The sequence below is a fragment of the Colossoma macropomum genome, unplaced genomic scaffold (assembly GCF_904425465.1).
Source record: "Colossoma macropomum unplaced genomic scaffold, Colossoma_macropomum, whole genome shotgun sequence".
Classification (NCBI taxonomy): Eukaryota; Metazoa; Chordata; class Actinopteri; order Characiformes; family Serrasalmidae; genus Colossoma; species Colossoma macropomum.
Genome location: NW_023494808.1, coordinates 13,919,533 through 14,126,650, shown reverse-complemented (window position 1 = coordinate 14,126,650; position 207,118 = coordinate 13,919,533). Strand labels below are relative to the sequence as shown.

The 207,118-nt window shown below is 38.9% G+C and overlaps 5 protein-coding genes across 7 annotated transcripts; 3 read left to right on the top strand and 2 right to left on the bottom strand.

Annotated features, from left to right (window-relative positions):
* Positions 1-20,833: 20,833 nt before the first annotated feature.
* LOC118797992 (cyclin-dependent kinase 5 activator 1-like) lies at positions 20,834-21,595 on the bottom strand. The gene has a single exon (XM_036557288.1). It carries the CDS (start codon positions 21,593-21,595, stop codon positions 20,834-20,836), a length of 762 nt encoding a protein of 253 aa, XP_036413181.1.
* Positions 21,596-42,088: 20,493 nt separating this feature from the next.
* On the top strand, positions 42,089-46,233 carry LOC118797991 (trichohyalin-like). Its single transcript, XM_036557287.1, has 2 exons — positions 42,089-42,274; positions 44,330-46,233. The coding sequence occupies exons 1-2, from the start codon at positions 42,166-42,168 to the stop codon at positions 46,231-46,233; spliced, it is 2,013 nt and encodes a 670-aa protein (XP_036413180.1). The 5' UTR covers positions 42,089-42,165.
* Positions 46,234-49,092: 2,859 nt separating this feature from the next.
* Positions 49,093-56,067, top strand: cunh7orf26 (chromosome unknown C7orf26 homolog). Of its 2 annotated transcripts, none has more exons than XM_036557786.1 (8): positions 49,093-49,205; positions 50,065-50,267; positions 50,798-51,019; positions 52,170-52,335; positions 52,942-53,243; positions 53,334-53,535; positions 53,634-53,673; positions 54,858-56,067. In XM_036557786.1, the coding sequence occupies exons 2-8, from the start codon at positions 50,070-50,072 to the stop codon at positions 55,153-55,155; spliced, it is 1,428 nt and encodes a 475-aa protein (XP_036413679.1). In that variant the 5' UTR covers positions 49,093-49,205; positions 50,065-50,069; the 3' UTR covers positions 55,156-56,067. The 2 variants fall into 2 exon arrangements, with proteins under 2 accessions (XP_036413679.1, XP_036413680.1); XM_036557787.1 differs by having other exon boundaries at positions 49,098-49,205; positions 50,068-50,267.
* Positions 56,068-58,649: 2,582 nt separating this feature from the next.
* On the bottom strand, positions 58,650-67,585 carry pmm2 (phosphomannomutase 2). The gene is made up of 8 exons (XM_036557720.1): positions 67,426-67,585; positions 65,063-65,174; positions 64,889-64,965; positions 63,544-63,635; positions 63,257-63,356; positions 62,702-62,777; positions 62,467-62,582; positions 58,650-60,394 (listed from the first exon to the last, which is right to left on the bottom strand). Exons 1-8 carry the CDS (start codon positions 67,498-67,500, stop codon positions 60,290-60,292), a joined length of 753 nt encoding a protein of 250 aa, XP_036413613.1. The 5' UTR covers positions 67,501-67,585; the 3' UTR covers positions 58,650-60,289.
* A 2,641-nt stretch (positions 67,586-70,226) lies between these two features.
* mad1l1 (mitotic arrest deficient 1 like 1) lies at positions 70,227-185,962 on the top strand. 2 transcript variants are annotated; one of them, XM_036557708.1, is made up of 18 exons: positions 70,227-70,310; positions 73,631-73,803; positions 74,742-74,882; positions 75,517-75,696; positions 75,790-75,914; positions 76,014-76,095; positions 76,357-76,487; positions 76,691-76,805; positions 77,830-77,891; positions 91,955-92,041; positions 110,229-110,373; positions 123,338-123,478; positions 123,656-123,712; positions 128,252-128,343; positions 136,744-136,834; positions 153,843-154,047; positions 161,829-162,019; positions 184,775-185,962. In XM_036557708.1, the coding sequence occupies exons 2-18, from the start codon at positions 73,657-73,659 to the stop codon at positions 184,934-184,936; spliced, it is 2,154 nt and encodes a 717-aa protein (XP_036413601.1). In that variant the 5' UTR covers positions 70,227-70,310; positions 73,631-73,656; the 3' UTR covers positions 184,937-185,962. The 2 variants fall into 2 exon arrangements, with proteins under 2 accessions (XP_036413601.1, XP_036413602.1); XM_036557709.1 differs by having other exon boundaries at positions 70,264-70,310; positions 73,634-73,803.
* Positions 185,963-207,118: the final 21,156 nt, after the last annotated feature.

The following is a 207,118-nucleotide window of genomic DNA, read 5'->3' as shown; positions in this document are numbered from 1 at the left end:
GAAAAAATTTGAAAATGCAAGAAACACGTCTATGAATTAATGTAGATATACATTACCATGGACAGTGGGTCCACACCATGTGGTTTTTGGGCGCACCGCATGAGGTTTTTGGATTTCATCATTTAACAGAAACCAGAATTAAACCACCTAAACACACAGTTTTACAATAATTATATATTAAATATGCACCTAACACTAAATAATAAGACTCCTATAAAAATGCCCCATTGTTTTGGGTTGAGGTCAATATCCACATGGACAATCTGACGTGGCAACTACATGGCAACTCAGGTTAAAGTTCACTAGTCTTACAAACCTTCTAAATGTGTCCACAGGCTGCTTATCCTGCTGCTTGTAGCTGCCTCATTTTATATCATCTAATATGGTGAAGTCCAAAGTTAAAGGCTCCCCTCTCCGTGGTACTCTGGCTGTGGCTGTTGAACAAGACTGTAGTGGTACGCCTTAAGCGTGTGCAGGAGTTCATGAGTGTGTGTGGTGTCCTTCAGTGGAGCTGTAGTGGTTATCATCTTCAGCCATGAGCAGGAGCTGTTGACCACCTGGCATCCGCTAACAGAGTCAATTAACGCAACACTATGAACTGCAAGATGAGCGGCTCTCAGTGCATGCCCGGCGTTCCTTTGGCTGTGGGGAAATCTTGACTCTGTAAACTGATAGTTTTTTTTAAAATGCTTCATATTAAACATTAAATATTACCTGTAATTTACATTAAACCAACTTAGTTTAAACCAGTGACTAACCTGAAGTTTTACTGTGTATCAATATGGTCACTTTACACATTCTAGAAAAATAATTCCTCCTATAATCCGTACTCAGCTAATGTGAAACACAGTAGAACACAGTTGTTTTCATATTGTGTCTCAAATACTTAGATTTTTAAATATCTTAATTAGTAACACTAGACAGGTTTTTCCTCATACAAACTGTATTAAATATAAACTAATCTTTGTCGTAAAATGTCCAATTGAAATTGCATGAAAGTCTGTGCCAAACAAAATTATAATAAACTCCTTAAATTTCAAAATTATGATTATACAGTCATAGAAAGTAGATATATGTCTTGCTTGGCTACGATAGACAGACCCTGCTAGTACGGCATGTAATCAAAAAAAGTCACTTTATAAAAAATAGAATTTTTCTATAACATTGCACCTGGCTACAAAAGAGGCGGCTGCTCCTTATGTGGCGTCTTTGGCTCTGAGGGAGAATCTTTACCGATAAAGTCACATTTACAACACGTGCTGTATTTATACTACGCGTACTATAGTACAAAGGCTAAAGACACAGGTGATTAATATTTGACATGACGGCAACTTAGTTAAACTTATAGCTAATGGTCTGCACACTGTGTACACTAAATAATGAACTGAATCGTGTGCATCGAATGAGTGATTGAATAGTTTGTTGTAAAGAACTAATTAATTACATGTAATTAAACATACGAATTCATGTACTGTGTAACCAGATATAAAGTTTCAAACAGCATCCTATTGCCACCAATCTGTACATTTTGATGACAGTCGCATAATATGGACAAACTGTAGCGGCAAGAAAGTAGCGCATTTTAAACCCACACTCATGCTACTCAATATTAAGATCGCACATGACAATCTCAGGTATTACAGCAGTCAATTAACACGACAGTAATTTACATATATTAGGCTTAAAGGCACAATAACAGAAACAGCCTGTTCAAATGATAAAGAAAGGTTAAAAAAGAAAAAAGAAAGGTTTAGTGCACAATTATGCAATTATTAAAGCACTGTTTAGTAATTTTCTCTTTTTAAACATAGTTTACAACTTTATCTTTCTACCAAGAAACTTGCAGGTAATGCTGTATCCCATTCTGTGAGGTAAATACATACGTTTGTTTTCTCGTGAAATTGTACAAAATACAAATGAAATGTTTGTCTATTGTAATTGCAAAAAATCTGTGCCAGATCAAACAGTAATAAATTAAAGTGCATTTATAAATCATGAATTGATTATAAAAGTAGAAAATTAGCCAATGCAAGACACATTTCTATCATGGACAGTGGTTACACCATATGATTTTGTTAGGTTTCACTTTTAGTCTTTGAGTCTTACAAAGCAAATCTTACAAATCCAAGGGTGCCTGGCCTGACATGCTGCTGTTTGATGCCATCTTCAGTCACTGGAGTGAATTTAATATAAATGACCAGGTAGACAGTCATTCTTGGGGCCTCCAATAACCTCTCCATGGTTTAGACCTTTTCAAAGCCGGACATAGTTTGTTCCAGAGTTCTTACTTTCGGCTAAATGTGTGTTCATTCCAGTTTATTAGCACCTAAAAGTGCCATTGCTCCAGTCGCAGTCCTATGGATAAAGCCCCAGCCCAACCTGCAGACGCTGCTGGGGCCTTCACTTGGCCTTCGGAGCTCCAGCCTGTATCTCAAAACAATCTTTGTGTGTTCCTGAAGCCACCTCCACTCTAGCCTCATAGCAGCATGCTTCAAATGTCCTGCCCAAACCTGAATACACTGCTAGTCTAGAATTCCTGACCACAGCTAAAGTCCCCTCCAGGTCCTGCTTGTGACAGATAGCGCAGCCAGTCTAGTCTGTAGTTTAAGTCACTCCACTGCCCCTGCTCACTGTTAAAAGTCTCCATGCCTGCAGGTGAAGGCACCACTGCTCCAGTGTCCTGTCCAACACCACTGAACATGTGGTCTGTGGCACTGCTATTACCACCACCAAGAGCAAGACAGAGGCCTCCTCTTTGCCTCCACAGCTCCTGCTGTAGCTGAAAAACATCGCCACTACGATTTCTGTGTACCCACGTGAAAGCACTGCCACTCTAGGACTCCCTCGCACAGCTGAAAGTGCCCAAGTTCTTGTCAGAAGATGCTGCTACTCAGGTGCTCCTGCTTGCAGATGCAAGAAACTTAAGTGTTGCACTTAGGTTGTTGCTCCAGACATCCTGTCCACAGTTATACACATTGCCAATACAATCTCCATGCTCATTCCCGAAGATGCCACCACTCCATTTCCACTACGATCTCTGTGCCTGTGCTTGAAGGCATTGCCAATCAAAATTCTTGCCTGCAGCTGAAGCCGTTGATGATGAAGGTGCCGAAGGTCCTGCTTTTGCCTGAATGTGTTGGAGATCCAGGAGGACGCTGCAACTCCACTGCTCATAGACAGAGGCACTGCCAAATTAGTGTACCTCAACACAGTCTACATGCTTGTGCCTGAAGATGTCACTGCAAAGGTCTTGCCCACGCTTAATGTCAGTACTGTTACAGTCTCCATGAAGCCAATTCCACCATTTTGGAGGTTCTCTTAGTAGGTAAAAAGTTCTTAATTACAGTCTCCTTGTTCCTGTAGCATTCTGCTGCAGAAATCCTGTACACAACTGTATTGTCACTGCCACTCCAGTGCCTCTTTTCACAGATGCAGGTTCTGCTGTTCCTGCCAACAACCAACAGCTTCACCACTACAATCACCATGACTGTGCTTGAAAGTGTCATCACTCAATGGCTCCTCCTCTCCTGCCCGTAACTGAAGTATTCCCTGCCTGTCTCCACGCCTGTGCCTGAATGTGTCCAGTGTGACCGCTCACAGTTGAAGGCGCCATCCATAGCTGATGACATTGTTGCTCCACTCTCTAAGCCTGTAGCAGATGTTGCCAGCCCTCCACTTCCTCTGAAAGGCTCCACAGCTCTGCTCCAGTCTCTGTATCCTCAGCTCTAGTCTCAGTCCCTGCAGCCAAAAGCATTATCACCACCCAGCCTGCACCCACTGCTGGGGTTTCCACTTAGCCTCCTCAACCTCTGTCCATACCAGTAAACATCATCCCAACAGTCTCTGTGTGCAAACCTGAAAGTGCTGTTGCTATAGAATACCTTCCTGCAGCTGAGTGTGCCACCGCTCCAGTGCTCTTGCTCATGGTTGTAGGTAACATTGTTCCAGAGCTCCTGTCCACAGCTGCCTTCATCACTACAGTCTCTAGTGTCCATGTAAATGCCTGAAGGCACCATCCTGCATAGTGGAGGGCATCGCCACTACAGTCTCCACCACCAGTCTAGAACTCTAGAACTCCTGTCTAGTGGCACCACCATTAGTCTTGACTACAGACCTCCATTCATCAACCAAAAACATTGCAACTGCAATGCAAAAGTTTTTGTTCTTGCACCTAAAGGCACCACTGCTCCACAGCAGCCGATGGCATCACCACTACACAGGTTCTGCTTGTTCTGCTGAAAATCTTGCCAATATATTCTCTGTAGGTGCTGCCAATGCACAACACCTACCCATAGCTGAAGATTTTTGTCACCATTACAAGTGAAAGCTCCGCTGCCCCAGTGTCCAGCTGTTTCTGATGACACTGTCGCCTCATTGTCTCTGCTCTATTCTCCATTTGAAATCTCCACTATTTAAGTCTTGCTGCCTCTGCCAGAAGACACCTGCTTTATATATCACTATTACAAAATAACTGGGTGTAGCCAAAATCATCACTGCTTCAGTGTCTGTGCTCTTACTTGAAGGGACCACAGGGCTCCTGCTCACCACTGCAGTTTCCCTGTTTAAGGCCTGAGGGTCTGCCACTCCAAAAACATCACTGTTGCCTGGCATGCTGCTCTAGGCACAACTGTGCTGCGCCCTCGTTTAAACTCAAAATTACTATTTGTGTATCACTGTTTTAACAAAATCAACAACCTACTATACATGAAAAATGAGAAGTGAGTATCTGTCTCTATCACCTTAACTTAGCACTCTGAAATGCATGTATAAAAGTGAATGTACACCACTTAGGACACGCATCACAAATCCAATAGCAGCCTCAGCAAAACAGAATTATACTGGTTTTCATAGATATTCAGCTGACTGTAAATTGAAGGCCTGGTAAGCATCTATAACTGACTATCACCATCCAAATAATTGTGATCCAATTACATGGTTATTCACCTGAATTTGCCACCCTCCAGACGTCCTTCTCATAGCTGAAACTATCGCTACAGTAGTCTGCAGTTTCTTGGCACACCAGCAGTCTGCTTCCAATGATGTATGACCTTGTATGATGATGATGATGATGATGATGGCGGCCATGGCTCCCTAGCAGTACCACTGCAGCCCACAGGTTGAAACCCACTGTTCTAGATAAAACTTACAGAGTGAAAAGGTGCAGTAAATAATCCGTCTCTGCAGGTTTAGTGTTTTGTACAGTTGATCAGACTTTACAATCCAATCAGGACTGACTAATATTAAGTAATGCATTTGTTAACATGAACAACAAATCAGCTACTAAATTTATAATGGCTAAATAATATTAATCGAACTAACTGCATTAGTTAATGTTGTTTTCACATTAATTGTGAAAATAACTGTATTAATTAGATTTTTTCACTTCTTTGTTCATAAACTACACAGATAAATAAGATTCAGTAAACAATGTTAAATAATGGCTGACGTGGCTGGTTTTAACACTGAAACAATAGAGGCTGGTAACTATTTACATTTACTCAGTTCCATGAACTCTGAGTATTTATGATGATGATAATACTTTTACTTCTCCTCTGTTTACTCAGTTCAGTTTCAGTCATTATCACTTAGTTCCTGATTCTCTTTTTGGGTTTAATTTCACTCTTTTATGTTGGTTCAGCTCCAAATTCATATATTTTGCAAACATACAAATGCTGCCTAATAGTTTAACTGGCAGTAACAACTGTAACAACAATTAAACACTAAATTGATTAAGTACAAATACATACAATACACTGCAGCATATTAATGTATATATATATATATATATATATATATATATATATATATATAATGTATAATTTACATAACAGCGATATAAACTGTACTCTGAAAGCCAAAACTGAGTTAATAATTATTGTAAAAAGCCTGTAAACAGTAACTCCAGATGTGAGCAAGCATTTGTAGTTTTGTTAAGAAGAGCAGCAAAACAAACAAGCAACACACTGTGATTAGTATAAAAGTTTACTATCAGCTTTATTATATAATAAACTAATATTATTAACAAATATATCATACAGATGGGTGATGCCTCCATTGTGCACTGTAAAAAGTGGGACTGGGGTTAATTAATATTTAGTAAATAACTAATAGTAACCTGTACATAATAAAAAGACTATGTTCAGTTAGAAATCAAACCGAGCTGAATCCAATAAACTTGAATGATTTATTGATTGCATTTTGCACAGTTTTGGTTGAATAAAATTAGCTGTGATACATTGAGTAGAATTTACTTATGTTTTATCAGGAGCAGCAAAGATGCAGAAAACTCATAGATTTTAATCATTGGGAGGTTTTTGGTTTTAATCCCCTCAAAATTCCTCCCAATGCATTTTGTACCTCATGGACACCAGTGACTACACGTTTCAGGGGTTGCTGTCCTCCAACTTCCCAAAGGTAAGACCTTTTTAATTATTGCTAGGAAACAAACCGTTTCCAAGTATGTTGCTGTAGCAGTTGCCCATTCTTTTAAGTTACTGCAGCTTAACAAACGTCAAATTTCCTGTGCTGTAAGTCAAGATTAAGCTGGCAGCTAGAGAATGCATTTTAGTTTTGATTAGCAAATGTAACAAATACAGTTGGTCCAACTTTCACATGATGATTTAATTGACTAATCAGCCTTTGCTGTGTTAAAGCCATCTCATCGCATTGCAGCGGACGCAGCAAAGAGTCGTACCTGTGCTCAGGAGAGCAGATTAGACCCATATTGAGGAGAGCAGATTCCACCTATACTCAAGAGAGCAGATTCCACCCGTATTGAGCTCCGAGCCTCACCACCGTTTCACCGCGGAGGCGGGAACTGCGCCCCTAGAGGCGCTTCTGGAAACTGCGAAAGGATTCAAAACGCGTTTGGTGAGTAAATTATTGGTTTGTTTGCCGTAGCAGTAACGTTAGTTTTCCAGTCGGATATTTATTCAAACCCAATCCTAGAATTTGTGAATGTTGAACTCTTTATATGTCGAAGCGAAAATAAGCCTCACCTGCTAACAGTGAAGTTAGCTCACTTAGCCATCATCTAAAATGTCGGTAGACTAGCGAGTCTCACCTCTTTTAGACGGTTTGCTCTCACAAAATATGAGAAAGGCGCCTTTTACAGTTCAGTTTAAAGCGGGCGGTGTCGAATTCATGGTATAATAAACTTGTGAGTACACTTGTTAGAGCTGCTAGCTCGCTAAGTGACCTAGCTTAGCTACGTCCGCGCGAGCTCAGGCTAATTTAACGGCTCTGCTGGACGGCCGGTTCACTCCGGCTGACCTGTGCTGACCCCTGATGAATACGGACCGAGCTAGGATGAAGACTTTAGGGAGGTCCGTTCTGCAGAAAGGTGACCAACATGTCGTGGTGAATAAACTAACTGACAGATATGAGTGACTGATTTCACCAGCAGTGAGTTTCTCCTTCAGGGTTTATTATTTATTCATTTATTTTCACAGTCATCGCTCCTTTTTACACATCCAGAACTGTTATACACCTTTTCCTTTTATTCGTTCCTTCCCCATCCCTCCATTCTTCTATAAACTGCTATTACCAGTTGCCCTGTTTGAGTTTATTTAATGAACCGTTTAACTGTTTAGTTATGATGTTTCATTCTCTCTCGTCGTCTGCTCTCTCGTCGCTCTCTCTCGTCCTCTCTCTCTCTCTCTCTCCTCTCTCTCTCTCTCTTCGATGACGTCACAATAGGCGAGTCCGGGCGTGTATAAATACCGCTGACCAGCTGATCAGTCGATCATAATGATGATGAGCTGCTGAAGGTAGGCTGTGATTCTATTCCTCTGAGTCTGACTCTCCTCAGACCTCCACTCACTGTTGTCACTGTTATTATTGTTATTATTATTATTATCATTATTATTATTATTACTATTTAATATTCAGAGCGCACGACCAAATATTCTACACCAATCGGGATCATCTTTTTTGAGTTGTTTTTAAAATGTCCAGAAAAAAGAACTGACAGTCTAAAAGAACCACATTAAAAGTGGGAGAGCGTTCTAGATTCTCCCAACTATCGAATCATAATATTACAATATAAATAAATGAATAATAATAATAATAATAATAATAATAATAACATTATTCCATCCTATTCTTCTTCTTCTTCTTCTTCTTTTTCTTCTATTATTATTATTATTATCATTATTATTATTATTATCGAGTATCAATATTCGAGGCATATTTATCCGATTTCCGGCTCTATTGTGGTAAATCAGGCGCGAGATCAGTGAGTGCTGTAATGCTGCTAGTTGTTGTTAACAGTTGCTGATATATTGATTTAGTTTAAACTGGATTATTTTTCACTGTCTTTCCGTTTATTGATCTAATATTATTTTATGGTTCCAGCTGTGAACCTGTAGACATTTATGAAATATGAAAGGGCCAAACAATTTTAATGTTAAATTAATGTTAATCTGTACAATATAAAACATACAAATGTTCAACTACACTATCAATTACAACTTCACATTATTATTATTATTATTATTATTATTATTATTTTTCAGCAGGAATAAAATATTAATTAAATTAATGCAATCAGGAGTTAATAAACACATTAAGCTCATGGAATAATCTTTATGTTCAGCCGTTATGTTGTTTAATAACTACAGCTACTGTTAGTGAATTACAATCAGATTTTACTGTACATAAATATACACACCCTGATATATATATATATATATATATAATATATATATATATATATATATATATATATATATATGTTTATTAATTTTACTGGCTTGTTTTATTCGGTTTAGTGTCATTTAATGACATTTAATGTGTTTTTAATCCAGTTCTGATTAATTTATGGTGTTAAATCTCTTCTGCTGATCCGTCTGTAAAGTACTAATCATTAATTATTTACATTACTGAACTCTGATGTAGTTCATTACAGCGTCCTTTTAACTGTCTAATCTATCTATATCTCCATCTATCTATCTATCTATCTATCTACCTGTAACATTTATTAATGCAGTTCTGCTTTATGTTGATTCCAGACTGTCAGGAAAATCTAACACTATGAGTGGAGAAGAAGCTACTCAACAGAAGCTCAGAGGCTTCCCAAACATCCTGGACATCGTCTTCCGTCTGAGTGATGGGTTTGTATCTGCTTTGGGTTTCAGTTTCAGTCTCTGTTATAATGTTTAATGTTAATGTTTAATGTTATTATTATTTTCATGACTTTAATGTTATAATACAGAGAATATTATTTAACATACTGAACATATTATTAATGTTTTCTAGGAAATGGAGGACTTTGATGAGGGATGTATCAAATGAAGTAAGTATCAAAACCACAATGACTGATTCATTTTTAAGCAGGATCTTTGGTCAGTTTTCAGTAGTTAAGATGCTGTGTGAACTAAAAAGTCCTGAAACATGTTGTTCATTATCTCTGATGTGTTCATTAAACAGGTATCAACACTGCAGTTTGCATCGCTCTGCACACACTTTGTGGTTTCTGCAGCAAAGCAGAGTTACAGGCCAGCTCTTACTGGTGAATCTGAGTCCATGAATCTGTCTGGCCAGTCCAGCAGCACAGACTCCACTGCAGCTTCATCCCGAAGCTCAGCTGAACGGTAAGACTGACAACCCCAAGAATGTCCCTGTTCATTGTCTCTGTTTCTCCTTCCCCGTACACCAGTCAGAGAACTGTGTCTATCACTGATTTAGCAGTGATTCTCTAAACTCCCCAAACAACAAAGACAACAAATCAAGTAACCAGATAATGAACTGTATTAAAGATCTGACTAACAGAGGTGGATAGAGGAGCCTCAACTAAAGGAAAAGTAGAAAATAGTTTGAAAATTATCTTTACAAAAACATCACGAGTACAAAAGTAGAAGGTCAGAAAAACTCCTGAGTAGCGTGTCGAGCTGGAGTGGAACCTGTTAGTCCATCTAACATTGATCAGCACAGCAAAAGAAGATTTTAAGGTGCTATTTTTTTCCTTTTTAATGCACCTTAAAATAAAAACATTATTAAAACTCAAAGGTCAGAGACTGACCAATCCCTAAAATGAGTAAAGCAGAAGAAAAGCATTATCATTTGGAAAAACTCAAATTCATCAATTTTACTCAATCATAATGCAGCAGACATGGAAATATAAGTCTGATTAAACATATTCTTAAAAGCATGTTGGGTAAAATTAAAAATGAAAGAGTCAAGTTTTCTGTTTTATTAATTGAATCCAAATTTGTTGTAACAGTTACTTTTTGCAGGCAAACGTTAAGAACCACACAAATAAATGAAACAGACGATGACAACACATCAATCATAGGTTTATATGAAAATTCAGGCTATAATCGATGCTCGTGGCCCTTTTCCTGTTTCTGAACACAGAGGTTCTATAAAATGAAGCAAACTGCAAAATATGAACTGAAAATGTGAAAGAGCTCACTGTTGTGTCTCGTATTGAAACGAATGTAACATTAATGAGTATTTTAATGACTTTTCTTCTTGTGTTTGTCTCATTATGTCTCCATCCAGATCTTCAGAGACTTTAGTGGCCAAACGTCTCCACAGTGCCAAATCCCAAACCAACCGTCTCTCTCAAATATGTGATTTCACCATTGGTTGCACACATGTGATTGGTGGGATCATTGGTCTGTATCAGTCTGGTATTTCTCCTTCAGACGGCCTCACACCTACAGAACTGTCTGTAGTGACCAACCAGACATTACATGTGATGCAGGAGATGGAAAAAATAATCCATTCTTTCAGAGGTTCTTCCAGAAGATGTTTGAAGCTAAAACATTTGGAAGAAAGTGATGAAACCTCATTTCCACAATCAGCGAATGAAGGAAATGATGTACCTGGATTTCATTCATCTCACCAACCCGAGAGTCTGGTCAGTGATGCAGCTCCAAGAAAGCAGGTTGATATTGATTCCTGCACTGAGGAGATCGTTCACAACATCCTGGATCTGTACAAGAATGAAGTCCAGCTCACCGGATCTGCTCCATCTGAAGATGACGAGGTTATCAGCTCTGACTGTGTGTCGGTCCTCAACCAGCCTGAAGGCGACACCTCAACAGTCCCATCCGAGATACTTCTAAATATGGCCAATGAGCTGGTCAGAGAAGTTCTGCTCAAAAGTGCACAGATTGCATGTTGCACATTGAGCCAAAGAGATTGTTTCACAGGATCAAGCTCTTCATCAGCAACACCTGGATCTTCTTCCAGAGATTTACACTCTGCTGCTGCTGATGTTGCTGGATCAGTTGTTGATGCCTTAGACAGCTATGTTGAGTCTAAGCATCCAGCACTGACACCTGTGAACAGCAGTTCGGATGAGCTGAGCTGTCTTGATGACGTCTCACACGTGGAGGATCTTCAGTCATTGCTCGAGAATTCTGAGCAAACTGAATCTGAGACGACTGATGACGTCTCTGTACGTGACGTCAAGTCTACTGGTGCATCATCCACCCCCTTGAGCAAGGCTGGCACTGCAATAACAAAGGACACACTGGAGAATCTTAGTATCTCTAGCCAGGAGACAGACTCTTCCAGTTCCAGCCCATTAAATGAACCAGAGTCTGTCGTTGTGAAAAAGAGGAGTCATAGATTTCATTTCTTTGTGGGCAAAAAAGCTTCTTTCATCAGCTTTGGACAAAAGGTAAGGATTTTATATACATACATACACTGATCACATCACTTTTACCATCCTGAATAACTATTTAAAATGTAAGACTGTATGTTACTTTTGTTAATATTGATCTTTCTGTTTTCTTTGTTTCTTGTTTCCTAATGAAGAAGTCAGCTAAAGCGTGTCCTGCTGGCGAGATGTCTGACAGTGCTCAGTGTGCCTCGTCCTCTGGAAATCAGCAGTGTAAGTACACTGGACACACTCACACAGTATTTAATAAGCTGTGTCTCATAACGTTTCTCTTTTATTACTCTAAATGTTATGTAGAATAATAGAATAAACCCAATATTAAAGTAAGAAAACATTTTTGTCGGTTGCCGTGGTTCTGATTTATCTTATCTTTTGCAGCTTCACAGAGAGAATCAACAGTGAGACCCTCCAAGACAACACGCAAACGTCTGTCCAGGATCTTGGCGGCTGTACGCAGAGCTCTGCCCAACCCCTTCCAGTGCATGACTCGACCTTCTTAAGCACTACTTTTCAAGCTGCTTTGGTGAGTCTTCCTATGAATCCTGTAATCATAATGTACTGAAAATGCATTTATAAGGTGCCGTATGGTCTACATAAGATCTTATAATACCGACATAAACCTGGTTGAACTTTTAAATAGTTATAATTACACATAACACTTTATAAAGAGTGTATGACTTCAAAAATGTAGGATCCATAATGCATCATGATGTCTCTTCAAAAGAAACTGTACACACTTCTGTTTAATGCACGAGAACATTGTATAGAGCTTTATATCAGGACATTACAGGCTTTAAGTGATGAATTTTTAAATGTATTTTAAATTATATTCTGCCAATCAGGAACTGTTGAAGACTCTAATTAGCAAAGCTCACTTAAAGCCATTGCTAACGTTAACTACATTCCTAAACAGGTCAGCTGTCATTTACTGTTTGTCTCTACTGGCTAACATAAAGTTCGCTGAGCTGCTACTGATTTAGCCTTGGTTGCTAAATGCTAACAGTCTAGCACCAGCTAGCCTGACTTACAGTTTCCAGACAGTTAAAAACAGGGGGAGGACCGTGCCTGAAACCCCCCCTCTCCAGTCTAACACCCTACAAATGTCCATCCCTACCTTCCGTTTCTGATGATGATGCTTCCACAGTCTTTACAGTCTGGTGTCGACCCGAGGAGGATGGGTTCCCCTGTTGAGTCCTGGTTCCTCTCAAGGTTTCTTCCTCTGGGAGTTTTTCCTTGCCGCTGTCGCCTTCGGCTTGATCATCAGGGGTTCAGACCCAGATGTCTGTGTGAACAGCTCTCAGTCACGTCACCGTCAAGATATTAGACCAAATCATAGTTCATGTTGAAGACCTGAACTCACAAAGTGTAAATAAGCACCTGTACAGTCTTACGTCCAGCACAATGAGGTCATGTGTGTCGCAAAATACCTTATAAATGCATTGATAAAGCATTATGTGTTCAGAATTCATAGAATAGCTAAAATAAACGCATCTGAAACAAAATCCTGTGTGTGTTTATTCAGTTTTACACATTCGAATGAATAAAAACAGAAAATAAAACTATCAAAAAAGTTATTATACCAGTCCTGTAGTTGTAAACTGACACAAAGTGAACAAAATGAGACGGATTTATCTGAACCATCCAGAGAGGAATGATAAACAGAGATTTATGGGTGAATTTATCTTTATTAACAGTGTAGATCCACACAAAGAGTGGACTAATGATCTGGATGTGCTGCTCTTTCATACTCGAATAATTTTCTAGCTGGTTTGTGACTCAAGTGCCTATTATTTTGATTAATATAGAGTTTTAAAGTCACTCAAATCCAATGTAGAGTTTAAACCTTAATATTCTGTTTAGACACAGGCAGGTTTAACTTAGTTAACTCAGACATATTTCACTCAGACACTCACATGTTTAACTCAGATACTGGAATATTTATCTCAGTTACCATCATATTTCACTTAGTTACTGCCATTTTCCCCTCTAATTAGCCTTTTAGCAAACACTCTAACTGATCCAGTTAGTGCACTACTGACAGCACTACTGTACTGTACTGTACTGAAAATGTGGTTCCCTGAAATCTACATGAGTCACCTGTAAAAAGGCTCTACACTCTAATGCTGCCAATGTGCTGTATAACCAGGGCTGATTCTGCAAAATGAAACTTCATTTCTGATCTGTTTTCTTTGATTTTGCCTGATTTCATTGCCATGTAGATCCTCTTTCTATCAGCTCCACCACAGTGTTCAGTGATATCACCCTGGCCTTAATCCTAACCCTAATCCAGTGGAGCTCCAGGTTCAGGATGGTGTCAGTGTGTTTATAACAGCATATTCAGGATGTTGAGATGGTCTGTATTAAACCTGTTACATGTTCAGTTCCTCTCAGGTTAAAATCTACAGATCTGAACTTAAACACTCCAAATAAAGAGAAAAAACTGCTGAATTCAGCAGATTCTAAATGAATCTTACTGAAAAGTCTTTTGATGATCTACTGAATGTTTTCACTGCTGCTACATCACTGATATGTTGTTACTGAGAGTCTATTCAGAGTTTATTTCATCTAAAAAGGACGACTCAAAATAGTCGCCTTCATTTCTACAGCTTTTCACTCAGTTTGTTTCATTTCTGTCTCCTCTTGATCAAAGAACAACAAGCTCACCATGTAATTTAACTCAAATACATCATTCAGTCTTCCAGACTTGAGCTGGTGTGACATCATCACCAAAGAGAAAGACTTTTTCTGTATTTTCTGTAGAACAGATTTCAGTGCAGTTGTATGGCATCATTGCATCACGACAACGACAACCAACTAATGTTTATCATGTTTTTATAATGTTTTTATAATAAATAAAACATTTCCGTTTGGATTTTACATCATATTTTAATAGGATTGTACATGTAAACTATGTAAAGCACTCAGATCCTAACAGTCAGGGTTCCTTTAAAACAGTTCTTCATCATTCATGATTAGTCGTTCTCTGTATCTACAAAGCTGAGCCTTAACTTAGTTTCAACAACACATCTCATTTGACCAGGGTGCCTAAACTTTTGCATACAGCTGTAAACCCTATGTGGGTCCAAACACTGGAGGGCTGAAAGTTGGACTGGCTGTTCTTCAAAGGTGCTGTTCCTTCAGATTCTGATGGTTTGACCTCACCCTGGTCAAATTACATGTTTAGTTGATTGAAAATTAGTGAACACGTCGTCTACAGAGAACACAGTTCTGCACAGTTTAATGGACAACGGCTGTTTATTTGTTGACAAACTGAAGAAAACAGAAATGATGGCCTGTTCAAAAGTTTTTATCAATACTTCACTAGTGAGACGCAGCATTGAGGGAAATGTAGGGTGAGTAGTGAATGAAAGGTGTCAACGTGGATTATTTAAAGAGATATAAACTGAGCTCTGAACCCAAAACTGAGTTAATAATTACTGTAAAAAGCCTGTAAACAGTAACTTCCCTCAGTTCTCCAGATGTGTAAGGATTTGTAGTTTTTTTACAAGAGCATCAAAACAAACAAGCAACACACTGTGATTAGTATAAAAGTTTACTATCATCTTTATTATATAATAAACTAATATTATAAACAAATATATCATACAGATTGTTCAAGATTGACCATCATGAGTGAGAATATGATGAGTTACAATTATATCTAAAAACTGTTTCTGTATCTTAAAGTGAATCTACAGTCAGAGGCAGGACAGTTCACTCTAATATCAGCTCCCCAAGACAGGAAGGCTCAGATAAGCAGTAGGTAACTGTGAGCTCCTGGTTGAAGCCTCCATTGTGGTGTTTGTTGCAGCTGCCTCAAACTCAGATGCCTCAGCAATAAGGAGTTCACTGGAAGCCTCAGGAGGAGACTAGTGGTGACGCCTTCAGCTGTGGGCAGGAGTTCTGGAGTGCTGGTGTCTTCAGGTAGAGACTGTAGTGGTGACATCAAGATGAGCGGCTCTCAGTGCATGCCGTCTTTGACTGTGAGGGAAATATATATTATGTAAACATGTGCCAAACAAAATTATATTAACCTACTTACATTTTTAAAATCATGATTATAAAAACACAGAAATAGATATATGTCTTGCATCGGCTACCATAGACAGACTCTTCATCACACTGCATGAGATTTTTGAATCAGTTGCTCCTGGGGCCTCTAATCCTAAAGGCCTCAACAATAAGGAGTTCACTGGAAGAGTCAGGAGCAGCTGCAGACCAAGTGGACAACACAGAAACATCTGCAGCCCTAATGATGTGAAGCCCACAGTTGAAGGCATCACCTCTCCAGTGACCCTGGTTGTGGCTGTTAAACAGAGACTGTAGCGATGACGTCTTCAGCCATGAACAGGAGCTGTTGGTGTCTGCAGCCGTGAGGGGGGGACCAAACGTGGCACCTTGGCTACAAAATGAGCGGCTCTCAGTATGTGGCATCATTGGCTCTGAGGAGAACCGATCAAGTAAATTTAAAACATCTGTATTTATACTACTGTACTATATTAAACTAAAATAACAGGTATTTATATTTGATTAGTTAAACTTAGCTTAAAATACATTGTGTACATAAATACTTACCATAAACTGGATAAATTAGGCTGTCTTTTGTTTTCTAAAGACTGATTAAACACTTAAGAATTTACATATACTAGGCTTAAAGGCACAATAATACAAACAGCCTGTTTACAGCTTTATATCCTTCCAGCAAGAAACGTAGGTATTGCAGGTAATTTAATACTGCATTCTGTGGTATCTAGGAAAGAAGTTAAAATGCTGATGTTTATTTTCTCATCAAGTTTGACAAAAAAATGAAATGTTTGTCTATTGAAATCAAAGAAAAAAAGAAATCAAAGAACGAAGGTACCACCATTCCAGAGATCCTGCTTACGGTTAAAGGTGCGTTCCTTTGAGTCACCATGCTTGCAGCATAAAGCACTAATATTAACTGGCCTGACGCAGCTCCTCAGACCTCTAATGGCCTCCCACTGACTTGGCCCTTTCCATGACCATGCCTATAAGTGCTGTCACTCCACTTTACATGCTCGTGGCTGCAGGTTCTGCTGCTCCAGAAGTCATGAGGACAGCTGAAGGCATCTCCACTTCTCTCTATTCTCCTTCCTAAATGAACCTCCACTTCAAAGCATTTGGCCACAGCTAAAGGCATTGCTACTATCGTTTCCATGCCTGCATCAAATGGCAGTGTCCTGGTTTGTGGCTGCAGGAGCCACTACTTCAGAGCTCCTTTCATAGCTGTCACTCTTACAGTTTCTGTTTCTGCACATAAAGGCACCAGTGCTCCAGAGCCCCGGTTAGCAGCTGACAGTGCCATCCCTCCAGTCGAAGTGCCTGTGGTAAAACCGCAGCCCAACATGCAGATGCCACTGGGGCCTTCACTCGGCCTTCAGAGCTCCAGCCTGGAACTAAAGACATCACCACTTCAATCCTTGTGTGCTCCTGAAAGCACTGCCACTCTAGAACTTCCTCCTTGTCCATGAGTTTGCTCGAATGTCTCTGCTCATAGCAAAATGATGCAAATCTTCTGCCCAAACCTGAAGGCACTGCCAGTATAGAATTCCTAACTGCAGCTAAAGGCATCTCCACTGAAGATGACAAAGGTCCTGCTTGTGACAGCCAGTACAGCCAGTCTAGTCTGTAGCTAAAGTCACTCCACTGCCCCTGCTCACTGTTAAAAGTCTCTATGCCTGCAGGTGAAGGTACCACTGCTCCAGTGCCCTTGATCACCACTGAAGGTGGTGGTCTGTGGCACTGCTATTACCACCTCCAAGACTGTTACCACTCCAGAGGCCTCTACTTGGCCTTCAGAGATCCTGCTGTTAGCTGAAAACATTGCCACTATGATCCCTGTGCACCCACCTGAAAGCAGTCCCACTCTATGACTCTTTCCCACAGCTGAATGTGTCCCTGCTCTTGTCAGAAGATGCTGCTACTCAAGTGTTCCTGCTGGCAGCTGCAAGAAACTTAAATATTGCACATAGGTTGTTGCTCCAGATGTCCTGTCTACAGTTAAGCACATCGCCAATGCAATGTCCATGCTTTTTCCCCAAAGACGCCACAACTCCAGACAATGTTTTAAGATTAAAATTAAGATTAAGTGACCCTTATTAGTCCCATAATGGGGAAATTTCACCTCAGCAATCTAACACATCCGTGCAGTGAAACACCACATACACACTAGTGAAGACACGCACTAGGGGGCAGTGAGCACACTTGCCCGGAACGGTGGGCAGCCCTATCCGCAGCGCCCGGGAAGCAGTTTACACAACTGATAGCATTTCCACTGCCAGTCAAGAATTCCTGCCTGCAGCTGAAGTCATCACCGCTGAAGGTGCTGAAGGTCCTGCCTCGTCTGAGTGAGCTGCTAATCCAGAAGGATGCTGCAACTGGAACCCTGTAGCTGCTACAGTCTGCACATACCTAAAAGCACCGCCACTCTACAAGTCCTTCCTGCAGCTGAAAACGCCACCTCTCCAGGGCTGCTGCACATAGTCAGCACTGCCTGTGGCTTTACAACAAAGGTCTTGCCCAGTTAATGCCATTGCCATTAAAGTCTCCATGAAGCCACCTCCACCATTTCAGAGGTTCTATTAGGAGGTAAAAGGTCTTAACTACAGTCTCCTTTTCACGCCTGCAGCTACAGAAGTCCTGTACACAACTACATCATCACTGTGACTCCAGTGCCTCTTCTCACAGATGCAGGTCCTGCTGTTCCTTCCAACAACCAATGGTTTCCTCTACAGTCACCATGATTGTGCTTTAAGGTGTCACCACTCAATAACTCCTCCTCATGACTGCAGGTGCTACTGCTACTGCCCATAACTGAGGGTTTTGCTGCATGTCTCCACACCTGTGCCTGAATGTGTCCAGTGTGACAGCTCACAGTTGAAGGCACCATCCATAGCTGATGACGTTGTTGCTCCACTGTCTAAGCCTGTAGCAGATGTTGCCAGCATTCCACTTCCTCTGCTTATAGCTGAAAGCTCCACTGCTCTGCTCCAGTCTCTGTACCCTCAGCTCTAGTCTCAGTGCCAAATGCATTACCACCACCCAGCCTGCAGCTGCTCCTGTGGTTTCCACCTCCAGAACCTCTGTCTATACCAGTAAACATCATCACAGCAGTCTGTGAGTGCATAGCATTGCTGCTATAGAATACCTTCCTGCAGCTGAGTGTGCCACCGCTCCAGTGCTCTTGCTCATGGTTGTAGGTAACATTGTTCCAGAGCTCCTGTCCACAGCTGACATCTTCATCTCTACCGTCTCCAGTGTCCATGTAAATGCCTGAAGGTGCCATCGTTGTAGCAGTCCTGCACAAATCTCCACCACCACACTAGAACTTCTGCCTAGTAGCACCACCACTAGTCTTGGCTCCATATCTCCATTTTTCTACCAAAAACATTGCAACTACAGTATTTCTTCTTGCACCTGAAGGTACCACTGCTCCACAGCAGCTGATGGCATCACCACTCCAGACGTCCTGCTTGTTCTGCTGAAAATCTTGCCAATGTATTCTCTGTAGTCACTGCCAATGTACAGTTCCTACCCACAGCTGAAGGTTTTGCCACTACCACAAGTGAAAGCTCCACTTCCCCAGTGTCCTTGCTCACAGTTGTTTCTGACAACACTGCCGCCTCATCCTCTGTGCTCCATTTTCCACATGAAATCTCCACAGGGCTCCTGCTCACCACTGCAGTTTCCCTGTTCAAGGCCAGAATGTCTGCCACGCCAAAAACATCACTGTTGCCTGGCCGGCTGCTCCAGGCAAAACACAGCTGTGCTGAGCCCTCGTCCAAACTCAAAATAATGTATATCACTATTTTAACAAAATCAACAACCTACTATGCATAAAAAAATGAATTAAATGAATATCTCTCTCTATCACTGTCTCTAGCACTCTGTCCCATTACAATAATGCCCCTGAAATGCATGCATGAAAGTGAATGTACACCACTTAGCACTACTATAACAAATCCAACAGCTACCTTAGCAAAACATTATTACTTCATCATACTGGTTTTCATAGATATTTCGTTGACTATGAATTAAAGGCCTGGTAAGCATCTACAGTGGACTACACAAATGAATTGTTATCCCATTAGAATGCCTATTGACCAAATACAAAAGAAATACTAGAAAAACATCACTGTTGCCTGGCCTGCTGTTGCTCATGGTGCCTCTCCTTTGCATGGCAGGTGCCCCTGACCCAAGACCTGAAGGCACTGCTGCTCCAGAGCTATTGGCCACAGCCAAAGACATCGCTATTATGATTTTCTTGCTCTGACCTGAAGGTATTCCTGTTCCAGAAGTTATGCCTGAGGATGAAGACATCACTGCTAAAATGTCTGTTTCTGCACCTGAATGTGCCACCATCCAGACGTCCTGCTCATAGCTGAAACTATCGCTACAATAGTGTTTGCAGTCCCTTAGCACACCAATTATAAACTATCATATTCCTTTAGATATTTTAATACTGTGAATTTCCTGCTTAGCCTGCCTTCCAGTATCCTGTGCATATATCCAGTATCCTGTCTCTGTGTCTGTCCAGTTCCTAGTCCAGCTGCAGTCCCCTGTCAGTCTCACAATATCTGTCCTTGATCCTGTCTTGATTAAGCTCCTCCTGTATCTCAGCTCCTGCTGTGAACTTAGTCTCAGCTTAGGGCTTAGCCTTGTTGGAGTTCGCTTTCGCTCCTCAATAGCTGCATATTTGGTGGTTCACGGTTTCCACTGGGGAGGTTCCACCCATTTCTCTCTCCACCTCGGTCTTATCTTGTGGTCACCCTAGCTCCGTCCTCTAGCCAATGTGTTTACGTCATTCATCTGTAATCCCTCCTGTTAATTATTGTGTCCAGCTGTTCCTTGATTCCTCTCTCTGTATTTACATTCTTTGTCTTGCATTTGTTCCCTGTTGAGGTTGGTTAATGTCATGTGTCCTGCTGTTCCTCTAGTGTTACTTGATTTGTTTTGATTTATTGGCCTTCCCATCTCTTCTCTGTGTTCTCCATTTTGTCATTATGTACACCCGATTTTTAAAATACTCACCTACTTGTCTCCATTTGCACTGAAGAATGGTGTGGGTGTTGGGTAGTTTTGGTTCTTTAATGTAATTTGAAAAAATAAAAAATGCTAAAACTATGTGAGTCTGAATCTTTTCACTGTTCCCTTCCATCACCCTTTTCCCAATTTGATCCTTCAATGATCTGTTCCATTCTTCAGGGCAGTGAAGACGTCGGCAAAAAACGGTGGGTCTTCGTTGATCTGCAGCATCTTGCCACTCATGCGCTTGGTGATGTCCAAAGTCCGCTTCCAGAAGACGGTGCTGTCGTCCTCCACTATAAAGGGCATGACTGGGTAGCCGAGCTCATGGCCGATGTAGGCGAATGCCACGTAGAAGCAGGTGAGCACCACAGCCTGCAGTTCCCTCATGCTGGATACCTCAGCCGAGACTGTGTCACGGCACAGCATGTACAGGAAGACCACGCTGCCTGGGACAATGAAGCACTGACGCTGGCATTTGCTGAGCAGCAGAAAGATGTCCACCATGCGAAGCCACATCAGAGGGTCCTCAGGAGAGAGGTCCTTGAGCAGGCGGCATCGGCGGCACAAGAACTCGCCCAACAATCTGAGCAGCTCATTGGTGGAGGCGTCCTTAAGGACCATCTCATGCATGCTGGTAGCCTGGTCTGAGAGCACATCAGCACATGCGTCCATTGGTGTGGAGCTCACAGTTGGTTCGTGAGCTCCTGAAGAAGGGCCGGCACCAGACTGCTCTTTCCCCAGGTCTCGTGTGGTGGTGGTACGGACAGTAACTCCCTCGAAGTGATGTCCTGAGGGAGGTTTCAAGAGCTTTCTTCTCTGGGCTGAAAGAGCGTCAGGCGAGAGCAGACGGATGAACTGTTTCTTGCTCACTGTCGTCACCTCCCCGTGAACAGGTGTTGAGGAGACGTGGCCCATTTTTCTATCCACTGGTGTGTTAAGAGGAAGATGTGTTGAAGATGTGGAATGTCTTGAGGAAAGATGTCCTGAAGATGAAAGTGGAATAGAATGGAGTGAAGTGAAAGTGGTACCTGAGGAGAAAAAGCAGATATAAATATTATGTCTTTTCTGAAATATTAGTAACCCTCTAATTCAGTATTTCCCAATCCAGTCCAAACTCAACTGTGGCCAGTTAGTCCATATTTTCAGTTCATCACATTTCCCATTTTACTTGTACCAAGCCATCGACAACTGAACCCCTGGTGTACCTGTGCTGGGAGGTGAAACACAGCCCTGGGGGATATTAAAAAAAAATAAGTACAATGTTTTCTAGTGAAAATACTGTGATTATCCATAATATACCCACCCCCCACCCCACCTGCCCAAAATACACGTGGTCTCTGGCAGTTCTGACCTACTTTCTACTCTATTTTCATCTATATGCCTTCTAATGAAAATCTTTAATAAAACTCACATATTATATAATGTGATTTTGAGTAACTCAACCTCTTTTGAAAACTTCTTCATCTGTCATTTTAATAAATGTTGCTGTGACACTTGCGTTGACGAACTACTTCTGCTGCAGATTTGCGATGACTTGCACGCTAACAGCACTCCCTGCTGGAGAAACTTCAGATTGCAAGTGATTTCCAAAGCCGTGCCCATGTGTTTTCCACCATAAAATCAAAGGGTTTTTGACGTTACAGCGGCGTTTCCATAATTCAACTAACCACCGGGACTCTTAATCTGTACAGAAAGTACTGCACACCGGGCTCAGACAAGGACCAGAGGAACTTTCTCTTCAGGTTAGAGTTAACTGAGCTGCTCCACAGTAACTTTCAGTAATTTACGCTTGTTTTTTTACTGCAGCGAGTCACTTTGAGATAAGCTGTAGTTCCAAAGCATGTCAGCATTCATTTAGACTCCATTCACATAAAGTGAACTGAGGGAAATCTGTGTGGTAAAGAGAGCTTTATAGTGTACAGCAGCATTGAAGTCTGGGGTTACATGAGGACTGGGTTAGAAAAAAAGACAACTTTCAGATTTCATTTGTAACACTGAGGATATGTTTACTACTCTAATGACTTGGCCAGCTACAAGCTGTCCTTTCAAGTGTTGGATTTTAATGTAGATGTTGTGAAGAACTTCCATGCAGTTTGTGCAGATGAAGACTTTTGACCTCCATGTCATTTATATGCAGTGTCTGTAGCCAGTGACACTGCAGACATGGAGGTTATGACCTTCCCACTTTCAAAGGAATTTAATTTATATGCTTTTCTGCTGCTCTAGGCAAAACACAACTGTGCTGCCCCCAAACTCAAAATGGTGTACATCACAATTTTAACAAAATCAACAATTTTACAATAGACATTTGTCTATATCAGCTTAATGTAGCTCTCTGACTCATTACAATAATGCCCCTGAGATGCAATGTGCGAAAGTGAATGTATACCACTGTTAGCTTAACACTAGCATCACAAATCCAGTAGCAGCCATAGCAAAAATGAGCTGATCACACTGGTGTATATAGATATTTAGTTGACTGTGAGTTAAAGGCTACAGCGGACTCTCCAAATAAATTATTATCTCATTAGAATGTTTATTCACCAAACGCAAAGAATTCATTTTAAATCAGCTTCTTAATTTAAACTATATGGAGCATCTCTCTGCCGTTATGTTACTGAAGGCTGACTTATTTTGTACAATATAGTCTGATAACAGATTAAAGCAGCCATGCAAACGTAAAGCATGATGTTCCACTAACTTCATTCACCTTTGTGTTTACTCTGATACAGTCATACAATTAACAACATTACATGACAACGTTTAATTTAGAAACATTTTTCACCGTATAGATTTAGTTCATCCAATTACCACCACTGGGATAATGCTAATTCCTCCTGGCGCCCCTAGTGGTGCTGTACACTCACATTTGATAGAAACTCCAGCTACTATCTTGTAACAGACATTCATGTTTTTACTTTAAAATTGATCAGAACTAATTTTATAAAGCACAGTGACCTCCACAGAGCAGGAAGCTATTTACTAAAAAGGTGTTCAAACATAAAATAAAGCAGGAAATACAAGAAACATACAGTGTAGCTGTTCTGTACCAACATAAACTGAATGGGACGTTTATTGAACTACAAAATCTTTACGTCATCTATTATAAATGGGGGGCAGCTACACAGTTTGTAGCAGTATTTCATGCTGAATCATTTACTTTAAAAGTAACTACTGTTTATCCAAATACCATCACACTGACGATGCTAATTTCATGTAGTTTCCTAATTGGACCTGTCATGTTACAGAAACAGCCAGAAGTAACACAATAAAGATCAAAGGCTAAAGTGACCCTTATTAATCCCACAATGGGGAAATTTCACCTCTGTGTTTAACCCATCTGTACAGTGAAACACTGCATACACTCTAGTGAATGCACACACACACACTAGGGGGCAGTGAGCACACGTGTGCAGCTAAAATTACAAACAGACAGTCAGAACAGTGAAAAGTTTAAACAGCCAGATGATAAATTAAATATATTTAGTGGGCTTATGTCACTCTATGGAGTCTGATTATAACAGATTATAAAACAGAAGACTGGAGACAAATTCACATGGAGAAAACAAAAGTATAAAGCACAAAGACACAAGAGACAAAATGATATAAGTATTATTTACACATCAACAAGAATCACAGAGTTAAACTCAAACACCACAGATTTCTCTGAATTCCTGCATAACTAAATGGTTTAGATGTAAACAAACTCATTCAGAGTGTTTTGGTGTGAAATGCTCAGTTTTAGTGTCAGAACTGTTCACAGTGGTGTTGATAGGAACCAGATGTCTGAACAGTTTAATGCCTCTAGAAGCTACATCACATAAAGTTATTATGGGAAATGATTATGAATAAGCTGCCTGATGCCTGAAACAGTGTTTTATGTTGGTTTTATGAGAATGTTTATATTTTTATGCCATGTCTTTACGGAGAGGTGCATGTGTTACATGGCAAAACAGATTTTCAGATTTTCAGACTTCATCATTATCAACATTACATATGAAAAGTCATAGGACACATAGATTCACTGATCATTTTGGATATTAAATAAAGTGTCCATATTTGCATTTAAAGAAATCTGAGTCTGTAATTTCTCTACAGTGAACCATTTCACATCAAACCACTCTGGATGACTTTGTTTATATCTGAACTGCTTACCTATGCAGAAATTTTGAAAAATGGGTGGAATTCCCCTTTAAGTCAATCAACATGCTATACTGTAAAGCATATACTACCATTAAGTCTGCGTCTCCTTGAGAAGATCTCAACTCTAAATTAAAATCAGACAGTTGATATTTACACAGCAAAGTCTAGAATAACAAACTACATGAACAAACTCAGAAACCTGAACTGTCAGTCCTGAAGGCTGAAGCATACTGACACAGCAGGCATGAAACATGTTCATGGACCATTTAAGTAGAAGGAGACATTTGTATTTACATTCTGACTCTGTTCATTTAGCAGTTGAAGAACACTGTAAAAACCAAATTCACAAACCACTGACAACAATATTGTAGATTTTAACACGAGTGAACGTGTTTAAATATTGATTCTGAAAATGTGTAGAAAACAACACATTCTACTCTGTCAGCGTTTGGAGCGATGCTGCACTGCTTACTAACAAGCCTTCCAGTAATATTCAGAGTTAAGCTGTGAGTTGGGGTTTTACTGAATAATTCTCTGAAAATTGCAACATACAAAAACAAACATGTCACTGAAAGAGTTTAATGAGCATTTGATGTCTGTTTTAAAGCTAAAATTGCCATAAGTAGCATTAAACCCAGTGTGGATAAGTGGCAGCCCAATTTTAACCCATGTGGGGCCCACGAGGAAATGTTAACTGGGAAGGAACCCAGTTTGACACCTCTGATCTACACACTGTCTGTTTCATTTGCAGGTAAATAAGTGATGGTATGTTGTACGAATGTTTGAACCCTGGTACTTTGAGGGGTTTCATGAGTACTTTTTCTCTCCAGCACGTCGCAAAACAAAGCAAAGCAAATTTACAATCGTACCTTTAATAATCAGTGAAAGTGGCTGAATTATCAGTTTAATATTCCTGTCTGAAAATCACATGACAGGAACTTTGCACCTGGTTAAAATAAGAGAGAATTTCTAGTGAGAACTGCCTCTCAGTAATGTCTACTGGGACACTATAGGGCCTGAGAGAATCCAAAATGAATGGGTTCCTATGGAGCTTTTGTTCATTGCAATTTGTGAATGTTTAATTCTTTAATACAAACAAATGGACTCAGTTTCTCAAAACAGAACTGCATAATGTATTTCAACACTCCTGTCATACTTGAAAGCTTTTTAATCCAGTTAAAGGACTTCATAACATTCATTCCAGCAGCAGAACTTGTTTAAGGACCTTTTCCTCCATTAAACCTAAAACATGACTACAACACTAGAGGACGCCTTGAGTGAGTGGGGGTGAATGGAGCTAAATGACTATAAACACCATTAAATATGTTTTTCGTCTTTCATACAGAGATTTCCTCTAAATTTGTAAAGTGACAGAAGAAAACATTAAATAATTATCAAAAATTTGCCAGTGTCATTATGTTTTTCTACAGCTGAAGTATTCAGTCGTGGGACGCTAGCACTGCTGAGTGCTGATTGGCTGGTGAGCTGATCAGCGCATTAGCTCAGTGAAGCGGTTTGACTTTGTTAGTGTTGAAGGGACAAGATCCCTTATCATAATTCAGTTTACTTGACCATTTTCAAACCTCTCTTCATCCCTTAGAATTAAACAGGCTGTGCCTTTAAGACTATTACATGTAAATGAGCTCTGTTCTGATTGGCTTCGTTCAAAAAGCAGTCTGGGCTGAAACGCTCCTTATAACTGTGTAAGTGAGTGGGGTTAATCTGTGGTTGGCTGAATAGGCGGATATATGCAAATGTGTTTTTCTGACATCACAAAAACAGTCAATTCCATTCAGGTTGTTTTTCAGCTCCAGTTCCTTATATGGACTTTATGAACTGGTAAAAAAGTATGAATGTTTTGAAAGTTCAACATTGTTTACTCACTATATCTGTTTCAATAAAGTGAGGAAAACGTGGTTTTCCATGACATGGACCCTTTAAAAGGATTAACCGTTTACAAATGACAGTTTTACACAGAAGCTCCATAGAAACCCATTCATTTTGGACTCTCTCAGGAGCGCCATCTAGTGTCTGACCACCCAGACGCTATAAAGACATCACTGAGTGTCGGTTCTCCTCACTAGAAATCCTCTGACTGAACCAGTGAGAGAATCGATGAACATCAAGTTCAGCTCTTTCTACACGAAACTCGGACAGATGTGATTAAATGAGACTCCCAGCATCGTTTAGTGAGTTTATCATGTTTGTTATCAGTTAACTGACTCCACAAATTCACTGTTTTCCAGCTGAAAGGTTCGAGGTGGAGTTACGATGTGACTCCACTGTAAAAAGTAAAGGTGCCTTAAATCTCTAATGAGGTACTCAAAGAGCTGAAACACACGGCTCCATCAAGACGCTCTGTAAGGAGGATAAGGACGAATAATGAAGACGTCTGTTCTGATCTACTGCAGTGACAGAGAGGAGCTGAGCTCAGAGACAGTGAGCAGAGCTGGAGGATCAGTTCAGGGAGGAGGAGGTTTTTCTGCACTGTTTATTTTCGAATAATGTCTCACAAACTCGAATATAAACACTGAAACGCCTCGACAGTGTCGCGGAAATAAGACAGGTAAACAAACGAAACCCGCCGGAAAGAGTGTAGAACTGTGGTAGAGACTCCGTGTAGATGGTGAGTGTAGCTGAGTGGGGGAGTGAGTTGAAATGCGGGTCGTTTCGCTGATAAAGTTTGAGAGCTTTTTCGAGTCGCTGGTTCAGCAGAGCGGATCGCTGGTCTTAGCGCTGGAACGCACGCGACGAGCAACGTAGCCATGGAGACAGAGTTCTAGAGCGCGAGCTCACAGTGCAGCACTTCAACACATCACGATCAACAAAATAAACAGGAAATGTCGATAATAATAATTAAAATGTAGACAGTTTTTTTGTATTTAATATATAAAATAATAATTATACAATAAATACGATAATAATTGTGTACAATTGTTGTTTTATTTGACATAACACAATAGTTGTTATTTTATTTTTTAGTATTTTAATGTAAAAATTAAAGCTACAGGTGCTTTTTTAGTGAAATACATCTTTCTACTCTCCAAAATTAAAGGAAGTTGCTGAACAAGTGATTAGAAACTGTTTTAACTGTTCGTTTTTAGCCGTTTAGCTCCGTTCACCCCATTCATTCAGGACTCGCTCGCGGGCGCCCTCTGGCGGTCTGCAGTCATGGTGACTCCCTTAAACCGGCTCTGGAGCGACTAGTCAATCACAGCGGAGACGGGCGGGGCTTGACAGAATAAGGGCGGGGCATTAACGAAGCTTTTTTACTGATGCTCTCTCTCTCTCTCTCTCTCTCTCTCTCTCTCTCAGTCTGTCTGACTCCAGTCGGTGCGCGCGGAGCAGCCGAGCAGCCACCATGACCATCAACACGCTGAACCAAGGCGGACTACAGAGAGAACAGATGCCCTGCTTGACCAAGGTAGGACGGGCCGAGAACCTGAGGGGCTGTTTTCTGTTCTTCACCTCACAAACCATCAGCTGACCCACCGTTAGCGGACAGTCTGCCAGCTGTGTTCAGCTCCAGAGACCCTCAGAGCCCCTCACTTCAGCCTCTGTCTTTCCTGTGAACCTTTAAAGTGAGTCTGTTTGACGAAGCTCACTTCAAAATAACGACGTTTCTGTGGTAAAATCTCTCTGTTGAAGCTCGTTCTGGCAGGTGGAGGGAAAACCGCCTGTTTTCTTCTGTTTGTGGCAGCAGTTTGTCAAAGTTTTTATCTCAAAATAACGACTTATTGGCTCCAAAGTGAGACTCAGTGTCTCAAAATAACGACTGTGTAGATATAATGACTAATTTTTTACGTGTTATCTCGAAATAAGGACTAAAATAATGACGTACTTGCTTGAAAGTGACTGTTGTTGTTTTTATTCCTGTAAAAAGTGAAGGATCTGTAGTTTAGCTTACAATTAGCATTAAAATGATCACAGAACACATAAAATGTCAGAAACGGGGCTTTGAAAGCCCCCTTTTACCCTGTTCTTTAATGGTCAGGACCCCCACAGATCAGGTATTATTACTAACAGTGCCTATTAGAGTGAACAGTGAGTGAATATTTCTCAGAAAGCTTTTCTCAGCATGTTACTGAGGACTCACTTATGCTGAAATGAAAGGCCTGTTGTTGATTTTAACTGTCTGAGTGTGTTGAACACTGAGTTTTGACGTCACGCTACCATATTGATATTTAGCTTTATCAATATTCATAGAGGACAAAAACACTGTTAACTGTGTTTATGATTATTGGTGCTTCAAGATTGTTTTGGAAGAACAAGTCAAAATACAAACGAAGTGAAGAGTAAAATTCTGTGAATATAAAACTAAACAGTCCATTCATGATGAGCTGAGTCAGGTTTCAGTTCAGAGTAGCAGCACTGAGGAAGCCTGAGTTCAGTACCTTTATCAGTGCTGACTTAAACACCATCAGATATCATGTTGCTGTGATGTATTTGGAGAATGTTGTGATAGTAGTCAGTGTGTTTTGGCTGTGCTGTGTTGATGTAGATGGAGCGGATGATCGTGTCGATGGAAGACCCTGACATGGGAATGAAGATGAGAAACCAGCGGCTGCTCATCACAGTTATACCTCATGAGATGACCAGTGGGACTCACATGGTTGTAACGGATTGTTCCGTTCATCTTCCGAGTTGCCAATATGTCATGACACAATCAGTGATGTGTTTATTAGAGACAGATCTCCTGTTAGTTAGTGGCAGAAATAGTTCATTTTGTTATTATGGAAGATTTTTGTGGCTGATATATATGGCTATATATATATATATATATATATATATATATATATGTAGTGTATTTCGATTAGCAGTCTTCAGATGGTGAACTGTAACTGCACTCCAACTGTAACTCCATTTTCAAATGATGGTTTCAGATAAATATCCTTTAATGGAGTTTTTACAGAGACTTTATTCAAGGACTTTGATCAGACATGGCATGCTGAGGGAGAAGAAGGTAAGTTTCATTTTAAGAGCAATCCTGGGCTTTAATAGTGCCCAGTGTTATCTAGTTAACATTATGAGAAACTTAGAAAATATAACTACATTACATTATTCAAGATATGTAGGTAAAATCACCAAAATTTTTCTATGACATAAATTTAATTATTCTCATAGCTTCAGTGTAAAAGTAAAGCAGCAAACTAGACATATTTTGTCTGATCAGCTGCTTTGGAGGGTATCACTGTGTAAATTAGATGGTCACCAACTTCTAAAACTGAACTTTGGAGGTGTGAAAAAATATCCCTGCAGATTTATTTGGAAAACTGAAAGCTGGTCTCTTGCAAAAAGAATGTAAGCTGTAATAAAGGCAGAGTGTGGGCATTTTTAACAGACACAGAAAATCCAGAGAAATCTCTGCGTAAAGAACAAGGTTGAAAGCCAGTATTGATACTGAATGCATGTGGTCTTCGATCCCTCACAAGGCACTACATTAAAAACTGACATGCTTCTATTATGGATATAACAGCATAGATCTGGGAACACTTCAGAAAACCCTCAGAAAACTTAATTCATCACTGCATCTACAAAAAGAAGTTTAGACTCCTACTATGAAATGCGGGATCCTTACAGGGATCCTTAAGAAGCAGCCTCTGCTGTGACAGTGCTAACTTCCACAACCATTTTGTTTCAGTGTTATGTTAGCGCCTAGCTAATAGCTAGTAGTTTGTAGTTTGCTTATGATAATTCTATCTTTAAAACATACATTTAAAAATGACAAAACACATTCAAGAAATAGTTTTGCTTTGCATGTGGCAATTTTTAATGAATCTTTCAGTAAATACTTCAACTTAATGCTTAACTGGTAATATAATTGGTGGAGCTTGTTAGCCTGTTAGCTTGTTATCTGGCAAATTGCATATTACAAACATATTTCATACACTCACATGCCAAAAGTCATGGGATAGCAGTAAATTGTAAATTGATTATGAAGTGGTGTTACCTCAGGGGACGGCTTGGGATCGCCCACACTTGTATAAGTTGTGAGGTGTTATCTTGTGAATGAGGCTGAACACTGGCCAGCGTGCTCATGACAAGGCGACGTGAGTTCAAACGAGGCATGATAGTAGGTGCCAGATGGATGGGACGTTCCACTTCCGAAGTTGTTGCTGGCATTTAACATACCTCGATCCACAGAGTCACGTGTGGAGCAGGAATACGTCATAGAAGGCATTACCACCCACAGTGGACAGCCCAGTGGCTCCCCACGGGTGCCTAATGATCGTGACTGGCAGCATCTGGCTAGAATTGTCTGTGCAAACACACAAGCGCAGAAATCACATCCACATTCAATGCAGTGTTCTTTAGCTTCCATGGGATGTGGGAGCAGAAGACCCATCAGAGTGCCTCTGTTCACACCATGACACTGGACACAGCACCTCACCTGGGCTTGTGCGGTTGCTAACTGGACCCTAGTGGACTGGCAATATGTGGTGTGGTCTGATGAGTCATGGTAACTGTTTTGTGCTGATGGTAGGGTTTGTGTGTGGTGCAGACCCCACGAAGCCATGAACCACAGTTGTCAACAAGGCACTGTGCAGGCTGTTGGTGGGTCCATACTGGTGTGGGGTGTGTTCTCATGGCATAGATTGGGTCCACTGATCTGCCTGAACACGTCATTGACTGTTTCACTGCTTGGTGGCCAATTGCAGTCTTTCATGGACTTCATGTACCCCCTTAATGATGAAATATTACAACAGGATAATGCACTGTGCCATCAGGCCCATGTTTAGGCAAAAAAAAAAGGTGGCACCAAAATAGCCTCAAAACGTTAAAGAACCACCACCATATTTCACTGTGGGTATGAGGTGCTGTTCTTTGTACGCTACATGTAAATATGGACCATTCAACCGAATTAGTTCAAACTGAGTAAAAACTTAAGAAAAAACCATCAAGCATTTTATGTTAGCCATACAGAGGAATGGCTAATGAACATGTATAAGTGCGTGTGCAAGACCTTCTAAAACACAAGCACAATATTTTGATAGGTAGCAAGGCCCCTCTTAGAAGTACTACATCTGGAAATATATGAAACCATTTTTTATTTCATGTAAAAAGTACACAGAGTTTAATAACTCATAGGGAATGACTGTAAAGAAACAAAAATATGGAAAACCGTGGAGCAAAGGTTTTTTTGTTGGCAAACAACAGATAAAACGTGGCTTAATTGAATTTAATATAAATTCAGTTCTGTTCTCTGGTTAACTGAGGTTAACTGTGTCTGCTAGGCAGCTGTGAAAACAGACAGAAGCAAAAGTGGAAGGATGGCAGGAGGCTCTTGTTCTTTGGCCAGTACAAGGCCTGTCTTTTTCATCTGTTTAAACAGCTGTCATGCTTGTAATGTTATAGCCCATTTGGCACTCTGATAAGAGTTCTTTAAAGTTCATTTTCAAAGGAATATTGGAACGAATATACAAATGCTTACATGTTTTTCTCAATAGATCTTGGATAGGGCTAAATTTTACCCTTATGGTTTTGGCGTGATTTTGCTTGAGTAATCTGATGTGCAGTGCTAACCACAGTGAGGCACAGTCAGTGAGCGAGCAGGTAACACTTTTGCTTTCGATTTTAGCAAAACGTCCGCAACATGGCATCTATCGGTAAGAATTAAGTGTAGGAAAAATGAGAGCCAAGGCAGAACATCATAGTACAAGAACATAGCATGTGTGAGTAGAACGTAACAGTATAGAATAGGGTGTATGGATGAATAAAATAGATTTTTTACATTATGCTCTTGATACATTGCCTATATGTTGTGTAGAGGCTCTGTTCTAGCACAGCAATCAAAAATGTAGACCTACTTTTAGTTAATATTTAAGTTAGCTTACCTAAAACCTTTTGATATGACTAGTCATCTATAACAAAATGTGTTTGCCACATCGCAATGGCCTTTGCCAGATGCGCTTAGTTAAAATGATGTATTTATTTAGCCAAGCCTGTTACTGCGCATTTGGCAGGAAACATTCAACAAAAGACTCTGACAAAGTGGCATAGCTTTGAAAATAAAGCTTTCATTTTTTACTCCTGCTCTTAGTAACAAGGCCATCATGAATGACAAACAGATTATGTCTAGATAAATTTATCATTCTAATCTGTGATGTAATTCTTTCTTTACATTAAATTGCATCTTTCCAGATCCACTCTTACCAAAGCATCTGAGCTCCAGGGAGCCTTCAGAAAGTAAGTGAAATGGTTGTTTATAAATTAAATGTATGTTCTGTCTTACATGCAGTTATTATGAATTGTATGACCAGGCTATAACAGGATTTCTGATATGATTTATGTGCATACAGTGTCTTACAGGGGTTGCATTTTCTCAAAACCTAGTACAGTCACTGTAACTAAAGAGATAAAACAGGCCTTGGTGGTTGGAACGCTTTGCACTGAATTTCCTGTTTCCTGAATCTCGCTAGCACTTAGTTGGTCTTTTGACTGTTTTTGATTTTGAGAGTTTCAAAGCTCATTTACTTGTGTTTCTTAAATCAATGTGTGAATGAAAAGCAAATTCCATGGAGTCTTATTTGGCACATCCTCATTTCCAGAGGGAAAAGGTGCTGACCCAAAAATGTAACATTAGAATTTTTGCCCTTATGATCTACAGTTATCTGTTTTGTAAATGAATCTGAAGGTCACAGTTCTTTTTACTTTTCCACTTTCCTGTGTCTGAACTAAAAACACTTCCCTGATTATATATTGTAGCGTTCCAGTGTTTAAGACCATTTATTTATAAAACTGTGTTGAATGATCAGTAGAGCTTTATTTTACTGCAAAGGAGGATTATTTTATTTTTACCTACAAATCTAATTCTGCTGTGGAGCTGCAACATGTTGCCGACCCCACTCTAGAACATGCTTTTGACTTTGAAATGAATGCTTAGTGTTATCTGGCACAGTGTTCATTTACAGAGGGAGAGTGTTGCCCCAAAAACGAAACCTTTCTAATACACTATATGGACAAAAGTATTAGGACACCCAGATATTACACCTACAGCTTTTATTAATCCCATTCTAAATCCATATGCATTAATATGTGTCTGTGGGAATTTTAGTCCATTCATCCAGAAGAGCATTTGTGAGGTCAGACACTGATGTTGGATGAGAGGGCCTGGCTCACAATCTCCGTTCTAGTTTATCCCAAAGGTGTCTGATGGGGTTGAGGTCAGGGCTCTGTGAGGGCCAGTCAAGTTCTTCCACACCAAACTCATCCAGTCAGGCCTTTATGGGCCTTGCTTTGTGCACTGGGTCTCAGACATGCTGGAACAGAAAAGGTTCTTCCTCAAACTGTTCCCACAAATTTGGAAGCACACAATTGTCCAACATGTCTTGGTCTGCTGAAGCATTAAGATTTCCCTTCACTGGAACTAAGGGTTCTAGGCCAAGCCCTGAAAAACACCCCCAAGGCATTATCCCTCCTCCACCAAACTTTACAGTTGGCACAATGCAGTGAGGCAGGTAACGTTCTCCTGGCATTCACCAAACCCAGACTCGTCCATCAGACTGACAGATAGAGACGTGTGATTCATCACTCCACAGAATACGTTTCCACTGTCTAGTGGCAGCGCTTTACATCACTCCATCCGATGCTTGGCATTGTGCATTTTGATGTTAGGCTTGTATGTAGCTGCTCAGCGATGGAAACCCATTTTGTGAAGCTCCTGATGTACAGTTCTTTTGCTGATGTTGCTTCCAGAGGCAATCTGGAATTCTTTACTGAGTAATTCAACAGAGGATAGGCACTGTGCGCTATAGCATTCATTGGTTCCACTCTGTGAGTTTGTGTGGTCTACTGCTTTATGGCTAAGCTGTTGTTGCTCTTAGATGCATCCATTTCACAATAATAGCACTTACAGTTGGCTGGGGCAGATCTAGCAGGACAGAAATTTCACAAACTGACTCGCGGCAGAGGTGGCATCCTATGATAGTTTCATGTTTAAAGTCACTGAGCTGATCAGTACAACTCATTCTACTGCCAGTGTTTGTCTGTTGAGATTGCAAGGCTATAAGCTTAATTTCATCCACTTGTTAGCAATGGGTGTGGCTGAAACACCTGAACTCAGTAATTTGGAGGGGTGTTCCAATACTTTTGTTCATATAGTGTATCTGTTCCAGAAATGTTATTTGATTCAACATGGGTGGATGTGTTATGGACTGTTTATGTTTTTGGATTTTGTTTTATATTAAAAGCTCAGAATATTTCTGTTTGGTTTTTCTGTGCCTCAGAACAGCCAACATCGTGTTGGCAGAAGTGCACAACAGGACTTTAACTTCACAGCTAACTTTAGAAAATGTTTTTTGCTGAGATCTTTTTTTTTTCTTAATAGTTAAAGTAGTGTAAGAGTTGATTTCTGGTATCCTGGGGATGCCAGAGAACGGAAAAAAAAACTGTGCCAACCAACCACAGCCTCCCTTGCAAAGTAAATAAAAAAAGCATTTTTGGTGCTTTAGACTGGTAAGCCATAAAGCTTTCATTACACTGTTGTCTGACAGTCCTCATTCCATTATTTATTATGTAAACTGTACAATGTTTATCACTATACATGTTGTGTTTTCTGTTTCTGGGACTGCACAATTGTCTTAAATTTTTAAAATGTTTTAATGTTATCTGTTGTTTGTTTACTTCTTGTATTTTCATCTATTACAGGTGGCCAGTGTCGGCGTCACAGTCTACTCGAAGAGCGGCCGATGAGTAAGTGGCAGAAAATAGAGTCCTTGTTGATTATTTCTCTGTGGTATCCCAGTGTTATTTGTAGTCATCATTCAACACCTGAATTAATCCTTCATTAAATTAAATCAGGCGTGCTGCTTGTATTTACAGTGGCATGTTTTGTTCCATTGTTTAACAAAATATTTTGATAATAAAAAATGTGACACGAGGCAAAAGAAATAAATACAACTTAATAAACCTATAATTATAACCAAACAATCATATTAATAACTATTAATAATTATATAGTATTTTTAAAAGAAGCACCATCAATGCTTGTTTATTAACTATTTTAAAATCTGTGAACGGCGTGTGAAGATGTACTCTGAAGAAGAGCTCAAAAATGGCTTTATTGCAGACACTGATGTTACTGCTAAAACCTGAGTAGACTGATAAATCAATGTGATCAAAATGATGTGATTTCAAACCATTCTGCACAACACTGAATGCACATTACATTCATGTAACATTTTCCCCGCTGAGGACATGATGCTGCCACCACCATACTTCACTGTTGGAATGGCTTTTGTTGAGAAATGGATTCAGTGTTCTGAATTTTGGCCAAAAAGCTCATTTTTTTCTCATCCAACAACAAAACCATATCTCACATTTTAGCTGGGTCATTCAGATGCTCTCTGACAAACTCTAGTGCTTTGACGTAGTCCTTGCTTTTGAGTAATGGTTTCTTTCTAGAAACCCTCCCATACTGCCCAGTTGTATGCAGAGCTCTTGATATCATTGACTAGTGCACCTTCACTCCAGTCTTGGCCACTGGACTGCAGCTCCTTAAAGTGATTGCTGTCCTCTCTGTGGCTTCCCTTACAAGTGACCTTCTTTGTCTGATGCCGAGTTTTGAGGGATGGCCTGGTCTAGGCAGTGCCTGGCTGGTATGATGTAGCTTCTGTTTCCTCAGAATTGATCCAACAGTGCTCACTGGAATATCCATAACACTTGTATGTTATATTGTTGCCAAACAAAGCAGACTTATCCTTTTAGTTACAAAGTGTGCAAACAGACATGCCTCTTAGATTCATCCATTTCCATGGATAGTGATGGAGTTAAATGAGAATTTCTAACATAGTCAAACATGATGATTAAAGAGAACATTATTGATTCTCTTGCTTGTAAGAGGCATACATAGGACAGGATTAAACATTCTGTGTGTTGGAAAATACCAGACGTTTTCTAAGCAGTAGAGGCCTAAGTGAACTTGTAAACCGCAAATTTGTAACTGAGTTGAGTAAGAACCTGGTAATACTGGGAGGTGCCAGGTGCCAAAAGAGTCAAATTGCCCTGTTAATTAGTGATTCAGATACAAAAGAGACAACTTGACCTTCTTTAATTAAGGGTTGAATTTAATTAAGTCCAAAAAAGTGATAAATCTTTGGTTTAATGATGGACAAAACAGTTTATGGCACATCAAAAGAGAGAGAAGGGGGATTACCTCATCTCTGAAAAGTGTATAAAAAAATGGAACTGTGTACATTGTATTTACATTTGGGTCCGGAACCAATTGCCCTGGCTGAATGCACTTTGCAGGAGCCTGTAATAAAGTTTGAAGCTTTTTTTCTTTTTCAAAATAATACAGCGTCTGACATCTTTTTGTAGATCTGAAATAGAATAATTATTAAATGCAGATAAATTGTAAGACTGTGAGATTAAATTAATGCTGTGTTATAAGTAATAGGGTTTGCTTAGGGCACGACAATAGACTGAGAGAACAAAAGTCACGGGCAAAACAAAAGAAGTGTGCTAGTGGAACTGCAGCTAACTGACTGACAAAAGTCTCTGACTGACAAGACAACTGGGCCATTGATTGACTAAATAACATTTTCCAGTAAAGCTATTTATAAACTCTGTCGCTGTATGTTTAGAAACTGTGGATTTACTGGATTCAGTCAAAGTCTTCACATTATAATGGAATAGGAGAGTTCACTCCTTGAAAAATGAATGAGAATGCTCATAATTCTCAATTTGCCATCTGTTTACAGGGAAAGTCCCACGTGCTGCAATAATCAGCTTGCTGGTAAAGGCACAAAAAAATGGTGGGGCATCACCTCAGTACTTTAAAAAAGGGGTGGGTCAAATCCTCACTCGCCCCTGTGGTTTCAACGGTCATGCTTTAGGTGTGAAATACTGCTTTGTGCTGACTTGCTTAGGTACCTACAATTGTAGGTGTGTTTACAACCTCCAGCAGAACATGTGGATTCAATGTGGTCATAACTTAATACAATATATTCACGTATGGTTAAGGTTGATTTTTTCTCTTCATTTTTCAGTGTCTGAATTTAGAATAATTCTGATGGGAAAGAATGGGCCAGTCAACAGCCATGTGGGAAACACCATTCTGGGAAGAGATGCATACGAGACTGACTCTCTTCCTTCAGTAAAACAGCACAGTGAGAGAGCCAGAGGAAAGGTGCAAGAAAGATACATCACACTCATCAATACACCTTGTCTGTTTGAAACTAACCTCGGTCAAGAGGAACTGACTTGGCGAGTGGAAGAGTCCTTGTCTCTGTGCGCTCCGGGACCTCATGTGATTGTTCTGATCCTACAGCCAGACAACTTCACTGAGATAGACCGAAACAGAGCACATACAGTTCTCAGATCTCTATCTGAAGAGGCCCGTAAGTACACCATGGTGCTATCAACACAAATCATGGAAATTGGCACCAGCGTAGATCCAGATGAGGAGAGCACTGTACAGAGGGTCATTATAGAATGCAGCAACAGATATTTGGAGCTAAGTAGATTTAGTCCTGCTGTGTTTGTGGAGATGCTGGAGGAGATAGTTCACGAGAATGGAGGAAGCCTGACCTGTGAAGTGTATAAGGAGGCTCCGCTTGCAACAGAACAAAGCGTGTCTTGGCACAGAACAGAAGAGCTGGAGGATGAGGAAGCAGAAGAACTGGAAGCACAGAAACATAAAGAAGCTAAAGAGCATACAGAACCAAAGAAACCCACAGGGAAGAAACATATGTTATTTAACAAAATTAAGAAACATTTATGTGGTAAGTAAAAGTTGCATAATAAAACACCTAAGGTGTTTATTTCAAATATTCATGACCAAGGAAATCAAATTGTTTACTTATTGCACTCTTTCCAGCCACTCAAAACATGTTTTAGATTTTGTATTATCATAGTTATTCCAGCTTTGCTTCAATTTCCAATTAACCCCCCCCCCACACACTTTGGAAAAAAATCTGATGTCAGAAGCCTGTATTATTAAAGAAATGGCCCATATGGTGCTTTCATTCACGTATGTCATGAAGTACAGAGACAAACTACAGTACAGTATATATACTAGCACTGTAGTCAAGACCACCAGAGGCAATCACATCCTGATATTGCAAAATGAGACCAAGTCAAGACCAAGACTTTGTAGTAGTTGAGTCCAAATCAAGACCAAGACTTTGTAGTGGTCAAGTCCAAATCAAGACCAAGACTTCGTAGTAGTCGAGTCCAAGTCAAGACCAAGACTTTTTAATAAACGAGTCAAACCCAAGACCTTGTAGTAGTTGAGTCCGAGTCAAGACCAAAACTTTGTCATAGTTGAGTCTGAGTCAAGACTGAGACCTAAACACATCAAGTCTGACTCAAGACCAAGATTTTGTAGTAGTTGACTCCAAGTCAAAACCGAGACAAGGAGTGGTGAGACCAAGACAAGACCGAGACTTTTTGTAGTCAAGTCCGAGTCAAGACCAAGACTTTTAAGTAGTTGAGTCCAAGTCTGACTCAGTGCTGAGACCTGAAGACATTGAGTCAGAGTCAAGACCAAGACTTTTAAGTAGTTGAGTCCAAGTCAAGACTGAGTCCAAGAATGGCAAGACCAAGACAAAACAAAGACTATTTAGTAGTTGAGTCTGAGTCAAGACTAACATTTTGTTGTAGTCGAGTCCAAGTCAAGACTGAGACCTGAACACTTAATGTCCAAATCAAGACTGAGCCCAGGAGTGGTGAGACCAAGACAAGACTGAGGCCATATAAATATTGTTTCAGAATATAAAAATAAAAAAAAGAATGTAGGAAAAAAAATAACATTTCTTTGTACCTCATTATAATTCATTATACATCATATAAGCTAATAAATAACATTATATTTTATGATTCATTTTGTTAAAGAATATGTAGCCTAAAAATATTATCAAGTATTATGATAGTTTTAGTCCAACTTTGCACTGTAACTTTTGGACGGAAATGATGGTGAGGTTATTCTCTGTCTGTTCTTCTCTAAATCTAATTCAGAATCACCACCTAAAGTCAACTCAATATAAACAGAATAACATGCTTCCGTTTTTATGATTAAATGAAAACAAGATGAAAACAGTTTCTGAATCCACCTTACCCTGAGACCAGAAATAAGACAGATTCCAAAAGATGTTGAGGCAGAGACAAGACAGAGACCTTTAATTTATGGTTAATTAAAACATACTGCTCCCAGGATTATGTGACATTTATTGCATGCAACCTATTGTTCTGTTGACAGAGCAGCATACATGCTACACAATCAAACATAGACACATGACGATAATAATAAGATAATACCAATAAGAATAATTATAATAAGACAACACCTGAATAGAAAACACCCCATCCAGATAGAAACCTTCATTTAAAAAAACAAACAAACATGCATGAAAGTACAATGAGAATCACAAGTGCTATTGGCTACATTAAAAATAGGCTATTTTTTGTCATTCATAGTCAGTTTTTTTATGAAATAATAAGAAACTAACTGTAACCTGGTTTAATATAATGAAGGATTGATTACTGATTAATGAAGGATAGATAAACTACAAACCCAATTGAGGTAGGTACAATGCACATAAAAACACAAAGCAGTGATTAGTAAATACATTTTTGGTCTATATTTGAATGAAAACAGTAGAAAGACAAGATATGTAATGTTTTATCCTATGAACTTCCTTGTTTTTGTAAATATTCGCTCATTCTGAAATAGATGCCTGTAGCTCATCCTAAAAAAGTTGGGACAGGGACAACTGTTAAATGTTCAGAAATCTTTTGAAGAGGTGATGTAATCCTGCTTGAGGTTAAAAGGAGCATCCAAAAAAAAAACTAGTCCTTTTATGAGCAAGGATGTTCATTCAAAAAGAGTGGCTCGTTATACGTTTGTGACTTCTCTCCCCAAACGTTCGTTAAGAGTTGCTAAAAGGAGTGGTGATGTAACACAGAGGTAAAAATGCTTCTGTACCAACGTTTTTGGAATGTGTTGCAGGCACTAAATTTGGAAGGAGCATATTTACAAATAAACAATGAAGTTCATAAGGTAAAATATCAAATGTTGTGTTTTTGTACTGTTTTCAATTTAGTACAGGTCAATTTCACACAGTGTTAAACCTTTCTGGAACTGGGTTTACAGAAACCCACTTTAAATGTCAAGTCAAGTCAAAGTTTATTTATATAGCACTTTTTGCAACAGGCGTTGTCACAAAGCAGCTTTACCGAAAACTCCGGGTCCAAGACCCCATGAGTGTCGCCAATGGCGACAGTGGCAAGGAAAAACTCCTTACGAGTAAAAGGAAGAAACCTTGAGAGGAACTCAAAAAGGGGAACCCATCCTCCTCTGGTTGACACCGGATAGTAAACAGCATTAGTAGAAAATATTAGAATACAAAAACAGGGAAAAACAGGTGGAGCAATGGTTAATTAGATAGTTGAATTCATGCAGCAGCAGCAGCAGCAGGGTCAGTTCATGCAGGTGATGTGCAGATCAGCCAACAGAGATGGAGCTGTGGTGACCCTAGCAGCTCTGGTTTCTCACATGTGGCAACTCAGGCAGACGTTGCTCAGGGGCTCAAATAAAGGGAGAGAGAGAGAGAGAGAGAGAGAGAGAAAGAAACTGATTAACAGGACAGGTCTGTTTATGGAGAGATAGTAGTGAGTTAATAGCGCAACAACTGTTAAATGTAGGTGTTAAATTGATGTCTAATATAAATAATGACTGTAATAAACTTTTGGAGATTTGGAATTTACTTTTGCAGCTGCAAGTTACTTACCATTGTGTAAAACCCTATATCATTTCTGTGTAGATTTCAAAATAATAAATAATTTGACAAAAATTATATTTTGTCATTTTAGCACCAAAACCAAGGTTGAACGTGATGCTGTTTGGAAGGGAAGAAGAAACAAAGGCATTGATATCTAATATTTTACTGGATAAAAATCCCAAATCTCACTTGGGCCAGAGACAAGTATGTATGAAGCAGAAGGCAGAAGTATCTGGACACCTGATTACCTTGATGGAGATTCCAACGCTCTGCAACATTCAGCTCTCAGAAGAGGAAGTAATGCAAAAGACTCGTATCTTTGTCTCTCAATGTGTTCCTGGAGTCCATGCCTTTCTCCTCATCATCCCTGAGGGCCGCCTCACTGATGAAGATAAAGGAGAAATGGAGAAGATCCAGAGAGTCTTTGGATCCAGGGTCAACAACCACATGATTGTTGTCATCGTTCAGCAATCTAATACCAACACGTTAGACGAGGCTGTTGAGGCTTGTATACAATCTTGGGGAAAACGACATATATTCTTCACTGCCAAGACAGACGTGCGGTCGCTGATTACATGTTGTGAGAAGCTACTAGCAGAGAACAAAGGTAGCCAGTACACCATGGACATGTATCTGGATGCCCAGGTCGAAACACAGCTGCAATACAAAAGAGAAATCGAACATCTGCGTCAAATAATCGCTGACCTGAAAAACAAGGACTACAAAGAAGGTAAGGCTTTGAATTTTTACAATAATAATCACAGTATTAAACATTAAGTATTCTTAGATCTTTCAGTATTTCAAGAATTCTGCAAACAAGCAGTTATTAAATGAAGTACTGTATGATGGTTGCCTTCCGCCCAATGACCGCTGGGATAGGCTCCAACTCCCCCCACGACCCAGAAGGATATACGGCTTAGAAAATGTGTGTGTGTGTGTGTGTGTGTGTGTGTGTGTGTGTCTGTATGATGGTTAATACTGTATAATTATTTGCCTTGATATTTGATCTCCACTTCATCATTTTAACTGGATTTTAACTTTATTAAACATTCATTCTCAGCTTGTCTGTCAGTATGGAATCATCTACAGCTCCATTCATCATTCTGGGCACATCTTAAAGTTTTATTACTGCTTCCTAGTGTCCGATTAATGACTTGAAATATAATGAAGTATATTGTTTTCCGATTTATATTTGTTTTCTTTTTTTTCTTGTTTGGAGAGCCACCAAACTGCTTGTACTCACGCAGGGCAGGTTCTTAAGCTCTAATCCACAGCAAAACTGACCCGCACTCCTCCTGTCATTTTTACATCCCTTGTTCCACCCATAGACTCCCGTTTATTTTCAACAACAACAAGCGCAACTTGGCAACCTTCTAACAACCACTGAGTATACACACCTAATGCCATAGCATCAAGCTTCAGCTCTCAGTGCAGTCACTCTGCATTTTCTTCAGGAAATACACTATTTTAGTTTCAAACTGCAGTCCCACAGTAAAAAAAACTATTAAAAAAATTATTCACATGCTTACATAAGATTACATTATTCTTCGTATTAAATTAGTTGTAGATTTGAACAGATCTATGGTTGAGGCCGTCAAGGATGAATGGAACCTTTTTTTTCTCCTTACTGCTTTTTAAAAAACGAGATTCTTTCTACTTTTTACTACACTCACGTTGTTTGAATTTATTCTGACACATTTTTTCTGCAAATGTTAATGCACCGTTACGTTACATTTCATTAACTTAAAAATTGAAAAAAAAATACATGTAGTAATTGAATCAACTAAGTCAGTATTTAGTAATACTCCTATTGGCAGTAATCATAGTTTACAAACACTTTTTACATCCAGCTTGGTGTCTTTGTGTTACTGTTTTAGGATATTTTTTTACCCACTCTTTGCACAACACTTCTAATTCTGCAGTATTATTTGGCTATCGAGAATGTGGACCCACATATTTTCAGTAAAGTCATTCCAAAAGCTTCAGCTCGTGTTCTTGAAGTGATCTCTTTTCTTGACTGTGTCACATTTGCTTCCAGAATTTGTTGATATTTCTTCCATGTTCCATCATTCTTTCCTGAGCCACACAACCCCAAAGCATAATAGATGTACCTGTGTGCTTAACACCTGGCAAGGTGTACTTTTCATCAAATGCTTGCAGCAAAGAGTTAGATTTTTACTTCACTTCATGATTTTTACTACTTTCTAGATGTTGTGTTGCATACTTCACACATTAACATTGTGAGGATGTCACAAGTAAGGTGTTCTTTTGGTGATTCTTCCATGCAGATCACATTTGTGCTACAGTAGAACAGTGTATCATCACTCCTGTGTTAGCTAAACCTGCCTGCAGGTCCTTTGCTGTCATATGGGGGTTTTGCTTTGCCTTTCTGGAAAGCATCAGAGCAGTTCCATCTGAGAGTTTTCTTGTTCTTCCAGATCTTGCCTTGACCTCCACAGTTCTCTTTAACTGTGAGGTCTTAATGACATTTTGGACAGGGGAAATCGCAAGCTGGAAGTGTTTTAATATCTTTATATAGCCTTCTTTTGCTTTGTAGGCATCAGTTAGCTTCATTTATCAATCCTCTGCCAGCTGTTTAGAGGAGCCCAAAGTTGTTGAGTGTGCATACAGAGTTTCATGGTTCACTAGATATCTCTGCAGTTATCAACTGATCAATACATGAAGAAGCACTGTTCTTTGGAACATATTTGTAAAACCTTAATTATACTTACCAAGATACCACTTTTGGGGAAAAATTAACAAGGGCCTCTCTCTGTTTGTGCAGGTTCATCAAAAAGCCCTGGCGATACTCTGCGAATTGTCCTGCTGGGGAAGACTGGAGTTGGGAAGAGCGCAACTGGAAACACCATCTTAGGAAAAGATGTGTTCATGGAAGACCTGTCAGATGCATCAGTTACCGTTTTGTGTCAGAAAGAGACGGTTGAAATCAACAGGAGGCAGATAACTGTGATTGACACTCCAGGGTTGTTTGATACGAGTGTTTCTAATGTTGAAATCACTAAAGAAATCACTAAGTGCATCTCCATGGCTGCGCCAGGTCCACATGTGTTTCTGCTGATGCTGAAAGTGGGACAACGTTTCACACAAGAGGAGAAAGACACGGTGAATATGATCAAGGAAACTTTTGGTGAGAAATGTAAAATGTACACTATGGTGCTTTTCACCAGAGGAGATGAGCTGAAAGGAAAAACAATTGAACAGTATGTAGATAAGGCTATACCAGATTTAAAGAAGATGTTGTATGAATTTGGTAACAGATTTCATGTTTTCAACAACACCAATAAAAGCAGCTATGCTCAGGTCACTGCTCTACTGGATAAAATCGACTCCATGGTGGCGGTAAATGCAGGAAGTTGCTACACTAATGAGATGTTTGAGCGGGTAGAGAAAGACCTACAGGAAGAACAGAAGAGAATACTGAAGGAAAGAGAGGAGGAGATAGAGAAAGTGAAAAAAGAAATGAAGGCCAAATATGACAATGACATTGAGGCAATGAAGAGGACCATTGAGGAAGAGAGACAGAAACAAGAGACGGAAAGGAAAATAAAGGAGGCTGAATTTAAAAACAGAGAAGAGCAACTCAAACAAGAAATGGAGAAAAGAGAGCAGTTAGGGAGAGAGGAATATAGGAAAAGAAGAGAAGAAGATGAAAAAAGGATGAAGGAGTGGATGGCTGAGATAAACAGAGAAAGAGAGGAGAACAAAAAACAGTGGGAGAGACAAAGGGAGGAAGATCAGAGGCGGAGAGATGAAGAGGACAAGGAAAGAAAGAGGAAAGAAGAAGAAAGGGAGGAAGAGCAGAAAGAGGAGAAAGAGAAGTTTGAGAGAGACAAAGAGGATATGAAAAAGCGTGAAAATGAAGCACTGATGAAATTACAGCAGGAGTTTGAACAAAAGGCAGCAGAGGAGGAGAAAAGACGGAAGAACTTAGAGGAGAGGATCAAATATGCTGAGGAAAGTAAAAGGAAGGAGCTGCAACAGCTACAGTTACATCAGCAGCAGAAGTGGGAGTGGAGGATGCAGGAGGAGGCGAAGAGGAAAGAGGAACAACAGAAATCCTGGGAGAAAAAGATTGCGTCTATGGAGGAAGGTTGGCATCTACAGCAGATTAGGAAGGAAAAACAGTATGAGTGGCAAAAGCAAAAAGAAAAGGAGGAGAGAGATTTAAAAGAAAAGGAGAGAAAGGAGAAGGAAGAGCAAGAGAAGAAAAGAATAGAGAATGAGGCCAATGAAAAGATAAGGCTGTTGAAAGAACAACAGCAGGCACAAAGAGAGAGGGAGGAGAAAGAAAGAAAAGAAAAAGACGAACAGCTCAGGAAGGAAATGGAGGAGCAACTGCGGGTGCAACAGGAGGCCTTTAGAAAAGAGAGGGAGGACGTGGAGAAGATACGCACTGAGGTTGAAAAAAGAAACCTTGACTTCATTAAAGAGACGCACGACAGAGAGATGGAGAACTTGAGGAGACAGACTGAACTAGCAGCAAGAGCACAAGCTGAGAAAGAGTTCTGCGCCAAACTCGATGAAAAAGTTAAGGAGGCCAAAAAGAAAGGATTTCATGAGGGCTGTGCAAAAGTGGAGTCGGAACGAACAAAGCCAGGCAGAGACGTAGACAGATTCGTAAACTGGATTTGTGGGTCAGAAAAGCATGAAGCCAAAAAAGACGAGTGAAATTATTTACTTTTCCTTTTTAAATACTCATTGTGTATTAAATAAACCATTTTCATCAGATACACCAGTTTATTTTCTCTTTTACACACACTCTTCTTCTTCCTGGCGGCTTTGAAAACAATCATCACTCCACAAGATCCTCTAATAACCTCCACACAGCTTGCTTTAGGACGTCACTTGGACAGTTTACACTTTCTCATCAAGGGGCCTTCAATCTGGAACTGTCTGCCACCTCATCTAACAACTGTACCTGCCTTATCAGCTTCAAAAGAACAGGTTAAATCTCATCTACTCTCATCTACTTAAATGTAAACACCTATGTTTTTTTGTGATTTTGTGTTTGTTTTTTTATTTAATTTAATGTATTTTTTTTGTTTTGTTCTTTGTTGCTTGTATTTGCTATACCTTTTTGTGCAAATAATAAAATGAAAAATAAAATGAAACAATGCATTTGTGAATTTCATTATGCGTGAATGTTGCTGTTACACTGTTCATCAAAAGTTGACGGACACTTTGCCTCCTTTCATGTTTGATTTTGACTGTTATACCTAGAAATGATAACATAAACCAGCCATTTACTATTTTGGTCTAATTTACATATAATCCGCATAGAGTGCTTTGTTCACGTCTGTCTTAGTACCTGAATAAATGCGTGGAGAAACATAAGGAGTGAAGGTTCTTTCAGGCAGAACTGATTATAGTCTTGTGAGGCCCCTGGGCATCAGCATCTCTGAAGGCCCCCTGGAACTCTACCTGACATTTAAGAAGCAAATAGTAAATTAAAAAGGTGCAAAAAAGTGACTTTAAACAATAGTTGACATTCGTGTTCATTTTAATGCAACAACAAAATTCCATGACTCAATAACAGTCTAAAACCTGGAGAAGATTCCTCCGTTCACTTGTTATCTACATTTGTAGTGGATTGCTCCAAGTATTTGAGGCACGAAAGGGTCACTGAATTGTTCGATGACTATGGAAATGATTTAAATCATATGGCCTTCACACTCACCAGATCTCAACCTCGTTGTACACTGATGAGAGATTTTGGACCACTCACATCAGATCTCATCTTCAGAAGAGCAAGTGAGGGAATATGTTTTGGGGTAAATGTTCTGGTGGCTCTAGTTGACATTTTGTGTTGGTTTTACCTCTAACCTGTCTGCAAGAATTTGGTCTTTGCTGAACCTTCTGCTAAGGTTTATGCAAACTTGCTGACATGTTTCAACGATTTTTTGTGTGTTTGTTTTTTTTTTTTAATTCTTTGTCAGTTTCCTTCATAGTTGATTGCTGGAGGCTCAGTGCTGAGAGAAAGTAAGTATAACCTATGAAACAGTGCTTTTTTCAACATATCTGCATGAAAGACTATTTTAGTAGTGGGCTGTATGGCCAAAAATGTATATCATGGTGTAATTAAAAGGAGGCCTATGGATAAATCAATGATCAGCAAACTAACAAAAGCAAGAGCAAAGTGAAAAGCAGTTCCCCTAGAGAGTCCCACTGTAACAAGAATACAAAAACTGAACAAGAGCAAGAGGCTACATGGAGGGGGAGTTGGAACCATTGACTGTTTATATGATATGTAGGTCATATAGGTCAGGGAACTGGAATGGCCATGTCAAAAGTTTAATTCTGTCTTCATTTAACCATTTTTGTGTGGATTTAAATATATGTTAAGGATCATAGTCCTGCTGAAAGATCCAACCCTGACCCAGTTTTAGCCTTTATTCAAGGCAGCCATACTTTCATTTAAAATCTCCTGGTATTTCATGGAGTTCATGATGCCATGAATCCTAAGGTTCCCTAGGTCTTTGGAAGACAAATAGCCCCAAAGCATCACAGACCCTCCACCACATTTAATAGTGGGGAGTATTATTTCCTGAAGTGAAAGAAGTGAAATATTAACAGGAACATGCGTAGTTAGTTCATAAGAATTTCTAGGGGTGCCAATAATTGTCTACCTGTGGTTTTGTTTTTTTTAAATAGGGTTTTTGATTTCTAACTAATTAAAGATTTTTTTTTTTTCATATTTTCAGTGCAGGATTGAGCTAATTAATCTTTACAAAAGGTGCTAGTAATTATGGAGCTGACTGTATATGATATAAACATTGAAAAATGCAGCTACTGTTGCTGTCTCTGCACATCAGTAATGAAAATCAGAAACCGTAACCAACCTATGTGATTTTCATGTTTGGGTTGACGTTCACATGATGAAAACAATGTTACTGAATTACTGAAAGTAATAAATACACTTTGCTGAAGCACATAATTAAAAAAAAAAAAGAAGACCAAGAAAGCTCAGGGTTTTACAGTATTTAAAGCTTTACAGTAATGTACAGTTTTCAGTGCTTTAGTGTTCTTCGGTGCTTTAGTGTTCTTCTTATATATATATATATATATATATATATATATATATATATATATATATATACCTTTTTGAGCGATTTTTTAGTACCTCATACGTATTAAAAACCTCAAATAAAAAGTAAAGTTAATATAATGCAATAATACAAAAACAAAGTAATTTTTTTACTTTGTTTTTGTTATATAATTATATAAGTTATAAAAAATCAGGCATTTTTGTGTGTCACACACCCTCATCCCATGTAGCGCATGTCTATTGGTTGATGTATTAGTTTAAAAAAAAAATTAGCTTTGAGAAGTTAAGCTTCCACATTCAATAATGCTCTACAAACAAACCATTTCACACGAAAACCAGCCTGAATGACTTTGTTTATATCTCCATCACTGAATTATGCAGAAAACGAAATTTTGAAAAACTCCCCTTTAAAGAACATAAACCCAGAACCGTCTGAACACCGGTCTCCCCTCACTGTACAGCGCCGTAGCGGTGTGTTGTGAAGTTTGTCCACCATGTGTTGCCGTAGTTATTGTTTAACCGGACGGCTGGATGTGTTTTAGCAGATCCGCGGCTGGGAGAAATAAATGGAATAAACAGAGAAAAGCACGCTGAGGTGTGGATTAAATGTTCAAAATCCGTTTATCAGCCGCTTCAGCGGGTTAAATTTCACATTTGCCTTCTAGTTCCGTCCGAAGAAGCGCTGAGAGAGCGAGCTAAGCTAAGCTAAGCTAACTAGTTACCGTTAACGGTAGATACATCTTCGGCGGCGTCGTTAGCTCTAGCTAACGTAGCTAACCTGTGGGCTTCGAGGGAGAAGTTACTCGCTTTTCTTCTCAAAACTCCTTTTTCTGTTTAGTCACGAAGGTATAAGACAAAGATAACGTTAATTTAATTAATGAAATACAGTTTCACATCATTGTCGACGTATTAAGTTGTATAGTTACAAAGCTGTTAAAGTTACAACGTCCAGTAAAATTAGCCTGTTGGTGTCGGTGTGGACACTTAATGGCATATGGCAAGTTAATATCGGGATTTTAGTGACCAAATACAATAGATAGTAGGTACACAGATCGATAGATAGGTGCCGTTATAGTGTATAATAATATACTTTGTGTACAGTTAACAGCTGGTCTCATTGATGTGTTATGATGACAGTTTCCTTCAATTTTACTGCTCGACATAGTTTGACAGTGGACAGAAACGTTATAGCTTTATACCTGCCTGGTAAATAGAATAGATATAGTCGTATAAAAATAAAAAATAAAGCACTCAGCCTTTTGTTCAATTGTCTAACCAGACTTAATCAGGTAATCACATAGATCACATCTGTTGGTCACTAGAACAGTGTTTTCTCACTACACTACCTCATTCAGCTGAAGAAGGCCGTAGTAACTCACTAATGTGACTCGAGCACCTTGACTGGAGTTGAGATATGTGTGTTAACAAAACTATATTTTTTTTCCTGTTTCCAGCAGCCATGAGTGACATTCGCCATGCTTTGCTGCGGCGCGACCCGCTGAGCGCGGCCAAGGAGGTGCTCTACCATCTGGACATATCGCTGGGCAGCGCCCTGCAGAGTGCCCCAGGACCAGCACCGGGCCTGGACAAGAGTACCGTGGACCTGGTGGAAGAGTTCATCTTCCAGGTGTCCAAAGACAGGAATGTACAGCGAAAGGTGAGGGGAGAGTGAAGCCCTAATTCCTCCGGTCCTCATCAAAATCCACACTTTGGTGACCTGTAGGCCAAAAGACCTCGAGGGCTTTAGATTTGAAAGGGTGCAGTTGGGTAGAATCGTGTGACCTGCAGGCCCCACATGTGCCACAATCACTGTATCAGTCACACTCAAATGGGAGTTAGATGTCTTTGTATTTCAATGCCTATATTTTTATGCAACATTATTTTCAGTAGGCTTTTGCAAAGGATTTCAGAGCATCAGAGTATTTTTAATAGAGTAGTGGAAACTATTCCAGTCTATATTTGCATGTCTGATATCACAAATATTTTTATAGTATAAAATCCAACTGTATTAGATTCAGAGTGCATATAGTCATGCAACTGATGAGGCAGCACTAATATGCAGATTGTGATGCTTATAATATATTTTGCAATAGTAAGAGATTGTCTGGGCCACTTACAGTGCCGTAGCGGTTTAGTCTCTGTTATATGTTTATTAATCTGTTTGATTTATTGATTTATGATTGACAGAGAATGAGCTGTGTTCAGGAGCTGCAGCTCCTGGAGATCATGTGCAGCTACTTCCAAGAGCAGAGCAAGGATGCCATCCGGCAGGTCATCTTCTCTGCCCTTTTCGGTCTTCAAGGCAACAAGGCTGACGAGAGCCGCATGTCCATGCTGGGCAAGCTGGTGTCGATGGCGATTGCTGTCTGTCGGGTGCCGATCCTAGACTGTGCTGCCACCTGGCTACAGGTGGGTCAGTACAGCAGATTGTCACTGCTGTATTTCATTTAGTCTTACAGGTTTGGTACTCATTTGTTTGTGTACCCAATAAAACCACTGGCTAGTGCAGCTGTGAGCGCTGCTGCTGTAGCTGGTTTGAGACCCAGCTACATGCCATAGATAGAAACATTAATCTATCATTAATCATCATATAATAAAGAAAGAAAGGCAGTTGGTCTCAGCGGAGGGAGAGAAAAATTATACATTTTCTGAAATTTTAGGTGATAAAGTAGTGTTGTTTTATGATTATAATTAACATCATCTAATATGTATACTAAAAATGTAATTATTTATATTTGTAGACCAGACTATGTAGGATGGCATCTAGAGCTGAAAGGTTAATCTTTTTATATTGAAATTGCAATTTTCAAATCACAAGAGCTGCAATTTATTTAAATTATAGCCTTCATTATCAACAACATTGTCTTACATTTTCAATGGGGAAATTTAACCTTATAACACAGCTTTTGAACTGCCTGTAGATAAAGGCTTAAGCCAGAAAAGGTGGATATTCTTGGCCAAAAAAAACAGCCTGAACATAAATTTATAGAAAATATTCACAGTTTAAATTGTAATCGCAGTATTAGTCAGAAAAATCACAATTAGATATTTTCCTTAAATTGTTAAGCCCTAATGAGGTCATTGCGTTGTTAGTCCACAAGATGGTGCTGTTTTTTTCCCTTTCTTTCTGGTTTTCTAAGGCTTCAGTCAATGATGTTTTGATTCAGTGAATAAGATTTAAGTATGATACGCAAAAAGTGTAACATTTATTAGCAGAAAGTACAATATTTTATATTGTAATTGTTTGTAAAAATTGATATAGAATTGTATCATGGCACACATTTTGTGATAGAGGGTCTCTAGTGACTCCCATGTCCCTCTGTTGAATTAGAGTTTAGGTAATATCTACTAAAACCCTGCTTCCTGAGGCTGCACAGGCATTTGCTAATGCCAGTGGGCTTGTTAGATCAGTAGAAAAACAAAGGGGTGAATAGAGATAAAAAAGACTATTATTTTATGGTTTTAGTTTAGTGTTTACTCGAGTAGTAGTTGTCAGGAATTTTGTGAAGTAGCATTACTGAAGTGTTAATACATTATTTTCTTGTGTCCACGTGTGCAGCGTACACACTCTGCGTGGTGTGTCCGACTGGCGCGGGTATTGGTGGACGATTACTGTATGTTGGTGCCCTGCTCCATCTCCACCCTGCAGAACATCTGCTCGGCCAGCCCTCGCTTCTGCTGTCAGCTCATCACTGCAGTCACGGCCCTGTACGATCTCTCCTCAGGTACCTGCCATCGCTTTTAGGTTGGGCATTGTACTCTGTGAACTATAATTTATGTTTCTAATAATGCTCTTATGTCATATTGCTGCAAAATACCCACAGAGCACTAAGGCATGGAGTTTGCTTAAACAGAAATATAAATCAGTATGTTAGTTTAACTTTTTTTGAGGCAGACCCATATTAATAGTTACCATCTAATACTTGATTTGGCTCATTAATACCTCAGTAAGGTTTGTAGGTGGTAGCATTGTTTATTTGTATTAATTACAGAGCTGGTTTCCTGAACAGGGATTAAGCCTCTTAATGGAGAATCTCTATTTAGAATGCTGCTTAATCCCTGTCTGGAGATACTGTCCCCTAATTTTTACAAGCAAAAGCATGCTTATTGCACAGAATAAACATTTTTAAACAATTTTCTGGTTCAGAATTACTGTGGTTTGACAAAAGAACCACAGCCTTGAAAATCGGACACCTTATAGATCACTGTAATTATTCCTATACTAATTTACCAGGGGGAATTAATTTTTACACCCAGTAATGATATGTTTAATTACTTTAAACACAACGTACAGATTCTCTAACCTCCCTTCCCCCTCTTTTTGTCTTTAGATGAGCTAACACCACCCCCTGCCCTTTTGGAGATGGTGGTTGGTTGGATCACAGAAGACCCCAGATTACTCCTGCTCACCTTTATCAACACGCCTCTCACATCTAGCTTACCAATCGGCTGCCTGGAAGTCACGCCTCTCATGGGCCTCCTCCGATGGTGCGTGAAGGCACCGCTAGCCTATCAGAGAGGCCGAAAGTCAACGGTGACCAACGGCCACGTGGATACAGAAAAAGTGGGAGAATGTGAGGAGCTGTACTCCAAACTCCACCTGAGCGTTCTTCAAGTCTTTCTCATGTTACAGGTGCTTTCCTATGTGCAGACTAAAAGTTAGTGAATTTCCTAAATGCTTTAAAAGCATTTGATCAAAATGTTGTTTTTCTTGCCCTTAAAGGTCCACCTTACAGAACAGAATCTGCTTGGACGGCTAGCTGTATTGCAGGCAGAGTCTGTTGCTGTCCTTGTCGAGGAAGTGAGTCGTTTAGTGGACGAGCTTAACCCTCTCCATGCCGCCAATGAAATCCAGCTGGCTCTGGATAGGCTGGCCCAAGCCCTACAAGTCGCCATGGCAACAGGAGCCTTGTTATGTACCAGAGGTGGGTGAGGCAGAAAAAAGTGGGATTTTTTTTTTTGTCATTTAATGACATTCGTAATAATATCTAAATTATTTTTTATTTTGTTATTTGTTCTTTAGAGGACCTGCGGACTCTGTGCTCAAGACTGCCTCACAACAAGTAAGTTAAAATAGACTCAGTCAGTAGCGTCAATAGTGCCAGAAGACACCTTTACAGCAAGGCTGCCCGTCCGTACTCCTGGAGATTTATACTCCTACAAAGTTTAGTTCTAATCCTGACTTAATTACCTCTTATGTTCACATGACTTGTATCTGGATTGTAACCTGATAAGATTTTGAACACACTTGGTATTTTGTCTCCAGTTAGTGAGGTTGAAATCTGATTGATATATGGCAGAATGCAAATCAACCAATATGCAACAACCAGTTGCCTGTATTGTTCCACCTTTTTCAAGCGAAAAAAAAACACCCCCTGGTTGGTGTAGTGTAGTGGGTAACACCTCTGCCTTCTATGCTGTAGACTGGGGTTCAGTCCCCTGCCTGGGTAAGCACACTACACTATACCAGTAAGAGTCCTTGGGCAGGACTCCTAACACTACCTTCACCTGCTTGTGTAAAATGATCAAATTGTGAGGCGCTCTGGATAAGAGCGTCTGCCAAATGCCATGTATGTAAGTGATGGATGGTTTTGCATTCCATTGTTCATTTCCTTACACTGACTTTACACCAATGTTTACAAGAAGACAACTGTTTAGAACTGTGCTTTTGGGCTTGCTTGATAATTTATGCTGAGCGCTATTTGGTGGATTTATTTCAGTTGTATTTTATTTCCTTATATTCTTTACTAAATAATGCAGTTTTTAAAAATAATCTATTGAAAATGTGTTTAAAATTTGAATATATTTGAATATTTGACCGACAAACAAGGGGCGTGAATGACAGCCCTAGTGTCCTTACAGTAGGGGTTTTGGTCGTTGAAGGTGGCTTGTAGAGACGGGTGCATTTGTACTTGTATAACATCTGGCTACATATGTCTCCGACCACCTTATTAGCTGGTTTGAGCGATCAGATTTTATTCAGTCTTAAATGCACCTCGTGGATAATCTCTATTTTATATCTTGATACTCAAAATGCAGTGGGGTCTTAGATTAGGTCTGGAACTAAACTTTCACAATATGTAGATCTCCAGCTGTTTTACAGCTTCCCTCAAACTAACTATTTGTAATATCAAGTGAAAACTTTGATAATGCAAACTGTATCAAGAAGAGCAACTTGGGCTGTGAGCTTGTAGATTAATACAGTTTGTATTGAAGTAATAACTGTTCTGCTATATGTTTTCTACAGTCTTTTACAGCTGGTCATGTCCGGTCCTGTCGTCCAGCCTCCACCACACAGCGGACCCTTCCAGCCGAGCCTCTATCCCTACATCCATCCTGCTCGGCCTTCTCCTCTCTCACCCCACGCCACACACCAAGCAGCCCTCTCCTCTCCACACGCCGCCCACCCAGCCCTCTCTCCACTCCCCACACATCCAGCCCTGTCACCACACCGCCCCTTAACACCTCATACTGCACACTCCCCCCTCCCACCACACGCCTTCCATCCTGCCGCCATGGCCTTCCCCTACCGGCCCATCCGCTAACCCAGCAAAGGGGTATTGGACTTTCAGAGGTGGAGAAGAAATGGATTTATGAGGGTTTGAATGACCTTACTGGGGAAAAATGTGGACGGGGAAATGACCTGATGTGTTCTTCAAGTTTGAGAATGAACTGTGATTTTCTTTTTTAACTGCTGAAAAGCATTTACCATAAACATCCCACCCTATATTTTCTCTAGGCACTTCGATGAATTAAGCTAATGGTTATTCATGTTTTTATACCAATTTGGAAGTGCCACAGATTGAACACCTGTTTACTTTGGTTTGTTCAACTATGTTTATAGGGAATTAAATCATTGAAACATTTTGAATAATGTGAAAAATCTGTTGTTTTTGTATATTCCACAAAAAGATGTCCAATTATGGTTTAGTTAGGATGCTTTAAAATGTTTCAGAAGACTTTGAGATGTAGCACTGCTAACAGTTTTTATACTTTTTCAGCCTTTGGTTTCAAAGTTTCAAGTCTTGAGTTTTTAATGATGTTAAAAACAGCTGGGCTGGTTGTAACACCACAAAGCTCACCTGTTGGTTAGTCTAGCATAACGACAACCCTATTCAGGAAAAAACTGTAATTTGTAATAATAAATAAATAATTCCAGGAAAAAACACAATGCTGCTAGTTTACTGGTAATAATCTACTCTCTTGCCTCATTTAGATAATTCATGGAACCATCACAGAGACATAACAGGGCTTAACTTTTTCTTAACTCTAAATGGATATAAAGTTGAATGACATTTAAATTGGTCTCAGCTGCTTGTAGGCTGACCTAGACAGGAAATTTCCTTTAGCTTTTTTATGGTGTTTATTTGGGAATAAACAAACAAACAGACTTGTACTTCATTTTTATGTGCCCCCTAATGGCTTTGTCTCCATTAAAGATATTTTCATGCAGTTTATATACGAGTACTGTATATCTGTAAAGAACAAACTTGCTGTGGCCACTGAACATCACTGTATTCCAAACACAGATCAGACTCTCTAGACTGAAACACTGACAGCAGCAGCTGGTCTGATTTAGCATTTTTTTTTCCCCCAAAAAAGCCTGATTTGTTACTGTCAACTTGCACTTGTCCTCCATATATTGTTTATTCCTGCTATTAGGTGAACTATTATCTCAAAATATCAACTTACTATGTTCAAATAATAACCATGTTGAAATACATGTCATAACAATCATTAGTGTCTCAAATTTTTTTTTGATGTAGTTTTCATTAAAAAAATTGACTTATTTCATAAGTCAATTTTTTCAGATAATGGGTTGATATTTCAAAATATTAAGTTAATATTAAAAGATAGGCATATATGAAGGATGTGCATTAGGGCTGGGGGATAAGGCAAAATTATAATATCATGGTACTTTAAGAACTTTTTAAGATACACAATGACACTATTTTTTCTGACATCTAATAAGTTGAAACAAAAAAAACTGCCACATTTAAAAAAATACTATTAAAAATAAATATAATCACCTGCATTAAACATTTTACATCCTGCGTTGCAATAATTCCAACTAAACAGTACGGTTTATGCTCTCTTTGTAATGAAATATGCAGCTGATCAGTGTCTAAGTACTTAAAAAGAAGCATATTGTGGTAAAATGTATCACGATTATGATAAATAGTCTTATTGCCCAGCCTGAGTGTGTATGCACAAAAATATTGCTGACTAACTATCACTGTATACTGATATTACTGAAAGTGCAACTACTCTGCGCACTCTGGAGGTGGTGTGAGCATGTTTTGGTGGAGGATGGGAAATACTGACATCTTGTGGAAATTAGAGGTACTTCAGAATTCACTGGAATTGTGGCTTTTTACTTAGTCTGTTCATGACTGAACGCAGCCAAAGCACAGAGAAGATGACGTGTTTTAAACTGGTAGCCAAGTTGAATGTAATTTTCGCTGCATAATATTTTTATTGTGTAGATCAGGGATGCACAACTCTGGTCCTGGAGGGCTGGAGTCCAACAGTTTGGAGGGTTGAACTGATCAGCATGCACTGCTGTAGTGTAGTGTAGTGCAGAGTGAGCACTAACTGGACGTGAGCATATGTTCATTTGCAGGAGGAGGAATGGCTATTAAAGGGTTCATTATGGGCTTTTTCTAGCCTTTTTATAGGCACCCATGGGAGTGGCTGTATGTGTGTGTACGCTGTTCCACATCTACACTGACTACATCATATTTGTTCTGATTCATGATGAGTAAAAAGTGTCTGATTTCTAATAAATCTGACAAAAAAGTGTATGGACACACTTAGAAACCTGTATGTATCTTGGAACTTATTTTAAATAAGTATCTTAAAAAAAAGGATTTTTTTCAGATATTAGGTTACTTCTTAAAAATATTTTAGGAGATTAAGCCCATATTTTGTTAAAAAGACACTCTTTTTCAGAAAATAAGTCATTAATTTGATACAAAAACTCAATATTTGAACATTCTGCTGCTAGAAATAGAGAAGGAAAAACATATTAAAATTTATATATGAAATTATATATATATATATATATATATATATATATATATATATATATATATATATATATATGTATATATAGCTTTTCTTTCCCCTTGTCATACAGGTTACTGTATACATCACTGTGGTTGCATAGTAGTCAGTACATAAAACCTTAAGTGCGTTTACATGCACTCAATCCGATCATAATCAGATTTCTGTAGTTTGTGTAAACAGCATATTTCGATTTTGTAGATCGGAGTAAGGTGTAGAAATCTGATCAAGAAATCCAATAAAGAGAGCTGGATTTTAGCTCAGTAATCAGATTTCTCAGTGCATGTAAACTCTTACTCTGATTTCTTTCGGATTTCTCAGTCTGCACATGCGTGAAAACAGACTACTATACCAGAAATAAGCAAACATCATTGCCGCGAGAAGCAGCAAAACACTTTGGGAGCGACGCTGAAACCAAATACATGCTTGATGAAACAAAGGAATTAAATATTCTTCATCTTCTAGATGATGTTTGTTCATATTTCAGGTAAAGTGGTGCTATGTTTAAAAAAAAAAAAGCCACAGCATGAAGTTTTACATTATGTTTATGTCACGTCTTCTTCTGTGAGTTTATTGGCTGATCTGATTACTGTCTGACTCATGTAGACCCGGAGTTTCTCCATTATCTGATTACTCAAGTGCATGTAAACACGTTGATCGAAATACTGACAAAATCTGATTTTCTGAAGTTATCAGATTATTACGTGCATGTAAACACCCTCACTGTGCAACAACGGTCTTAATTCAATAGGTTTGTGCAGAGTTTTGCAATTTATTATTGTAAGTATAAGCAGTACATCATTATAATGATGTTAGAATTACATATTCTTTCACATTAACTGTGTATTATTTTATTCTCCATGTTAACTATAAAATCCCCTTTATCTTCAGCACTGATAGTATTTATGTGGTAAATGGCTCAGATGTCCATTAAAGGCACTTGTTTTGTAGTGTTGAGACATTTAAACAGGAGTAAAACACAGAAGTCACTGTTTAATTCGTACACATTTACAATGAGTGGGTACATTTAAAAACGCAGTAACAGCCGTTTAATTTCACATACCGTCAATTCATCCACAAAAACTCAGAAACATACCTCTATTCAAAAAGACTCTCCTCATCCCTTCTCTAAAATCGCCCTATATATCCCCTCTGTGATATTAACCCCTTTTTACTATAAACTAAATAGAACTACTGATGGACTATGTAGCCAAAATTCCCAATCTGATAACATCTAATAATGTAAACCAATTAAATTATTCAGAAGTGCAACTAATGCCTAAAATATTTGGCACTTTATGCTGGTAACAGTGAAGTGTAGCCCAGTTTACTGCACTGTCGCATTTAATACGCATGATTGTTTTTCCAATAAAAAAGATATAATCAACTTCTAACTTTTAGTCTTATATACAATAAACCACAGAACCATTAGTGCATAAAGATATTTTTAAAACCCTCAAATATACAGCATTATATGTATTCCCATAATATAGAATGACTCACCAGCAAAAATAATATGAACCATTTAGAGCATTTATATGCAGTTCTTTATAGTTTCAAGGTCACTGTTGATGGTTCTTGTGTTCACAGCTCTGTCTTCTTCATTTAAAAAGCAAAATGACCCCAACTCCTTTCCCTCAGAGGTTTAGAGGTTCCATGCCAATGCTGCCAATTTGTAGTTCCAATTGTGGTTTCAACACAAACATCCCTGATCATATGGATTCAATTTTTCAGTAATATTAAACACACTTGTCAGAAAATTGAAAGTCAAAATTTGTGCCCATGTTAAAAAAAGCAACAAGGATGGACTGGAAGTGGGACGAGGAACGTTCAACAAATGTCTAAAATCTTGAGATCCTTCAGTGAAAAGACATCTGAAGTCATGACGTCATTTTATAGGTTTCCAACTTTTCCGCCAAATATCACTCGATTCTCTGAATTGTGAGGTCGTTCAATAACGTTAGTCGAAATATGGACTCTATTGCGCTTTGAACTGACAACGAAAGACTGACAACGTCACCGAATAACCCACGCAAACCAGAGAGCTTTGCCAAATGAGGTGGTTAAGTTGCTTTGGTAACAGCAGCCCACAGTTTGAGTAGCTGGTGTTGTTACAGAATAGAGCTCAAGTACAGTATTAAACTGACTAACATGTGATGTCATTTCAATGCGCATGTATGTTGGCTTGCTTGCAGCTCAAATGCAGCAATAATTAGATGAAAAAAAATGACTTCGGCCTCATAGTTCTGAGAATCCAGTGACACTCTGAGTGAAAATGCACACAGGACAAATGTATCGATCTACTTTTTGCACAAGTTTTTAAAAAAACAAACAAACAAACAAAAAAAAAAAGCTTCCCTGAAGCCCTTCACTTCATTCAGTATTCATTTAAGGCTCGAATAACCAGAAAAGAGATGAACTGTTCCCTAAATGTGTAGATCAACTGCTTAATTTGAGGTAAAAGAAACAAACAAACAAAAACCAGCCAGGGCTCCAGACTCCAGTAACGTGACACTGAAGTCACGGAGGATAATCATACAGTACAACCTTGAAGATCACAGGTCCTTGATATGGCAGGTGCATGTCGAGGTCAGAGGTAGTGAACAGGACCACTCAGCTGAAGAACAGCTCCTCACACATTCGCTGTGTGTCATCAGGTGACGTGACTTCATGGCCGATCGTCCGGGGGTCTGCGTAGATCTCATAATCGTTTCCTCCCTGGTTGAGAAAGAAGAGTGCAAATGATTACAACCATGTACAACAGGGGTATTTAATTAAAATTCAATAAGGTCCAGTTAGAGAAAATATCCTCAAGCAAAGGTCCAGAACATCATAATGTCTAACTTGTATTATGATTCGGTGCCACATACTGTAAACTGAAGTAGCCTAGTAGGTTTATCAACATCTTACAGTCAACAACTGAATGTCAAATCAAATAAAGTACAATTCAGTCATATTTCAACAACATTTATTGTCAGTTTTCTGTTTTTAGAGCACACCGTGTTAAATAACTTCCCTCTGACTCACTTTCTTCTCCGACTGCTGTGTCTCGCCTCAGCCCTTCCCTGTGGGTGCGTGTCACTCACTCGAGTCTCAGTGCTCATCGTGATGCACAGATCTGATTAGCTGAGTAGCGTCATGTGTGATATTTACAACACATGCAATTGGTCTGTGAGTCTCCTGGGCAGCTAAAGCTACCATAATGACTAGAAATCCATCCATCCATCATCTAAACCGCTCATCCTTCTGGGTCGCGGTATGAAATGATACGCCTATTAAAATAGGACCAACCCGTCAAAATTAAATAATGCTCCATAGTTTATCAGTTATAGGTCCAGGTCCGCATAGGACAGCGTCTGGGTCCGGACTCGGACCGCTGCCCGCCTATTAGTGAGCTCTGATGTAAAGGATCACAGGCAACTGTGCACAGGGCACAGTGACTGAAGCAACAAACATGCAATGTGGACACTAAGTCTAAGGCCCAGTCCCATTTCTTATTTTTACCTCTACCCCTTGTTTTCAAGTGTCATCTTGCCACTTAGAACTGAGTTACAAGGTAGTGGTTGAAATCTTCTCCTACGAAGTGGGACCCTCAAATAAAATAGAACATTTCTTCATTAACAGCTACTAGCGCTGCTCTGTCGGTGACCCTGTCAGTCTGTAGTGATAGCAGAGGAGGGTAAAGTTCAGCTCCTCACTGCTGGGCTTTAGTTACATTTAGGGCATTATATTCCTTCAAAGAGGGGGGGGCAATTATTTATTATCGCCCACTGCTAATTCTTCAGTGATATGAAGCTGAAGTCAGATATTCACCAGCTTCTTGTTCAAATTTTCCCGTTCCACCTTAAATGGTGCAGCAGTTACATTCTGGCGCTTCAGGCATCAGAACTGCTGGACTATTTAAGGCGGACCGGAAAACTTAGCAAGCTAGTTACCGAGACATTAGCATACTATTAGTGATTTTTTATGCTTGTTATGAAGAAAAGGATCATAATACATTCAAACAACGTTAGGCTAAGATAATATAATAGTTATCGTAATTTTTAACACAGAAAATACTCAAATATATTTGTGGGTTTCTTTGGTCACTTGTTCAGCCGTCTTGCCGTTTTGTCTTATATTCCTCATAACACTCTGTTTGGAGTGTGACTCTGAAAAACACTTCGCCCTACATCTCTATCTCAACAGCAATCAGAACACCTACCCCCTAGATTTGAACACACAAAGCGGAAGGCTAAGGGCGAAGTGGTAGGAAATGGGTAGGTGAAATGGGATTAGATGAATATCAGGTTTTACAAAAAAATTTATTTTGTCCTGCAGAGTGTATGGAGCCCAAGATGCTGTTAACCATTAAGCACACTTTAAATACATCCACTGTCTTTCTTATCATTACAATATGGTCAAATTCTAATGATAAATGGTCACTACAAACACGCTGTTGTACAGTTTGCTAAAAACAATAGAGCTAGAAAGCAGGAGGAGTGCTGGAGTGAGGTGCTGATTGGTGCTGACTGTTCGCAGACTTTGATGTTCAAGCAGTGCAAATGCATTAGATGACATCGTAAATGGCATGTCCATTCTCCGAGTCCACTTTTCTACCTCTGTTGCAACAGGTCACTTGTATTTTTGGCAGAAAAAATGTCAATATTAAAAATATATGTATTAAACAATGTTTTGAGCTTCTCTGCTTTATTAATTGCGCTGATCTTTACTGTTGTAGAGAAGCATTACAACTCTCCACACTGTGTTAGCATGAATAAAATCACGGCCCCCTCTTGTGTTCTACTTACTGGCTTGGTTTTGTCTCCAAAGAAATGGATGGTTTTGTAGGAGTCCTGCTCCACAATGCCCAAACAATACCGCTTATCCCAGCCTTCTGGAAACACGTCGAAGCTGATCTGCCCTCCTATAGTCAACGGACACAAACTCGTCTTCACAGTTTCCAGGAATATTCAAAACAAACAAACAAACAAACAAACCACTAATAGGGGCACACAAGCAACATCAACACACACACTCACTCACCAATGGAGAAGGCCAGTCCCTTCCCAGCAAACTCTTCTTTTAAAACAGCCACAAACTTCTCTCGGATCTTTTCTTTCTACAGAAGAGCAAAAAGAGAGAAAACAACCGTGAAACTTCAGCAAAAACTGACAGGAGTTTGAACATATCATACTATTCAACAAAACTAATGTTATGATTATGACACTTTAGCTATTTATTATCATAAATAACTTTGACTAACAGTTTAATTCTCTTTTTCTTGTTCACTGTATGCAGTGACTAAAGTCTAAGCTTGAGTGGCGAAACTGGCTGATTGAGTGCGTTTATAATTACATTTCTGTTTCCTTGGTCCAGAAAGAAAATGGTACATTGTTGCATTTTAGTTGGGGTTTGTTTAGCGTTCCCACTGACATGTTTGACTTCAAATCAAAAGAGTCATGAGTAAACGATGCCGACTGACTGGGCAGATTTAATGACGTACAATAACTGTGATAATGTGAACTGAATGTGAATCAGATGAATCATGTTTGCAGTGTACAATATGGATATGCACTGTAAGATATAATAAATCTTTACCTTGTCAAGCTCAAAGAACTCTATCCGCTCCTGCTGGCTGCAGCTTCGGCCGATGGGAGAAACGTTGAGCATCCCGTTACGAAACTCTATAAACGTCCCCCTGGGAGGTTAACGACCAACATATCACACCAAGGTCAGCGAAGTCGTATTATTGATGGGGCAAAAGGCAAGAAGATCTTCAACTGTTTATTAGTGTTATTATTAATTATAAATAATAATAAAAAAAGATTTTATCATTTTTAATGACGCCATCAGGCTTGTGTTGCATTTCTGCCATTTCCACTGACCTTTTCTTGGGCAGTTTAATCTTTGCCAAGTAATTTAAGCAGAAGTTGATGAAGTCCTGTAAAATGTCCTCCCCAAGATACGCCTGAATACTCTAATGAAAAAACAAACGGTTTGTTAATGAAATGCACCAACAATAACAATATAGCATCATTACCTGACAACAACATGTTATTCTGATGTACCAACTTAAAGGGAAACTCTGGCCAAAAAGAATGCACTATAATGTGCTGTAAGCAGATGTAGTGGTGCAGCAGTTCACTGTTGTCAGAAGAAAACATCATATCTCCAAAATGGTCATTTTACAGGAAAAGAAAAAAACATACTTTACTCTTAATGTAAGTCAATGGAACCAGACGTTTTTCCAAGTCATTTTGGGCTGTTTCTTTTGCTCTACTTATCATGAAAACAATGTAAAGGACAAAAAGCATTTTCAAATTATGTCAAAAACTGAAAAACAACAAAAACGGAGATACGAGGTTTTCTTCCGACAGCAGCGAGTAGATAACAGAGTGAGACTGTCCAGTTTCCAGTTTAAAGACTGGGAAACCCCCTTCTAATGATGTATCTTGAAGGTGGGAGGAGCTTTTGAATCTATTTTGAAGGTGTCCTGGAGTGTCTTCTGAGGGGTGGGCTGTTTTAAAATGTTTTTTTTAGCTGGTGGATGCAGAAGGAAGCCAGATAGCTATCTCTGCTGCTAGGAAGTCAACATTACAATTAAAATCATCATTACAATAATGATAAGAAATAATAATGATAGAAATTACTTTAGAAAAGGAGGGCAACGAGCTAACAGCCCAAGTTAGCAAGGTAGCTACTGTCTAGACGCCGCACCTCAACCTGACTTCTTATTTATGGCTGAAAGCGTAAAAAATTTGACTCTGCCATCCATTTTGTACTGAATAAAGACAGAATTGTTATTTTCTTTACAATTCTGTTTGAGGACCAAGGAACATTAATGTCAACTTGGTCGTATTTATTAGCTCATAGATCAGTGGCTATGCAAGCAGTCAGGATTAGGTGACACCACAGGGACCCTCACTGGTTGTATTGGTAATGCATGCTGGGTATTGTAGTGAGAGGATATAAAAACAGATGAAGCTCAGAATGTAATGCTGATCTACAGAATGACACATAACATATTACATATCTAGTTTCAGGCCAGAACGTTCCTTTAGTGAACATGATTAACAAAAACAAACAGGATAAATTAATGTAATGTTCTACCAACAACAACATACTCAGACTATGATGAATGGAAAACAATAAACAGGTGGGAGACATCAGATTTGCCAAAACTAATATTTTCCCCAACTGTAAACAGTGATTAGGGGTGTCCATCATTACCTGTACAGAGTGTAGCTGCCCAAATCTGTAGGCGACCAAACCGTTCTCAGCGAAAACGTAATCCACCTGCTCGATAACTGCAACGAACGACATGGTAAATTACATCGTCGCAGCTACTGAACACGAACCGACCAGAACACATAAAGCACAGTCTGAACTGTGAACGTGTCTCACCATTTTCGCCCAGCTGCTCCTTGATCTTGTTCAAGTCTGAGCCTCCGACGACCCCGACTCTCACTCGCTGTCTCAGTTTGCTCAAGAACTGCAGCATCTGCGGAGTCGCTTTCTAAAACGGACACATGCACAAGCAGCATTACTCATCTCAGGAAAACAAGAAGAGGGGAACAGCCTGTTTTTCCCGATGGGAAGTGAATCCTTATTCTATGTGAAACCCTTAAAAATGTAGAAACCGGGTTTCCAGGCATGGAAAATGTCTAAAACCTGGAAATTTATAGATTTCAGTCATGGAAAAACACATAGAAAAACAAGAAAATTGAAAAATTTTTTACATTTTTCAATTTTAGCTGCTAACACCCAGTTTGAGCGCCCATTTATACCTGTTGTAGTTTAGAATATAACAGCGTTGCACGTAGACAGAAACATTCATCCATGATATTTTTGAAATATAGTGAAATATATATAGATTTAAAAGTATAAATCCAGAAATCTGCCTGATGTGCATGCATGAGAAGGGGAGCTGGATTCTGGGGGAGTTGGAATTCAGCACAACACCTGCTGTCTAAAATAGCTGCCCGCAGCGTTTTTAGCTACGCAGTGAAGTTTCGGTCATTTTAATAAAGTAAAATATGGACACCAAACACGTCCTGGCTGATCGACGACATCACGGCGAATTATGTTCATCTGATTTTCCTCTGAACCATTTCTTTAATTCGGTCACTTTTAAAGGCCTGCTGCTTGTGGATAATCAACTGCTGAAATAACTCTTTTATTGTGATCCACAACTTTTTAAAAACTTGGCAAGACACTGGAAATTACTAGAGCGCCCCCTTACTGCGGTAATGAATACTGATACTTTCCAAAGCAGCGTATCAAAGCTGGAAATTCCAGTATCGGAAAAGGAAGTGGCCAGGCTCCCTCTGATCTGGCTCTGGTCCAGCCAAGTCTTTTTGCAGTTCACTCGACCAAAGTCTGAATGCTAAATGCTCCCTTATTGGACATCTAGGCTGCGTCTGAAGAGAATGAATTACTTTTCCTCTCTGATTTCCTTGATTTTCCTGAAGTCAGCTCTGTCAATATATTCATTATATCCACTGCAGATCAAGGAAAGCAGACAGGAAACAAAGTTTTACTCAGACTATTCAGACTCAACCATAGTCTAGGGTTTTGGGACAGATGCAGTTCTTTCATGGTGTATGTGCACTACATAGGGAACGAGGAGATATTTGGGATTCTCCCATTTTTTAAAGGACCCATATTGTGGAAAACTGACTTTTTTCTGATGTAGTGTATAAACACTGTGTCAAAACTTCCAAAACGTCCCGTTCACTGCCCAGTCTGAACAGTTCGGATACAGAAACCGAACTGCAAAACAGTTTTGAATGCACTGCTTCTGTGATGTCACATTTACATACATCCACCTGTTCGGCTTACAGCGGTTTAGCTCCACCCCTTCACACGAAAGCTGAAACAGGTGTTTCAGCCCAGACTGCTTTTTGAATATGGCACAATACAGGGCAGCCAATCAGGACAGACCTTATTTACATATGTCAACATACAAGTTGTGTCCAAACCTGTGCTCTATTCACTAAATAGTGCTCTATTTTGGGTTCTACCATGCTGTAGTGGTTTTCAAGTACACAGTGCAGAAGATCCAGTGCATACCAACAATCCCACAATGCACTGCAATAAGCAGCATACAGCCGATGTATGCTAGTATGAAGCTCTTATATGTTGAACTCAGTGGACCGGTGACATGAAGCTTATAGTGTTATAGCATGCGATGAAATCTGTTGTCACACGGTAATAAGCAGACCCGAATGACGTAGCGCCTGAAATCGTTCAATATCGTCACAAATCCTTCTCCCTATATTAATGTACTATATAGAGCTTTTCCACATGTAGGTTTTAGTGGAAAGGGGACCATTTCAGACAAAAAAAAAAAGAGAGAAGTTGGAAAACCATCATGAAAACATGAACTGTTACTGTATTTTGGTTATAAGTGGAAAAAATAAACATGAGAAAAAAAATAGAGGATACGGGCCCTTTAAAATGAGCGAAACTGCGCAGGTCTGTCGTACGTGAACACACCCAGCTCTGAGTGGCTCAGGATCAGTTCATTCAGTTTCTCAGTCAGACAGTGAGGAAATAAAAGTCCACTAAACGCCGTAAATCGAATTAAACTACAGTTAATAATTAGTTATTTACAGTTAAATACTTACAGTTAAATTATAAAACAGCTTCACGTTTAAACTAGAGTAGAAGCTCACCGAAGATCAGGCCGTGTTCACAGAAACAGCGCAGGGCTGACCCCCGTGTTTACTGACGCTCTTCACTCAGACCGAGACCCTCAGACTCACCTGCCGAGCTGCCGTTAGCGTCCCGTCCACATCGAACAGGCAGAGGGTCGCGGTGTCGACCTCCGAGCTGGACATCTCTACAGCGGCTCTTCACAGGCGGAGGTCCGAGTGGGCTGCACTGCTGAGTCTGTCACAGTGAAGCCGTGCAGGAAGTCGACACGTCCACCAGCGCAACGTCACCAACTACAGCTCAGCCTGCGGAAGCGGAACTTAATGATTTTTTATTTAATTTTATTAATTTTAATTCTTAGTTTTATTAATTCTTTGTTTTTTGTTGATGCACAAAAATAACATCGATAATCTGAGACTTAAATAAAAACACTCCGATAACTGTAGACTCACTGTTGGTGACGTCAGCAATACAAACCACCGCCAGGGGGCGCCAAATCTACATAAAATAAAGGAGTAGATTAATGAACCAACGTGCGGAAACAAACGGTGTTTATTATAGATTAAAAAAGGGGAAACGTCAGAATTGTGGCACAGGTTTCATGTTTCACCGCCTTCTTGTTGCAGGAGGTTTTTCTAAATCACTCCACTTTTTAAAACGACAAAACAGGGGTTTCAGTTTAAAGGGAAACTCCACCAATTTTTCTACATTTCTGACCAATTCAGTCACAGAGATGTAGTCATTCAGAGTGGTTTTGTGTGAAATGGTTAATTTGTAGAGAAACTTACAGACTCTTTCTTTACAGTGGTGGTGATAGGAACCAGGAGTCACAATGCCTACAACACAAATGTCATTTACTCTCCAAATACACCAGTGAACCTACACAGGTCTTCTGAGTTTCATACATTATGCAGATAGATAGATAGATAGATAGATAGATACTTTATTGATCCCGATAGAAATTTAGCAAGTTTAGTAAAATAGTAAAATAGTCACAAATCTGAAAAGCTGAAAGTTTTCTTTGGGGACTATTTTGCCTCACAGCGCCCTGCATGTACTCCTCCACTATGAATAAGTTAAAATACATTTTAAGCCAAAACTTTATTACAGAACTACTATCTCTAAAACAGTGTCTCAGACATCAGGCCGAGTATTTATAACCGTTGAGTTAGATTTTAGAGGTGGACGTCTGGTTCCTATCACCACCACTGTGAACAACTCTGACTCAGTAAGCTCCTCTAGAACAGAGCGTTTCACACCAAACCACTCTGAATGACTCTGTTTACAACTCAACCATTAAATTATGTGGAATTTTAGAAAAATCGGTGGAGTTCCCCTTTAAAGCACCTTTATGGATATAAGGCAAATGGGCGTGGCGTTTGGGAGTTTTTTTTTTTAGTTTACCTTATAACACATGTCGAATGTGCACATGTTCACGTCTCCTCACTGACAGACTGAGTAGGAGAGTTAGGGGTGTTGAGGGGTGTGTTCAGACGTGTCCTTCACGTTTTGGCGGAATTACTGGACATTCCAGTTTCTGACTGAGACTTTAGATTAGATTAATTAGACATTCATACTTTAGTCTAAGTCCTCCACTGTCTGACTCTCCCTTCGTCTAACAGCTGACTCGGACCGACGTGACAGTCACCTGATGAGCTGAGCTCGATCTCCCTCAGAGTGTTTTGGTGTGAAATGCTCTGTTCTAGCAAAAAGGGTTCTTCTTGTTACCAGCTTGACATCATAACAATTGCAGAACCCTTTTTGGTGCTTTATAGAACCATATACAGCACATTCTCCATCAGTCTGAAGAACCGTTTCTCCAGGCAAAGCCCGCTAATGGTTCTTTGAGTGTTCGTGGTTCTATATAGAAACATTATCTTTAGTCTAGTACAGAAAACTTGAAGAACCATCTTTATTAAGAGTGTAGAAAAAAGGAAATATGCGCTTTGAAATGCATCCTTATTCTTTTTAAATTAAAGCTCCTCCACTTGCAGTTAGAAACTATTTTAGCGTTTTGTTTTTAGCCGTTTAGCTCCATTCACCCCTATTCATTTAGGACTCGCTCGCGGGCGCCCTCTGGCGTTCTGCATGAGAATAAACACATATATGTGACCAGACTTCACCTAAAAGGGGAACTCCACCGACTTTTCAAAAAGAAAAAAAATCTACGTAATTAAACGTTAGAGATGTAAACAAAGCCATTCAGAGTGGTTTGGTGTGAAATACTTCGTTGTAGAGAAGCTTAGTGCCAGAATTGTTCACAGTGATGGTGATAGGAACCAGACGTCCACCTCTGAAAGCTCCCTCGCAGAAAGATATTACATGAAATGGTTAGGAGGAACTGCTTGATGTCTGAGACATTGTTTTGTGATGAAGTTTTGGCTTAAAATGTATTTGAATCCATTTATTTTAATCCGTTCATGGTGGAGGGGCCCTGCGATGGACTGGCGACCTGCCCAGTGACCGCTGGGTCTGGCTCCAGCACCACACACGACCCAGAAGGATCAGCTGTTTAGAAAATGTGTGTGTGGCAGAGGGTTACATACAAGGCGTTGTAAGGCAAATAAGTCCCCCCAAAAACGTGTTATTTTCAGATTTTATTTGACCATCATCAACATAACACATAAAAACCTCAGGCACCTGTAGGTTCACTGGTGGTTTTGGGTAGTAAATAAAATGACTACATTTATGTTTTTGTCCTTGTGACTCCTGGTTCCTATTACCACCACTGTAAAGAAACCTGAGTCTGTAAGTTTCTCTTCAAATGAACCGTTTCACGTCAAACCACCCCGAATGACCGCGTCTGAAGGACCGAATTGTTAAGAGATTTCGAAAAATCGGTGGTATTCCCCTTTAAAACGGCTCTGACTGTGCACCGCCCGGCAGGGGGCGCGCTTTGGTCCGCGGTGACTCACCGCGTCACATCCACGGAGGAAGACCGACAGCTTCGAAGTGCGAAAGGAGGGAGATTCAGAGGGTCTGAGTTACTCTGCAGGTAAACAGAGAGAAAAACACGCTCGTTTGACGTTTCCTTACGAAAAAGCGCAGCTCACGGCTCGGGCTCGTCACAGTAAGCGCTTTACTCCGTGTCCACCGTGGACGGAGGAGTGTAAAGAGTGCAAAGCTTCTCTATATCAACACAACACAGCTCGCTAACCGGCTAACGTTGACTTCAGTCTACCGTCAGTCGGTGAGGCGACGGTAACGTTAATGCAGACTGTTCATCCTCATTCACTGGCAAAGTAACGTTAACGTCACTTAAGCGAACCGTTTCAGAGTAACGGCATTAAAAACCGTTGTTAAAGCTGTTACAGAAGTGTGTCAGTGTCAGTACCTCGAGCTGAAGCGCTAATGTCTGTAGGTTAATGCAGTTCGCTAAAAGGCGCTGAAGATGAAATGTTATGTTAATACACAAAAATGCAGTATTAGCGTTTGCCTGTAGTGCTCAAACAGATGGGTAGACGCTTTACCACACTCGTGTGCTTAAAGTTGTTGCTTTGTCTGAAGTAAAAAGGCGTTAAAAACCTTCAAACTGAGACTGCGTTTGAGGCCCCGTCTCAAACCGCGTACTGAGGCACTAAATAGTGCGTTAAAAACACGACGTCACAATTAGGAGAAATAGGAGCCGCAGTAGTGCAGTGTAGTGTAGTAGAGTGTGGTTTGAGACGCGTCCCTGCAGTTTTCTCCAACAGGCGTTTGTTCTTGTCGTCTCTTGGCTTCACTGGACGAATGGAGCTCATGATACTTTAAACGGGGATATTAAAAGCCCATGGAGTTCACAGAGCTCCACATTTTAGTGCTTTTCTTGCTCATGAAGGGTTTAATAAGTGTTAATATGTGTCCTTGTTTCTACACTCATTGTCCATTTTATCAGCGTTGGTACGAGTGAACCAGACACAGCTGTGTTGCTGGAGTTTTTAAACACTGTGTCCACTCACTGTCCACTCTATTAGACACTCCTACCTTGTCAGTCCACCTTGTAGATGTAAAGTCAGAGACGATAGCTCATCTGCTGCACGGTTTGTGTTGGTCATCCTCTAATCCTTCATCAGTGGTCACAGGACGCTGCTGGCTGGATGTTTTTGGTTGGTGGACTATTCTCAGTCCAGCAGTGACACTGAGGTGTTTAAAAACTTCAGCAGCACTGCTGTGTCTGATCCACTCGTACCAGCACAACACACACTAACACACCACCACCACATCAGTGTTACTGCAGTGCTGAGAATGACCCACCACACAAATAGTACCTGCTCTGTGAGGGTCCATGGGGCTCCTGACCACTGAAGAACAGGGTAAAAGGGGGCTAACAAAGTATGTAGAGAAACAGATGGACTACAGTCTGTAACTGTAGAACTACAAAGTGCTCCTATGTGGTAAGTGGAGCTGATAAAATGGACAGTGAGTGTAGAAACAAGGAGGTGGTTTTAGCATCACAGCTGATTGTAGTATATTGATGCTACTGCTATTGAATAATAAGACTTAATAGTTATTTTGAAGGAGTCTGTTTTTGCTTCACTGAAACAATCTCTCCATAGATCCTCTATCTCTTTAGTTACAGCCCTCTGAAGTTGCGTCGTTATTGTGTCGTCTGCATTTTTGCGTGATGCCCATGTAAGGAATTCTGGATCTAAACAGTTTTTGTCGATGGGAAAGATGATTGGCGGTTTTGTAAACTACAAACATTTGGATCCTGTGAATTGCAGGGCAGTGTAGCAGTCAAACATTGCTGCAAATGTGCTGCGAGCAAGCTAGTACTCCTGCCCATTGAAAGTAAGCCTAGTGATAAACTTCTCACCATTATATAACGACACTGTAGCCTGAAACTGCCAAGGCAGCTTAATTACCACACCTGATAAAGCTATCATGGTGAGGTTTCCAGTTGTCTGGTATCATTTGAATGCACAGCTGTGCCATATTCCATGCAGCAATATCCATGTTTTGACTCTTCACCGACCTCCTAGTTTAGAAGATCCTCAGGGGGATGTGTACGTACGGCAAAACATATCAGCTTTTTAACATGTTTATTTAATACAGGGCACAGCAGCATCCAATGGGATGGTGTAAATTATTAAATTTCAAAGTTTTTTCTGAGAAGACATTCGAGTGTTCAGTGCTGAGCAGCAGCTTCTTGTTTTCAGTTCCCACACACTTGAAGCTACTCACGACTCATCTGTTCCCTTTGTTTCGAGGGGCTGCGGCGTACAGGCTGAAAAACACTGGCTTATAGCTTTTTTTAGTAGTTACCTGTGGGCAGAGCTCAGTCAGAAGAATTCATTTGAAAGAAACCTTGAGCGTCTGACGTAAAACCACCTACCAGTGTTGAACCTTTTTCTTACACTGCTGTTATTTGCAAATGCTCATTTCTACACTGACTTTCTGTGGAATGTTTTATGTTTTATGTTTTATGACACTTCATACAACTCTTAGTTCGGCCACGCGAGCTGATTGGTTGAGAAGAGTGCTAACTGTGCTGTTATTTCGCCACAACATCACAGGTTTTTCACAAACACTGTATCACTCCGCTGAGACGCTGTTGCTAAGCAGCGACTTTGACAGCTGTAGGAGACGCTGAAGCCATTTGAACGTTTTTACTTCTTACTTTGCCACAAACAGAAAATGGACACTTTTAAGATCACATTTGACCGACAGCCGATTTGGTCAGACTCTGAAGATGAGACGACACTAAATTCCCTAACTGTCAGTTGGTCGACTCGTGCCTGCAAACGAATCACAGCCATGATGTTATTTCGCGATAACACACTCCCTCTCGCGTTCTGTTGGTTAAGTATCAAATGTTTAACTATGCCAGTCATTAGTGCAAGAACATGAATGCTTGATGTATGTTGAATTTGTTTTAATACATCCAGAACCACGAAGAGTGAACTTAGCTTAGATAGATAGATAGATAGAGAGAGAGAGAGAGAGAGAGAGAGATTTTTGTTCTATGGCTCTGAGCTCACTTGCCAGGAAGTAAATAGAGGAGATTCGTGCTGAGGGGCTTGTGAAACTGTAGCATTTGTCATCGCTGCTCTCGGAACAAAACCTCATGTCTCCAAAATGGTAACTTTACAGAACAAGGCAAAAACATACTTTACTTTTAATGTAAGTCAGTGACACCAATGAATCAATGAATAACTTTTTAACAGTAATTTTGGGCCGTACACACAATATAAAGGGTAACAGGAATGTTTTTTAAATAATGTCAAAAACTGAAAAATGACAAAAATGGAGATGCGGTTTTATCCGGACAGCAGCGATATGAAGAGTTTTCTTTGTGCTGGTTAAGTGTTTTATACAAGTTTGTCTTCTCTGCAGCAGAAAAGCCTGAAGGATTTGCCAAAATGAGCGATATTGAGGACGACACCACCATCTTCTCCACACTGAAATCTTTCAAGAGTTTAATCTCCCGCCCAGACCGTTCTCTGCAGGAGGCTGAGCCTGCTTATGGAAGAAGTGACCTTCAGAAGCTTTATACCCAAAGAGTAGAGGTTAGTCACAGAAAACCTCACTGACCGTCTCGCTTTGCCTCTGTTTTCTGGTCACCGTCATTCTAGAGGTGTAAATCTTTCACGTCACATCGTTTTGATTTTCGTATGTTTATTTAGGAAACAATTAAATCATCATTTCACCATGAGCCACTTTAAATAGCTTAGTACAGTTAAAGGGTCCATATAACAGAAAATCCAATTTACCTCCCATTTTGAAGTAAGAGTTGCCAAGGTTACAGATCACGTCAATGCTGTTAAATTGTATAGTTTGGAAATGTAAAGTTCACTCCCGAGTCTGTATGTAGAAATTATCACCTCGCATATTCAGCCTTGGCCGTTTAGCCCCTCCCATTAATGCTGAAGTTATAAGGAGTGTTTCATACAGGGCAACTAATCAGAACAGAGCTCATTTACATATATCAGTCTTAAAAGAACAGTAACACAAAAACTGCCTGTTTCATTCTAAGAGATAAAGAAAAGTTGGAAAACAGTTGTGTTAAAATTAATTATGATTGAATTAAGCCACACAAATGTTATAGGTGGATCTCGGTGGGGGAAATACAAGAGAAATGTACGATATGGGCTTTTGAGCTAATGAACTTGCTACTATAGGACAAAACCGTAGACAGGCATGCCGCTCGGAAGCCCTTAGCCTGATAAGCACATTCTTCATTGAACAGTTAGAATCTGTTAAATTCGGTTTGATGACCTGGTTAGTGCTATTCTTTTTTTCTGGACCCATTCAGATCCCCAAAGAAAGGCCCTTGATCAAGGTTCATTTAGAACACTGTCAATATGTTTAAAGCCCAAAGAGACACTGCCAGTGTAATACATTATTGATAATGACGTATAACGTTAAGGTCTTTCTGTCTGTAGGATATTTGATCAAAACAGCACTGATTAGCTCATACGTTGTGTTTTCTCTCGGTGCTCTGTAGATGGAGGAGGCAGCTGAACGAATCCGCTCCCATACCAGCCTCTTGCAGCTCACTCAGGAGAAACAGCAGATGGAGCTCAGCCACAAAAGAGCACGTATAGAGCTGGAGAAAGAGGCTCACTCCAGCTCTAGGGACTTGCAGGTGACTGATGGTTCATTGGTTTAATTGTTAGATATGTATTTTATGAAGTATAGCTGTTTTTAATTTTAATAGCAGTGCTTTTTTGAAATGGTGCAGTGGCTCCAGACATGTCCATTGTTTAGTTTCCTCCCTTCATCCTTCCTCAGAGGTTATGGAACTCAAGTATGGCTCAAGAGGTCATGCTTTTGACCGCAGTTTGAGGCTGTTGCCACTGTGCCGTTGAGCACTTAACCTCCGAGTTACTGCAGGGGAAGTAATGGCAATGGGATAAATAATAAATTTATGTTTGAAACTGTGAAATACAATACAATGTGAAACACAGCTGAGAATTTTGGCTTAAGGCAGAGCAGTGCTGGCCAAACCTCATGTTGTGCATACTTACAAGTACATTTATACTTCTTTTGGTAGATGTAACTTAGTAATTTGTAGTTCTACTTATTAGACAAAGATTTTCCTTTTACTTGACCACTTGAGCACTTTGTGTCTTTTGAATACAAAATTCTAGCATTTAGCTGTTATTATTGCTCAAGTGACCAGGTTAAGGGAGAAGATATGCTTAATAAGCTAAAAATAAATTACTTTAATGTGTATTAATGATTACTACCTGTAAAATGGCTCTGTCTTTTGCCCACAGAGGCAAGTTGACCGAAACCAGGACTTGCTGACAAAGATCAGACGCCTAGAGGAAAAAGAGGAAAAATTAGGCCAGTCTCTGAGTGAGCAGATGGAAAACAACAAAGCTCAAAAGCGGAGTCTTGAGGAACTCCACAAGCAAGCAAATGAGAAGGACAACAAACTTGGAGAGGCCAACCAGGTACAGGGAGGCTGGAAAAAAGCGAGAAGGTGCTTATCACCTGTGACTGAGTGAAGACTCTTTGTAAATGCTGCTGCTTTATGTTTGTTTCAGATGATCAGTGAACTCAAAGATGAGGTGCGAACACTTAACCAGAAGCTACAGATTCAGGAGTCAAAATTCTCCACCCAAAACTTGGAAAATCAGGCCCTGCAGGAACAGCTAGAGATGCAGCGCAAGTAGGAAACAAACACACCATCTGTAAACTGAGTGCATTGTGAAAATTTAATTCTTGTAGTGTGCATCTTCTAAATTTTTTAAATATCGTACTCCAATAGAAAGTACCAGGAGGTCAATCAGAAGTACCAGAGTCTACAGTCATCTCAACTGTCCAGCACAGAGAGCGAACTTAAGATCAAGGTACATTATCATAGTATTTGTGTTAAAAAAGATTTTCAATTTATAAATTGACTAATGGGATCCGTTGTTTTTAAGGGTTTTTATTGGAGACAGAAACATTGTTACTTTGGCTTACATTTAATTCAGATTCAATTCTTGGAATTGGTAAGCAATTTATCTAAGAGGTGTTTGAATGAAAGGGTGTAATGTAATGGTGCATACACTTACAGATCCCTAATTTGTGGCTTTATGCTGCGATGCTTTGTTTCTCTCTGCCTATAGGAGCTGAAGAGGCGTTTGGTGCTGCAGGAGCAGGATTCCATCATTGTGAAGAATATGAAAACTGAAGTGGCCAGGCTGCCAGAGCTGGAGAGAGAAGTTAAACGTCTACAGGAGGAAAATTCGTATCTCAGGTACCCTGAAAGATATGAGGAACATCGTATTAATTAATTATTTGAATAAAATAATATTATGATTTTATCCTAGTTTTCATAATAACTAGTAACGTAACTAATAACAAACTAATAGTGGCGTCTTGTTTTGTTAAAACCTATTATGAATGTTTTGTTATTTGTTTAATAACACACGTTTAATTATTCTGTTTTTCCACATGCAGGGAGACCAAAGAGAACTGCAGTCTACTGAAGGAGGAGACAGAGGGGTTGAGGAAGAAGCTGGAGAGAATGGAGAAGGTGGTGGAGGAGAAGCTAAAACTAGAGTTGGAGAAAGAGGTAACGTAAACCAACAGAACACCGTTGCATAAATAATTGTAAGAACTATGAAGTTTTGATATTATTGATAAAATTTGCTTTCAGAAGGACAAAACTGAGCTGACCATAGATGACGTAGATGATAGTTAACATAAAATAAAATACTAAAATTCATCAACAACAGAACTGTTTGGCTCTGTTATTTTTCAGTTTTTTTCATCATTTCAAAAATTGTGGTTACAGATGGTTTTAGCGAGAGGTAGCCAGGCTGCTTCTGTTGCTGCTCAAACGCTTTGAACATGTCTGCGCTGACCAGGACAGGACAGCAAAGTAACCACTGTTTCTTTTCAGTCGACTGACCGAAGAGTATAACAGTGGTGCCAAAAATGTGTGGGTTTATAGACGTAAGCGAAACTATTAGATAATTACAGTGCTGCTCGTTGTAGGTTGAGTTCTGCTAAAGACAAAGTCCCATTTGTTTTTATTGAAAAACAGAGCTTTTGGAAACTGGAAACACTTCAGCTTCCCTGGCAATTCACTTTCCTCTATAGTCTTGGTTTCTTAAACAATGATATTGTTCATTTAACCAGCTAAAAATAGTTTAAGCTATAGAGCTGAAAGCTGTATCGCTACAGTGAGTAATGTGTTGGGGACTGGGCTGGTATCTCATGTAGTAGTTGTAGTTTTTCTTCACTTCTGACTGTAATGACACCAGAGACCAGGGAGACAATTACAGCGTCAGTGGAATTTATGCTGTTTGGAAATTTGTTTTAATAACTATGCTACTTTTTATCTCTCTAAGTATTTATAAGATGCCCCAGGCCACAGCAGAGGCCATTTAAAACCCTTTCTTTAAAGGAATAACTGGAGGAAACAAACAATCACGATTTGAAACAAATGGAAGCTGAAATCTACCTGTTAGCATGATGTTGTTTGTATAAAATGCACATGATATGATCATTAATCATTAGTATCAATAGCATCTTTGACTGAACACTTTGTTTAATCTCTTCCTTCAACCATTTTTTTTTTTTACTTTCAACAGAAATTAGAGCAGGAGCTGCAAGCTTGGGGAAACATTGGCCAGACCACTGGACTGAACATCAGGTAAGCTGCAGTAATTATGTGAGGTGAGATGTTTCGGTAGAACTGACACTGCTGTTCCAAAGAATATTCTTGGTTTTTAGTTTTAATATGTACGTTTTGTCTTGTATCCTCCAGCCAGTCTGTTTGAGCTGGTGGAATGTTCAAGTTAGCAAAGAACTTGCTGCTCACTTGTTGGTCATGTACTAGATACTGGCACTGAAATGTGGATGGTTCCTTCATGCTTAATTATACATTTTTTCGTTGTCTGTGATGCACCAACTCCTATACAGTTCTTGACTGTTCTCTGCCAAGCTTGCAGGGATCAGTTTCCTCAAAGGTGCTAGTGCTTAGTTCTTCTGGTCAGTACACAGTAGATAATGTTTATGACCAGCAACTTTGTGCCTGACCTCCATGCAGTCAGTTAACAATTCTCAGTGTGAGCAGAACCTCCTTCACAGCATATGTTCATGTTTGGCTTACGTCACCCGGTATCAGCTGGTATGGGAATGTTAGTATTGTGAATTTTTATGAATATGAGTTCGAGTTAAATAGAGCACAGTATCGGACCGATACCCGATACAAGTATCGGCATCAGTGCATCCCTAATTAATTCATACTTAACCATAATTAGTTCATTAATCATAGTTTATTTGTGCATTTGAGATTTTTAATTAAAAAAAGTTTTCGATTTGTAACAAATAGTTTTTACAGACGTTCCAAAGATGCCATGAGATGTTACATCAGATAAATAATAATAATAACAATAAGAAGAAAAATGTTTTATTTATATATCACTTTTCATGCTGGTGGTGATAAAACATAGTTATACAAGAAGTCATTAGTATTTAGGCAGAAGAGTCAGACATAAGTATTTTAAAATCTTTTTTAGCGATGTGTTTTCATAGTCAGGTTTTCTGGATGAAGCCAAGTTCGTACTCTGTTGCTAACTTAGTGGTCCAAGTTAAATTCCATTGCGAGTGAAATAACTTTGATAGGCGAACATAAATCTCGATCAAGATCAACAACTTGGCAAGTTATTCTTGTGTTAAATTCATATAGTTTTACAGCCGTTCTCCATAATTTAGGAATCACATAAATAGATGACCTTGCCTGATGTGTATGTGTCCAATTCTCAGCTCCACGCTGGGTAAACGAGGGGCTGAGGACGCACTCAGCTTCTTCATCTGAATGTTGATCAACAGTCAAAACTATAGCCAAACCAGTTAATGTGTATTCAAGTGTTTAAAACTGTGATTAAATGAGCTTCTGATCCACAGAATTGTTAGAATTCTTGTTGAGTTCAAGGGTTAACAAAAGGTGAAGCTTATAAATACTAAATAAGGGAACAAATACCAGGATAACTAACGGATGCTAGAATATTCATATTATTCGGACCAGCCCAGTGCTAACACAACCACTTCAGTCTCGTGAATCGATTTTAGTGGATTTAGGTCTGTTGAAGCAGAAAAACCTATGCAAGGCAAGTCCAGGTCAGAGGGCAAAGGGATGCCTAATGTCATAGAAAGAAGGGATGCATAAAATTTATGATTTACAAGTTCCCTTAAGTTGATTATGTAATTGATTATTGAAATGTAAACGATAATTCACAGGTTTATCTTGTTATTATTACCGTGCCCAGTGCTAAGCATCAGCTCAAAGGGTAAAAAGCCCACCCGCATTGGGCTGTGAAGTAGTGAAACATTCTCTGGAGCTCCACCTAATATTTTTGTGAAGAGTTGGAGTGACGTTTGGGATCATCTTGTGGCTGAATACAGTTAAATCCTCACAGCAGTGTTCCACCATTGAGTATAAAGCCTTGCCAAAAGAGTAGAGGCTCTTACTGCCACAGAGGAGGATAGACTCCTTACTAATACCCTTGATTTCTGAGGAAACGATTTAGGTGTCTGCAGACATTTGTTTTCTTGTGTAATTCGTAACCACTAGAGGGTGCTGTGGTACAAAAAACTTTTCTTGTTTACACCTAATCACACCCCTCAAGGCAGAGCCAGTTACTTTTCATATTTCATGTTTTCGTGAGTTTTTCAGCACCTTGGCTTTTGAGAACCTCAGGGTCATCTTGACAGAAACCGGTGGCTGTTTTTGACACCCTGCATTTTTTGCAGTGGTCGCTTATGTGGAGGCGAGAGAGGGACTCCACTGTGTGGTGTGTGAGATGTTGATGTTTTTTAGCAGTCATGTGGAAACATCCAATCATTCTCTTCAGCGGCTTTAGATTGGGAAGAGTTGGTGGAATGTGTAGGTACAGTTGTGCTGCACCAAAACGAGCAGCTTAAAATAAACTTCAGGGTTCAACATTAATGATTACCTGATTTTCCAGGCCAGGTATAATGACTGGCATGCTGATGTTTTGACATTTTTCAGGGACAAACGATTCAATGAACAACGTACCTTTTATTACCTTCATTAGCTCTCATATCCAGGTGCCTCCTCGCCATGGAAACACAGTCCAGTCCAGTTGTGTGAAGTATCCAAGCACATTGTTTGTTGGTAATTGTTTGCGTTGTGAGCTTAGGGGTGGGCATTATGGCAAAACATCATAGTACGATACTGAGACATTTTCACGATACGCATCATGATATTTACGCAATGCACCACATTAAAAAACTCACATCAAAAACAGTGGCTTCTGTTCAACGTTTCACAAAATGCACTGCACTAAATCTGATTAAACACACCTAATTATGCTCTCTTTTTAATTAATCGTAGTCATTCAGTGTTCTTAAAGTTCACAGACTACTTGGGGACACACGAATTAACCTGTAGTTTGTGAAGAGGCCTGTTGTGGAAGTTGGTATGCTTTGACAAGATGTTCTGAATTTTGTATATATAGGCATATCTAGAGCATCTATCCACAGGACATGGGTATAGCTGAAGAGGCCCTATTTAAAGCCACCTAAATCTGTAGGAGGCATACGTTAGAGTCACTAGTGAATAGGCCTAAGTAGAACTAAAGGACCAGATGGACTGGCATTCAGACATGCTTGTTAGGGAAAGTCTCTCAGTAATGCTTGAGGCGTATCTGTTGTCTCTGATATTGACGTGTAACCCGTCGTGAGTATGGGGTGGGGTCGGGTGGGTCTGGGACACCAGACACCAATGTTGAGCCTTCTGGAGGTGTCATGGGCCGAATTCCACATTGACGAAGGAAGGTGCTCACTTGACAACCTCTGTGAAATGCTCACAAAGGCATGGTTGTTGTTGTTAGTATTGTTAAGTGTCACTGTAATGATCATAGTGCACCCTGTTATATTTAGGTCTGAGTACTTACATCTGACAGTGAGAGGTCTGGCCGCTGTGGGAAGTCCCCTACCAATGGCACAAGTAATTTAACATCCATTCCTGTGTATAACTGAAATTCCCCACGCATGGAGTCAGATTACATCTAGTACGCAACAAATCAACCATTACAAGCTGTAACTTTCAGATTTCCTGAACCCAATGAAACACCTGTATATGTATCACACATAGATAGAAAACCTTGAAATCAACATGGTACAAAAACTGTACATTTTTACATTTTTTATGTATGTGCACTTAATATTAACATCTCATAAAAAGTTTCAAACAATTTCAAATAATCCTTTTTGGAAAAATATACAGTCAAAATATCATAAAGAGGGTTTTCAGCTCTAAAGCTATATTTAGTAAGATCTGTGGCTCTCAGTTTTTTATGCAGGATCAAATAACTCCTAGATGTGATAGACTAAATTAATATTACACAGAAGCAAAATCTTGTTGCAGGTGAAAACTAGTGGTAATATTAATTTTTGAACATTAAAGATTCTTCATTCAGGTAAAATACATTTATTTTTATAATTTGATTACTGTGAAATATTCAGCAACAACTCACATGAATACATGTTGCAATTTATGCTTAGGGTTTCTTGTGTTCAACTTTCAACTCAATCCAGCGAAAATTTAGCAATCAGTGAGGCTTAGAGTGACATACAAAGAATTGCAAAAATAACTTTAAGACGTAGTTAGGGTAGAGCTATAGGATTTTGCAAGTTCCCATGAATGTAATAGAAGTTTTCACATTTAATTTTTTTTTTTTCAAGAACGTCCATGACGTGAACCAGGAGGGCTTGGGGAGTTGGTATGGAACGACCGTTATGTGTGACTGTTATTAGAAGTGAGAGGTAAACTGGTATAAAAGTGATCTCTAATGTAATAGATAGATATATAGAGAAATAGATTTTACCATGTTGCTGAAAATATGATAACCCAAACACTAGCCACAGGCAACCCTGCCCCCAAGGCAAATTAAACATGAACGTAAACATAACCCCAAAATAATATTATATTGTAATCTATTGGTGGACCCTTTCAGCAGCTTCTTGATACATTACAAGTGTCAAGATACAATATATTGACACCAGATGTTTTTGGTCAGTGTCTACCTTAAAAATTTGCTTTAAAAACTACAGTGATGATGAATAAATGGTGATATTGATAGACATTTTTTTTTTATTATTATTAATGTTCACCGTTACTATAGTGCACCAGTACAGAGCGCAGCTGTACCACATAGGAAGCACTGTTGAACCCTCAAGTTTATTTTACGCTCTACTCCTACAGATTTCACAGAATTGAACTTTTAACGTTTAGTAAATTAATCATGTTTGGTATCAACTACCCAACACTTCACTTTACAATGTCACCTTATCTAGAGTGGAAAAAATCTAGCTGAGCAAAAAGTACTGTTTTTGTTTATTTTACATTTATTTATTTATTTATTTTTTTCCTTCGATTGAAGAAAAATTAACTGCATCGTATCCAGGAAGTCTTGAATTTTGAAGGCTGTGCAGTCTTCAGAGACTAGTGTTTGTATTTGCACTTGTTCAGTCGACTGCTGATGTTAGAAAATGGTTATCAGCCAATCACAGGTCTAGATTTTGGAATAAGCGTGTCTGTTGGCTCCGTATCACTGCTTAGGTATGGAAGGTTGGTATTGGTATTGACAGGACTGGCTCTAGCCTTTAGGGAGTCCTATGCAGGCTTTTATGGGCAAAATAATAACAATGATTGCCACAAGCTGTATGTTACATACCTTTATAACTGGCTAATTGTGTATTGTGACTTATTGTTGATGATGTTTAGATGGTCTTTCAGGTTCTAATAAGTTGCAGTTAAAATGACAGCTATCCTCCTCAGCATTCTTGGTCCAGGGGTCTGTATCACGACACAGTGTTTCTTGCTAACTTCAAGTTTTGTTTGATCTAACCTTGGTGGCGACAGAGTTATAAACGCTTTACTTTTTTACATATTTAGGTTGTATGATTTCTTTTTCCTTCTTCTGTGACTCCTACTCATGTTTCATGTGATTGGCTGTTTGTCATAGCAACATCACGCTTTCATGCACCCATGCACAAGGATTAGTCACAGCCTGAGTATCTACACCTGGATTGACAAAAAAGATTGTTAGCGCTGCTCTTTAAGCTTTTTTTCTTCATTGTCTCTTTTTTTTTCAGCTCCAGATATGTGTGTTCTTTTTTGAGATATGATTAAGTAGAATAAATAAGAATAAATAGTTATATTTCCCCCTCATTTAAACATCTTACACACCATAATGGTACAGGGGGCCGTAAGCCGCTGCTTATGTCGCTTATTATGTACAGCCGGCACTGGTTATTGGAATAATTGGGTTGGTACCTTAATAGTATTGAATTTCGTAGAACTCTTTATTTGAAGGCTTCCTACATATGGATTTTTTTTTTAATATTTTATTTATAATTTTACATTTATAACATAAACAAACATTTTGAATACATACATATGGATTTAATGGCACACTGAATAACACATTTCAAAATCTTGAGTGCTCATAAGAAGCTTATGTCATAATTCGCAAAGTATTTTCTGAAGTAAATGACATTATTTTGACACAAAGATCGTTAAACTAACATGATGGACAATCATTCCACCAACACCAATGGAGCATCATTCCCACATAATGGAACTTAATTGGCCAATAAAACATCTTCATATCGTCTTGCAGTACTGATGTACAGTGTTCATAAATACTGACTGCTTTTTAACACATTACTCAGTGTGTATGCATGCATTATGAAGCCTCTATGTAGGTAGCCTTAAAATAAAGTACGAGTTTTGATAGCCAGCCCTATTAGCGAGCTCTTTCATTCCCTCGTACTGTCAGGTTGTCTGACAGTGGACCGTTTGCAGTCCCACACTCCAGATGGGTAGCAGGTCATTCCTAACCTTAACCCCAATCTCTCTGCAACTGCACTTTCATTTCATCTGTCCTCTTTATTCAACACTTCTCGCCTTCCTCTCATAGCACAAACTTTTTGTCCCCAGAGTTTCTTTGATCCGTTGTAAAACAACCTTGGCTTTTAGAAAAGTGCTGTACAAATGGAAAAATGTAATATTTTAGTATTACTTTATCCATTCACTTCTTTGTGAGGTGCTTCTTTTAAACATTGTGATTTTTTCCTTCCCATAAATACTAATTTAGCACAAATGAAATCGTGTACACAAATGCTAGTGTTTTTTTGCATTCCATTCATAACACTTCAGTGGTGTCTGATTTATCTTTAAGTGGTTATTAAAGCTCTTTTGCATCTCTTTTCGCCTGTGGGAGAACGAGATGCTGAATAACGACCCTGCAGTGCTTATTAACTTCAGATGCCGTATAGAAATTACCATCATTAGATGGAATATCCTCTTCACATCTGGTGTCTTATTTCCCTAATAGATGAAGTTGTTCAGCCTTTTGTTTTACTTTCTTTAAGGGATATTATTAATTATAAAGGGCTAGTAAAATAGTTTTTAGTGCTGACTTGCTGATCCTTGGTTTTGAAGAAATTGCGCTAGGATTGCACTAATCGATAAATATGTAATTATACATTCATATATATAGCATCAGGCACCAGACCTTAGCAGCAGATTCTTTGTCTCTCAAGTTGTGAAGTGGAGCGACCGCAGATCAGACTTGTTGTAAGCCAGGGCAACACCTTGAACTTTTCTTCATGTTCCTCAAATGATTCCCAGACAAGGATGCGGGGCGCATTTTCTTGCTGAATAAGGGCCACTGCCATCGGAAATACTATTACCACGAAGGGTTGTACTTTGTCCGCAACAATGTTTAGGTAGGTGGCATTGTCATTGAGTTGAATGCCCAGACCCAGGGTTTTCCAGCAGAACACTGCCCAGAGCATCACACTCCCTCCACCAGGTTGTCTTCTTCCCTCAGTGCATCCTGGTGCCATCCCTTCCCCAGGTAAACAGTGCACACATTCCTGACCTTCCATGGAATTTAAAGAAAACAGGACTCATTGGACCAGGCGACCATCTTCCATTGCTCCAAGGTTTGGTTCTGACTCACACATGCCTATTGTAGTCACTACCAGTGGTAGACAGGGGTTAGCATGGGCGCACCCACTGGTCTGCTGCAGGGTGCAGTGGAATGCATTGTGTGTTGTGACACATTCCTTCCATAACCATCATTAAGAACTTCTGTGACTACTGCCACAGTAGCCTTTCTGTTGGTTTGGGCCAAATGGGATAGTGTTTGTTACTGTTGTGCATCAGTGAGCCTTGGGCACCCAACATTCTGTTGCCAGTTCGTGGTTTGTCCCTCCTCAGACTGATGTTGGTATCGGTACTCACCACTGCTGATTGGGAGCTCCCCACAAGCCATTCTGTTTCCGAGATGCTTCAGCTCAGTTGTCTGGCCTTAATGATTTGCCCCTTGTCATTGTTGCTCAGGACTCCACACCTGTCCGTTTCTCCTACATCCAACATGTCCACTATGAGTACTGAATGTTAGCTTACCATGTAATATATCCCAGACTTTGACATAGTTATAGGATAATTAACGTTATTGCTTCATCTTTGAGTTCACTCGGCTCACTACCTTGGAAATACGTCATGGTGCACAGAATAAAAAGTTACTGTCCACGTAAATTTGAATCCCCCACGTTTTAAACAGTGTAATTGTACCGTCAAAAAGACGGCACGGTCCTTCAGATCCAGGTGTGTATCGTAAGTTTTAAAGGTGCATGACAATTTTTTCCCAGGAGATGAATATTTGCACCCTTTTTATAATGCACGTTTTGAAAGTAGAAAAAGAAAATAAATATCCCCAAGTCATGTATGAAGTCAGTGCAACAAGAAAATGTTACTACAGTGTAATATGGTATGTTTATGTTCTCTAACTAAAGGTACTCAAGACTTGCACTCGAGGGTCCCACCTCCGTGACAGTGTTTATGCCCTGAAGGGTAGTTTTTTTCTGAGTGAACAGACAAAAAATATATTTTCCTTTCCATGTTGACTTTAAATCAGAAACTGTCATTATAAAGTTACAGTGCAGGGTATGTTAAACCCTAGATGTTGTACAAGTATTACATTTCAAAGGCTCCAAAGTCTGTTGCGTCTTCATTATTTTGCAAGTTAAGTGTTTCAGTTATGACCATTTATGACAAAACGGCTTTGCTTGTTCAAACCTCCAGAGAATAGAAGGAGCTGACACCAAAGGTTAAGACCGATTATTGACTTTGACTTATTAATTATTGAGCTATTAGTTTGTTTGATGTATGCACCACTATACCACCTACCATAAGTTTAAGAGTTTAGTGCTGCAATCCCAAAGTTGTTTACTTGAAACCATTTGGAAAGCACAAGGATGTGTGCGCACGGAGAGAAGCCAACAGAAATAGGTATATCTGTTGTTTCATTTCGTAACTGCTGCTTTGAATAATGTAACATGACAGCTGCCGTAAAGCATTTCACACTGATGTCACTATAATAAGCCAGCTGACACAAAATCATAACGCTAGATTTAAAAACATAAGTGTTGAAATGGTTCCTGCGTTGTGTGGTGAGAAAAGGGGGAAAAAAAGAGAACTGCCAAGTGAAAATCACAAATAGCACTTGCGTACAAAAATTCCACAAGCCCCTTTCTTTTTGGAGTCTATCATGAGTGCCCTCTAGATGAAGTTAAAACCCAGCAGAATTCGGAGAGTGTGAGGTTTCCATGTCTAAAAATATCCCGAAAGGTACTGCTGAGTGTGGCCTTGGCCTTTCTTTGTCATGGGATTATCGTGACAGTCTGTGGAGCACCTTTTATAAAACCCAAAGCAAGTCCTCTCACAGTGTCCAGAATTATATTTAAATGACACTGTCTCTGTTGTGTTGCATGTTTTCAGATGTGCATATTAGGGCTGTGATAGTATGGATTTTTCTTACTGTGGTGAAAAAGCAACGTATCCCTGCAGTTTGGTGGTTTACCGCCAGTGCCCACCGAAAAGAATAACTGGGAAGATGAAACATGTTGTGTGGCTAATTTAATGTTAGCTTAGCAAGCAGGCTACAGATTTTACAGTGCAACCACAGTACAGGCTTGGTTCTGACTAACTGGTGCTCTGCTGACACCAATTTAGATGATAAATTCTAACGTCTGACAGCAAAAGTCGAGTGTTGGTTGAGACATCCAGCTGTTCCGGCCGGCATGAGGCGGTACCTCCTTCTGAGGCAGGTTTGCTGTTGCCAGGTCCAGTTTTGCATCCGATTCAGTTCCCTCTCGAATTCAGTCCCTCTGATTAATCATGATGGACACGCATTCATGCAACACTGAAACAACAGAAAGCGAAAAAGGTATCAAAATTTGGTGTCAAAGTAAAGACCTTTTTGCTTCAACGCTGAGAAACACTGGAACCACGGAAAGTGAAAAAGGTCAGGAAATGTTAACGTTACATGGCTGTTTGCCACGCTGTCAGATGCCGCAAGATGGTTCATTTTTCAATGTGATCTCAGGCAACAATCACACAGCAGGTAAAAGTGGCCCAAATCTGATTTTCTCAAATTCCAATTCTATTTTTTTCTGTTTGGCAGATCACAGTATCTTTTAAATGTGATCTGTATGCAACATTAGTCTCAACAGATCAGCTACTAAACCGACCTGCATGCGCAAAAGAACACTTGCTTCACGTGGCTCGTCCAGAGGTAATGACCGCCAAGGAACGCCAGTTGTTCCCAGAGCTTTCAGTTTGTCTTCGCCAGCATCGCAGGAGCGATTATGTTTAAGTTCCAATGGTTGACAGCTGGGCTCATCACCCAGAATTTGTTTGAGTTTGCTGTAAAAAGGGCACGTTATTCGGCATACATAAGAGAACATAAGAGAAATGTGTCACTTGCACTCAAAATCGAATTCCAACTGTTTGTGTTATTCTTGTGTGTAATTAAAATTAATCAGGCACACACACAAAAACACCATGTGTTTAATGTCCCAGCGATGAGCAACTGAAAAATTCTGTTGGGGTGGATGGAAAAGGGTCATTGTGGATAATGAAACAATGATTGTTGCATTTATATCTTATACGCCATATGCACCCCTGTAACTGGCTGTAACTAGCCCTAGTGTATATACTATAACTGTTCACCATATTTAACTGTAACATAAAGTTTCATTAAATTTTTGGGTAGTTTTTTTTTCCCCACTTGATAGTTGAAGCTGCCACTCACCTCGTGTTCTTTACTTGATGTCAACATATCAAGAAATGCAACAAATAAACTACATGCTGGCATGGAAATGTTTAATAAAAATCACATATGAAGTATTGTAGTACAGCATTTCACTTATTTAAAACGTGTATTTGTGAGCTGCTTCGGGTGTGGGTTCATGGTTGTTTCTTCTCTTTAAATGGTGCACACATAAGCAACTTGTGTGCTAACAGCTCTCCCCTGTAGAGAAATATAAGTGAGTTCCAAATCCACATCCGTATGTCTGCCTTACATGTTACAGAACGGTGTTTTCTGTATATGTAGTGGAGTTGCTCTGAAATTCAGCTAGTAGTGGTTGTTATTGCCAAAATTGGTATCATGTTAATACAACATATTTTCAACAACAAAAGTAGATCTAAATTATTTTTATTGTGCAAACTGTTAAAAAAAAAAAAACTAAACTAAACTATATATAGATATACACATATCAGGCATAACGTTATGACCGCCTCCTTGTTTCAATGCTCATTGTCACTTTGTAGTTCTACAGTTACAGACTGTAGTCCATCTGCTTCTCTACATACTTTGTTAGCCCCCTTTTACCCTGTTCTTCAGTGGTCAGGATCCCCATGGACCCTCACAGAGCAGGTACTGTTTGGGTGGTGGATCATTCTCAGCACTGCAGTAACACTGATGTGGTGGTGGTGTGTTAGTGTGTGTTGTGCTGGTACAAGTGGATCAGACACAGCAGTGCTGCTGGAGTTTTAAACACTGTGTCGTACTATATAGTAAGTGGAGCTGATAAAATGGACAATGAGTGTAGAAACAAGGAGGTGGTCATAATGTTATGCCTGAAGTGTACTTATGTCAGTATTGCTTTCTAGTAGTCCAGGCCCAGCAAAACGTGTTCATTTCTCTAAGGCTGACGATGGCTTCTTTTTCCCCAGCTTTGCCTTTGAGTTGTCCGTTCCACCTTAAATAGAGCTGCAGTTGTACAGGCGTCTGAATCTAACGGCTGCACTGTGCAAGTAAAATGGGAAATTCATATAAGAAACATCTTCAGCTTTGTCAAATCTCTCAAGTCATTTCTCTCATATGTGCATCCCATAATTCCAACCATCAGAGGCTGCTCGAATGGAGAGAATATTAGTGATTCAGGTTTTAATACCAAGGGCCTCATCTGATGGCGCTGACAGTCAGGCAGCTCCTCAAGCGTTTCGAGAGGAAAGCCAACTGTTGTCCATGTTAGGATAATACTCTTCCCAAAAGACTGGCCGTTCCTTTATGGCCGCTGCCTCTAAAACAAAGTGGACAACTTTAGATGCAGCAGTCTAGACAGATTGTGATTGAAAGGCTTTTTCTTTTGAAACATGACTGAAACAAAAATGCTTCAAATTTTCAACAGTAAAAGGAGTAAAACATTAGATGTACGTTTTCTTTAAAATATTAAGAAATCTGTTTAAAATTGAATTGGTTCTCTCTACGTCTGTCAGTGGAGATCACCCTTGAAGTGTTGTCTTGGGAGACCCGCTGATTTGTAACATCTCCCTATCGCCCAGACCTATTTATGGCTAGCTGGCGTCATATATAACAGGGTGCAGGAACTATTTAGGCATGCAAGTCAAGACCATTCATGTAATTTCATGGTGGCTGCTGCATGCTAGAGCCTAATTTGCTGCAATTACACTTCAGGACTCGGGAAATGATCATTCTAATCTATCATGATAAAAGATGTTGAGCTGCATTAATGTGTAAATTACCAGGTGGTGATGGCACAAAATTTATGCCCAAGGCTTCAAGACAACTTTTATAAAACCAGTAGCAGTTAAAGGCTGTGTTTGTGACCAAGGTCTGCAAAGACTGACAAAAATTGATTTTTTTTTTTTTATTTATAAGTGACTCATAAATACCAGTGTTCACATTGGTGCTTATTTTGACTGTAAAATATAGTAACATTATCACTTGATTTGAAGTTTAGGAGGTTGATGTTAAGTCCTTGTTGCACAGATCTGTAAAAATTTGGTGGGTTTATTCGATCAAACCAAGATACATCAGTTTGTTTTGCATATTGTGAAGTACAAACTCTGAGTAATGCTTAGTTAGTTTTGAGTGCTAAAGCTTTTCATGACTAAAGCTGGGCTGTGTTATGTTTTCAGTAGGAACTGGAAGTAAATCATCTTGATTCTGGATCATTCGGAGAACTCTTTCCTTGTCACAAGGGCATAATTTCATGCGACTTGTGATCAGTGAATGTCTCTTACATGTTAAGACAGGAAAGGTGGAGTCACTAGTTTAATAAACAATACCATTCATCATCTGTGCTTCATTATCTCATTAGGAACACACCTTCTCCTGGTGTAAATCCAATAAAAGACAGGAATAATTTGTTGAAACTAGCAGAGAATCTAAATCACCCAGTGATTTTCTATTTTTATTTTTGTTTTATTGGATTAATGATAATAGAGCATTCAAACAGAGCGCTTTGTCTGCCTTCCAACAGATGTGCAGAACTTTCTTATTCTGCTTGTAAAGAAATTGTGTTCATTGAAGGGGATATGCATACCTTTTGTAGTAAACAGCCTTTGAACAGTAACGACCCCCCCCTTAATTTCAGGTTACGTCTACCCCTCTTGCTCTAAAATGGGACAAACTCTTTGGACTATTCAGGAGGGAAAGAGGCAGGCAGAGAAAGAATTAGTGCTCAGTTTGTGTCACTTTAACTTCATTCTGATCCAAACGCAGCCTGTTAATACAGTTACGGTAATGCTGATGAAAGTCATACATGCCTTTACAAAATGCCTTAGCTTTCTTATAAACACAAAGAGAAAAACATGAGAGAGAAAGAAACTGAGAGAATGAACACAGACAAGGATGAAAGGAATAGGCGCAATTATCTTAGCAGACAGATATCTGGACTCTTGTTTTAAGCTGAGTGACTAAACTGAATGAGGGAAAGTGAACATATTCAATTATTAGCTTGACACTAAAATAACACAGAAACCAAGAAGACAGGCCTGCAGAAGTTGCTGTTCTGGTCATTTCTGGTGTAAAGAAAAAAGAAAAAGCCAAAAAACATGCTACATTGCCTTGTTTCCTCTAGATCGTAGGTGTGATTTACTATGGCAGTTTCTTGCACAGCTTTACCTTAGATGAGTGATGACTTAGTTACTTAGTTGACTTTACAACTGTGTTCTTGCAGTTTACTTCTCATATTTACAAAAAGATGTTGTTAACAGAAGGTGGGAACTTTGGTAGGCTGATAAACATAGTGTGATGTAGATTCGTAGGCCAGTACTGAGTGACATCTTGTACGCTGCCTACGTCATTCCTCACGCTATAGTAGATTTGAAGGGCGGGGCACTGCAGAAGCTGAAATTGGCCAAAATAATGGCGCTATTCAGACAGTTTGAAAAGAAGTGTTAAAATTTCAGCAAGACTGATGTTATTGATTATTTCAAATATATATATAGTCATGATGATGCTCAGCAAAAGTGGTCTAAATTTTTGGCTAAATGGCTGTTTGATAAATTTCTTGAGTATAGGATCTTTCAGTCCTTTTTAGCAAAGTACATGAAATGTGATTTGTGTTTTTCTTTCACAGGAAACCAGAGGACTTGTCCAGGGAAGTGGTACAGATTCAACAGAGGGAGCTCAATCTAAAACAGCAGAACTACACACTCACAAGCAAGTAAGCAACAAAGCCTGTCCAAACATACATGGAATTGGTGTTATTTAGGTGAGGCTGGAAAATTTGGGTGCTTTACTTTACCACGATATACCAAATCACCACCAGAAGCTGGGAGGGGTGGGGTGTGTAGGTGGGTTGGTGTTAGGGTGGCATACATGCATTTTGCAAAATAGAGGTCTGTTCATTTTTTATTAGGCTAACTTCGTTAAAGTTTGGTTAGTCACTGTTCAATGTATCATTGAACATGAATCTCAAGCAGCACAAATTAGGCTAACACAAGCTTTGCTTATGTTAGGAGCAACATGGCTGATGGGTCATCTTTACCATTTAGCCTCCTGATATAATATATTACAAAAGATTTACTTGATTTTAGAAGCTACACACAGCTGCGCACTGAACTGAGATTCAGCCTCTTTCAGAAACTGCTCTGTCTTTATGGCCTCATTACTGGTATCACTGACTCTTTCCATAAGGTAGAGCTTTTCCTGAGGGCTTAGACCACAACTGGTGTTCTGCAGATTCTTGTTCTAAAAATGTATGAACAACTTTCATATGCTTTGGCTTAATTAACAGTACAATGATGAATGGTGGGGCTGCATGTTGCGTCTTTTATTGTAAGCCATGAAGGCTAGTAAAATTATTAGCAGTATGTGTATCGACATCATAGTTAATCATAGGTACCACAGGTTCAACTACTGATGTCTAGAGATTGGCTGATTCCATGACATTGTTTATTGTTTTGCTTTTCTTCTAAGGATTTTGTTAATTCGTACTGATGCATTTGATTGGTGTTATATCTAAACAGACAGATTACATGGTTTGCAGTGGTTACTGGCAAGAACTAGTGTTGAAGGACCAAGTATAAGTTATGAGTATGACTATAGTCAAGGATTGTTTTTTTTTTTATATACATAGAAATACGTGTAGCTTTACTAGAAACAGTCAGAACATTTATATATAAAATTATATTTTAAGTATATAAGTGTAATTGTTTGAAATTCTGAGAAATATTCACAAAAAGATCAAATGCCTTGTGTAGTATTGTTCTGTTTTAGTAAACAGATGTTTGCTTGTTTCCTGCAACGTGAAAAGCATTTTTAGTCTCATATATTAAGAAGATCAGTACTAGTACAGCGAAGGACAGAGCTGCACTTAAACATAATGGATCAAGGATAGAATCCTCAGAAAGAAATACTGGACCACCTTTACCACTGTATCATTTTAAGCCTAAGTCAGGCTTCATGCAATGTCTAAAGTCTTCAAATAGATATTGAAGATTTAAAATGTCTTTTTTTTCTTTCTTTTCTCGGTATTAAATTCAAGGATGTCTCTAAAATAAAGTATTGGCTAAAATAAGCTTGGTCCAATTTGGATCCTGTGTTGTTGCACTTTGTGCACTCATCTATTGTTGAGGTGCCATAAACAAACATTATTCACAAAGTGCAGATGGAAAAGTAGTTGTCTGCAGTATTGGACTGATTTAAAGAGGAAGCTTAAACCGTGTAATATTTGCAGCTCTAGAGTTTCCACTGTGTTTAAACCAGCCATCTTTCCTCTAAACTTGGGCATGTAAAATGTGAGTGCGTGGCTAAAGACGGCTATCTGACGCTTTTCACGAGTGACATGCCCTGCTATTTATGTACTAAGTACACTCCTGCAATTGTTTTCAACTAGTAGTGGCTTGAAGGTTAAAAAATACTAACCAGCACACCAGCTTTTTCTTTCCCGGCCATGTTTCAGGTTTTAAAATTGACGGTAGCAGTAGCAGCGCATTTAAAAGAGTGTCACATCAAAGCATGTTCACCACCCTATAACATGGCTGTTTCACGTAAGTCGTCCAATAATAATGCAGTGAAAGCTGGTGTATACTGCTATACACATATCAAAGATTAAGTGATTTTTACTGCATTAACTAGTGGCCGGTCATCAGACACCATCAGACCAGTCAATCAGATTTGGTCATAAGCAAATATTACACACGCCCTAAAAGGGTCATTTTGAAAAAGTGGGCTAAAAAACAAACCTGTCAGTCCAGATTGCTACAATGTGCTCACACTAAAAATGAACTGATTTCACTGTATTATCTCTGAAAACACATAGTGGATTAGACTGTATATCGGTTGATACTTAATACTAAAGAATTCTGGTCAGATCAGGGAAAAAATGAATCAAGACATCTCTAATTAAAGTGTAAAATTATGCCTAAAAACTGTGTTGAAAATGGAGTTGTCTTCTATAATAAACCATTTACATTTACAGCATTTAGCAGACGCTCTTATCCAGAGCGACTTACAAAAAGTGCTTTGTCTATCTAGAGAAAGTATCTTTGCTAGTTAGTAGGCTAGTCCTGAGCTCAGATACTGCTAGAAACAAAAGTCCATGTTGATGCTTAGAAACAGAGTTAAACACAGCGCAGTGCAGTACATTGCAATTAATTACTTAACTCAGTGCTCACTTAAGTGCTGTATAAAGAGATGTGTCTTCAGTCTGTGTTTGAAGACCGCAAGAGACTCTGCTGTTCGGACAGCCAGTGGGAGTTCGTCCCACAACCTGGGTGCCAGGACAGAGAAGAGTCTTGATGCTTGTCTTCCACGCGTCTTGAAGGATGGCGGGTCAAGCCGAGCTGTACTCGAAGCTCGAAGGGCTCGTGGTACAGTTTGAGTTTTGACCATTGCCATCAAGTAGGGAGGGGCCAGTCAGGAATAGTCTAACAACCAAAGATATCCAGCCGACAGTGGTCCTGTAGTCAGCTTACTGTCTATGAAAGACTAGAGGACAGCAGAACAGATAAAATCAGAGACTGAAAAGACCATGCAAAGTTTTTGCCATCTCAAAGCATATATACACAAATGTCATTGTGTGATGGGAGTGGTATTATTTTGGCGTGTTATGAGGTATTAAAAAGGTATTAAATTATATTATAAAGGTATTAGCGTGTTATGAGGTATTAAAAAGGTATTAAAAAGCATCAAATTTGATTTCAAAAATCGTGCTGCAAGTAAGTCCTCAGAGGAGTTGACTAGGCTTGGGCAGATAGACAATGCCATCGTCCATCGATGATGGCTGACAGCCATGTTGAGCCAGCATCGTAATGCCAACTACTCATGGTCCACACAGACACACCCTGCCTGCTATCAGAGCATGTGAGTAGAGTGGAGCGGCAAACTTTTCTGCTCCTCGCTCAAAGCATTTCTTTAGTCACTCCGCTCCAGCACCGCTCCGGATTTTCTATTTTCTGCTCTTTGCTCAAACATCAGAAACATTTCTCCATTTTAGGTCCACATGATCCATTTTGATAATATTTATTTTATGTCTTGAATGCACAAACAAGATACTAAACATTTTGCTTCCTTAATTATATGTTTTGCTGTTATTAAACGAGAAACCTCTTGAATATTCTGTGTTACTCAGGAAGGTTTAGACTAGAAGCGATGGTCCAATTTAGAAAACTGCTGAGAGTAAACAAAGGCATTTACTTCTAACATGCTCTTCTTTATCAGTCTTGCAGCATGGACGACCCAAGACTGACTTTATGTAACGTCTGTTGAACTTTTTTGTGATCTGTGAGAATTTCTAGTATGTAGATCCGCTGAACAGCTCCGCAGCGTAGACACTGTGTATGAATTGTTAAATTTAACAATTTGTTATGTTTTAACATTACTCTGTGCTAGCTGTCAAAGCTAATACATTAATGGACCATTAACACAATCAATTATTAACAGCACTCATTTTTTTTTTCATGAAGTTAACATCTTTGCCTAGTTTGACCCTTCAAACCATCTGCTGTAGTTCTAGGCTGAAGCCCAGCTGCTCACACTCGGTGTGTCTCTATCATAGAACAGAGATGTTATAAAGGAGGAGACAGGTCACTGGAAATTTGAGTGGAGAACCTCATAACACTAAATATGCTGTCTGTTTACGAAGAAAGCCCTGTCTTTCAATAAAATGAGCCAATCGGCTTGCTTGCCAATCAGCTTGCCGCCAACAGGAAAAGCTCCCCCTCCTCCAGATTTTATCAGTTTTTGAAACGTATATGTGGCTTTTAGTTTTGGTTTTGTAGGTCCCCAAAGAGATAGGACCTGGTCTCGAATGAGCGGGAATAACTGCCTGCTAAGATGGCCGTCGAATGGGCAGACTTTCCTATAAAGACTTTGGATACAATCCGCAATTGTTGCTCTCTCATCAAGTACAGCTTTAAAAGCGATAACCTCAGTACTTCCTGCGTACTTCACCACATAGTGCTTGAAAGAGACCTGTTTATAAATCAACAAGCAGCAAACTAACAAAAGCAACAGCCACCTTATAACCTTGAAGTGTTTTGTGCTATATGCACATTGCATTATCTGTGCTTATTTGCAGCACAGTGTTATAAAGGTTTCAAAATTTCAATTGGGATACCAGGTGAACCAGTATACTGCCCTCTACTAGCTACATCAGGGATGAAAATTGGAAACTGAGTATTGGAAATTGTGATTTTCATGATCTAACCTGCATTTACATGTAAACATTCTTATTGAATTATTTAAAGTAATAAATACATTTTGATGAAGCATTTTTGTCCACTCAGACAGATAATCAGATGGAAAATAAAAACAAAAACAATCTTTTTTTTTAGGGTCAGATTTGAGCAAGTCAAATAATTTATATAGATGTTTGTTGGAACATTGTTTTTTAGTAACTCTGCTTGTAAAAATAACTGATTTGACCCCACTGTGGTTGTGTTTGGACTATATTTGTCCAGAAGCACTTCTAGCTTCTTGAGAGTTTTCTTGGTCGACCTTAGCTGATCCTTCTGCCTAGCTTTCTCTCGCTCTTCTCTCTTTCTTTCTCTTTCTCTTGCTCTCTTAATTCAGACAGTAATTGGTCGATGGAAACCGGTGTGTGTCAGTGGTGCATATCTTGTTGCTTGAGTGGTTGAGTCAAATGGAGCTCTGATGTCAGATCTCTTTAATGAGCTCTGCACTCTCTTGGCGCTAAGATTTTGCTAATTATGAATCATGATGTCGTCTCAAAGAGCGTCACGCTGTAATGAGGCTACTGTTACTGCCTTCCCAAACTCTTTAAAGAAGTTTCTTGTGTCTTTTACCACCTTTCTGTCATATTGTACTCTTTCCATTTGTCCTTTGTGAGACAGTGTTTCTTGCGAAATGAATCTCTGAGCCAGCCAGTGTTGTCATGGTGACTAGTGCTTTTTGCTGAATCATTTTCAATTATCTTTTTTGATGCTTTTGGTCTACGTATGCCTTATACAACTGAAGGTGTGTAGTGGTGTGGTTTTGGTCATTTTCTTGTTTCCCCTTCCTCTTTTATTGCAAGACACATTGAAAGTTACTGAGCTCTTCGGTATGACCAGCTCCACTGCTAATATTGGTTAAATGTTATAATTTTAAGGTAAATGTATACATGACCAAAATTGGCATCCCACCCCAAACCATAGGGAGTTGAACCCATTTAGATGCAATAACAGCCTCCACTCTTTTGCAAACGTTTTCCACTAGATTCCAACAGGACACTAGTTGGCTCACAGTCAGACTTCCAGGTCATCTCAAATGGTTTGGTTTTGAGGTCAGGGCCAAGTTTTTCTACACCAAATTTCTTTATGGTCCTCCCTGAAACAGGAAAATCCTTTCCCCAAATTTTGCCACAAAGGTGAAAAACTGAGACAGTACATTTTTTTTGGCTAGGATTTTTGTTAGGATTGACTCTAAAATGTGTTTAAGGCACAATTTATCTGCATATTCAAATTACTATTTTTTTTTTGTAACATTTTCATTTTTTTATGTATGTGAATATATCGCTGCTGTCCAAAAAAAATTGCATAAAAATTGCATAATTTGAGCTGATGATTGGACCAATAGAGTGCTCTAAAATGGCTTTAAATAAATAATCTTTACATTAACTTACATTGACAGTAAAGAACGTTTTTGCTCTCTTCTAATTGTTTTTCGTTGGACAGCGTTGACATATAAAAGTCAGAACAGAGGATATGTTGACTATAGTAATATTCAGTACTATATGTAATTATTTTAAACAAACATTACAGTATGAGTGCTGTAAACAACAGTAACTACCTGGCAGTAAGTTGCTGTAAATTTACAGTGTCATTTTACAGTGCACAGTATAGGGAATCATTACACAAAAACAAAATAAAGCAAGATGATGAACTACACCCAAGCTGAGATACCTTGCTGGATGTTGGAGATGCTTTGTCCAGAGAAAGTGGCTTTTGCTGGGCGCTCTGCTAGAAATATGTTGCAGAACACCATCTCAAATGGTTTGGTTTTGAGGTCAGGGCCAAGTTTTTCTACACCAAATTTCTTTATGGTCCTCCCTGAAACAGGAAAATCCTTTCCCCAAATTTTGCCACAAAGGTGGCATCACACAGTTCTCTAAAATGTCATCGTATGCTGTTGCATTAAGATGTCCTTTCTGGAACTAAAGCCGGGGTTACACTACACAACTTTTATCCCGATTTTAGCCCCGATTTTAGCCCCCTGCAGATTTTTGGATCAGTCCGAGTCGACAGTCAACCTGACTCTTAGCGTAATCTAGTAGTGTATACTGGTCAGCGACTCAATCTGAATGGACTCCTGCAACAGCTAATGGAAACTGAGAGTGTGAAAGAAGAAAATACAGTAAGTAAACAAAGAAAAATGATGGAAAGTCTCTCACTCATATATATATGCGTGTGTGATTGTGTGTGTGTGTGTGTATATATATATATATATATATATATATATATATATATATATATCCCACTGATCACATTTTTAAATCCATGAGTCTTGCTTAAACATGTTTACCTGCTGCTTTTTTTTTTTACTGTGTCAGTGTGAACAGCAGAGAAAACAGCAGCAGCTCCAAGTTTGTTTATTTGGGTCTCCTAGTAATAGGAGAATGTGAGAGTTTGCAACAGTTTGTGAGTTCGCGCAAGTTCAGCAAGTTCTGTTCGGTTCAGCAACAGCTTAAAAGTTGAGTAGTGTGTGATCACTGATCGTTTAGTGAGGATCCCCAATATTTCAGTTGCCCAAAATAATCTGCAAAAACCTGTCAGCTAGTGTGAGATGCCCAGTCTTTTTTACAATCTGTTAAGACTTTAAAAGTCATGTAGTGAACCCAAGGCTTAAGAGACCGATCCCCCTGCCATTAGTCCCATTAGTCCTCCTCCACCAAACTTTTAAAGCTGGCACTATGCATTAGGGCAGGTAGCATTTTCCTAGCATCCAGATTTGTCCATCACACAGAAAGATGTTGAAGTGGAATTAAACGCTCTATAGAAAGCGTTTCCACTGCTCCAGAGTTCAGTGGTGTTGTTCTTCACACCACTCCACCCGATGCTTGGTATTGCACATAGTGATCTTAGGCTTTTGTGCAGCTGTTGGACCATAGAAACACAATCCATGAATCTCACAATGAATAGTTCTTATGCAAGTTTTGCTTCCAAATGTCTTTTGGAACTCAGTTGTGAGTGTTGCAACCCAGGACAGACACATTTTACACTTCAGTACCCTGATCTGTGGGTTTGTTTTGTCCACTGCTTCACAGCTGAGCTGTTGTTGCTCCTTGATGTTTCCGCTTCACAATAACAGCACTTACTTAAATTTGACAAATTGACTTGTTGCCACATTGAATGTCATCGAGCTCTTCAGTCCCACATTGAAAGTCACTGAGCTCTTCATTTTACTGCTGGCGTTTTATCTTTGGAGATTTTATGCACTTGTTAGCGATGAGTATGACTGAAATCTACATAATTTTGTCCACCCACACTATATGGACATTGTAACTCCACTTCTTTAACTACACACTGTAAAGAATTTCCAGTAATGTACTGTATTCACGGCACTTTTACAGTTTCAGGGCATTCTGTTTTACAGTCCCATACAGCATCCCATGGTCAATTCTGGGAAAATATTTAGAGTACAGGAAGATTATACTGTATCAATCACTTACTATATGAATAGTGATATTATTGTAACAATATTGTTAGGATGTGTTTAAGGCACAATTTATCTGCATATTCAAATTACTATTTTTTTTTTTTGTAACATTTTCATTTTTTTATGTATGTGAATATATCGCTGCTGTCCAAAAAAAAAAAATTGCATAAAAATTGCATAATTTGAGCTGATGATTGGACCAATAGAGTGCTCTAAAATGGCTTTGAATAAATATTCTTTACATTAACTTATATTGACAGTAAAAGAACGTTTTTGCTCTCTTCTAATTGTTTTTCTTTGGACAGCATTGACATATAAAAGTCAGAACAGAGGACATGTTGACTATAGTAATATTCAGTACTATATGTAATTATTTTAAACAAACATTACAGTATGAGTGCTGTAAACAACAGTAAATACCTGGCAGTAAGTTGCTGTAAATTTACAGTGTCATTTTACAGTGCACAGTATAGGGAATCATTACACAAAAACAAAATAAAGCAAGATGATGAACTACACCCAAGCTGAGATACCTTGCTGGATGTTGGAGATGCTTTGTCAACAGAAAGTGGCTTTTGCTGGGCGCTCTGCTAGAAATACATTGCAGAAGCCCCATGGACAAGAGGGATTTATTTATTGTCGCTATAAGAGCTCTTTCTCAGTTCACCCGTTATGACCCGTGGTGTGGCTCTCCACAAAAGTTCAGTTAATTCCAACTCCAGAAACAAATCTGCTTCACAAAAAACTGCTTGAACAAGGGAAAAAAGTATTGTTTTGTACTAAAAACAAGAAACAAGACAAGAGGCTATTTATTTCTTTGTTAATCGTGGCTTCAAACCCAGAATTAATTACACAGATTCAGTACAAGTGGAAACTGCAACTGCAGCTAGCAATGACATTAACTCAAAAGTGTTAACGTGTTACTGAATTTGGTGCAGGTTTGAAACGGTGCTCTGCTTGTTCTCTGGTGTGGACTGTAATGCTTGGGCTAAGCAGGCGATAGCTTAGTTAGCTGGCCCATCATGCTGAACACCACAGCACAGGCTTTGTTCCAGCTAACTGATACTAACTATAGTGACATCAAGGATATCTGAAAGCGCAAAGTCGAGTGAATGGTATTAGAGCCAAAATCGAATGTGTTCTGTGGTGTGTGTGCCCTGTGGTATACCTTATTAGCCCTATAACCCTAATTGAAACTCAGAAGTCACCCAAATAGCTTAAATAATTCTCTGAAAATACTGCACCAAAACTTTTTTCAAAGCACTCACACCGCATCCTGCACTTCAATAAGGTCGCACAGACCTGCCAGTGTAATTTGGGACACAGTATGACTTACTGTGAGCTATAAAAATGAACATAACTGCAGGCAGCTGCTTTAGACACCAGAGCCTGTATTCATAAACCACCTCAGGTGTAGAATCAGTATTTGTGACAATAGCCATCATAAACACAGAGGAATCTGATCCAAAATGAGTCCAGCAGCCCTGGTGTTGTCTGAAACGGCTGCCTGTAGTGGTGAAGTTTTGTTCATTTTTATAGCTCAAGAGTCTTACTGTTCTCTACACCTCATCAGCAAGAGCTGGAAGGCCTTGTAAAATATTAATTAAAAGAACTACATTTTAAATAAACCATTAGGGTGTCCTTAATGTCCTCATGGTGTTAAGCATGGATGTTAGTTAACCACAGTGTGTATTTGCTGATTCTGTGCTAAAAAGTCCAAAAGTACTTTACTCATTTAAGACTTTGCCTTCAAATGAGCTATATACAAAATGAGACGTTGTTCCTGATTGGTTAAAGTCCTAGCTCACTTATTTTAATATCCATGAAAAATAAATGTTTTCTATAAACATTTTCATATATTCCAGTTACCTTCCAAACATAAAACGAGTATTTTGTATTTTCCTTTTCCTCTGCCGCCTGTTACCATTCTGCCATGTCGGCATGAACCACAGTGTATTGCATGTTCATAAGAAGCTGACGCAGTGTTTTGCTTTGGTCTCATTATTTGAAATCATACTCCTTCTTGCAACCCAAAAACTGAGCATTTGAAAATGGGTGCCATCTCATACTAGCTCCAACGATTTCACAGTTCATGAATATGCATTTTAAGGTAGTCTGTGATTCGCTGTAGTCAATTAGTGCTGTGTATGATGTCCAGGATTACATCAGAGGAAGTGTAATTCCAAAACAGTGGTTTAGAGATTAATTTAGACTCTCACAGTAATATTTTAGACCAGGGGTCACAACCCAAACGTTAAGAAGAGCCATTTTGTAACAAAAATCAAACCACTTTGGGAACCACAACATTTTATGCTCATTTCATTGAAGTAACGTTATACATTCTTGGCTGTAAATATGTCTCAGTATATGCTGATGTACTAGTATAGGCTAAAAATGTAATATAAACGAATATTACTTTGCTCTGCTTTAATCTTATACTTAGCTTTATCCACTTTTCTAGCATCTCCAACAGGAACTTTTTCGCAAAACTAAAATAGTTTCTTGTAAAATGTCTCACACATTCTTTGTTTTTTTTTTTTTAACAAGGCTGAAGTCTTGTTCGTTCTTGTTGAAATGTTCCCGTTTCACCTTACGTGTAACTGCTGTAGCATTTAAGGTGGAACGGGAAAATTCGAGCAAGAAGCTGGTGAACAAGAAACTGATTTCAGATTTGTGACTTTTTAGTATTTGACAGTTTCTCGATGCAGATTAAACATATCAGGAAACCAGCCGAGTGCTTATAAATGCAAACAAGTCCATTCGTCTCCAAATTAGCGATGTTTGTCTTAAATCTTTCTCTTTGTCGTTTCGTTAGCTACTAGCTAGGCGAGATTGTTGTCTTGCTATGGTAACCAGGAGTCTGTGCGCCGATCTTCAGGGTTAAAGGGTGAAATAGCAGTTCTGCATTAACTCCAGCGTATAATAGCTTTTATTGTTAAAACTGTGTTGAACGATCAGCAGAGCTTTATTTTACTGCAAAGGATGATTATTTTATTTTTACCTTAAAATCTAATTCTGCTGTGGAGCTGCAGTGTGAGTGTGCAGGTAATCTCAGACTTTCTGATAATGTAAAATTTTAGGTAACGTTTTTTCTTATGTTCAACGTGGCAAAATACTAAAAAATAAAGTTTCATTTTTAAGAGTTACAGGGGCTAAATGCCACCCCAATCGTGGAATCATCCATTCATGGTGGATACGCACAAGCAGGGTGGTGTTAGACAGAAAGAAAAGTCTTAGTTTTTGTTCTGCCTCTGTTTTACTATTATAAACATTGCATATAAAATCTCATGCAGTTTAATCGTGTGTTCACTGGCTATGGTGGTGTATCCTGGTTCCTTATACCTCTACTGTAAAAAATATATATAAAAACTATCTAAAATCTATAAAAAATCTATAAAAGCTATCTATAGTTAGTAGTTTAGTAGAGGAAAAAAATATTGGATCAATATCCGTATGAGCCACAGCTGGATTCAAACTTTTTGAGAATTTTTCTCTTTTTTAAAAGAAAATTTACAGCGACAAAATTTAAAAATTGTCGCACTTATTGAGATTAAAAGTATTAATCTCAATAAGCGTAGCAAGTTGTCATTTTAACTGTAGGTGAAAAAATTGGAAGCATGTAAAAGGTTTGTATTTTAATGTTACACATCAATTCCGATTTACCTTAAAGGTGCTCAAGTTTTTTGAATATTATTTTCTAACTTCTTTAAAGTTTTTGCAACTTTTGAGTGTGAGGAAACCACCCTCAGTAAAGCATATATGGCTGGAGACATAGACTTATAAATGGCAAACAAAGTAGTTTATTATCTGAAGTTAAGGTTTAGTGTAATTATTTTTATTTATTTATTTATTTATTTTAAGTTCTACTGAATAGTTCTTCAAAATAGCCCAAAAAAAGAACGACAGGGGCACAGCAGAGAGTGCCTCCGAAAGTAGGGACGCAATTAGGACTTACTTTCTTTAAACCTTGTGTTTAAATTTGGTTTCAGATTCAGAAAAGAAAGTGGTATCACGCCGTCTGCAGTTGCTAAATTGTTTTGAAAGTTTGGCCCGAGCCTCTGCCTTTCATCCTCTATCTCTGTCTCCTGAGTGTAGGCAGTCACTCAAGACGGATGTGGATGGAGTCGATAATTAGGTTGTCAGGACTGCATTGCTCCATCTTTATTTTTTAGGCCTGCGTATGTCTGTGCTTGTGTTTGGTGTCAGTGATTTAATAACGCTATGGTCCACTTGCTTTAGTCATTCCATTAATCTGCACGCAGGCCAGACTGGCTCCCTGAATCAATTCACGATTCGAATGAATTTACTAACAAATGGAGGCAATTTGCATGATGGGCTTGTGTACATTCAGGGGTCAGCCTGACGGCCGACGAGTGAGGTTCCAGGATTAGATTATGCATTATTGTCTGATTGACCCCCACAGCACACCCTGATGATTTTCATCATCGCTCAATTTAGCCCGAATGGCCAGCATCTGGAGGAGATGAGGTGTTAATCAATCTAGTTATGAATAACGCCGGCCCAAAACTAATTTTCAGGCGGCGACCGGTACCAGAAGGATGCGTAGCGGTATGTGTTCCAGCGTGGCGTATACACACACATACGCTGACGGTAGATGGGATTGAACCCTTGCTGTGAGTAATTTCTCTCACTGTGCAAGGTCAAGTGGAAGAGTCTTCTCCTAGTCAGAATCTATCTGTATCAAACTCTCCTCTCTCAGCGCTCGCTTGCTTTCTCACGCGCATTTCAACATGTGACACCGTACGCTGTGCGACTCCTGTTGATTCGTTCCTGCTGTTTTGGGTAGCGGAGACACCTGTTTTTGTTGCTTGTTGAATATCCAGAGGGGATTTTCTTTCCCCTTGCTGCTCAACAAAATTAAAAGTCAAGTCAACATCAAATTACAAGGCAAGTTATGCATCCGCTTTAATGAGTCAACACAATTTGGCACTGCTGAACTCTGGTGCCCTCAAGCTGAGTTAACTGTGAAGTAGGTTGCATTACAATTGACCTGACGTTTAATATTTGCAGTATAAACATTATCATGTAATAGAGATGCACCGATACCACTTTTTCCCTTCCGATACAGGTACCTGATTCTGATTGGCCGATACAGAGTAGTGATACCGATACTAACTCTATCTAACCTAACTCACCTATAAGTTCTGATATTTAAGTCCTAATATTAGATTTTGGTAAAATCTTTGTTCTGCATCACAAATAAAACACACTCAGCTTGGCTAGATGCCATTTACTTGTTGGATTATATTTATTAGATGCTTAAGACAACTTATTTTTATTTATGTACTGTGTTTATTTTTCATTTACTATTATATAATTAGTTATATAATTAGTTCATTTACTATTATATATTAGTTAGTTAAACCATGTTTAACACTTGTAATAAATTGTGTAAAACGGTTAAAAACAGAACTGAACAGTATATAGATAAACCTGTGGTGTTTACATATCAGCACACAGCCGCTTCTCTGGCTCAAAAACGGAGCTGAATGTCGTTTCACATCCAGATTTCTAAAATCATTTGTTATATGTGTGTCTTATTCACTCGTGCTGCATCTCTGAGTGTCAGTTCAGTAAATATCACCATTGTTCACACCGTTATTAGCGACTTTAAGTGTTTTTTCTTGGTTGAAGTGATGGACCGCGAGACCCCGCTGCTGAGTGATACAGCTGACTGTCGGAGGTGCACCGCAAGCAGGGTTAGTGGACGCAGAGGCCTGGCTAGCGAGCTGCTATGCTAAAGGCTAAATCAAGGGTAAATGCTACCATTGTGCTGAGGGTCCGGCGGTTCCTTCTGCTATCTTAATAACATTAACTTACTGAGAGTAAGTGACGACTCGGCGGCAGACGAGTGATTACTAAAAGCAGCAGCTCAGCCGTTCAGGTAAGCGGCTCTATTAGCATGTTCTTAACTCCAAAAACTGCCGTTACAGATTCTGCCATGAGCATTTTTACTGCTGCTTGTCGTTCCACACCGCTGACGTGTTGTTAAGCTCTGTCTACTGGCGCACATGCATAAATTAAAAATTGCTTTGTGGTATCAGTCATATGTATCGGTATCCCCATCACCAATGCCCATACTGCGTTTAAGTGGCAGTATTGGCACTGATACCAATATAGTATCGTTATCAGTGCATCTCTATCATATAATAAGTTTATTATGCATTTCTCCAGAAGATTAAATTTGAATAATTCCAGAGATGACACGTTACCATGTTTTCTTTTCTGATACTGATATTTTAACATGTTGTCTATTAGTGATACAAGTCTGATATTTGTTCTTTAAAAACTTTAAAAACCTTTTCATTAATACACTACATAATTATTATTATTTTTTTTTTTAAGCGCTTACAATGCGCATCTGTAAGGGGGTTTTATTACTTGGACTGTAAGCATTTTAAGTGCTCTCAGGCCACTGAGTCATGGGTTTTTTTTCGAAGGCTGTCGAAACAGTAACAAGCGTTCAAGAGTTAGGCCTGAAACATAGGTTGTTTCTCAACTGTTATAGCAGATGTGCAGTTGAGTCTCATGCAAAGATGACTTACCTAAAATGGCTTACCTGCTTAGGGCTGCAGAACCGTTCAGTGGGATGACTTTGTGGTGTAGATATTTGCTGACTGGCTCTATGTTTACATCACTTGTGCCACCTCATCCTATGTTATTACAAAACCAAAAGCAAACAAATAAGGCCCCAATATTAAGTTAGACTCTATGGTCAGCAAATAAATGAATGCCTTGCACAATGTTTAATCCTTCAATATCTATTAAGCAATCTAACAACAATTGCTGAATGTTGAATAATGTTGCTAATTAGCTTAGTTCGATTGCCAACAGATCATTATTATTATTATTACTGTTCTTCTTCTTCTTCTTCTTCTTTTTCTTCTTCTTCTTCTTCTTATTATTATTATTATTACTATTATTATTATTAATATTAATTACAATAACTAGGGATTTCCCTGCATAGAGAATTAAATCTCGACCAACTCTGAGGTGGGTCTTAATGGAAAATAACTACTTCTAAAAAGTGCTGCACTCGGGGGATTTCTGTCCGAACTGCAACTGCAGCATTATTGTGGCGCTGTACCCCTAATCAATACAGTGCACCAGGAAAAACAAAATCACAGAGGAATTGCCTGACCGTGCTGTGAGCTGCAGACAGTGTAGAACTTACACAGCGTGTCTTCACCTGTGGAGCTGCTTCTCTAAAAGCATTTAAAACTAAAACATAACTTAAAATTAACACGCATCTGAGCTGCGGCAGAAACACTCCTGAAGTTTAATCTCTGAAACTCTGCTTTTCCTAAAAGCAGCACACCGCGTTTACTCGTGCGAGGTCTCGTCTCAAAGCACATTATCCTCCCTATGTAGTGCACTTCGTGGATCATGAAATAGCAAATCCTTCACCCAAAGAGTGCAAGAAATGTTCGACTAAGTCATCTGTAATCAAAATTAACAATAGGTTACAAATTCCCTATTTAAACCTCAACTGCTTGTTAATGATGATCATGTTTGTTTGAACAGTAGTGCCCTCTGTAGGGGACACTGAGTGATTTGAGACGGTGTTATTCTCTTCTCAGACAGTAAAGACTGCAAGCGAGACGAGAAAGGGGAGCTGTGCAGGTTGAACTTCTGCAGTGTCTCGTTCCAGAGCTTGTGTGACTGTTAACTCAGAGCTCATTTTGGAGACTCTGCTCCACAGAAATGTGTTAAAAGCTTTAGTTTCGATTCACAGCTGATTCACTGATTGTTTTTTTTTACGCTAAAAGCTTAATTTTATATGATTAACGAACCATAAGCATAAGTTAAACCACACAAACCATGACATTTCGTCTGTTTCGAAGTCCCCACAGACTTCTACATTAAAGATAACCTTTAAGTAGCGGGTGGTGGTCGCGAAGATGACTCGTAAGGTTTGATTTGTTGCCCCCTTTCGCCGCTATTTTCTTTCGGCCTGTTCTGCAGACAGGGTGGTCATCTTCAATTAGCTTTCCTTCTGCATTCTCATAAAACCCAAAATGTGACCAAACGTCAGACTTGGTCTTCTTAGAAGGCTGAAATATCTCAGAATCTCCGAGTTTTTCACACCACAGTAATTGACCGCGGTTTTAACGATACTTTAAAGTTCAAACGGTACTACTAACCGTCATAAATTTTACCGCGGTTTACCGTGAAACTGGTAACCGTTTAATCTTTATTCAAGTGTAGATGTCAAACAGTCATGTGTGACGGAGCAAAGTCAATAGTCTGGAGTTCGACGGACAGAAAGCCAAAACTGAACCTGCCCTGTGGTGTTTTGAGCTGTAGTCTGCCAATAGCTAAGCTAACGCTAGCTTAGTAAGCAGGCCTAAAGTGCCACACCACTACACACTCATTTTCAGCTCAGATGACATGTTTAGAGGATAAAGACTCATCTGAGAGCACAAAAAAGAGTAACTGGTGTTACTGACAGCTGGAATTGAATGTGTCCTGAAGTGTGGTTAGCTATTAGCCTCTTAGCTGTTGCTGAGACACTGTCATGAGTAGCTTTTCTTCTGTTTTTCCTGGTCCTGATTTGGCAGCACAGTAGATGGAAGAAAAAAACACACTGTCTTATAAGGCCCCACTGGAATTTAACCATTTGGCACTATAGTGGAAAAGAGGCCATGGTTTTCTGTGCATATGTGAATAGATCATACAAACTCAGACCCCTCTACTAATGAACTGAAGTCAGACCCCCACAGGAGTGGTTCGTTTATAGTTCAGTGTCGTGCAATTGATATGTGCATTGTGAAATAACGACTTGGTGCGCTTAGCATTTTGCTTTATGGCCAAATAACCTCAAGACGTACGGCACATAAAGCCACAGTCTTGTAGTACTTAACATGTAAAGCCAGCCTACTCAGGAGAAAGGCTGCCTGTAACCTTACCTGAGGTGAAATCAGCAAAATCCGGTGCCTTTTTGCTCGTATAAAGCGGCAACAAACAACATAATACCCAGTATAATAAAATAAAATGTTCAGTGTTGGTTTAAAGTCACAAGAGAAAGGTCAGAGGTTCATGCAGGGGTTAGCGTTATATGAAGCTAATTACATATGGCAGTTAGTAGGTCAAAAGGGATGCTGTGGTAGATTATTTATTCAAACCTCTGGAGCATCCAGGTGAGGTTATGAGAGAATTATGGAAGCTTTTAGGGGTAGCTGTTCATTGCAGCTGCAGGGTGGATGGCAGATCCAAATGGCTCCAAAACGGTCGAGCAGATCCACAGGGTAAGATTAACCACAGCAGGGAATCTCAAGACCCTGTCCAGGCAGTAAGAGCAGGCATGCATTTCAACAAAACAGATTAAGTTTGTGAGTGCAAAGCACTTGACAGTGGTTGTATTTAATGACTGTGCAAGCAGATATTTTGGCAGAACTAGCTATAACAGCTTAATAGAAAAGGATGAACTAGAAAAATGAGGGAATATCTCAGTTTGTCACAATTTTGGCATATTTAACTGCAAATATTTCAGTGTGATAAAGACACACAGTGAGCATCATAATGGACATTTTTTTTATTTGTTTTTTGTAATGATTTTACGGATATACTGCTATTAAAATGACATTCACAACATATCTGTAGCACATTGTGTACTACCTCGGGCTTAGGAAGGACGCTGGAGGCAAGGTTCAAGTTCCCAGCAACCATTCACTTTATTATCTACATCAAACAAACCCAAACCAAATGAAACAAAACCAAGGAAACGCTGGTCACTTTGCAGGGACTTCAAGCCAGACTTTTCAGTCCTTTTCTCACTCGAACGTAAGGCAAATTCATGCGTCCTCACTGCGGGACCGGAGGCGGTGCCCAGGAGGCAGGGCTTGGGCCTCGCTTGCCGTCCCCTGCTCACTCTCTGTTCTCCTCTCCCTGCCGTCCTCACTGGGGTTCGTCCTTGCTCAGAGTGGGGGCCCTGGCTTCATGCTGGCTCTCACAGCCGTCATCGGGGCCCGGGGGATGGGCTCATGCCATAATATCTTTGGCATATATTTAAAATGTCATTTTTTGAATACATAATTGTGATGTTAATGGAAAATTTTAGTTAATTATTGGGTTTAAAAAATTTGATTGACACTTGCCTAGATAATTTTTTTTATTATTATTTTTAAATCAATAAATGTCATGTAATATTTTGCTATGTGAAAAATTCTTGCTTGAGCTTCTTTCTCTCTTTCTCTTTCCTCTCTTCCTCTTTCGCTTTCTGCTGCCAGTATGCGCTCAGTAGAGAAGGCTCGCGCTCAGCTGCAGTCCGAAGCGGCCGAGCTTCGCTCTAAAGCTCTGGAGGAGCAGAAGAAGAGAGAAAACCAGGATGCGCTTGTCCGTCGCCTACAGAAGAGAGTCCTTCTCCTTACAAAGGTGTGTTGGTAAACACGTGCACACACACATGCACTCTTCGCTGTCCTGATTTCTAGTATTAAAGATTTTGCTGACTTATTTATTTTTAAGAAGCACATTTTGAACTGACGCCAGTGTGTGTTTGTTTCAGAAAAGGTGAGCACCTTCCTTCTGGTGCCAAAGGATGTGCACCATACATGTTTAAAAATGTAATGGAAGCAAGAAAGCAAAGCACAAACATGCTCAGAAAATATGATACAGGTACTTGACCAAAACGAGCCAACGCACTGTTGCGTCCGATATCAAAATGATTTCATTCTCATAACTGTAATGTGACGTTTTGAGCGAAATACTAATCAGACTAGAAAAGTTCATGACAAAACTGTTCCCTGAAAAATTTAATATTACATGTCAAGACAGCATTTAACATGGGCATCAAAAATTATAGTTACATTATATAGCCAAAAGTATATGGACACTTCATATTTATTGAGTTCATGTCCTTCAGCCACACCCGTTACTAGCATGTGTGTTAAATTGAGCATCCATGAGTATCCATACAATGTCTATGGACAAACACTGTCAGTGGAATGGGTTGTACTGAAGAGCTCAGTGACTTTAAATGTAGCACTTTCATAGAATGCCATCAGTCAGTTCATGAACGTTCTGCTCTGCTAGATCTGCCCTAGCCAACTGTAAGTGCTATTATTGTGAAATGTAAGCGTCTAGGAGCAACAACAGCTCAGCCATGAAGTGGTACACACGCAAACTGACAGCATGTAGTGCATGAAATCGCCTCTGCTCTGTTGCATGACTCAATACAGAGTTCTAAGCTGCCTCTGGAAACAGCACCTGCGCAAGAACTGTGCATCAGGAGCTTTATCAAATGGGTTTGCATGGTTGAACAGCTGCACTGATATTACTATGCTCAATGGCAAGCTTTGGCTGGAGTGGCCACCACTGGTTCCAGAGCAGTGGAAACGCGTTCTCTGGAGTAATGAATCACACTTCACTATCTGGCAGTGGAATCTGATGAGCGAATCTGATGTTGAATTAAAGCAAAAACGTCTCTGATTGCGCAGATGAACAGCAGTGCTTTGAGCTAAACAGCAAACAGCACTACCTTCTATGTGTGTCAGCATTATTATGATTATTAGCTAACTGCATGACTCCAGAGCGTTCACTTAGGGAGGATTGGCTTGCCAAAGTCTGATAAAATTAAATTAACCAAAATAGAGAGCGGCTGATTGGTTTATTGTGCCTGAGCAGTGGTTTGTAAACCTCTTGCCTTGATTCCCATTTACAGTTTGCTGGTGTATTCTGTCTGAGACACATACACACACATTGGAGGGCTGAAGCTGGAGGAGAATCTCGCATGTATTTGTTTAAATATCACACATTTTGGTTTAAATACACTTGTTTTGTTAATAAATCATGACTTGTTCCATTTGTAGCATTTTAATGGATCATTACACTACTACGTATGTAAATACACAACAGATGGGTACTGTTGCCTGTAGGGCTGGCCTGAGCAATTACAAGTATTGAGTCTTTGTTCTTTTATCTTGGTATTGTATTTTCTATTGAGCGTTTGAAAACCTCATGTTCTTAAAACCCAAAAGTTGTTGCCAGAAATTTCACAAGGTCATTGAAACATTTCTAAGCTGCAAAACAAGAGACTCTTAGCCTATTAATATATTGTCACTGTCCAAAAAGACGTGCATATATATTGAATATGATATGATTTGAACACAGAAATTTCATAAAACAATTTCATATCAAATGGGCTATTAGAAATGCTCCAAATTAACTTCATAAACATCAAGTTGCATTAAAAATTAAGAATTTTTTGGCCTTCTGTGGTAAAGTTACCATTTTGGAGAGACTTTTTTTCCTGAGAGTCGAAATGCAGCTTAATTCACTGCTAAAATAGACCTAGATATTTAAAGAAAATGCCTCGTGTGGTTGACCATTTGAAGTCCAAAGCATTTCAAGCAAAAATCCTCATCCAGACCCTAAGAGGACGTTATATCTTCTCCTTCTGAGTTTAAATTTATTTAAATTTATTTTTAAAGCTCTTCTTCATTATCTCACTGTGTGGGTTAGGCAGGAGTAAACATGGCAAGTGCTAGAGCCCTAGTTTATGGAAAAAAGTCCTATCTGTTTCTCTGCCACAAATTGACACTGTCCCTGATGGATATTCTACACACTGCAACATTATCACTGGCTTTTTTCTCCTCTAAATTCATTTTCTGTGAGGATACCCACAGCAGAGCAGTATGCGATAGCAAGACCAAGAAATAACTTACTCTGTGAAATGAGCTGTGAATTTCCTGTCATTCAGCATCCAAGCAAGTTGTTCAGCAGTTTCCATCGCTCGACAGTAATGCTGTAGCTTAATACTTAGGGCAGCATCATATCCCACTGTTATTTGCAGCTTCATTAATAATTATGGCATTTGCAGTAGTTCGTTTACAATATATTAATAGGCTAAGAGTCTCTTGATCTGGCAACCGGGAGTGGACAATATAGCAAAAACATAACAGAATACTTCAGGCCATTTTCATGTTGCACAATATGCATAGTGATATGTAGTTTTTCTTAGGTTTGCTAAGCATAAAACAGTAGTGCTACATTCATGGCATGTTCAGACTTGGCAGGTTTGGTTCAATTAAAACGAACTCTGGTGCAGTTGCTCTGTTAGTGCGGTGCGATAGAGCAAGTGAGGTCTAGGGATGTATCGATACCTTTTTTCAGACTGAGTGTATGAGTGTGAAATACCATATATATATGGAAGAAAATACCGTACATATATTATGGTATTTTCTTCCGATACCATACTGAGTAACTTACTCAGCCCAGCCTTAAGTAGTTGTTCGTGTAAATCAGTGCAATATAACTACCTATCACTAAAATTTAACATTTAAAATTTATAAATTTATTTTAAATCACGTGCATTAGCTAGTTATGTTAGTTACTTTGAATCAAGTAGCGTTGCAGTGGAAAAGCGTGAGGTTTGTTCCGTGTCAGAAAAGCACTTCTGTACAGCTGTGATTAAAGTACATTTCATAGTTTTGATCCCCGCTCCACATCTGTCTCTTTCAATAACAGCCTCTGCAGCATAGAGTCATTTTAGATGGTTGGCTTTTTGAGCTCTAGTTGGATGTCGTCTAAAGCAAAGTGCACTGAGTGACTTTAGAAATCTTGTTCTTTGGTGGCTCACACTGTACATTTCAGTAGGCCATTGTGTCCTGACAAAGCCTATGATTTATATGCTCACACTGTAAGAAAATGCTTAATCTGACATGCTATGTGAAACGCAGCCCCTGCAGACAGCTTGTTGTGTGGATAATAATCAATAAAGCTGTTTCATTCACAGTAACACTGATGCTGAGTACTAAGCAAACACGATGAAAAACTGTGTTACAGCAGCTCAACTAACCACACTATGTGCTGAAACAAAAACCTGGGTGATGGTGGGTATAACAGTACTGTCTCTCTAAAGCAAAAGACACATTTTACAAAGACACGTTTGTGTATTAGCATTGCAGCGTACACTAGGCTTACGTCACATCAGGTCATTTGGGATATTAGTAACCGTGCGTTTTGTGACTATTTTTGACCGTTGTAAAAATATTAAAATGCAATACTTCATGGTTTCGTTCAGGCATTTCAGAGTGACTTCACTATAGTGACGGAAAACTTTTGTGTGCATTTGAAGAGAAGAAAGTCATGAACACACACCAGCAGGATCCCACAAAAGCATGTGTGCTGCTTTCAGAACAAGAGTTAAAATGGTTACTCACTATTGCATTGTTTGAAATGATTTGCACCTACTGTACTGCACTAAATCCAATTTAACAGGCTTATTTATGATCTCTTTCCTTATCATTTTGAAACATGCTGTTGGTCAGACTCCTTCAAGTAGTGACAGTATGAGTACTTGACGTAATGTGGTGTAGTTTTTGACAAAAACGATAAATAATGTCGTATTGCCCCACTCTACTAACAACTTTTACATTCATGCAGCACTTCAGGGCATGGATTGAGTACTGTAGCATTTATCATCATGGAGAGTTTGGAGACTGTGGGCCTTGACTGATTCATCGTATGCCACTCATATCTTGATGAATATGCTAAGTGCATATAACTCTCCACTAACTTTAAGTCGTGATGGCAACAATTACGTTTTAATATCTACTCTACAGCTAAGCAAAGTAACAGTTAATAATGGAGAAAATAGTGAACAGTCTCTCTAGGCCAGGTAGAGGTTCCCAACCTTTTCTAACTCACTTTCCACACAACCAACCACAAAAGCTTCTTTGGCCCACAAGATTTTACCGACCAGGTCGTTCAAAGTGCTGGCAAATATAATATAGTTAGCATTGTAGCCTGTCAGTTTTGCTGGGATTTGAAATATAACGCAACATAATTAACTGAAAAATAACCAAACATTTTCCAACTCACCTAATAAAAGGTAATGTTTGTCAGCTACCAAGTACTAGATAGCTTAATTTGTTTGGCTTCAAAGCTCTATTTAAAAAAAGAGCAGTTGTTGCTTGTTTTCGGTCATCGAACTTGTGAAGCCTAAAGGCCTTTACACACCGAATGCAGTGTGTTTGTGTGGTATTTTTGGATGGCAGTAAACTAGTTCAGTCACGTATATAACTCAATATCTTGCACACCAAAAGTGATTTTTCGAAGGACGAAAATACAGCATCACTGTATTCACTCTCTCTTTGACATTTGCAAACTTTCGGCAGTGGCAGGATTTGTTTGTCCTCTGCCGTCTCACAGATGGTGTTCTCAGCTCCGAAAGCAGCTTATCCAAGCTGTATCTGAAAGCTCTCATAAAGTTCCAGCTCCTGAATGAGGTGGAGAAACTCTCTGTGCTCCTTTACTTTTTTACCGAAACTGAAAGAAGCCCACACAGTGTCATCATTTGCCTGTATTGTGAGAAGCAAAGGAGATCTTCATCACCTGAAGTCTGCCTGTTTGTTTTGGTAGTGAAATTATACGGCTTGGCGCTGAATTTTTCTCCATTTTAGTTTTCTCAGTCTGAGATACAGTAGCTGTTTCACTTGTTGGTGGCTCAGCCTCTGGAACTTGCTGTTTGAAAGACCCTGTTTGTGAAGAATTGTAACCTACGACTGTGTTTTAGGGCCACTGTTAAAAAAAAAAATAAAAACAATAGACTTTAAGAATAAAGCTGTATTTTCTAGAATAAAATGGGAATGTATTGAGGAAACAAGATCGTAATTTTTTGAGAAGTCAAAATGAGGGACGTTCAAGAGTTGATAAAATTAAACTTTTGTATCAGTTTCACCAATAAAGAAATACTCAGTCTTCTGGAACATCAGAACAAGATTGTCATTAGTATAAGAAACGGCTGAAACGGCTGTGCAAGAAACTGTTTATTTAGACAAAAGAACCAGACGGACTTGAAGAAAATTGTCTCTATTGTTGAAGGAGAACTTCAGACAGTTGTTGTCTACAGGGCTATCGGGGGTTACATCTCTGTGCCATTCGAAAAGGGCATGTAGTTTCACAGGAGACAATGAGACTGATAATCAAAGTGATAGATAATGAAGGTGAGTTATGGCAGCCCCCATACAATTAGCCCACTTTATCCTCCTAATGATACGAGTTTATTCTTGCAACTTCACGATTATCAAAATATTACGACTTTATTCTCGAAATATTGCAATTTTACTCTAAAAAAAAAAGACTTTATTCTCGAAATATTATGACTTTGTTCTCAGTCTATTATTTATTTATTTTTTTTTAGTTTTTATTTTGAGGTTGAATTGAAAATGATTTTCTGTTTTTGGTCATATTTAATATAACTTTTTTAATTTCTACATATATTAAAAAAAAGTAGCTAAAAAAAAAAGCCATTGCAGCTCACTAGCCATACCCTGGCAGCCCACTAGGGGGCCCACAGGTTGAAAAGCACTGCTCTAGGCCTTTTCCACATTACTGAGATGTGGTTGATTGGCCAGGATATGTTTGGGCTCCAAATTTTGCTGGAATGGTGAGGCTAAGATTGCTAACAAACACTAAAACTCAGTAGTCACCCAAATAGCCTAAATTGTTTCTGTAAAAATACAGGTGGAAATGACATAAATGAGTCATTTCTCATACATTTGTCGAATGCAAGGCTAAGATGTTGTGACAGCTAGTGGTGGATCAAACAGTGTAGATCTTTTCTGAATTAACAGAACATTTTTATGGTGAAACAAGCCTGATTACTTCAAATGTTCAGAGTCTAGTGGAAATGAAATCTGAATGTTAATATGGTTTTAATCATAGACACTGATAAACCGCGTTAAAGCAGCACGAGTGAATCACTGGCTCCGCTCTAATCTGCTGCAGATGCCTGGCCTTTTGTGTATTCCTGCAATACCTGTTGAAGCTTATTTGCCGCAAGTTCGTGTTCTCTGTTCATTTTGCGCTTCTCTGGATAATGAAACACAAGATGCTATCGATCTTTCTGCCTGCTGCTTTAAAGACTAGATTTGATTTCTGTTTAATCGACTTTAAAATGAGATCTTTACACCGCGCGACTCGGGCGCAGGGGGTGTTTGTCCGCCCCATTAGTTTTCTTTCAGTGTTTCTCTTTGTTTTCGTGAGTCTGTGTAATGGATTAGCTGAAATTAAAACTGCAATATGAAGTGGTGAAAGTTGATTCGACTCAGTTACTGTACGGTGTGTTGAATTTATTTTTGGGAAATAAGTAAATAAACAGACACATTGAGGGTAGTTTATTATGGATTTTGAACAGTGTGACTGGATCTTTTATTAGCTCTGTCTGTGGCTGAGGTATTTCTGACTCAGTGAATTTTCAGCAAAATATGCAGCAGTGTTGTATAGAGAATAAAACCAATTCATTATAAAATTGCCATATTATGGGTTTACAAATGGTACCAATACACAGCAGCCACAGTATCGATATTTTATTAATTAAATATTGTAGTTTAAGCTCTTTAGTAATAGATTAGCAAAATGCAAGTCTACCAAGTTTGACTCAGCAAGGTGGTGTGGTTTTTTTGTGGTGAGAGCAAATTTTCTGTCAGTGGAATCATTGTTAGAAAAAGTACAGTGGATAGCAAGTTCACTCTCACATGGGAGAATGTGGTTCAATCCCACGTTCAGGTAGATCACCTTCATCTGTACATTATGGTTCAGGTTTGGTAATCTACTAGATTGATCGCCATTCAGGCAGAAAAACCACTACAATGGACCAACAAGGGTCATTACCTTCACCTGCCAGAGGAACTTGCTGTGGATGAGAGCCAGTTTGAGTGTTTTGTCTGCTTCACCAATAAAAAGATCTAATAAATGTGTGAATATAATTCTAAAGTATTTGCAATTCTGCTTTATCTACTTGACAATTCTGTTTTGCTTCAGTAAAAATACTGAATTAATATTAAGAGAATCAGTTAAAACAAAGGTTTCTTTTGGAGTTAAAAGCACTAAATTGCAGTATGTTGCAGTATTAATCCCAAATCTTTCAGTATCCCAATAGAATTATAACATGGCTCAAGTGTATTTTATGTCCCAATGTGTTTTCCCAAATCTACTCCACAGCTAAACCAAGTAGCAATTATTAATGGGCAAAATAAAGCCCATTAATGGGTGGTGGTGAGGAATGTGTGTTTATTTGATGTTTGTTACTCACCGCTGCCCTCTAAAGGATTTTTTTTAACAAACATCACATAAACATTACACACTGCCGCCCTCCTAAGGTGTTGACAAACATGAAATAAACAAACATTACACACCGCTGCCCTCTTAGGATGTTTTTTAAGTCATTGTTGACCCATAAAGATGTTATTAACAAACATCAGATAAACAAACATTAATTAGCACTGCCCTCTAAAGGTGCTAACAGACATTGAATAAACAAATATAACTCACTGCTTTCCTATTAAGATGAAAACAGACATCAAATAAACAAACATCGCTCACCACTTCCATATAAAAGTGATCAGAAATTAGAACTTTTTGTTGTGTTTGTAAAACTTATGTGTTTTCAATAAATGTGTTTTTTCCTTTCTTTTGAAAGCTGCTTGACGCAACATAATTGTATGAGTGTGAATGCTAACAATGGCAGAAAATAATTGTGGTCAGCTTAAACCGTTGTGATCATCTCAATTGTCAAGCGATTCAGCTTATTGTATGTATTGTGTTACTTTATTTAAAGCCTCATTTGTTGCCCACCTGTCTGTTATTTGCTATGGAAAAGCTTCTAATTGTGATGTGCTTTGTAGCTGACTGTTGCAGAGTTAGTTGACACTTCAGAGAGAAATCACTGTCATAGCTTAATAGTTCTAACTCCACTTTTCCCTCATCTGGAACGCTGTTGACAGCTGATCCCCAAGAGTCCAGATTCGTGTTAGAAGCCTGACAGTGAGAAGAAATTCTTTGATGTGATGTTGGTGCATTAGCTTGTTGCAGAGGCCTGCTTGGTCCATTGTTCATTTTTGAATGAGCACAATGGACAATCATTACGATAGTCCACAACAACAATGGTCCACTTTCAGAATGTAGGTCAGCACACAAAGGTCTAAACAGTGGCTGTATTTCATGAGAGCCGTATTTCGTGTCAGGAGGCAAAAGGGATGATGACCAGTTTGAAATAAGTCTTAGGCCTTGCTTTGTTTGGGTTGATGTCAGCATATGTTAAGGCTATGTTAAGACAGTTGAGGGATTTCATTAAAAAGAACGTTTTGTTTTAAAATAGTGAAATTAAAATCTTAAAGACAACTATGTTGTCGTGCATATATTTCAGTAGAACGTCGAAAGATAACATTATAGAGTCGTTTACAGCTGAAGTTAAAATACTCTTTATTGCTATGTATCCGACTCTGGTTTGGTCCAAAGTCTTAGAGTTTAAAATCGATTTTGGACTTTTAACTGACTTGGTAGTAACAGTTCTTCATGTTCCACACAGAGGAACACATTTAGGACACATTTACTTCAAAACAATGGGATCTAGCTGCTCACCGTGTGGCCATGAGGGACAGGGATGCAGACTCTCTTCCTGTTCTAAAATGCAGGGGTGTGGCTAAAATAAGGCTCCACCTATGGACTAAGACTCTGTTTTGGTAATGACGAAAACATTGAATGATGTGAATCATGAACATTAATAAAAAAAAAAACTTACTTTTAAATAAATCAAAAAGATCTTTTAAAAAAAAGTTTTATTTATTTTTTATATATATAGTTATGTAGTATTTTCATAAGTTGACATTTAGGGGTTAAGGTTTGGGGCAACACCTCCCAATAGAAAGTACCCTATAAATTATGATTTTGTATACATTTAGAATATTACTATCTCAGTTATTGCCTTGGGTTTTAATAGACCGTAAAACAAATCTTGTTAATATCCAAGATCTGAATACTTAATTGTTTTTTAATAGTTGTTGATCTGTGAGACTGCAGTTTGAACTAATTTGGAAGAATTAAATACTAGAATACTAGAAATACTAGAAAACCATTTTAGAGCTTCATGTAAAGTTGTAACTGATTTTAATTAAAAACATAGTCAGCTTTTTCATTTTCAGTCTTTTTTTCTCCTGTTGTCCTCACGTTGAGCAGTGTCAGCATTCCGTCACTGTTCAGCCTACTACCCTTTGTCCATCATTATTGCAGTCAGCCGAGAAACCTTGCAGATTCAAACAACCTTACTGATCAGCCATTCAAGACAGGCTAATGAAACCATTTTTTTCTAGTTCTGAGAGCTCTGCAGTGGAGTTTTTATGTGTGTGATTTGTTACTTTTAGGAATATCAAGGATTTTGTTAAGCAGAACTATAGAAACCATTCTAGTATTTCTGTTATCACGCGTTTTATAGCATAAAATTGAACTGTATTCTGTTCACAGCACATATTGTCTTGTGATCCCTGGGTCAAAAAATATTAATATGAATATGGTCACACCTCTAGTCACCTCGTACTCGCTTCTGTTACAGTAATAAAGGCTGAACTGGTAAACGTGTAAACAAAAAACAGTCATGATTAAAATAACTGACCTTGTACATCAAAACTTCTAACAGTTATCGTAAATATATCACCTAAGAAGGATTTCTGATAAACAGTCAATATTTGAATTAGCAGACTTTTCGTTCAACATGAGGACCATTTTTTGAATTGTACACACAAACGCGCAAAAACCTCCTTTAGCCTACAACTTGCTTTAGCCTACAACTTCCTTTAGCCTACTACTTAGTGATGCTCAACTCTGGGTTTACTGGAGTTGACTACTGGAATGATTGGAGTTTGGACTCTGTAACTCTTAATTAATTAATTAACCAGTAGCACCAAAGCCATTAATAAAGGGATACAGCAGAGATTAAACCATCCTGAGTGTCATTTCCAGCACTATTACCACTAGGATATTTAGCCACTCTCATGACTCTCATATTGCTTATTTTGAGTGTAGCCTTAAGCTGTAACCTACAAAGGAGATTGTTAGCTGTGTAATTAGTCCCCTGACAAAAAAGCTTAAGAGGTACGAGCTACAGACTTAATGTTGAATGTTGTTTAAACAGTGTGTATGAACTTCATGCTTGTCACAGTTAGACCGTATATATGTTAACACATATGTTTGTTAATAATATGTGGTATAGTAAGTAAGTAGACTACATTACATTACTGTCTTATGTTACATTAGGCTGTGTTTTTCATTCAGTTAAGCCTAAAGCCTTGTGTAGTTGAAATACTGGACTGTTTTTGATGATTTCGTGGTTCATCTGTGTGGTTTAATTTGCCAAAATTTGTGTCTGTACTTGCATCGCTACTTTAATTTTTGAGACTAATTCAGCAGATGTTATTGTTTATCCATTAAAATTTAAACTCTTTGAAAGTGTTATCCTGTATCGGTGACATTGTTCTCATTTGTTGGGCTCTAGTACACTGTGGTTAAATCTGAATATCTTTTCATTAACTCTTGCATCATACAGATACTCGAATGTCATGATGAATCACGAGTGCACATCCCTACTTTTGTCTGTACTAAGAACCCAATTCCAAAAAAGCCGGAACAGAAAGTAAAATGCAAATAAAAACAGAAAGCACTGATTTGTAAACTGTCTTTTAGAGGTATTTAATTGACATCACAAAGAAAAGTTCAATGTTTTATCTTATTAACTTTATTGATTTTTGTAAAGATGCGCTAATTCCAAATTTGATTCCTGAAACACATTCCAAACAAGTTGGGACAGGGGCAGTGTAAGACTGGAAAATTTGTGGAATGATCAAAAATACCAGAACTTTGGAACTTTCCACAGGTACACAGGTGAATAGGTAACAGATAATGCTATTATGATTGGGTATAAATGGAGCATTTACGAAAGGCAAAGATGGGTCAAGGTTTGTCGCTTTATGAAAAAGTGCATGAGCAACTATTCCAGCAGATGAAGAACAGCATTTCTAAACACACAGTTGCAAGGAATTTACAGATTTCATCATCAACAGTCCAAAACATTATGGAAAGATTTAGAGAATACAGAGAAACTCTGTACGTAAACGGCAAAGGTGAAAACCAATACTGAATACCCTTGATTTGGGATGCATCGATACTGATGCTGATATTGGGTAACAGCCCAATGCTGTACTCATTTACTGGTACACATAAAATATGTGTCGAAACCAACATCCAATACCAGCTGATGCCATGTGGTGTAAGCCTAATGTGCACTGTTGTGCTAATGAACAAATAATTTGAGGCTTTGTCCGCATATGATGGTCTGGTCAAACGTATGAAGTGAGTTTTTACCAGATATCAAGATTCTTGGACGTTCAACTACAGCTCAACCAGCCTAACAAAAGATGTAAAACTCCTCAAGTGAGCTCCTAGGGTACTTCAGCCTTGGATGCGATCCCTACCATCACTACAGAGACTGTTGAGACATGAGGATCAAAACTATGAAAAATACTTTACTTACAGCTGTACAGAAGCATTTTTTTGACAAGGAACAAAACCGATCTTCTCCACTGTAACGCTGCATGATAACAAGGTAACTAATATAGTATAGCTAATACACTTTCTTTAAAATCAGTTAGATTTCAGTGATTTAACTGTTAAGATACATTGTACTCATTTACGCTAACAACTACTTAATTTTAAGCAGGATACTCAGTATACTTGTGGACCTGGTGTCAGTAAGTACTAAACATGTACTGGTACTTGTACCAGCTCCTTAAAAAAGAATGGTATTGATATATCACAGCATATGTCCTTTGATCCCTCAGATGGCACTGAATAAAAAATAGACATGTTTTGTAATAAATATAACCACATGGGCTGAAGCGCATCCGAGATGCACTGAGGCAAAATGAGGATGTGTGCAGTGGTCCGAAGAGTCCACCTTTTAAATTGATTTTGGAAACAAAGGATAACGACCGTAAAAAGACCGTCCCAAAAGGCAATGTCTGTCATGGTATGGGCTGTGTTAGTGCCAATGGCATGGGTAACTATGAAGAAGCCATTAATGCTGAGGGATGCATACACATGTACTGCCATCTAACAGCGTCTTTGTCAGGGACGTCCCTGCCTGTCCTTGCCTCTGACAAGCCAAATTCTGCTTGTGTTGTAACAGTGAGGCTTTATAGTAAGAGAGCGCAGGTGCTAGACTAACCTGTCATCCATTGAAAACATACAGGGCATTATGAAGCGCAATATATGACAATGGAGAAGTGTTTAATTGTGTAAAGATGGGGAAAATTCCACTTTCACAGCTGCAACAATTGGTGCCCTCAGTTAATTAGTTCACATATTAAATATTTTGTACTGTTTTTAACTGAATACAGGTCAAAATCCAATGTGCAAATCATTACTGTGTTTTCCCTTTCCAACCATTCCAACTTTTTTTGGAATTGAGTTTGTACTTGCTTGACTGTAAGTTTGGCATCCTGCTTATGAACACCCATTGAATTTAGGTTTTATAACATTTGTGTTTGTGTGTGTGGGTGGTTTTCAGGAGCGCGATGGCATGAGAGCAATATTGGAATCCTATGACAGCGAGCTGGCTGCGAGCGAGTACTCTCCTCAGCTCACACGCAGAGTTAAGGAAGCTGAGGAGATGCTACAGAAAGTCCAGGCTCACAACACTGAGATGGAGGTGAGGACTTCAAATCCCATAATGCACCCATCACCTCACTAATTGAGTTAACTATAAATAGTTTATGGCAGGCTGCACTTGTAAGTTTGTTTCTTCTTCCCTTCTTTCTCTGTCTCTTTTTCTCTGTCTGTCTCTCCCTCTCTCCCTCCTTCTGTTTCCCCTCTATTGTTCTGGTAGGCTCAGCTTTTTAAAGCCCAGGAGGAAGCTGGAACATTCAAACTGCAAGCTCAAGCGGTATGTTTTGCGCACCGTGAATACTGTTTGTCTCTTGCTTTCTTTCTCGCTCTTAGATGCATTCATACACACATTCATTACATTCCTTTTGTTTGCTTCTTGTACTGAGATTATCAGCAGTTCTATTTCTTTCCATAGATGTATTAAAGAATAAGCCAGTAAAAAAAAAATTACAGTAGTGCGCCATTATTAGAGGTGCTAACACTAATTCTTATTGCAGCCAGACTTGGATTTATGAGGTGTTGAAGCAGAAGGTAATGATGCACTTACGTCATTTCTGGGCTGAGACTAATATCACCAATCACTTATTTCACTTTTCTAGTAAAATAATTAATAAATAATAATAAATAGAGCAAAATTGAACCTATTTCTGGAAATGTTAATGCACAATTGTGATTTATTCCATACATTTAACATATAAGGGAAAAAATAAAAACATAAAATGTGGCATCTGCATATGTTTGGGACCCCATTTGGCTGAAATCACAGCCTCCAAATGTTTCTTGTATCCTTTTTTCCTTACAGAACGCCCCCAGAAATATGCATAGCTAGTCTTGCATACACATGATGTTTGAGATATATATCCTCAGATTTTTGGTAATATTCATGTCTGGCGATGGTGAATGCAGTATATGGTGAATAAAGTAGTTTCAGGTTGATTTCGGCGTCTTGTTATAATATCCACCCTCTTTTTTTCTTTATCAGTTTCTTCACTGATAGTTAGCCAGTAATTTCCAGGATTTGTCGATATTAAGTAAAATTCTTCCCTTCACTCCACAACATTTCCGGTGCCACAGCCTGCAGCACAACCCCAGAGCTTAACGGAGCCACCCACATGCTTAAGAGTTGGCAAGGTGTTCTTTTATTGAAATGCATCTCCAAACACATTTTCTTTCATCAGTCCACAGCACTTGTTTCCAGAATGCCTCTAGTTTGTGTTGTGTTGCAGACTTCAGACATGGTGAGATCACAGTTAAGGTTACCCTCTGATTACTCTTCCATGTAGATGATGTTTGTCCAACAACACTGCACAGTGTGCAAGTGCATCACTGTTCCAGTGCCAGCTAAATCTTCCAGTAGGTATTACTGTGATGTGGAGGAATTGGTTTTAGTCTTCTTCTGATTTGTAAGAGTGAGTTATCTTTAGTTTTAGATCTTTAGCCTCTTAGATGAGCCCATGACTGTTCAGTGTAAGAACAACATCCTGAGAAGTTTGAAGGGTCAGATAATATATTACGCTCTGCACCTGATTAAGGCCTAGTAAGTCAAATAAGCCCTGAGACATTACAAGGAAAATAACACTAGTGGATTGACTGAAAGGGCAGCCAAATGCCACATTTTATGTTAATATTAAGTATATTAGGTTTGGCAAATTAATGCTAAATGTGCATTAGATTTAAGTTTGTTCTGTGCAGATGTATTAACATACTTTCACTTAGAAAATCAGTGAAACATATAACATGATCAGATGTGCCCAAACCTTTACATATAACAGTATTTTGCAGATCTTCTTGCTTTATAGTAGTAAGTGATTAAAGGTTAAGTGTGAATGCAAGCCAGAGTTCAAGTCCTGATACGATTGACACAGCAGTCTATTCGCACGAGACCTTGTACAGTTCCTCGTACAGCTCCCATCAAATTACTGGGAGGATTCAAGTGTGAACAGAAGCTGATATTTTACTGGCTAAGATGAGGCACATTTTAGTTTTCAGTGTATTTTGTACATCAGTAGTTTTTAACCTGTGGGCTGTGGCCCACCAAATATACTGGACTAGTATTGCTAGGGGGTCATTGGCAGGATTTTTCTTTTGTTTTGTTTTTTAACAGTTAAAAATCTTTATCACTTCCCCAACATCGAACATCGGGTCCCCCAAAATCATCTGTCCCCAACTTTCTGCCCCACAATCACTGTGAGGAAATTCAAAAGACCAAAGCACCTGTATTAGTAGGTCATTAAAACTTTAATCTTGCAAAAAATCACATCTGAAAACAAGTATTGCTAACAGTGTTGTATTTCTGCGTGTGCAGTACTGCAGGAACACACATTATTTCCATTTTGCGACAAATATTTGTCTTGGGAATTTAGCTAGCTAGCTACCGAGACATCAGGAAACTACTAGCGATTTTTTATGATTTTTATGAAGGAAAGGACCATAATACATTGATGACATTGAACTAAGATACTGTGGGGTTCTTTGGTTGCTTGTGCAGCCATCTTGCTGTTTTTTCTTTTTTTTCTCATAACACTCCGTTTGGAGTGTGACTGAAAAACCTCTGTTTCTTCACCTTACCCCTGTATCCTAACAAGAACTGGGACACCCTACCCCTAGATATGAAGAGACTAAAAGAAGGGGTAGGGGCAAGGGGTGATTAGGATTAGGCCTTATTCTCATTGTCAACACATTACGCTGTTTTAAGCAAAAGGATGAGTTACTGAAAACCCAAAGTGAGGTGGCTGATACTGGGGATGCTTCTTGTTGTCTGCGGATTGGATTGGTCAAATCTTCTTGTGGTCCTTTGTATGGGCCGCAACGAAAGGTTGTGAGCTCCTGTTGTGCGTGATTGCAGTGGTAGACCACTGAAGAGAAGCAGCAGAACTTTGTGTGTGCGTGACTGTTACTGTACAAAAGAGCTTGCATGGCTGTTTTTATGCTATTAATGGTATTGCAGTGGTTGAGAATAAATCAAACCTCTGGTAGTCTGTATGCATGGCTGTAATATTATTCCCTGTGCTAACCATTTCAGTGAGTTTGAGGAGAACATATATACTCGTTCACCATAAGTATGTAGCTGTGGGCGCAAGCACAAATGGGGCACCAACATATTGGGAATAATTATCGGCAGTAGTTCCAACATCCAACCAGGGTCAATTATATTTCCAATTATCACCTTGAACTGTAGCACTGTATAAAATGAACGTACAGTGAAAAAGGTATTTTAGTGACATACAAGCATTTGTCTTGTACTTCATTATGAACTTTAAACAGGATGGATGAGTTATTGATGTCCTGTGAGATATGTGTCCTGGTCTATTACCATTATTAGGGAAGTAACTCTTAGTTTTGTGAATATCACAGGAAATCTGTGAAATGGTGGAAAACTGTCCTCTGCCTTGTGGTCTCCGTCATGTAGCCCCTCTTAACCACATCTGAAAGTCCAGTACTGAAATACAATTTTGAAAAGCTCAGAAACCTGAGGCAGAGCTATGCCCCTTTAGTGTGCTCTTCATAAGGCTGAATGGCTGAGCTGTACCCTTGTGAGGCCCAGTTTCCTAGAAGTGTCAGTGTTAAGCATTAGAAAGAACATTCAAAGTGGCACTGGCTTGGCCTTTTTTGTGTTATTGTGCTTTTGGGAATCGCATCCCAGATTGTTGGTTTGGTTTGTCCTATTTCTCTGAAAGGACTACATATTTTCTACCTCTAACCATTTTATCTTCTCAGCAAGCTGTCACATTCTTTTTTTTCTTGTTTGTTTTTGGTTGTATTTATTTATTTATTTTTGCTGACTGTGGTTGCAATTAGACCTTATCCCAAGAGTTAACCCATCCTGGTCCTGGAGATCTACCACCCTGCAAATTAACTTTGTTCAGATCTTTTCCAGAACCGTTCTGAGAAATGTCAACCGTCCCAAAGTGAATACTGACCGTCCAAAATATTAAACTACTCTGGTTACATTTTTCTGCAGAGGTTTTGTACCTTCGTTTTACAGACTTCCAAAACAAAATAACCGGATGTACATGCGTGAGAGCATGCGTGCTGAGCATGTGTATTGACACAGACTGCATACAAACGTGTATACGGGCCCTCTATGGTCCATAAATACATTTATGTGCATACAATATGGATGAGAGGACGTGTAGCTCTGTAACTAAATATATAATGTTTTAACTGTATTCCTACAAAACAAATCTCTTTAAATGGTGTTCAGGTTTTCTTCCAAGAACGCTTACAAATATTCTGTCTTAATACTGGAATGGTTTTGCTCCTCAGAACCAGCATGCATTGCAGTGGGCATCTGGGTTGTCTAGTAAACAACAATTAATAGGATTTGATTTATCATAATGTTTGCCATTTTTGAATAAGAATGGAGATCATCATTATCATTGTGTCCTGGAACATAATTAGGCTTATTGTGTTTGTAGTTAAATTAATGTTTAATATAATTAAATACTTGGGTGCTTTGAAATATCATTGGCTAATAACTGTACAAGCACTGTGTTGTAGTCTGTGAGTTGTCCCAGGGATGACGTTAGTTAGGAGCATCTGACTTTTAGTGCCAGGTGTGTTGGATCTGAACTCTCCAGCGTGGTAGATCTCCAGGACTTTAGAAACATTGCTGAGTTGTAGATAAGCACACTACTGCAGCTTCTTTGTAATAGTCATTGTATTAAAGGAAAGATAATGAGATGGAAATTCATGACGGTCAGAGTTTGTGCATTAATATCCTTGTTACAGTGTAGAAGTCACAGTTACAGCAATGTTTCTGCCATTACTGTTGCTTCTATATAATAACAAATTGTTAACAAATTTCATTGCTCAGGTTGCACTGGAACTTGAAACTCTGAAGGAACAACAGTCCTCGGTTTCTGAAAGCAGCCCCGTAGCAACAGAGGAGGAGCTAAACTCCTTAAGGTAAGGAACTAGTAAATATTGTGTTTACATTAAAGTTCATTCATTTGGACAATGCTTTTATTCAGAGTAACTTAACATTTGCTTATGGTAAAGACGTAGGTGAGTGTAGCATTAGGAGTCTTGCCCAAGGACTCTTATAGATATAGCATGGTGTACTTGACCAGACAGGGAATCAAACCCTAGTAGTGTTTTCCACTGTGCAATACTGGCCACTATACCTTATATTGACATTGTATATGTCACTGTGAGTTAGAATAGAAAGTTGTCACTTTGTTAGTTGCTTCTTATTTATCTTTGGTTCAAACCGTGTTCAGTCTGCTCAGTGGACCTTGATCTGCTGGATCAGTTGCTAGATCTGGGTTGCAGCTGAACTCTGCAGACAGGGCCAAACTTGTATCATTTGGCCACTAAAATCAGTCAGTATTAAGGTTCTGTGGATTTCTCAGCCTCTCTTTCAACATTGTGAGATTTAAAATATGACAACTGAAAGCTAAAATGTTTAGATAATTTTTTGACATGATAATCAAAGCAGTTACCAAGCACTGTTCACCTAACTAAAGCAAACTAAAACTGGAGCTGTGTAACTGTTTACAATATTGCAGCATTTTGCGAGACACATTTTATTGGCAGGTGTTTAGGGCTGGCCCAAATGATTTGAATGCTCAAGTATTTATGTTGGTGTTTGTTTCCATATTTAGTGTTTGGGAGCTTCATTTTTTTTTTTATCCACCAGAATTCTAGAACACACTTGTGGATTTCTGACTATTTTCCGAGTTAGAGACTTATTTATTAAAGCTTTACACAAACAGTTACTTAACAATAAATATAATATTAGGCTATTAAAAATCCTGTCATACTTGGGCAACGTTAGCTAAAGGCTAAGCATACCCACACTCCTCCCTTACGCTTTCACAAGACCCCCTTTTCTTTGAAAGACTGAAGCAAGATAAGCTAGTGAAGATACTAAATGATCAACAATGTTTAAACAAAGGAGTAGCCAAATACATTAAATTTGCTTGGCTATAGTTTTGACTAACAAACAGTATTCAGAGGGAGCTGAGTGTGACCTTTTAGCTCCTTGAAATCAGTATCAGTATTGGTGCCAATGTTCATATTAGTCAGGCCTTAGGAAGTGGAGATCCAGAAGGGTTGGTGATACGTGGTTTAATGAATTTGCATCACATTAAAGGGCTCATGTGGTGGAAATTGTTTTTTGAAATTAGTTTTTTTGTAGCATGTAAACGTTGTTAAAATGTAAAACAATAGTCCATATATGGATACTAAGCTGTTAAACAGCCCATTTTACATGCACTGTTTTTGTGATCTCATTAAAATAAATTCATTTACATACAGTTGTACGTGAAAGTTTGAACACACCCGGTCAAATTAAACATTTTCTTGATTTTTTAAATAAAAAGAAGTTAACACCACCTCTCTGTGACCTTCAGACTGCTGGCCCAAATCTGATTTTTGGCACATCCACATTGTATCCTGATTGATTTTTGATAGTCTAGACAGCAAAAAAACACTTGAAATCTGATTTTTGCAAATCAGATCCAAACCACAATCAGATTTTTACAGATGCGTCTCAGTCTGGACACTCTGGCCGCTCAAATTGGACTTCAACGTGACAAACAACGACGATGTCAAATTAAGAGTGACGGAAGTGCTGAGTTTCAACAAGAGCACCAAAGACTCATGTTTATGCCAGAGAATTTTGAAGAGTTTGGAGGGCGAGATGATGCACCTCTGTCTCTCCAGCATCCGCGTTTGAAATCTGCGTCACTAGCATAGCTACATAGTTGCTGTTACCTGTGTCATTACCTCAGAAGCCCATACAGATAGATTGGTGATGTCTGGGCACACACATCCGATCTGATCACTTGGAAAATAACAGCGCGGACAGTCGTCTCAAGAGACGCAAGTTGATTTGCCTGCAGTCTGAGCATAGCCTATGTAACAAACTTAACTATGACATATTTTCTGCAGATTTTAATGCACACATATTAATTATTGGCTGGTTTTAACATTTTAGGGAAAAATGAAATGTGAGTTTATAAAACAAATAAAACAATGTGTGCATAAATTTGGACACCTTTCAGTTTATCTACTAGTGTAATTTTTTTTAAGCTTTCAGAGCTTATTTGACTCATTAGGCCTTAATTAAAGTCAAGTGTAGACAATTCCAGAGCTTAATAAAGTCCTTTCAAATTTCTCAAGGTGTTGTGCTAACAATCCACAGCTCTATATCAAACTGTTAACTAAGGATCTTACAAAGGCTATAAAATGTACTGTGGCATGCGCCTGTCCCCCAGACCCCGACGGCAGCCGCAAGAACCGGCAGGGAGGCGGGGTCCGAACTCGGAGCGAGGACGAACCGCATTGAGAATGACAGGAAGAGAGCCGCAAGTGAGTGAGGGACAGCAAGCAAATCCTGACCGCCGCTGAGGGAGTGACAGCGGGAGAGGATGTCACCTGCGAGAGAAGGGACGACGACGATGACTGCCATGAGAGGCACGGAAGTGGGAATCGAGTCCCGAACTCTCTCTCTCTCTGTTCCCTCTTTGCTCTTTTTAAAAGGTGCTCATGCTGCCAGCCGGATTAGCCTCAGCTGGCTCACATTAAGGGCACCTGAGCCAAGAAGGAACGAGAGCTCATTGTTCCGCCTCCCCGTCACCGCCCCCGCGCCGCAGCTCGGCCACCTGGATCGAACGTGAGGTGGAGTGAAGCGGCCTCGCTGTGGAACAGGGGGCACAGCCCGGGCGGTGGAGTTTGGGACTTGCTTTCCACTTCCGTGCTTCTCTTGGTCGTCATCATCACCGTCGTCCCCTCTTTCGCGGCTGACATCCTCCTCCCACCGTCCCTCAGCGGTGGTCGGGATTTGCTCGCCGTCCCCCACTCACTTGCGACTCTCTCCCCGTCGTCCTTGCCAGGGTTCGTCCTCGCTCGGAGTTCAGAACCTGTGCATACAAGAAGACATAGGAATATTTCTGAACTAAAAGCGATCTCCAAGGAAAAATGGGGAAAACTTCCTAAATCAAGTCTAGAAAGACTACGAGCTGGCTATGAGAAACATTTGAAGGCTGTGATTTCAGCCAGTTTTGTGTTTTATTATTTCCAATATGTGAAATTAAGCAAATAAATAACTGTCCATTAAGATCTGCAGAATTATGTCACGTTTAAGTAAGTTTCATGTAGAGGTGGTGTTAAATTTTTACTTAGAAAATCAACAAAATGTGTATCTGCATATCCACCCATTCAGTTTACAGCAGTTTAGCCTCACCTATATACACGGAAGTTATAAGGAGTGTTTCAGCACAGTGCAGGACCACCAATCAGAGCAAAGGACATTTACATGTCAGTCTAAAAGCCACAGTAACGAAAAAACAGCCTGTTTAATTCTAAAGACTAAAAAAGGTTAGAAAATGTTTTTGTAAAAAATAAATTAAGACTGGTTTTATGACTGGTTTTGTCGCAAAAAAAATGACTTGGCACATGAAAAACAGCGGAAATGTCACGTTACCGTGTCTCGTGGCACTGCCTAGCTGCTGTGGACACCTGATTATTCCACATTAGCATGTGTGCCCTTTGTGTTCCTTCTCTCCCCCCTTCCTTCTCTCTTTGATCATGCAAGCCTTCACATTCTGTAAATTGTCCTTTAATCCCTCTTGAACTTCTGTCCCTAAGGAGCTCACGGTTAATTGGGGAATCCACACATTGCCTGCTGTCACTTCACACATAATTAAGTATTTGTTTTGCTGAGTATAAAGTTATAAAAGAAATCCGGAAAAAAAACAAAAAAAAAACTACTCAACCAAAGAAAAGTTTTAACCAACACTGCGCGTAATTACATAGTTCATTTAACCAAAGTAATTAGTAAGAAATAAATGAATAGTTATGCATGTCAGCATCTGTTCCCAAAAACAGAAGAACATAAACTTACAGAGGGAAAGTAAAGGAACAGAAGGAGGAAAAAAGGGGATATCAAGTGCACGAATATACATGACGTGAAGATGGACCATTTAAAAAATAAAAACAGGCAACGCTTATATTTTGTAGAATCCACTTATTTGCACCAAAAGTCTTTTGATCATGTGTTTTCCAGAAAGGATAAAGCATTAGGTCTTAACCCCCTAAATGTTTCTTGAAGGCCTCCGGGGAAGGATTTCCTCATCACAGCTTCTGAAAGCGAAGGGGTCACTCGCTGTCAGTCGCAAGCAGATCATACAGTTGGAACCTTTTTGTTCTTAAGAAGATATAAAGATTAGATAAACGAGGCAGAGAAATAAAACGATGAAATGAACCGACAGTAAGTCAAATATGGATTGCATCCTGTCATGTTAACAGAAGGATTGATTTTCATGAAAATGCTTGAACAAAAGTCCCAGACCAGTAAAAATCCGTGATTTTAGAATGTGTGATAGTAATCTGTGTCTAAAACGTTTTCAGGCGCTGCTTTGGATCAATGTTCCTATTGTTCCATATCTTATTCTCTTTGGTGTTATTTATAGAACGCCTTTCAACGGACACTGTCATAAAGCAGCTTTGCAAAAACCCAGATTTAGACCCCTAATGAGAAAGCTGAGGATGACAATGTCAGGAAAAGCTCTCTAAGAGCATGAGAAAGAAACATGAAGATAGCAAGAAAAAAGGAAAAACAGCACAGGAGCATGAGGAAGAAGCACTGAGAGGAACCATGACTCAAAAGGAAGACTTCCTAAGAGCGTTTATGGCAAAAACTGAGAGGAACGTTGACACAGATGGAAGAACTGTTTAAGAGGATAGGATTTCTGTCCGTCATTCCACTCAGTGCTGTGGGTCTGAAGGGATGTGTAGCTGTCAAGAAGCTGCTACTGAGAAAAGGGGTTGGCAACATGTGGCTCTTCTGCTGCTCTGTTGCGGCTCCGCAGCAGAATTAGAATTTTAGGTAAAAAAATAAGCCTCATTTACAGTAAAATAAAGCTCTGCTGATCGTTCTAACACAGTTTTAAGAATAAATTATCTTAAACGCTGGAGTTAATGTAGCCTATATCTGCTATTTCACTGACCATGAACCCTGAAGTTTGGCGCGCAGACTGCTGGTCACATAGCAACGCAGCCAACGTTCTCGTCTAGCTAGTAGCTAACGATACGGCAAAGAGAAAGATTTGACATGAACGTTGATCGTTTGGAGACGAACTGACTTTTTGCATTTGTAAGCACTTTAGCTGGTTTCTGATACGTTTAATCTACAACGAGAAACTGACAAATGCCAGCTTCTTGTTCGAATTTTCCTGCTCCACCTTAAATGGTGCAGCTGTTACATTGTGGCACCTCAGGCACCGTTTAGGGTGGAACAGGAAAAATCGAGCAAGAAGCTGGTGAAAGAGAAGCGACTTCAGCCTTGTAAAAAGTCGAACACAGAGACATTGTGCAAGAAACTGTTCTACTTTTGAGGAAAAGTTTCCTGTCGGAGATGCGAGAAAAGCAGTTATAGCTGAGCTAAAGTCTACGTTTTAGTTTATATTATATTTTTTAGCCTATACTAGCACATTAGCACATACTGAGACATATTTACAGCCAAGATGGTAAAATGGACATCAATTTTTATGGCTCCCAAGGTGGTGTGATTTATGTTGAAAGGACAAAATGGCTTTTCTTAATATTTGGGCTGCCAACCCCTGCACCAGAACTAGACATCTGATATGTGGAGGAACCAACTTTTAAGACTGAACTTTGGAGGTGTTTACAAGAAAGATAGAAAATACATCATTGCTGAAAAGATCCTTAGCATACAGAGTTACTCCTGGTGTTCTCAGAACAATGGACTGGCCATTCCAGAGCCAAGACCTCTACATCATTGAATGTTTTGAATGTTGAACAGTGGCAAAGGTAAACAGACTAAATACTGAAAAAATCCTCATTGTCTTTGGTTGTTGAGGCCTGACCTCAACCCCACTGAACACCTTTGGGAGGGATTGGAATTTTAATTGTGAGCCAGGCCTTCTTATCCAGCATCAGTGCCTGCCCTCACATATGCTCTTTTGACTGAATGTGTCCAAATACCAACAGACACACACGAAAATCTTGTGGAAAGCCTTCTCAGAAAAATGGAGCTTGTTATAGCTGCAAATGTGGGGCAACTCCATATTAAAGCCCATGATTTTGAAATGTGATGTCCAACAAGCTCATATAGTTGTGGTGGTCAGGTGTCCACATACTTTTGGCCATATCGTGTGGGTGGAGCTCATAAAGTGGAGTGAATGGAACCACAGGACAGATGTTTGTTATAAAATGGACAATGAATGTATAGTCTCAGTGCATTGTAGGCTACATCATGTGCATCTGTATAGTGTTTATAACTCAAAATTCATGTCTCAGAGCAGCTCTCTTTGTAGAGCTGCAGTGCATGTGTGTAATTCTCTGGATCACTTCATAAAGCGATGTCCATTCACTCAGTCCATCCCCTCCATTTTCAAGCTAACATCCCTTTTGCATTAGCAGTATGCGTGAAAATTGCATTTACAGTGAAACTGTCTATTTTTTCTCACTTTTAAGTCCTGACCTTTGTGACTAGCTGAATTTGGAAGCATAAATCTGTCTTAAAAGTCTAGCAGTTTGAGGTGGAAAACACAAAGACGCTATCACATTAACTGTCACAACAGACAGTGCATTGACTCCCACACAGTATAGTTTTAGGATTAAACTCAAGTATTAAACTTTAATGCATTAAAGTGTTTAATAATGGATTGTAAGCAGTGAGTGATATATTTGACTGTGCTTTATCTCCTTAGGGTTGGGGAATAACCATATCAACCTTTGCAAGTTTTTCTGCAGACAATTCAATTGAATGCTTTTGCTGCTGAGAATATCTGCTTAGGCTTAAGTCTGTTCAGCATTCGTAGTGGAATTTTGTTACCTGTCTGGCAGTCGTGTGAAAGATTTAGCATGAAAGAGAGCCATTTGAAATGATACATGATTGGGTATCAGTGTCAGTGGACTTATGAATCTTGTCTCCTTCATGTTATGGCTTTTATCCATGTCTTTCATGTTATATCATCTGAGTGAGTACTTTGAGAAGTAGTATAGTTTTGAAAGTTTTCTACTTTTTGCCGCTGTCAGTTTGGCCACCTCATGAAATTATGGAAGTGCTTCTCCATAACATTAAAACCACCTCCTTGTTTTTGCACTCATTGTCCATTTTATCAGCTCCACTTACTATATAGGTGCACTTTGTAGTTCTACAGTTACAGACTGTAGTCCATCTGTTTCTCTGCACACTTTGTTAGCCCCCTTTTACCCTGTCCTTCAGTGGTCAGGACCACCACAGAGCAGGTATTATTTGGGTGGTGGATCATTCTCAGCACTGCAGTAACACTGATGTGGTGGTGGTGTGTTAGTGTGTGTTGCACTGGTGTGAGTGGATCAGATACAGCAGTGCTGCTGGAGTTTTTAAACACCTTCATATCACTGCTGGACTGAGAATAGTCCACCCACCAAAAATATCTAGCCAACAGCGCCCTGTGGGCAGCGTCCCGTGACCACTGATGAAGGACTAGAGGATGACCAACACAAACTGCGCAGCAGCAGATGAGCTATCGTCTCTGACTTTATATCTGGACTGACAAGGTAGGAGTGTCTAATAGAGTGGACAGTGAGTAGACACAGTGTTTAAAAACTCCAGCAGCACTGCTGTGTCTGATCCACTCATACCAGCCCAACACATTCTAACACACCATCACCACGTCAGTGTTACTGCAGTGCTGAGAATGATCCACCACACAAATAGTACCTGCTCTGTGAGGGTCCTGTGGGGGCCCTGACCACTGAAGAACAGGGTAACAAAGTATGCAGACAAACTGATGGACTACAGCCTGTAATTGTAGGACTACAAAGTGCTCCTGTATGGTAAGTGGAGCTGATAAAATGGACAAGGAGGTGGTTTTAATGTTATAGCTGTTGGGTGTGTATTCATTGCTTGAGTGGAAAATACTCTCGCCTCTTTTTTGCTGTGATTGTGGTTAATATTATATTAGAAATAGTGTTTACAAATTGATTATGATTCTTACTTTGATCGTGCCAGTTTTTTTTAAAGGATTGGTCAGTTGAAGATGATAGAAATGTTGGTTTGAGTGTTTCTGTTCACCTTTAAGATCGTAGGGCTAGTGAAAAGCTAGCTTAACACTCAGGTCCAGAAACCCCTTTATAGAAGCTTGACTGAGTTTTCAGAGGCTGCAGTTAGTTAGTAACTTCAGTATGGTTTTCTTTGTAAAACAGAAAGACGTTCTGCATTATCCATATCTTTTTTTCCGTGTCAGGACATACCCACTGGGAGCTTGCTGAACACACCTTGGAGAAGATGAATCCCCTGTTCAGATCCATTGTATTAAAGTTTAATGTCGTGATTGTGTGTTTGGGCAGGCAGAAGATAGAGGAGCTGGAGTCGGAACGCCAGAGGCTGGAGGAGCAAAACAATATTCTGGAGATGAGACTGGAAAGACACAACCTTCAGGTAGCACATACATTACACACAAGCTGTTGAGATGTTGCTCTACCAAGGAAGACCACGTGGTCACTGTCTTTATTTTCTGAACTCCAGTTTTTGAAACTCTTTTTTTTCCACTTATTTTCTTTTGACTTTCATCTTCCTTATGCAAGTGGGTCATCTTATATCTCATATTTAATGATTGCCTGGACATTAAACAAAAGTGGTTTCTGAGTTTTGCAAAGCACTGGACTTCATTACATTAAAGCTGACCAAAAGTCCATGTGAATCATAACGCATTTTCATTCCACACCATGACTTATTTCTGAGTGAAGCACAGTATTAGGGAGGGTCTTTAGAGGTGGGCAAAAGACATTTTATTTCAATCAAGGCTTACCAGAAAACAAGAATTTTGTCTTACATAGTGTGATGTGATGAATTGTACTTAATATGGCCAGAGATGAGGTCAGTTTTCAAGTTGACTTTAAAGCTTCAGGCTTCTTGAATTTACATAATGTGGGCTTTTTCTGTTGAATGATGTTCTTCCTTTTAAACATTTTAGACATAAGACTCACCTCCTTTTCAACTGACTTCTTCAGAAACTCATTGGGATTCTTGTTTCTAAACGTAAGAAAAAAATCTGATTTGCAAAAAATGCATTATATTTAGAGATGGCATCTCAACATATGCTGTCTGACAGATCTAAACACTTGGATTTATCAAAGGCTTTTGATTAGAGATGAACTAATACTTTTTTTTCTTTTCCTATATTAATACTTGATTCTCAAGGATCTGCCAGTAGCAAGTGCTGATATCAGTGCTGACTGTATGTAGCCTAACTACTTGATAGGTGCCTGTAAATCCTGGTATTTGCACTATTTCCCTTTTTGGTAAAAGCAGTGTTCTGTCACAGATATAAAAAATACCAAGCTTGAATGAATATTTACTAGTTGGGCAACAAATACTTCCTCCACCTCTTAAAACACTGACCATACAGATTTTGTAATGAGCAGTCTTACTTTTGCCTGTCACAAGCGTGAAGTAATTCCACAGCGTTTTCATGTTGCTTGCATCATTTAAATGGGAATTCCACTGATTTTTGCAAATTTCTGCATAATTCAATCACTGGGATGTAAACAACGTCATCCATAGTGGTTTGATGCAAGATGTTGCATTTGTAGAGAAACCTACAGACTCTTATTTACTATCCTAAACCTCTAGTAACCATACATTTAAGGGTCTTCTGAGTTTTATATGTACATGTTTTATATGTATATGTTCATAACAGTAAAGTAGTGCTAAATCTGAAAGTTTTCTTTGTGGCCTGTTTTGCCATATAACCCACTGCATGCCCCACTACTGTAAAAAAAAAATGTCTCAGACATCAGGCAGTGTAATCGTAACCATTTCATGTTATACTTCCTGTAATAGAGCTTGTAGGGGCATTAAACTCTTAAGACATCTGGATCCTTTTAGATGTTCCTATCTAGTTCCTGTCCTATATGGCTTTATTGTAAATTTATTCTCTATTTCCAGCACCAGTACTGTATTTAAGTGCCTGTGCTGATACAGATACAGTGTCAGTAACACTGCAACACTACTTTTGATTCTTTAAATCAGTGGTTCTCAGTGCCGCATCAGGTTCGTTGGGAGCAATGAAAGTTCAAGTGAAGCTCTAAAATGTGCAAGGTAGGGTGACTCCAGGACCAGGACTTTAAACCACCGCAGTAGATCCATATTATTCTCTGAAAACAGTTTACAGATACTTAATTTACTCCCATTGTTCTTGTGCTGGTTCAGGAATCACCTCATTAGGTATTCCATTACTCTTAGTATGAGAGAAAGAAAAAAGAAAAGAACAAATATTTGTGCTCAGTTGATCAATTGATTAAACAGTACAACATTTGAGTAGAGAAGCAGATGCGCACTTACAACAGTGGCATGTTTATCACCAAGGCTTTAAAAAGTATAACCGCTGCTCTCTAGTTAGTGAACTTACAGATTTGTTGCGTGGTACAACCAAACTAATTGTGGTTAAGTGATGAGAATGCAATCCAAACAAGTACAAAAGCCTAGCATTTGTACCACTGTAAAAACTGCATTCATGGTAGTCTCGCAAACAGAAATGCTTAGTCTATGTTGATACTGCAGTTTTAAAGGCCATCGAAGCAACACTGTTGAATTTTAATCATGTTAATTTCCTACTTTGAAAGTGTGGGTGTGAGTCTACCAGAGATTTCAGAGATTTTTTTTTGTTTTGATGTTCTGTTCTTTTGTGTGTTCTCTTAAAATCTGAACCAGCAAGCATCAGTTTGGATTCAGATTTTTATTTCACTGATTCAAAGGATCTTAGGCAGGGCTTCTAAAAAGACATTAAGAAAATGTCATTTAGGGTTTCGCTAAAGCTACGTTCACATTACAAGCCTTATTGCTCAAATCTGATTTTTTGCTCAAATCTAATCTCTCTGACATGATGGTTCACACTCGTTTAGGTAAGTGATCAAAATCTGTCATTAATGTGAACGAACCAGCGTCCTGAAATGACCCGCGTGCGCACATCCTACTCAGTAATGTCACGTGAATGAATCGCATGTGTCACGTGCATCAGCAGCAAACAAACTAATGGTCAGAACGAGCCTTCGCTACGAAGATAATTAACTCTGAACAGCTCTCAGCTTCTTTATTAGAGCGAGACGAAGGCGGAAAAGGTGACGTGTTCCTTTACCCCGTTTACAGGCTTTAACTTCTGTTCAGCGCTGCTGCCATGGTAATGCACGCGCAGTGGGGAGAAAAAAGCACATGAATTCCGATCTGAGCGTCACATAAAGGTTGCGTGGCCACAAATCAGATACGTATCTGATCTAGGATCACATATGAAAGTGACTCAGATTTGAAAAGATCAGATTTGCGTGTCCACACAGCCCTAAAAACAAAAGATCTGAGTCACATTAGGGCAAAAATTCGGATTTGTGCCACTTCAACCTGGTAATGTGAACGTAGCCTAAAAGTATCGTGATATTTAGCAATCAGAAAAGGAGTGGAACAACATGTTTGCAGACCACTGCAATATTATAACAATTTAAAAAAGAATAGGCCTGTCTTTGCACACTAACTTGATCTCCATTTATGGATAAAGTCATCTCGAAACATAGTCTGGTCTGGATTTAAGTTACAATAAAGAACAAACACATTTGTTTAAACTAATAACACTAGAAAATACGTTGTTCTTGTCCGTATTGAACACATCATTCAAACATTTACAGTATACGCTCGAAAAAAACCCTAGACTAATGACTTCAGCAAAGCTAATTAGTGTCAGAAGTTGACAAACCAATGAAATGTGATTTGAGGTGCAGGTTGGAGTTACTCTGACTTATAAAAACATTTTGGGCTTGCTGTTCACAGGCGCCTGTTGATGTGAACCATGCCTCAGAAAAAAGAGAAATCTCAGAATACAATCACTAATTGTTGATTTACATAAAGCTGGAAAGGGTTACAAAGTAATCTCAAAGAGTTTAGGTATTTATCAATCTACAGTTAGACAAACCATCTATAAATGCAGATGATTGAGTACTGTGTGTACTCTCCCTAGACATAGACGCCCAGCCAAGAGCACTCCAAAGGCACAAGGCAGGATGCTTAATGAAGTAAAAAAGAACCAAGGAGTAACAGCTAAAGGCTTGAATGAGTCACTGGAACTGGTTGTGAATCTTTGTTGTGAAAAACATTGAACATGCATGGTGTGCATGGCAGGACACCACAGGAAGGAAGCCTCTGTTCTCCAAAAAACACATCACTGCACACATTTAGTTTGCCAACAAACGCCTTGTCACTTCAAAATGCTACTGGAAAAATATTTTGTGGACTGATGAAACTAACGTTGAACTGTTTGGGAAGAACACACAGCACTATGGATGGCATAAAAAGACATCATCCCAGTGGTGAAGTGACGTAATTTGGGGCTGCTTTGCTCCCTCCGGGCCTTGACTGATTGCCATCATCAAGGGAAAGAATGAATTCCCAAGGTTATCAGTGTGTCCTACAAGATCATGTCAGGGTGGTTGTCTGCTGGCTAAAGCTCAGTAGAGGCTGGGTGATGCAGCAGGACAATGACCCTAAACATCCAAGTAAATCTACTACAGAATGGCTAAAATCCGCCTTTGAGTGGCCCAGTCAGAGCTCAGACCTTAACTCAAGAGGTGGTGTAGAATAACCTCAAGAAAGTTGCTCATACCAGACATCCGAAGAATATGGCTGAACTAAAGCAGTTATGTAAGAAAGAATGATCCAGTATTGCTCTTGAATGTTGTGCATGTCTGAGCTGCAGCTACCGGAAGCACTTTGCTATCAAAAGAGGTTTGACTAGTTATTGAATCCAAGGGTTCACTTATTTTTTCACCAGCACTGTGAATGTTGTGTTGGTCTATAATTGTCTATAATTTCTACTTCACTTTTTTAGACCAGTTGCTTGAGAGTTAATCTTTGCCAAAGTTTATTCTGTACATGTTTCTAAAGGCAAGTGACACAAAATAGACTCAAAGCTTAAAACTGGTGCACGCTGTATATGGCATGCATCTGATTTAAAATTCCTTTCACATATAAAATATAATACATAGCTATTCTGTAACGGGAAAAAAGGAAAAACAAAAATGGAAATAAAGAAGGCCTTGCACATAACTGATCTAAGAAAAAGAATTGCAAGTCCTCCAATCTCAGTGTCAATAATAATAGATTGAGCCTTTTGCCATAACCAGAATTGTACTGGAATGCACTGTTTGTGTCCTTACTAGTTTTATGTTCCATTGATCAGATTTGCATTTAATTTTGGGGAAAAATAATGCAAATTTCTCTACTGTTTCACTCCATTTGCTAATTTCGTATTGTTTCAGATGACGGGCCAGACTGTTTGCAATTGAAACGGTACACTGCACTGCTGTTTGTCGTGTCTTGGCTGATTGGTTCGGTTCTCATTGAATTGGCTTGTTGCTTTACACTCGGTTGCACTGCTGTCATATGGGAATGTTTGGATTGTTAGCTTGCTGGCACAGTAAACAGGCATGCTAGAAGAACTGTGCAGTTTGAGCCTACGCACAACTACAGGCTGATCATGAAAAGACAGATGCAAAGACGCACCATAGCATTCCGGGTTTATTTTTAGGTAAATAAATAAACAAATAATCATTCAAGCAGGATTTTCACACTTATCTAGATCCGACCTGTCTGAAATTTCTTTTGATTAAGGACATTAAATGTTTGCAAATGTTTCTGGTGGAAGGAGGCAGCAGGATTGTTTCTACACAGCTTAGCTGTATTCTAAGGCACTTTTCTGTAAGAAGACACCACAGATTGTACAAGTTCTTGTTTTTTGAAGCAGTTTTGGAGCTATTTCATTCCTCTACCCCAAGGGTATTATTTTCAGCTGTAACAAATTCCTGTGGTCCATTTTTGTTAACCCACTCTCACTCTTTGCTTTAGCTCAGTAATACTTTTCTGAGTGTTTTTTCAGTCTGTCTGCTTCTATTTCTCTTCTGTTTCTCTCTGTCTTTCATTCTTTCTTTCTTTTTCTTTGGCTTTCACTCTGTTGTTGAATCCCTTGTTTTTCAGTTGGAGTTACGTTGAAAGATACAGAATTTGTTTGACACAATTCAGAATTTTCTGTAAGAAACACATGAAATCATGTAGATTGTTCTCTAGAGTGCTTGTTAGAGAGAAACAACTCTCTCTCACTCGCTCTCCCTGTGCAGAACACTCACTCACAGCTTGTTTTTATTTGTCCCTAATTCTCAGAGAGTAAAAAATAGACAAAACAAGGAATCAAGGATCTCAGGGAATCCACAAATATGTACTGAAAGTTAATTAGATTCATTGTAGAGGCATTGTAAGGTATTAACAGGAAGACATACAATCTCAAAAGTGCTTTGTCATTGTTTGATGATGTACCAAAGTACTAAAATAGGTTAACAAAATGACAAAGAATTCGAGTTCGAACAAATTCGAGTTACCAGGCTGATAAAGGACCTAGTAAAATAACTCATAACTATTTGGTGTAATAAGGTGGTCAGTACAGAGATAGTCACACTAAACTTCAATGTAATATGACATGTTTAAACTTTAAGGTGAATTTAAAACACTAACGAGTAAGTTTGTTGTGTAAAATGATGGCACAAAAAAGATGAAGTAAATGTTGAGGACCCAGTAAAACTACAATAAGAATGACTGCTTTCTGTTACAGCCCAGATTCAGATTTGTTCATAAGCAATATAGGTACAAAAGGTACATGTAATGTAAGGTACATGTTATGTAAGATTCTTTATTTGTGTATGATCTTTTTTATGCCATTTACCTACCTGGTACGTTTTCGCCAAAATGGTTACATAGTACTGTAGAGGTTGTTTCACATACAAATCCAATTGCAGAAATGTTGGGGCAGTAAGTAAAATGCAAATAAAAGCAAAAAAATGGGATTTGTAAATTCCGTTTTTCATTGTATTTAAATAAAATAAAAAACTAAGACAAGATACTTTATATTTTATTTATCAACTTATAACATTTTTGTACATACATACTGCTTCTGAAACTGATGCACATTCCAAAAAAGTTAGGAGAGGCCCTATTTAAGACTATGAATGTTGTAAAATGTTCAAAAGACATTTCAAAAAAGGTGATGTAGATCATGCTTGGGTATACAATGAGAATCCGGGAAAAGCCTTGTCCATTATGAGCAAGCTCTGTTGAGGCTCGCCACTATGCCAAAAAATGTATCAGCCAATAATCCAGCTGTTTAAGAAGTACGTTCCTCAATAAGCCACTGCAAGGATTTTAGGTATTACGTCTTCTACAATGTATAATCAGGGAACCCAGAAAAATCTTTTTTGCGTAAAAAGCCAGACTTATCAAAAACAGCAGCTGAATGCCTGTAACCTTAAACCTCAGAGGGTGCTGCGATGAAGATCACCACCACTGTTCCAATTTTTTTGGAACATGTTGCAAATGTCATATTTGGAATGAGTGTATATTTACAAAAAGAGGTAAGCGGGAAGGTTCATGTGATAAAACAGAGGTTCAATTCTGTAAAACAGAATTTATTAGTCACTGCTTTCTGTTTTAATTGGCATTTGACATACAACAGGATAATAACTGCTTCCTCAGTTATTATCTAGAACATGTTGGGCTCAGTAGTACTACAAATTAGTACTACATCTACCTGGATCAGCATTCAGACCCATAGTGACATTTTAACACAGTAGTCCAGCATTAACATTTACTCTTCTGGAGTACAACAAATGTATTTCTTAAAATAGGGGTTTGAAACATTGGTCAGATATCTGTCCATTATCTACTGATTATGTGCATTGCTGTATGATTTAGCCTGCTGAAAGGCAGCAGTTAATCAGATAGCCAGTAAAGTAACCATTTATATGACTGTTAGCTCATGGAGGACCATATAATATTTGAGCAATAGAACACAAGGGGGAGTGTCAAATGTGATCTTAAAAGTATTCATTTTCTGTTTGTGGCAAAGTAAGAAGTAAATACGTTCAAGTGGCAGTGTTTGTGAAAAACCCGTGATGTTATGGTGAAATAACAGCACGGTTAGAACGCCCCTCAACCAATCAGCTTGCTTGGCCGAAACTAACTGTTGTATAATACCACTTACTGTGTAGCTAAGCATGAATGTTCATATAATATTATCCTATGCATAAATAAAATAGCAATGTAAAAGCTTAATTGCACAGTTCTTTAATGGGAAGCAGATATATTTGATCCTTTTAGGGTCACTGGCCAGTTTAAATACAACAAACAATGATGCATTAACTTCTGTCTTTACTTGGATACTTTTTTTGTGAAGGATGGCCTGATTATTTCATCAACATCAAGATTTCAGAGATTTCAGAAAACCTCCAGAGAATAGTTGTTGAAGCTCAAACTTGAAAGCATTACAGAAGATTTCCATGAGCCCACAGTCAGGCGGATAGTTCACAAATAGAATAAATTCAGTACCGCTGCTTCTCATCACAGGAGTGGGCGTCCAGCTTTGCAGCCTCAGGGCCTGGACGGCTCGCAATCATTGAGGGACCAATGAATCCAACATCTGGAGATTCGACAGCAGCGTCTCAGTGTCTGCTTGTGGTCTAAAACTCAAGAGGTTGGGTTACGCAGCATGACCGATCCAAAACTCAGGAGTGAATCAACAAAACATAGTTGCTCAGCAGAAGAATTTCTGTGTTTTTGTCAGTGAGTTCTTGACCTCTGCCCCATTGAAATACTGCAACATGATCTGAAACAGGACATTCAAGCAAGACATTCCGAAAACACTACAACAGATGAACGTGCCAAAATAACTTCTAACTGCTGTGCTGGTTTTATCAGCTGCTGCAGGTTGTTTGTGTAGAAATCCCAATACATACAACTGTAATATTTAGTTATTTTTTTTAAAAGGACAAATGCAAGATTCTGTTGATTCTGCTGCTGGTTCACAGTGAAAAACATTGTACACAGCAGAAGCCCAGCGAAACTACGGGTACTCAAAACATCTTTGAGCAAAGGCCTTTGGCTTTTGGCTGGGAAGATGCATTTCTGCTTGTTTATATGATATTGTGATAGATTAAAATCATCAGTACTCGAAGGCTGGCTTTACACAGTGAAACTTTCATGCAGCTAGTTGCATGTTGTGAATTGCATGCAACAAAAATTCTATACAACTTGAGAGTCAAACAAAGAAATTCAAAAAGCACAATGCACCACATTGGATTACTCCACTAGCTCTACTAACATCATATTCTCACCATAAAAAGTCATCCATGAGGTGTTTTTACATATTTGCAGCACCTTCATATATTTTTTTCATGATATTGCCATTTTTTCTGTATCTACAAACCCAAAAACATTGGGGCAAAATGCCAATAAAATCAGAAAGCAATGATTAGTAAGCTCTATATGACCTGTAGTCTATTAAAAATAAAACAGCACAGAAATGATGTTTTACATGTATTCTTTTTTGTAAATATATGCTCATTTCAAAAATGGAGATTCCAAAAAGATTCCTTTTAGCAACACTTAATATTCATGTGGGGACTGAAGATACAAACCGATCCAAGTTTTGAAAGAGAAATGTTTTGCCATTTTTCAGTTGTCTCAGTTTCAAGCTGCACAGCTGGGCCTTTGATGTGATATTTTGCGCTTTACGCTGTGCCACACATTTTGAATAAGAGACAGGCAGGCCAGCCTCACACCCTCACTGTCTGATTGTGCAGCCATGCAGTTGTAACACATGCAGAATGTTTCTTGGTTTTGTTGAAATAAGCACGGACACCCTTGAAAAAGATGTCATTTAAGGCAGCATATGTTTGAGCTATGCTGGTAGCAACCTGGATGGTCCTTTATTTCTTTGTTCCAGAGAAAACATCCATTATTTCCATAAACCCTCCATCCATCCATCCATCCATCCATCCATCTCAAAAATTGGTGCAAAATGATGTGAAATGCAAATGTAAAAACAGAAAGTAGTGATTACTACATTGTGTTTGACCTGTATTCAATTGAAAATGGTACAAGAACACAATATTTGATTTTTTTAACTATAACTATATCGTTACAAATTTGGTGCCTGCAACATGCTCCAAAATAGTTGGGACAGGAGAATGTTTGCCACAGTGTTACACTTTAATACATTATATTAACATACATTAATACTTTCATTTTTTCCATTCTTCAGTTTTACAAGTTTTCAGCTATGCATCTGTATGGGGTGTTTTGAGCTTAATAATGCAACACACGTTTTCAGTGGGAGACAGGTCTGGATTGTAGGCAGGCCAGTTTAGCACTTGCACTCTCTGATTACGCAGCCATGGTGTTATAAGACGTGCTGAATGTGGCTTGGTGTTCTCATGCAGAAATAAGCATGGAGGTCCCTGAAAAAGACGTTGTCCAGAAGGCAGCATACGTTGCTCCAAAATATGTTTATTATCTTCACAGCTCTCCACTCACAACACTTTGACATATGCTGGCTTTTAAATCTTTGGAACTTTACACCAGTAACAATCTAAATACGTAAAATCCTTGCAATCTCTGGCATTTTTTTATTTTTAAACTGTTTGGTTTTTTGCTGGTGCATTTTTGGCAAAGTGAGCCTTAACCGTCCTATAAAGGACTAGGCCTTTCTTGAATGCTCCTTGTACTCAGGCATTGTTTAAGATGTGTTTTGAACATTTCACAATAGTCTTAAATTGCCCCATCCCAACTTTTTGGAAATGTGTTGCAGGCATTTATTTCAGAATGTTGATCAGATAAATAGAGTATCTTGTCTTTGTGCTGCTTTTGTTCAAATACAAGTCAAGGTGAATTTACAGATCACTGCGTTGTGTTTTTATTAGCATTTTAATGACAAGTATTCTGTTTTTGCCATATTGACCAGGGCAGTCCTTTCCAGATTGTTGACATTGCCAGATTGATGTGTGTTGAGAACCATTAGGTTAATAGCTGCCTACTAAATAGGGTGTAAGTATGGTGAATATGCAGAAATGTATACAAATAGTAATAACTGAGTTGGGCTAAAAGGCACATATTGGCATGTGCTACTCTTGGAGTCACGATGATCTACTATAAGGATGTATGCACAACATATAAGGAGGCTTTAGGGTGATGCTGTTGAGGACCATTAAAGCAACTCTAAAAATATTTTGTTCCACTGGTGTTTTTATTTAGTTTTATTGGCACCCTATAAATAAATGATTCAGCAGAGGAGGCACTTAAAGTCAACCAGGGCTGTAACTCAGTCTTAAAATATTCATGATATATAGGTTTGTTTTTGTGCAGACCCAATGTTGTTTATTGACTGTTGACTTTGCCTTGGAAAACAAAGCCAATTTAGTTGCATCAGATTAGATGTACAAATCAGGAAGGAGACGTGTATTCAAGGACTGTTAAAGTAGAGTTGGTAAGTAAATATCCTCCTTACAGATTATTGCTGCCATTCTACCTGCATTTCCTTTATAAAATGAATACATCTATTAAGATCTGATTGGCTGAGCCACAGTCTAAGCCATTGTAAAATACACTCTCTGCCATCAGTACACATCAGTTGAATTCTGTCTTAATGGTGTTATAAATGCTGTTCATGGAATAATAAGTGGCCTACTTGCCTACTTGAAATGCCATTAGTTAACTAATTAATAATGTGACATGGTTAAAGATGTGCATACATTATTTTCACCAAAAAAGTTACTTTTGTTGGACTATCCACAGAAACATGAATAGAAACACACGACACATCAGTTGAATTCTGTATTAATATGCCAAGTTTAAGTGTGTTCATGGAATAATTATTGGCTTGTCAACCATAGCCTAGTATTGATAAACTGCAAAAAAAAAAGACTAGGACTGGGTAATTTTTCGATACCGATCAAAACTTTACTTTTTCCAGAAGCTTTCAGATTGTGACAAACAACTGTAACGTGAAAGAGATAATTATTCATTTTTAATACTAACTCTTTATTTCCCTCTTCCTGGCCCTCTATATAAATGACTTCACTTGGTTGCTGTAGTTTAAAAAATATTGGAACATAACTCAGATCTCCTCTGGCGAACTGTAGTGTGGAAAAATATACATGGAGGAAAAACAGCTAGTTAACCCACCTAGCCGGAAAAGACTGTAATCATCGTTAATGTTAAATTTGGTCACTGCACTTTTAAATGGATCATATCATAATCCTTGTACATATCTAAGATCTGAATACTGTTAAATAGTATTTTTACCGTGTGACTTTCGGAAGGATGGTCCATATAAGCAGTTCATGAATACCTTTCAGATATATGTTAAATGTATACTGTGTGGTCAGTCAGTTACTCACACGTTTTATTGGCTAGTTTTGACCAAAATATTCGGCAGTATGATTTAATTATGTAATTACACAACATTTACCCACTTGGCTAGTTTCTGTTTGATGGAGACATCATGTTTTCCTTGTCTAGTCTTAAAAATAGCTCCTCTGTGACTGACAAACTCTGATGCATTGCAGTATGTGTATTATATGATGTTATATATATCAGAAAAAGAGGTTGTGGAGATTTGTGCTGACTGCTAGATGTGCTACAGTCAATCATCTGACTTCTAAGCACAGCAGTGGCACTGAAATAGATCCATAGATATAGATCAGTGCACAGCGGTTGTGCAGGGTGTGTTACTCCAGTAAGGTGGTAGTGCCTTAGCTAGGTAGTGAGTGCATGGTGATGTAGTTAATATGGAGTAAAGGGAAGAACACAAATGTGATAAAGTAGTATCTCACAGACATGCATATGTGAAAGGTAATGTGTGAAAGTCAGAGACCACCCTTCATTTATTTGGTTTAATTTTCAGTCCAAACAACATTTAGGTGCAAACTGTTCATTTTTCAGGAGATGCATTTCTGAAGAGATTAGATATAAGAGACTTCACTCGCATAAGGATGATGAACCTCAGTGGAAGATGAAACAGCAGTTTCCAAAACTGAAGGATAAAAAAATTATTAAAAGATACAGAGAAAATGGGTCTCCTAACAACCATGCAAGACCTAGTAGACCACCAAAATTTTCCCTGTGAGATAAACAGTTATTAAAGCTTTCAACTCAAAATTGAAAGCTTTAAAATCAAAATTCACAGGTGTTTATATCCAGTCTTCCACTTTAAGACAACTCAACACTATGGGTCTAAAAGGATGTGTAGCTGTCAAGAAGCCCTTATTGAGAAAAGGAAATAGATAAAAAAAAAATCTAAATAAAAAATCTGCAAAACAAACAAAGAACAATGAACTGACCACCTACCGCAACATCACTAAATGTGTTTAGGATTACTTGGATCATAAGAAGCAGACGACGCAACATGTCATGTCAACATGTCAACCAAAACGTTTTCTATCGTAACTGAACTATCGTAAGATAAAGTCTCAGGCGTCAGATGGTCTGAAGCAATTTCATGTCATTTACTTGAATTTCTGTAAGAGCTTTAAGAGACATTAAATACTTGGGACTTCTGGTTTGTATTATCACTACTGTAAATGATATTGACCATAATATTCTCTAGAAGAGAGAATTTTACCTCAGAAGTCTCAGAATTTTGTGTGTTTACATCTCAAACATTTAATTAATGTTTTTTATTGGTGAAATACTCAAACGATTAGTGTTAGAGGTAAATATGAAGTAAAATGCAACAAACTTCTAAGACTGAACTATGGAGGTGTGGAAAGATGCTCCTGCAGATTTTCTTAGAGGAACTAAATGCAAGTCTCCAGAAAACAATGGAAGCTGTAATAGATCTCCAAAATGATAACTTTACAGGAGAAGGAAAAAACCTACTTTACTTTTAATGTAAGTCAATGGAACCAGACTTTTTTCCAAGTCATTTTGGGCCATTTGTTTTGGTCCATTTATCATGAAACTTACACATAATGTAAAGGGCAACAGGACTTTTCAAATGATCTCAAAAACTATAAAACAATAAAAATGGACATATATGGTTTTGTTCCAACAACAGTGAAATGCAAAGTGTGGGTGCACTTAATACTGAAAAAAATATATTTAATGGTTTAGGCTTCTGTGTAATTTGCCATTAAATATGTTTTCTGCTTTTTTCTCGTTACTGAAAGAATATATATTTTTTAGCTGTTTTGACTGGGAGTTAAATTAATGATGGGTGGTCTCTGACTTTTGCACAGTACTGCATGTATTAGGGCTGCACAATATGGGCAAAATATTGTGTTGCTGCATATTGTTTGTCATATATCTTGCAGTAGTAAAAGGGAGTTAATAATGTGACATGGTTAAAGACTAGCCTGCCACACTTATACAAAAATAATGTACTTTTATTGGATTACATGAATACCTTGATTGTTCTTGTCCACAGTACACATTAAAAAAAAACCTGTCCTTGGTTAGAAGCTCATTTCCGTATCAAATCCCTCTACAAGATCAATTTTGAAAAGGCTTGTATTGTAATAACAGTGAACAGTCCTAACATGTGTCATCTAGAGATGAATTTACCTTCTTTTTCTGAGATGAGTCACCATTTTTCACATTGACTGTAATGCGTACATATGTGTGTGCATGCCTCAGTTGTGCCTCACCCTCGTTCCTTCCTTCATTTCAGTCTTTCAGTCACTGATGCGATTAGCTTGTTGAAACACAAATACGCTCCATTTACGCTCACCACTGGAGCCAGTGTAAGATAGATGAGAGGGAAAAAAAGGCAAGAAAGCTGGAGATATGTCTCTAAATCTTTTTCCTTCGCCCCATCACTCCATCTTAAAGATGGCCTTCGTCTGTAATATTTATAGAGCTCCTGTCTCGCGTTTATAAAGGAAGTGATGCCCATCTGTGACGCTAAAGGTGAAACAAATTTGTTTCACAGTTAACACAGGTGTATTCATGCATATGCAAATGTACCAGCCTTGTCAACACTTTAAGGTTTTTAAATGGTTCACGTTCGGGTGAGATTTGTTGACCTTTTTTCGCATTATGTTCTTGCTTTTTTTCCTTCTTTCCCTCTTTGTGGCTGCTGATTAAAGCTGTATTTTTACCTTGTGGTGTTTTCTCTCCTTCCCTGTAATTTGCACCATAATGAGGTGTTCAGATTGAGGCATTACTCTTTTGATAGGCCCCTTAATTCAGCACAAGTCTCATTAGTGGCTTTTAAACCCCTGAAGTTTTCCACCCAGAGAAGAATCGGTTCTCAGCTCTGGATAGGAAGGAGCCATCACTTCTTGGGTATTGCTGAATAAAATGAACAAGCTTGTTTTGTTGGCAGAAGGGCTTGTTTTTCAGCTAAAAATGAAGGTTTATGCTTGTGATCTCCTTGAAATCTTAAAATACAGGGTGATTCAAAAAGATTCATCCGATTTCAAAATGATTTATTTCACTTGTAAATCATTACAGAACAATGCAGTACATTGTAAAAGGTCTAAGTGAGCATAAATTTTAGAATGTAATTTTACAAGTGCTCAGTATGAACCTCCTCCAGCTGTACGGACAACATCAGCACCATAGTCAAATTCATCCCATACTCGATTGAGCATGTCGGGTGTCACTGCACTCACGGCTCTTTCAGTGCGATTTCGGAGATCATCCAGTATTGTGGAACCAACGGCGAACGCTCTGAGCTGTTGGAGGTTCACTGCCCACGAAAATCATGCTGCACAGTTATGACGGATTCACTCTTATTGAAGTGGAGAACGCAGAACGCTTTCTGCTCAGAGGTCACATCTCCTCACTGACTGAAGGGAGCCATCTTCCAGTGACACTCAGAAACTCTATGACCCCCTCTTTCAATTGGTATGTGATTGGTTCCTAGGTGGCTCATGGTTGTAAAAATACGGCGCTTTGAAATCGAATGAATCTTTTTGAATCACCCTGTATAAAAGACAGGTTTACAGTGGGCAGTAATTTTCATTTCATTTTACTGGTTTCATTTCATTTTACTGGACCCACGCCCTTAAAAGTAATGTCTAAAAGTGCTCATTGCCATAGAAGAACAACTTTTGGTTCCCAAAGGCAGTTGTTCTCAAACTGGTCCTCAGTGATCCAACTCTCAACACATGAGGATAGAGCGAAAATATCGATTGTCTGGTGGTCCCTGTTGATCCGTTGAGAACCATTTAATGGGTGGTTATTCTAAGAGCCAGTTTTGTTAAGAAGGTTCAAGAGCGTAAATGTTTTTAGAGTTTAAAGAACATGTGCCTAATAATCTGTACCGAATCTACATCATCTAAGAAATCTAAGTACATCTAAGTCAAGAACGCTGTAGCACCTATTTTGGTGCAGTAGACAAGGAAGTACATATAATTGATATCAAAATTTCACACATTAGTGCAGATTTGATTGTGACAACAGGGCATCTTAACAGGTATGCAGCCACATCAACAAACCACAAACATTAAGAGGAATTCCACAGATTTTCTTCTATATAATTAAATAGTTGAGAATTAATTAATAGAAAGTAATTCAGGGTGTTTTGTGAAAACAACCAAAACGTTTTCTATTGTAACTGAACTATCGTAAGATAAAGTCTCAGGCGTCAGATGGTCTGAAGCAATTTCATGTCATTAACTTGAATTTCTGTAAGAGCTTTAAGAGACATTAAATACTTGGGACGTCTGGTTTGTATTATCACTACTGTAAATGATATTGACCATAATATTCTCTAGAAGAGAGAATTTTACCTCAGAAGTCTCAGAATTTTATATGTTTACATCTCAAACATTTAATTTATGTTTTTATCGGTGAAATACTCGATTAGTGTTAGAGGTAAATATGAAGTAAAACCTCCGAATTTTGCATATGTATAGGCATGTCCATCTCAGTGTTTTGGAATCACTTTCATTATCGACTCCCACGTTTTCTACCACCCACCCATTTTCCACCATAGTTCTTTGTCAACACTATTCAGCAGCCATTATTAATTTTGTAGGTTCAACTTTTTATAACTTCAGTAAGTGACATCAATTTGTTGAGGTCAACTTAGAAACAGCACAATTACATTTCTTTTAGCATGCATTTATTGATGGTACTTGCAGTGGCTATTTTACAAATAAAGTAGAAGTATATCATCACTATTAAGCAACTGGGTGTAAAATTATGATGTAACATTAGCTAAACGGTAGAATTATTCAAAGATTAACATTTTGACATTAGACCTGTTAAAAGTAGGCTAGTGGCCAGACTATGTTTGGTGAAGATACTTAGTAATTGACTCTTATGTTAATTTAATTGTGTGATTTCTTGCTAGAATCATAGATGTTTTTGGTTTTCCTGGATCATTTAAATGTCACAATAATGCCAGAAATATCAACGTTGTGGCCCAAGCTTACCAAGGAGCAAAAATACTGAATATAGTCCAAAGTGTTGAGAAGAACATCTGGGATGAGCCCCAGCATGTCATTATCATGATGCAGTGGTCTCTTTAATAAAGATTTTCTGTGGTTTCCTGTAAATATATGGTAATAGATGTTTATAGTCTACAACTCAACATTGAATTGTACAGAATGTCACACTGAAATCCATCCCCCAGGGAGATTATGACCCAGTCAAAACAAAAGTGGTGCACTTCCGGCTGAACCCCACCCAGGTTGCTAAGCAGCAGCGTGCCGAGGAATTGGAGCAGTTGAGGGTGGAGTGTGAACGTCTGAGGGACCGCCTTCGGAAGATGGAGGCAGGAGGTGCCATCACAACTGATGACACTACGCTCATTATACCGCCTTCACAGGAAATACTAGGTATGTCGAATTTGTGAAGTGGTTGGTGAGGTTAACTGGGAATTCTAATGGGGAATTCTAATGAAACATTTTTGGTATTGTGACGAGAAGGGCCAATTTGTTATGGCCAGACGACTGGATAGTAGAATCTCTAAAATGGAATGGCTTGTGAGCTGCTACTGGTCAGCAGTGGTGAGTATCTACTGACAGTGGTCCGAGGGTTTTGGGCGCCCAAGGCTCATCGATGCATGAGGGCAACGAAGGCTATCAGAAATCAGAACTGGACCTTGGAGCAATGGAAGAAGGTTGCCTGGTCCTAGGAGTCTCACTTTCTTTTACATCATGTGGGTGGACAGGTATATGAATGCCATTTACCTGGGGAAGTGATGCATCAGGATGTACTGTAGGAAGAAGACAAGCCAATCAAGGTATTGTTATGCTTTGAACAATTTTCTGATGGTAAACCCCAGGGTCTGGACATTAATGTGTATGTCACTTTAACATGTGCCACCTACCTAAACGTCGTTACAGACCACGGCGGTGGTAGACGCCAGTGGCAGTGGCCACTTTCAGCAGGATAATGCACCCTGCAATACTGCACACGTTGCTCAGGAATGATTTAAGGCACAAAGACCAAAGAAGTCAAGGTGTGTCTCTATCCAGTCAAGTATCTGTGGAATTTACTGGAACAAGTCTCCTCCTCCACTGTGCAGCTAAGACGAGTTAAAAGATCTGCTTCTATCATCTTGGTGACAGATACTGCAAGACACCTTCAGAGGTCTGGTAGAGAGTCCATGCCTTGCTGGGTCCAAGCTTTTGGGAGCACATGGAGGACCAACAGTGTATTAGGCCGGTCATAATGTTTTGGCTCATCAGCATATAATGTCATATAAACAACAATTAACGATGTAATTCATCATTTGCAGGTATCAAAGCTCAAGACTAAACCGATTAGTTGTTTTGCCTCCCAACTGTTGATAATTAGCAGCACCCAGCCGACAACAGGCACAAATAAAAATAAAGGATAAACAAACGTTATATCACAGCTGACCTCTAAACAGTATAGAACCACATCAGAAATTGGAACCTATGTTGTTTTTGTAAAACCCACAATGTGTTTCGATACTTAACATCCTGCTCTTTACATAAGCGAATGCAGTAGCATATAAAATTATAAACTTATAAAAGAATAAAACAAACATAGGCCTTCACTGCTTCATACTTAGTGGGAACTTGGAATAATATTAAAAGATGTAGCTTGTGGTAAAAAGCAAAAATAGACTCGACGCCTTGAGCGCATGAACCCCTCCTTCATGCAAAACTATTTTTTCTTTTAGAATTATATATATATTTTTTAATTTAAATGTAATCTTTACAGCACGTCTACAAGCTAAACCAAACATATGTTCCTCTAGTTTTAACCTCTCAGTGCAATCAAATCAAGTGTTCCATTTGGTAGGTTTTTGTCATGTAAGAGGGCTGTTTAGCTGCTGGTTGTTTTGCATAGCATGTGTTTTGGTAGCCTGTTTAAATGCCACTGCGAAATCAATGCTCTTGGCTTGAATTTGATAATGCTGTATTGGCTAATAACGCTGGACAGTGCACTGCAAATATGTAGAGACTATGTATGAGTCCAGTATTAGCTGTAAACAAATTTTCGAACCCATATGATTTTTGTTCACTGCTGTGAAGCCGCAACAAAGGCAAGTGTTACGGTAAACCACACATAAACTGTGAGACTTGACAGATGTGCTAGTCAGTAATGTCCCAAGTTACTTAGGCTTATTGTGACACGCATGGCAGTAGATTAATATTATCATCATGCCCTGTAAATATAGTAGCATTCAAGGCCAGTGAAACACATCTTTGAAAAATTGGTTCTAACATAGGTGCTCCTAAATCAGAATTCTTTTTGGATATTATTGATGACTGGCAAGTAGCCACGATGCTGATGCATAAAAGGGGATAATGAAAAGGGAAAGGAAGCTGGGACACAACTAGAGAGAACTAATTTACTGTTAAACAACTCTCTAAATATGTTAGGAAATTGGGGTTCATGTTCCTTTAGAAAGTGTGCGAGCACAATCCCCAACAGCCAGTTCTTCTGAGAGAGAGCCTGTTAATCCTCTCTCCTATTTACTGTACTGCTAGCTTAACCTCCCCTACAGCTCTTCAGCTTTACTTATTTAACTTTACATTAACTTTGCCCTGAGTACATGAAACCAAAACTAAATGCTGACATACTTTGGAACTTGCTTCAAAGTGACTCACTGCGGTAAAAAACAACCAAGCTGAAGTCACTGTGTATTTACCCTAGAGTAGCTAAGTTAGCGCTGTCCCTGGAACCTTTAGAAGTACAGAAAGTTTGTCTTATCCCAGTCTATGGCCGTGAAACAGGATCAGAAAAAGGTGACAAATATTATTAAACTGTATAATATGTGTGTTAGACTATGTTTGTGTGAATTCTTCATGGTCTCTGCTGTGTGTGATTTTACTGCTTTAGTAAAATCTGCAGTATTTTCCTTACAGTGTAAGTGTCCTGGGGCCGGATTCGCAAAAGCTTTCTTAAGAAAAAACTTGCGAGACAAACAGTAAGAAGTTCATAAGAATGGGCCTCATTCACCAGTATCTTAAGTTTTTTCTTAAATTTGTTCTTGAGAAAGGTCCTAAGAAAAAGTCCACGTCAGATTAATGACGTGTTCTTAAACCACAGAACTGTTCTCACCTTTGTGCTCTCGAGTGTGTAGATTCTGTTCTTACCTAAGAACAAATCCCACATAAGAAAACACTGGTGAATGTCAGAATCTTCGTGAAGTGGGTTTTAAGAAGAATTTTTTTCTTAAGAACGGTTGGCGAATGAGGCCCATTGTTCTTAAATGCAATTCTTGAAAATACTTGAGAAATTCTGAGATGTTCTGTTAAGATAAGCTTAATTATTTTCTATATACAATCTCCATTGTTTTCTTATGTATGCTATGTTGCGTTTTAGCATGTACCATAAACTGTGCGAGATACTGTGAATTTGTATTAACTTTTATTACCGTTATTTTGTTTAATCCGCTCAGATGAGCAACATGGAGGAAGAACATCAAACCAAAACCTTTTAACTCTTACAGCCTAAGACAAGTGTGAGACTATCATAAAGTTAAGAAAACATTTAAGAATGTTTCAAGAATACCACTTGTTCTTAGAATTATTCTTAAGGAAATAGTTAAGAAAAGAAAATAAGAGAATTCTTAAGAAGTTATTTGAAGAATAGTAATTTCTCGTAACTTTTTTCTTAAGAATGAAGTTAAGAAAAAACACATTTAAAATCTGGCCCTGAGTGGTTAGTTGAAATATATAAAACTTTGAAAGTATAATAGAACATGGATTTCTAAGGGCAGTCTCTACTATAATGACAAAAGCGCCTCGGTTTTTTAAAGCATGTGGTCATGGCTTTGGAATTCGTTTGCAGTCTGAAGTTTAGCATTCATATTTTTAGCATGTTATGCAAGTCACTATGGATCTACACCAGAAGAACAAGTGCCTGTTTGCAGTAGCATTCATTAAAATCACAGGTGAAGGTAGTTTTCAAGTTGTTGGGTTGCTCAGTATGTTATTCAATATGTCAGTTTTATGATAATGAACAATTTAAAAGAAAAAACGTAAATTAAAAATAGAATAGAAAGTAGGTCAAAACTGCAGCCAAATGCATGCGTTGGTTAGGAGGGGGTCATATAATTGGAAATAATTGATAAGCGTGATTATTTTTAACTAAATATGATTACTTTTAGATATCACCAGTCTAGTCCATAGCTGTTTCTGTTTTGTATACCTATGGCTGCTGTCACAGAAGGGATTTCCAGTGTTATCTGCTCACATGAAATATAGGAGCTTATATTCTCTCAGCGTGAGCTTATATTTTCTGCTTTTTCTTGATTTATTTTGTTTATTTGGTGCCCCGTGGACGTGTGGGAATATCTTGTTTTTCTCAATATTGTTTGGTGGCAGGACGCTGAAGTAGGACAGATGGAGCCAAAAAAACGTGTATGTGTTCAGAAAACGAGCCTTAACAAATTAGAATGTCAAAGTAAATTGTTCAGTCCTCGTGAGCATGTGGCTTTCTTTGTGTATGTATAATTTTGTTTCTGTTGTCGCCAGCTGTGTCTCATTGGCTCTGTCGCACAGTCTTCCTGTGTTGTTTCATACGCAGCATCTATGTTCCTCCTCTCGTCTAGACTAGCAGCACGTACAGCTTCATATCCCGTGTGTATACACACGTGCAAAGAAACAGAGAAGCTAACGATGATTTCAGCTTTTATTGTGTTGTAAGCAATACGTCTAATTTCAGTCTTGTGGATGTTATGGAGCAGAATTCAGTCTCAGTTATGAGCAAACGGAAGAGGGAGAGAAAATATCAGATGTAATTTGTATCTACAGTGCTAATGTTTGGAGAAGATTAGCTACTAAATATGCTCTGCAACACTGACAGCGGAGTTAACATTGGCCAACATGCTCTACTGTCTCTCTAAAAAAAAAAAGAGGTGTTCATTCAAAATAATACAACTTAAACTGCAGTTACACTGTTCTGTCACAACAACGCAGCGCAACAGAGCCTATTCATTTTCAGTGGGAAGCTGGGAATGCTTACAACCAATCAGGATACACTTTCGAAGAACAGTAGCAAAAGCTTATCGCTGCTTTTGGAACAAAATCTCTTATCTCCATTTTTCTGTTTTTGACATTATTTGGAATTTCATGAATTTCATGATGAATGGACCCAAAGAAATGACCCAGAATTACTTGGAAAACAGACTGGTTCCATTGACTTACATTCAACCTAAAGTATGTTTTTTTTCCTTCTCCTGTAAAGTTACCATTTTGGAGATTTCATGGAAGAAAAGTTGCAAAAAAAACAGCATGTTGAATTTTTGTTCTCTATAAATGTGTAGAAAATTGACAAAACATAATTTGAACCAGGGTTCAAACTTTTGCATATGACTGTATGAGTGGATTTACAATGTTTAGGTGCAAGTAATGACTTCTATCATTACACTAGTAGGGTCCAACTGATACGAATATCCTAGGATTTAAGTCATGTGATTTTTCTGTTGTGGCCGTCATATTTGGGACCAAATTTCTGGCCATCGCTGCTCTACACGAACGTAACTAGAGGTGAAAGATGGCTAAAATTACTCACTGGAAGAGGAAAAACATTACCTCGACAAAGTTGATAAAATAGGCTGCAATCTTATACAGTTTCCTCCCCGAACTCCTGATCACACTTAAACTGGCAGAAAGCTACCAATTATGTGTTTTCCTGACATTTATATTTATCTCATACACAACCCCTCTCACTATTCTGGAGACTCTCTCAAAGCAATTAAAAACACAGAAGCCACTGGCTCTTCATGTCAGGGTGGGTAAAGGATCCCGGAGTTTTGCTTAAAGAGGAGAAAAGCTCTGTGATCATAGGAGGGTAACGACAAAAGCTAATTATCACAGATGTGAACAATGACGTATGTTAACAGCGGAGAGATAACCAGTCGTCCCCCTAACGGAGCTGCAAACAGCCGGTATAACTTTACTCTCTGTTTCTGGAGATTTAAAGACGTTTGAATGGAAAACATAAACGTTAAATATAAGACTGAATGTCGAGGATCAGAAAACCATGTCGTGTTTCGACAGACGTGATTCTGTAAGTTTGCTCGTGCAATCCCTTCTTGAGCTGAACGAGGTGTGAACAGCAGAGAGAAACACTAAACTATACAGTGCAGGGGCGCCAAGCCTGGAGTGAAAACACTGAATTGGGGGTGCAACGATTATTCGACTTAGTCGACTAAAATCGACAACCAAATTAGTTGGCAACTAATTTAAAAGTCGATTAGTCTGTGACTTCATAACACATATTTCTTGCACTCACTAGGAACGTTTTCACGTTACTGCTCAATGCAGAGTTAATAACAACCTCAAGAACAAAATCCTCAAAAGTGTGAGAGCTTAACTCAGAAAAAGGTCTGTTGTGCTAATTGTAAAGCCGAGCTTAGCTGGCGTGAGATCACATCCTTCATGATGGAGCATCTGAAGAGGAAACTTGTCGGCTGTGAAGAAGATTCATCTCGATAAAATATGCCCCGTCCCAAATCGCATACTAGCACACTAAATAGTGTGTAAAAATAGCGCATATACCGTTAGAAGTGCACTCAATAGTGTAGTACGTGAAGTACAGAAGTGTGTGGTTTGGGACACAGCGATAGTTGAGCTAGCGAGCGGGTTAGCTAACACTAATGTTAATGTTCAATTCCGTCCTACTTCATGTTCTGAGCTGAGCTGTAACATTTGTATTTTGAAATGTGTGTTCTCTGGTATCGTTAATGGAGTTTGAACAGAAAGGCAAGTAATTATTATTCACAGCGACCCTGTTCACTTTACAGATAACGTTTACACTTTTAAACACTGCGTCGTGGTCTTAACGTCGAGGCCGCCGGTGCCTTCAAACTCGGCGAACACAGGAGGGCGTTTACAGTTCTGTTCTTTCCCCTCCGCTCCATCAAAGCGCGTCTTCCTTGCAGTATTCGCTCTTAGAGGAGATCAACATAGTTAGCAAATGCATTAAACAACCTCCAGCTAAATTTTAAACCTAATAGCTACATAAAAGTTATTTGGTAATGTAGTGATTCATAATCCGAATAATCGATTATTCGTTTCAGTAATCGATCGATTATTCGACTGTCAAATTAGTCGTTTGTTGCAGCCCTACACTGAATTAAAGGTCTGTGTATCTCTCATCATTCTCAGCTTCTGTTACGTTTTGCAGGTGAATCATTCACAAAGCACAGCAAATTGAAGGCATCGTACAGCGCAGTCACTGGTTCGGTCCTTAAAATGCCGACAGCTATACAGTGTGACGTCATGCGAAACGTGAGAATATATTGATGATAACACTGTTAAACAGGAGGTAACTCACATTGGTCTTCTTAGTGGTACAGTCTAAAGGTTTTTGTGTCTGTAATTGGGAGATTGTTGAATTGACAAGTTCAAATGCAGGAAAAGTTGCTCTTTATCGTTGTTTTTTGGGTTCGTCAAGATGAGCCAGTGATGGATAGGCTTTAGCGATGGACCACCTCCTACACAGATTGACTTTGGTACACTTGTGTCCAGATCATTGGATTAAATTTCATGACCGTGGCACGAATACTTTTGCTCAGTGACACTTTCTGTCATCATCTCTGTGCGAGTATGAAGTTATTGAATTAGTGGGCTTTGAGTTCACAGTTGTCACAGTCTATTATGTGTAATGAAATTTAGGAGCCTGAAAAATTATGAATATAATTGCAATTAATTCTGCAGCTCGTCTTCACAGTGAGCTGAGCTGACGTCTTTCTGCTGAACAGTGATTGACAAAGGAATATTCTAAGCAGTGTTCTAGTAATGATTTAATTTGAAATGATTATAAGAGTGGTAGCGCTATACCGTAAAACATCCCTACAGATAATTACATAATGATGTTCTTACACATTGTTTATTGTTGAGAATTTAATTTTGATAGATTGGCATGTCAATTTTTTTTCCCCACGGTGTAGCTAATCATTGAATGCCAACAGAAAAATGAAACTGAGCTTAATTATTCTCTAAACAATGGCTGTGGTTGTATGATAAATAAATACCAGACAAAATTCATCTTAGTTTTGTTAATGTCGTTCTGGGAAAGTTAATTTATAGACAGCAGAAGGTTTCTGATGATAACCTCGTCGTTTGTTTTCTCATTCAAATGTCGATTCAAATTCAAATGAGTCCCGTCTTTGCTGTGTTTTTGGCAGACTTGCGTAAACAGATGGAGAGTGCCGAGCTGAAGAACCAGCGCTTGAAGGAGGTGTTCCAGAAGAAAATCCAGGAGTTCAGAACAGTCTGCTACGTTTTGACTGGGTACCAGATTGACATCACAGTGGAAAACCAATACCGCCTCACTTCCGTTTATGCCGAGCGCATGGAGGACTCACTGCTGTTCAAGGTACGCAAAGACATATGACATTAGACTTTAAATGTATTAGGAATGCATGATATGGACAAAGTAAAGCCACAACCACACATTAATAACATAAATTACATTTTAAACATATTAACTGCTGCTGAAAACGTGTATAAACTAATATTTGTGCTTGGACACCACATAAAAAGTTTTGTGCTTAAACTCACATTTATACATATTATAATAATAATACATTTTCATGGTTTTCCTCAGTCACACCACATGACTTGCTAAGCTGGATCAACCTAACCAGAGACTCAAAAATCACAGCCATTTCAGTGTTTGTGGAAAGGCTGCTTACCTTGGAATTCTGTCGTGGGTCTCCTTTATGGTGTGATACCTGCCCACTCTTTCCTCGAAGCATGTCAGAATAAAAGTCCTTTGTTGTTGGTTGAACCGAGTGACATTTGAGGAAATCAGAGTTTACAGACAAAAGTTTTTCAATTATTTAAATACTTTTAAGGTGACGTGATTTTAAAGTGGTTTAAAAAAATGAAAGTGTTTAATTAAATAATTAATTTAGCGACTAAATTACCTTGCATGAAGAGTTCTGCATGTTGTTGGAAAGTGGCGCTTTTATTTATTTATTATTTTTATTTTATTTGTTTCAATTTGTTTATTTATTTTGTCCAAACAAGGGAAATTGACAAACTGTGCAGTGACTGTCCAAATACTCATTTAACAAAAGGAATAACTCTATATATACGCCTCTTGAATATCAGAGCACACAATAATGATAAATCTATCAGATTCATTTAAATTTGTTATGTATTGAGTATTGCTTTTGAAAGAACCTCAGAGTGGCTGTTTCAGTAAAATCACAGTATCAGGTAAATACTTTGATCAGTGCAGTGTTGTCTTTGTTGTTTTCATACATCAGTAAACTTGTGGGTTGAATTCCTTCATTTAGATTGACAGTTAGAAAGGCACTTTGCACTTATTTACACATTTTTAATGCTGTCTCTGAGTTGATAATTGGGCTAATCTCAGCAGGCCTGGCACAGGTACAGTATTCCCCACTGATCGTGATGCTAATCTGTGTTGTATTCATGCAGATGAGGCAAATACGCACTCGTTTTAATTAGGTTCATGAATATGAATGTAAGCATAGCTTTGTAGGCACCTTTGTTATTATGCAGCATCAACTAACAAATGGGCCTACCACATAATTCTATATGTGCAAACACACAGTGCAGTGAAAGGATTAAAGGTTTTTTGCCATGTTTCATTGCTGCTTTTTTAAAATATAAAACATAAAATGACTGTTAAAATAACTTTGTGAAAGAATGACAATATTTTGAGTGTCAGAAACCGCATAAGCAAGGCTGTTTGAATTATCATTATTGTGATAAATTACACAATATGATCATCTGAGCTTACTGTGAATATCATCAGCTTAAAGTCTCTAGGATTTGAGTCTGAATTGAGCCTCGAGTCTTTGGGGTTCGGGCCAGAGTTAAATCTCGATTCTTTGGGGTTTGAGTCTGAGTTGAGTCTCGAGTCTTTGGGGTTCGAGTCTGAGTTGAGTCTCGAGTCTTTGGGGTTCGAGTCTGAGTTGAGTCTCGAGTCTTTGGGGTTTGAGTCTGAGTTGAGTCTCGAGTCTTTGGGGTTTGAGTCTGAGTTGAGTCTCGAGTCTTTGTGGTTCGATGCTGAGTTGAGTCTCGAGTCTTTGGGGTTCGATGCTGAGTTGAGTCTCGAGTCTTTGGGGTTCGAGTCTAAGTTGAGTCTTGAGTCTTTGGGGTTCGAGTCAGAATTGAGTCTTGAGTCTTTGCGGTTTGAGTCAGAGTTGAGTCTTGAGTATCTGGGGTTCAAGTCTGAGTTGAGTATGGAGTCTTTGGGGTTCGAGTCTGAGTTGAGTCCCGTGTCTCTGTGGTTCGAGTCTGAGTTGAGTCTCATGTCTGGGTGGTTCGAGTCTGAGTCTCAACTCGAGTCTTTGTGGTTCGAGTCTGAGTCTCGTCTCGAGTCTTTGGGGTTCAAGTCTGAGTTTATGACTCTTCTGCGAGATACTTTCTCCTCAGTGGACAATGTGGCAACATGTTAGTTGTCTGAGAAACATATATTCATTGTTTCACATTTCATATATTGTTTTGTTACCATATATATTTTCTCTGTCTTCCACTGATGAAACGTAACAAATACCCAAGTCATGTTTTGTGTTTTCGGATACCGGTGGCCCAAATGGTGGACCGAGTACTCGAGTACCCATGAACATCCCGACTATCGATCAGACAGCCCTACAGTCAGTTTACAAAGAAAGGCTCATACCTGACACCGAAACACGCTGCAGGAGAAGGTGTTTGCAGTAATGAGTGCACAAAACTGATTTGCAAAGTTACAAACTACTGCATCAAGGTTGGCGGCTTTAATTTACTCTTGAGTTCAAGTTGAGTCACATATCAGTTATAGACGAGACTGAGTCACTGACTTAAACCCCTCTTTGTGTTAGAAAGAGTGCTTAATCAGACTTGTTTGATTAGGTTTGAAACATTGAAAACAGTCTTCTGTACTATTTTTAAATGTAGTATGAGTGATTTTGGTTTTATATCACGGTGCATGTCGTGCGTCGTGAACATGTCTTTTAGTATCAAGATACGGTTTGCCATGTCATCCACCCCCACACTGTAGCTGCAATGGAAGACCAAAAGAAACGTCAGACCCCAAGCACGTCTGGGTTGATTTACTACATTTATATAAGTTGAATATTTTGCAGGTTTGAGTTTTATGAAATGATTCTTCTAACCTCTTTTCTAAAGATAAAAGCTCATTGGACACCTGTCTGAGCTTTACTCAATGAAATGAATGCGGGAGCCTGGCTCGCTGCTTCATGCGTGTGTTTTTGATGTGAGTGTGTCAAATCAGGCCCGCTGAGGCCACCTGCGACCCTGCTGCTAAAGATAATTTTCTGTCAATATTTATTAACCTTGAGTTTCTCTCTCTCTCTCTCACACATACACCTATTCATTCATCTCGCACTAACAGTCCTCTTTCCCTCACAACTTCAGATGTCATTTTACTGTAGGATGCAGTATTCTTTATTCTGTCTCCAGAACCTCCAGTTTTTGTTTCGTATTTATGCATTTTCTGCATAAATTGTAGCATTCTAGTTATTGAGTGGGCTCATTTTTACCACTGAAATAAGCAATTTAGAAATTGTTATTGTAATCTGTTGGATTTTTGCTGATATTTATAAATCCTTGGACCTTTAATATTGAGCAATTTTAGCAGCCAACCAATATATCGGTCGTGGCGTAATACTGATATGGTCATTTCTACCGAATTAGTTCAAACTGTTCAAACTGCGGTCTCACTGTAAATAAAAATCTATTTAAAAAAAAAAAAAGGATTTAGACCTTACAAGGATTATGTTATGATCTATTTAAACTTAGGACATTAACAGAGATAGTAGTAAGTGAAATATATGCAGAAAATTGTTTTAATTGTTTTTTAAGGTTTTGAAACTTTTTGGTTGTAGTCAAGTAGAAAGATTTAGATCTATCATTATTTTATTACTTAAATAAAACTTTATTTTAAAAATGCTATCCCACGTTTTCATGTCATTACCGAAACACAGAGTTTTAGTCTGTAGGTGGAGCCTTATTTTTAGCCACGTCCCTACATTTTAGAGCAGTGAGACTGCATCCCCGTCCCTCATGACCACATGGTGAGCAGTTAGATCTCATTGAATTGAAGTGTGAAAATCAATATGTAACATTTAAGAACTGTCATTAATGAAACACATTTTCTGAAATTAAGTAAACTTTTTTGTGTTTTATTTAAAAATGTTATGATGTTATGTGTGTACAACTGTTTAAAGCTGTGTTTGCTAGTCATGTACCAGCTAGCGGTGTGAGTTTTGAGGGAAAAACCCTCGCTTGTTTTGGGGTTAGGTGCATGTGCAGTAATCACAACAACCTGAATAAATCTGTTTTTTGTGCATTATTTGAAAAGTTACCAACCATATGAGCATTTTGTCAGATTTTAGCACTGGTTTCAAATATGTTCTTGAAATGTTAATGTGGCTTTTAGTTTGGGTTTATAGGTCTCTACCCATTCAAAGAGATAGAAGCCTGGTCTTGTATGGCTGGCCGCATGATTTTGCTATAGTACCATTCAGAAGGGATTACTTTTACATGGGGAAGTGGGGTAATATAATTCCTGATTTTAGTCCTTTCCAAATTCACTGTATCCACAATGTTTATGGCTCTCGCATCTGGAATGATTTCAGTGCCTTTTACCTACTTTAAAATAACCCATAGAAATAACTCCAGGTATTATTAATCCATTGCATATTGCTTTGGCAGTAAATATTCAATCAGATTCTGTGGCAAAGAGTTTTTGCGTTTTTTCCTAGGTATGGAGGCACTCAAAGAAACGTTTACTTGTGTTGACGGTGGCTTAAATCAAGCTGATTTGGATGGTCCTACCTCATGTGTACGATTCCATATGTTAAAACATCAAATAACAGATTTTATACAGTGGTGTTGATTGTTAACTGTAAATACACAAGCTATTGACAATGCTAATGACACTGTATACACTTAAGACAGTTAGTTAGATGGTTGGAATAAATGAAAACAGCTATTTTTTGCTGCATATTTAATAGTTTTGCTCAGAAGGTTTACTCTCTTGGTGGTTTAAGTGGCCAGTGCCAGCTTTAATGTCTTTTGTATCCCTGCCTGCACTCAGAAAGTGTGCCTACCTACAGTATTGTGTTTGTGAGCTATTCATATCCAGGTAGTCTGCAGTTTTGCTCATATTTTTCAATAAACAGTTTTGTGAAAAATGGCCCTTTGAAGACTAGAAGTGTTTTTAAATTCACTTTGAGGGCAGTTTAACAGATGGAGCCTTATGACTCCTTGAAACTTCATTCTTCCTTATTAGAATCACCTGCATTATTATAGAGAATGGCTGCTATTCAGGACCTGCTAATGGAATCTTGAAATGCACAAGCAAAGCGTTGCAGCTTAAATGGATGGAAAAGTAGTGGGAAGAAGCATCAATCAATCAACGTGGAGATTTCGTTCTCTCACACTAAAAGAATCTGTGCGTGCACAAGCTAAAATGTCAACATTTTAACAAATCATGGCAAGTGCTTCTTTTTTTAATGGCAGACACAAAGACATCCCTATTCCCAGAAGTGCTACATACCTTTACCACATACAGAACTGATTATTTTCTCCTGGAACTGTATTTTTAATACAGTATGTCGTTGGTGAAACTAGTAGGTTTAAGCACCGCTGCAAACTTTAAGCTGTTAAATTGCCGTTGGGTAGATGGAATGAAACCTAAGTAAGGTAAATGATAATCCAATACAATTAATGTATAACATCTCCTTCTTAAAAGCCATCCTTGTAAGCCCAATGATCAGCGCAGCGTTCATTTCAGTGATGTAGGTTTTGCCCCACTAATAGGATTATTCTCTCCAGGGTGGCACATCAATAAGACCGGACTTTGGCACCCCTTGCTTACTGCTACAGTCTTTCTAAAAAGAACATCACTGGCCGCACAACACATGTTTATATTGCCTACTTTCCTGCAGAGTTAGTTCCAGCCTGCATCTACCATGCAACCCTCCCCCTCACCTAACACTCATGCTTCTGATCCAGCCAATCAGAGACTTGTGAAGAAGTTAATTAGCTGGAGCAGGTGTGTCAGGTTCTGGTTGAAACTAGACTCTGCAGGAAGGTAGATCTCCAGGACCAAGGTTGGCGACCACTGTTCTAGAGGTTCTTTACAAAGTCTATCAAAATAATATCTGTGGTAAGATTATTTCATTGAGTGCATTTACATGCACTTAATAATCTGATAACTGTGGAAAATTTTATCAGTAATCTGATCAACGCATTTATATGCACTTGGGTAATCAGATAATAGGAAAACTCTGGGTCTACATGAGTCAGACAGTAATCGGATTTCGGCTTCGCAAGCAGCCAATAAACTCACAGAAGAAGACGTGATGTAAAGGTAATGTAAAACCCAAATTTCATGCCGTGGCATTTTTTTTTAAAACATCGTGCCACTTTACCTGAAAATATGAACATGTGTCATCTAGAAGATGAAGAATATTTAAAGCCTTCATTTCAACGAGAAGAGAATGTAGTCTGTTTCAGCGCCACTCGAAGTGTTTTGCTGCCAAATCGCGGCGTTGCCGCTTGCTTATTTTCCAGGACTGCAGTCTGTTCCACACATTCGCAAGCTGAGAAATCCGAAAGAAATCAGAGTAAGAGTTCACATGCACTGAGAAATCTGATTACTGTGCTAAAAACCAGCTCTCTTTATTGGATTTCTTAAACGGATTACATGACCATTTGAATAATCAGATAACTGCATAAATCTGATTATGATCGGATTATTGAGTGCATGTAAACAAACTTGTGTATTGGTGCTTTTTAAACATTTTAATATATTTTAACAATACTGCAATACTGAGAACTAGAGCTGTTACCAATCCAACACTAGGTTTCAGTATTGGGGCGATAGCAGCAGAAACTGCTTAATTAGATATCAGAGAGGAAGAAAAAGAATAAATCTGATCATGTCTTGTCCTAAGAGATATCAGCATTGCAAAAGCCAGCATTAACTGCAGTTAAGCATTAGAACACGAGGGAGAGTGTTATTCATGATAACACACAATCTAGAGTGTTCTGTTGCTTTTATGCAACACTTCTGCACAATAAATAATAAAGAAATTAAGCAAAGAAGCCCCGAATATTATTTCAAACATGCTATTGGCTGTTCATTTCTCCAAAAATGTACTTTTTTTTTTGCTTTACAGGCAGCGCAGTATAGTGAGTGCTGCACTATAGTGGGTTAAACATTTGCTGGATATTTCACTTTCTCTCAATTCCTCTTAAAATAAATGCCCAAAAATTAGCAACATAAATGTCTCACTCCTGAAAGATTGAGGAAAAACTTGAGCCACATATATTTCAGTAATATCCCCACCAAGTGGAAAGAAAGTTTTTTAAACTAAAGATGGAACCGATCAGACATCAGCAGATGCATCAGATATTAGAGGAGGAAAAAATAAATGGATCTTATTCAGTCTTGTAGCAAATCTAGCCTGAAACTCTCACATTGTGTGATGCCTTTAATACCATATATATAAATACAATAAATACAATAAAGTACTACTCTACTTTAATTAAAAATCTCAATTTAAAGAAAAAATGTTGCACAGGCATTGGCAGACACTCAAACTGAAATATCAGTATTTGTGTTTGGGGGGAAAAAAGTGGGATCTGGCTGTCGTGGTTTGGGTCACTAACATCATAAATAGGAAATTTTCCCATCCCTGCACTACAATAGTGATACACAACAATGACAGACGTCCAAAAGTTTCCTTTTTCAGCTGGGTTGAAATAGAATTAGCAGGTTGGTCTTCAGAGCTGCTTCTTAATTGGCCTTGAACATGATTGTTAACAAAGCTGATTGAGATCCGAATCCTAGTCCTCTCACTTGTTCTCACTTCTTGACCCAATAGCCTAGTCATGGTTCTCAAGCATTACCCATCATCCAGTCATCTTCCAGACCTTAAAAATGTTTTTTACTCCCTGTCTCCTCTTACTTAAGTCTGTCATTGATAGGCCATATGGTGCCTTTACTCTGATTGCTTTTTCCGGCAGCGTTTTCCATTTGGGTTGCAATCAGAAGCCTCTCCAGCGCAATCAGACTCTTTCCCTGCTGAGCTCATCCCTATAGGGATCAAGGCGGAGAAAATAATCAATAGTCACAATTAAAAAGAGTAATAATTAAGCGCAGTGGTGGTTTTCTCGGTCTGCTCCGCTGCGGCTTTCCTCTCTAGCTTGCTGCATTTCTTTTGTGCTTATTGCGTTGTCTTTGTGATAGTCCTCAACATATTGAACCTGACCACAGAGTTGAGCCTAAGCTAAATGGGATTTTCAGTGGTAATATTGTAATTCAGAGAAGCATTTCTTCTGTTTTACATTGTTAATTTACGTTCTGTTAATATCTTCACACCACCACCTGTCTTGCTTTTCACTTGAACCCGTACAAAGGCACCAAAAGGGTTCTTTGTGTAGCTCTTTGCTCTGTTTCCTTCTTTTATTGAGGGGCTCCATGGTGGTACAGCTTTGCAGGGATTGGTACAGTTTTTCATAAAAAGCTCTTTGTTCCCTGCATGATTTAGCATAAGGTCACTTTGATCATGAAAGCGCTGTACTATTCATGACAGATGTATGTATGTGTGTGATCTAATAGAAATACACCAGATTGCTTCATAATCATGATTAAGTACTCAGATAGCAGCGTGGATTGGGGGGGAAATATATAAACAGAGATTAAAAAGGAGATGCAGTCCAATCTTAATATAACACACCTGCTCCTCATAATAAATAAGTACCTGAAATTTCGAATATTAGAACGTTTTTCTCTGTATTCAGTATTGTAAATTAATTGTAAAATCCTGTCCTCTATTCACATTCCTTTTGAATCTTGGTTTCTCTCGAGGTTTCTTTGTCTTGCTCCTTGGGAGGTTTTCTTTGCCACTGACTTGATTAGAGAGGTGTGTTCGATGAGATAAGGAACTAGACTTCATGTGGGGCTCTCAAGTAGTCCTCAATAAATCAAACCTCTAGAAAAACTCAGAGGACATTGAATAAAAATCTAATTGAAAACTAGATATACTGACATAAAAAGACCCTAAAGCACATTAAATATCTTTTAAATCTGCTAAAATGGTTACAAACTACAGTACAACGCAGAAGTCATCTAATTTTCAGTCAGAACAGCCATTAAATTCAACTTATTAATTTTACACTGTCAGTATAAAAGGACAAAACGTATATTTAACAGAAAATTACACAGAAGCCTCAACAGCTAATTACAGTGTCCGTTTTTTCAGCATTAAGTGTGCCCACTGATTTTCCTTTACTACAGCTTTCATTCTTTTCAGGAGACTTCCTTTCACTTTTCATAGAATTCTGCAGGGGCAACATATTAGATGTCCAGTTTCGGTGTTCTAGTGCAAATGTTCTCATATTTTTTTTCTCTACTCCCTTTTCTCAGTGAGGGCTTCCTGACAGCTACACATCCTTTCAGACTCTAGGTTTTTTCAAGAGAGAAGCTTTATTTTCTTCTATTTCTCAAAGATAAAAGCTTTAAGTACTGTTTATCTGATGGTGACAGCTTACCAGGCCTTGCATGGCTGTTAGGAATCCCATTTTCTCTATATCTTTTAATAGTTCTTGAACTCAAGTTTTGGAAGCTCTCAGTTTTCTCAGAAATATCTGAATTTGCAGTTTTATCTGCACATGAGGAAGAAATTTGCAAGGCAGCTGAAGAGAGTTTGGCAAACATATTGTCAGTGACTCCTTTGAGAACAGGTTTTGTTGGAAGGGCACAACAGTAATTTGGTTTTAAATGGTTTTAGGATCGGAAGGATGAAAGAGTTAAAGTGCAAGTCGGGTGGACAAAAATATGGATAGATTTGACATTATGCTTAGTGTTGGAGATTTTCTGTAATTTTCGTTAAAATATTCCAGCTAAAAATAGATAACTCCATATTAATGGCTGACTTGACTGGTTATTAAATATGTAAAAGGGTGGTCTCTGACTTTTGCAAAGTGTTGTATTTAGAGGATCAAACCCAGTCGGTTGCTAACTTTGCTAGATACAGAACATGATTTCTGCCGCAGAAACAGAAGGTGTTTGAGCATTCTGAGCTTTGGCATTTGCCGTCACCCAATCAGGAGATGATTACTACATCTAATGGAGCTGCTGATTACACCCTGAAATTAACTGTGCATCATGCAGAGAGAAAAAGAGCAAATGATCTAATTATCTCTGATGCAGTGCATCATATCACATACTTTGGAAGGTTTGTAAGCTCTGTAAATGCACAAAAAGTAGACTATTTGGCTCCAAGTTAGCTTAAAAAGGCATTGTCCTTCCAGAAATGACCTGGTTAGATTTATACTTGCCAGCATAGTTGCCTCAAAAAATGTAATCCATTACAAATGACTAATTACTTCCCTTTAAAACTGTAATGAGAACTTGCTCTTGGAAAAAATAATCTCATTATTTATCTCTATAAACCCTGTTCTAAATTATAATATATATATAGATAACACTACAAAACCACAATATTTAGTTTTACTTTCCAAATTTAAAACCTACAACCAAAAAAGTTGAGACAGGAGCACTGTGTTTCCTCACCTTTCCTTTGAACAACACTTAATAATTGAACTTAAACTGATACAGTTTTGAAAGTGGAATTTTTTGTCATTTTTCTATTGTACAAGTTTTCAGCTGTGCAGCAATACAGGACCTCTGTTGTCGTATTTTGAGCTCAATAAGACACACATTTTCAATGGGAGACAGTTCTGAAGTACCTATCAGGCCAGTCTAGCACTGATTACACAGCCATGCTGTTGAAGCACATGCAGAATCTGGCTTGGCTTTGTCATGTTGAAATAAGAATCGATGTCCCTTAAAAAGACATTGTCTAGAAAACAGCATATGTTGCTCAAAATGTGTTTAGCATTGCCTTCACAGATGTGCAAGTTACCCACTAATCCCCTCCCTAAAACCATGGCAGACCTTGGCTTTTGAATTTTAAGCTGGTAACAATCTGGATAGTCTTTTCTTCTTTCAAGACCACAATGTGAATTATTTCCATAAATAATCTGAAACATTGACTCGTCAGATCACAATACAGGTTTTGCTTCAGTCAATTTCAGATGAGCTCAAACCCAAAGAAGTTGGCAGCGTTTCTGGATGCTGTTGACATTACTTCCACTGTTCATAGTACAGACTTAACTTGCATTTATCCACAGTGACTGAAAGACTTTCTTGGCAGCGGTTTGTCAAAGTATTGTAAATACTAAGTAAAGTAAAACCCATGTAGTAATGTCCATCACAGAAGCATGCTGATTTTTAACCAAGTCGAAGGTTACAGGCAGTCAATTATGGTTTTTGGCCTTGTCCTTTATGCACAGAGATTTCTGCAGATTCCCTGAATGTTTTGATGATATTATCCACTGTAGAGTGTGAAATACCTAAAACCCTTGCAATCACTGACTGAGGAGCAATAACTTTGAACAGTTGAATTGCTCATAAAGTAATAGGCCTTTCCTGGATTCAGTTTTTATACCCAAGCATGATTACATCACCTGTTAAAAAAGTGTTTGTTCCACATTTCAGGTCACAGTAGATTTACAAGTCACTGCTTTCTGTTTTTATTTGCATTTTACCTACTGAACCAACTGTTTTGGAATTATCATATTTATTACAACAATGTAATCAGAGAAAATAAGCCTTATCTGAATGTATTTATTGCTTTCGATAATTCAGTAACGGCCACAGAGTCCCAGCAACAGCGTATGAAAAATAAAAAGGTAAAATGTTTTGGCATTAACTTTGGCTCCACCAAATTGTATACATCCAGTGAGTGGATTTAATTTTCAAGTAGCTTTTGGTGTTAGAACAGCTCTGTTTGAACCTCTAGTTTTTGGTGCATTAAACAAATTGTGAGCATTTATCAATAGTGCAGTATAGCACTTTGCCCAGAGGCTTTTTTTTGCACATAATTATGTCCATCAAAATCCATCCTGAGGAAGTTGTGTGGCCTGAATGTGCATTTAAGCATGTTTTGCAGTGTTTTAGCCTCACAGTCACATGCATACTCTCACACACTCTGTCTTAATCATTCCTTTCTTGGCTCTTTGCTAGTAGAGATTCAGTTCCAGCTGTCTTATGTATTGAGAAAAGGGCAAATAAAATGAAGTGCATGAAGATTAAAATGGATCTTAATAGCTTTCAGACCTCCCCACTCCTCGTCTGTTATCTGGACTGTGGCTAATAGCTAATAAGGGAGAGGGAGTGGAAGGACTTAGTTTAAAGTCTATGAAGTGTTGGAGAACTTTCTTTCAAATTGAACAAAAGTGTTGGAGGAAATGTACTGTAGAACTAAATAGCTGTGACAAATTGAGTTCTGGGCCTTTTTTCAACAAAGTAGTGCCTTTTTGCATCTGGTTGATAATTAAAGTGAGGAAAAAAAACAATTGTTTATAGCACAGTGTGTGTAATAGTAGAAAATGGAATTCATAAAAATGCAAAAAAGTTGCCATTTGCTTTAGTTTAGTCTTTGTCTCATTAGAGATGCTGATTAAACATCTGTGGACAAACATTCATACAGAAACAATTAAACATTTCAGATTCTGAAAGGTTTATTTAGTTTAGATGTTAACATTTGAATGTTGGCTTGTAAACATCAGTCCTGCTGAAGGCCCAGAAATGTTTCTGGCACCTTTTTGAATCCATGGCTCAAAGAATTAAAGCTTTTCTGACAGCAAACTGGGTCTTACCAAGAATTAGAATGATGTTCCTAGTAAAATGGTTGGTGAGTGTATATAATATACAGTACTGTGTGAAAGTCAGAGACTACCTTACATTTGTCATCTCCAGTCAAAACGTCAATTAAGTACAAGTTGTTTATTTTTCAGGAGAGACTTCCGAGGAGATTGGCTATAAGATAAATCATTGCATAAGTAAGGGGAAGGTCAAAGTGAAAACAACAGGAGTTTCTAAAACCAGAGTCCAAAAAACAATTTACAATTTAAAAAAAAAAGAAATTACAATATGAGAAAATGTAACCAGCTTCTAAGACTGAACTTTGGATGTATCTCTACAGATCTCTTTGGAAAACTGAAAGCAAGCTGCTTGGAAAAGAATTAAAATTGTAATAAAGATAAATTGTGGATACACTAAGTACTGAAAATTTTATATTTATTTATATATAATTATAAATGTTTAGTTGTTGAATGTTTTCTGTTTGCACAGAAGTATAATTAGCTTGAACTTTGTGACCATTTTTTTCTGGCATGTAAACACGTGAACAGTTCAATTCAGTTAAAGGCACAGCACTAGCTCTCTGAATCATGATTTAAGTGCCTCAAAGAAACCGTATTTATAGTGTTGAACTATTCCTATTGCACAGTTTTGAATGAACAGACAAACCTTGAAACATTGTCTGCTCAGGTACAGTCGATTGCCAAAAAGGCCATGCTTCAGCATGGAACAGTAACCCAGCTATAAACCACAACATCCAGCTGTGACTTGTATGGATTTTTCAGGGCTAAAAAGTAGAATAGTTGGTGTATAGTGATGGTGTGGAGAATGATTTTTATTGGCACACAGTGGACCACTTAATTCTAATCGAGCATAGCTAGAATGCCACTGCTTGTGCATCACTTTATGGCCACAATTTACCCGTCTTCTAATCTCTAAGTGGTTCCATGAAAATGACAGTGAGTTTAGTGTACTTCAGTGGCCTCCACAGCCACCAGGTACGGATTCAGTAAGGCATCTTGTGGGATGTGACAGATCAGGAGACTAACAGCATGAAAAATCTGCAGCAATAATGTGATGCAGTCATGTCAACATGGACCCGTATCTCTAAGGAATGTTTCCAGCACTTTGTTGAATCCATGCCACAAAGAATTCAGGCCATTCTGAGAGTAAAGGGGGAGGGAAGTCCTGCTCAGTATTAGGATATTCCATATAACAGCGCCGGTGAGTGTATGTAATATACAGTACAAAAATGAGGCCACCTGTCATTAATATATTTTCCATTCACAATGTCTCATAATTTGAGACAATCAGTTTCCAAAGTTCAACCAAACTATTAAAAGACTGAGAAAATGGAAATAAAGCAGACAATGCAAGTAATTTCTAAGACTGAACTTTGGAGGTGTGGAAAAATGTCCATGCACATCATCTCTGAAAAAAATGAAAGCAAGTCTCCTGAAAGGATGCAAGCTGTAATGAGGATAAATGATAAAATGATGTATTTAGTTATTGAGGCTTTTTTCTGACACTGAATAAATGAAGAACTTTATGGCTGCCTTGACTGAAAATGAAAAATACAAGTGATGGCCACTGTCTACACAAATTTTGATACCTTGGAGTTTATACTTAACGGTTGAGGCCTCTGCTGAAACTAAACCGTGAGAGAAAAATATCAGTCTTAATTTAAGGTCATTCATCCGATCACGACTGCATTTATGTATGTGTTTTGACTGACGAGTAATGCGGTTTCAAATGGGTAGATCTTTGATGTAATCTCCAGAGACTACTGCCAAGGCAGACCGCAGCCCGAGTCCACTAAAAACAAATGCCTCAATGAGAAACGAGAAGACATCGTCTGTCTGGCACATCAGTCGCATCACAGAGAGCGAGGCTTCCTTCAGAGAGTTTGAGTGTAATACTTGATGACATTTCTGTCCTTTGCTTCTTGTATTCCCTCTCGCGCACTCTCCGTTCAGCAAAGCATATGTCAGCCGTCATAGCAAAGTATGAAGAGGATTGTGTGTGTGTGCGTCGCTGTGTCTTGAGGAGAGAGTTTTCTTGTAAGGCCTTTTGTATCGATAAATATTTATTCCATGGCATATCACTGGCGTTAAAGCAGTGTCCCAGTAGAGACTTAAAATAAAAATCATTACACAAATTCAAAGATTGTCTCAACAGCTGCTTCATATCATGGTTCCTTGTATGTAAGGTTACCTTGAGAGCAGTGCTGCACACGTGAAATGAATGTTTATCGTCCGTATAGTTCTTTTTTTCACTGTAGGAAGTGCTGCAATATGGATGCTGGGCTGTTGGTTAATTTCATTATTTAATACAACATTTGAATAGTCAAGGCCAAAACCCATTTGTTTGCAGTCACATGTATCTTGATTGAGTCACTACTACCAGTTTTGAATGCGTTCTTCACAAAAAAGCTCATAATAAGCTTGATGTAATTGCTGACGTGGACAGAACTTCTGTATTGTGAACATGGCTTGCAGTCACCATTAATTGACCTGTACATACTTTACTCGGAAACGTGTTCTTCCATAGCAACTGCTGCGACCTTGGCTTTTCAGAATATTGGTGAAAATTTCTACCTCCTACTCAATTTAATAAGCTATTGAAGCCTATCAGGTTTTGTTAAAATACCTGTATTCAAAGTAAATTTTTAACTCGAACAGATTTATTTTGCATGCCTGTGAAAAATCATACTGTTATTGATAGACCAGGTGTAGTTTTCTTTTAATCTCGCCCTGCCTTACAGTTGGTGTCCAAGACCGGATCGTCTCCCAGCTTTGAAGGCTTGGTTCAACATATAATTCCTTCAATGAGATTTAAAGATCTAAGGTAGCTTATCTAGTTGGCAGTAGTAAAGCAATTTAAGTGAACTTTCTGCCAAGAGCTTTGATTAAACTACATGTAAACTCCATGTGATGTAACATAAACTGCATTGTGCACTACGATTTCTCTTTAAAATGATTTTTTTTCTAACGTTTTGTAGCGGTAGCTATGAAAGTGAACGGAACGTGGATAGGATCCGTGTGTTTCAAATATTTCATAATGGTTAAATAGCAAGAAGCGACTTTTTGCCAAATTCTGGAGGCCATTATGAGTATGCGTTAAGGGAGAGGTTTTGTTCCAAAAATGTTGGGACAGTAGGTAAAATGCAAATAAAAACAGAAAGCAGTGCTTTGTTTTTAATTGAAAACAGCACAAAAAAGAGATTTACTTTTTTACTTTATCAACTTTATTGATTTTTGTGAATATTCACTAATTCCAAATTCAATGCATGTAACATATTCCAAAAAAGCTGGGACATTTGTGAAATAATTAATTAACTTGTTTTAGAACTTTCCACAGGTGATGCTACCATGATTGGGGATAAATGGAGTATTCACAAAAGGCTCAGCCGCTATTTTGTCATCTTTTTGCAAACAAATGCATGAGCGAATAGTTGAACAGTATATGAACAGCATTTCTCAATGCACAATTGCAAAGAATGAAGGGTTATAAGTTCCAGAAAGTACACGGGCTTGGGAATACCTGGGAACAGAGTTCGTAGCTGGCACGGGAAGCTGGCACATCTGTGACGGCCCTCATAATGCTGAGGGCTTCATGGGCATTTTGGAGCAACATATGCTGCCATCTAGACAACGTCTTTTTCAGGGATGTCCATGCTTGTTTCAGCAAGACAGTGCTGAGCCAGATTTGACATGTGTTACAGTAGTGTGGCTTTGGTAGTAAGAGAGTGCAGTCCAGACCTGTCTCCCTCTAAAAACACATGGTACATGATGAAGTGCAATATGCGATGACGGAGAACCTGAATTTGAAATAAAGTCCACTTTCACAGCTACAACAATTGGTGTCCTCAATTCCCACATGATTACTGAACGCTGTTAAAAGGGAAGGTGATGTAAAATAGTGGTAGACATCCCAACTTTTTTGAAACATGTTCCAGTCATTAAATTTAGAATAAGCATATATACACAGAAAAACAGTAAAGTTAAAAATAATTAAGTGACTTTGTACCGTTTTCAGTTAAATACAAGTCGGAGGATTTGCAAATCATTGCTGTGTTTTTATTTCAATTTTTTCAACTGTCCCAACTGTTTTTTAGAACAGGCTTTAAAAAGCTGTAGAATCGCACAGTATTCAATTGAGAAGCAGAGAAGTCCAGATGCTTGAAAGTTCAAAATAACACATGCCCAACGTGAGGCCTGATGCTCATGTCTGCAATCTCTGTGCAACTAGAATAGAAAAAAAAATGATTCAGACACCCTTTTTTTAAATGGTGATTTTACTGTCCCTCAAAGCCAAAATGTCAAAATCTGCATTTAAATGAGAGCGTTTCTGTTTTGCATTTGCATATTTCTGATTGTTCAGTTACATTTTTTATAGTCCCTTTATTTAAAAGAAAGAAATACACCTGTTAAAAAAAAAAGCTGTCCTCTGTTCAGTCCCATAACTGGAGCTCATTCTGAAAAGTGTTAGCATAGCATTCTCTTCACGCCACATGGATTCTCTAATGAGACAGGAAGGCACAAGGGCTTTTATTTTTCACTAACTGAACTGGAACGTGATATAGTTTTGATTGGTTTCAAGCTAATGAGTTAAAGGAATATTATGCTTTATGCATATTTGGTATGTCTATGTGAATAACAATAACAACACATATGAAATGAGCAGTTCTTCAAGCATATTGAGTCAGTTCTGGTTTTGATTATTAGAAAATTGGGCCTGTGACACTAGAATTAATTTTGATTATAATAATTACAATACTGAGATTATCAACCTGGACAAGTCAACCCTTTCTTAGTTTCCTATGCATTTCCAGAGGGAAAAGACATGCAGAATTATCAAAAACTGCTTAATATAAACGTTAAATGTGGAGTCAAACCCCTTTGCACTACCCAATTACTGCTAATGCTTTCCAGCAGACTTCACGCTGCTTTAATAACAGCTATTGTACTGTATCCACGCTGACTTGCTCCAGTGATGAATGTAATGGATCAGATGTGTCAAGTTCATCTGAGTTCATTTATGTCTCTCTCCGCTGGGCACCAAGTTATAGGGGCTTTAAATTAGGCTCAAACTGAAGACAGAAGTAAGTGAGAGTTTTGTTAAAAGACAGTGCCAACCTGAAATCCACCGGACTTAAGTAGTTAAGGTTCGCATTCATAGAACAGTGTCCAGGGTATTCCCTTAACCTAAAAATCGGCAACATGCAGCTCTTTTACTGCCCAGTTGCGGCTCCACAGCAGAAGTAGATTTTTAGGTAAAAATAAAGGAAATCATCCTTTGCAGTAAAATAAAGCTCTGCTGATCGTTCTAAAAGTTTTAGGAATAAATGGTCTTGAATGCTGGATTTGATGTAGCCTATAACTGCTGATTCACTGACCTTTAACCCTGAAGATTGGTGTGCAGACTGCTGGTCATATAGAAACGCAGAAAACAGTCCTGCCTAGCTAGTAGCTAACAAAATGACAAAGAGAAAGATTTAAGACATTGATAATTTGGAAACAAATGGACTTGTTTGCATTTATAATCACTCCAGCTGGTTTCCTGATGCGTTTAATCTGCAACGAGAAACTGTCAAACACTTAAAAAGTCGCGAAGCTGAAGTCAGTTTCTTATTCAAATTGTCCTGTACCACCTGAAATGGTGCAGCAGTTACATTCTGGCACCTCAGGCACCATTTAAGGTGAAACGGAAATATTCAAACAAGAAGCTGGTGAATGAGAAGCGACTTCAGCCTCCCAAAAAGTCGAACGTTGAGAGACATTTTACAAGAAACTATTCTACTTTTGCAGGAAGGTTTCCTGACAGAGATGTGAGAAAAGCGGCTATAGCTGAGCTAAAGCTTAAAGCAGAGCAAAGTAAGTCTGCGTTTTCGTTTATATTTTTTAGCCTATACTAGCACATCAGCACATACCGAGACATATTTACAGCCAAGATGGTAAAATGGATATAAAACAAAGTGGCTCTTCTCAACCTTTGGGTTGCCGACACCTGCCTTAACCAATGAAAAAAAATAATAAATAAATAAATAAAAACTTCAAAATTATAGTTATTTCTACAAACCCAAATCCAAAAAATGGCACAGTAGGATAATTTTTAAATAAAAACAGACAGCAATGATTTGCAAATATTTTTTGACCTGTATTCATTTACAAACTGTGCAAAAGCACAATATTTGCTGTTTCAGCTAACTAACTTTGTTGTTTTGTATAAAATTCTAAATATTCAAAATTTGATGCCTGTGACAATTTCCAAAAAAGTTGGGACAAGGGCATGTTTACCACTGTTACATCACTTCTCTTTTTAACGACGTTCAGTAATCACTTAGACACTGAGAAACTGAGTTGTTTGTTTTTTTCTGTTCTTGCTTGATGTAACGTTTCAGGTGCTCAACAGTCCATTGTTTTATATTGCGCTTCATAATATGCCACACATTTTCAATGGGAAACAGTTCCCTGCACTCTCATACTGTGAATCCACACCGTTGTAACTCATGCAAAATGTGGCTTTGTCTTTCTGAAACAAGCAGGGACTGAAAAAGCTGACGTTAATTCTATTAAACTGTGTCATGAACTATGCCATTGCTTAATGAACTTAATGAAGCAGAGTATGGAGAATTGTGAACTAAATACAGTGTGATGTAATATGATGTGTTGCAAATCTGGTCTCATCATAATGCACAAATTTAGCAGTGTTAGAGGTCCAACACAGTATTTACCCTCCTTAATTCTACGTTATCATAATTTCAAGTCTAAGTCTAAACACTTGTTGTTGTGCCTAAAAATTTCTGAATTTGTAAGATATTGTTACATTGGAAGACCCAACTACCGTTTTGGCACTTCATTTGGTGTAATGTTTGACATCATACATAACACTGATTGACTTCAGTGAATCACAGACTACTTTATATTGCACATTCATGTAATCGCCTTTGACCTCCCACGCACCACTCATAGCTACTAGGAGTATGTGTGTCTGTGTATAGACATCATTTTTTCCCTCAATTTTTTTCCCTAGAAAATATCTAGCAGCACTGTTGTGTCTGATCCACTCGTACCAGCACAACACACACCAGCACAGTGGGTCCTGACCACTGAAGAACAGGGTAAAAGGGGGCTAACAAAGTATGCAGAGAAACAGATGGACTACAGTCTGTAATTGTAGAACTACAAAGTGCACCTATATAGTAAGTGGAGCTGATAAAATAGACAATGAGCGTAGAAACAAGGAGGTGGTCATAATGTTATGCCTGATCGGTGTATTTATGCTACCCCATATTCACTAACAACCTAAACACAAATCAGTACTAATGCTCTTGGAAAAAATATTGGAGAAACAAGTATCAGTGTTATTAAATAATTTAAGAAAGTTTAAAGAACATCTTTTAATTCGCCTGTTTCATCATGGGCTGCCTCATGTGTTCAAACAGTAGGATGTTGCAGTTTTGCTCAGTAACAGTCAAATTTAAAGGCATTTATTTCTGTCTTATTATACCAGTTTGTGTGTGTGTGAGTTTTGTTATCCATGTCTCTGATGCATTAAGTGTGGCGGTATCAGCTGTGAGCACAGAGCAGTTGGCTAATTACAAGTTCGCCTCATCAGCCAATTACAGCACTTCTCACACCTCCAACCAGCAGACAATACAATGACAGCTTCTCAGTCCCTTTTTCTGAGCTTCAGAAGGTGCAAACTCAGAAGAAATTTGATTAAATAGTATGTCTAGGGGGTGAGTGGCTGCAACATTATTCTATTTAAGGAGAAATAATACAATGGTTGAGGTGTAAAAAAAGCCATTCACCATGGTTTAATGTGAAATGGTGCATTGTAGAGGAACTTACAACTCAGATTTCTTTACAGTGGTGGTGATCGGAACACATATATAGCCATTTTATTTACTATTTAAGATCTTTGGCCACTGTTTTTAACTTGCAATGCCCTGCATGTACCTCCCTACCATTAATGAATTAAACAAAATACATTTGAGACCAAAAACCTTTTCCAAAAGGCCTCAAAACCTTTCATGTCATTATTTCTATCACTGCCACTGTGTAAAAAATCTGACTCGGTAAGTTAGCATTATACTTCATATATACTTAAAAAGAACCCTATGTATAAGTGAGCACTGCTATAAGCCCCCAGTTGACCAATCACAGTTTAGTAAGCAGCATATGAACTGAAACTACTGCATTGTTTTGGCCAAAACATCTTTTTTGTTTAAAATATACAGCTGGCATAGCTTTTTGTAGAACAAAACATTCTCAGTGACTTTGTTTACATATTAAGCATTGAATTATGCAGAAATTGTAGAGAAACTGGTGGAATTTAAGGCATGTAAATCTAATGAACGCCTTTAAATTTTGGTGTTGGCATTGACTTTTGGGAGTACTTGGGATGAAAGAAAACAAGCAAGTGGATCCTTGACTCAATCAAGCCTCACCTCACACTTAGAGTTCAGATAGCCAAACTGAAGCTCTCTTAGTTTGGATGTATTCTGAAAAGAACCATTTCACTGGAAAAGACCATTATGCTTGAAAGAATTAAAGGTAAAAGAGGAAAAGAATGACCAGCTGCAAGATGGATGGATGGATACACTCAGAGGAATCATGAACAAGCCATTCAGAAGCCTGAAGACCCAAACAGATGTCAGGATATTCTGGAGAAACACCATCCATATGGTCACCAGGACTCTGAATCGACTTGATGGGACTTAATAGTAGTATTTGGCGTCAGGTAGCTGAACATGACATGATTTCACGTTGATTTTGGGTTAGTTCGGCTGCATTTATTACTGGGTTTATTCTGCTGTGGACTCATATTCTGAAGGGTGGGGCTAGAAAAGACCAGCTCTTGTGTGTAGAGCTAAAGGGAGGGAGTTAGCATTAAGAGCCGTGAGCTGGACTGAGGGCCTTTTCCCCTCCTGCATTCTGTTTGCTGTGCCAAGTCCTAAGTAAAGCCGTGTTATGGATAAGGACTTCCATTCATAATTTAACCAGAGTTGACCAACTTTGGCATACTGTATATACTGTATAAACTGTATTTATTTATTATTATTTTTTATTTGTATGTTGGAAACCAGCTTGAGAAAGTCAAAAACATAATGTATACATTATTGAATATCATTATAATCACTTCTAGTTGGTTAGAAGGTGCAGTTGAATCACCACCACCATCTGGTCATGATATATTTTGGTTTTATATTTATCTGTCAAAACCTTTATTGTTAAATAAGAGGAGTAATCTTTTTTAATTCTTAGTGTTTTCTTTACAGTAAGACAAATGAACTTGTTCACAACAGCTATTCAATGTGTTTGCAACCACCAAATAAGATTTCTCTACTCCAAACATATCTTAAAAAATCTTTCATTGTATAACCTATTGGTAAATATTACTTGACTTAGTCTTGCCTATAAATGAGAAGTGCTTACAGACAGATCAGTGAAGGTTTGAGCTAAGGCGCTGTTGCATAGACCTCATCTGTGCTCTTTAATTAGTTCTTTAATCTTTTCCGTCAGCATTTCACATGTTCGGCTCGCAGGCATTTAGTCGCTTCTGTCCACTTGTGGAGGAAGATTTCGTTGTCAACAAAAACCTGATGTTAAGTAAAAGGTCAAATACCGTTCGTAGCGCGTTTTTGAGGTGGTGAATATGCAAACAAACATTGATAAGGTCACAATTTGAATAAGTCCCTCTCTGATGAGGAGGAAAAAAAATTCATTTGACCTTTCTTTGAATGTGATTTAGGGAAGAAAGGGGAAAACAAACCAACATGTCCTCAAACACAGTGGCAGGTATTAGTAGGATTTCTAAAGGACGCAGAACTTTTGAGATGTCAAAACTTTTTGTTTAGATTTGAGTGGAATTTACTACGAATTACTCTGCGTCTGATTCAGGAACCTCATCAAAATGAGCTGTGATTTCAGCACAGCTGATGAATCAGCTTCAGCTGCACTGGTCACTAATTTAAATCAGTATGAAGCACACAATAAACCCCATTTTATACCAGCGTACACTACCATTAAGATGTTTGGAGTCACTAAAGTTTGAAATGAATGTTTTTAATAATATAAATAATGAAAAACCAGCTGGTTTCAGATAAATGAGCCTTCCACAGACTATACAGATACACCAAATACTTTACCATGGCAGAGTCTGGCTTATAAACTTTATGCTCGTAACAGCCAGGGTGGTCTGATGATATCCATCACAGAAGCATGCCGGCATTTTAATGCAGTGCCACATCTGAAGGATCACAGTTTGCAGCCATTCAGTTGTGGTTTTCAGCCTCGCCGAGGTTTTCCAGATTCCCTGAATGTTTTGATGTTATTATGCTCTGTAGAGGGTGAAATGCCAAAAATTGTTACAATGCTTAATCACACATTGAAAATATGACCCTTCTCTTCACCTCTCTAGGCCAGTGGTCCAGTAGGCAGTGGAAGTATGCAGCTTCTTGAGACTGATTTCTCCCGTACGTTGACCGAGTTGGTGGATTTGCATCTGTTCCATCAGAAGAGCATTCCAGTTTTCCTCAGCGCCGTCACACTCGACCTGTTTAGCCGTCAAACTGTGGTTTAACCTTCCCGTGACCCTGTGATCTAAACAGAGACCCACAGGCAGGTGTACAGCTAGGCACAGACAGTACATCACCACATCAATTAAGGTAACATAGATGTGTGAAGAGATCATACACATTTTTGTCAGCAAACATGCATTCTCTGTTTTGAATGTTAAATGTACAAAGCTCAGTACTTCCCTGTTTGAGCCAGCTGTGCCATCATACAGTCAGAATATATTTACATATTGCATATTTTCTTCTGTAGACAGACTCAATCAAGAATTGATTTAGCTTCATTTAGATATCTGTCGTTTTCTATCCGCTATAGTCATATGCAAAAGTTTGGGTACACATCCTCTACAGAGAACACACTTCTGCACATTTTATTGAACTATTACTGTTTATTTACTAAATTTAACATGTTGGAGGAAAAATAAAATGTGGCCTGTTTAAAAGTTATCGCACATTTTGTTTTATATTTCATTTTTTTCCAATATGTTAAATTATGTAAATTATTAAATTAAGTTATGCACTAAAATTTGCAGAATTTGAGTTTGTTCCAGTTAGAGGAACTAATTTTTACTGAGAAAATAAACAAGACATGTAATTTAACTGGGGATGTTCGAACATCTGCACATGACTGTATACCGTGACGTCATGGCGCAAGGATAAACAGTGTTCCATGAATTTATCGTTATTCATTTAAGTTCATACTGTGAAGAGGCCTGCAGAAGTGTAGCTGTTTGTCAGTTACAATATATATTTTTAAGAAAACAAAATGGAATTAAAATGTTCTCCGTTTCAGGTTACGATTTACTGCTTTTGCTTTTCTTTTTTGTTTTGTTTTGCTTTTCTTTTCTGTTTTTGTCTTTCCTCACAAAGCTGAATACTTGGGACATCACTTGGAAATATGTACCATAAAATGTACCCACATTTTCACCCATATTTCTCACTCCTGTGTTAAAGAAATATACATACAAGGGGCACCTAAAATATAGTGGTACCCAAAGGTGATGTTATTGAAAAATAAAGATGTATTAAAAATGTATTCTGTATTTTCTCTAAACATGCATTCATCAGAATGGTTTCACATATTTCTTTCTAAAAAAAAAAAAAAGTTTCCCTCCAGAAAAACAGCCTTCTTAAGAACCTCTTCAAAAATTCCATATTTTCAGTATTTTTCTTTTTAATTAAAGCATTTTACTTTAGATGAGCATTAGCTCTTTAATCAGGCCTAACATTTTGATCCTAACCCAAATACAGAATTTTCTGTCTGAGACTGAACTGAACCATGTCACCCAGTTTTGGGTCCAAAACTGACTCAAGCTCAATATAATTATGCTCAAAAAATGACCAAGCCCAGCCTGTCACCACCCATAGTGGCAAATGAAAGCTGATGGGATAACACTGGCTATAATATTGCATAGCAACAATGATGGCAGTCATTAGATAATGAATAAAAAATAGTTGTCATTTTTTATTGTTGAAATTCTGCTTCAACACATTTACTCATGAACATCCCCAACATTTTCACTATATAATCTTTCCATAAAGTCCTTTTTCAGACTTTGCTGTACTAATATGGACTTTCTTTTCACTTATTTCTTATATGCTGTCCCACAGTAAAAAAAACAAAAGCATTTTCAGATCTTAGATATTCATAAGAATTATATCATCATCTATTTAAACCCAATGCATTAATTGAGATAGTATAAGTTAAATCCATACAGAATCATCATTTATAAGGTACTTTTTATTGGGAGATATCTGTCCCAAACACCCCTGCATTTACTCTTGTGAAAATAAAACATTTCTTGATTTAAAAATAAATACTTGTTTTAGTGAAAACTTTATTCAGAAAATACTGTCCCACGTCTTTGTCACTACGGAAACACAGAGTTTTAGTCCATCGGAGGAGCCTTGTTTTAGCCACGCCCCTGCTTTTCAGAGCAGAAACTGAGACTGCATCCCTGTCCCTCATGGCCACGTGAATTCCATTGTTTTGAAGTAAATGTGTCCCGAAGTCTGAAAATCACATTTTCTGAAATTAAACATTTTTTTGATTTTATATGTGTACAGCTGTGGGATTCTCTCTGAACTCTTTGAACCAATTTGGTATGGAATGATTTGGTGGAACTGTCCTCAAATCAATACAGATTGATGTACATCAATGGATTGAAACTGAACAATCACAGCGTAAAGAAATACAAACCTCTGATTTATATTTCATTGCTCCCTCCATTAAGCTTCACAGCTGCTTTACAACCCCAACACTAGCCACAGCACTAGCAGCCTAGTGGAAAGTTCTTAATATCACTAACTCAACACGGATATGTAAATACACTCCACTTCAGAACAACCCAGACTTCTTACAAAATAAAAAAAAAACAAATGGAAAGACAAAGGCATCTCACGTCTTGAAGACATTTTACAAAACGTAGTCTTATCACTCCAGTTTATTTCTCCAGTACTTCTGACCTAAATCTGCCGTCACTCATAGAGTAAATATGAAACAAAATGATTTAGAAGCACCTCGCATGGCAGAAGAAATCTTCAGAAGTACCAGTCAAAGTTCCTCTGAAAAATTTAGGGGCAGCAGTAATGCGGTCACTGTACCGGACTGTAGTGGTGAAGAGGGAGCTGAGCCATAAGGCAAAGCTCTCTGTTGACCGGTCGGTCTACATTCCAACCCTCACATGTGGTAGTGAGCTTTGGATAATGCCCGAAAGAATAAGGTCGCAAACACAAGCAGCAGAAATGAGAGTGTGGCGGGCTACACTCTACTTGAAAGGGAGCTCTGTCATCTGGGAGGAGCTGGGAGTAGAGCAGTTACTCGTCTACTTTGAGAAGAGCCAGTTGAGGTGGTTCGGGATGTACCAGGCATGGGACAAGACCCCGGGGTTGTCTTAGGACCCGCTCGAGGGATTATATCTCCAAATTTGCCTGGGAGCGGCTCGGGGTCCCCAGGAATGAGCTGGAGGAAGCTGTGGGGGACAGGGTCGTCTGGGATTCTTTGCTCTCCTAACTGCTACCACAACCCTATCTGGATGAAGCGGTTAAAGATGATGATGATGATGATGATGAACTAAGCCTCAGTTCATTCAATATAAAATCCTCCACAGAACACGCTTTTCGCATAAAAAATTCATCAAATAGCATTCGCCAGTTCTGACATTTGCATCCTTAAGATCAGGTTTCTAATATGATCGTCTTCCTTTACTCTTCCTTCATTCTGTCCCTTTTCTATTTACTGCTGTATTCATTTTTTAACAGAATGTACACATCAGTGAACACATTCACACTTTCGCAACCAGATATAATTTTTTTCCTGTCCTCCTCCATTTTCTGTTACCTCCAGCAGGTATATAATATCTCAAAATGAAGGGAAAGTGAAACATCTCAGCTCATAGCATTAACATCATGCATATACACATACACACATCATATTTTACTATTTTGGGTTCCGTTCTGTCTGTGTATGGGTTGGATATCTGGGAGATAGTAGTTGAAAATAATAAATATATATCGATAAATATTAAGTAGTCCCCAGAGATTGGTGGTGAGGCCACAATGTGTGCGATTAAAAAAAAAAAAGGACAATTTCAACATCAGAATCACTTTGAAGTAGTTTACGAGTGTCCTGAGATACAGATATATTGATGTTTTCTCCTCTTTTCCTGCACACATTCTGATTTGTATTCCAAGAAGTCCAGGATGAGTCAGAATTGCTCTCAAATTAATTTTGCTCCACACTGTCAATGCAAGTGCCAAAGCAATTAGCAGATAATGCTACCCATGTGCGAATTCCTTTCTCTGCTGTGCGTGTCCTCACTCTCTTAGCCCTCTCCCGTGGTTCCATAATGCTCGCTCAGTTCAGTGCCAGTGTGTGAGCCTCACATAAGCCGGAGAACATGCAGAGGACACAATGTCAGTGTTTTAGCTGTTCCCACCCGCTTTCAGCCTGGCATGGCGCCATTTTATGATGTCTGCTGGCAGTGCCAGTGAACTCGCGATACAGGCGTACTCGCAAGCTGGCGCTGGCAACCAACCGAGGCTACATTTAGACAGCAGGAGGCTGAAATCGGCTTCGCTTCGTCTCGTCTAGGTTTGATTTCTCGGTCAGGCTATGATGGGATCGTATGCTGAAATGGCTGTTTTGGTATTAGTGATGCATTCATACCATCTTTTCACTGCAGATGCTGATTTTGAATAGCATTTCACAAGTACACTATATGGCCAAAACTATGTGGACACCCCTCCTAATTTTTGGAATCAAGTGTTTCAGGCACCCCTTGCTAACAGGTGTATAAAATCAAGCAAACAGCCATGTAGTCTCCATAGACAAACACTGGCAGTAGAATGGGTAGTAAATATGGCACTAGATGCCACCTTTACCACAAGACAGTTTGTGAAATGCTAGATCAGCCCTGCACAACTGTAAAGGCTGTAATTGTGAAATGGAAGCATCTAGGAGCGGCAGAAGCTCAGCCATAAAGCAGTAGACCACGCGGGGAATTCATATTAATATGCATGGTTTAGGAATAGAGCTCATATAGGTGTCTACATACTTTTGGCTATATATGGAAATACAGATGTACTGAATATTTGTATACAACAGTGGCAAGCCCTGACTATTAGAACTAAGTCTTTGATTCAGGTCAGAATGTCAAAACACATCCATGATAATGCTAATTTCTCCTAGTGTCCTAATGGGATTTCTAATAGTATGTTGGCACAAAGCTAACGGTGGTGCACATAAACATTTTTGGACATTCTATATTAAACACAGAACATTTGAAGTTTGTTGAAGGAGGAGTTTTTGTGTGAGTGTTTCAGAAAATAGTCGTTCATATTCGGTCTTTGATGTATTTAGGACTTCCAGAAGGCCTAGAGTGACCTTTTTCCTCACTGATTTGGTCAGTCATTGTAAATCAAAACGTGATTGATTGATTCTACTGTCACTTTATAATGTAAGGCATTCTGTCCAGCTCCTGTAGAGGCCAATAGTAAAGTTAGCTTAGCTGTATCTGCCTAGATACCACATAGGTAGACCACATAAGATTGGACAAATTTTTGTTGGGTATTTCAAGATTTTATCCTTATAGTTTTTAACCTAACATTAACAATGAAGTAAGAGTTTTGCTACAATACTTGCAGAGTTTAAATAGAAGTATGATAATTCTATAAAATATAAATGAACTAAAAGTTAAGCTTTTTTTTTTTATTTTAGATTTTTTAGCTCCCAGAAACTATTAGTCCTTCTCTGAAGGCCTACAAGTTCTTGAGGATTCAAAATGTGGACGTATCATATTGAAATATGACTATGACCAAGTGGGCCATCCATTCCAAACACTTGCCTTGATCTTCCACTCACTGGCAACTTTAAGCTTCTCCTGCCTTAAAAGTTCACCTTATACATGTACAACTACATCCTGTAGCCTGTCTGTTTTCATGCACCCATTCCCGAATCAGAATTTTCTTGTGTAGAGAAATCAGCATGGCTGGAGTGCAAACATGTCTACAAACATCAAACAGAATTTTATTTCATTTATTTTAGTCTTTCTCTCTCAATGTCAAATTCAATGACTGTTCATACGTTTCAATGAAGCTTTTTGTTTTTCATGATTGCAGTGGTTTATAATTCATGAGTTGGGGCTGAGGATGCCGTATGCTAATGAAAAGCAATAAATGAATAAAGAGTTTTAATATTTCATATGTTTGGGCCTGTACAGCCTCATTGCTTGGATAAAGCCTGAACCTACAAACTATAAGACACAGTTATTTTAAAATGAAATAATGCTAATAGTAATATAATAGTATGTGTGATACCAGGGATGGACTGGCAATTGGGGGACTGAAAAATGAAATTACTTGAAGAAGATGCAGCAAAATGCAAAAAAAAACAGAAAACTATTTGAACATTTTCAGAGTATTGAATTTCAGTGGCAAGCACGGCAGTTTATTCACATGGCAAAAGCAAATCTAGCCTTGCAAACGGGTTGATTGTGCCACAATCCAGCACCAAAAGTGGTCCCCAGATGTGTATTCTCATTACAGGATCACATCTGGTCCCCCTAATCAGGAAATTTTACTAGCTAGCAGCTATACTGGAACCTATTGATTAGACTGGCACTCTCTCAATCAGTGACATATCTAGGACTTCCAGAAGACTTAGAGTGATGATCTTTCTCGCTAAATTCCCCAACTATTGGAAATCAAAACGTGATTGGTCACTTTATAATTACGCTGATGGTAAAGCTAACTGGTAGAGCTTGCTTATTCATATCTAAATCTCACTCTAAATTGCAGGGATTGCAGTGTTTACTCAATTTATGCACTGCCTTCACATCAAAAAGACTAGAAAATGTGTCACAAATGTAATTTAGCTGTTATTTCATTTTCCCTAACCATCCACCTATGTGTCTTAAGTGAATGCAGTGTGCTATTAGCATTGTTAATAGCTTGTAACTTTAAAGCAACAATCAAAATCCAACTTTTTTCTGTCATTTTATAAGTCTTAATGTTCAGAGTCATATATTCGAGGTAGGACAGCACATATTAGCTTGATTTGGGCCACAGCCAGCACAAGTAAATGCCTATTCATGTGCTTCCATGCTTAAGAAAAAAGCACAGAAGCTTATTTTCCACAGAATATTATAGTGTTTTTAACAACATGTCAGTTTGTATGGCATTAATATAACCTGGGGTTGTTTATACAGTTCACTTTGGGGTTCGTAACGTTTCTATTTATTACATTACCCCACCTCCCCATATAATACTAATCCCGTCCTAGTACTTTAGACAAGTTTGTCTTTCTTTCTCACTAGACGTGTTAATTGATGAACAAAATATAGTTACTCCAGCAGCAGATAATAAATACAATAAATACAGATATGCAATATACAAAACAATATAAAATACATTTACAGCCATTTAGCCCGGGACATTAGAGACTAGACAGTGAAGAGTGGGTAATTGGGAAAGAATAAACTACTGGTCTTCAGCAGTGACCGTTGTACATGCATAGTGTCAGTGCACTCCGATAATAGTAATAATCTGTATTCCTGAGCAGCATAAACATTATCTAACATTAATGTGTACATGTTTAAGTCTTTATTGCATAAGTGAATGAAATATAGATAAAAGGACTGCTTGTGCCCATCTGATTGTGGTGGGCCGGTCTGGGAAAAATTCCAGGGCTAATTTTTGATCCCAGTCCATCCCTGAGTGGTATGTTGTGATACAAGTGAATGTGAGAACTGCTCCCTAGCGCAGAAAGGCCTAAAAGTGCTGTCTTGTCAAAGTCAGCCCGCCTGGACAGCCCCTTTGACAAAATCAAAGTGAAATTGAGTCGGATGAACACGGCACCAGGGCTAATGACAGCTGACGGCGAGACGGTTTTGGACCATCGAGGGTGGCAGTGGCGAGAAAAGTTTGCCACCTTATAGCCTACTGACAGCACACGGTGGACATCGTGTCAAGGCATCAGTGCTTTTCCCCTCAGGAGCAGCGTGACTGTACTGAAGATGAGACTGGAGATATCTCTCTCTCTCTCTCTCTGTCTCCATTGTGCTTTGGTATCTGTTCTCTGCCCAGTTTGGCATTTTAAACTAGAGAATGTAGGAGACGCCGCCGCTCCCTCGAGTATAAGCACAGAGGCTTAGCAATAAGAGCGATAGAGACAGAGGTCATCTTAAGCAGCGTGACTCCTGTCACTCAAAGTGTGTGTGAGCGTTAAGCTGATGATGTGGACGTGCGTTTGTCTGCTTGGGTGCTTGAGTTTTGAGGCCGGAACTTAGGGTTTCAGACTGATTTAAAGAGTCTATATCATGGAGAAATGAGTTTTCCCTGCTTTTTTGAAATGAAAGAGATTGATGTATTATGTAAACATTGTTGTAGTTTCGAAAGGTACAGTCATCTCCCCAGTCTAGGGTTCATACATGGAAACTAAGCTGCAAAAACAACCACTCAGCAACCTGGGGATGTACATGAGATGCTGATAGCTGGTATATTACATATACATACACTACACAGCCAAAAGTTGAGGACACTTGACCATCACACCTGCTTGTTGGGCACCTCGTTCTAAAACCATGGCCATTAATATGGAGTTGCCCCCCCTTTGTGGCTGTAACACCTTCCACTCTTCTGGAGTGTGCCCATTCAGTCAAAAGATCATTTGTAAGGTCAGGCACTGTGTTGAACAAGAAGATCTGGCTCTCAGTTGATGTTCCCATTAATCCCAAAGATGTTAAGTGGGGTTCAGGTCAGGGCTCTTTGTAGGCCACTGGAGTTCCATCACACCATACTCTTCATACTATGCCTTTACGAACTTTGCACACAGGGGCATAGTCATGCTGGAAAAGGAAAGGGTCTTCCCCAAACTGCTGCCACAAAGTTGGATGCATTAACGTTACCCTTCACTGGAACTAAGGGGCTCAAACAATGAAAAACAGCTCTGGCTTATTATCCCTCCTCCACCAAACTTCACTGTTGGTAATATACGTTCTGGTAGGTGGTGTTCTCCTGGCATCCACCAAACCCAGATTCATCCATCAGACTGCAGATAGAGAAACGTGATTCATCACTCCAGAGAACGCGTTCCCACTGCTCCAGAATCCAGTGGTGGGCTTTACATGGTGACACTTGGCATTGCGCTTGTGTGCAGCTGCTCAGCCATGGAAATCCATGGACGCACAGTTTTACACAGTTTGGAACTGTAGTGAGTGATGGAACTGTGGAAAGGTGATTTTTACATGCAACCTGTTTCAGCACTCAGCTTTGTGAGTTTGTGTGGTCTGTTGCTTCATCAGCTGTTGTTACTCCTAGATTTTTCCATTTCACAAAACGAGCAGTTACACCATGTCATAACAGCAAGTGAGCGTTCAAATGCAGTATCACATCACGGTGCAAAGCCTTTATTATGTCTGCACTGGAACCGTCAATGTCAAAATGAAAAAGCGTGAACCCATCAGAAAATAGGGATGACTTGCGGCAAAGGTGCCATCAATATTCTAGAGTTGAACGCCTCTAAAAGCTTTCTCACTGTAAGTTATTACATGCAAAGGTTATGAATATGTTGCCTGATGACGAAGACATTGTTTTACAACAGTTTTAAGACTAAAACGTATTTTTAAAATACATTCTTGGCTGAGAGATACATGCAGGGTGTTGGGCGGCAAAGTAGTACCCAAAGAAACCTTTTTTTTTTCATATTCATCACTATTTTACTATCATCAACATTACATATAAAAGCTCAGAAGGGAAGTGTTGATTCACTGGTCATTTTGGATAACAAATGAAATGGTTTTACTTGTGTTGTAGTCATTACAACCTCTGGGTTTTATCACCACCGCTGTAAATAAGTCTGTAAGTGTCTGTACAGTGAACCACTCCACATCAAATCACTTTGGATGACTATTTACAGCTAAAGAATTTTATTATATAATCTGGAACTCTCTGTTAAGACTTACCAAGGTTTCCGTTTTACAATACAGATGGCTGCACCACTCAGGAGCCCAGAACAGGGTTCCTCATTACTGTCTTTAGCCTAGAGCACAGCTGAATGAGCCAGTCTGAAAAGAGCTCATTTATACATGCCAGTCTTAAAGGCCCTGTTCCAAAAACAGCCTGTTTATTTCAAAGGGATAAAGACAGCCTGGAAAAGTCAGGTAGATTTTTAAGTATTATATGTAAAATAACAAATGATCCAAGTGGACTTAATAGAACATGTAGAAATAGGGCCCTTTAAATGCTTTATCTTGTTTTTGCAGCCAGAACAGGTAAACAGCTGACAACTAATGAGCTGTCTCTGTAGTGTTTTTTTGCTTCTTTGTTCCTTCTTCCTTTCCCCCTCTGTTTTTCTCTTCCGTTTCCCATCCGGAGGATTCCGAGGTCCGTTAGTAGCCTACACACCTCAAGAGAAGAGCGAAGTATGAGGGGAATGCTTCGTGTCTAGGCCTGGAGCATCGTTCACCAGAGCCTTCATGTTTTCCCTGGTTGAACATCCCTGATGAGTGTAGCCAGGTGTGTTAGAGCTGAGAGAAACACGCCAAACTGAGCGAGGAAGTGCTTCACCAACACCGGATTTGAGAAGCGCCTCTATATGATCCCATTGAGGCCCCCCGAAAATGTCCTCCAACTTGATAACAATACCTCTGATCGCATTAACTCTCATAAACCCAACACCCCCTGCCCCCTCACTCTCTCTCTTTCCATTCTCTCACTTCTTCCCCCCTCTGGCCCAATACATTCAAACTCATGTGGGTGTATCGCTGTTCGGCAGACCGTGTGCATGTGTGTGTGTTATCACATTAGTTCTCATAAGCTAGCCTATCACCGTTGCTCAGAATGTTCCAGAAGGAGTTTGGAGCGGAGTTAGAGGCCCGCTAAAAAGATTAGAGAAGCCCAGAAGGAGTTTCGCTCATCCTTCACTCTTCACTTCCGTCCTGTCATTTCTTTTGATCTGTTTTTTCCTCTTTCCTTCATTCCCCTGCTGCAGGCTTTATTGCTACGCTGTATTGAATCAGCCTCCACTTTGGTTTCGTCCAAAGAAATGTGGGCTTTTCTTCATGAGTGGTGCTTGTTTTCCACTTTGTGCTTCAGCCATGGCGCAACCTTGCATACTGTAGTGAAAGTCTATGGGCGGAGCTTCCGACTAATTTGTTGGAAGCTCATTTGAGGGAAGCATTTTGACAGTTTTATTGTTCTTGTAACATCTTTCTCATAAGAAACGGCTGCAAGACATTTTCAGCTGCATTATCAAGAAGGTTTTTGTACATATGCTCAACGTCCACTTAGAAACACAAGCCTTGTACTTCCACTTATTGACCAACTTTACAAGCGCTATTGACCAACTTTATAAGCTTCAGCTACCTTATATATCTATTATGAAGGTGTATTATTACATTTTGAAGCTTGTTGTCAATCATAATTTGCAGTCAATGCTGAAGAGTATCTGCTGTGTAGTCCTGGGCAGATTAGCACCAGAGTGATGGAGAACAAATCATGCAGCAGTTCTGAAGCCTGAGGCGCAAGGATGTGACTGCTGCACCATTTAAGGGGGAACGGGAAATTTAGCTAGCTAGCTACCAAGAAATCAGCACACTACTGCCGATTTTTTTTGGAATTATGAGGATAAGGACCATAATGCACCGAAATGACACTAAACTAAGGTCATACTGTGGTTATTGTAATTTGTAACTTGGAAAATTCTCACATTTGTGGGTTTCTTTGATCTCTTGCGCCACCATCTTGCCATTTTTTCTTTTTTTCTCTTAACACCGTGTTTGGAGTGTGTCTCTGAAAAACCTCTGTTTGGAGGGCCATGTAGCCCTAATGCTTCGCCCTACGCCTCCATCACAACAAAAATCTGGACACCCTACCCTTAGACGTGAACACGCAAAACTGAGGGTGTAAGGGCTAAGTGGTAGGGACAAGGGGTGAAATGGGATTGGGCCATTAAATTCTTCTTTAACCTGTTCCTTCACATCACTCCATTCATGTTTCCTTCAATTACATATGACAAATTTTCATAAACTATAACTGCAGTCATAATAATCCTCACACTGCAGCCCCTATAGGCCATTGGGTTAATAGAGCTCTGGGTTTAGGCCACAGCCCAATAAATTTTGAGGTCTGCATAAAAAAACAGTCTTGTCCGCTCAGGTTAGACCAAATGCCTCAAAGCTTCATCATGTGCCAGGGCAGCAACCCAGATATACTCCCTGGGAAACAAGGCATTTTTCACAGCGAAAAAATGGGGACAGTCTTGTCTGGCTAAGTCACTCACCTGCTGTCAAAGGATACAATGTTGGCAAACAGTCTTTTAAGGTCAGATTGGCAAATGTATCTGATTGTTCAGTGACTAGAATAGTACTAACATAATAAGGTGCCACAAAGGGCTTTTTGAGTGATGCTATTGAAGAACCACTTTTAGTTTACTTTTGAAAACAGATTTGTAAGTGTTTTAGGGTAGTGGTTCTCAAATCAGTCCTGAGAGACCCCCAGATGATCCACATTTTTGCTTTCTCCCTTTGTTTTGTGAGTTGGGAGTTGCAAAAATGTAGACTGTCTGGGGGTCCTGGAGGATCGGTTTTGAGAACCACTGTTTTAGGGAACTAAAAGTGATTCTTCTACGGCATCCTGCAAAGAACCCTCTGTAGTAAGCGTGAAAGTACATTGTAGCAACCTGTTACTGGCAGGTGCTGGCCTCTCTTACTCTACGCTGAGGGTAAAACATATTGACACTTTGCACAGGCTGAGCTGGAACATGTTATCATTGGTCATTTCTTTGTTTTTTACAGTATTTCAGCAGAAGAAGACATGGACAACAAAGCACATATAGACAAATGCTCTTTAATTCTAATCAGCAGCAAGGGGAAACTGCCCAGCTTACCCAGCACGAAACCAGGAAGGGGGTAACATGGAAGAACATGACACACGTGGAGAGTGGACAAACACAAAGCCCACCCTCCTTGGACACAATTTAGCAAGCAACAAATTGTTCAAGCAGTAGCAACTACGACAACTACTACAGCAGTCTGTTTTTACGCCTGGAGTGTGGCGCCCCCCTTGAGCCACTTTGCATGATCCCACTTACTAAGCTTCTCACGGTAGTGAGGCCTGTGGCAAACACCACTGTATTTTAGTATTTTTATATATTTTAACTTCATAATAATTTTTCAACAAGGATTTAGACCACGCCAAGGTTTTGTTTGTGCATGGAGGAATAATTTGAAATGGAATTGTCGATTAGATGTTGAATTATTTTCGAAGCAGTAGATCAAAATCTGTGTATTCCATGTGTTGCAACTAGAGAACAATATTGGCACCTAATTGGTTTCATGCCCTGCGAGAAGCTTGATCAGCTTGCCAAAACATTTCATGAATATTGAGAGAACAGTTATCATAGGAATAAAAAAGGGAAAAATCCATAGATGCCCTACAATCTTGGCCCAGTAATTATGCTAATTCTGAAGCTAAATTCATCTCACTGCCCCCATCACTCTAACTCTTTCAGTCTTTAATTTCTTTCTGCTTTTTCAGTTTATAGTCCAGAGACTTGTCTCATTGTTGCTGTGAGCATTGCATATGGGTGGGAGGGTGTTTGTTGGAAGGAAGCATGTGTGCTATGATTAAATATAGTTCCTTTTGCGAGTCGTCTGGTGCAGATTGGTGCGTTCCACCAGAAAATCTCAGAAATACGATGAATAAAAATTGTGTAGTGGTTTGTGGAAGACATCATGGGTTGTGGATGTCTTTTAGGAGGTTGTATTGAAGGACAGATCTGCTGTGTCTGAACCATCAATTTGATCTTTCAAGCCTGGCACAGAATGCTATAATTGGATTGGAAATATATGATTGGATGATTATGACTGGGTGCAGTCATAATATGCACTTGCAGTGCAGCTGAAATCAATGCAATCAATGTTTCCTTTTGCCCTAGCTCATCGTGAAACTAGGCAAAGGACCACACGCTTCTGCCCAGGGCTCTTAATCACACGATACCACCAGCGCTAGGAGGGCGAAGGCCAACACAGGCTTCCTCCAAGTCATGGGAAGCATCACCGCATCTTTTCAAACTGCCACTTATGCAACATCATTGGACAGCTGAACGTGCATGGAGGAAAGCGCCAAACACCAGTTCTGTTATGTCAGCTAACAGACGCCTGCGCTACCCTCCCTGAGAGACCGAGGTCAGTTCTCTTGGATGGCTGTAGCATCACTGGGGATCGAACTCAACATATAGCAATGTTTAATGCCACTAAGCCTTTCTTCACGCTAGCATAAATGCTAATTTCCATTAGCATCGCTAAACTTCATGAACTGACTTAAGGTCAAAGGTGCCGTCCAATGACAGGGCTGCGTTTTAAAGGCACTGAGCTCTTCAGAATGAGCAATTCTACTGCCAGGGTTTGTCTATGGAGATTGCATGGCTGTGTACTTGATTTTGTACATCCTGTTAGCAATGAGTGTGACTGAAACACCTGAACTCAATAATTGGAGAGATGTCCACATACTTTTGGCCAAATTAGTCCCAGTAACGATTACGTTATCTGAACAGTACTTCAGTTAGTAAGGCCATACACACATAGGTCACAAGCCTAATGTTTGTATGCTGACCTTGACCATCTGTGAATCAACAGCACTGTCCTCTTGCCCAACTATGAAGGATAATAATGTAATCAGACCATCTATTTGTGTACAGAATCAATCATGTGTCAATTATATGGAGCAGTGGCCCATTTGCAGTAACGTGTCACCTATTTCAGGACAGGCGTAAATGTATGCCAGCCACTGGCCTAGTATGATAGCAGCACAGAAACCTATGCACAGTACTCACCGCATTGTCAGCAACTGACTGAATATAGTACTGTTTTAATCAAAATGGCAAAAACTACACTCATACCGATATTTAGATCCTTTGTGCTAATTTTCTGTGCTAATTTTGCACTTTTACCAAATATGAGTGGGTCATTCAAAATGGCAAAACCATTTTTCTTACCTGATTCACAATCAAATCTATATTTGAGTACTGATTTTGACTGATTTTTATACTGGCTGGAGTGCTGACCTTGTACTTTTACAAAAGTACATCACACAGCTCAGTTTTTCATCAGATCAAGTATTTCATTTCTGATCCAAGATGTAATTACTGACAGTCTATCAACACTTTGTACCAATTTAGGAGGCTGTCTACTGTAAACTTTTATGCAAATGAACTGAGATGTAGCTATGTGATTAACACAGATTTGGCTCACAAGAGAAAACTTAAGATTTTAACTTAGTATGTTGAAAAATGAGTTATTAATCTTTGAAAAAAGTAATCTTTTAACTACACGCAGTGCATCAAAGCTTTAACCCACAATTCAAGTCACAAATCAACGTTTATGTACTTTATACAGTCTTATAAAGTTGATGATTATCATCTGGTTTGGTTGATCCATGCAGAACCTTGTTTTCTGATAACTGTATTCTGTTTCAGCATAGATAAGGAAAACAGAAGTGATCCTAGAACAGAGCCTTTTGGCACACCATTCATTTCTGATCCAAGATGTACAGTGGTGAATATTTCAGTCTGTGAAGTCTAGAACTCATTATGCAATTTCAGTGAGAACCCCTGAGCCACTAGGAGCAAAAATAACTCCAAAGCATCACCATATGTTGCTGCATATATGAGGAGGTTTTGATGTGAAACATGCTGATAGTTTCACAGCCAAGTAATTCTGTTTTGGTCTCATCTGATCAAGCCCAGGCCTTAAGACCTTTGAGTATATTCATGTATTCATATTCATGTTACTATCTAGGTTTCTGTCAGTTTGAAATGGAAACAGCATCAGCTCTTTAACTAAAGAGTCCTATGGCAGGGCTTTTTACTGAAAGAGAGTAAAACTGTTACGTACAAGGTCAATTATATGTTAACGTCTGTTTCAAACTTTAAATAAAACATATGGAATGTCTTTTGCAAGCTTCATAAGTTGTAGTCCAAAACAGTCCAAAGTTTAACATACTACTAATCCCATATAGGCATCATCATCATTGAGGTTTAGACATTTATGGCTCAAACTGAAGGCCTAGATCTCATAGTCAAGGTTTGCTGATCTCAGTGGTCACCAGCACTCACCCTGGACATCTGCTGAATTCACTGAAGTCTGATAATGTAGCTAGTCTGATATTTTAGTTTTCTATTTAATGTGATTACTTGAATAATCTGGTAACTGCAGAAATCGGATTACCAGTATGCATGTAAACATATTGATAGTTTCATTTATGTCTCCAGACTCTTGAACAGGTCTAGCTTTCTTCAAGCAGCTTCATACTTTCAAAGTTTCTGACTTCTCCTTGTCCTTGAAACAGACTCACAGAGTAATAGAGTTTTCCTCCATGCTCTTTCACTTTCTCTACCTCACGTACATGCATACACATAGACGTGCCCCGTAGTTTAGGGAGAGATCATGAGCCCCATCAACCCCCAGCAAATTAAAACCTCTCTAATTAGCCTGACTGTCACTCTAACTGCCGTGACAACATTGCATGTGGGGGCGTGTGTGTGTGTGTGTGCGTGTGCGTGTGTCTCAGTGTCACCCTGTTATGGTAATTCAGGGAGGCTGCCTTGTTGCCCCTTTCTGACTGCCATGCTGCCTCTGACAGACTTCCAGTCACATTTCTCTCAGACTTGCCTCATTACCTAAACTACTCAATGACATTAAGGAGAAGAGAAAACAGCTACAGTGTACAAAAGATATGGAAGCTTGATTAACTAGTAGCTAATAGGACATTTAAGAATTCTTTATGCTGAATAAAGATAAGAAGGCAAGACAATGGTGATGCAAAACTGTATCCAGTGACATCACAGATAGTGACAACCAAAGTGGTCCTAGAACAGAGCCTTTTGATCGTTACCTTTTGATCGTTTTCCTCTCTGTTGCCTTTAAGGGGCAGGTTTATTAAAAGAGGTGCTAATTACCAACTTTGTGCCAGTTGGTGTGGCCAATTTAGCAGACTGTCCACTATAAACTTTCTTTTAATTGAACTGAGATGAGCTTTGTAATGAACATATGACCACCGCAATATAAGCTTAGATTTGGCTCACATGCCTTTTCTATGAATGCCTATTTCTGAGAGAAGAGAAAGTTTTTATCCTTTTCTGATCCTGGTTCAAACTGTGAATCATTAGGTCAAAATAATAGTTTATTTTCTCAAGATTTTAACTTAGTATGTCAAAGCTTTATCCCATAGTTCAATGTTTTATGTCCTTTATACAGTCTTATAAAGTTCATGATTATCATCTAGTTTGGTTGATCCATGCAGAAGCTTCTTTACTGATAATTGTATGTTGTTTCAGCATATGTTAGGAAAATGGAAGTGATCCTAGAACAGAGCCTTTTGGCACCACATACTGTTTTATGAACAAGCCCTTTGCCATTTATGTTTATAAACTGATAGCAGTTACTCTGAATCAAGAAAGTGACATTTATTTGACCGTAACAAGATTTTTGAAGCTGTCTAGTAGAATTTGATTTAGAATCCAGGCCTTGTATGCTCAATGTGACCATGGTTTCAGCAATAACCTGCCCCTCCCCTTACAGTACATGCCCTAGAGATTCTCTGGTTGACCAGGCTGGCGTAAATTAGAAGACGTCACAAAAGCTGCCACCCACTGCTCCAGTTTTGTAGTCAACCTGCATGGCTATCGGGAGTAAGAAATGGATAGTGATAGTGTTATGTCCAGATGGCAACAGTCATCAGAGAGGTTTCTTCCCATCTAGACATGGATGCTGCAGGGTTAGTAGACCTTCCTGTTCTGTGCGAGGGCCAAAATGTTTGCTTTTTTCTGGCAGTCCCATTTATCTCTCTAGACACTTGAACATCTTGCTTGCCCAGAGTAAGAGCTTTTGTTCATGCACCTTCTCCAAGATTTTGAGATTTATGACCCCAAAATACAAATAAAGATGACATTTCTGGAATAAAACTACACTTGGCTAATTTTGGCCACAGTACATTTTTCTCAGTTTGTTTCACAGTAAAGACATAAAACATATTAATGTTAATTGTGGCTAGAATATTAATTTTAAGTGTGTTACTAGTTACCCGTTAGAGGTTGCAGATATTACAAAAGAACGGAAAAATTCTGTCAAAGGTACGGTTTGTAAACCTTTAATCCATACCACATTCGTACGTAAAGGAGGACATTGTTTTATGGAAATAATAAAATCTTTTTAACATCTACGTTCACATTTTCTCACCACTTGACGCAAATGGGTAAAACTCAAAAGTGCAGATGAAACCTTGTCAACTCTGGATTAATCTCTTTGTATCTGATGATGTAACTTAGATATTCCTGCATATACCCCCATGTTTGCATTTGTTCGAGCCCAGGTTGCAACAGTTAACTTAGAAGTTTTGTCCTCTCTAGAACTATAGATGTTGTAGAGTTAGTAGATCTTCCTGTTCTGTGTGAAGACCGATACTTAGTTTATTTCATGGTAGTCCATATGCTGTCCATGGACCATACTTCTTAGTTTGCGGTGTTAGAGAGTTGGTTCATGTCCCTGGATTTGACAGATATTGCTCTAAGAGGAAGCACATTATTGCTTGATGAGGAAGCACATCAGTTGAAATTCTGCCATTTTAATTATTCTCCACCCGAAGCACTTTCGCCCGCAGTAGGTACGGCTGTCAGCGCTGCCATATCGTGACAGCTGGCTCATCTGTGGGCCTTTTAGAGGACATGCCCCTTAGGCTACAAAGAAGCGGCTCCGTCATGTACAGGCACTGGCCTTTTATGTCAGTTTTGAAAGACATCCATGTTGTTCCATATCAGAAATATTGGAAAACCAGAGTTTTCACACCACTTCACACAGATCCTAACCCAATAATGCCATGGCACAAAAGCAGCTAATTCTGCTTTTTAATATACTCTTCTCCTTTAATTAGTACTGGCAGTGTCAAAGCGTGACTATTAGAGCTATAGGCCTTCAGTTCGGACCATAAATGGACCACCAGTGTGGGTCATTCTCAGTACTGCAGTGACAATGATGTGGTGGTGTGTTAGTGTGTGTTGCCCTGGTACGAGTGGATCAGACACAGCTGTGCTGCTGGAGTTTTTAAACACAGTGTGCACTCACTGTCCACTCTATTAGACACTCCTACCTTGTTGGTCCACCTTGTAGATGTAAAGTCAGACAGTAGCTCATCTGTTGTGTTGGTCATCCTCTAATCCTTCGTCAGTGGTCACAGGACGCTGCTGGCTGGATGTTTTTGGTTGGTGGACTATTCTCAGTCCAGCAGTGACACTGAGGTGTTTAAAAACTCCAGCAGCACTGCTGTGTCTGATCCACTCAGACCTGCACAACACACACTAACACACCACCACCACGTCAGTGTCACTGCAGTTTTGACAGTGATCCACCACCCAAACAACATCTGCTCTGTGGTGGTCCTTTTGGGGATCCTGACCATTGAAGAACAGGGTGAAAGGGGGCTAACAAAGTATGCAGAGAAACAGATGGACTACAGTCGGTAGTTGAAGAACTGCAAAGTGCTTCTATATGATAAATGGAGCTGATAAAATGGACAATGAGTGTAGAAACAAGGAGGTGGTTTTGATGTTATGGCTGACTGGTGTATAATACAGTTCATCACTTATAATTACAGACGTCAAATTTTCTGTCATAAATTTAACCTGTGATATCAGGCAGTTATAGGAAATGTGTGGTCAGCTCAATGCCTTAATACCGCAAAACATTAACGTATCTTGATGAAAACAAATATATCCCACTTTTCTGCATGATCCACTGATCATTTTTGTGCATGTTGATCTGAGAACAATGAGGCCTGTTAAAAGATTTCGGTCACAGAAAATTAGGATTTAGGAGCCCCTGGGCACAAAATCGCCAACTTTAGCGTCTGCTAATAACACATTAGTTTGTGCCCAGTGAATATTTGGACAAGGCTGTGCTCAAACACTGCTTTTCATAATACTTTGTGCCTTATAATGAAATTGCTCCAAGCTTGAGAAATGATTATTGTGGCCATAGGGTGACTGAAAATGCCAGTGCTGGATCACTTGAATAGAGTGAATCAGTGGAATAGAGTTTTGGATGGGAAAACACATTCTTGCGTTCCAAGCCCAATATACACTGTATAGCCAGAATTATGTGGACACCTGACCATCACATCAATATGAGCCTGTTGGACATCTCATGGACATCCTATTTTAAAAGCATAGGCATTAATATAGAGTTGGCCCCCCTTTCCAGCTATAACAGTCTCCACTCTTCTAGGAAGGCTTTCCACAAGATTTTGGAGGGTCTTTGGGAATTTGTGCTCATTCAGTCAAAAGAGCATTTGTGAGGTCAGGCGCTGATGGCGAGAAGGCCTGGCTTGCAATCGACAGTTAATTAGACAGTTAATCCCAAAAGGGTCCTGTGGGTTGGGGTCAGGGCTCTGTGCAGGTCCCCAGACCATTATGCCTCCTCCACCAAACTTTACTGTTGTCACTGTGCAGCAGTGAAGCTTGATTCATCACTCAGAGAACTCAATTCACTTGAACTCAATGATTAGGATGAGTGTCCACATACTTTTGGCCATATATTGCATCATTTCTAAACCAGTCAGAACAAAATTAAAAAGCAGTTAATTCCACTCCATTCTGTAGACTGTACATAGGCTTAAATAATTATTAGAGGTTTTTTGATAGCATATATTAGACAGTTTATGCTTTTATAACCAACAAAAAAAAAAAACATTTTAAATTGGGACCAACAAGAAGTTAATAAATATTTATTTGGTCTTGAGAGTTGATCACTGCTTTAAATTCAAGGATATTTATTTATCATTTCATTCTTGATGCTGTACAGCTTTCTCAGAAAATTTAGAATTTCATAAACACGGTTAAGAATTGCTTTAAATTTACTGCAGTAAGTTATGGAACTTCTTAAATACAGCAGATTGATGTAAAAAAAATGGTGCATTCTGGGAAAAACAGGTGCAGCTTCTTGTCAACAAAGTTAAAATGTTGGATTTTATGATAATTAGCTGTTATTTGCAAAGCATATTGGCAAAGTGACCAGTATCAAAGGTAAGACATAAATGGTTCATAAACATTTGTCATGCTTGCTGTGGCAGTATGCTTTAGCCAAGGATGATTAGGTTTAGGTTGTTTTTCCTCAACATCTCAGCTGTTTAATTTTAACTCAGCTATGTCATCTTCATTAGGGTGCTTGGGGTGAATGGATACAAGCTTAATAGTAAAGGGTGTCTTAGTGTTGGTTGTGTTAATGTGAATCCAGCATTGTTTTGTAGTTTTGTATCATCATAGGGTGGATTAGTGGGAATCGTTTGGTTTCAACTGCACTGCTCTTAGCAGTAGGCTATAGTCTGATGTAATGACATTGCGGGACATTTTGGAAATTGTATCTACCCACTCTTTCACAGGCCTACCCAGATTTGTATTGCCGTCTATGCCACTGTTCTGGAAAAAAAACTTTTTTTCTTCTGGCTTCCTACCAGTATTTTGAAACATCCACAAGACTAGCACTGTAAAATCCTTTTAAACATTTATCTATATTTTATTTTAAACATTTGTCCCCAACAGTTTTATTACAAATATCAGTTCCAAACTGTGTTGCACTAGTAGCATAACTACAGTCATGTGAAAAGAAGCAAATGCATTATTTTTACATTGCTAACATACAAAGTAGATGCTTCTTTATGTACGAATTGAAAAAAACAACAGAAATCTTAATCTGTTATTCAGCTTTAACTGTCATTTGCAGCATCTAAAGGCATTTGAATATATCTGGATCTGGTTTCCTTTGCTTTGCTCTTCTTAATATTCAGAATCAGCCTTTAGCGAGAAAGCACTCAGTTCTGTTTTGCCTCGAGGAGTCCTTATAAGACCTCGCAACTATAAATCAAAAGTGAACCCTGAGGTTCATGTTGCCTTAGCTGTCCCTGCAAATGCCAAGCTAAAATTGAGATGCGTTGCAGCTCCATTTCCCCAGGCTGTTATGAGCAGAGACGGTTTTAAAAGAAGGTGTTTTTGTTCTCTTTCTCTCTTTCGTCTTTCTTTTCTCCCACTCCGCTGTCGGGCTCATCTCGTCTGTTTGATAAGGCCACTCTTTTAAAGGTCAGCCTAAATACTTAAACTGTTGTAAATGTTGTGGATATGGGCTGTAAGTGTCACAGGGGAATATATCACCTCTCTGATCTTTTGTTCTGTAGTTTACAAGAGCTGTTTAGTTGCACTGTGTTTAGTTCTGCCGCAATTTACTGGAGTGCTATAAATGCTTATATGGCTTGATAGGGGTTTAATCATTATAGCGCTGACAGCAGAGTCTGTAAAGGGAGTATGGAGGCGTATTTCATCCAATGTTCAAAGCAGGGAAATCTGGCATACCAGGAGAAAATCTGCAGTCTAATTTGACTGTACAAGTACCAAGTGCCTGTGCTAGTTTCTGTTCTGTTTCTGAGAGAATATTAACCTTAAAAGTCATGTAGTGTAATCAGATATTAATGTCTCTCACAGTATTACAATTCAGTTTTACCTTGTATGCTTTTATTTTAAATAAACAATCCCCCAAATCTGATCGCTGTTTTCACTACCCAATAAATGTATTTGTTGACACTTTGGGTTGAGGTTGAGGATTAGGGTCAGGATTGGGGCCAGGGTGAGGCTTAGGTTTAGGTTTTGGGTT

Excerpts from the sequence above, each read along its gene's own strand:
- LOC118797992 (XM_036557288.1), bottom strand. The coding sequence starts at position 21,595 with ATGGGCCACGTCTCCTCAACACCTGTTCACGGGGAGGTGACGACAGTG.
- LOC118797991 (XM_036557287.1), top strand. The coding sequence starts at position 42,166 with ATGGACATGTATCTGGATGCCCAGGTCGAAACACAGCTGCAATACAAA. Across the intron at positions 42,275-44,329 it reads AAACAAGGACTACAAAGAAG|GTTCATCAAAAAGCCCTGGC; the intron begins GTAAGGCTTTGA and ends CTGTTTGTGCAG.
- cunh7orf26 (XM_036557786.1), top strand. The coding sequence starts at position 50,070 with ATGAGTGACATTCGCCATGCTTTGCTGCGGCGCGACCCGCTGAGCGCG. Across the intron at positions 53,536-53,633 it reads AGCCTTGTTATGTACCAGAG|AGGACCTGCGGACTCTGTGC; the intron begins GTGGGTGAGGCA and ends TTTGTTCTTTAG. Across the intron at positions 53,674-54,857 it reads TCAAGACTGCCTCACAACAA|TCTTTTACAGCTGGTCATGT; the intron begins GTAAGTTAAAAT and ends TGTTTTCTACAG.
- pmm2 (XM_036557720.1), bottom strand. The coding sequence starts at position 67,500 with ATGTCCAGCTCGGAGGTCGACACCGCGACCCTCTGCCTGTTCGATGTG. Across the intron at positions 65,175-67,425 it reads CGCTAACGGCAGCTCGGCAG|AAAGCGACTCCGCAGATGCT; the intron begins GTGAGTCTGAGG and ends TGTCCGTTTTAG. Across the intron at positions 60,395-62,466 it reads TTGGAGACAAAACCAAGCCA|GGAGGAAACGATTATGAGAT; the intron begins GTAAGTAGAACA and ends TTTCTCAACCAG.
- mad1l1 (XM_036557708.1), top strand. The coding sequence starts at position 73,657 with ATGAGCGATATTGAGGACGACACCACCATCTTCTCCACACTGAAATCT. Across the intron at positions 76,488-76,690 it reads GAGGAAAATTCGTATCTCAG|GGAGACCAAAGAGAACTGCA; the intron begins GTACCCTGAAAG and ends TTCCACATGCAG. Across the intron at positions 110,374-123,337 it reads GAGTCCTTCTCCTTACAAAG|GAGCGCGATGGCATGAGAGC; the intron begins GTGTGTTGGTAA and ends GGTGGTTTTCAG.